Raw genomic sequence first — 227,200 nt, 5'->3', positions numbered from 1 at the left:
TTCTGATGCAGCCCTTCCAAGTCTATTGCTAACATTCCTAACATTTGAACAGCTTCACACAGCTTGTGTTTTTTAAAATAACCTATCAGATATGTGTTCTTCCTAACATCCTTAATAAATCAGAAATTATATTGTCCCAAGCCCTAGTGTGGGCAATATGCACTATCTGTACCAGCGATGGCATTAAGGGCTGATTACACGAAGCTGCCATGAGCTAGAGGGAATTGTGAGAACTGACCTAAAAATCACTTTTGCTTCAGAATTTTTAGAGCCACACATTTAAATGTATATAGTAACTTTTCCAAAAGGACATTTTTATATCCCTCTCCCTTTAATATCTAATACTTCAATAATAATATGGTGAACATTATTTAATTTGCATGTTTACAGAAACCAGTAACAAAGCTACGTTTATTTTTAATTTGCTGGGAGAGTTTTTCATTGGATGCTGTCATAAATATAAAGGGAAGGGTAAACACCTTTAAAATCCTGCCTGGCCAGAGGAAAAACCATTTCATCTGTAAAGGGTTAAGCTAGGATAACCTCGCTGGCACCTGACCACAATGACCAATGAGGAGACAAGATACTTTCAAAGCTGGAGGAGGGGAGAAACAAAGGGTCTGGGTCTGTTTGTGTGATGCTTTTGCCAGGAACAGAAAAGGAATGGAGTCTTAGAACTTAGTAAGTAATCTAGCTAGATATGCATTAGATTCTGTTATGTTTAAATGGCTGATAAAATTAGCTGTGCTGAATGGAATGTATATTCCTGTTTTTGTGTCTTTTTGTAACTTAAGGTTTTGCCTAGAGGGATTCTCTATGTTTTGAATCTAATTACTCTGTAAGGTATTTACCATCCTGATTTTACAGAGGTGATTCTTTTTACGTCTATTAAAATTCTTCTTGTAAAAAGACACTGAATGCTTTTTCATTGTTCTTAAGATCCAAGGGTTTGGGTCTGTGGTCACCTATGCAAATTGGTGAGGATTTTTTATCAAACCTTCCCCAGGAAGGGGGGTGCAAAGTTTTGGTGAGGATTTTGGGGGGAAAGACATTTCCAAATGAACTCTTTCCCAATAAAATATCCCGGTTAGACATTTGGTGGTGGCAGCGAAAGTCCAAGGGCAAAAGGTAAAATAGTTTGTACCTTTGGAAAGTTTTAACCTAAGCTGGTAAAAGTAAGCTTAGGAGGTTTTCATGCAGGTCCCCACATCTGTACCCTAAAGTTCAGAGTGGGGAAGGAACCTTGACAGATGCAATTTTGTTTCTTGTTTACAAGACTGTAAGCTCTTTGGGGTAGGGGCCATATTTGTATAGGGTGCACATCTTGCAGGATGGGCCCTGTGTGTGTTTTTATTTCATTATATGCCTGAATTCTTTTTCTAAGTGCTTTTTTAATGTAAACTGTGTGGGGATTTTTTTCTGACTGTATAGAAGTGAACTCTCACCTGCAATCACAAATAGATTTCCACCTGCTGCTTAAGATAAATAGTACAACCATATTGCTTAGGCAAATATATCTCCCTTTCCTGTCTTTAGGTGAATTATTATGTACATGTTTAAACATTCATTCTATGTCGTTGTTAATCTCTGGGCAGAGATCATATTTTTATTATTGCTGTTAAGCAGCATACAGGCTGCAGTGAGAAAACAGATGGAGATAAAAGACTAGATTCAGAGATCCCCTGTGACATGTTTGTGGCAATACTGTTAAAGAGCCTCAGCGGCACAGATGGCCCACACAACGTGTGCAAAGCCACCTCTGTGCTGCCTCTGAGGTAGAAGGCATGTTAGAGTGGACTCAAGGCAAAGTTGAAACGGTGTGTCTGGGGCAATTTTGCACCTCTACAATTGTTCATGCAAACTATTGTAAAAGGCTGGTCTATTAGGTCAGTTCTCAGCTACGAGAGTCTGTAGTTGTGGTGGTGGGGAGGGATAGCTCAGTGGTTTGAGCATTGGCCTGCTAACCCCAGGGTTACGAGTTTAGTCCTTGAGGGGGCCATTTAGGGATCTGGGGAAAAATTAGGGATTGGTCCTGCTTTTAGTGGGGGGTTGGACTAGATGACCTCCTGAGGTCCCTTCCAACCCTGATATGCTATGATTCATGAACTAGGCCATTGCACTCTTTGAATTGAATTGGGGAAGCACAGGTCTTTCTCCCGTCCCTGCACCAGTGCACGGATTAATCTGGGCTGAAGTCCCCGTCGGACACTACAAGAGACCTCTATAAAAGCGGTTTCCTGGAAGCTAAAGGGGAGTCTAATTTCTGAGTAAGCAGCAATACATACACAGTTCTTGGAGCATCACGTTATACACAGAGCTGGGGTGCTTCTAATTGTCTAAATCTCTTGTGGAGCTTCTGCACCCTAAATGGCAAGACTATTAATTCCCAGGGAGAAAAACTCAGTAAGGCTATGTCTACGCTACAGACTTTATACCCGCACAGCTGTACTGCTGCAGCTGAGCCACTGTAAGGTCTCCCTTGTAGCCGCTCTGTGCCAACGGGAGAGAGCTCTCCCGTTGGCATAATTAAACCACCTCTTACGAGTGGCAGTAGCTATGTCAGTAGGAGAGTCTCCCCCACCAACATATTGGTGTCCATAGAGGTGCCTGACCAGGCCGGCGCCTTTGTTGGTGAAACTTATGTTGGTCAGGGTGTGTGTTTTTTCACACCCCTGGCTGACACAAGTTTTACCAACAAAAGTGTTAGTGTAGATGTAGCCTTAGTGAAAGATTAGTTTTGTTGCTGGAGCAGCTGCTCACAGTGGAGCAGTACTGCATGGCATGAGTAGAGGAATTTCCATGCCTGTCCATGGGAGAACAATTTTGCTGTACTGTGAAGATTTTGAATTGGGTGTTAGATATTACTGCTCAGCACTTACACAGAGTATTACATCTTCAAAGCACTTGACAAGGATTAATCAGGCAATGTTATGCTGCCTGGCATAATGTCTGTGTTCCCAACTAGGCTTTGAAGTTGATGCCTATTCACATATGAACATACTAGGGAAATAAATGGTGGTGCAGGGTGTAGGAGATCAAGCTGTTATCTGCATCTCAATCTGTGGAATGCTGACTTGTCTAAACAACATGTCATTAAAAAAGCTTTCTCTAAAGAAATTTGAAACCTTATTAGAAAAGTAATTCTCTGAACTGAAAGCATTTGTTCTATTCTCCCATGCCTGTAACCCAAACAGTGAAAAGTGTTTTTCCCAAACGACACCCAGAACAGAAAGCAAAACTAAATCTCTCTTCAGCACAAGAACTGAACTTTCCGCAGTCAGGCAAAAATATAAGCCAAGAAAGAGAATTTCATCAGGTAGCAGTCCTTGCAGTGTGAGCAAGATGAAGAGCCTGACTACTCCATTCCACCCCACCACCAGATTTTCCAGTTGAGGTCAAACTTCCAGATTTTGTAACTCTTTGGAGAGGATGATTAAGGAGATGGGTATGGGAGACAATCAATGATGGCTATCTCATGTAATTCATCTAGCTGCTACAATTGCTCTCTAGAGACAACCACATCCCAGACAAATCTTTGAAATATAGACAGTAGAATGTGAATCTTTAATGTAGATATGAAATGTATATTTACACAACTCCTCCCGGCCCCTTAGATCGTCTCTCTTTACAGTGTTCTTCCTCATCCACTTCCTGCTGCCAGTTGTGCCAGTCTTGATGCCTCCTTGTTACCTTTTCTCAATCTCATTTTCATATTTTCTTTTGCTGCCTTGTTTATGGAGAACACACTCCCAATCTCAATCCACCCTACTATTATTATTCAAATTCTTCAGACTCACTGCTTTCATGAGGCCTATAGAACAAAAACATATAGTGAAGTTCAATATATTCATAAATGATCTGGAAAAAGGGGTAAACAGTGAGGTGGCAAAGTTTGCAGATGATAAAAAATTACTCAAGTCCAAAGCAGACTGCAATAAAGGGATCTCACAAAACTGGGTTACTGGGCGACAAAATGGCAGATGAAATTTAAATGCAAAGTAATGCACACTGAAAACATAATCTCAACTATACATACAAAAGATGGAGTCTAAATTAGCTTTTACCACTCGGGAAAGAGATCTTGGAGTCATTGTGGATCATACTCTGCAAACTGCATACTCTGCATTGTGGATCATACACTGCTCAATGTGCAGTGACAGTCAAAAATGCTAACAAGGTTAGGAACTGTTAGGAAAAGGACAGAAATAAAATATAATGCCAATATATAAATCCATTATATGTCCATGCCTGGAATACTGCATGCAGTTCTGGTCACCCCATCTTAAAAAAGATGCATTAGAAATGGAAAAGGTACAGAGAAGGGCAACAAAAATTAAGGGCATGGAACAGCTTCCATATGAGGAAAGATTAAAAAAACTGGGACTGTTCAGCTTGGAAAAGAGATGACAGAGGGGAATATGACAGAGGCCTTAAAAATCCTGAATGGTGTGGAGAAAGTGAATAAGGAAGTGTTATTTACCCCTTCACAAACACAAGGCAGCAGGTTTAAAACAAAAGGAAGTATTTCTTCACACAATGTCCAGCCAATCTGTGGAACTCATTGCCAGGGGATGTTGTGAAGGCCAAAACTATGAACTGGATTAAAAAAAGAATTAGATAAGTTCATGAAGGATAGGTTCATCATTGGCTATTACCCAAGATGGTCAGGGATGCAACCCCATGCTCTGGGTGTCCCTAAGCATCTAAATGCCAGATGCTGAGAGTGGATGACAGGGGATGGATCACTTGATGATTGCCCTGTTCTGTTCATTCCCTTTGAAGCATCTGGTATTGGCCACTGTCAGAAGACAGAATACTGGGCTAGGTGGATCATTGGTCTGACCCAGTATGGCCATTCTTATTTAAAAATAAGATGAGAGGAATAGGAGCATTTTTAATCTTAAGGTAACTTTCTTCTGGATCTCCCAGTGCATCTTATTCTTTTGTCCATTGTCTAAAAATTGCAAATTCTCTGTGGCAGGGACTTCACATGCTTCTACTTACCAAATAAGTAATAGTAATGACGACAATCATTATTACTGGTTGAAAAGCAGAAACTTTTGTGAAAAAATTTGAAATTGTTTCCCTTGTGCAGGGTTCAAAACCAACCTATTTCAGTTTTTTTGTGAAAACTTCCACAATTTGTTCGTACTGAAATTTACCAAAGTAGAAGATTTGAAAAATGACATTTAACAAAAATCTGGCTTTTAGTAAGAAAACATGAGTTTTGGTAAATGTAAAATTTCAAAAACAATTTTTTAAAAATTCAGTAGCTTCTGTAATAAAAAAAAATCAAGGATGTTTTGTGACAAACAGAAGATTTTGATAATTTTGAAAGTTGCATTTTAAAAAGATTGTTGCTTTTTTTTTTTTCCAAATAACACTCGATGCAAATTTTTTGATGTGCTCTACTAGCTCTGTATTGCAACAGAATTAAGTGGTTTCTGTTTACTCACTGAGGATTGTGACTTGTTATCCCATCAGAATATGAGAGTGAGAGATGAGTATGTGGGTGTGGAAACTGCTCTACTCATGCCATTCAGTGCTGCTCCCACAGCGTAAACTGCCGCTCCAGCAACAAAATTAATCTGTTATGAGTTATTCTCCCTGAAAACTAAGTCTTGTCATTTAGGGTGCAGAAGCTTCAACGGAAAGTTTAGACATGAATAGAAATAACCCTGCTGTGGGTATAATCCAGCCTGGCAAGAACTGTGTAGAAGAGCTGCCTACTCAAAAATTAGCCACTCCTTGGAGGAGAAGGGATCTAGGGTGAAGGCTGAACAATCCTGAGGGAGTAAATATAGGAGCAGCCAGGCCAGGGGAGAAAGTTTGAGTTAATCGTTTTGTTATGTTAGTGTTTTCTCTGTTAATAATGCCAAACTCCAGAAAAAAGGTTAGTTTGGACCTTAACCGGTATATGGAATGTGGGTGTTTTTGTTTTTTTTCCCACAGCAGGTTGCAAAAAGGTATCTTCTCACTATATTGAAAGAAGCTTCTGAATACTGAATTTCTCTGATTCTCATACGTGTATAGTATGTTCAAAAAACATATAAGCTACCTCAATAATGTGCCTTACATGTGCCCCAGAGGGACCACATGCAGGTGGTGAAAAGATAGTTCAGTCCCCACATCCAGTTAAATCTTGGTACTGAGGCTGCCAACAAGTCCCAGTTTCGATGGTGGCTTTTTCTAACATAGGAAATCGGTTCCTTTGACATACTAGCTACTGAACAGACTTAAGAAGCTGGGAGCTTTTTGGTCGTTAACAGCCTGGTTTGCATTTAAACAAGCAATGTATAGGTGAAACACTCATTAAAGGCTCTAGAAATCTACTTTTAAAGCAATCCAGTCTCCCCAAACTTGGCTTGTTTTAACTTCATGCTTTGTGTTAAGATTAACACACACACTAAGGTCTGGTCTATGCTAAAAAGTTAGGTCAACATAAGCCAGCTTGCGTCGACCTTGTGTCTACACTTAAATTTGTCTCCCACCGATGTAAGCTCTCCATTATGCCAACGTAGTAACACTACCTCTCTGAGTGGTGTTGAGTCAGGGTCAATGTATTGAGGTTGGCAGAGTGCAAATGTAGACATTGCATTAGTTATGTTGACCCTAACAGTCCTCCAGCAGCTGTCCCACAATGCCCAATGCTGACCACTCTGGTCACAATTGTGAACTCCGCTGCCCAGGGATCATGGCCATTGGAGGTGCAGGGGGCGGAACTCTGCCTGGCTGATCATGCTAGTTACATGCTCCAGATGCTCTCTGGCCTGGAGTAGACGGGAGATATTGGATCTCCTGGGTCTGTGGGGAGAAGAGGCTGTGCAGGCACAGCTCCAGACCAGTCACATAAATGTGGATATCTATGAGCAGATTACTTAGGGGATGCAGAAGAAAGGGTATGACAGGGACCAACAGCAGTGCTGTGTGAATGAAGGAACAGTATAAGGCATATCAGAAGGCTAGGGAGGCCAGTAGTTGAACCGGTGCCAAGCTGCAGGCCTGCTGCTTTTCCACAGAACTGCATGCCATACTTGGCAGAGACCCCACCAATACCCTGCACATCACCATAGATGCTTCTGAGGAGCCTGAGACAGATCTCTGCCATGAACAGTGTGGAGAAGATGGAGGAGGAAGAAGAGAAGGATGGGAGACATTCAGATAGAGGGTCCTATGACCCAGGACCTGTTTGAGATTCCACATCAGTCCTGGCAGTAGAGCACAGGTGAGCCCAATGCAATGAAAGGAACCTTGGGTAAATGTGAAAATTTATTTCTTCAAGTGCTTGCTTATGACAATTCCATTCTAAGTGTGTGCCCGCCAATGTGCGCGGTCATCGGAGATTTTTTGCCTTAGTGGTATCCGTAGGGCTGGCCGTGGTGCCCCCTTGAGTGCCATGCCCATGTGCTGGTATATCAGACACCGCTGACCCTATGCCCTCTCAGTTCCTCCTTACTGTCCGTGGTGGTTAGTCAGAACGCCTTTCCTTGCTTAGCAAGGGCTAGCAGTTTTTTCTCCTTTGGACTTCGTGTCTTAAGGTCTTGTATATAGTTGATTCTTTAGTAGTTAGTGTTTGTTTAGTTGTTAATAGTTAGAGTCCCAGCGGGGATTGTGCCCCTCGCAGGACATGCCCTGGTCTCCAGGCTTCAAGCCCTGCGCAGACTGTAACAGGCCTACGCCTGTGTAGTGACCCCCATTTCGGCATCAGTACGATGTGCACCCCGACACCAAATCCCATTTGGCACTGTTTCCTGGTGCCAGTGCCGAAGAAGGCCAAGAAGCAAGGCTCCCTGGCAGTGGGAAAGAAAGAGTCATGTGGCAGTGGGCAAAACACCTGCCTCGGGACAGCCATCTACCCCGGAGTCCCACAGTCAGCCTTCTCCCACTGGGGACATTAGCCCTATGAAAGGTTCTCTGACTCTTGGGAAGCAGTATCAGACTAGCTCCCCTGCCAGCACAAATGTCTTCACGTGCTTCCCTGGCATCGAAGGAGCAAAGTCCTCTGCCTACACTGCCGATGCAGCAAGGGCTGCAGGCTTCAGCAAAGACTCCTCAAGAGGGAAAGCCAACCGATAAGACTCCTTATGTAGCAGTGGAGCGCCGCCGATCCCTGAGACAATGACATGCTCTCCACTTCTGCACTGCCAGTCACCGAGCCACCGCTGAGATCATCTGGGGCTCGCCATCGGTCTCTGGCACTGCGATCGCGGTCCCCGTCGTCTCGACATGGATCATCAAGAGGGAGATGTAGATCCCCTTACTACTGCTCACCTCCCCGCCAGTCACCGTCTCGTCTCTGATCCAGGTTGCTTACATGGTGGGAGTGTTCTTCGTCCTGCCCCTGGTCCCCCTGGTATTGACACCAGTCTCCATGCCACTGGTACCAGTTCTCTTGTACTGTGCACCAGACACCTTTATCCGTGATCTCTAAGCAGATCCAGGCATCCACAGCACCTTCGTGGTCTCTGGAGGGCGGTTCCTCCAGTACTGAGGGAAGGTTTAGCCCCTCAGCTAGAACCCAATGGGGGTGACTGGGCGACCGAGACTGTAGCGCTGGTGCAGTGGCAGCCAGGTCAGTGGCGAGTGCAGTGGCCTGGCTGGAACGCATGGGAAGTTCCAGTCATGGCTATGCAGCCACCACTTCACTCGTCAGCTACCATCTCAGAGCAGCAGCTGCCGGCATCGACAGCACTGGGCTTGGTGCGGGAAGCATGCCCAGAGACCGAGGCTCAGGAAGTTGTGACCACTCCTAAGCCACCCTGCACAGTGGAGGAGGAGGACCAGAGCCCACCACCTATGGTACAGTCTTCATCTTCGTCCCTGGATGAGGCAGTTGTAGGCCCCTCTAGGTGAGTCCGCCAGATGACTTTAAGGATCACCAGGCCTTGCTTTGTTGAGTGGCAGAGAACTTGGGCCTGGAGGTGGAGGAGATGGCTGAGCTGATGGACACCCTATTCAACATCCTTTCGGCCTCTACCCTGACCCACCTTGTACTACTGGTGCATGACGGATGTGACAGTTGGATCACAGAAACCCCCTTGGGACTGCCAACTAATGTGCTGAGGTTACTTCTAACCCGTTTTCCCTGCCAGCTTGGGAACCTTGCCTGTTTTGAGCCGGTCACGCTAGCCTTCTATAAACCCAGACCCAGGTCTGAACTACGTCCCCCAAAGGCTGCAGGCTTAACTGAAAACAGCTTAAGAAGTGTTCCTGTCTCCAACACCCAGATGCCCAGTTCCCAATCGGGTCCAAATACAGGGTAAACTTATAAATTGTTCACCCTCTATAACACTGAAGGAGAGATGTGCACAGCTGTTTCCCCCCCACCCCCCAGGTATTAATGCATACTCTGGGTTAATTAATAAGTAAAAAGTGATTTTATTAAATACAAAAAGTAGGATTTAAGTGGTTCCAAGTAATAACAGACAGAACAAAGTAAATTACCAAACAAAATAAAATAAAACACACAAGTCTAAACCTAATACAGTAAGAAACTGAATATAGATGAAATCTCACCCTCAGAGATGTTACAGTAAGCTTCTTTTACAGACTAGGCTCGTCCTAGTCTGGATCCAGCAATCACTCACACCCCCGTGGTTACTATCCTTTGTTCCAGTTTCTTTCAGGTATCCTTGGGGGTGGAGAGGCTATCTCTTGAGCCACCTGAAGACAAAATAGAGGGGTCTCCCAGGGGCTTAAATAGACTTTCTCTTGTGGGTGGAGACCCCCTCCTCTCTCTTATACAGAATCCAGCTCCAAGATGGAGTTTTGGAGTCACACGGGCAAGTCACATGTCCATGCATGACTCCGTTTTTACAGGCATTAGCCATTGCCCACATGCTATCTTGAATGTCTCCAGGAAGACTTCTTATGTGGATTGGAAGTCTTCCAAGATCTACTGTCAGTTAAGTGTTTCTTGGTTGGGCACTTAATTTGCACATTCCTTTCTCAAGAAGCTGACCAAATGCTTTACTAAGGCTACTTAAACTGAGACAAGTACACAGCCAATATTCATAACTTCAAATACAAAAATGCTACATGCATACGAATAGGATGAGTATATTCAGTAAATCATAACCTTTGCAGAGATATGTTACATAGCATATGTATCATAAAACATATTTCAGTTGTCATATTTACATTCATAAGCATATTTCCATAAAGCATTATGGGGTGCAACGTCACAACGAGGCCTTCAGAATTGCTAAGTCCATCTGGCAAAGCCCTTCCTCCATCCCTCCCACCTCAAAATGGGCCGAAAAGAAATACATTGTGCTGGCCAAAAGTTCTGAATATCTGTATACCCACCCTCCCCTCGGCTCACTGGTGGTCTCAGTGGCCAGTGAGAAAGAAAAGCAGGGTTGGTCCAGCTCAACCCCCAAAAATAAAGAGACCAAACAACTGTACTTGTTTGGGAGGAAAATTTATTCCACCACCAGTTTACAGTTTCGGGTGGTAAATCATTAGGCCCTCTTGGGCCATTACATCTTTAATTTATGGGACTCCCTCCATAAGTTTAAGGAGTCCCTCCTGCAGGACTTGGCCCAAGAGTTTGATACTCTGGTGCAGGAAGGCAGTATGGCAGCCGAGTGCTCCCTGCAAATGTTGTGGGATGTGGCAAACTCGGCAGCCAGTGTGGTAGCGTCCGCTGTGGTGATGAGGCGCAGTTCCTGGCTTCAAACCATCCGACTCTCCCAGGAGATGCTGACCTCCATCCAAGACCTCCCATTTGATGGGAATGGTCTGTTCTCTGACCAAATAGATGCAAGACTGCATGGGCTGAAGGACAGCAGAGCCACCCTTTGCTTGCTGGGCGTGCACACACCGCAGTCGGCGCGTAAGCAGTTCTGTCCGCCTCCGCTGCCAAGGCCATGGCAGCCTCGTCCGGGGTCTGCTAGAAGAAGGGATTAGAGACACTGGGTTCAGCCATCGCTGCTCTTCCACCACCCACGCAGCCCAGCCCAGCGAAACGGTCCGGAGGCCAGAAGCACTAGTTTTGAGAGCGTGCTCAAGAGCACCACCCCAGCCAATTCCCCAGATCTACCATTCCTTTTCCTCAACCGCCTCCACCCCTGCCGTCTGGCCTGTTTGTGGGTTACCTTGGACCCCTGGGTACTGGACATAGTATCTCCAGGCTATACCCTGCAATTTTCAGTGCCCCTTCCTCCCGCCCCCACACTTTCTCCATCCCTCTTCAGGGACCCTTCTCATGAGCAACTCCTCGTTCAGGAGGTCGAGAATTTTCTGTGCCTGGGGGTGGTAGAGGAGGTCCCTCGGGACATGAAAGGAAAGAGGTTCTACTCCCAGTACTTCCTAATCCCGAAAGTGAAAGGAGGCTTCAGACCCATCCTGGACCTGCATCACCTCAAGAAGTTGAAGTTTGGCATGGTTTCACTGGCCTCCATCATCCCCTCCCTGGATCCAGGAGACTGGTATACCACTCTCAACTTACGGGACATTTATTTCCACATTTCTATATTAGCGGGTCACAGGCGTGTCCTTCGCTTCATAGTGGGCAGGTGCCAGTTCCAGTTCACGGTGCTGCCTTTTGGCCTGACTTCATCCCCAAGGGTGTTCACAAAATGCATGGCACCAGTGGCAGCTTACCTGAGACGTCGAGGGGTCCAAATTTTCCCATATCTTGATGATGGGCTCATCAAGGGCAGGTCTCAGGAGCATGTGAAGAGGAGCCTTGATCTGGTTAATTCCACCTGCCACAATCTGGGCCTATTAATAAATATAAAAAGGTCCACATTAATGCTAGTCTAGCACATAAAATTCATCGGAGCGGTCCTCATCTCCATGCGAACCAGGCCCTTTCTCCTGGAGGCACGTTTTCAGGCCATGTTGGGCTTGATCTCCCACTTAAAGAGCTACCCGCTCACTATGGCCCACACCTGCCTACGTCTGATGGGCCACATGGCCACGTGCACATACATGGTCACCCATGCTCGGCTCCATTTACAACCTCTGCAAGCACGGCTGGCCTAAGTCTGTATCCCCAACAGACATGGGTTGGACTAGGGCCATTGGCTGCGGGACGATCTCGCCCTCTATATAAATGTCAGGGAACTCAGGGTGGTTTGCTTAGCTTGCCAGGCTTTCTTGCCCCACCTGATGTATTACATCAACAGGCAGGGCGGTGCCAGGTCCTCAGCCCTTTGTCAAGAGGCGCTCAGCCTTTGGGACTTTTGTATGCAGCATGCCATTCATCTGGTTGCCACCCACCTGTCAGGCACCATGAACATCTTGGCAGATTGCCTCAGTGGGACCTTCTCGTCTCGCCATGAATGGTCGCTCCATCCAGAGGTGGTCAACATAATCTTCCAGAGGTGGGGGACTCCCCAGGTGGACCTGTTCGAGTCCAGAACAGGAAGTGTCGTGTTCTGTTTCATTCGGTGTTGGACAGAGGTTCCCTTTGGGATGCTTTCTTCATTCCATGGTCAGGAGCACTGATGTATGTCTTCCCGCCAATGCCATTAATTCACAGGGTCCTCGTGAAAGTCAAGCAGGATAGGGCAACAGTTATCCTGGTAGCCCCTGCGTGGCCCTGTCAGCACTAGTTCAACATGTTGCTGAGCCTTTTGGCAGCCACCCCTCTTCCTCTGCCTCTTCAGCCGGATCTGCTGTCCCAGAACCACGGCAATCTGCTGCACCTGAACTTGGCAGTGCTGCATTTGACGGCTTGGCTACTGCATGGCTAAGCACGGATGAGCGGGCGTGATCGAGCAGTGTCCAACAAATCTTGGTGGGTAGCAGGAAACCCTCCACCATGGCAACCTACCTGCCTACATGGAAACGGTTTGAGTGCTGGGCCTCAGAGCGATGTCTCGGGGCTGAGCAGGCCTCACTGCAGGACATATTGGATTATCTGCTGCACCTCAAACTCCAAGGCTTGTCCCTCTCTTCGATCAAAGTCCACCTGGCTGCCATTTCAGCTTTGGATCCTCTGTTCCAAGGCAGGTCTCTTCACCCATCCTGAGATGATGCAGTTTTTGAAGGGTCTGGAGTGCCTCTAACCACACATCCGGGACCCGGTCCCCCACCGGGACCTGAATCTTGTGCCGTCCAGGCTTCCTGTTCCCTCCTGCTTCTCTCCTGGAAGGTTTTATTCCTGGTCGCCATAACATCAGCTCACAGGGTGTCTGAGATCATGGCGCTCACCTTGGAGCTGCCCTATATGGTCTTCTACAAGGACAAGGTCCAGCTGCGACCTTATCCGGCATTTCTGCCCAAGGTTGTTTCTCAGTTTCATGCTGGCTAGGACATATACATCTATTGGAAGCCCCATGTGTCTGATGAGGAACACAGGCTTCACACCCTAGACATCAAGAGAGCTTTGGCATTTTACATAGATAGAACGAAGCCGTTCCGTAAGTCAACGCAGTTGTTCGTTGCGGTGGCAGACAGGATGAAAGGTTGTCCAGTGTCTACACAGAGAATCTCATCATGGATTACGGCCTGCATCCGTTACTACTATGATCTGGCAAAGGTGCCCCCTCTGGCAATCATGATGGCATACTCAAAAAGGGCACAGGTGTCGATCCAAGAAATCTATGGGGTCGTTATTTGGTCATCGCATTACGTGCTGACCCAGCAGCAGGCTCGAGATGATGCTGGCTTTGGCAGAGTTGTGCTGCAAGACTGTGAATTCTGAGCCCACCTCCGTTGATACTGCTTGTGAGTCACCTAGAATGGAATCGACGTGAGCAAGCACTCGAAGAAGAAAAAATGGTTACCCACCTTTTGTAATTGTTGTTCTTCAAGATGTGTTGCTCATGTCCATTCTATTACCTGCCCTCCTAGCCCTCTGTTGGAGTTGTTGGCAAGAAGGAACTGAGAGGGTGTAGGGCCAGTGGCGCCTGATATACTGATGCATGGGCGCGGCACTCAAGTGGGCGCCACGGCCGGCCCTACAGATACCGCTATGGCAAAAATCTCCAATGACTGCACACATCGGTGCACACACAGCTAGAATGGAATGGACATGAGCAACACATCTCGAAGAACAACAGGTACAAAAGATGGGTAGCTGTTTTTCCCATTACAGTGATGATATTCCCAACTTAGCAAGACATAGCTATTGACTTTTAATTAATTTACTTGTACAGGAATAGATAGTGGGACAACGAACAGTGGTGGAGCCATCTGCTTTTCATTCCCTTGAAGTTAGGCGCGGAGCCAGGGACATGCGGAACACTTTGTTTATGTACACAGGGATGTTCCTTGAATCCTCCTGGGTGATCTTGATGAAACTTCCATGGAGGTATTCTGCAATCCTCTTCCAAAGGTTTCTGGAATGGCACCCCATAATCATGGGATGCTTTCCCATGCCCCTCTGCAGTAACGTCAGCAGGCTCCATGGCAGTAAACAGTCTAGTGGCATATAGGCCCAGGTGGCTTCTGGATGCCAGCAGCAGCACTCTCTGTGTCTTTATTACTCTCAGGAGTGAGAGATCAGCTAAAATCACCACAGCCTGTGAAAATGGTGCCAGTCAGTGCTATTGCCCTATACTCATAATTTCATGCAACCAAGCAATTCCCTTCTCATTTCCCTCACCCCTGGCGTGTCATACTCACTATGGCTGGAGCTATGAATAGTGCCTTACACACACACACACACTCCAAAGCAGAATCTTAACTTTTGCTTTCCATTGTGATTATACTTAAAATGTTATCTATGTGTTTTATCTGTACCTCCCGCTGTTGTGGCGTGAAGGGGTTCCCCTTCCACACCCGCAGAATGCCTAATCCATGCATGGAGGAGAAAGAAGAGGACTCAGGATGACATGTTCAGTGAGATCCTGCAAGCCAGTGCTGTGTCGGTCTGAGTGCTGAGGGCCTGGAGGGTGAGTATTGCAGACTTTATAGAGAAGGAAAGAGCAGGCAGGAGGAAGGCCCAGAAGTAGGAGAGGAAGATGCACCAGGACATAATGGGCTTCTCCGGCAGCAAACAGATGCTGCAGACGCTTGTGGACCTATAGATTCAACATTCCTGGTGTCGCCTCACTTTGCAATCCATGAAGAGCTCCAGTATAGTACCCTATACTCTCCCTCAACATTCCATGTGGCATCAGGGTACACAGCCTTACCCCTACCGCGCCATAGCAGGGGACATTAAGAACAACCAGAGCTTCACATGCAGTGAGCTGTGAGAGTCATGGTTGATGTATGTGTAGCTAAAATGGACATGAATGTTCCTTCCCATTCTTTAACTTCTGTTCCATATATTTATATGGTTTTATATGCATTTGCTTTTAACTTGAACAAAATTTTTTGAAGTATTTTCGTTACTCAGTAAAACAATATTGTATGGAAAATAATTCATCTTTAACAGTTCCCAACATATGCTAAGCATGCCTAGTGGTACTGAAAGCACCCACTTAGTTATTGTATGCTGTGACACAACTCCTAGGATCAGTGACAAACACATGGTAATAATCATAAATCTAAGGCAAGCACCACAAAATTAATAGGTGCATTGTCAGTTATATTCATAGATGTGCTCCAAGCATCACGCTATTCCAACAGGCCCCCAAACAGCAGGGCCAGGTAGAGCACAGTACAGCACAACGCGTTACTGTGGTTTACTGTTAAAGTGCTCTTTCAAAGCCTCTCTGAGCCATAGAGCTCTGCTTTGAGCTCTTGTTCTAGCCCTTGTGTTCAAACTCCGCAGACAGCCTGAGCCACTCCACCTCCACCCTGGTGGCAACTTTTCCACCTTTGCTTCACAGATATTATGCACAACATAGCAGGCAGCTATAACCATTGGGATATTTTTCTCACAGAAATTCAGTCTTGTGAGTAAACAATGCCAGCGTCCTTTCAATCTACCAAAAGCACATTCAACTGTCATTCAGCTGAGCCAATAGTTGGGCTGAGCCAATAGTTGGATCTTTCCTTGGTTCTGTTGAGCTGGCTGGTGTACAGCTTTATGAGCCAGCATATCAAGGGGTAGGCTGAGTTCCCCAGGATCACTACTGGCATTTCAATTTTGCCAGTGGTAATCCGGTAATCTGCCAGTCCTTGCTTATTGTTTTTAAGAATACTCCTGCGTTCTTAAAGATGCAAGCATCATGCATCTTCCCAGACCAGCCAACATTAATGTTGGTGAAGCATCCCTGGTGATCCATCAGCACTTGCATAACCACAGAAAAGTAAACCCTCTGTTTAGATGTACTCTGTGGCAAAGTACTCTGGTGCCAAAATAGGGATACACATGCCATCTCTCACTCCACTGCAGTTCTGGAACCCCATTGCTGCATATCCATCCATTATGTCCTGCACATTGCCATGAGTCTCAGTCCTGCATAGCAGGAGACTATCAATGGCCCTGCACACTTGCATGACAATGGTTCCCACAGTGGATTTTCCAACTCCAAAATGATTTCCCACTGACTGGTAGCAATCTGCTGTTTGCAAGTTTCTACAGTGCGATTAGCACTTGCTTCTCCACTGTCAATGCAGCTCTCATTCTGGTGTCCCTGGGGTGGAGGACTGGGGCAAGCTCAGCACACAGATCCAGGAATGTGCCCTGAGCATCCAAAAGTTCTGCAGCCACTGCTTTTCATCCTAAACCTGCATTATGATGCAGTTCCACCAGTCCAGGGCTTGTTTCTTGGGCCCAAAAGTGGTGCTGTACCTTTGCAGCTGCTCTGTGAATGCTACCAACAACCTTAAATTGGTTCTTGCTATGTCCCACAGCAACCTGTCCTCCAGGAAATCATCATGTTTCCAGCAGTTCATGCACCTCTGCAAATGCTGAAGGATCATGCATCCTGTGCCTGCAACACTCATGACAATAATGCAGAGTTGTGTGGGCTCCATGCGTCTGTAAGTGATGGCAGACAGTGACCAGTCCCATGTGGATTCATGGGATCTTAAAAATAGGCAAAAAAAATTATCGGATAGAGATAGCATTATGGAGTGGAGAAAGTTGCATGATGGGAACTTGACCCCACAGTCCCAGTCACCTCTGTGCGACTCGTTTCTGTGTCATCGTGCATTGCCAAAATGTCCCAAAAGACAGGACACTGGACGATGGCAAGTTGCACACTGGGATAACTACCTAACAGTGGTGCACCGCATAGCGTATCAAAAGAAGTACGCCTGGTGAGTACACAAAGCACTGACGCAAGGAGACAAGTATGGATGCACACAAGCAATATACTTACTGCAGCGGCTTTATGCCAACATAACCTGAGTTAGCAAAAAGTTGTAGTGTGGACATGCCCTACGTCTTTGTCTATGCTTAAAACTTATATTGGCATAGCTAGGTCAGTCAGGCATGTGTGAAAACCACACTCTCTTCGTGACATAGTTGTGCTGACAAACCCCCCAGTGTAGATGCAGCTATGTCAACAGAAGAGTGCTTCTGTTGGTGTAGCTAATGTTGTTTGGAGAGTTTGTGTTCCTACACTGGCAGAAAAACTGCTTCTGTCAGTGTCTGCTGCATCGACACTAAGGGGCTATCCCAGCATAGGCTGTGTAATGTAGACATAGTCTATATTAAATTGAATTTTTATTACAGATTTCATGCTATGATTTAACAAACATACTTAGAACTCTGTGGATCTTACCTACTATCAATTTCTCTTTGTAATTCTCATTAAGCTTCTATCGCATTCATAAAATATGGGCTCCCTCTAGCGGTCAATTTAACAACTGAAAATGTTGATATCTGTTAATCAAAAAGACTGTAGGCCCAAACCAGGAGCAAATAATTTATTATTTTTCCATCACATGATGTAGTTTTCCTATCACTGTTGCAGTTAAAAGGCCCTCTTGACTCCATCGCTGTTGTGTGGGATACTCTCTGAGTATCAAAGTGAAGATTTTCTTTTTCCCCTTTGTCATTTGGTGGATGTGAGGGAGGGTTGGAAAAAGAAGAATATGGGGCCCTATATGGCAGGTTACTATCTGGCTGAGTGTCCACTTTCTTTGAAGCTGTTTCACTAAAAGCACTGCTAGTTGCTTGATTTGAATGCCATATCATTCTCACTTCTGACTCTGTATGATTCAGCTGATCAAGAAAGGGGACGATAAAGAAGCACTTTAGGACAGATATTCTGTCTCTCTCCTTGGCTATTGAATGTGATTGCAAAAGTGAGATGGACAGGGTAGAAATTTTTACTTATTTTTACTAAGAAAAGATTTCTTCTTCCCCAGATTTTTCACTGTTGCTTCTACAAGGGAGGGCAAGCATCACTGTAAACCCCCGCCACACCCAATGGCTTATATATTCACACTGAAGGTAGTAATTGAAGTGCATTGTTCATCTTAGAATCTCCTATAGGTGGAAAATACAACCCCTCCCCCCACCCTTTTTCCTCACTGAGGAAGGTACCACTTTTTCAGTTCAGCAGTTTGCAGGGGGAGATGGTATCCCTTCTGGATTTTTTTCAGGCAGATAATTGTCTGCACTAAGTGTTTTTGTTGGTTCTTCAAAATTGTTCAATTTAATACACACAGTAGAGTTGGAAGATGCTCCTGCATTTCAGATCTACACATCACTGTATGCTAGGATTGTTTCCTTTGTACAGCACCTTTTAAATATAAGATGGCTGTCATCTATGGAGGCTGGGATGCGAGAGGATTCAAGATGGAGGATCCAGACTCCTCAGCCGCCAAGGCCAGAAAGCAAGATGTCGTGTGTGACAAAAACCCTAAATGAGGGAAATAAAATTTGTGAATGCAGGAAACTTAAAATGATGTGGGATTTATGTAAATAGGTAACTCTTTTTATGACCTTGTCTACCTTGGGCTTTTAGCAACTAGTGTAGGTGCATGTGGCAAATTGCCGGTATGATTATGATGGGTCCCGTGCTTCCACTCTTGGGTGGGGGAGGTTTCAGGGCGCAGCTTCCTGCCCCTGAACTAGGGTATCTACTGTCCCACTAGTAACCCAGAGAAGGATAGTGGAGAGGGAGGGGCCCTAGGAATAGTGGTAAACCACTTGAACTAGTGCTTCCTTCCCCGGGCTACTTTCCTCTCCTGCTCTTCAGCTTGTGGGACTTCCTGCCCTCTCTCTCTCTCTCTGCACAAGCTGGGTGTCTCTTTACCCAGGGTCTTGGTCTTCTAGCCAGCCCCGGCACTTCTCCAAACTCTCCGCTACTTCAACTCCTTCCCTTGGCTGATTGAAGCGGGGTTTTTTTATCAGGTGACTAGCTTCAGGTGCTTTTAATTAATCTAGAGAAACCGTTCTTCCCTCTACAGGGAATAAGGCTTCTCCTCATTCTGGGACCTACATATCTCTCCTATATCACTCTCCTGCTGCCTTCTGGCCATGCTGTATCACATGCACTAGTACAAACCCCTAGCATAGATATGATTTACACCAGGGCTCCTTACCTCAATTTCAAAGCAGGGTAAACTGCACCAGTGTGAATAATCCTGCATTTGTGTGAGTCAGGTCTGTACAAAAGCAATGCACCAGTATAGCAACACTCGTGCTTAAAAATCCAGTGTGGGAAAGATGAGGCCTAAAAACCTCAGTTTCATGATTTTTTTATATTTATTGTAAATAATTTCCAACAGTGAAAGGGAAGGGGACATCAATTGTGTGCACAACATAGGTAACGAGACTCAAATGTGGGAAGTCCTTTTGAAATTAGAAACGTCTGAGAGGAACTTTTGCAGCAAGAAGGAGCTACCCTACTTTCTCTTAGAGATTTTATATTTGTTCTTTCTTTATAGCTTTCCTTGATCTAATTTAAGTTATCTAGACCAGGGGTTCTTAACCTTTTTCTTTCTGAGCCCCCCGTCCCCAACATGCTATAAAAACTCCACAGTCCACCTGTGTCCACTGGTTTCCTGCATATAAAAGGCAGGGCCAGCGTTCGGGGGTAGCAAGCAGGGCAATTGCCTGGGGCCCCACGCTACCAGGGGCCCTATGAAGCTAAGTTGCTCAGGCTTCAGCTTCAGTCTGGGTGGTGGGACTTGGAACCCCAGGCTTCAGCCCCATGCGGTGGGGCTTCAGCTTTCTGCCCTGGGCTACAACAAGTCTAAGGCTGGCCCTGCTTGGCGGACCCTCTGAAACCTGCTCGGGGCCCCTCAGTGGACCCCGGACCGCTGCTTGAGAACCACTGATCTTGACTAAAGGGCCGTGCTTTGCTCTTTTTATGACACATCCTCTTGGGAGTGTATCTTTTTTTCTTGGGATGCTGTACATATGTCAGGGAATCAACTCAAGTGAGTTGAGTAGAAAGAATAGGTTGTTTTATACTCCTAAACTTTCCTATTTTATTCTGCCCATTGGTCTCATACGTGTAAAGGAAATGTACATGTTATGTTAAAGAATTACTTTACCAAGTAGCAGTAACACTAGATTTGATCAATCACTATAAAGTAAGACAATGAATGACATTATGCTCGAGTGTAGTTGCACTAGATATTAACATTGCGCCAGAATTTGGCCTTTGTGTGAGCATTCCTGCAGTCTTCCATACTCTCCTAGTTCTAGAAATTATTGTAGGGTGGTGGTTGTTATTATTATTGATTATAACTGACACCACTGCAGGGGGACATCGTGAGCATTTTAGATATCTGGTAGCATACTCTGCGTACCATGAGTTGGGGACCGGTGCTAGAGGGACTCCAAGCACTATGCTGTATTAACTCTATCCCTTATTGTGAAATGGAAGAAATCCTATAGTCAGTCCTTCTCCAGACAAAACTCCCGTTTGAAGATTATTTAATCTAGTTTAGTGTATCTGGGCATTTATATTATGTTCAGCACTGTAGTTTGTGCATGCAACAGGATTGGTTCTGTGTATTTTGCTGGAGGCTACACCAAGTACTGTAGATAACAAAAAAGGAATATTTCATGCTGTCATATATTAATAGTGTTGCTAATTTCCAACAGATGAATTGCAAGCTTCTGCTGGTGTTTGCTTTTAATTGTCAACCATATTTCCTGCCATTTATCATCTAGACAGAGCCATCCCTCGGGTACGGCAAATCGAGGCAACTGCCTCAGGCCCCGTGCTTTAGGGGGCGCCTGCACTTCGTAAGAAGGCGGGCGCCTGGCGGGGAGGTGAGGCAGGAGGCGGGCGGGGTGAGGAGGTGAGTGGCAGGTAGGCAGGCGGGTGGTGGGGGCGGCGAAGAGCCCCCCCAACAACCTCTCCTTCCCCCCAATGCCTCCTGCCTGCCACAGATCAGCTGTTTTGCAGTGTCTGGAGGCGCGGGAGGGGGAGGGGGAGGGGAGAGGAGTGAGGGCGCAGCGTGCTCGTGGGAGGGGGTGGAGCGGGGGTGGAGCCTTGGGGGAAGGGGTGGAGTGGGGGCAGGGCCTGGGCAGAGCCAGGGGGGAGCACCTCCTGGCAGATAGAAACTCTGCACCTATGTCCCACACCCCCTCGGGATGGCCCTGCATCTAGAGTATAGGGTTTTACACCTTTTTTGGTACTCAGAGGAGTATGTATATAGCTGATAGAATGAAGGAATATATATTTAACTTTTGTCCAATATTTACTGGTATAGTTGTGTGTCTGCTATTTTTAAGTCACTGTAAATGGGTAGGATGAATGGTTCTTGTCCTACATTAAGTCAGGTTATTTATAATGTCATTGGCAGTGCAGTAGCAGGTTGCTGATCTTTCCTATGCTGATATTCAGTAGGTACCTGAGATGTTCCTGTTCCAGGGGATTTTATGGGCCTGTGATTCCTTTCCTTTTTATGGTGCTATATTTATCACATACCCATTTTTATGTGACTTGATGTGAGCAGGCTGGTTAGCACCATTTGTTCTCTTTATGGCACAGAGTAGGGTTTTTACTGTGCAACTGTTAATGGGCGATTTATTTTAGTGTTTTTATGCTTGGGGGTGAATGAATCTTCATTGAACCTGGTGGGTGACACTGCTGCCCTTCATTCAGAGTAAATATCAGACACAGTCAAGCTCTTTTGTGGAACCAGAGAGCTGAAGCAATAGGAGCCATTACCCAAAACACAAGCATGTAGCAAGGCTAGAGTAGATGCTGACTACATGTTGCCCAAGGGTTTGCCCTGGGACGGATACAGTAAACTGTGGGGCTGTGGCATGGATCAGTGGAACTGTGTGTGTGTCTGTGAGTGAGAGAAGCAGCAGAAACAAATAGAAGGACACAGAAGGAGCAAAGAAGCCTAGACACAGCCAAAGAAGCCCAGGTAGCATGACCCTGAGAAAAAAGCTGAGAGGGAGCTTTTGGGTACAGTGGTGGCTGAAAAGAGGCCTAGAACTGTGAGCAAAGAAATTGTTTCCTGTTTTTTGATTCCAGATATGTTCAGGACTGTGCACATTCTTTGTAAAACCTTGTAAACAAGATGGCATCAAAGAATACACCTGACTCCCTCAATTTCTCATAGCAGAAATGAACCACCAAACCCTGAAAATTAGCTAATTACTCAGGTCAGAAAGGAGTAAGATTATGTGTGACCAGGGTCCCAGTGGGGGCCAGCTGAGGTCACTCAATTAGGGTGAACTGCAAAGAATGGGGCAGACAAATCCCAAAGCTCGTTGATAATTCAATACTTAAATTTTCCAAGCCAGCATAAAACAGCTTCTTTATTACCTTGCTGGTTATTCAGAAGTCCAAAACAACACAGTTCCCTTAAAGTACCCAGCCTCAGGCCTCCATCCAGGTACCTAAGTCAAATATGATGAGGATTCCTGTAAATCTTATTTCATCATATAAAAGAAAAGGTTCTACCAATCCTAAAGGATCGGACACGTTACCTCCCAGGTTAATGAATATTCTAGATCTTACCCAAATACACGCATATAGCCAATTCTTATTAACTAAATTAAAATCTATTAAAAAAGAAAAGAGAGAGTGTATAGGTTAAAAGATCAATATACATACAGACATGAGTTCAATTTTTGAAGTGCAGATACATAGCAGAGATGGCTAATGGGATTGGCTGGGTCATTACACATATTGAATCTATTTCCTTAAGTTAAGTATCCTCACACCTTCTTGTCAACTGTCTAAATGGGTCATCTTGATTATCACTACAAAAGTTTTTTTTCTCCTGCTGATAATAGCTCATGTTAACTAATTAGCCTCTCACAGTTTATATGGTAACTTCCAACTTATCTGTAAGTATGTATTTGTGTGTATATGTGTGTGTGTGTGTGTGTATGTAAGTATATGTCTTACTATCTGTTCCATTGTATGCATCGGATGAGGTGGGCTGTAGCTTATGCTCTAATAAATTTGTCTCTAAGGTGCCGCAAGTACTCCTATTCTTTTTGCAGATACAGACTAACATGGCTGCTACTCTGAAACATAGCAGAGATGATAAGCTTTGTAGTTGCAAAGAGTTCCTTTAGAATTTAGTCCATAGGTTATAGTCCAATGTCCAATATCTTATTCAGGGCATTCCATCTCAGGACTGGGATCTCAGTCCTTATGGCTTAAGTTTCCCTTGTATGAAGCCTCAAGCAGATCTGAGATGACAGAATCAGGATCCAACTGTCTTTTATACAGTGTTCTAGCATCCACTTGACCACACAGTCCTGGGTAAACAATAGGCTTTTGATGTAACCTTCTGTTTTCTAAACACCACCAGTAATTAGTTACACAAATTAATATAGGGCAATTTATCCATTAGGCGTTTATCACAAACTTCAAAGAGACATATAGACAATGACATTACTTCACCCAAGATTTATCTAAGTGTTAGTATTCCCTTTTGATCTCTGAATTAATAGTTTTAGTGACAGAAAGGAATTGTCTGTTTACATGGCTAGCTTCTAAGATACACACAATTAGTATTACTTCTAACTCCTAACAATGTAGGTTTCAGAGGAACAGCCGTGTTAGTCTGTATTCGCAAAAAGAAAAGGAGTACTTGTGGCACCTTAGAGACTAACCAATTTATTTGAGCATGAGCTTTCGTGAGCTACAGCTCACTTCATCAGATGTTTACCGTGGAAACTGCAGCAGACTTTATATACACACAGAAATCATGAAACAATACCTCCTCCCACCCCACTGTCCTGCTGGTAATAGCTTATCTAAAGTGATCAACAGGTGGGCCATTTCCAGCACAAATCCAGGTTTTCTCACCCTCCACCCCCCCACACAAATTCACTCTCCTGCTGGTGCTAGCCCATCCAAAGTGACAACTCTTTACATAATCAAGTCGGGCTATTTCCTGCATAGATCAAGGTTTTCTCACATCCCCCCCACCCCCATACACACACAAACTCACTCTCCTGCTGGTAATAGCTCATCTAAACTGACCATTCTCCAGGTTTAAATCCAAGTTAAACCAGAACATCTGGGGGGGGGCGGGGTAGGAAAAAACAAGAGGAAACAGGCTACCTTGCATAATGACTTAGCCACTCCCAGTCTCTATTTAAGCCTAAATTAATAGTATCCAATTTGCAAATGAATTCCAATTCAGCAGTTTCTCGCTGGAGTCTGGATTTGAAGTTTTTTTGTTTTAAGATAGCGACCTTCATGTCTGTGATTGCGTGACCAGAGAGATTGAAGTGTTCTCCGACTGGTTTATGAATGTTATAATTCTTGACATCTGATTTGTGTCCATTTATTCTTTTACGTAGAGACTGTCCAGTTTGACCAATGTACATGGCAGAGGGGCATTGCTGGCACATGATGGCATAGATCACATTGGTGGATGTGCAGGTGAACGAGCCTCTGATGGTGTGGCTGATGTTATTAGGCCCTGTGATGGTGTCCCCTGAATAGATATGTGGGCACAATTGGCAACGGGCTTTGTTGCAAGGATAAGTTCCTGGGTTAGTGGTTCTGTTGTGTGGTATGTGGTTGTTGGTGAGTATTTGCTTCAGGTTGCGGGGCTGTCTGTAGGCAAGGACTGGCCTGTCTCCCAAGACTTGTGAGAGTGTTGGGTCATCCTTTAGGATAGGTTGTAGATCCTTAATAATGCGTTGGAGGGGTTTTAGTTGGGGGCTGAAGGTGACGGCTAGTGGCGTTCTGTTATTTTCTTTGTTAGGCCTGTCCTGTAGTAGGTAACTTCTGGGAACTCTTCTGGCTCTATCAATCTGTTTCTTTACTTCTGCAGGTGGGTATTGTAGTTGTAAGAAAGCTTGACAGAGATCTTGTAGGTGTTTGTCTCTGTCTGAGGGGTTGGAGCAAATGCGGTTGTATCGCAGAGCTTGGCTGTAGACGATGGATCGTGTGGTGTGGTCAGGGTGAAAGCTGGAGGCATGCAGGTAGGAATAGCGGTCAGTAGGTTTACGGTATAGGGTGGTGTTTATGTGGCCATTGTTTATTAGCACTGTAGTGTCCAGGAAGTGGATCTCTTGTGTGGACTGGACCAGGCTGAGGTTGGTGGTGGGATGGAAATTGTTGAAATCATGGTGGAATTCCTCAAGGGCTTCTTTTCCATGGGTCCAGATGATGAAGATGTCATCAATATAGCGCAAGTAGAGTAGGGGCTTTAGGGGACGAGAGCTGAGGAAGCGTTGTTCTAAATCAGCCATAAAAATGTTGGCATACTGTGGGGCCATGCGGGTACCCATAGCAGTGCCGCTGATCTGAAGGTATACATTGTCCCCAAATGTGAAATAGTTATGGGTAAGGACAAAGTCACAAAGTTCAGCCACCAGGTTAGCCGTGACATTATCGGGGATAGTGTTCTTGACGGCTTGTAGTCCATCTTTGTGTGGAATGTTGGTGTAGAGGGCTTCTACATCCATAGTAGCCAGGATGGTGTTATCAGGAAGATCACCGATGGATTGAAGTTTCCTCAGGAAGTCAGTGGTGTCTCGAAGGTAGCTGGGAGTGCTGGTAGCGTAGGGCCTGAGGAGGGAGTCTACATAGCCAGACAATCCTGCTGTCAGGGTGCCAATGCCTGAGATGATGGGGCGCCCAGGATTTCCAGGTTTATGGATCTTGGGTAGTAGATAGAATATCCCAGGTCGGGGTTCCAGGGGTGTGTCTGTGCGGATTTGATCTTGTGCTTTTTCAGGAAGTTTCTTGAGCAAATGCTGTAGTTGCTTTTGGTAACTCTCAGTGGGATCATAGGGTAATGGCTTGTAGAAACTCGTGTTGGAGAGCTGCCGAGCAGCCTCTTGTTCATATTCCGACCTATTCATGATGACAACAGCACCTCCTTTGTCAGCCTTTTTGATTATGATGTCAGAGTTGTTTCTGAGGCTGTGGATGGCATTGCGTTCCGCATGGCTGAGGTTATGGGGCAAGTGATGCTGCTTTTCCACAATTTCAGCCCGTGCACGTCGGCGGAAGCACTCTATGTAGAAGTCCAGTCTGCTGTTTCGACCTTCAGGAGGAGTCCATCTAGAATCCCTCTTTCTGTAGTGTTGGCAGGGAGACCTCTGTGGATTAGTATGTTGTTCAGAGGTATTTTGGAAATATTCCTTGAGACGGAGACGTCGAAAATAGGATTCTAGGTCACCACAGAACTGTATCATGTTCGTGGGGGTGGAGGGGCAGAAGGAGAGGCCCCGAGATAGAACAGCTGCTTCTGCTGGGCTGAGAGTATAGTTGGATAGGTTAACAATATTGCTAGGTGGGGTGAGGGAACCATTGCTGTGGCCCCTTGTAGCATGTAGTAGTTTAGAAAGTTTAGTGTCTTTTTTCTTTTGTAGAGAAGCAAAGTGTGCGTTGTAAATGGCTTGTCTAGTTTTAGTAAAATCCAGCCACGAGGAAGTTTCTAAACTACTACATGCTACAAGGGGCCACAGCAATGGTTCCCTCACCCCACCTAGCAATATTGTTAACCTATCCAACTATACTCTCAGCCCAGCAGAAGCAGCTGTTCTATCTCGGGGCCTCTCCTTCTGCCCCTCCACCCCCACGAACATGATACAGTTCTGTGGTGACCTAGAATCCTATTTTCGACGTCTCCGTCTCAAGGAATATTTCCAAAATACCTCTGAACAACATACTAATCCACAGAGGTCTCCCTGCCAACACTACAGAAAGAGGGATTCTAGATGGACTCCTCCTGAAGGTCGAAACAGCAGACTGGACTTCTACATAGAGTGCTTCCGCCGACGTGCACGGGCTGAAATTGTGGAAAAGCAGCATCACTTGCCCCATAACCTCAGCCATGCGGAACGCAATGCCATCCACAGCCTCAGAAACAACTCTGACATCATAATCAAAAAGGCTGACAAAGGAGGTGCTGTTGTCATCATGAATAGGTCGGAATATGAACAAGAGGCTGCTCGGCAGCTCTCCAACACGAGTTTCTACAAGCCATTACCCTATGATCCCACTGAGAGTTACCAAAAGCAACTACAGCATTTGCTCAAGAAACTTCCTGAAAAAGCACAAGATCAAATCCGCACAGACACACCCCTGGAACCCCGACCTGGGATATTCTATCTACTACCCAAGATCCATAAACCTGGAAATCCTGGGCGCCCCATCATCTCAGGCATTGGCACCCTGACAGCAGGATTGTCTGGCTATGTAGACTCCCTCCTCAGGCCCTACGCTACCAGCACTCCCAGCTACCTTCGAGACACCACTGACTTCCTGAGGAAACTTCAATCCATCGGTGATCTTCCTGATAACACCATCCTGGCTACTATGGATGTAGAAGCCCTCTACACCAACATTCCACACAAAGATGGACTACAAGCCGTCAAGAACACTATCCCCGATAATGTCACGGCTAACCTGGTGGCTGAACTTTGTGACTTTGTCCTTACCCATAACTATTTCACATTTGGGGACAATGTATACCTTCAGATCAGCGGCACTGCTATGGGTACCCGCATGGCCCCACAGTATGCCAACATTTTTATGGCTGATTTAGAACAACGCTTCCTCAGCTCTCGTCCCCTAAAGCCCCTACTCTACTTGCGCTATATTGATGACATCTTCATCATCTGGACCCATGGAAAAGAAGCCCTTGAGGAATTCCACCATGATTTCAACAATTTCCATCCCACCACCAACCTCAGCCTGGTCCAGTCCACACAAGAGATCCACTTCCTGGACACTACAGTGCTAATAAACAATGGCCACATAAACACCACCCTATACCGTAAACCTACTGACCGCTATTCCTACCTGCATGCCTCCAGCTTTCACCCTGACCACACCACACGATCCATCGTCTACAGCCAAGCTCTGCGATACAACCGCATTTGCTCCAACCCCTCAGACAGAGACAAACACCTACAAGATCTCTGTCAAGCTTTCTTACAACTACAATACCCACCTGCAGAAGTAAAGAAACAGATTGATAGAGCCAGAAGAGTTCCCAGAAGTTACCTACTACAGGACAGGCCTAACAAAGAAAATAACAGAACGCCACTAGCCGTCACCTTCAGCCCCCAACTAAAACCCCTCCAACGCATTATTAAGGATCTACAACCTATCCTAAAGGATGACCCAACACTCTCACAAGTCTTGGGAGACAGGCCAGTCCTTGCCTACAGACAGCCCCGCAACCTGAAGCAAATACTCACCAACAACCACATACCACACAACAGAACCACTAACCCAGGAACTTATCCTTGCAACAAAGCCCGTTGCCAATTGTGCCCACATATCTATTCAGGGGACACCATCACAGGGCCTAATAACATCAGCCACACCATCAGAGGCTCGTTCACCTGCACATCCACCAATGTGATCTATGCCATCATGTGCCAGCAATGCCCCTCTGCCATGTACATTGGTCAAACTGGACAGTCTCTACGTAAAAGAATAAATGGACACAAATCAGATGTCAAGAATTATAACATTCATAAACCAGTCGGAGAACACTTCAATCTCTCTGGTCACGCAATCACAGACATGAAGGTCGCTATCTTAAAACAAAAAAACTTCAAATCCAGATTCCAGCGAGAAACTGCTGAATTGGAATTCATTTGCAAATTGGATACTATTAATTTAGGCTTAAATAGAGACTGGGAGTGGCTAAGTCATTATGCAAGGTAGCCTGTTTCCTCTTGTTTTTTCCTACCCCCCCCCCAGATGTTCTGGTTTAACTTGGATTTAAACCTGGAGAATGGTCAGTTTAGATGAGCTATTACCAGCAGGAGAGTGAGTTTGTGTGTGTATGGGGGTGGGGGGGATGTGAGAAAACCTTGATCTATGCAGGAAATAGCCCGACTTGATTATGTAAAGAGTTGTCACTTTGGATGGGCTAGCACCAGCAGGAGAGTGAATTTGTGTGGGGGGGTGGAGGGTGAGAAAACCTGGATTTGTGCTGGAAATGGCCCACCTGTTGATCACTTTAGATAAGCTATTACCAGCAGGACAGTGGGGTGGGAGGAGGTATTGTTTCATGATTTCTGTGTGTATATAAAGTCTGCTGCAGTTTCCACGGTAAACATCTGATGAAGTGAGCTGTAGCTCACGAAAGCTCATGCTCAAATAAATTGGTTAGTCTCTAAGGTGCCACAAGTACTCCTTTTCTTCTAACAATGTAGGTTTACATTTCAAAGTTCTAGCTTATTTAGCATGCAATGACCCTAATTATCATTTGCATACCTTTTTAACATGTCTTTAAAGGTCGGCTTTCGGTCATTCAGCCTGCAAGCTGTTTAACCCTTTCTGGGCATGAGTTATATTTTGTATAAGATTTGTTGCAATTATATAACAGTGGTAGCAATAATTATTTGCATGGTTATATTTTAATTAGACAATGTCACAATATGATACAATCAATTTGTGTATAAAGTAAAGTAATTCAGAATACTGTCAAGATACAGTATAGGGAAACAAAAAATGACATGTACAGGATGCAAAGAATTATACTCACTAGAGATGACTGCAAACCACAAAATTCCACTATGGATCCGGAGTTCCAGCATCCCAAAGCTAGAGAATGTTCACATTTGAGGTTTTGGTTTTGTTGTAACGTGGTTCATTGGATAAGGCACAGTGGACTTGGGAGTCATGAGACTTAAGTTCTACTTCATGTTCTGCACTGAGTCTTTATTTGACATTTGGTAAGTCACTTGGGGCCTGATTCTGTCACAGTTTCTCTTGTAAAGAAGTACCTTTCTATAGAAATAGTTTTATGGTACTATGCAACATGGGAAAAACTAAGCAGCAGAATCAGACCCTTAACCTCTGTTTCAGAGTAGCAGCTGTGTTAGTCTGTATCTGCAAAAAGAAAAGGAGTACTTGTGGCACCTTAGAGACTAACCAATTTATTTGAACATAAGCTTTTGTGAGCCTCATTTTCCAAAATCCTTAGGTTTTGGGGGTCTGGGCCAAGGCAAATGAGCAATCCCAAGGTAACCGTGAGTCAGTGAGAAAATGAAATTCTTTCAGAGCAACTACAAAATGTGGGGAACAGTCTTCCTGAGGAAATGTGTGAAAGAGAAAGTACCCTACTGAGAAGCAAAGAGCCAAGAGGAAGAATAATTACAAGGGAAGAAGGGAGGGGACAGTATTTGTTTGAGAGATCAAAAAGTTGGGTTTATCTGGCCCTCATTTAATTTTAATCTGCCACTCTAGATAATGAGTTTGTCAGGAGTTACTTTGTATTAATTAAAAGCCCTAAAAAAAACCCATTGTAATCCTTTCTTCAAATTTTGTGTGTTTTTATGCTATTATATATATGGAATTATTTAAAAATTTCTAATAACAAAGTAGCTTACTTATCAAGATTTAACAAAGAGACAGGGCTACATGCATATCCCTTTAGATGAGATCATTGTTTTGATCACTGAGATACACAAGTTCCGTGTACACAGTATGTCTTTACTATACACTATTTCAGTTTCTATTATTGGTTTATTTACTGAGTCCTATTATCCTGTTGATGGGATAACAGCAAAAGACAGAGAAATTAGTTGTGTCTCAGCTGTAATGCAGAGTACGTGGATTTCCTACAAAATACCTCAAAGAAAGTTTCCATCAAGGACACTTTTCCAACTGTCAGTTTCTGCTTTCTTTGATGCTAGAATGGGGTCTGGAGAGGAAAACTTCTGGCTATGTATTGAGTTCCTTTGGGTATTGTGGGAAAGAAGAGAAGTCACAGGATCTGCAACGGTGTAGGGGTTTGGAGGCTCAATCCCAGTGACCAAAAGGGATTGGGCCTTTCTCAGGTCCCACCATTTTTACACATTACACCTGATTTACTCTAGAGTAATGAGATCACAGTCAGGCCCATTGTTCTTAAATAATACCAAGAAATTATTTTTCTCTTGTCATTGTTTGTTTTGGTGTTAATACAATAGGCCTTTATGTTCCATTATTTGCCAGTAGGTGGCTGTCAAGTCCAATACAATAATTAATTGCCTCCTGACTTCAGAAATGCATTATGCAAAAATCACTGCTTGAACCGCCTGTTACTCTTTGAAGTTTAGTTAGCATGTTAATTAAATACAAATTTATTTTAAAAGTTCCACGGTATAGATTAACCACTGAGCTAGGATACTTGTCACTTGAGTAATTAAAACATTGATCAGAGGGTTTTTAAACATCAATTGTGTGCAATTATATAGTAGTATAATCGCCATCAGGAGTTCTGTAGAGCTCATTGTTAAAACAATTACAAAGCTCTGTACATTTCTTACAGCATTAACAGTTTCAATCTATTAGTTAACTGAATTTGTTAATTTAAATGTATAGATAATCTACAGCATAGTTTATTTTCATAACATTTAAATAAATCTGCTTCTGGACTTGTAATTCTGCTAGAGAACAATAACTGGAAGGGTTTTACTTTTTAGAAGGGAAGTATTACTGGATACCTTTCCATTGTACTGTCTTGTATTTTATCATATTTCAGTTGGACCTCTAGTGAATGGGCCAAAATACTTTCATATAAATATATGTCCTTTGATAGTGTAGATGTTTGTGTTGTGTTACTAAATTTATTGTAGTAAATGTCAGATTAAACTGAAAGGGAATTTTTTTAGCCTGTCAGAACACAGGGATGCTGTACACTTACTGATTCATTGCTGCACATGCTTCAGTTATACATTCCCCTATGCTTTGACTCAGCAGTTGGAATTTGCATCATTACAGTATAGACATTTCTCTATATCCAAACAGTATGCAAATCCCTATATTCTGATTGAAAGCTATTAGCCAGTGAAAGCAGAGGGATTTGGATAATCACTGCACTGCTCTGATTGGCTGATTGGCATTGGTGCTCTTCATCCATATGCTCACAGCAAACAGTATCATTAAAACTTCTGGCCGCCTGCTGTCACCCAACTCCAAATATTAAATACATTTTTTATTTTTAAAGGAATTACTCTTCAGGGCATATTTCTCAAGAGGTGTACGTCTGCTCTCTGGAGTTAAGGGGAGTAGCACGGAGAGGAGGATTTCAGAGTGGAGGTGGCCAGGCCATGGTGGTTGTGGGAAAGGCTATGCCAGTCAAAGCAGAGGGATTTATAGTATTCATGCAGAGAATGCAGGTGTGAAGAGTTGAAAAGCACATTTCAGGAAAATAACAGCTTGAGGGAATTCCCTGCTAACTCAGTAATAACTACACCCAGGGTTTATAAACACCCAGCCACCAGCCGTCATGTTAATTTAGCTCAGGAGACTGTTATACTTTGTCAACAGGAAGCACCCACAAATTATCATTTAAAAGGGTAATTTAAAAATAAAGCAAGGAAAAAACCCTTTTATGCTGTCTCTATACACCATAAAGAAGAAAAACCCAATGTTTTAAATATCCATGAATGGGATGAAATTTCCTAGTTGTCTGCAAGGAGTGAAAATCCCAATTTCACACAGTAGAGAAACTAAAGGTTGCCACAAATGGGGGTAAATGACATCTCATACAGAGAAGGCAGTACCTGGAGAGTATATGTTTGATCCACTGGATCCATAACGGAATCCAGCAAGAGAGACGGGATATAATGGAAGAAGAAAATGATCTCTGATTATAGAAAGATACAAATTCCAGTTCTAGAAGGGCATAAACAGCAATCTTGCTTTTCTGTTGTAATTAATTGGGCAAATCAAGCCAGGATTTAATCATCCATTTTTGGCAGCCCCAAATGCAAAATTTGAGACTATGAAAAGGCAAGCGTCTTCTGTCTTTAGAAAGTGTCTCTTTAGAGAGTGCCAAAGGGGTTTCTCTGCTAGTCCAAATTAATCACACAAGTCGCTGTTCTGTCAATTTAATTTCCTTAGGTACTGCTGTAAACTGAGCAGCAACTGCTGAAGTGGACAGAATCAGTGAGACATGATAATTATTTTAATAAGTGGAATTCAGTCTAAAAAATGAAATCAGAAGTTTCTTTAAAACCTATATTAATTTGTCAACCATGGGAGAAAAATTATCTATTTCCATATAGTAACAAATAACCAAAGGTAAATGCAAACTGTCACCAGCTTCTATTAAAGGCAAATGATATGATTTGAGGCGTGTCTCCTGGAGCCTTTGCCAGGTATACAAATTACTTACATACATTTATAATTTACTTCCCCCTATGTCAGCCAGACTAAGCAGAGAATTTTTTAAAAAATCTGGTTGGTTTTAAAAAAAAGACTCTTGTCTTAAAATATATTTAGAGAGATATATTGCTGCAATACGTTACAATGTGATTTAATAACTCCTTGGGAAAGAGCCAATTAGTATAGAAAACTGGAGATCAATTGCCTCCGTCAGCAGGAATTCCAGAAATTAAATGATTTATTAATGGCAGACATATTTCTAACAATATTCAGCACAGATGTACTGGATTGTTTCCCTCCTTTTACAGCTATGTCCTCAGGTGCTGATTTTTTTTAAGCTAAGCAGATTTGAGCCTGGCTCAGTATATGGATAGGAGTCCTCCAAGGAAAATATAGGATCATGCTGGAAGAGGGGCTGATTCATGATCTCATACTTCCCTCTAAGTCAGTATTGAGTTATTGCCTCTGCCTGATATTGGGTGGTAGTGCTGGATTTGTTTTTTGTTTTTTAATTAGAGTTAAAATTAGAGTCTTGATCACTTGTGGTCTTGGGTGGTTTGTCCTTTTCAAATTTCAGTTTGGGTAATTACTTTCTGCCTATCTAAAACTTCCTTGTAATTTCAGTTGGATACAGTCAAACTGTTTTTGTAGTGATGCTGTGTGCTGCTGAAACAGCTGCTGTTTTCTACTGAAGAGGTGGCTGAATGTCAGTGGTTCAGGGAAGAGTGAAATGTACTTGGGCATCTAAACATCTTAGAGATGGATATAAATCTAATCTCTATATCTGGAATATATACTACAAGATTTGGAATGTTCAAAAACTAATAGACATTTGGGACCCAATCCTGAAAACAAATAAGCACATGCTTAGATTTAAGCATGACTTAAGTGTTTGAAGGATGCAGGTTTTGGATTTGAATTTTGCAGCATGAACCTCTCTTGGTCATTCATTCATGTGTGTACAAACACACAAAGATGTAAAAGTGTTGCAGAATCCCACAATATGGAAAGAGCTGTATAAATGTAGGCCCTTTATATTATTTGGGGTATTTATATAAAGCTTTTAATCCTATAATGCGTGCATTGTTAAAATTGTTAAAAGATTTGTTTTGCTTTGTTGTAATGCTGTAATAATGTAATACAAGAATTCCAAAACTGAGAGACAAAAGCTACTTGTGTGTGTAAGAGCTCCACCTTTCCTCCAATTCTTCATAGACTATTTAATGATTATCCAATCTCCCCATAATTGTTTATACAATTTAGTTGCAGAACTGATTGCACCTCCAAGAGGCACAGAACAGAACTTGCAGTCCAAGGGAGAGGGGCTCGGATGGCTATAAGACACCTTTGTACCCTCCTGATCCTGGGCTGCTTTGGGGTGTGGAACAGTCTCTGTCATTAAGTTATACAGGCCAGAGGGGCTGTTTAAATTATACACTATGGGTTGCAGCATTGCCTGGAATCTCTGTAACACTGAATGCTGTGGCTCCTTCCCCATCAATCCTTAGTATATCCCCTATACCAAGGCTTGTGAGGGGGTCCTTGAAAAACAGCCTTATGGCTGTCTTATGTACCTGGATTGCAGGAGTGATGCCTGCCTGCACTAGGGGAATCCTCCAACAGCCAGCATTGGGGCTTTATGCCACTCTGGCCCATCTACCTGATATGAAGGGAACCAGAGCAAGGATGAGGATCTCACCTATGTATACAATTTTACCCCCTATTTCATAATTTTAAAGTCCTACATGCCAAAAACAACTGTATGCGATCTGTACTAACTAATAAATGCATGATGGTAGTACTGTGAGATCCAAATGGTTCTACAGAATGGAAAATATCAACTTGAAAGCAATATTTCCTACTGAGGAGCTCAGTGTCTGATGACTGCAGCTATGATACATTCTGTCATTGAAAGCTCCAAGCACTACTAGATCACCAGTATAACAGTAAGTCTGGTTATATTAATATGAATAGAAAAGCCCCTGACATTTTGGGGAATTTTTGTAAAATATATCAGGTTGAAATGGGAATATTTAATTAGTTCTTATGCAGGAGTTCCATTAAAAAAAAAAAAGTTCAGCACTTTAAAATATGTGCAACTCTTAACCAACCAACCAACATTATTGCAAGTATTCAGATGAAACCTCCCCTGGATGTAACTTTCATATATATAAAATCACAGAGCTCATATTTTTCAAAATTGTGGGCCTCAAGTTGTCTCAAGCTGAGCACACAAAATTAAGGCACCCAGAGTCACTAATCAGTTTTGATAATCTTGCTCCTGAAGTAATAGCTTATCCATTCCTTTTTACCTTTGACTGTAAGATTTCTTACAATGGGGACAAGTTACAATATTGACCTTAATTTGAAAGAGGAGTTATGTGGTAAAAAATGTATACAAGTGAACACGTTATTCTAATTTTGACCTACTCAGGATCTGAACCAAAATTTCCAGCGTTTACATAGAAATAGATTAACTTATCTGTCTTCTGAAGGATTTTTTTTAATAAGTGCAAAACTATAACAATTTTAAGGTTGATATTTCTCATGTCCTTGTATCTAAACAAAAAGGTAAATCAATACAGTTTAATAAAGATAATTTATGTTCCTAGATGTGAAAGCAAATTTATCTTGAATTATTTAATTTTTTAAGAATGAGTTATTAGTGTTTGAGGACATCAAACGTGTATGCAGTTTTGGTGAGCATTTTCTACTCTATTCACAGCAGTATTGTCATGCACTTATTAGTACATATTGCATAAAATTGTTTTTGGCATTTAGGACTTTAAAATGATGAAATATTAACTGTCCAAGCACAGGCAGCAGTCTGAGTTCTACACAAGTTTGTGTGTGTGTGAAATTTAGTCTATAGACTAAAATATAGGGATCTGTTTGCATTTACCCTAATTGTGAGCTCAACTGTAAAAAGTCTGTGAATGTTCATAAGATGTCATAATAACCTCTAATAATAAATGTTGATGGGAAAATTGGACTGAAATAGTCCAAACAAAAAGACCTACTGATATAACTCAAGGACTGCATTAAGATCATGCCTGGTAAACAAGAAAATGTGGGTCTGGAAACTAACTAACCAAAACTGGAGTGTTGGATATTAGGCCTAATTGGTGGACAAAATAATGAGGGGATGGGTTATTCCATCCATTGCTTCCTTTTTAGGTCCTTAAAGAAAGAGACATTGGAGGGGGAAATACAGAAAAATGGATGGAGGTTACTAGAGTGAGTTTCAACATCATGACTGACACCCCATGGTCTCCTGCGATCCTCAGCCTTCGTCATCCTGATCCTGAAAGATGTCCTGACCTGACCAGGCAACAGAGAGGTACCACTGGGATTCATCTGGAGTAGGTAGAGGTGACAAACACCACATGGGATGAAATGGGATACAACTTTAACAGCGTCAACAACAGCTCCAGATCATATCTACGAACTTATTTTTTACCCAGAAGGTCAGTTATCATCTTTGATACCATCTGAGAAACTGTCAAACAAGGGTTTTTGTCCTTATAAAAAGCTCTCTTCAACTAACGGGAAGGGGAGCAAGGGATATTGCTAAAATGAAAGCCTTACTTTAATACTTTACATTTCAAATGCTGTTTTTCCTTCTTTTCTGTATCTAATAGAAGATTAAAAGGATTTTTAATGGGGTGTTTGCCATGGTACTAAGCAGACTGAGGTCTCTGTATACTAAACTCTGAACCTTGTTTAAAACTGTTTTAATGTTGGACTGTGAGAGAGTCATGTTAACATCTTTGACCCTTTGGACCCATATATTCCATCTAAACTAATATATTTTATTGCCCCAGTCCTGCTTTCAGGGAACATAACATCTGGCACAACACTCGCATAAATCTGCACACATACAGGGGGCTGAATCCATTTCCTGCTGTAAAGTCACTGATTTAAACAGTTACTCTAGGAATGAATTTGGCCCATGATCTTTATCATAGCAGCTGTGCAGAGACATATGTTTCATACAAGATCACCTGTTTATTATTTTGATAATTCCTTGCTTTACTGAAAAAAGAAAGTTGATGGAATTCAGAGGCTTATTAAAGCTTAACTTTGTCCGTTTATAAGATGAAACCTATTTAAACAAGACAACTAGGCACATTACCTAAAAGGTGACTTGCAAATGGAAAAAAAGTTTTTCCCTCTTTGCTTCATAACATATAACAAAGGCCTGAAAAGTGTTTCTGCGCACCCCTCCTTAACTGCTTTTTTAACCTTAAAAATTCAGATTTTGTCTATCCTGAAACACTACGGATGACTAGAAAGCTAGCAGGTTAGCCAGAGTAGAAATATATACCAAGGAAGTGAAACCTCATTGAAGGGGAATTTATTTTTGATTGTTTAAAACTTTGTTTTTTGTTAACGCCTTTTTAACTTAAAACATTTCCTCTCAAATGTTTAAGTTAAATAGATGTTAACAGAAAACAAAGTTTTAAACCATCATAATAAAAATTTCAGAGGGGTAGCCGTGTTAGTCTGTTTCAGCAAAAACAATGAGGAGTCTTGTGGCATCTAATAAATTTGTTAGTCTTTAAGGTGCCACAAGACTCATAGATATTAAGACCATTATGATCATCTAGTCTGACCTGCACAATGCAGGCCACTGCATCTCACCCACCCACCCACTCCTGCAATAAACCTCTCACCTATGTCTGAGCTATTGAAGTCCTCAAATCATGGTTGAAAGACTTCGAGGTGCAGAGAATCCTCCAGCAAGTGACCCGTACCCTGTGCTGCAGAGGAAGGCGAAAAACCCCCAGGGCCTCTTCCAATCTGCCCTGGAGGAAAATTCCTTCCCGACCCCAAATATGGTGATCAACTCGTTGTTTATAATAAAAAAAAGTTCCCTTTCAACATATCCCTTTAATTAAGAGCTAAGGAAGCATCTGAGTCATTCTTGTCAACCAACAAAAATTGGTAAAACAAGACCTCACATTTCTAAGGTGAAAAACAAGCAGAAAGAAACTTTAAAAGAAGGACTTTTCAGGATCTATTAATGCATAATTATAAAAATAAGGGAGTCAAAAACCAGATTCCTCCTCCTTTCAGATCTCTCTTAGCATCACAATAGTGTATCTAATCAAAGCTTTAGTATTGTTCCCTGTAGTTCTGGTTGGATGAATAATGCTTTCAGATACAACTGCACTGGCAATATTGATTTAGAAGCTGAGTGTTTTCCTGCCTGAGTCATTCTCTGTGGAATTGTGTGGCCTATACCGAGGTACAAAGCTTTAAGGGGAACATCTTGGTCAGGTGCTATATAGCACGATTTTAATGAGTTCCTGTAATGACATCCTTCCTTGTTCATAAGAAGAAATATTACATAAGGCATGTGCTCAGGTATTATTTTTACTTACTGAGTCAGAAATAATTTCTCAGTCTCAGATCAATGCTCAGCAGCAGTGAGTTTCCGTATGGATCCCACTTAATTTCCTTTATTTGCATGTTGCCTTGGCTATTCCACATTTAGTTTGCTCTCTTCCCCATGTTTAAGAAATAGAAACCAATGGTTGTAATCGATTCCCCCTGCCTGGATTCTCTGGGAACAGGCTGGGTCGGGATCAGCACAGGAGAAAAAGGGAGGGGCTCTTTCTTCCGGGCTTCTACAGCAGGAGGTTTCCTGAGCCGGCAAGGGCAGGCAGCTGTCCGCTGCCAGAGAAAGCCTTGGAACAGTGGCGCGCAGCCCCGGGAGAGCGAGTCGTCTGCCCCCTCCCCCGCACCCCCATGCTGGGAAATAGCCCTTCTACCCCGACCTGCTCCCCCTGCCATAAAAGACGCCCCTAAAGCGAGACCCCCAAGAGTGACCCCCCATTCGTAAAAAGCCCCGCCCGCGAGACTCTCCCGAGGGGGGCGTTCCCTCCCCAGCGCGGGCCCCCGAGGAAGCCCCCTTTCCACCGCCAGACCCCCACCCCGCAAAGGGAGACCCCGCGTCCCCAGGAAGGAGCCCTCGATCCCCGTCTGAGACCCCCCTCCCCACAGTGAGACCCAGAGAGCTGCGCTAGGGCTCCTCTAGGGGCCCTATTACGGGAGGAGGTAGCGCAGCCCCGACCTTGTCCCTGGGCCTCCCTGGGGAGCGGCGGCCTCTCCCCTCCCCCGTAGCCGAGCCCGCCCCTCTCCCAGCCTCCTCCGCGGCTCCCCCTCCCCTTGTCCCCAGCCCGTGGAGCCGCCGCAGCCTGACTCGCCGCAGCTACCTCTCGTCCTGCCCCGGTCGCCCAGGAGACCCCGGCCCTGTGCAGCCACCCCGGACCCGCTTCTCGTCAGCCTGCGCTGCCCGCGGAGCCGCCATGAGCTGGGGCGCGGAGCTGTGGGTGAGTCGCTGCTGGCGCCTCATTGTGTCTGGGATTCACCCGCTCCTAGTCTGCCGAGGGACTCCCGGGGGAGCGGGGCCGGGGGCTGGCGGGCTTTTGTTAGGCTGCCGAGAGGAGGGACAGGCCCGTGGCCCTCCCGCCCCCTGGCAACCGGGCCGAGGCGCTTGGGGATGGGCAGCGGGGAGCACTGGGGAGGGGGCGGGTGGGCCGAGAGGGCAGTGGGGAGCCATGGGGATGGGCCATGGGGAGGGGAATGGAGGAAGAGGGCTTGGCTGGGCACTGAGGAAGTCTGGGGAGGAGGATTGGGATGGGAAGGGGAGGTTGGGGATGGGCAGTGAGGGGGACTGGGATGGGAAGGGGAGGTTGGGGGTGGGCAGTGAGGGGGACTGGGATGGGAAGGGGAGGTTGGGGGTGGGCAGTGAGGGGGACTGGGATGGGAAGGGGAGGTTGGGGATGGGCAGTGAGGGGGATTGGAGATAGCATGACAGTTGGGGGCTGGATATTGGGCTGGGAATAGGATAGTGCTGGGCAGTGGGTAGGTGCTTGGTGGCGATTTATGGGGCTCTAGGAGAGTGCTGCATCCGAATTTCTAGTGCCCATCACTACAGTGGCTAAGCAATGGTAATGAGTGGCAGCTGGGGGAAAGTGGCATTGGGGATGGCTGTAAGTGCCTTTAGAGTAGTCTTTTGTGAACCACAACAGTATATCAACAAACAAATTTTTTTGGTGAGCAAGGACAGGGATGAAAAGGACTTTACAGTTTGTTCAGTCCCTTTTAGTGTGAGTCAGTTGTGCCTGGTATCCTGTGTCAGGGGATTCAGAGAATGCTGAGCTGCTGGGGATGGGCTAGCAGTAGATAGCAGGAGGTGCTGTGGTGAAGAAGAGAGATTAGTGAGTAATGTAAGTAAAGTCTGATCCTGCGTGTATTTAGGCACCTGAGCAGTCCCATAGAATTTGGAGACAACTCACATCCGTAAAGCTACTCTCCTGTATTTGCAGGATCAGAACCTTAGTTACTTAAATGGGGGATTGAAGAGAGAGGGACTATTTCTATACAGGCCTATTGATGGCACATAATTGTCAGAACAGTTCACTGTTTTTGAAAAAAGAAGAGTCCCACAAGCAAATAATTTTGAGGTGTGTCATCTCACTATGTACAATTCTGTAATGCATCTGACGAAGTGGGTATTCACCCACGAAACCTTATGCTCCAATACATCTGTTCGTCTATTAGGTGCCACAGGACTCTTTGCAAATTCTATAATAATGGCCTAAAGTATTACAGCATAATACAGAGTATAGGGCTGTTACTTTCCTATAGTACTTTTTGTACAAAGAATGCATGGCTGCAAACCAGGCAGTAGCATCTCTTATGTGTCCACACTACATCTTTGTCTTAAAAATTTCCACCATTACTACAAGCAGTTTGATTCTGCTAATGGTAGTTGTAGAGGAAGTGCTAGTGTGGACAGGGCTCCAGGTAACCACCAGTGTTTTTAAGTACCATGATGTCTAAACCAGTTCAGGGTGAATCAACATGATATGGTACATTTTCTACACTACTGTGCCCACCATTGGTACCACAAATGGCACAGTGGTGGTTGCAATGGTGGGAAATTTTAGGGAAAAAATCCTACTGCCCAGAAGGGCTCAGTTCTCCAATTTTAAATGCCTTCTGCCATATGTAGAGCTAGGTATTATGATGATGATTACTATATACTAGGGCTGTCAAGCGATTAAAAAAATTAATTGTGCAATTAATCGCATTGTTAATAATAGAATACCATTTATTTAAATATTTTTGGATGTTTTCAAATATATTGATTTCAATTACAACACAGAATACAAAGTGTACAGTACTCACTTTATGTTTATTTTTTATTACAAATATTTGTTCTGTAAAAAACAGAAGAAATACTATTTTTCAATTCACCTCGTACAAGTACTGCAATGCAATCTCTTTATCATGAAAGTTGAACTTACAAATGTATATGTAAAAAAAACCAAAAAACACCACCTGCATTCAAAAATAAAACAATGTAAAACTTCAGAGCCTGCAAGTCCACTCAGTCCTACTTTTTATTCAGTCAGTCACTCAAACAAACAAGTTTTACATTTATGGGAGATAATGCTGCCTGTTTCTTGTTTACAATGTCACCTGAAAGTGAGAACAGGCATTTGCATGGCACTGTTATAGCTGGCGTCGCAAGATAATTACATGCTAGATGTGCTAAAGAGTCATCTGTCCCTTCGTCTTCAACAACCATTCCAGAGGACATGCGTCCATGCTGATAACTGGTTCTGCTTGATAACAATTCAAAGCAGTGCAGACTGATCTATTTGTTTAAGAAGAGAGTGTGGCATGAAGAGACAATTTTTCTGATAAAAACACTTTACTGGAAAAATAAATGTTAGAGCTTTATAGTTTGAAGAAGTTTAGTCAGTATTGCTTCATTTTATCCCCCAGTGTGATAGTTGGTCTGTTATGCTAAATGGAATACAAGGGATTTGTTGGGATGTTTATGTGATAGTGTAACGTGTGAATTGTATTCCAGGTAAGACACCGGTTTGAGAGGTATCAGTACTTAGATTGAAAACTGTTTGGCGCATGGATTATCTTTCTGTTCTGTACTTGTGCAGCACCTAACTCAATGGGACACGCTGGTCTAAGACTAGGGCTCTTAAGCGCAATGATAATAAAATAATAAATAATAATAATATTGGTTCATTGCCTGCTAACAGTGCTGCTACACTGCCTTCACAAACTAAAGCAAAAAATATAAGTGAAAGTTCTTGTAATTTTATTAACAATAGCAGTTTATATATAGAATTTGTATTAACAGCACAAATAACTAAATTGAATTCACACCTGTGCAAAAAATAAAATGAAAAGTTTGTGTGTCGGATAATATATGCACGTCTTGGGTGGGCTGAAATACGCTGCTGGACTTTGTACCTCAGCACACCCAAAATGTGTGTATTGGCTGAACAGAATGCTCCCTGTTGTGTGTTAGTGCTTACATATATGTGTATATTTTTTAAAATGTGAACTAAAAATAGTTAAAAGGTTTGTTAGTTTAAGCTGACATATCTGTAGAACTACTTTCGTCTACAGTTTTTCTTCACACTGCATAAAAAATTGCTCCATCCCCTTTATTTCCCAACTCACATATCTTGTTACAACTTTCTGATCCATTTTTAAGAGTGTTGTTCCCTTAATAGCCTTATTCTCACTCGTGTATTTGTTTCTACGGTCACCCCTGCAGCATATTCTAAATTCACCTGTCTTAACAGAGTTTAAAATATTATTTATCATTCTATCTTGGTGAGCATGCACTGTCTGATGGTTAGACCAGACTACAGGGAGTAGGGAGGTCTTGGGTTCTGTTCCCAACTTATCCAGCTGTCACTATTTATGTCTTTGTGTGAATTACTCTGTCCTTCAGTTTCCCTATCTGTAAAATGTGACTAATATCTACTTCATATAGGATAATTAATGTTTGTAAATCTTAGATCCTCTGATGAAAGATAACATGTAGTGACAAAGTATTGCTTCTATATTTTATTATAGGATGAAAAATGCTGCTATTTTATTTAAGCAGATATATTTTTCAGGGATTTAACTAAATTTTAAATTTGTGTACTGTGTATCTAGTGACCTCATGCTCAGTTCAGTAGCTGTGAGACAGTTACACATTTAGGCTTCATGTCTGGAAAGACTTAAGCACATGCTTAACTTTACACACTGATTTCATAGTTAAGCATGTAAAGTTAATGTATATATGTGTATATATCTAGTCCCTCATAATTGTCAGAATTGCCCGCCCTGATGATTATTTTAAAACAATAATTTAGAAATCTTTGAAAGGTGTTCTGTAAACTAAAACAAATCCTCTGGCCTGAGGAAATGTTCCTTTAGTTTTAAATCTTGATTGTGCTGTGAATTGATTTGTAGTAAGTTCACACATATAGTGTGAAAAACACTATTTTATCTAATTTCAGATTTCCTGTAGATATTTTTCAGTATGTTCTCCGATGCCTCCATTTGCATCCTCTCTCTGTCCAAGGAGCGCTAAATAGTAGCCCCTTAGTGATGCTTTGAGTTGGACATACAGGTTGCTTTGAGCTGTGCAGTGGAATGTGATGAGGATGGTCTTGTGGCTAAAGTATAGTCTGGAAGAATTGTTAGTCCAGATATCTGAGTTCTTTTTCTGCATCTGCCATAGACTCCCTTTGTGATCTTGGGTAAGATGTTTAATATCTCAGTGCTTTAATGAGTATGATCTTGGGTATAATGTTAATCTTTCAGTGTGGATTGATCTGTCCACACTGGCACTTTTCGTCGTTAAAACATTTGTCGTTTAGGGGTGTGTTTTTCACATTCCTGAGTGACAAAAGTTTTAACGACGAAAGTGCCAGTGTAGACATAGCCATACCCTCTGCTGGCCCAGTGATGAAAACATCAGAAGAAAATTTCATTCTGAAGATCCCACAGGTCCAATTATTACTCCAACAGCATTTTATTTTAGTTAGAAATAATATTTGTTTGTATCTTTCCAGCAGTTGTCTCGTTCACAAGCATCTGACCCTTTCTGCTACTGTTTCCAGAAAGAATGAGTCATTGGCCCCAAGATTTTTTCATCAGTTTATGTTCTGAGTTGGCAAAAATACTGCCAGAGATGTTTAACTAAGGGATTTTCTGCTATCAATTGACTAAATGTGTGCATATTTTTCTGTATCCCTTTCAGAATCTTGTTAGATTCCTTTCCCCACCCCAATTTGAAACACTGGTAGTCACTTGATGTCTGTTAGAATTACATCTGTTCCTGATTTTATTTATGAAGCCTCGTGAATTCATTTGTATATGGATTTGGAAATCTGGCTGATTTTCAAGGAAGTCCATGCAGCCATACATAGGATGTTACAAATCCTGGAGTGCCATGGAATGCTTAACATGGGGAAAAATGTCTCTACCTTCCTTGCCAGAGTCCTTATTCACAATTCTGAGAGCTGGCTATCTCAAGGGAGTCTAAATGCTACTACTTCCAGTTTGATTTTCTGAGTGAGAATAGCAGGAGGTTGTCTGAGATTACAAGGCCTCCTATCTCAGTGATGCAGAGGATTTCTTCAAAGAGCAGTCCTGTCAAAATGATGCCTGGGACATGATTCTTTGAAAGTGAAAATTACGCCATCATGAATGTGGGAGGGAAAAAGTGAGGATATGGGCAAATCTGTTACCAAGCTTTTAATTGCTATGTTTGGAGATTGTTAGCAGCCCACAATACAGTTATTCTCTGGGGAGGGATAAACAATCTAACAAATGTTTGAAAAACAAAAAATGGTATTAACTGTGGAGTCTAAAGATACAGGTACACTCAATTAAGGTAGCAACTTAGAAAAAAGGGCCTGCCCTAAAGAGTCATTTGTGTGTTTAATCCTGATACTAGGTTAGGACATATTGTGTAGTAGTTGAATGCCTTCTCTGTGATGTTAGCAGAACAGCTTCTTAGCCTATTCAGTGAAGCCATTCATTGATTATCCCAGTAATTCTATACTGAAGGGAAGTTCATATATGAACACTTCTAACTTTTTCAGAATATTTTGTTCATAATGCATGCACACAGATTGTTTATGATGATGTACAATTTTTGTTCGTAGGAAAAATTGTGAGAGGGCCAAACATGTTCAGTTTTTTCCATGTGTTAGGAAACAAATTGTTCAGTGAAGGCTGAAATTCCAATCAGTTTGCCTCAGTTGCCTCTAGTGAGATTACATATCCCAGTCCCAGTGCTGTCTTGGCAGAAAGTTTATGGATTAATCTTCTGATATACGTTAGTGCTTCCAGCTGTATGCGGAGAGGAAAGAGAGAGAAAATAACATCTTACAATAATGAAAACAGAAGGTTTTTATTAAAATGCTGACCCTCAACACTGACTCTTATTGCAGTTAATTCCCATAAATGTAAACTGTTGGCTGTTCTTTGTACTTACAGTTTTATTCCAAGATGAGAGTAACAACAAGATCATAATTCCTTTTAGGTGACGCACCAGACTGCGAATACATTAATGGCTTATATTCAGGTGTTCTTGTTTGCCTGTATATGTCCTAGATAGAGCAGTAGAATGTTGAAACAATTAAATGAGAGATTTTGGATAGCTTTCTTTTTCTTCTCTGCTGTTGCTCCTGTTGTCGTGCTCACTTTGCTTCTGCCCTATGACTTGGGTCACGTGAGTGTATCCAAACTGATCATAGCTGCTCCTTGTCATTATGTACTGGAAACCTATCTTCTGTAGGCAGTTACTTGTTCTGTCTGTGGTTTACAATCCACAATTGAGATTTTTTTTTTCTTTACTTCCTCTGGGGGAGAAGTATTGTCTTGTTGTTAGGGTACTGGGCTGGGAGTAAGGAAACTTGAATCTTGTTTCTGGCTTGCTGTGGACTTCCTGTTTGCCTTATGCAAGTAAATTAACTTCTTTGCCTCCATAACTCCATCTGTAAAATGGGAGAAATATTTCCCTTCCTCAGATAATTGTTTGAGGCTTAATTCGTTAATGTTTGTAAAGTGCTTTTGAGACCCTCTAATGGAGGGTACTATACAAGTACAAAGTGTTATTTTTTAGTTATTACTACAGGTCAGAGCTTTTGTTTCATATGGAATTGAACATTTTTTAAAAGAGTGGAAACTAAATTTAAGGGCAACAAATTCTATTTTTTTCCTAAATCTCAATGATCAGAGTTATTGCTTAATTGAAATAAAATGAAAGCTATTTTAAATGGTGTCTTTCATTATTGTAAAATGTTATCTTCTCCCAGCTTTTGCGTACTTGGATCCTTTTTTTATCATTTATACAAATAAGTCAAGCAGTATGCTGTAAATGTTAACTAACTAGTTACTCCATAGACTGCCGTTTTAAAAGACGTTTATTTACAGTATTCATCAAGCAATAGTGTATAGCAAATTTAATTCATTAAAGTGAAAAGTTGATTTATCATTTGGTATGTATTGTTTGTTCATTTAACACTTGTACTTACCAAGTATTTGTTTAAGAGGGAGGAATAGTGCAAATTCACTTGACAGGCTGGCACTCAACTGATTTTTTTGTAATTCCATATTTACTATAAATGACTATGCCTTTCAAGCATTTTATGACAAATTACTATGTGTTTTTTGCGATAGTGTGGAGTGTTAGCTATATGTACTGAGAAACCTTTAAGTGTGGCAACATGGATTCACCATAGGAAAGGAATAGGGCAATTCATGAGGCAATTTTAAGAGCCCCATGAAATTTTTTATTTTTAATAGTTTTTTTTATTTTATTTTTCAGGAATTTTGTGTTTTCATTTAATCTGCATGGGAGGGGTCGGGTCAGGAACCTCCTGGGGGTGGGAGGTTGCAGAACAAGCCTGCCCTGCACTCACTCTACAGTGGCACCTCCTTTTCCTTGGGGCTCGGCTTGACTCCCTGCTCTGGGTGTTGCAACTGGGTGAAAAGGGTTGGAGCGCTGCTTAGGTTTGTCTTGGTCACCCCTCTGTCATGGTGGCAAACCTGAGAGAATGAAGCTGCGAGCTGATGGAAAAACAAGTGTGTGAAAAGATCTCGAACTACTCTGTAAGTCCTTAGGAAAGGAGCATTTGAGTTTTAGGTGGTACAGCTTCTTCCTGATGATGGGGGAGTTCAAATCTACTGCATGGACATGAAAGCATCACTTCCCAACTGTGGTTTATTGAGCAATAGCTGGTAGCTTGTGTAGAGTTGATTTTTCAGATGATGCCTCCTTTCTTTGTTTCTAGCTACTAGACTGTTAGAGCCCTGTGTGGATACAAAAATTTGGATCCGCATCCCCCGATCTGCTAGCTGTCTTTTACCTGCATCTGCACCTGCAGCAGCAAGCCCTCTCACAAGGGCTAGTGATGGGGTGGGGGAAGAGATTGGGGAGCGGGGTCTTGTGGGGAAGAGGCAGCGCGAGGGTGGAGACTGGGGGTAAGAGGCAGCGCAGGGGCAGGGTCTCAAGGAGAAGGGGTATCGCAGAGGGGAGGGGCTGGGGGGCTGGGGTGTCACAGCCTGTGCTGCTCCCGGGGGCTCGTGAGCAATGGCACGCAGCAGCAGTGCGTGTTGCATCACAGTGGGGTGGAGGAGTGGGGTGCCGGGGCTCTGCCCACTCCAATCCCCATGGCCAGGGGCAGGCCCTGCTGCCCAGGAGCTAGTGGGCCAAGCCTGGGACTGAGATCGCTGCCAGAGCTGCTGGGCCAGGCCATGGTGGGGACGCTGGCACTGCCCAAGGGGCCTGAGCTGCTGGACTGGAAGCGGCGTAGCTAGTGGGTGCCGGACAGCCCCAGCCACTGGGTGCTGGCTGCCGGCCCCAAGCACGCTGCGCCCCCTGGGCTGCCTGAGCTGGACTCCATGGGCCAGGCTCCACCAGTGAGTAGAGCCCTGCGCAGTTGTATCTGCACCTGATCCACTATTCGCAAATATGGTTTGTGGATATGAAGCGGATATCTGCGGATTTGCAGGGCTCTACAGATTGTATTGAAAGAAGCTAAAAAAAATTACTTTCCTAATAACTCTTCCATGTAAGCGGTTGTAACAGGCACAGTGATGGTATGTAATTTTGAATAGGAGGAGAGGTCTGTGTGTTTGTGTATGAACAGGAGGTGATCCCTGAGACCATCTCTGTGCTATGATGTAGTCTTCACTTTGAAATGGTTTGAATATCTGTGCAGCAGACATAAGACTAGGAGCTGAGAGATTCTGTTCATGATAATATTAAATTATAGCTTATTTTTTATGTAAGAATCAGTAAGTGCTTATTTATTAACATGGTTTTCCTGTGTATAAAAAGTATTCCTTCTGTAATATGTAGATGTAATTTCATCCATTTGCAACTGTTGTTTTTTTTTTTAAATTAGTCCATAGGTTTCTTTCTGTTTGTAATCACATAAAACTATCTTTAATATTCCTAATGTGATTATTTATTGGACAGCTACAAGGAATCAATAATAGGGGAAGGTTTGACTTTGACATTGATCCATGTTCAGTAACCTGCTGCTGTTACTACATGTGAGTAATTTTTGAACACAAAGCATTAGTCTATTGTGCCTGTTACACTTCTAGCACTATATAAATAATGATAAAGTAGGTGTTTGGAAAGTGCAAACACATTTGGCCACAAGAAGAGCACAAATAAAATTGTTCCATGACTGAGGGCAGTGGTTCTCAAACTTTTGTACTGGTGACCCCTTTCACATAGCAAGCCTCGGAGTGCGACCCTCCTACCTTATAAATTAAAAACATTTTAAATATATATTGAACACAATTATAAATGCTGGATGCAACGTGGGGTTTCAGGTGGAGGCTGACAGCTCGCGACCCCACCACATAATAACCTCGCGACCCCTAATTTGAGAACTCTTGACCTTGGAGATGTGGATGCGTTTTTAGTTCCATCATTTCCTCCTGGTCATCTCTACTAGGCTGATATCATAGTGTAGCAAAAGCTCGGTCCACTGGAGAAAGGACCATTCTTACGTTGCTTTCTAGTGAGCTCACTGTTTCAAAAATACTACTGAGAGGCTCCAAAAAGATTGTTAACTTGGTGCAGCATCTTGAGGGAGAGGTCAAGAGGAATAAAGCATGGCTTTCTAGAGCCATCACATCACATTTGGAAAAATCATATATTCCTAACAATCTCCGCTCTACAATATTGTATTTCAGTAATTTGGGTCCTGAAACACCTCTTAATTTTCTTAAACTAGGATTCAGTGAAAGCAGGTTTTTGTTTTTTTTTTACAAAATGTCTGTGTCCAACCAAAATACCCAGACGACAGATAGAGCTTGATCCTGTGAGGTTCAGAGTTTAACTCCTACTAAAGTTAAGAGGACTTGTGGATGCTCAGCAGCTTACATGTTTGTAATACATTTCTAGATTGTAACAAGAGACATCAGTGGGATGTAGCTACTACTGTACATAGGAAAGAGACTGCACCAGTAAAGAAAAGCAACCCCACGAATAGATGCAGCCTGCTTGAAAAAGAAACGGCAAAACACAGAAAGGGAAAGATATTAGAAAATTTTGGGACTTTAACTCCTTACTCATGTTATGTCATGATAACAGTATCATCTCTAAGACAATACCTATTCTAAGAATCCTTGTGCAAACACTTTGTTATATAATGCATAGGTATACATATCTATATCTATGACTCACGTATCATGATTGGCTCCTACCTGAAACCACTTATCAGAAACAATTTTTGTCTTGTACAGCACTTTAATAAGTAATTGCTGCCAATCCAAGCATAGGACAGAGTCCTTCACAAATTTTCCTCTGTCCCCTAGTCATATAACTATATTAGACTGTCAGTGGTTGGTAGCTTAGGAATGCCTAGATAGCTAAACAAGAAGCTTGAATTTGGTATACTAAAAGACTAGAAATTAGCAAAGGTAGTGGATGATAATATAGTAGGAAACTATCATCAGGAGTGGATGATAATATAGTAGGAATGTTGAGAAAGGAAGATTAAAGCTAAACACTACTATTTTAAAAAAGAATGACAGAAATATTGTGGCTGTAAGGGGGTGTGATGCATAGTAGCTGAATTTTAGTAAAATATTATGACTCTCAAAATCTTACCCTCAGCATGAATTCAGGTTAGCACCAAACATGGCCTGAGAACTGGCTGAAAGACCATAAACAAAGAGTGATAAAACACCAAGGCTGAGTTATGAGGGGCATGTTTAGTGGGGTACTTCAGGGGTCTCGCTTAGGTCTGGTCTTTATTATGGCTTTGATCTTGCAAATGCTTATGCTTTTTCTTTACTAACATGAGTAGCTCCACTGAAGTCAAAAGAACTATTTACTTGCTTAATGTTAAGTATTTGCACAAGACCTTTTAAGATCAGATCCTTTAGAAGAGTGAATAAAACAGCATGTTAATGAAATGTGCAGATGCTATGTGGGTATAATAACAATGATGCACACTTGTAGATAATCTTGGCTACTTTAATATTATAAAACACATTTTCATGGGATGTGTTTCTGTGGTAAGATGCACAACTGTATCCTGAGCTTTAAATTGGCATATTGGCTGCCACTCCCTGTAGATCAGTGGTTGGCAACCTGCGACCTGTCAGGGTAATCTGCTGACGGGCTGCCAGACCGTTTGTTTACATTTGCACGGCCGTCTGCAGCTCCCAGTGTCCGTGGTTCGCCATTCCTGGCCAATGGGAGCTGTGGGAAGCAGTGCAGGCCTGGCTGCCGCTTCCCGCAGCTCTCATTGGCTGGGAACAGCGAACTGCGGCCACTGGGAGCTGTGGGCGGCCATGGAAATGTAAACAAACGGTCTGGCAGCCCACCAGTGGATCACCACTGCTGTAGGTCATAGTTACTGTACTGATTCACACTAATCTGCAGGAATTACTGGTAATTTGTGATTTTAAGTAATTGTTTTGTATTAAAGTCTGAGGGAGATTTCTGAGCTTGGATGCTGGATACTGTGCTAGTCCAGAACATTAATACAAGTCACTGCTTGTGTTTATGAATGTTGAAAAACTGATAAGTTCAAATGATTTGTATATGAATGTTATACTTCCTTGCCTCCATAAGGGTGTTGTGAGGATAAATACATTAAAGATTGCAAGGTGCTCTGACATTTCTGTGATGTGGACCTTAGATTGTCAGATTTCACCATTAATGATCAAATCCAGATTATAATTGCTTTAAAGCGAAATATCATTTTATTTAAAAGTACAAAGAAGAAACACTAAAATAAGGAAAAATACTGTTGCTCTCCTTTGGAGTCTCTCTCTAGTTTGTCCTCATTTTTCTTAAAATGCAGTTCCCATAACTGGTCACAGCACTCCAGTTGAGGCCTCACCAGTGCCGAGTAGAGTGGGGCAATTACCTCCTGTGTTTTACATACCACTCTCCTGTTAATACAGCCCAGAATGATATTAGCCTTATTCACAACTGCATCATATTGTTGACTCTCATTCAATTTGTGATCCACTATAACCTCCAAATCCTTTTCAGCAGTATTACTGTGTAGCCTGTTATTCCCCATTTTGTAATTGTGGATTTGATTTTTCTTTCATAAGTGAATGTAGTTTGCATTTGTCTTTATGTAATTTTCTTTTGGTGATTTTTAGGCCAATTCATTAAAGTGGTTTTGAATTCTTATCCATTCCTCCAAAGTGCTAGCATCTCCTCCCAGCTTGGTGTCATCTACACATTTTTTAGTATACTGTCCAATCCATTATCCATACAATTAATAAAGCTATTGATTAGTATGGAACCTGGGACAGGCCTCTGTGGGACCCCACTAGATACTTCCCCCTGGTTTGAAAGTGAACCGCTGATAAATATTCTTTGAGTACAGTCTTTCAACTTGTTTTCCACCCATTTTATAGTAATTTTATTTAGATCACATTTCCCTAGTTTGCTTATGAGAATGTATGTGAGACTGTGTCAGAAGCCTTACTAAAATCAGGATATATCACGTGTACTGCTTCCCCCGATAAATTAGGCCCGTAACCCCAACAAAGAAGTAAATTCAGTTGATCTGGCATGATTTGTTTTCAACAAATCCATGTTAGTTGTTCCTTATAAGCCTATTATCTTCTAGGTGCTTACAAATGTACTGTTTACTAATTATATGTCCATCACATACCCAATGTAAAACTGTTTTTCCTTGTTCTCAGTTTTTGATTATTTTGTTCATTAGTGTATCCAGTTTTTCAGCTATAGAGCAGCAATAATATATATTTTAAAATTCTAGTCCCATCTCTTACGTGGTTGATTGGCATTGATCTTGACTGGAAAATCCTAAGAGTACGTGCTCTGTGTATCATCTTCAAAGGTTAGGCCCTACAGGAAGGGGAAGGAGTCAATAAACATTAACAGCAAATGTCACTAACTTTATTGTTTTTATTTTTTTTTAAGAGTGAGAGGCTCTTCACCCATCTACCCACTTCCCACATCTACCATTTCCCACTTAGTGACTCAGAATTTTGTCTGTCTCATGACACCAAGAAACATGAACATAAGAACGGCCATACTGGGTCAGACCAAAGGTCCATCTAGCCCAGTATCCTGTCTTTTGACAGTGACCACTGCCAAGTGCCCCAGAGAGAATGAATGAAACAGATAATCAAGTGATCCATCCCCTGTTGCCCATTCCCAGCTTCTGGCAAATAGAGGCTAGGGACACCATCCCTGCCCATCCTGGCTAATAGCCATTAATAGACCTATCCTCCATAAATTTATCTAGTTCTTTTTTGAACCCTATTATAGTCTTGGCCTTCACAACATCCCCTGGTGAAGAGTTCCACAGGTTGACTGCGTTGTGTGAAGAAATACTTTCTTTTGTTTGTTTTAAATCTGCTGCCTAAATAGAAGCTCTTGTCTCTCCAAATCAGGATCCCAGGATATTGGATTGCCCCAAGTCTGACTGTAGGGCCATTTTACCTAACCCTTTTATCTGGAGTGCTATTTCCCCATCTTTATTAGTCTATACTGCAGTTAGAAACCTGCGGCTGACCCATGCTAGCTGACTCAGGCTCATGGGGTTTAGGCTGAGGGGTACAGAGATTCAGGCTCAGGCTGGAAGCCAGGCTCTAGGACCCTGCAAGGTGGGAGGGTATTAAGCTTGCTTTTAACCATATTGTTTCCCACTTAGTGACTCAGAATTTTGTCTGTCTCATGACACCAAGAAATACCACATTGAATTTATTCATCTGAGTTCCTTCTCATTTTTGCCACTAGATTTTATTTTAGCTTCTTCATACATATAAAATATTCATTTGAACTCTCCTTGTCACATTCATTTGCACTTTGCTGGAAATTGTCAGCATTTCTCTGTTCTTGTGCTACCCTTTAGTTTTTAGAATTGTCCTCCCTCCCTCCCCCTATTTCCTCCCCCACCTTTTTTTGTTACCTCTTTTCTTACTCTTTGATCTCTCTTGAATTTTGTATGGTTAATGATCTTTTATATCCCAATACTTGACACTTATTTCATTCTCTTCACTTTGGCTTACTTATGCAGTCTCTAAATACACATAGCTAAACCGTGAAGGCCCTGTGTAGTTTCTAGCCATGTTTAGTTAATTGAGTTTGGTGTTTCTTTTTCCATGTACCAAGAGTCAGTGGTCAAAAAAACTGGCATACTGCTTGTTTATACTGATGACTTGTTTGCTTTTTTGATTATGTAGCCAGGGAGGGTGGCCAAAGAAGTTCCTTGCTGTGTATAGATGGGTTTCTTTGAGTTGCCATGTGCTAGGGACTTGTAGTGGATTTTTTTAGGAATCTTTACGAATAAACAGAACTATGCATATGCTTGAGTACAATCAAGAGAACAAACAAAATACACTTGAATAACTGGCTTAATACAAATGATTTGCAAATATTCATAGTTGACTTTTTATATTTAATTCTGAGATTATAGTTTTTACCTGATTGATATGATTTTAACTAGCTGAATTTGAATTTGTTAAATAGCAATAAGAAAAGGAGTACTAGTGACACCTTAGAGACTAACCAATTTATTTGAGCATAAGCTTTCGTGAGCTACAGCTTTTTGCGAATACAGACTAACACGGCTGCTACTCTGAAACCTATCATTAAATAGCAATATTTATAATGATGTGTTGCTATTATTGACCCCCTTTTGACACTGCCAGTCCTAAAGTTGAATTTAGGAGTAATGTAGAGGGCACTAGAGAGTTAGTTTGATAAATTTGAATTACAGAGGTGCCAGCTGCTGTATAAAATAATCTTTGTTTAGTATGTATTTAACCCCCTTTTGTTCTTTAGGGGACAGACAGCTTAACTCTGTGACACATATGGCCTTCTCTTGGGATTATAAGAACAATGGTTTATCTACTATGGCATATGATGCAAACAATACATAACATTTTAAAAGGATACTGTCAAGTGGTCTTAGGCCTGATGTTTCAGTAGTCTTATATAATTATTCCAGTCTGATGGGGAATGTCTTCTGGATATTCTCTTTTGCTTTATAATACACCATTTTGTCACTGAAAAAATTGAAAACCTTCTCCCTAGAGACTCCTTATACAGGATTTAAATCAGTGGATTGGGGTTTATTTTCAGGCTTTTAAGTTTTTTATTAACAGAGTAGGGGGAGAAATAAGTTCCCAATAATGTCCTCCTAATGTTGGCTACTACAGATACAGGTAGGGCTCATACCACTGTATTCATTTGCACAGTGCATAAGTACCAGCAGCTTATCATATCCTTTAATGTCATATCGAATATCCTTTTGTCTTGGAGTCATACTGAAAAAAAAATTGCAGAAAATTTCAAGTAAAAAGAATGCTTCCTTTTAAAAATGCTTTATCTATTCAGTGTTTCCGCCAAGATTTCAGACACTTGATTTCACCTCAGTGCTAGTTTTTATAGTATATTTGTTGTTCTCACAGCACTGTTTCATTAGTATTCAGTATTCTGTTTGCTACTGTACTTGAGCATCTGCTTGGTATTGTTTAAACACTCTACCAACTGCCTTGTTATTGTACTGTAAAAACAGTTCTTCTAGTGTCTTTATTATGTAAAAATGAGTCTGGTTGTTATTTCGGACTCTAATGTGCTTCTAATCAAAGGTGTCTGTTGGGACCTGTTGACAGACCCACTGAGTTGTGATCTGTGCAGCCTGGTTTCTATTGAAGTTAGTAAAGCTATAATCTCATCATGGGAATGGATGTGTTTGTCAGTTTACTCAGCCTGTCTCTTGGTTTGAGATTTATTTACATTCATTTTGTGGATACTGATAGAGACATAGCTAATCAAAACATTTAATACAAGTTTAATTTTTGTTAAAGGTACCATTATGTTTAACATAACCAAGTAATAAGATGTGATAGCTTAAAAATACAACTAGAGGTACTGATAGTAACTAGAACTGGGCAAATAATGGATTTTTTGGGTTTACTAGCTCTTCCAAAAATCGAGGGGTTGTGGGGGGGGGGGGGGAATCATTTTGGGTTGAACTGAAAAATAAATTTTTTTGAAATTTTCAGTGAATTGAAAGTTGAAAAATGTTATTCTGGGTGGACCAAAATGTGTTGTTTGACCTAAGACAAAATGTTTCTTTTAGATTTGGAGCAAATTTAAACATTTTTAAATGATATTTTAAAATACAATTAAAGGGAATTTTAAAATGAAATGTCATTTCAAATTGAAACTTTTCAATTTTTTTTCAGAATATTGTTCTTGTGACCGGAACAATTTGGCTAAACTGACACAAATTTGCGAAATTTTTTGGTGACATCACATCTGCAATTTTCAGTGGGGAAAAAACTTTCATTGGAAAAAATTTGCCCATTTCTAATAGTAACAGCTAAAAATCACAACAGCTTAGAGAGTATGTTCACTAAATTATTTTAAATATTGCTCTCCTGTTACTAGCCATTGTGTCTGTGAGTGGTTTGATTTAAGTGATCCTTCATTCATTGTAAGAGATATTAGCCTATTCTGTGAAATATTTAATAAACACATTTTAGATTCATTCTGATACATATTGTACAGATCTTACCCACAACCAATGTAAAGATTTCCACAAAAAGAGACATTTTAATTCTCTTGATTCCGGACACAGCAATGGACTTTTAACTCTAATGCATTGGTACCAAGTGAGGATTTCCAGCATAATTTCCTAATGCAAAATGCATGAGCATTAACTGCAGGCACTCCTGACATGAATGGGTTTTGCATACACAGAATCTCATTTGGTAAATGATTGGGATTTTAAATTGGTGAATACAACAGACAAAGAACAAAACTTTCCAAGTTGGAATATAATGTTTGTTTCTAGTCTAAGCCATTTCTCTCAGTATTTCCAAATAAGAATTTGTTAACTCTTATCTGTGACTGCTACCAGGATCATCACTTTTTGGTTTTATTTCAGTAATAAAAATGGGGCTGAGGGCATGCTGAAATTTACATGCACTCTCTGGATTCCTGCTTCTACAAGAAACATGTTAATAAGAAATATGTTACTGCAATACCTCTAGATATGTGTTATTCCTGTACACCACCTGGCGTTCACCTGGTTCTTTCTGCAAGCCAGACTGTAACAAATTTGCAGAACAGTGAAGTTGCTTCATGGTAAAGAAAATTGGAAAATGAGTCCTAATGTGAAAATTCCAGAGGTCCCCACATCATTCTGAAATATAAAATTTGCATAAAATAATTTTTAGAGAGAAGATTTAGTTCTTAAAAGAAAGGGAGCTCTGGAAATATTGTTAATAGAATAAGCTAAGAGATGTTCAAACTAGGGGACAAATAGTGTTTCACTCCTACCTCGGATTCTGCCAGATGCTTGATTTTAGACCTGGATAGTGGAGATACTTCATCTTTGTACAAAAACATTGTTTACCAAATCTCAGTGTGTCAATTAAATAATTACTTATTTTTCTCTCCTCCACACCTTCTGCTGATGTGAAAGCAAATACTGACAAACCTGATTTTGTGGCAGTGGAAGATCAAACATGTAATGTTAAACCACTTGGACGGCTTTTTTAAGTGGGTTGTCTGTTCCTCCATATAGAAGAATAATCTTTTAAAACACTTAGCAAGAACAATCTTTAAATAGGAAAAAGACATGAAATTTTGGTGAACAAAAATGGCTGGTTCCTGAAAAGTATGTAATATGTGACCATCTCCTGTCCATTCTGAAGCACTTCATATTAACCTCTCTCCCCCAAACCCAAGCAAAAAATCCCCTTGCATAAATAGAAAATGTGATTATTTGGAAACTCAAAAACCAAGTTAAGAATTTTTTAATTAATTTGTATTAATTGACAAAGGAGACCTCTTTCAAAAAGAATGTGAGGATCTCTTTTATACTTACTAACCTTTTCGAAATATATTTTAGAAACACCTCGTGTTTACAGTCTTTAGTGGTTTACAGCTTCAAAGCACGGTACAAATATTGGTTTCAGAGTAACAGCCGTGTTAGTCTGTATTCGCAAAAAGAAAAGGAGTACTTGTGGCACCTTAGAGACTAACCAATTTATTTGAGCATAAGCTTTCGTGAGCTACAGCTCACTTCATCGGATGCATTCCGTGGAAACTGCAGCAGACTTCATATATACACAGAGAATATGAAACAATACCTCTTCCCACCCCACTGTCCTGCTGTGGGGTGGGAGGAGGTATTGTTTCATATTCTCTGTGTATATATGAAGTCTGCTGCAGTTTCCACGGTATGCATCCGATGAAGTGAGCTGTAGCTCACGAAAGCTTATGCTCAAATAAATTGGTTAGTCTCTAAGGTGCCACAAGTACTCCTTTTCTTTTTACAAATATTGGTTAATCCTCACTATGATGTAGGCGAGTGTTATTCTCATTTACGGATGGACGGTTCATTTCACTCAGTTTCCCCTGGGATTAATACTCCAGGTTCAATTGTTTGCTAAGGTGACCACAGTGCATATTGTCTGCTTGCCTCCTGTTCTTAAAACATATTTAGTATGGGATCCAATAACAGTGGTTCAGGATTGTATTTTGACTAAATTCAAGGAGGGGATGTTATGATGAATTGGGGAATCTGTCTGTACAGTTTATGAATTCTAGTTGATAATATGAAGTTGTTACTGTGAAAATCGCTGCATCGTTGAATGTCTCTATGTAAATGTAGAATCCACCATTGCTGACGGGGTAATAAGCACACCTCTGCCACATCAGGGACAGTGATCAGTCACCTATTCAGGTGGAAGCAGCTGAATGACAAATGGGTTGGCTGAATGTGGGAGAAGTTACTTCATTCAGCTTGTTTGCAGGGAGAGGGAAATGGAGATAGTGGAAAATCTCAAACAGAACAAAAAAATGTATGTGATAAAGCAGGGGTTTAAAAAGGAGTCAGAGGCAGAAGGCTTTGGAGAAAGAGAGAGAGAGAGGAAGTTTTGGGCAGGAAAGGGGAAGAGATGGGTTTGCTTTCATAGCAGGGAGTGGGGCCAGTTGAGCTGCGGGGCCAGCTAAGAGTTAGAGAAATCAAACTGACCTACGGGGAAAGAGGCTCCCTGGTTCAGAAGTCAAGACATGAGCTGCAGCAGGATACCAGACACCTCCCAGAGGACCCTGCCACCAGCCCAAAGAATGTTTGGGAGTGGTGAGGAAACTAAGGCAGGGAACTGCATGTAGGATTTATTTCTGTATAGATCTGTTTCTTGTCCTATTAAGTAAAAAGCAATGGTACTTTAGGATCTAGTGCAAAGTCTATTTAGAACAACGCTTCCTCAGCTCTCGTCCCCTAAAGCCCCTACTCTACTTGCGCTATATTGATGACATCTTCATCATCTGGACCCATGGAAAAGAAGCCCTTGAGGAATTCCACCATGATTTCAACAATTTCCATCCCACCACCAACCTCAGCCTGGTCCAGTCCACACAAGAGATCCACTTCCTGGACACTACAGTGCTAATAAACAATGGCCACATAAACACCACCCTATACCGTAAACCTACTGACCGCTATTCCTACCTGCATGCCTCCAGCTTTCACCCTGACCACACCACACGATCCATCGTCTACAGCCAAGCTCTGCGATACAACCGCATTTGCTCCAACCCCTCAGACAGAGACAAACACCTACAAGATCTCTGTCAAGCTTTCTTACAACTACAATACCCACCTGCAGAAGTAAAGAAACAGATTGATAGAGCCAGAAGAGTTCCCAGAAGTTACCTGCTACAGGACAGGCCTAACAAAGAAAATAACAGAACGCCACTAGCCGTCACCTTCAGCCCCCAACTAAAACCCCTCCAACGCATTATTAAGGATCTACAACCTATCCTAAAGGATGACCCAACACTCTCACAAGTCTTGGGAGACAGGCCAGTCCTTGCCTACAGACAGCCCCGCAACCTGAAGCAAATACTCACCAACAACCACATACCACACAACAGAACCACTAACCCAGGAACTTATCCTTGCAACAAAGCCCGTTGCCAATTGTGCCCACATATCTATTCAGGGGACACCATCACAGGGCCTAATAACATCAGCCACACTATCAGAGGCTCGTTCACCTGCACATCCACCAATGTGATCTATGCCATCATGTGCCAGCAATGCCCCTCTGCCATGTACATTGGTCAAACTGGACAGTCTCTACGTAAAAGAATAAATGGACACAAATCAGATGTCAAGAATTATAACATTCATAAACCAGTCGGAGAACACTTCAATCTCTCTGGTCACGCAATCACAGACATGAAGGTCGCTATCTTAAAACAAAAAAACTTCAAATCCAGACTCCAGCGAGAAACTGCTGAATTGGAATTCATTTGCAAATTGGATACTATTAATTTAGGCTTAAATAGAGACTGGGAGTGGCTAAGTCATTATGCAAGGTAGCCTGTTTCCTCTTGTTTTTTCCTACCCCCCCCCCCAGATGTTCTGGTTTAACTTGGATTTAAACCTGGAGAATGGTCAGTTTAGATGAGCTATTACCAGCAGGAGAGTGAGTTTGTGTGTGTATGGGGGTGGGGGGGATGTGAGAAAACCTTGATCTATGCAGGAAATAGCCCGACTTGATTATGTAAAGAGTTGTCACTTTGGATGGGCTAGCACCAGCAGGAGAGTGAATTTGTGTGGGGGGGTGGAGGGTGAGAAAACCTGGATTTGTGCTGGAAATGGCCCACCTGTTGATCACTTTAGATAAGCTATTACCAGCAGGACAGTGGGGTGGGAGGAGGTATTGTTTCATGATTTCTGTGTGTATATAAAGTCTGCTGCAGTTTCCACGGTAAACATCTGATGAAGTGAGCTGTAGCTCACGAAAGCTCATGCTCAAATAAATTGGTTAGTCTCTAAGGTGCCACAAGTACTCCTTTTCTTTTTGTGTATCTTGTGTTTTTCCTGTCACATGCCCTTGAAGAGTTAATTTGTGAACCCAGAGTGTCCACAGGGCCAGAGTTCTGGGATGGGCTATATATACACTACAGGGGAATCCAAGGGGTCAGTACTGATCTCTGGGGCTAGGCAGTTGCATTGTGAGATCTCACCTCTTAGGAAGTGGTCTGCTAGATAGAAGGTCTGCACCCTTAGAGAGCCTAGAGACCCCAACCTAGGGGCAGTGCCCTCTGTTCAGACACTAGAGTCTTAAAGCACATGGGGATTCAGTGTCTTGTGAGTCCCCAAGAGGGGGTGTTCGATTAGATTTGTGACAGTGGTGAAGTAGATATTTACAACATTGTGCCAAATATCTTTCCATGCCCTTAGTATGATATGGTCTTCCATGTTCCACTTCACTCTGGAATCTGCTTAGTCATTGATGGCAGTGGCTGGCAAAGTGAGGGCTTTCTTCAGTTAGTGTCAGTTTCAAGATAACTGCACCTATATTTTCCTCTCTGTGGTCGCTTAAGGGCACCCATTTAAAGGTTTTTGCTCCTGGGTGTTACCTCTCTTGGACAGAGACCTGTGTCTCATTCCCTTCTGACTGGGGGTTTTAAGGCTGCACATCTCCCTGCCTTACAGTGCAATATCCTCAGCAAGCCAGTCTGCCTAAAAGGCCTGTGCTTTGCTCTATCTCTCTCTCTCTGAGGGCTATGAACATTGCTGGCAATACAGTTACAAGTTACCACACAGCTCCTTCTAAACAGGCACGTTTAATGTTAAGGTAAAAACATGACAGAGAACGCATATAAAAGCAATAAAAGAACCTAAAAGGGATTACCGGGGGTCACCACCAACTTCAACATAGGGCTCTGGTAAGTCTCTGTCCTTCAGACTCCACAACTGAGTTTTCCCTGTGGTTATCTGTCTTTAGCTCAGGAACCAGAACCAAGGCTGAGCAAATCAGCTGTTCCTTTATACAGTCGGGCCTTTGATCTCCAGTCTCTGGGAACAGGTAGTCACTAGTTGACAGCCCTCCCCTCAGGGCTTCAAAAGGCACTTTCTCCCCCCTACAAAACCAGAGTCATAGCATTCACCACTCCCCAGGAAATCTACTTAACACATATTGTCCTGAAAATCCATGCTTGTCTTGTGCATTTCAGTATAGTCATACGAACGCTTTACACTTCTGAGGTCTCACCTCTGTTATAGTTAGAAAGTATTAGGGCTGTCGATTAATTTCAGTTAACTCACGCGATTAACTCAAAAAAGTTAATCACAATTAATTGCCATTTTAATCACACTGTTAAAGAATAGAATACCCATTGAAATTTATTTTCATATATATATTTGGATGTTTCTACATTTTCAAATATATTGATTTCAATTACAACACAGAATACAAAGTGTACACTGCTCACTTTATATTATATTTTATTACAAATATTTGCACTGTAAAATGATAAAAGAAACAGTATTTTTCAATTCACCTCATACAATTACTGTAGTGAAATCTCTTTATCATGAAACTGCAACTTACAAATGTAGATTTATTTATTTTTTTGTTACATAACTGCTCTCAAAAACAAAACAGTGGAAAACTTTAGAGCCTACAAGTCCACTCAGTCTACTTCTCTTTCAGCCAATCGTTAAGACAAACAAGTTTATTTACCTTTACGGGACATAATGCTGCTCGTTTCTTATTTACAGTGTCACCAGAGAGTGAGAACAGGCATTCACATGGGACTTTTGTAGCTGGCATTGCAAGGTATTTACGTGCCAGATATGCTAAACATTTGTATGCCCCTTCTTGCTTCAGCTACCATTCCAGAGGACATGCTTCCATGCTGATGGCAATCGTATTTAAAAAAAAAAAAAAGCGTTAATTAAATTTTAACTGAATTCCTTGGGGAAGAATTATGTCTCCGGCTGTATTTTATCTACATTCTGCCATATATTTCATGTTATAGTAGCCTCAGATGATGACTCAGCATATCTTGTTTATTTTAAGAACACTTTCCCTGCAGATTTGACAAAACGCAAAGAAAGTACCAATCTGAGATTTCTAAAGATAGCTACAGCACTTGATCCAAGGTTTAAGAATCTGAATTGCCTTCCAAAATCTGAGAGGGATGAGGTGTGGAGCATGCTTTCAGCAGTCTTAAAAGAGCAACACTCCGATGCGGAAACTACAGAACCCAAACCACTAAAAAAGAAAATTAACCTTCTGCTGGAGGCATCTGACTCAGATGATAAAATAAACATGTCTCGGTCTGCACTGTTTTGGATTGTTATTGAGTAGAACCCGTCATCAGCATGGATACGTCGCCTGGAATGGTAGTTGAAGCATGAAGGAACATATGAATCTTTAGCGAATCTGGCATGTAAATATCTTGCGACACTGGCTACAACAGTGCCATGCAAACACCTGTTCTCATTTTCAGATGACATTGTGAACAAGAAGTGGGCAGCGTTATCTCCTGCAAATGTAAACAACTTGTTTGTCTGAGTGATTGCCTGAACAAGAAGTAGGACTGAGTGGAATTGTAGGCTCTAAAATTGTACATTGTTTTATTTTTGAATGCAGTTATTTTTTTGTACATAACTCTACATTTGTAAGTTCAACTTTCATGATACAGATTGCACTACAGTACTTGTATTAGGTGAATAGAAAAATACTATTTCTTTTGTTTTTACAGCACAAATATTTGTAATAAAAAAGAAATATAAAGTGAGCACTGTACACTTTGTATTCTGTTATAATTTAAATCAATATATTTGAAAATGAAGAAAATGCCCCAAAATATTAAATAAATGGTATTTTATTATTAACAGTGCGTTTAATTTTTTTTAAAAAATTAATCATGATTAATCGCACGATTAATCATTTGACAGCCCTAGAAAATATAAAATATGGTACTTACGTATTATGATTGTAAATCTACGTGCCATATAAATAGAAAACACCTGTTGATAATAGTCATGTCCCTCTGCCAGGGAAGGATAGAAATCTCTTATAAACCCCTTTCATCTATCTATTTTGTTTTTGTTTTTACTGCTTGCTTCCCAGATCATCAGTCTCTATTACAAACTTCTTGTAGGAGACTTATTTCCTCTTATGTTCAGGATGTGATGAATTGATAGTACTAACACAAACAAGACAAATGTCTCTCTGTAGTGTCAGTTGTATTTTTCTTCTTAGAGATGTGTTGGGAAGCAGAATGTTTGACGTGGATTTGCTTAAACATTGTTGTAGAGTGAATTATCTTTATAAATAAATCTTGTTGTGTGTTGAGGAAAAAATGTAATTTGGTTAGTCTTCATTTTGAATTTCTTTAGCTGGCAAAATATGAAACTCTCTGCTGATTAAAAACCTACAAGAAATGGAAGCTCTAAAGCTAGAGAACTCAGTTTAAACACATTCTCTCCTAGATAGGAAATTCCTTAGCAAGTGATTAAAGTGTGCCAGTTTTAAAGTAGCATACGATATAAGAACAGGCCTGTAGCAAGCATACACAATAGATGGATTCCTTTTTCTGTGAAACTTGTTCCTAATTTGTTTGGTTTTGTGTGAAGCCAAAGAAAATGGAGATGTTAAATGTCAATATAGTTCCTTTTTAATCAGTGTAATGGAAAAGTCCAACTGCAATCTTACATCATACAGGGAAAAATAATTTTCTGAGGCTTTATCTTTGTTCTGGTTTATCAAATATTTGGAGCGATAGCGTCTTACGGTCCATTTGTGACTTCAGGAGGGGAGAAAAAACACTAATCCTGTGTTGTATTTTGTTTTTGTTGTTGCCCCTTCATTTTTTAGGCTTTAGAGAATTGAGCCCAGAGTACAAATAGGAGAAGCACATTCCACTGAAGAAATCCATAAGTCTTGTCACAACCCTCCTCCTGCCCATAGCCCACCAGATTGCTGGGAGGCGAATCAGCTGTAGAATCCCTGGGTGTTTAAAGCGTCTGGAATCTAAACTGAGCCCAGCCACTGTTCCCAGTTTGAGGTCCCTGGGCATGTTCTTGAGGTGAAGATGATCAGTCAAGCATCCCAGCCTGAGAGCTGAGAGTGCACAGTCCCCTACCTAGCCCCTGGAACCATTTCTGATTCCTCAGACTCCCTGTAGCTTAGACATACCCTCTCCTAGAATCCCACTGAAAGTATGAACCTTAGGGGTTTACCTCTTCCAGGGATCATGTGGTTAACGTAGCATATAATACCAGACATTTTGTACAGAAGTCTTCCACATTATTGTTCTTTATTTAATTACACCAGAAATACACGGATCTTTACAAACCCTCAGTTTCCTCACAACTCTAGGGCTTTGGACCAGGGTCAAAGTCCTTTGGGCCCATCCAGAATTGTTCTGTTTCAGGGCATGGCTTATGGTCTGAGACATCGAACCTTCTCCCTAGAATAGCTTGCTTCCTCTAGTCTTGGACAGTCCATGCCCTTCCTTCCTCCTGCCCAAAGTTTGTGTGTCTTGTCCCCCTAAAACTTGCTGTACTCACCTGTATCTTTGTTCTTTTTTGATGACTTTCCACTGCTCTACACTCGCCCCCTGCGGATTGTGGAGAAAGTATTTTTTCACAGATTGAGCAAACTTCCTTTAGTGTATCTATTGCCTAATCAGTACTCAGTGGTTAAAGTTAATTACTCCCCATTGTTGTCAGTCTGCTGTGTACTTGTTGCAGGTCCTGTCAGTGATGATGGATACACATTAACACAGGGGCTTTCCATGATACAGAAATTTCATAATACCAACCGGAATTCATAAGTTGCACAGACAGATCCCCAAATCAATCACAGTTATGTATTATTTCCCATTAAAATGTATTAAACTGTTCACAAAGATTATATATGACTGACTTGGTGTTGGAGAGAATACAAAACATAGCAGATACAGACATACAAATGTAGGTATTAAAAAGTAGAAACTTTACAATCAGTACAAGTAAGAGTGGTGCTATGTCTCTATAGCATAGCCTGTTTGAAATTTTACAAGATCCTTTGATTAGTACTGAACCAACTAAAATATTACCAGAAATGAGTGTTTCCTGACATAATTTTTTTGTTTTTTGGGGTGGAGGGGAAGAGACCAACCCTGTTGTCTGGGTTGGTCTCTCTAGCGCAGTGTTATTGGCAGAAATCCATACTGTAGTATCCAGTGTATTTTTATGCTGAAAAATGACAATAATGAAGTGTCAGTTTTGCCATAGCACAAGATATACCATGTTTAGTGACAAATCTGTAAACAGGAAGATTACTTGTACAACTTACTATAGTTACATGACATTTCTATTGCTGTCACTAGGGCAAACTATTGAAAGATTTTGCATTGGGTATAAAATTAAACCATGGTTCAAAATGTGGCTGTTAATTTGGTGTCCCTGGGTAAGTACTCTTTGATTAGGGAACTTTTTTTTAATTACCTGCTCAGTGGGGTATCTAATTAGGTCCTTCCATCAGGGAGGCAGGAAAGTAAGCAGGAAGAGAGACTCAAGAAGAGCAAAATGGGTAAGGGAGGGATGACAAAATGGTGGTGGTTGGACAGGGAGAGACAACAAAAGTGGAAATTGAGGATAAGAAGAGTAGAAAGGAACTCTGGTGAAAATAACTGGGAGAAGGAAACAAAGAAATGGCAGCTATCTCTTTTTCATATGCAGCAACAACCACAATATTTAGGTTAATGACCGTTATTATTATTGTGCTTATACATTTTCCTGTGTTCCACTGTGTTCAAGAAACTGTCTTGTAGCTCTATTAGTTTATGGCAGAAGGCAGTTGCTGATGAGGTACCTTGATTGTAGCATGTATAGATTGAGAGAGAAACAGACACACACAGCAAAAAATAAAAATAGGATGTAAAAGTCTGCTGCTACTGATGTCATTCCTTGTTTACTTTTGCCTGCTTAACCAAATGCTGTTTACCTGGTGTTTTCTTCAGAAATTTTGGTACTGATTGGCTGCAATAAGAATTTGTATGGATTCAACATCAGACACACACTGTTTGTGGAAGATGCTTGCTGGACACAGTGCCTTCCTAAAACTACTACAATAGCTACAATGTGTTCTAGAAAAATCAGAACTGAGCTTTTTTGAACCTGTACTTTGTGTAGGTAGCAGGGAAAAGGTGATCATCAAGGTTTAGAAATGTGTATTTTCCACACAATGAAGTTGTATACAGTTCTAGTTTGCACAATGTATAAGTCTAAATTGAGTATGACTTATGACATTCTTTTGAAAACATATTATGCTTTTTAAAAAGCTCCATGGGCGATAGCCACTCCCACTGGAGTACATTACTGATCTGTAGCTTTAATTGATCATATTTTTAAGAGGATAATATGAGGGGGGGAATGTTTTACTCTCCATATTGCTGTCCTTCCTTTAGTTTTCCTTATGTGTTCAGCCTTACAAACAACGTACCTTTATATTAGACTGAGATGCTTTATGAAGAGTTTTTGGGAATGGAGGTTGTTCATAACTATGAAATGTTTGTAACTCTGAACAAAATGTTATGGTTGTTCTTTCAAAAGTTTACAACTGAATCTTGACTTAATACAACTTTGAAACTTTACTATGCAGAAGAAAATGCTGCTTTCCCTTTATTTTTTTTAGTGGTTTATGTTTAATACAGTACTATACTGTATTTGTCTTTTTTTTTTTTTTTGCCTTTTTTTTCTTTTTGTCTCTGCTGTCCTGATTGTTCCAAATGAGGTGTGTGGTTGACTGCCAACTTAGACATGTTTTTTTAATATAAATATTTCATTCAGTTACTTTACATGTTAAAATAAATTTTGCTTTAAAATTAGTGAGTGCAAATAGATTTAATCAGGTATCTTTTTTTTGTGAGATAATGCTTTTTATTAGAGACATTGTTCAAGCAGAGACAGGAAGTTCCTAGTTTACTATCTTGTTAACTCTGATCAAACATGTTTTAGGTTTTAAAGTCAAATGAAAGGAGAAAATGTAGAACACTTAAATACAGCTACCCGTAGGAAAAGAAAATGGTGGATTTTATGTATTTAAAAAATTGCTTTCTTCAGTATGTTAAACCATCACAGATGGCACTGGAAGGGAAATCTTTTCAGCTCAGAATAGGAATGGACCATTTGGAAGACACAACCTCTGGAACATCAGTTTTTGTCCACCCCATTGTAGAAGAGTTTCAAAGAACTTGTTAACTCCAGTTAAGAGTGTTTAAGAGCCCAGTAAGCTTATGTAATTGTCACTCTGTTCATTAGATTCCTAGCTCAAGTCAACATGGGCCTTGAATCCCGCAAGGTGCTGAGCACTCTCAATTCCCATTAGCTTCAATGGGAGGTGACAAAGCTCAGGACTGAGCCTATAGAGACTAATTTGATTAACAACACTTTTAGTCTCCTAACTTCCACCAATAAAATAAATTAAACAAAACAAAATGCACGAAAGAGTTTAACCCAGTAAAATTAAAAACAATCAATTGGAACGGTTTTGTGCACAAATGATAATTGTAATTTTCACATGTTCCCTAGAAGTGCAAATATTAAAATATTAGAAAATGAAACTACAAACAGTAATCCAATATTTCTGACTCTATGATCAGTTCAAAAGATGGCTCTTTAAATGTACTTATTCTGTTTTTTGGGCTATATATAAATGGCATGATTGCCCTGTGTATAGTTACAGAACATAACATATATGGTACATTTAACATTGTATTCCAGCACTATGAATTGTATTCCGTGAGTTCATTATTTAACATGGATCCAAAGTTCTCTAAAAGTTTAGAAGAAATGTATTATTTTGGAAAGAGGTTTCATGTTTGTTAAAACCAGTAGTATAGTCCCACATTTAACATGTACCATTACTATTACTTGGTGAAGGTGATTCTAAGGGACACACCTTGTCCTGGTTCCATTGATGTAATTGGAAATTCTACTGCTAATAAAGAACAGTATATGGCCCTAAGTAGTTAATATTTTTATAATAGGTCTCTCTTACTATTGCCACAAAAGTAAACAAAATTAAATTACTAAAACAGAATTATCTAATACTTTATTTTTTTTGAGTGCTTGCTCATATCCATTCCATGCTAGGTGTGTGCGTGCCGCATGCACAGTTGCTAGAGATTTTTTCCTTTACTGGTAAAGGACCTCATGTCAGTTGGCCACTTCGACTCTGGATGTTTTCCAGCAAGGGTCTCCTTTGGATTGAAGAGGTCGAGGAGTGGTGAGCTCCATCACAGCACTGACCATCATGGCACCGTCCAGAGTAAAACCCTCCATGGTCCTGTTTCAGCAGTCTCCTGCCCGTCATTGGTCACCTGTTCCCCGGCACTGCCTGGAGGAGGAAGCAGGTACGATGCCTCCTGGGTCTCCCAAGTGAAGAATCCTCTTCGTAGTCCAAATGGGAATCCTTCACTCCACTGAAGAAGCAATGGTATATGACCTAAGCACCGGACTTTAGTACCAGCCCTCCAGCTGGTGATTGGCCAGTGGGCCACTGGCCAATGCATTGGCAGTATTGGAACCCATGGGAGTTTCCACGAGTAGCAGGACCTCTTACCCGTTGTTCCTGTTCATAAGAGACAAGCCACTGTTTCATTCTGCCCAGGACTGGACCCTGACTCTGGTACCGATGTCCCAGAAGTGGCCCCAATTGGAAATGGTACAGGTGGAGGAAGAAGCATTCCCTCCTCCAGTGCTAGCCTCTTACTCATCATCCCCGGATGAGGCAGTCACAGGCCCTAGCAATCGTTCCCGCTGAACAACTACAGGGGCCATCAAAAGCTCCTGAAATGGGTCGCCAGAAACTTGGGGCTGATAGCTAAGGAGTTGAAGGAGTCTGTGCACAGCTTAGTTGATATCCTGGCTGCAGTGGCTCCCTCCAGAGCAGGCCTGCCAGTTAATGAGGCAGTGTTGGAACCCATCAGGGCATTATGGCAGACCCCCTCACCTCTGCCCCCTACCACAAAAAGGGCAGAGAAAAAGTACTATGTACTGGCCAGTGGGTTTGAGTACCTCTACTTGTGTCCCCCCCGCCAGGGTCCCTGGTGGTGTCGACTGCAAACAAGAGGACAGACAAGTGCAGTCGAGCGCCCTCTCCAAAAAATAGAGGCTAAGAGACTGGAGGTTGTACGGACGCAAGGTTTATTCGATGAGTTGCCTCCAGCTATGTATCTCTAACCAGCAGGCTCTGCTGGGGAGGTACGGTTTTAATCTGTGGGACTCGATGGCCAAGTTTAAGGACTCCATGTGGCAGAAGTTCATGGCCATCCTGGAGGAAGGCAAGATGGCGGCCAGGACCTCCCTCCAGGCAGCTCTGGATATGGCCAACTCAGCAACCAGAACGGTGGCATCAGCAGTCACCATGAGGTGCTGTTCATGTCTCCAGTCATCGGTTCTCTCTCATGAGGTGCAGAAGTCTATCCAGGACCACCCCTTTGAGGGTACCTCCCTGATCTCTGAAAAGACAGGCTCCAAACTTTACACCATTAAAGACTCGAGGGTCATGCTTCGCTCCCTGGGCTTTTAGGTGCCCCCAGCCTCCAAGAAGCCCCAGCAGCCTCCCAGATTTCTGGCACCTCCCAGGCAGGAGCCCTACTAAAGAAAGGGAAAGGGCTATAAATGTTGTCAACCCCTACCTTCTGCCTCAGCCTCCCAATCAGGCTCATGTAGATATGCTGGCAGGGCCAGGCAGGCTTTAGAAAGGTACTCCCGAGGACAGCATACTGGTCTTGACTATGGATCCTCTCCCGCTCCACACCCCCCCCTTTTTTTTTTTTGGACTACCTGTCACCCTTCCACCCACCATAGTCTTGCATAACATTGGACTGGTGGGTGCTCAGTAATATGGCAGCTGGGTACACCCTCCGGTTTTTGTCCACCCCTTCCTGCCATCCCCAGCCCCTGTCCCTCTTCAGGGACCCTTCTCACGAGCAGCTGCTTATTCAGGAGGTGCAAGCCCTCCTATGTGTGGGCGCTGTAGAGGAGGTTCCTCGAGACTTGAGAGGGAAAGGGTTTTACTTCCAATATTCCTAATCCTGAAGGCCAAAGGGGGTCTGCAGCCCATCCTGGACCTGCCTTGCTTCAACAAATACCTCAAGAAACTGAGGTTCTGCATGGTCTCCCTCACCTCCATCATTCCCTCCTTCGATCCAGGAGACTGGTACGCCACCCTCAATTTGAAGGATGCTTATTTCCACATCTCCACCTTGCGTGGGCACAGAAGATTCCTCAGGGTAGTGGTGGGTCAACGCCACTACTAATTCACCGTGCTTCCCTTCTGCCTCTCAGCAGCCCCACAGGTTTCACAAAGTGTATGGAGATGGTTGCAGCATTCTTCAGACATTGAGGCATTCAAGTCTACCTGTATCTCAACGATCAAAGGCTCAAGTTCAGCGCTGTATCGGTACAGTACGGGCCACCTTTCAGGCACTGGGTCTATTAATAAACAAGCAAAAGTCAACTTTGGTCCTGGCTCAGAGAACAGAGTTCATTGGGGCGGTGTTCAACTCCACCCAGGCCAAGCCCTATCTACAGGATTATATCGTACCTGATCGCCCAGGTCACAACCCACTCTCTTACAACCACATGGGTTTGCCTCAAACTGTTGCGCCACGTGGCAGCATGTATGTATGTGATGCAGTACAAGTGGCTACACCTCAGACTCTTACCGATGTGGCTGGTGTCAGTCTACTTCCTGAGCACACACCACTTGGACTCAATATTCACGGTTACGCCAGTTGTCCCGGCTTCGTTGTCTTCGTGGAGCCTGTCCTGTAATGAAAGGAGTACCCTTTGCCACCCTGTATCTATTGGTAACCATGGTTTCAGATGTGTCAGATCTGGGATGAGAAGCCCAACTTGACAGTCTCAGGACTCAGGGCCTCTGGTCCCAGGAAGAACTCTCCCTGCACATAAATGTCAGGTGTTCCTTCCCCAAATCTCAGGCAAGGTGGTATGGGTCTTGATGGACAATACGGCCTCGATATTTTACATCAACAAGCAAGGGGGAGCTCAATCTTCAGTCCTGTCCCAAGAGACCCTCTGGCTGTGGGACTTCTGCATGAAGCACACCATTCACCCGGAGGCTTCGCACCTCTCAGAGGCCTGGAACACATTGGTGGATCACCTCAGCAGGTCCTTTTCCTCTCACCACAAGTGGACTCTTCGCTTGGAGGTCACCTGGGTCATCTTCCAGAAGTGGGGCCCTCCCCAGGTGGACCTGTTCGCCATCAGTTCTGTTCACTGCATGGGCTCAGCAGGGGCTCCCTCTCTGATGCCTTCCTGCTCTCATGGGCAGATAGACTACTATATGTATTCCCACCAATCCCATTGGTTCACATGATCCTCCTAAAAATCAAGCGGGACAAGGCAAAGATTATCCTGATAGCTCTGGCATGGCCATGCCAGCACTGATTCAGAGGCATTGGATCTCTCAGTAGCAGCTCCACTTGTGCTTCCATCCCATCTGAACTTGATTTCACAAGACCACATCCGATTGCTTCACCCAGACCTCGCCTCCCTGTGCCTGATGGCATGATGGCAGCGTGGCTGAACACTGAAGAGCAGGCCTGTTTGGAATAGGTTCAACAGATCTTGCTAGGTAGCAGAAAGACTTCCACCATGGCTACCTAAGTGAAAACATTTCACTTGGACCTCCGAATGGAATCTTTCTCCATCCCGTTCTTCTCTACAGTCTATCTTGGACTATCTGCTACACCAAAAACATCACAGTCTGGCTCTCTCATCTGTTAAGGTTCACTTGGCAGCCGTTTCGGCCTTCCACCTTCCAGTGCAGGGCAGATCAGTGTTCTCCCACAAGATGACAGTTAGGTTTCTCAAAGGCTTGAAAAGACTGTGACAGGATTCCCGGGGTGCAGCCTGGGACTGTGGGACCGCTGTGCCCCCTTAACTCTCTCCAGCCTGGGCTGTCTCTCTCAATGCCTTGCTAGTGACCAGCAGCAAACCGTTCCAGGAGCTGTTATCACTCAGCACAACAGCATGTGGAGCCTCACACCCAGCTATATTGCATGAGTGCTTCCAGAGTCACTCATCAATCACAAGGGAAAGGCACCAGCCAAATCCATCCCAGCACTGTACCAGGAATATACCAGCAAGATAAGCAGTGCAAATTTATTAATTGGTTCACCATTTCATCAAAGGAAAGTGAATATACACTAGTCTTTGCAAAACCTGAACAGATTTTCCACACACTTCATATGAATTCACTGGTAAAGATAAAGAGTAAACAAAGTTTATTGATTACAATAAGATTTTAAGTGCTTGGGGAGCACAAAGTCCAGGCATGTCTGGGGGCATTGCTGAGTCTCCAGGCAAGGCTGAGCAGTTCTCCTGGTGTGGCCTCATGCAGGTGAGTCATTGCTGGACAATGGTTGTTCATGGGTTGATTGATACCCTGCCCTGGTGTTGGTTAATTTCCTTGTTGTTGCCTCTGGGGAGCGAATATCTGGCTGATTCCCCAACTTACTGCATGTTTTAGTGATAACCATACAACACAATTCTCATAACTTCATATGCATTAATGATATATGTATATGGATAGAGAAATTACTTTCAGCAGATCATAACCTTTTCCCTGATACCTTACAAGGCATGCTTTATATTCTATGTAAGATCACGGTTATATAAACATGAGGAATATGGGGGTTACAGGACGCTCCCCCAAGATACAGAATGTGTCAAAGACTATACCCTCTGATTCACGACCTGATTCCCCCGTGGGTCCTAAACTTGGTCCTGTCAAAACTCATGGGGCCTGCCTTCAAGCCGTTAGCATCTTGTTCCTTACTGCTTATCTCTTGGAAGGTCGCTTTCCTGGTGGCGATCACCTTGGCCAGAGGGTCTCTGTGATCAAAGCTCTGATGTCAGAATCCCCTTATAAGGTGTTTTTCAAGGACAAGGTCCAGCTGCGCCCCCATCTGGCCTTCCGAACATGGTGTCGCAATTCCACAACCATCAGGACATCTTTCTGCCTGTCTTCTTCCCAAAACCTCATAAGACCTCTGAGGAATGTCAGCTCCATACGTTAGATGTTAGGCGGGCCCTGGCCTTCTATATTGAGAGGACTAAGCCCTTCCGCAAGTCTACGCAACTCTTTGTAGCAGTACAGAAAGGATGAGAGGACTGCCAGTGTCATCCCAAAGAATCTCATCCTGGATAACTGCCAGTATCTGGGCTTGCTATGAGCAGGCGAAGGTTCCGCCTCCAGCCATCGTAACCACTCATTCTACGAGAGCTCAGGTTTTGTTAGCAGCATTCCTTGCGCAAATACCAGTCCAGGACATCTGCAGAGCTGCGACATGGTCATCAGTTCAAGCCTTTGTGTCTTAACAGTGCCATCATCTAGCAGGCCTGTGACTGTACCAGTTTTGGAAGAGTTGTGTTGCAGTCAGAGGGCTTGTCTACACTGACAATTTACAGCACTGCAACTTTCTCGCTCAGGGGTGTGAAAAAACACCCCCCTGAACTCAGCAAGTTGCAGCGCTGTAAGGCGCCAATGTAGACAGCGCTGGGAGCCAAGCCTCTCATGGAGGTGGTATTAGAGCACTGGGAGAGCGCTCTCCCAGCGTTGCACAGTGACCACACAAGGCACATTAAAGCGCTGCCGTGGCAGCAGTGCTTTAGCGTTGCCAGTGTAGACTAGCCCAGCATGTCCAGAAACTCTGAGCCCACCTTCAAGGGTACTGCTTGTGAGTCACCAAGAATGGAATGGACATGAGCAAGCACTCGAAGAAGAAAAATCGGTTAATATTTCGTAGCTGTTGTTCTTCAAGATGTCGCTCATGTCCATTCCATGACCCACCCTCCTACCACTCTGTTGGAGTTATTGCCAAGAAGGAACTGAGAGGGTGTGGATCCGGCGGCACCCCTTATATCAGCACGTACACTCCCGGGGGCATTAAAGCCAGTCCTACAGATACCACAAAGGGAAATATCTCTGGCAGTTGCCACATGCACACCTAGCATGGAATGAACATGAGCAACGCATCTCAAAGAACAACAGTTATGAAAGGTTAGTAACCATTTTTTTTCACTTTGGTGTTGTAAGGATTAACGTGCATGAAGACCTTTTAACATGAAAAACATTAACTTGCATTATCTATATATCTAACTATAGATCTAATTTATCATCATCACCTATATGGGATTTATGCACACAATTTGTGCAGTCTTGTATGCTTTGTAGTATCACTTAAATACAATTCCCAGAGCTATTCTGGCACGTAAGCAGATGGACAAGTAAATGCAAGAAACCATGTTGAGTTGATGAGCCAGAATGAAAAAATTAATGTCATGTTAGAACTTTTTGATCTGTTATAACACCCCGAATGTGCTTTCATTTCTAATAAAGTGTTTGATATTCTTATTGCTTTCATTGAGTGAGGTAGGAATTAGGATACATTTTGAGACAATGTAAAATTACCATCTGAGTAAAAAGAAATTTTCTTGTTCTATTATCAAGATATTTGGGGTGGTATTTTCAAAAGTGCTCAATAGTGAAGTGAACGGGAGTTTCTTCAGTGGGAAGAGAATGAGGGTAACAGTGAGCACTTTTTGGAATATCACCTCAATTTTTGTCTACTTGTTATTTTTTCTGAGCAGTCTGTAGGCATGATCTCCATATATATGTATTTTTGTGGAATGAAAATTACTTATTTTGGTTCACTGTGCTAATTTGAGATTCAGGTTTCATCTTAATGTGGTGTTTCCTCATTAGAATAAATCAGATTGCCATGTACCTCTTAGTAAAATGAATATATTTTTTTTGTTGGATATTGGATTCACTTCCTTGTTGAAACATAACTCATGTTTCTTGTAGAAGTGTCATAACACTTTTTATGTGTGTCTGCATGCGTGCGTATGGTTTTTTAGCATTAGTTTTAACTCATATTTGAAAAAAGGGAATCTGGTAAGCAATTAATCCTTGGTGTAGCCCATCATTTTTGGAGATGTTCAGAGTTAAAATTTCCAAGTTAACACTGCGCAAGTGGCTACGTTATTTCTCAAAGAACTTTCAGAAGCAGCCTGACTGCATCTATAGGGTCATATGAAGGTTTAGGCATTCCCACAAAACTGTATAATGGCTCCAAAGAAGTAATGAATGGTTTTGTCATGTCACCTCTCAAACATTTCAGGAGCTTCCATTCCTTTTCAAAATTAACGTTATACAAGACCTCTTTAGTTATTTTCTCTGTTACTTTAACTTTAATTGGCAAGCATAAGGAAATCCAGTATAAATACTGAATTTCTGTATCCTCTGCATTTTTTTCCCCATGAAAGCAAATGCCTGCTTAGGAAAATTCTGTCCGCTTAAAATGAGAGTTGGGATAAGATGGATAAATCAGGCTTTATCTGATTAGTCTATTTTAAGAGGCTTATATTGTAATATGTAAGAGTACTAAGGTAGTCCAAATAGTTGCAAAGCAGTGCTAATTACTAACTTCTCCCAGTAATCTGAGTCAGGATTTCTCTTGGAGTCCAATTACAGTGTTTATTACTATGATAAATTTAGCTCACTGAACTAAAGGACAGTCAGCAGTTGTAAACACTCATATACTATAGGGATGAGTATAGGACAGGGATTCTCACGACAAATTCTTTGGTGGCCTCAGGTGTAGACCAGCTCTCACTGATGGCCGCACTGACGCTTTTCCCTAAAATACTTAATTAACTTTAGGAAAAACAATTAAATATGCACACACACACATCCAATTCATTGTAATTTATAGTTATAGACATTTTTGGCAGACTCAGTAATAACAATAATGCTACTGGGGGAAAGCCGACAGGTGCGGAGGAGCATGTGGTTTGGACAGCCCTTAGGGGAGGATCTACAAATAGAGATTTCCTATGTCCTAATGAGGAGAGGATGGAAAATGATAAAATACAGGGAGGATCTGATGAGAAACAATCAAATGAAAAAAAGTCCCACTCAATTACGTCATACAATAGGGGACAGCCAAAAAATGACAAGTTTTTAAAATGCTTATATACCAATGCTAGAAGTCTAAATAATAAGATGAGTGAACTAGAGTGCCTAGTATTAAATGAAGATATTAATATAATAGGCATCACAGAAACCTGGTGGAATGAGGATAATCAATGGGACACGGTAATACCAGGGTACAAAATATATCGGAAGGATAGAACAGGTCATGCTGGTGGGGGAGTGGCACTATATGTGAAAGAAAGCGTAGAATCAAATGAAGTAAAAATTTTAAATGAACTAAATTGTACCATAGAATCTCTATGGATAGTAATTTCATGCTTGAAAAATAAGAAAAAAGCAGTAGGGCTATATTACAGACCACCTGACCAGGATGGTGTTAGTGACTCTGAAATGCTTAGGGAGATTAGAGAGGCTATTAAAATAAAAAATTCAATAATAATAATGGGGGATTTCAACTATTCCCCATATTGACTGGGTACATACCACCTCAGGAAGGGATGCTGAGATAAAGTTTCTTGACACCTAAATGACTGCTTCTTGGAGCAGCTGATCATAGAACCCATAAGAGGAGAGGCAATTCTTGATTTAGTCCTAAGTGGAGCACAGGATCAGGTCCAAGAGGTGAATATAGCTGGACCACTTGGTAATAGTGATCATAATATAATTAAACCTAACATTCCTGTGGCAAGGAAAACTCCACAGCGGTCCAACATTGTAGCATTTAATGTCAGAAAGGGGAACCGTACAAAAATGAGGAGGTTAGTGAAACAGAAATTAAAAGATACAGTACCAAAAGTAAAATCCCTGCAAGCTGCGTGGAAACTTTTTAAAGACACCGTAATAGAGGCTCAACTTAAATGTATACCCCAATTTAAAAAACATAGTAAGAGAACCAAAAAAGAGCCACCGTGGTTAAACAACAACGTAAAAGAAGAAGTGAGAGGCAAAAAGGCATCCTTTAAAAAGTGGAAGATAAATCTTAATGAGGAAAATACAAAAGAGCATAAACTCTGGCAAACGAAGAGTTAAAATATAATTAAAAAGACAAAAAAAGAATTTGAAGAACAGCTAGACAAAGACTCCAAAAGTAAGAGCAAACGTTTTTTTAAATACATCAGAAGTAGAAAGCCTGCTAAACAACCAATTGGGCCACTGGACAATTGAGATGCTAAAAGAGCACTCAAAGACGATAAGACCATTGTGGAGAAACTAAATGAATTCTTTGCATCGGTCTTCACTGTTGTGGATGTGAGGGAGATTCTCAAACCTGAGCCATTCTTTTTGGGTGACAGATCTGAGGAACTGTCCCAAATTGAGGTGTCATTAGAGGAGGTTTTGGAACAAATTGATAAACTAAACAGTAATAAGTCTCCAGGACCTGGTGGTATTCACCCAAGAGTTCTGAAGGAACTCAAATGTGAAATTGCAGGACTACTAACGGTTATCTGTAACCTATCATTTAAATCAACGTCTGTACCAAATGATTGGAGGATAGCTAACGTGACGCCAATTTTTAAAAATGGCTCCAGAGGTGACCGTGGCAACTACAGGCTAGTAAGCCTCACTTCAGTACCGGGCAAATTGGTTGAAACTATCATAAAGAACAAAATTGTCAGACACATAGATGAACATAATTTGTTGGGAAATAGCCAACATGGTTTTTGTAAAGGGAAATCATGCCTCACCAATCTACTAGAATTCTTTGAGGGGGTCAACAGGCATGCAGATAAAGGAGATCTAGTGGATATAGTGTATTTAGATTTTCAGAAAGCCTTTGACAAGGTCCCTCATCAAAGGCTCTTCAGCAAAATAAGCAATCATGGGATAAGAGGGAAAGTTCTCTCATGGATTGGTAACTGGTTAAAAGACAGTAAACAAAGGGTAGGAATAAATGGTCAGTTTTCAGAATGGAGAGAGGTAAATAGTGGTGTCCCCCAGGGATCTGTACTGGGCCCAATCCTATTTAGCATATTCATAAAAGATCTGGAGAAAGGGGTAAACAGTGAGGTGGCAAAATTTACAGATGATACAAAACTACTCAAGATAGTTAAGTCCCAGGCAGACTGCAAAGAGCTACAAAAGGATCTCACAAAACTGGTTGACTGGGCAACAAAATGGCAGATGAAATTTAAAGTTGATAAATGCAAAGTAATGCACATTGGAAAACATAATCCTAACTATGCATATACAATGATGGGGTCTAAATTGGCTGTTACCACTCAAGAAAGAGATCTTGGAGTCACTGTGGATAGTTCTCTGAAAACATCCACTCAATGTGCAGCAGCAGTCAAAAAAGTGAACAGAATGTTGGGAATCATCAAGAAAGGGATAGATAAGACAGAAAATATCTTATTGCCTCTGTATAAATCCATGGTACGCCCACACCTTGAATACTGCGTGCAGATGTGGTTGCCTCATCTCAAAAAAGATATATTGGACTTGGAACAAGTTCAGAAAAGGGCAGCAAAAATGATTAGGGGTATGGAATGGCTTCCGTATGAGGAGAGATTAATAAGACTGGGACTTTTCAGCTTGGAAAAGAGGCGACTAAGGGGGGATATAATAGAGGTCTATAAAATCATGACTGGTATAGAGAAAGTAAATAAGGAAGTATTATTTACTCCTTCTCATAATACAAGAAAAAGGGGCCACCAAATAAAATTACGGGCAAATTAGTTGAAACAATAGTAAAGAATAAAATTGTCAGACACATAGAAGAACATAAATTGTTGTGGAAAAGTCAGCATGGTTTTTGTAAAGAGAAATCATGCCTCACCAATCTACTAGAATTCTTTGAGGGGGTCAACAGGCATGCAGATAAAGGAGATCCAGTGTACATAGTGTACTTAGATTTCCAGAAAGCCTTTGACAAGGTCCCTCACCAAAGGCTCTTACGTAAATTAAGTTGTTGTGGGATAAGAGGAATCCTTTCATGGATTGAGAACTGGTTAAAAGACAGGGAACAAAGGGTAGAAATAAATCATAAATTTTCAGAATGGAGAGGGGGTAACTAGTGGTGTTCCCCAAGGGTCAGTCCTAGGATCAATCCTATTCAACTTATTCATAAACGATCTGGAGAAAGGGGTAAGCAGTGAGGTGGCAAAGTTTGTAGATGATACTAAACTGCTCAAGATAGTTAAGACCAAAGCAGACTGTGAAGAACTTTAAAAAGATCTCACAAAACTAAGTGATTGGGCAACAAAATGGCAAATGAAATTAAAAGTGGATAAATGTAAAGTAATGCACACTGGAAAAAATAACCCCAACTATACATACCATATGATGGGGGCTAATTTAGCTACGACTAATCAGGAGAAAGATCTTGGAGTCATCGTGGATAGTTCTCTGAAGACATCCATGCAGTGTGTAGTGGCAGTCAAAAAAGCAAATGGGATGTTAGGAATCATTAGAAACGGGACAGAGAATAAGACAGAGAATATCTTATTACCCTTATATAACTCCATGGTACACCCATATCTTGAATACTGCATACAGATGTGGTACTTATACTGGCATTAGAAAAGGTTCAGAAAGGGGCAACTAAAATTATTGGGGTTTGGAATGGGTCCCATATGAGGAGAGATTAAAGAGGCTAGGACTTTTCAGCTTGGAAAAGAGGAGACTAAGGGGGGATGTGCTAGACGTATATAAAATCATGAGTGGTGTGGAGAAAGTGAATAAGGAAAAGTTATTTACTTGTTCCCATAATATAAGAACTGGGGCCACCAAATGAAATTAATGAGTAGCAGGTTTAAAACAAGTAAAAGGAAGTTCTTCACGCAGTGCACAGTCAACCTGTGGAACTCCTTGCCTGAGGAGGTTGTGAAGGCTAGGACTATAACAGGGTTTCAAAGAGAACTGGATAAATTCATGGAGGTTAAGTCCATTAATGGCTATTAGCCAGGATGGGCAAGGAATGGTGTTCCTAGCCTCTGTTTGTGAGAGGGTGGAGATGGATGGCAGGAGAGAGATCACTTGATCATTAACTGTTAGGTTCACTCCCTCTGGGGCACCTGGCATTGGCCACTGTTGGTAGACAGGATACTGGGCTGGATGGACCTTTGGTCTGACCCAGTATGGCTATTCTTACGTTCATGAGGCTTAACTATTTATCAATAGTCAGGACCTTGTCTATTAGTGATTCCACAGCTGCAGAATGCATTCCCTTACTGCAGAATTGTTCTCCAGAATACAACCTTTTATTTGTGTGTGTACGTACACAGAAGTTTAGACAAGATTGACAGCCTGGAGAACAAAGAACTGGAAGAAAGCTAACGTTGTGCCACTGTTTCAAAACAGTAAATGGAATGACGTTGGTAACTATAACTATAGAGTAGTGAGCCTGCCATTGATCCTGGGCCAAATCATGGAGAAGCTGAAATGGGATGAAATCAGTGAAAAATTAAAAGATTGTAGCATAATTAATGCCAATCAGCATAGTTTTATGGAAAATAAGTCTTATTAAAGAAACTTTATTTTTTAATGAGATTACGAGATTGATAAAGTAACTGTTCATGTAATATATTTAGACTTCTATAAGGCATCACTTAGAGTACTGTGTCCAGTTCTGGGTGCTACACTTCAAGAAAGATGTGGACAAATTGGAGGGAGTCCAGAGGAGAACAAAAAAATAATAAAAGGTTTAGAAGAATAATCTATGAGGAAAAGTTTAAAAAAAACTGGGCATGTTTAGTCTTGAGAAAAGAAGAATGAGGGAGGATCTGGTAAGTCTTCAAATATGTTCAGGGCTGTTACAAAGAGGATGGTGATCAACTGTTTTCCATGTTCAATAAGAGTTATTGTGGGAATGTTCTGACCTCCTGTATGACAGGCCATATACTGTCGTTAGATGATCACAGTGGTCCCTTTTGGGCTTGTATCTATGAATCACTGAAGGTAGGACGAGAAGCAATGGGCTTAATTTGCAGCAAGGGAGATTTAGGTTAGATCATAGGAAAAACTCTCTAACTGTTAGCACTGAAATAGGCTTCCAAGGGAGGTTTTTGAATCCCCGTCATTGAAGATTTTTAAGAACAGATTAGACAAACACCTGTCAGGATGGCCTACTTGTACTTGGTCTTACCTCAGCTCAGGGACTGGACTAGATGACCTCTTGAAGTCCTTTCCAGCCCTACATTTCTGTCATTTGACTTTGTCCAGTATGACAACTGGATTAAAATAAGAAAATTAGCACTATACAATATGAATATAGCCCTTATTAAATGGATTTTAAAACTGGTTAACTGATAGATTGCAGAAATTGTACATGGAGAATTGTCAGTCAGTGAGGGTATTTCAAGTGGGGTCCCACGGGGATCTGTTCTTTGTCCAATTTTTTTCTTTTGAAAGAAAGTATAAAATAATTACTGGAAATTTTGCAGGTGATTCCAAATGTTGGTGGACTGGTAAATAATGATGGGGACAAGTCAGCTCTACAGACTGACCTGGTTCAGTTGAACAATATGTGTTTTTAAAACAGCCAAATACCAGGTTATACATCTGGGAATAAAAAACATAGAAGAGTGGCGGCTGTATCCTGAAATGCAATGATACTGAAAAAGAATAGCAGTCATGGCAGGTAACTAACTGAACATGAACTCCCAGTGTGATGGTATAATAAAGAAGACAAATGTAATTCTTGGGTATATAAATAGGGGAATGTCAAGTAGGACTAGGGATGTGGTATTATAGAATCATAGGACTGGAAGGGACCTCGAGAGGTCATCTAGTCCAGTCCCCTGCACTCATGGCAGGACTAAGTATTATCTAGACCATTCCTGACAAGTATTTGTCTAACCTGCTCTTAAAAAATCTTCAATGAGGGAGATTCCACAACCTCCCTAGGCAATTTATTCCAGTGCTTCACCACCCTGACAGTTAAGAACTTTTTCCTTATATCCAACCTAAACCTCCCTTGCTGCAATTTAAGCCCACTGCTTCTTTTCCTATCCTCAGACGTTAAGAAAAACAAATTTTCTCCCTCCTCCTTGTAACAACCTTTTACATACTTGAAAACTGTTATCATGTTCCCTCTGAGTCTTTCTCTTTTCCAGACTAAACAAATCCAATTTTTTTCAACCTTCCTTCAAAGGTCATGTTTTCTAGACCTTTAATCATTTTTGTCGCTCTTCTCTGGACTCTCTCCAATTTGTCCACATCCTTCCTGAAATGTGGTGCCTAGAACTGGACACAATAATCCAGTTGAGGCCTAATCAGTGTGGAGTAGAGCACAAGAATTACTTCTCGTGTCTTGTTTACAATACTCCTGCTAATGCATCCCAGAATTACGTTTGCTTTTTTTGCAACAGTGTTACGCTGTTGACTCATATTTAGCTTGTGGTCCGCTATGTGACCCCCCAGATCTCTTTCTGCAGTACTCCTTCCTAGGCAGTCATTTTCCATTTTGTATACATGTAACTCTATTATTTCTTCCTAAATAGAGTACTTCACATTTGTCCTTATTGAATTTCATCCTATTTATCTCAGACCATTTCTCCCGTTTGTCCAGATCATTTTGAATTTGTATTGAAATTGTATACATTAGTAAGACCTTTGCTGGAGTACTATGCCCATTTCTGATGTCCCTGTTCCAAAAAAACTGTCAAAAACTTGGAAAGAGTTCAGAAAATAGCTCCAAGAATGATTTGTGGTCTGGAAAACATGCCTTTATAGTGAGAGACTTAAGAAACTCAATCTATATAAAAAGAAAAGGAGTACTTGTGGCACCTTAGAGACTAACCAATTTATTTGAGCATAAGCTTTCGTGAGCTACAGCTCACTTCATTGGATGCATACTGTGGAAAATACAGAAGATGTTTGTTTTTATACACACAAATCATGAAAAAATGGGTGTTTATCACTACAAAAGGTTTTTTCTCCCCCAACCCCACTCTCCTGCTAGTAATAGCTTATGTAAAGTGATCACTCTATTTACAATGTGTATGATAATCAAGGTGGGCCATTTCCAGCATAAATCCAGGTTTTGTCTCCACCCCCCCGCCCCAAACAAACCCACTCTCCTGTTGGTAATAGCTTATGTAAAGTGATCACTCTCCTTACAATATGTACAAGCGGTGCTTGAGCGGTGCTTTGATATTTCTGCCCTAGACATCTTCAGTGATGCACCCCATGGCCACTCCTCCAAATAAGTAAGTGAGGCATTCCAAATTAGATCTTTTAAAACCAATCTTGGAAAAAAGTCATTTGAGATTTGGAAGTCTGGAATGTGAGATCTGTTGTGTAGTCTGCATCACCTTTGGTGCAGCCTATCTCTGGTGCAGTCTACAATTGTTTGTTCTAAACTGATTTTTTTTGCTTTTTACTTTAAAGAAAAATATTTACCAAGTAAGTGTCAATAGTTTAGTTTCAATAAACCGCTACTCTGAAGTTAAAGGTTTGGTTTGTTAATGTGGATAATATTCTACCCATCTTGACTTGGAATTCTTTGTTTTCATTTGGTTACTTTGTTTGGTAACTAATTTGCATTTGAGAAGGCAGGTACATATAAATGAATAAAATCCCCAATATTCTGAGAATTTTGGAATGAGATGTCTAAACTACTTGAATTTTTACACGTCTCGTTCCCAGTAACAATTATGTTATTCCCGAACTACAGTTAAAATACATCCTGTTGAATAATCTACACTGACTCATTATGGACCTTTGTGGAATGGCAGACTTATTTCATATATGACTCTCAAGCTTTGAACTGGATTCCAGTTGGTGAGTGGGCAGTGTAATATCCACCAGGCCCATCGATCAACTGATATCTGCAACCCATTAATAGAATGTCAGATACAGTGCTAATTAAAAATTCTTCAACAGACTTACACGTTTGGCTGTTAAGAACAGTGTTTCATTAAATTGGGAGCTATTGTTTTGTCATTTATTTAATAGCATATAGACAAACAGCCCTAATTATACAGTGTACCTCATGTATATTTGTCTTGGGAGGTCAGTGGGAAAATAGTTTCTGCTAAGGTAGTGGACAGACATTTTGTTCATTATCTTGTGTCAATCTTTATTAGCTAATATAACTTCTACACTTTCCAGAAAAGAAATACTTGTATATCTAAATATTTAATGTTTTTTGCTAAAAGTTCCAGACTTAAAATTAACTGTAATTTTAGACACCAGACCACATTTACTCAGTTAACTTTGTCCCCTGTGTTATACAGCCTGCTTATGTTCAGAATAGACTAGGCTTAGTTTCACACAGATAAACCAATTCAAAACTGATATTAACATCAGTAAACAGTATGTTAAATTTCCAAATTAGGTGGTTAGGAGAGCTTTTAGTACTGGCAAGAAGGTTGGTATCTAAGCATTCCCTATCAGGTGATGATACGGATTTTTGCCTTTGTTGTCTTCCTGGCACAACTCAAAGCTGTCTTGTGTCTCATCCCATAATGTGGCTACCTTTGCAGCAGTGAGGAACAGTTCCTCTGGTTATGTGTCTTGTGGGAGCAATGGAGGGACTGGGGTGAAACCTGCAACCAATCTTGCTAAAAATATGAATATCAGGCTGATTTCCACGTCCAAACTGAATCCCTCTCTACCTTAGAAGTTTTGTGTCGTTGTCATCCTCCTTCTGCCTGCTGACTGAATGAAACTTCCTTGGCTGTTGCTTGTTCGTCTCTGTACGACTGCTAAGAAACGTAAGGCTCCTTGTCCCTCCTAGGGGATGAGCATACTATCTGCAGCACTCCTGTTCCCTTCAGGGTAGATTCCTTGTTGTGTATAGAATTTTAAAACAACAAACTGCATGTTGGAATTAATAATAATATTTAAAATTATTAATATTGATATGGGAAAACACCAAACACTAATTTAACCATAAATTTCTCTTTTAAATCCAAAGGCCAAATGGTATTTTATGCAGTTGCTCTAAACAAGTCCAATGGCTGAACAATAAGCAGTTTCTACATCCAATATATTAACAATATTTATAAGCATGCGATCAGTTACTTACTAATAGGCTAAATCTGGGGGTGCTGAGACCCATATTAGTCATCTCCAACTTGGTCAGGCAGGTATTAGCAATGAACCTCTTTAGGAGTTTACTTTTTATACCCTTTAACAAACAAGTGATGTCATTGCCAATAACTGACTTCAGCTAATTTGCTAGCTTTAGCAAAAACCTGGTTTGCAGCAGTTTCTCCTTGCTTCTTTCCTTCCTACAAGGCCTTCTCTTATTCTCCCCACCCCCTTGCTTGTACAGCAGAACAGTAGGAAGGTTTGCGGCTGTTTTCTTTTGAGACAATTTCCCTTTGTCTTGTTACCGCAGCTCTTTTTTACTTTATTAGTTACTTTGGGAGCCATACATCCTTCCCATGCTAAAAGTAACACTACTTACTATTCTCATGGCCTTCGTTTACTTGCTGATTGGGGTCTTTTCCCTACTGGCCATGAGCTATAAGGAGAAAATGTTATTTTCTTAACCAAACTTAGGCTAATTTTAATTTTTATTATTATTCTTATCCTATGCTGCAGAACAGATGTATTCATTTAACATATTTTCTTTTATCTGGTAGTCACTGAGAGCAGAATGTTCTACAGTATGTACAGTGTTTGGAGAGAATGAAATGCATACATTGAATGTGTCCAGTTTTTATCCTTGATTACATACTTATATTGTAAGTAGGAGTTTATTGTATTTTTTTAATCTAAACATGAGATGTCTTTTGTGGATTTAAAAAAAAAAGCAGTTCTGTTTTGAGGCATCTATTTTTGCTGAGTCTCAATCTGTCCTTCAAAGGATACTTAATTTTTCAGAAACCTTTATTTTAATCTTCAGTCTTTCCAACATCCAAATATTCCACTCCGTAGTTAACATGAATTCTTCCAACATATTAAGACACGAAACAAACAATCTTTGTGAAGTCATCTCCCTATGAAAGGAGCAGCGCATACCACTTCTATTGATTATATCTATAAGGGCAGGCTACTGACTTGCTAAACTAGGGTTTCAGGCCCTGGTCCAGCAAAGTGCATAAGCACATGCTTAACTTGAAGCATGTGAATAGCCCTGTGGACTTCAGTGAGACTGCTGATATTCTTAAACTTAAGCTTGTGCTTAAGCGCTTTGCTAGATCAGTGCCTTTGTATTATAGGTAGTGCATGTAAACACCTATAGTTAATGTTGCTTAGACATTTCCATTATTGAAGGATCACTTTCATTTGTTTCCCATTCAGTCCTTAGGTCATAAATATGCTTTTCACTGATTCAGGAGATCAAGTTTAAACTCTTAATGATGGAGCAAGCTTTATGTCCTGCTTCAGATCCAGGGCTGGAGGACACCTCTATACATAGACCTCCCTGGACCGCTAGTGCCCCATCCACAACAAGATCTCAGACACCAGAGCCACTAGAGGTAGGCAGTACTCTGCACCGAGTACATATACCGTACTGTAGACCTTATCTTCATCTGCCTCTAAACAGAAGGAGGTAAGGAATAAATCTCCAAAAAAGATCTTGGTCACCAGCACACTAGAAGGCTATGGAGACCTCCAGTCCCACAGAGAGCTCCATGCAGGGTTTGAGTGATGCTGGTATTGCAAAGACAAAGAAAAAGGGTCAGTCTAAGACAGACTCACAGAGTTCAGGTACTTGGACCCAGACTGGCAGAGACATGGTTGAAAAGAGCTATAAGTCCATCCCTGAACAACACTTGGTACCGTATCACAAAAGTCAATGGTATCAAAGACTGCGAGGCCTCCTGCGGTACTGAGAAAATCTGAGCTGACTCGCACGCAGGCTAAGTGTTCAGGGCCAACTACATCAGTTGTGAAGCCATCCTCCACAGATCCTCTCCCAGGCCAGTCTTTGTTACCATCGATACTGCAAGAGTTCGGGTATCCTAAACTCTTTGGAGCTAGTCTCCCCTATTAATGAGTGCCAGGCATTTCTCAGCATCAAGATCCTCTCAATCACCAGCCCCTTTATCACCTTGATAAATATATTTGCCCTTGTCTACTTTGCAGCTCTCCCCCATCTTGGATTTCAGTATAGGGTTGCCGTGTCTATTTTAGGACACATTGCTCTCCTTCCTACACTGATTTGCAGGAGGGTAGACCTCAAATGATACCCACATCGCAGGAACACAGATGAATGCCTCCACTTTTGCCATTTGGCCCCCCTCAGTGGCCTCACTGGGATCTGTGGGCATTCAGTTGCCAACAATTTGCTATGAGGTCTTTCCTCGACTCTTGAGGGAACAGAGAAGGGCCCATTCTCTTCATTCCCCCTCTGTCGCCACCTTTGAGGAGTAAGAAGCAAGGTAGATAAGGAGGTGACACCTCTTACAAATATTTTCTCCTTATCAACTGATGAAGCTGGCATGCCTCCACCCCCTTTTATGTTAGATGGCTTCAGACATTTTCAGGAACTGATGGAGTGAATTGCTGACATACTTGAGAATCCCTTAAAGGAGGTTCCGGAGTCCTGCTTCAAACTCCTAGATATTTGACACACATCGTCATCTCTGAGAATTGCCTTTCCAGTGAATGAAGCTGTTATGAAGCCTGCTTAGACTGTCTGGCAAACCCCAGCTACCTACCTTCAAGGGCCTGGATTAAAAAATACTAGGTTCTGGACAGAGAATTGGAGTTTCTATTTCTCACCCAGCTCTGAACATCCTAGTAGTGGAAGCCATTAATGAACAAGACAAGCAACATAGCTCAAAGTCTGCCCCATACAGTAAAGACCATAAGAGACTCAGTGTTTTTGGCCACAGATCCTACGCATCAGCCACACCTCAGATTAGCAAACCATCAGGTGCTCATGGCTAAGTACAGCTACTTAATTATAACAAATGTAATTCCTTTATTAAGCATCGGCCAGAGGAACATTGTGACCAATTTAATATTCAAGAGGGCCAGTTTCTAGCAAGGACATCACTTCAGGACTCCTTAAACATGGCAGATTCTGCAGCATGGTCTATATACACTGCAGTGGTAATGAGAAGAGCACCCTGGCTGCAGATGTTAGGCTTTCAGGGAGAGGTTCAGAGTACCATTGAAGATCTCCCCTTTAATGATCTCGAGGTCTTTGCGGACTCAACAGATACCTCCTTTCCTCCAGATTTCTTGCACTAGCATATCTCATCTCAAGGATTCAGAAAAGTCCTTAAGTGATGATAAAGATTGCCTTCGATCTGGGACATATCAGCTTGTGTCTTTGTAGTGTACCATGCCAGGTTAAATCTTCAAAGTCTACAGGGATGGCTTTGAACAGTTTAAAAACCAAGCAGACACAATCTAGGCAGGTTACTCTGTTCCCCAGCAGGTTCTGCACTCAGTAGGTAGAAGAACCTCACAAAGACATCCAAAGGTGTTTCCTTCATTCAGATTTTCCCCTACCACGGTGAAAATATCAGATGCTTTGCTTTGAGTTGGGGGACACATCTGGGACCTCTTACGGTGCAAGGCAAATGGTTGCTACAAGAGCAGCTTCTACACATAAATCTTTTGAATTGAGAGCTGTCAGAATTGCTTTCTACACTTTCCACCTCTAATCAGATCAAAGTCAGTAAAGATCATGACAGACAGTGTGGCATGTGTGTATTATATCAACCATCAGAGAGGAGGATGTTCCTCATCTCTCTAGGCTGAAGTGATAAAACTCTGGAATTGGTGCATAGCCAACAAATAGTCATCTCAGATTCTTACCTACCAGGTATTCAGTACACCATGGCAGATGACCTCAACAGACATTTATTTCTAAATTATGAATGGGAGCTAAACTCCAGAGTCCTCCACACGATGTTCTTAGCTTGGGAATTCCTGGAGATCAGTACGTTTGCCACAGCAACCAACTCAAAATGCATCAGGTATTGTTTTAGGGGAGGGAGGGGGTCTTGATCCCCTATCTCTAGGAGATACATTTCTCATCTCTGTGATGATGGAAAGACTTCTCTGTGCATCTCCACTGACATGGTTACTGTTGAAGATTCTCAACAAGATCAAACAAGATTGAGCCAGAGTTGTACTGATTGCACCACTGTGGCTAGACAAGTCTGGTATCCCTATCTAATGAGACTCACCTCTCATCTTTCCTGGAAGCTTCCAATCAGTCCTCACCTACTGACTCAAGGTGTCGTTCAAACGCTTTACTCCAACTTGCGGATTCTGAGGTTCCAAGCATTTATTCCTCAATGGTTGTTGGGAATAGAGATATCTTGTTCCTCAGAGATACAAGTTTTATAAACCATCTACAAGAAATACTTACCTCCAGAAACTGCTTTGGTATAACAGTCATCAGATTTCTCCAACTCACTCTCCTCTTCCTAGGATATTAGATTATCTGTTAGAATTGAAAACACTGGATGTTTCTGTGAATTCCATTAGGGTTCATTTAACACCAGTAACAGCCTTTCATACACTCATAGGGGGTTTTTCACTCTTCATTCACCCAACTACATCATGATTCCTAAGAGATTTGTTGAATGTCTCCTCAGAAATCAGAGACCTACTCGTAGCTGAGACCTGAACCTAGTCCTTAATTCCCTTTCTGAAGCATCTGTTTGAACCACTAGCTATGTGTTTGTTAGATTTCTTTATGAAGAAAGCCTTTCTGATAGTGATCTCTTGTGCACAAAGGGAATGAGAATTGTGGGCTTTAATGGTGGATCGCCCATTTACAGTATTCAACAAAGCTAAAGTGTTGGTACGGGGTCATCCAAGATTGTTACCTACAGTGTCCTCAGAATTCCACATTAATCAAACCATTTTTCTCCAGACTGCATTGGACTAGTCAAGAAGCCATATTCCGTACTCTAGATGTCAGGATGGCATTGGTCTTCTAGCAAAATAGGACCAAACCATTTAGAAAATGTCCTAGATTATTTGTATCCATTGCGGGCAGAAACAAGGGTTTGGTAACCTCAAAACAGAGGCTGTTAAAGTGGATCTGTGGTTATATTAAGACATGTTATAACAGAGCTGAAGTCCAACCCCCTTTGAGAGTAATAGCACATTCTTCAATAGCACTATGTACTTACTTAAGGATGTACCAATTGCAGACATCTGTAGAGCGGCAACTTGGTCTTCTCTTTGTACCTTTTCTAATCATTACGTCCTAGTGTCTGTGGCAAGATCAGATGCTGCTGTAGGCAACTCAGTTCTCTCTTTTCTCTTGGACTCTGCTCTCAACCTCCTACCTCCTGAGGAGGGTACTGCTCAGGAGTCACCTGAAGTGGCATACCCACAGGAACTTTACTTGAAGAAGGAGAGTTTACTAACCTTCTGCAATAACTTGAATTCTTTGAGATGTGTCCCCCTGTGGGTGCTTCGCTACCCATCCTCCTCCTTCTCTGCTTTGAAGTTGTCCTTGTGGGACTTTGCAGTGGAGAAGGAAGTGAGGGTGGTTTTCCTGAGCAGCCCCATATAGCCTTTGTCTTGCATATGTAGGCTGAATGGGTACCTCTGCCAAAAATCATTGATCAATTCCAGTTACTGCACATGGTGAGTAACCTCTCTTTCCAGCAGCCAAATTATTCTTTTCATGGAACCAAAAGCAAAATCTCCTATCCCTAGCTGTCCTCGCTCAGAACCTGCAGCTTCTAGAGTGAGATGGAGGAAGATGAAGTAAAGAAAGGAAAGCTTTTCAGGGAGGAGGAGTGATCCTTTTGTTAATGGTAGAAGGAGAGATGTATATTACTTATACAGGTTCACCTTTGTATATGTCAGTAGTAAATAAGTAACTTTCATTAACAGATCTTTCAAATTATTTGTTTTTTATTTGAACCTGTAATATTGGAAATATATTCTCTGTGGTTATGTGTTCTAAAATATTAACAGTTTGGTGTTCCAGAATATTAAGTTAAACCTTGGCAGCAAATCAAAGCAGTGGAGTAAGCAGCTGAAACTAGGACAGCAAGGAATTGTTTTGCTGTTCACTGAAGGAAGTCTTTTTTTTAATGGCTCTGACCATTGGCTCCCTATCAAAAACACCTTATTGGGACTTCATTTGGATGCAAGGCTAGTATTGTCAAAGTAATTACAAAAACAAGAGCAGAATATAAAAGAGCAAAGTTTCTGAGAAAGTTATAATTTATGCTTACATATGATATTTTAATGCTTCCCAAAAAACCCTGTTTAAATAATGTTCAGGATCTGACTTCAAAGAAATTTAGAGTGAAGGCCAACACTGTCTTTAAATCACCATTATGGCACAAATTAGATGTGTGATATATTTAATCTATGCTTCACTGCCCTAAACCCAACAGGTTGAGATGAGATTTGAGAGCAATCTTATTTCTGAATTTCTTCCTTACGTTTGTCAATGCTGATAAAATGTTGTTTGATCTTATATATTCTAAATGATTGTATATTTTTACTAACAGCATTCCTTGATGGAACTTCAAATCACTGTAGTGTGCATTGGAATAAGAAGACTAAAGTTGTTAGTAGGAAAGGGTGGTATGACTTATTAAGTTAAGGTGCAATACTGAGTCAGGGTTGCCAGGCATGTGGTGGTGCATAACTTAAGATAATGAAGAAAGTAATGTTCTATCATGCAAACTTTAAATATCTAAAGGCAACACAATTAGCCTTGCCTGTACCTCATCACTTTCTTTCTCTGGTATTAATTTTTAATTTTACTTTATAGCTGTATTATTTAACTATCAAGTGTATCTGGACACAGTTTCTATGGCCCACACTGTATGATAACTTATATTTGTTTTTACATTTGCACATGTTTTTTTAGATTATTGAGCAATTGTTCATGAGGAGGTGTGCTAAATATAGTCAGAATTTACAATAAATATTGTCATCTTAAAACACAAATCCTGGACTTCTCTTCAGCATGGCATAGTTTAAATTTTTAATATAAAAATATGACTCTGTGCGGTGTGGTGTGGTTTACTGAACTGCATCTTCATTTTTTTTTATTTTTTTTTTTAGATATTTCATTCAAGTTTCCCCTTTTTGTTTTTGGATTCCTTCTTCACCCTGAATGAATGTTTGCTCAGCCTGTTGATCTGTCACCTCTAATAGTGAAAACTCAAGTTTGAAGGTAGCAATATGACAGGGTTTTTGATCATTTCTATAGAAATCTGCTTTTTTAAAACCCAGTTTCTGTTGCCAGTTTGTCATAGCCCTCTTCATTTTGAGGACTAGTTTTGTTCTGTCTGGAGACTGTCACCAGCACCTATCATGGAGTGAGCATTTGCTGATGACTTGGACTATCTGTGTATCAACCTTTGTTGTATAGTATCACTTAAGTGTGTTTCCTGTCATTGGGTGATCTTAAGGATGTAAATACTTTTTTGTATGCCTAGAAACCATACCTAGGGTCTGTGTTGAGGAATTTTAAAATTACTAAAAAATCTTTTGGAAATAAATTGTACTTGAATAGTCCGTTAACCAGTTACAGAACGCTTGTCTCCACTTATATGTTCAGTGTTGTATTGGAAACCTTCCTTGATTGAAAAGGATTATTTTTAAAGTAATACAAATATTAATGGTCATTACCTTTTATGAAAAAAATCAACCGTGAGTAATTTTAAAATATGAGTACAGGTGCTTTTACATGAAGAGCCAAAGGTATGTTTGCACATGTGATTTTAGCTTACTAATATTCTGGCATATGAGGGTTGTGATATGCATAGGACTGGCTTTATTATCCCCATTGTAGTGAGTTATATCTAAATATCAAAGACCACAACTTCATAACTAAATTAAATTGATTGATTTTTCTGATTTTTTTTTTAACTTTGTGTAGCTAATTGAATTTCTTTGTTTTGTTTTAAAGGATCAATTTGATAACTTAGACAAGCATACACAGTGGGGCATTGACTTCTTGGAGAGATATGCAAAGTTTGTAAAAGAAAGGATAGAGATTGAACAAAACTATTCAAAACAATTAAGGTAAGTTGTTGTATTTTTTTAAACAAATCCTACTCCGCAATCTTGCATCTGATGAAGTGAGCTGTAGCTCACGAAAGCTTATGCTCTAATAAATTGGTTAGTCTCTAAGGTGCCACAAGTACTCCTTTTCTTACTCCGCAACAGTTACTCTGAATTACATTATCAGATGGGTAGATAAATATTTGATTCTGTTGTTCAAGGTCTGTTTTTCATCTGTCGTCTGAATTAGATCGTTAGTTACTTTTCATGAGAGACTGATTTTTCTGATCTTCAGATTTACCAGTCCAAAGTGCTCTCCCCCCTTGAGTCTTTTGAACCTGAAAGATGCACTCAATGGAATCTTGAGACTTTTTAAAAACTACTGATACTTCTGCACTGGTTTTGGGGTTTGCGTTTAGCAATCTTTTCGCATTAGCCAGCTCTTTGGTTTCTTCTCTGTTCAACAAAGTTTAGAAGCAGACGCTTTAACATCCATTTCTTATGTTGGATTGGCAGAATTCACTTCTTTATGTTAGAAATCTGATAGAAGTCATTCGTGAGCAGAATTTTAGAAGATTGGAATATGAGAATTTAAGGAGCTCAAGAAGTGATTTAAGTATGCAGAATGCAGCACCATTTCACAGCGCTGTGTTGGTTTGTTTTGCTCATTCTATCTGTTTAAATGAGGAAACCATTTTATTTGGACACGTTAATCAAAAACTTTTTCACAGACAACACAAACAAGTCACCTCTTTGCTTAAGTAACTGAAGCTTATTTTTTGACCACCTTACAGAGGGTTATTGACTTCAGATTTGTCTGTGCCTTGATTTTTAAAATGTTGATGCTTAACTGTAGAGGCCTGCATTGTCTATATGTGAACTTTTATCTACTTTGTTCTAAAAGTTATATTATCTGTATTATTATGTCAATATTATATAAAAACAAACCTTTCATTCTTTCATTTTTAATATTGTTTTGGATAAGATTTGTAATTCCTCCTGAAGAGTATACTGCCTTGGAATTCTTGCATAGTGCACTTTATAAATGAAAAATGTATACCCTTATAATTTACTCTAACCTAGTGGCCACCAACCTGTAGACCATGATCGACTGGTTAAATCTAGAACATCTGCCAGCTGATCATGATCTCTGGCCACTAAAAGTCCAGCAGCACAACGGGACTAAGGCAGGCTCCTTGCCTGCCCCAATCCCACACCACTCCCAGAAGCAGCCAGAACACCCCTGCCGCCCCTTGGGGAGGCAGGGGTCTCTGCGCACTGCTCCTGCCTGCAAGCATTGCCTCCGCAGCTCCCATTGGCCACAGTTCCCTATTCCCAGCCAATGGGAGCTGTGAGGGCACTGCTTGCAGGCAGGAGCAGTGTGCGGAGCCATATGGGCCCCCCCCCGAGGCATGTTACCCACTTCCAGGAACAGCATGGGACCGGGATAGGCAGAGAGCCTGCCTTAGCCCCGCTGCGCCACCAACTGGGAGCCGCCCAGGGTAAGTGCCATCCAGCGTGAACCCGCACCCCAACCCCGAGCCCTGAGCCTCCTCCTGGAGCCAGCACTCCAACTCCCCTCCTGCACCCCAACCCCCTGAACCCCCTCCCAGAGCCCCCTCCTGCACGCAAACTCGCTTCCAGAGCTTGCACCCCTCACCACCTCCTGCACCACAACCTCCTGAGCCTGGAGCCCACTCCGACACTCCAAACCCCTCGGCCCCAGCCCAGAGCCTGCATCCCCTCCCGAACCCCAATCCCCTGCCCCAGCCCAGTGAAAGTGAGTGAGGGTGGGGGAGAGGGAGTGAGCAGGAAGGGGTGGGGCCTCAGGGAAGGAGCAGGATAGATCCTGTGTTGCACTTAAATTAAAAACATAATCTTGTGAGTAAAAAGGTTGGAGACCACTGCTCTAACCAGTCATTTTCTTGAGCACAATTAAAGAGGAGCAAACGAAAAGGTGTGTTGTGTAAAACTTGTGATGTCATAATACGTTACTAGGGAACCAAAGAATAAGCAGGTTATTGATTGTTGCAAAGTTTCAGCAGCATGAGTCAGGACAGGTAGACCTGGATATGCAGTAGGTTAACAAAGTCATTCAGTGATATACATATTTAATTTGTCCTTAATTTATGATTAAAAAGAAGTTGGTTTTATTATGTGTCAAATTATTATACCGTCAGTGGATACTTGTAACTGAACTATCAGATGTTGTTTTTGATACAGTAACTGTTGTTGATGAAAGGGAAGAGGTTTGTTTGGTTTACTTCCTCTTTGTCAAATCAAAACAATTCCAGAGATTCTCCTTTTTGTTTTTATTCTGTTCAGCACATTTCTTTCATGCTAACATTGTTGTAGTGGGAGATACAACTTTCTGTTATGTGATGCAGAAGTATAACTAGCGTAACTTCAACAAAAAATAAAATTCTGAATTTGTTCAGCTGCTTTAAACTGGAGTGAGGCGGAAAAAGCCACTCACTCCTTGGAGTGAGTGTTGTTCTCTAATTATGTAATATTCCATGATCTCTAGAATCATCTAGTTGATTTGAGTCAGTTACAGAAAATGTTTTGCTTAAATTATAATGGTGATTATCCTCTGACTAAAGTATACTACTGGGTTGTTGTTTTTTCTTCATAGCAGATTAATGTACATTTCAAGTCACCTTGAGACATTTACCTAAATTGCTATATATAAAAAACAGAAAAACGTTATTTAAACATAAGCTTAAAAGTTAAGTTGGGAATGCAAATTACCACCATATGTGTTTGTTTCTCAAATCTGGTTTTCTTTGATTGGAGCTGAAAACTTAAGCTGTTGTTTATTATCCAAATGTGGATCTGGCAAATTTTCTTTTAGTGACTACCTTAAGAGCCAAAGCATATGAACTTTTATATTCCAAATAGATTATTTTATTTTGTACTCAGCTACCACGTAGTTCCTTTCTATGGTGTTTTGTCTTCAGTTGAATGCTTTTTCTGATAACTTATTGAGATATTAAATTAAAACACTTTTGTGATCAGTGCTCACCATAACTGTTAGTTGATGCTATTCCAATCTTTCAAGCTACTAGAGTGCCATTAAAAGTGGAGCTTTTCCTTTAACTATCAAAAGGCCTGGAAGTTCTAATTGCATGGCTTCATAGTCTGTGAAAGTAGACTTTAAATATAATTCACTTCCAAAATCTCCCTTAATGGAATATAAAGATGGTGGGACAAATTCAGAGTTGGTTTCTCCAGCTGTGTTAAAATCATTTAATCAAAACAACTTTTAGAATGTCAGTGAAACTGCACTCACTTGTAACGCTGCTTACAGCACTGTATGGACCTAAAGAAAATATGCAAAATTCAAGATAACCACACCGCTATACAAATATTTACAGTAAATTGCTGTAAGGTAGTGACTGAGGCACTTGATGAGATTTACATAACTCCATCCTACGTTACAGAAAATACACACATTTCCTTGAAAGCTAGTACTACTTTCAAAGAGAGTTGAATTGGGAGATCCGTGATGTGGAAGCAGGGAAAGAAAGAGAGGGTTTAAGGGCAGCCATTTAAGTGTCAGAGACAGAACAACTGTTGAGCTAAGTCTTAGCCTAATATCGTGAGACCTGTAGAAGCAGTAGGAAACAGCAGAATAGTCCGTGTGACCTATCCTTGAGATAACGATGTTTTGAGAGGAGAAAGTGAGAAAATACTGGAATAGATAGTAAATAGCCTAAATAAAATGTAGATGTTTTTAATTTCTGTACATCACAAAGAGGTATAAACGTTTTTGTGATTTTGCTTGTACTTTGGAGAAACTGAGGCAGAGATGCTCTCTGCCAGCTGTATTCTTCCCTTGTAATTGCTCGAATAAAACTGTCTCTGATTTTGTTGCTTCCAACCTGAGAGTGGAGTTCGTTTTCTTCCAGAGTGCTATATTTTTAAAAGTACTAAGCATCTTAACCCCTAGATTTCATTAAGCAATAATTATTGCTTGCCACCACATAACTTGAGTCTTTTCACCAAACCAGAGAGCAGTGTGGTCTAATCCTGCCACTAAAAAAATTGACCATCCAACTTTCATCTGCAATCAAATGTTTTTAATCTAGAGCCCTCATTTTGTCCCTATTTTATTTTTAGTTATATTAATTTAGTGCTTGTGCATGGTGCTGAATTGACCCTGTTAGACTGTGAAATCATTTGTTCGTGTACAGACTTGGGGCACAGCACAGGTAGTGGCAGTCCAAGATTCTCCGCTCCATCCTGCTGGTGTGTGGAAATCCTTTTCTAGAAAGGCCACAGTTAGGGATGAGTTCAGTGTCTGTGACCTTAGTAACCCTGAGAATCTCTGCTGAAGCCATTAATTAATGTGAAAAGTGGTGCCCGTATGTACAGTGTGGATATGTGTCCATTGGGTAAGGGGTCATAACTAGACTGGAAGGATTAGATTTTTATTGGTAAATATGGATTTCACCCTTCGCACAAACTGATGAAAACACATTTCCACTGATACTTGGCCTATTTGTAAATTTCAGTAAAGAAAAATGCTGCTTGAAAACTTACTAGAGTTTGAATTAAGGATATTTACTTGGTATATTTTGACATGTGAAATTGACAATTTGTGTTTTAACCGTTATAAAGCTTTAACTTTTTCAATCTAAATTTATACTGTTGTTAAATAATTATATATGACCCTCCCATAATTTCCTACAAATGCAAAAATTTAAGTGGATAAAAGTTGTGGGAAAAGATGCTTAAAAATAAACATTGATATTATCCATCAAAATTATTCTTTTTAAATATCAAATTCTGCGAACCTTAGCCATAATTCATTTAACATGGGCTAGCAATGCAATGACTTTCAATCATTACTAACCGGGGTGGGATTTAAATTGATGACCTAGTGGTAAAAAGAGTCGTATTCCATTTTCAGCTTTCTAAGCCATCAACTCTCATTTTCTATCCTCACAATGACAGAATGAGTTTTCTTTATACTGTAAGTAAAAAGATCATAATAATATGCTCTGTTAAAATAGACTCTCATTATTTTCCAATGTGTTTGTTTTGTATTGCAGAAGATAATTACAATGCTAAACAAACTGTTCATCATAAACTCTTTTAATAAATCTTGTGACCTTAAAGATTCAAAACGTTGTGGGTGGAAGAAAAGATTAATCTGAGTTGTCATTAAGAACCTGACAGAATAAAACACTTTATAGTCTAGATTCTTACTGTTCAGCTTCACTTTAAGTCCCCCATGCCTGTACATCTGGCAGATCCCTATGTCAATGGCTTGCTGATGGGGGTATAAGTCTGCATAGAGCTGGGTGATTTTTTCTTTTTTTTTTCTTTTTGCAAATCGTATCTTTGCCGAAAAATGCATTTTTTGGATCTCTGAATCCATTCACAATTCTGATAGAATTCAATAAATAATTTTTACTTCTTTTTTATTTCAAAAATGTCAACAAATTTCATTTTGACCATTTTGAAATGCTTTATTTCAACTTCTTATTTTGAAATGGTATTCCACTTTGAAATTTGGCCAATTAAAAAAAAAAAAGGGGTGTGAGTGTGAAAACACCTGAAAATGATCACATTGGAAAAAAAAAAAGTTTGTGGTTGACCCAAAATGTTTTGGTTTATTTGAAACAGTTTTTTTCCCTCCAAATTCTTGATTCATTAAAATGTTTGAAAAAATAAAATTTGGGCTAGATCTAACAGATTTTTTTATTTATTAGATTTTTTTTGGTTTGGCCTCATCATCTGGACAGACCAATTATCTTTAGATTCCAAGAGCTAAGCTCAAGTTTAGATACAAATGTCAAACATTTCTCTTTTTTCCAAGAGATACCTGTCAGCAAATACTTTCTAGAAGTGTTGCCTGAGCTTCTATTCCTGATGTCCTCACAAACCCCCTGGCACCTAAGAGTTATTTTCCAGGACATCAGTTCATTTGCTCTCTGCTTTTCAAGCCATAGTTTTCTCATTTTAGAATATCCTTTTGTGCTCCTTTGATCTCTCCATGCCTTCCGTTTTTCCTCTGACTCTTGCACTCATGATCTGTCTTTTCATGTTTATTATCTTGTGCACTTATTGAAGCCTGAGCTATTTACTGTTTGCTGAGTCCTTAGAAAATCTGACAAAATTTGATGCATCAAATTACAAATTCATGTGAGCCCAAATGCAGTCAGGATCCAACTGCTAGTTAATTTGGTTTAAATGCTACAGCTTATGTTGTTTTTGTTTAAGGGGGAAGATTGTCGTAAGGTATTTCTGTCTTCCTAGAAATGATGAATAAAAACAGCATCACACTGGAAAAATAAAACTAGAACAGAAATCAGCATGCTACTAAGTCATCAGTAATCATGACCCTCCCCCACTGCCATTCTAAACTGTACGCTTTATATTAAGTGGTTTTCCTTTCTTATCTGTAACATGCCAGAAAATCTTCTCTTGCACAGGCTCTTGCACAGTTGCCTAGTTACAGCATTGTTATGCTTGTTATGGATTTCACCTTCTGAATAATAATGAGGTGTATTTTAGGAGTTCCCTGTTTATAATGTAAGCCTCTATATAAAGAGTGTAAGGCAGGAATATAAAATAATACCAGAAAAAGCAACATAGGAAAATTATTGTGGGTGCCACGGAAGAGGTTTTGTCTTTTTTGACATGAGAAAAAACACACACTATCCAGATATATGGAGACTTGTCTGCTTTTAATCTCTAACAGCACAGCAAATAGAATTTGCACACACACAATGGACTCCATGATATTGGAGAAAAATTCTTGTCTACACCTGGAGAGTCACAGTATTGCCCTCCGAAGTAATTTTTATTCATAAAATGATTTAGAACAGCAAAAGTTGAATTTGTGAAATAGTTCTGGGCATCATAGGCAGACTACTATGTAGCTCTGTACCTTATTGGTGTTGATTATATAATCTCTTATGTTACACCTTTTCAGAAGTTTTGGATGGAAAAATGAGCTCCCCTTTCAGCTAATATTAGGAGCTATATTTTAATATAAAGCAGGAAAGAGATGCGATTATGAGCTCAGTCTTTCGAAGAGAATAGCATGATGAGTATGCTAAATTGAGGAGGTAGTCAGAAAAGTGACTATAAAAATGGCATTGTAGGTTGCTTTATTACTTTATTGTAGAGGGCGCTGGTAGTGATGCCTGTAGTTATAGTTAAAGTTGCCTAACACTTTGATTATAAGACACTGTTTTCAAGTTGCTTATAACTTTGACAAACTTTAATCATTGAGGCTGAACTTTCCATGCCTGATGTCTGCTTCAGGCTGAATATTTTTTGAAAATTTCAGCAAGAACAGTTATGCCATTTCTAAGAATAAAATTATGAAAAATACTTTGCTTTGCGTTATGATATGGTGTAAGAATTTTCTTAAGTAGCTCTAGCACCTCCAAGCTTTGCAGCACTGACTTGGAATTGGGCAGAGGGCTGATCCTAGTGTCAGGCATGTGCCTTTTGCCATTCTTGTGAAAATCTGCCAACGTTTGGCCAAACTATAAGCCTCTGAAAAAAATCATAGTTTGCACATGCTCAGTTTGGCAGCAAAATTCTCAGAAGATTCTGTCTGCTCTGCATGTGCTCTATCCCTGCACAGCTCCATTGTGTCAGCCAGACCGTTTGTATGCCATCCCACAGAGCGACTGAACGTGATCCATCCCCTCACAATGGGGTGGGCATAGGATTGAGACTGGAGCTGAGGGAACAAGAGTGGAAAGATCTGTAGCTACTAAACACACTCCCTCTGGAACGTCACTGGACCCAGGATTCCCGAGACTCAACACTCTGCTGTCAGTAAATAGGTGGGAAACCCACTGGAAAAACATCTTCTTGAGTGGTTAGGTGACATAGCAGATGACATCCTACTATGCATATCCGTTACTATGGGCTATATGGGGGTCAATATGGTTATGCTGGATTTTTTTTTTTTTTTTTACTTTTTAAAAAGTAGGAAATTGCATGTAAAAATAAAACAATATAGTAAAATCATGTTAATGTTGCAAAGTCAAGCACTCAAAAATTCGGAAAGTTGGAACTGCTCTGGTTATGAATCAGGGTTGTGTAGTGAATGAGGTGGTTGTCTGCGTGACCCCTGCCTCATTTGTTGTGGAAGTTGGAAGATGTGCATTGAACGAGGCAGGGAACTGCAGGAAGAGAAAGGAGCATCTCATGATTCAAGTAGCTGAGTACCACTTTGGAGAACTGAGTTCTGTGTCTGCCTCTGCCAGAGTTCCTGTGGGATGCTGGCCATTGCCAAGCCATGCAGCATTCCATGTACATGAGGAGAGGGAAGTAAACCCATAGTTCCTTGGCTCACAGATCAGATTAAGATCTCTTCTTCTACACTGGCTGCTGCTTATATTTTTGTGCACTTCACCATTGAGCATTGCTTCATACCCTTTCCATACAGAGGCAAGTATCATTCCCCCCAGTTTACGTATAAGTTAAGAGAGGTTGCACAAGGTCTCTTCTGGTGAAACTGGGACTAGAACCCAAGTCCCTACTATCTACTACTCTGTCATACTGCCTCTTCTACAGAATGTTGCAAATCTATGTACTTAAAACTACTTTTCTAACTACTAGGTATACTTCCTTCACAGAGGTAGGAATAGAATGCAAAAATCCTCATCTCCAGCATTCTGTTGCTGCTTGTCAGTGGGTTACACAACAATTTGCTGAAGTATCACAACCTCCCCAAAGGGCCTGGTCCAAATAGAAAAATAACACTTCTTTAGCTCAAGTTTAGATGTCTGTGCTGGGAATCGCATGGTTCAGAAATTCAACCTTAATGCTAACCTGGGGAGGGTGAGGGTTGGGAAGGGTTTCTTCTATTTGCACATGATGGAATTTCTTCCCCCTCCCAATTTTTCTCTTTGAATAACTAGCTTATTTAATACAGTGAGAAAACATCCTTAGACACTTTTATGGTTTAAAAACCATCCTATGTGATAATTGTGTTGCAACAAAACACAGGTGGTCCACATTTTGGTGCTCTGTCACACTGAAAAGTGTGAAGGGTGAGCGTATTAGTAAAATAAGTAGACACAGTATGGCTTTTGAGTTACACAGCAGAGCAAGAGAGTGCTGTTCTTGCAGTCATCCTTTCAGTGTAACTGCACTTTTAAATCCTAAAACTGAACAAAGGGAAGCCTGGGCAAACGCTATTCTACAGCAATATGTAAATAATATGCTAATTTGTACTGTTTTTTATTGTTTGGATTGTAAATATATAGGATGGATAAAAATCTGGCATATGAAATATGCAGTATTGGGCATGGTATTAGCAGCCTAAAAAGGAGAATATACAGCAGTTAGCTCTGCTATTTGTCCTTCTCATTGCAGCTACTAAATGGATTTCATGGTGAAGAAAGTGCAATATAAACAGTATTTTACAGAAATATCTGGAGAAGAAATTGATATGCTTTCAAAATGCCTATAAAGAAACCTGATACCTCTTCAGACTGTACTCACTGCCATCGTCTGTTGGCTGCAGAAGACTCTTAACAATAAAATTGGGTGATACAGATTCTATTGTGAAAGGTTTTAATAAGTACTGACAAGAACTAATGCTCTGCAAAAGTCCATGACTATTACGGAAGGAAAGCTAAAGAGTTTTCTGCTAACATGACCACATTGGACACTAGAGCTACTGAAGTAGACTCTTAAATTAACTATCAGAAAATCTTCAGTAAATTCAAGCAAAAACTGAAGAGAATAACAGCTTGCATAAAACGTAAAATCTGATCATATGATAGAGACTATTGGAATTACTGGAAAATCAAATCAAATGTAGAAATGTTAGATTTAAAGATGTGCCAGTGGCCAAAGAAGTGCCAGATCCTCTTGTATTTTGTTAAAATTATGGTTTGTTTATTTCACTTTGACACAGAAAATTATTCTGTATTTGCTGAAAAAGATACAAAATTCCTTCTAGACAGAGGCAGGGAGATCAGTAATGGAGCTATAATTGCAACTTTTGTGGTTTATAAAAAGTGAGAGAATTTTGAAGACTGTTATAATAAAAAAGATACTGCAGTATGAAGATGGGCTCTTTGTCCGTATACTGAAAATAGGAGGGTGGGGAGAATTAATTGTGGGCTTGTTTTTTTTTTTTTTTTTTTAAAGGAAGGGTTTCATGGTGTCCTACAGGTACCTTTCTGGCTTTCAGAAAAGTTTGTTACCTGTGGCAATAAATCTTTTTTTTAGGACAGTAAATCTGGTGCAGCCGGGTGGGAGTGGAGGAATATATGTTTTGGAGAAGGATTGTATTTGAAAATTGACACTCAAGTATTGTTTCTCTCTCTCTCTCTCTCTCTCTCTCTCTTTTTTTTTCCTTTTTGTAAGATTGTGGGCACGTTATGTTGCTTTGGCATGTCACAGGATTCTTTATAATGTTGTTCTACTGCATTTCCAAATTTAGGCACTAATCCTGCAGTTATTTCTGTAGCAGTGCATCCCTATGTTATCAGTGTCTGACTAGAGGATTTAGTACAGCAAATGTGTTGATCAAGATTGCATTCCTGCAGTGTGTAGCATGCAGATGCATGGCTATGTCCACTCATTAAAGTAAATGATGCTTCTCACAGGCACAGCAGTCTGTCCACATGCTACATAGAGCGTATTAGGGGTCTCAGTCTCTTTTTTTAGATTTTTTTTTCTTAGCTTTTGAACTGTTGATGTTTCCAGGGACACTGATGATGTTTTCAGGTCTAAGGTATTGCCTCCATTTTTTAAAAAAAAGATTCTGCATCTTGCACCCTAAAATCTGCTCATGTTCAAAACAATGACAAAATAATTTGTCTGAATGTCTGCTGAAAGCTAAACCCTGGTCACCGGATTTCTCTGCAAACAGTCATGAATGTGGTACCCAGAATGACTATATGATTTGCACGTTGCTTAGCTGTGCCTGTCTATATCATTTGGGTGTCCAGATAGGATAGTAAATGTAATATAAAACCTGCTGTTTGTGAGCCTTTTAAGTTGGATGTGAATAAATGAGGTGATTTAGTTACTATGGCAACAGGTGCCTTCAAATATATATTACTCTGTTGGCTTCACTGAGTTTACACCAAAATAAGTTTGCCCTGTGAAGTTGTATCAAATTCTTCGTTCAAATAGTTTACAGTATGTGACCCTAGTGCTGCAGAGACCTTCACTGGTATAAGGCTCTCCCCATGAAGATCCTTTGCAGCACTGGGGCCTATTTTTTATCACTATATCCCTCTCCAATTTTTTTTTTTTTTTGACACTGCAACTAGAAAAATGCTTTTATAATATAGTATATGTACTTTTCACCTTTTAACAGAAATCTGGTTAAGAAGTACTGTCCCAAACGTTCATCAAAAGATGAAGAGCCCAGGTAAAATATATGCATTTAAAGTTTTACATATATAAATAGCAAATACCACTGTATATTGTTTAATCTTTTTTATCCTTAATGGAACTTTTTCTGTGTAAATATTTTTGATGGATAAATTAGCAAATGAATTAAATCAGGACTTCCTTTGTTTGGGTTCTTGTTCTATAACAATTAAATATCACACTTTACTGTTCCCACTATTGGTGTCTTAAAGTTTTAGGTGTTGTCAATTTGTATTAGCAGCTTTCCAAATTAAACTTCATTTAGCAGAAGAGTTTGAAAGTGAAGTTTTAGTGCAATATATATATTATATAAAATTATATATATATTATATATATATATACACACACACACACATATTCTGGCATTACTTTTATAGGATTGGGAATAATTTGGCCTTAATGTGTGTGTTTCTTTTTCTTACAATTTTTATTAACCCTTTGAGAATCCTGGTAACGTTCTACCAATGCAGCTCTGCAGACTTGGGTTTTGACTGCATGCTGAATTGTCATTTATTTTTGGCTAGTGAAACTCAAGTGTGTTACCCTGGCAACTTACTTTGGCTCCAAGAGGCAAAGTAGATTTGGATGACCATTTGTGAGGGTAACACTGCATGTTAAGCAATTCCATTGTCAATGGTGTAAGGATACATCTACACTGCAGTGGGGAGGTGTGATTCCCAGTTCCGGTAAACGTACATGCTTGAGTTAGCATGCGGGGTGGCTGCGGGGACACAGCTCGCATCATGTGTATGTAAGATCTCCCATGGAGTTGTTCTTTGGAGGCTAGCCTGAGCTACCACCAGTGCTGCCAGGTTTAGCACACTTGCTCCAGAAGTGCTAGCACGTGTATGCCCACAGTCACTCCCAACTACAGGGTAGACATAGCCTAAGAGAAGTGCTTATTTTGCTGTCCTTGTCATTGATGATATTTGATGTCTGATTAAAACACAGTGCTAGTTTTTAAAGTATAAATAATTGGACTATGAATGAAAGAATGGTGAAAACTTAAGGGTAGCATGTGGGATGGATTTCACGTTGCAGCCAGGGAAGTGCTATGCAGAAATGCCTTGGGGAACCCCACCAGAAACACCTCCAGTTCTATTTAAACCCACCTCCAAAGAAATCTGGACGGCAGGAGTCAGGATTTCCAAGTCCACAATGGAATTCAGGATGCCAGCTTTAAGAAGATGGCAATATTCCATTATTAAAGAAAGATGCATATTTTAATATGGTGACTGTTTTTGTTTCTTTCCTCCCTTCCACACACACTTTCTACCCTTATTTTTGCCCCTCCTCCTCCCCCTTTTTAGTGCCAGCCATAGTGGCACCTTACCTCCAGCCAAGAGGTGGGCAGGCAAACAGGCAGCTGTCTCCAAAGCTGATAGCAAACTTGTTCTGTAGATCATCCATCGGGATGCATATGAGTGGTATGATTGGCATGTTCCACCCTCAAGACCAAGCACATCATCTCTGCAACAAGTTCAGCCTCCGAGCCTAGGGACCTAAGTCCGTTCCCAAGCTCAGGCCTCTCAGTTGGCAGCTTAGGATACCACTAAACTGCAGGGCCTTTCAGGTAGTATTCTTATTCTTTCTTTTCCACTCCCCAGAATCCATGTTCTTATAAACTATGTATGAAGAGACATTAGAATGTGGTACATCTTAGGCCCAACGTCGGCTTTCCCCACTGTGCATTTTCACTGTAGTTCAACATTAGTCTAAGGCTTATTTTACAGTGTATCTAATTTTAACACACACTATGTTCTCTTAATGGCTAAGTAAAGAAATCCTTAGTGAAAGTAAAAGTCAATTTCACCTTGTGTTTTCAATGTGTATTTTGTCAGGTTTACATCCTGTCTAGCCTTTTTTAACATCCTTAATGAGTTAAATGACTATGCAGGACAACGAGAAGTAGTAGCAGAAGAAATGGGACACAGAGTCTATGGAGAACTAATGAGATATTCTCATGATCTAAAAACAGAAAGAAAAATGGTAATTCCTATATTCTTATCCAACAATCGTGTATAAAATGACTGTTTTCATTCAAAGAATCTGTATACTTATTTGTCCAGTCAGTAGTATAAATGTGACAGTAGTGTCAATTATAAGTTTTATGTGCAACTTAACATAACATCAGAGTAGCTCTCTTCAATACATATTTACTTGCTATGATGTTCAAAATACAAATATAGAATAGTGCCCATTAATAACTTTTGAGTAAATAACCCTGGTCTATCGTGCTGTTCTTTCATGGATAGTAATATCTCCAATAAAGTACCTTGATAAATTAGTAAGCAATTGACATAGCATACTGAATGTAAACTAGAACAGAAACCAGTAAGGTTAACAGTATCTGAGATTTGTGAAAATGTCTTATTTATGGCCTTACAGCATCTTCAAGAAGGGCGAAAAGCTCAGCAGTATCTTGACATGTGCTGGAAACAGATGGATAATGTGAGTTTTTCTGTTAATAGTGTACAGTTCTGCACAACTGTTGCCATTACGTTTGCGTTGGTGTTTAGTTTAGCTGTATCACTGAATGATCGCATTAGATTTATTGTTCAGTAGCCAAGACAGAATACAATGTACTTGTAGTTCATTACCTAATTAATTTCTCTGTAAATTGTTGTTCTTTGTAGGAGTTACCTTTTTGGGGTTTATGTGATGTAGAGAAGTAGCTTTCAAATATATTAGAATTTTCTTGAAAATAACACTCAATCCTATGTCCTGGAGGCATCTACTAGCAATCCTTCAGCCTAGCAATCCTTCAGCTATCAGTCCCTTTTCTCCTCGCCTGCTCTCATTGTAATCACCTACAGTTTAAGAAATAGCTTATTTTGTGGGACAGTTTCACTAGTTATGTTCCATCTTTTCACATTTTTATAGATTTACTGCTGCCTCCTTAGTAGTTGTAGTAGATTTTCCAAGTTTCTGTTCTTACTAATTAACCTCAAATTAACTCAACTGTGTTTAAAGACTTGAAGGTATGTAGCATTTACTTATGCATCATTTAGGAAATCAAAGCTTTAAGTCCGTCATCAGCATTGGACTTGATCAAGATGGCTTGTAACAAAAGGTTTATTCAAGAATGCTGCTATGTCTATTGTATAGTCCTTTTTTGTTTATTTCACTTTCAGTCAATATAAACTCTGTTTAATAGAGGAATACAGGCAGAGTACTCCAGGGTTCCATTCTTTGAAAGCCCCAGTTTAAAAGGAGGCAGAACAGAAATTCTACTTTCCATGTCTCAGTGATACTTTTGAAGTGATATTGACAAAGATTCCTCCTGTGCCAATACGCCATCCTTAGAATGTGTTGCTTCTTGGTCAGATATCCTAAAACAATGGTGAAGAGGTGGAAGATTCATATTTAGGAAGGCAGAGTCAGAAGAATGAAAGACATTTTTAATTTCACATGCTTTACATCAGGGGTCGGCAGCCTTTCAGAAGTGGTGTGCCGAGTCTTCATTTATTCACTTTAATTTAAGGTTTCACGTGCCAGTAATACATTTTAACGTTTTTTTAGAAGGTCTCTCGCTATACGTCTATATATATTATATAACTAAACTATTGTTGTATGTAAAGTAAACAAGGTTTTCAAAATGTTTAAGAAGCTTCATTTAAAATTAAATTAAAATGCTGATCTTACGCCGCTGGCCCACTCAGCCCGCTGCCAGCCTGGGGTTCCGTTCACCTAGGCTGGCAGCAGGCTGACCGGGGCCTGCGGCCAGGACCCTGGCTAGCAAGGGGCCGGCAGCCAGAACCCTGGGCAGGCAGCCAGAACCCCAGACCAGCAGCGGGCTGAGCGGGGCCGGCGGCCGGGACCCCAGACTGGCAGTGGGCTGAGTGGCTCAGCCCGCTGCCACTCAACCCGCTGCCGGTCTGGGGTTCAGTCCGCTGGCTCCTGCCAGCCAGGGTTACGGCTGCCGTTCCTGCTCAGCCCGCTGCCGGTCTGGGATCCCAGCCCTGCCCACATAGAGGAGTACCTACCTTCTCCCTGGTTCTACCCCATTCTCTTCCTCTCTCTCTGCACTGAGCTGAGGGTGGGAGTGCACTGAGCACAGGGTTGGGGGTGAAGGAGCAGGCTGGGGGTTGGGGTGCAGGGTCTGGCCAGGAGCTAGAATGAGGGAGGGGGCTCAGGGTTGGGACAAGAGGTTTGGGTGTGGAGTGCTTACCTGGGCAGCTCCCATTTGGTGCGAGGGGTGGGGGTGGGAATGTGGGGGGTGCAAGAGTTAGGACATGGGGTTTGAGGGGGCTAGGTATGTGTGGAGGGTACTGGAGTCAGGGCTGGGGTCGTGGGGGGTGCAGGGGTCAGGGCAGGAGGCTGGGGTGTATGGTGGGTGCAGGGGTCAGGGCATGGGGTGTGGGGGGCTAGGTATGTGGGGGGTACTGGAGTCAGGGCTGGGGTCATGTGGGGTGCAGGGGTCAGGGAAGGAGGCTGGGGTGTGTGGGGGGTGCAGGGGTCAGGGGAGAGGGCTGGCTGTGTGTGAGGGGGGTGCAGGGGTCAGGGCAGAGGGCTGGCTTGTGTGAGCGGGGTGCAGGGCTCAGGGCAGGGGGCTGGGGTGTGGGGGCGGAATGTAAGGTGCAGGGATCAGGGTAGAGGGCTGGGGTGTTTTGGGGGTGCAGGGATCAGGGCAGAGGGCTGGGTGTGTGTGAGGGGGGTGCAGGGCTCAGGGCAGGGGACTGGGGTGTGGGGGGGATGTAAGGGTCAGGGCAGGGGGCTGGGGTGTGGGCTGGGGGTGTGGGGTTGCTCCCAGCCCCCTGCCCAGAGCGGCTCATGGCAGGGGGCTGGAGGGGATATGCCCTGATTCCACCCCCCTTCTCCAAGGCCCTGTCCCCCACCTCTTCTCCGCCTCCTCTCCGGAGCAGCGAGCGCACTGTGGCTCTTCTTCTCCCACTCCCGTGCTGATCCGTGGCAGGGAGAGGAGAAGGGGCAGGAATGCAGCACGCTGGGGGAAGAGGCAGGGGAGGGAGGAGCTTGCCTGCCCTGCAGCAGCAGCTGGCAGGACCAAGCTTCTTCATCTCTGGGGGCGGAGAAGAGCAGGCCGGGGCGGGCAGGATTTTTAATGGCACACTGCTGCCTGCCAGGGTACCGGTCTGGGTTTGGCAGCAGGCTGAGCAGGGCCGGCAGCTGGGACCTGGCAGGCAGCAGTGTGCCATTAAAAATCGGCTCACGTGCTGTCTTTGGCACGTGTGCCATAGGTTGCCGACCCCTGCTTTACATAAAGAAGAGAGGATAAGCAATAGGATTTCAAAATACTTCATTTGTAAAGTGTCAAGAGAGGGTAGCAGTTGGTTGCTGAAGATTGTTCATAAAGGTTCAACATTCTTTCTTGGAAATCTTGCCTATTGTCACCAAATTTTTGGAAAGGAAAGTGCTAATCAGGAAGAAGATTACAAAAACATTTGCATTTCTGAAACATTTCCATTGAACCAGTGCCAAACAGAAGGAAGGAAGAGCGAAGGAAAATCATTAAATCATTTTAAGGTGAACTGACTTCAGAACAAAAGTGAAAACTGAGTTAATCCCAGATTTCTATGCTGAGTGGTCCCCATTTACCAGACTGAGGGACATGCAGTGCAGAAATAAATTTTTAATTAACCCTTTTTTTCCATTCTCCTACATGAAATCCACTGGGCACTGCTCAGGTAACTGAAGATGGTTATTTAAAACTTATTTCTGTGCTGAATGCTCCTCCCATGCTGGGTAAATTGGAGAGGCAGTTCTGGGTTTGTCACAGTTTTAATTTTTAGCTTTCCAGTTCATCTTTGAAACTTCAGTATTACAAAGACTAACTTCCCTCTTAATGTCAGAATAAATTAGAATTACATATCACTGCACAGGAAAAATCTTAGTGATTTTTCTGGAGTCAGTCATCTGTCTTGGAAATCGATGTGATTGAACCTGAAGAATTCTCGGTATCTGCATAGGAATATATTTCAGTCACTATGGATTTGTGATGGAAAACAGCATTACCGGTCCTGAAAAACACCATTCCGGCAGATGCTAGCACTTCATGTGCTCACATACTTTGATCATTTATTGGTGTGTATGTATCTTCCTTAATGTATTGTTTCAAGTCCCATCTAATTCTGGCTTAAAAATAAGGAATTAACAGGGCCTTGGTGAACATGATGGGTAACAGCCTTTTCTCACTCTGGATGTTTAATAGTGGGGCATAAAATAGAGCCATCATGTGTCAACAGTCAGAGACCACCTTACAGTAAATGTGTTGAGAATTGCAGTCTCAGTAGGTTGGCAATACTGACAGTGCACTTCTCTGTGAGATATTCTCAAATATATGAAGATTAGTTGTCTTTGGCTACAGAGTCTCTCAACAAATCTCTGAAGGCTTGATCTATGCTGTGAAATCTGACAATATATGACAGATTTGTTATCAGTAAGGTTAGCTAATATGATGCCAAGTATGGGTTAGTGTGGTCAGTGTAGACCAGGACAAACATTGTTCAGCATTGTATCAGAGGGTCTAATTTTGGTTAGCTGAGACATTGCTGAACACTATTTGTTCTGGTCTATGCTCACTGCTAAACCATGCTCAGTATCTTGTCTATTAACATCATTGTAACAAATTGGTTAAAGAAATGAATTTTAAAATTATATAGATGTCTGGGTCCAGATTTGGATTTTCTTTCCCAGCCTCTTTCTGCCCCCCCGGGTAATCTGAGCTAAAATCTGGACCCAGCTGTTCTTTATAATTAAATTTGTCTCTGTAATTGGGTGTTCATAATTTGGTTGCTTGTATAATAATTTTAAAACCTATTTTGAACATTTCTGTGCTGGAACCCCATTAAGGTAAATGGAGCAAGTTGAAACCTCTGGAGAAAAGGTGGTTTGACTGCAGATCGAACAAGACAGCAGTGCTTTGATTTTCAGGGTGAAGGCTCTTCTCAGCCAAGATTAATGGAAATTTTAAATGGAAGCTTAGATATCTAGGTTTTGAAGTTGCTGTAAAAATAAAACCATACTATCTGTTGGTTTGTTAGAGCAATATAGTTTTCATGATTTTTATAGAGCAAAAAGAAATTTGAAAGAGAGTGCAGAGAGGCAGAAAAGGCACAGCAAAGCTATGAAAGACTGGACAACGACACAAATGCAACTAAGGCCGATGTTGAGAAGGTAAGACCCATGACACTTCTTCCTCTCCGCATTCTTGTTGTTACTATTATTAGAAAATGTTAATTTTTGTTGGCTTTATTTTTTGTAGCAATATTTGAACAACATAATATATTTATTTACATATTTTAGGCAATATCAAAGTTACAGTATAATTCATCTTTTAAAACTCAATGTACAGTGTAGTGAGGCATATTGACATATTTTAGTCTTTTAATTATTCAAAGGATGATCACAGAGCAAATTACAGATAATGTCTAAGACAGAAGCTGTAGATGGGGATATTCGTCTGATGTAATTTTTGGTGTAATGTGCTTAGAATCTAGTTTAATGGTTTCTATTTTATTCTCCTTCTGAACCACCTTTAGTCCAATGGCTGCAGAGGAAGTTTTTATGGCAGTTCCTGAATATGACCTGTAGATTGACATTACAAATTTAATGGCACTCACATTCCTTCCCTTTTTGTTAATTATAGGGAGAAATGTTTGTGCCTCCACATCCACTGTGACTAATGTTTTTATGTAATTGGTGGGAAAGCTAGTTAAAGTAATGTTACATTTCTTTTGAGAGAACACAAATGAGGCATGTTTGTACTGATGTGACTTCCCATTAGGCTAAGCAACAATTAAACCTGCGTACACACATGGCAGATGAAAACAAAAATGAATATGCTGCACAACTACAGAACTTTAATGGAGAGCAACACAAACATTACTACATTGTCATTCCTCAGATTTACAAGGTAAAACAATATTTAATAAAATTAATTTCTTTATTTTTTGAGGGGGAAGAGGATTTCAAAATCTAAAACTTAAAGAAAAAGATAATCTTGGTAGATCACTTCCATCACCTAAGCTGGTAAAGATGTCTAAAGCATATCTGCCTAGGTTTTTATTAGGTTACATTTATTGTTCATAGCAATTAGATTTAGAAATGTAAATAAAATACTGTTGTAGTTTCTGTGAATATTGTTATAAATAGTAAGCTTCCTTTTGTTTGCTTAAAGAATACTAGAATCATATTGCAAAAGAAGAAAAAGTTTCTTTCAAGGACATACATTCTGTGCAGCATTCATTTAATATAAAGTGATCCATGGACGGCAACAAATGGGAAATCCCTCAAAGGTCTTGAAGTCTGTTGAAGCATTTGGGATAACACTGGGAACCTCACAGGCTACTCATCATCACTCCCATAAACACACTGGTCATTGGGGCACCATCATTGATGAGCAATCCATTAATTTTCTCCACCCCTGGTGATTGTTTGTCAGTGCTTGAGTCTCCGCAAAGCCCATTCCTGTCCACTCTTTTATATTGTCAATCCATCTCTTCTTTTGTCTAATTCTTCTTCTCTTCCCCTGTACTGTCCCTTGGAGGATGATCTTGGATAGGCCAGATGATCTTGTTACATGGCTGTACCACTTCAGCTTGCGCTTCTTCATGGTCATCAGGAGGTCTTCATATGAGCCAGCGCATTGGGTGATGTTGCGGACCTCTTCATTAGTGACGTGGTCAAAGTAGGAGATACTTCTGTAAAATCCTGGGCATCTCATTTCTACTACCTGTATTTTCCGTGCAAGTTCTGCCGTAAGGGTCCATGTCTCGCGCGCATACAGAAAAATGGAGATGACCAATGCGTGCAGCAGTTTCAGTCTGGATTCCGGGGAGATGTTCTTATTCATCCGAATTGGCTTTAGCTTTGCCACTGCTGCTGTTATTTCCGCAGTTCTTGCCTGAATTTCTGCCTTGGATCCTTCATCAGTGATGACTGCCCACAAATACTTGAACTGTTTCACTGTCTCCAGCTCTTGTCCACTGACAGTGATACGTGAGCTGATCCCATCACGTTTGTTTGTCGTCAGCTTGGTTTTCTCTGCACCGATTTCCATGCCATATTTTGCGAAGGTTTCATCCAGTTGTTTCACAAGATTGGCAAATTCATCTTTATTGCCTGCCAGGACATCAATGTCATCAGCGAACCGAAGATTTGAGATTGTTCACCCCCAATGCTGACTGTGCATATGTGATCTTCTAGGGCATCAGTCATTATGCGCTCCAAGTAGATATTGAACAGTGTGGGCAAAAGAAGGCAGCCTTGCCGGACTCCAACAGTAGTGCGAAACCACTCTCCCATTGTGCCATTGATGAGAACTGTACTGCTGGCCTTGGCATACAGTTGTTTAATGGTAAGAATAAGCTTATGACCAACATTGTACTTATTCATGGTTTCCCAGAGAGCTTGGTGCCATACTCTGTCAAATATCTTCTTGAAGTCAACAAAGACGTGGTAGATGTCCTGCTGGTGGTGTAAGTATTTCTCACATAGAACACGAAGGTTGAAAATCTGTTCTGTAGTACTTCTTCCAGCATGAAAGCCGGCCTGTTCTTCAGCAATGATATTGTCTGCTTGTGTCTTCAATCTGTTCAATATGACTTTCAACATCACTTTGTTGGGATGGCTAAATAAGCTAATGGTCCGATAATTTTGACACAATTGCAGGTTGTCTTTCTTTGGCAGAGTGACAATTAGTGACTGTGTCCATGTGGAGGGCCAGTCACCGGTCTGCCAGATCTTGTTGCAGATTTTGGTGAGTTCACCTATTACTATTTCTCCTCTGAATTTCATCAGTTCAGCTGGGATGTTGTGAATACCTGTAGCCTTTCCATTCTTGAGTGATTTCACAGCTGTCTCCACTTCTTCACATAGTATTGGAAAGTCATCCTCCTCTGTTCAATCTGGGCTGTCTAAGACACTAGGATCTCCATTTGTCTGATGGTTGTATAGATCAGAGCAGTAGTTTGGGGTCCACCTATTGATGATGTCCCTTTCTTCTGTAAGACTGTTCCCTTCTTTGTCTTGAATTGCATTAGCTTTGGTCCATCTTTCCTTCGTCAGATTTTTTACAACCTGGAAGTTTGCTATTTTTATAATTGATACGCTCTTCAGTTTTAGAGCATTGTTTTTCAATCCATATCTCCCTGGCCACCTTCATTCCTTTCTTGATCTTTCTGCCAATCGCTCTGTATTTATCAGCTCCTTCAGTGTGTTCTTGTCTCTCTTATGTTCTCTTCTAATATCACACATTTGTAGTATTTCATTTGTGACTCATGGTTTTGTCTTCTTACAGTGTTTCCCAAGGATGTCCATTGCTGCCGCATTCATTACAGCGTTGAAATTGTTGGTCATTGTTTCTATGTCTTGCTCTAGATCAAGCAGCGGGGCAAATTTTCTGCCAGTCATTGCTTGGAATGACTCTGCAACATTTTGGTCTCTGAGTGTGGTGAACTTTGGCCTGACAATTTTCCTTAGCCGCAGCTAAAAATTTAGCATCACAAGGTCATGATCACTTCCAGTATCAGCATCAGGGAAACTCCTTGTTTTAGCTCTGTTAATCCCAGAACAAAATCCATGTGTGCCATGTTGATCGTCTGGATGTTTTATGTGCTCCTAATATGTTTGCAAGAACCAGATTGTTACAGCTGGCAAACTCCAAAAGTCTCAATCCTATCTCATTGGTTACCGCAATACAGAAAGGGCCACAATAATCTTGCCAATCTGCCTGTGCGTCAGTACCCACTTTAGTATTCCAATCTCCTTGTACAATCAGGATATCTTTCTTGTGTACCTTATCGATAATGTCTTGGAGCTGGTTGTAAAGATCTTCAATTTGATCATCGTCCTAGTCTGTTGTAGGGGCATAGACTTGTCCAACTGTGATATTAAACGGTATTGCCTTTAGACGGATGTGGGTCCGGGGACCGAATAGGCCCACTGCTCCTCCTACATCTTGTAAGAGGTGATTAAAATGGGGCTGCCTGGAGAGGATGGGCTCCGCCAGGTTAGAAATTTGTCCAAGACACACCATATGATGAGCAAGTCAACGATGTCCATACCGGATTGATTGCAGCCCGGATTAATAATGACTGGGTGCCATCCCACCAGGGCAGACGCGACAAGTATACTACTGGTGTAACCCCAACAAAGAGGATCCGTGGAAGAGGTAACATCACCATAGCCACATGGAATGTAAGGACATTGAGACAAATAGGGAGGTTGAAAGGACATGTACGGAGTGGTACAATACACCTGGCACCTGCTAGGAATCTCTGAGGTCAGATGGAAGAACTTTGGAGAGGTACTAACGGAAGAAGGCCATGTACTCTATTACAGTGGAGAGGACAAACATGTCAATGGCTTAGGATTTCTTGTGCATAAAGATATCAAGAATTCAGTTTTAGGATGCCGCCCACCGTCCAGCAAGCTCATTTCCATCCGTCACAGGCTATTACTGAGAATCAAAGTGAGAGGAAACAGAGGAAGAATGAAAACCTTGAATTCATTTACAAGTTTAATAACCTGAGAACACATGAGATTTTCCAGGAGCATGGGAGAGGATCGCAAAAGAATTATTTATTTGAAACTAGGAATCTCAGGAGGAAATTTTTCTTCCTTATTTTTTTACCAGGTGAAGAATGCTACCTCCAGTGAATCTGTCAGTGGAAGACTAAGGAAGGAATTATAGTGCATACCTGAGACTGCAGAAATCCGTGTATTAAGCAAAGACCCAAGAGGAACATTTTTGATCAGAGACTTGGTTTATTACATTTCTCCAGGGTTAAAATAAATTTTTTGTTATGAGAAATTACTCTTGTTTCCTGAAGTCCTTAGCAAATATGATCCCAAAGACCTAGTTTTACTTTATAACAGAGTCTTTCAACCTTTTTCCATATGCGGACCCCTAAAAATTTTCAGATGGAAGGTGCAGATGTCTTTGGAAATCTTAAACATAGTCTGCGGATCCCCAGGGGTCAACAGACCACCGGTTGAAAACCTCTGTGCTATGGTACCAAAATTGTTTCGCAGACCCCTTAGATATAGTCTGCAGACCCCCAGAGGTCCACGGAGCATAGATTGAAAACCACTACTTTCTAAGGCTCTTTCTTGGTATTTCTTTTTATTGTTTATTTGCAAGTGTTGAGTAATATTTACAAGCGAGTAATTACATGACTCAGCTGGTATAGTTTTATCTTAGGGAGATCACGTGAGATGCTGCTTGAGATATCTGCTTCTGTTAGGGTAGATTTAGCAAAGACTTAAGCCTACCTCAGATGCCAATTATTGTAACTAATAGGCTGAGTTTTCAATAGATTTTTATAGTGTCTTTTTATAGTAAGAGTGAGGTGAGCTCTGGATATGCATCATTATATAAATAATGGATTATTGTTGTTGTTTTTTTAATTTGCTCAAGGGTCTCTGCGATTTTGAACTTAATGTTACCTTTTTCTGTTTTAAATGTGGGACTGGCCAACATCCACTGAGATACTTGGATAAGAAATAGTTCTAATTGGCTTTCATTACAAAGCTTATATAACATTGATATTTTTTCTTATTTTCCAGAACACATCTCTTGCAGGATAGGGTTTGTTTCTTAAATGGGATTTTAGAATTGTGTCCCATGATATTCATATCTTTTCCCAATGTTTTTAATCATTTCTGTTCTTCTGTCCCAGTGTTTTTAATCATTTCTGTTGGCAACGTGTGTCAAATGGAAGGAAAGTTCAAAACAAAAACAAGATTTTTTTTAAGAAGCCTCAAATTTTTGTTAGCTAAGACTAGAAAGAATTACATAGGTGGGGGAGGTTAGAAGATGGGAAATTCAGCCAATTGTCCTACAGTATTTTCCAAATTTTATCTGAAATGTTTCTTAATTAAAGGAAGTGTCTATGTGATTACGGGGGTAGAGGACAGAGAGGAGACTATGATAATAGGAAGCCTTGTGTTTCCAAATATTGTTTTTAATAAAGAGTATCCAGTCTTCCTGATTACACTGTATTCTGTACTTCTTTTGCTAAAAAAGTGTCAATGACAAAAGTATTTAAAGAATATTAATTTTTATCTAATTGTATTCAGTTTTGTACTAATACTGGATAAAGAAATTCCATACTTTGTTATAAAATGGCTCCTGAATCTGCATACTTAACAGGAATATCAGTAAACAAAATCATCATATTATCTTTTTCTTCTTTGTAGCATCTTCAAGAAATGGATGAACGAAGGACCATCAAACTGAGTGAATGTTATAAAGGTTTTGCTGATTCTGAGCGCAAAGTTATTCCCATAATCTCTAAATGTTTAGAAGGAATGATTCTTGCAGCAAAATCGGTTGATGAACGCAGAGTAAGTGAATTCAGCTCATTTTGTTTTTTAATATGCATGAGTAAATTAACTAATATGGGAGCCATGTGGCATATTATTGAAAGAGGGGAAAATACACTAAATATTTCAGATTTATATTGTCCACTTATCTTTTAATCTAAAAGATCCAAATCCTGAAGTTAACGTTGTCTTTGGGCATTTTACCTGAGTAAGAAATGAGTTATGACTTCAGGATTTGGTCAAAATGCTCATTTCCTGTTTTGATGTCAGTTGTCTACATCAAAACTTTTTCGTACTTTTTCATCCTTTTGGCTCATCACTGTTAATGCAACCCCACTGGTACTTAGTACTCAGGTTGGCTTTGCACAAATGATCACTCCATCTTAATAGTCTATTTTGAAAACTATGGTTGGGTAGCGAGGCCTGGATTAAACCAATGTGAGTTTGTGATCTGGAGGCTTCTTGACTGGGAAGTGGGTTGACAGCAATTTATTTTACATGAGCTGCTGAAGAGCTGTCTGAAATAGACAGACAGCAGTTTGATCACACAAAGAACTAAGTGTAACGACTGGTATGGTTGTAAAGTCCAGTACTCACAAATTAGGAAATTCCAGAATTGTCTGCTTGTGCAACCTTAATTTGACCCCCTGGTACATAGCATTATGACCTGGTCTTTAAATTACATGATCACACAATATAAATGTAAAATATTGTATTATGGGATTGATCCTACTCACTGAAATGAGAGTTTTGTCATTGGCTTCACTGGTAGCCACACTGGACCTTATGTTTGTAATATATAAAATATTTTATATAAGGAATTATATTGGGAAAGTTTTTTTCATGTGTAATTAAAACAATTTACAGAAAATAGTGTATATGAAAGCTCACTAATTTGTCTGAAAGAGGAGGTATAAAAATTAATTATTACTGTGGAATGAAGGCAGATGCAATATTTGGTTTAATCTATAATATTAATATTTAAAAATTCTGTGTGTTACAGTAGCTAAGTATTATTTTATAGCTGGAAGATTTGAGTCAGGGATTTATTGACATACCCAAGGCTATAGAGAGAGTCAGTGTCAGAACTGATCCTATAAACTTTGGATTTCCTGGTTCCCTGTCCCACGGGCTTAGCCTCTAGACTATACCTTTGAATAGATTAGATCAGTGGTTTTCAATCTTTTTTCATTTGCGGACCCCTACAAAATTTTGAATGGAGGTATGGATCCCTTTGGAAATCTTTGACATAGTCTGTGCACTCCCGGGGGGTCTGCGAACCACGGTTGAAAACCTCTGGATTACATGATAGTACAAGTGCTAACAGGAAGATGGTATCTGTAAGCGTAATTATTCAGTTAGAAAGAATATTCATGTCTGGAATTATATTTTATGCAGTCCATATTGCTTCTGTTGTCTTGGGTGAGTATGTTTATGGCGTAGCCAGTGGAGTAAGAGTCATATGTGGAGATTTTTTTTTTAAGCTCACTGATGTTGCTTATGTACAGGATTCTCAAATAGTGATAGACTCCTTCAAGTCTGGGTTTGAACCTCCTGGAGACTTCCCATTTGAAGATTACAGTCAGCATATTTACAGGACTGTCTCTGATGGAACCATCAGTACACCAAAGCAGGAAGGAATGAAGATAGATTCAAAAACCACTGTGGGCAAGGCTAAGGGCAAGCTGTGGCTTTTTGGAAAGAAGCCAAAGGTAAGAATTGTGAAGTTACTATTCCCAAATAACAGTGTGCTCAGGATTTGTAGTTTGTGGTACGAGGAATTACTTCTTTTAAAGGTGACTCACAAAAGAAAATTAAATTACATGCTTTCCCCTTTACTTTGCAGGTAGAGGTACCAAATGGATTCTACTATTTATTGCTGGTTTTGCAAGTTTGTGATAATATTTTCATAAAAATGCGTTCTGTTTGAAAACACTAAATATTTGGTCATATAGTAAAACTTCTAATTTTTTGGAGTTTCATATGGGCAGGTGCCAAAGGGAAATCTTAAGACTAAACAGATAAAATAATTAATAGCTATAAAACTACTTTTGATAAAAATGTTAGAACAGAGATGTTATTCCTCTCTTACTTCTGTGCATGTAGGTTTAATTGACACTTTCTGTGAAAGATGCCTTCATGGACCAACAAAAAGGGCCACTTATACTGGTGTTGGCTATTTAAATAAGTAATCGAACATACAAAGATTAAATTAAACCTATTTTAGATCTTTTTTACTTGTTCCATATTAGAGCATAACAAATCATTTAATTATTCCCACAAATTTTAATGAGGACTTTCAGTGCTGCTAGTCACTAGCAACTTAGTGAAATAGAAAAGCTTTATTATGATGAAAGAACTACTCTCCAGACTTCTTTTCAGCTGGGATTTATGTTTTTGCAGATAATATTCCAGATACACAAGTCTTCTCTAAGGGGAGAGATAGAATATCTAATTCCTGTATCCTCCTCATAGTTCATTTCTAATTGCTTCTGTGTGATAGCAATTAGAAATGTAGAGATTAGGACTGAATTTAAATTAAAGGACACCATCAATTTGAAAATCATACTTCTGCCTGAAAATTTTAGCCATGGCCTCATCTGGTGTAAATTGGCTATTTCCATGGAAGTAATGAAGCAGATTTACACCTGCTGAGGACCTGGCCTTTTGTTCTTACTTTAGTTACAATTAACACCTAAGATGACTGTAGTTGAAAGAAGGTATCAGGAAAAAAATATCTCTCTCTTCTCCAGTTTTACTTTGTACATTTGATAGCACTTTGTATATAGTCACTGTTTACTTTATAGAATCATGCTACAATTCTGCAAATACTTACACATTGAGTAGTGCTGCTGAACAGAGTGGACCAAATCATGTATAAAGTTACTCATATATAATGGTTACGTGCATTGCAGAATGGAAGCTTATGTCAGTGTTTCTCATTTTCTGAAGGAAAAAACCAGTGACAAGAAAACATACTTTTTTTTAAAGTATTTTTTAAAAAATCAGAGCATTATTTAAACAATTTATAACAGAAACTGGATTTTTTTGATTGATTTAAAGAAATTCTGGTTGACAAACTAGCTGGATGTTCAGGTAGCCTTTGTGACTTGATGTATCTGTGAATCTGGTGGGTTTTAATTTGCATTTCAAGATACTTGACCTCTTCGTAGATGGTAAGTTCCACTGAGATGGTAGTTTTTTGAAAGGGGAAAGAACTATAGAAGATGGAGGAGAGGTGTATAGCAGGTGAGGGAAAAGCAGATTAGAAAAGGAGCTAGGGAGGAGGAGGAGATAAGATTAGAGGCAGGTGCTTTAAAACAAAAGTGGAGGAAGGATGAGGACATTAAAGAGGATGTAATGGTGAGGAAAGCCATACACCTAATGTCAAAGTCCAAAGGCAGTGAATCTACCTTACCTACTTCAGTAATTCCCCACAACTGGGATTACAAATTCATCTTTCTGTGACTGACCTATTTAGGGATATCATGATGGTAATTCTGGGTTTAGCCTACCACATATAATGGAAAAAACCTTACAGAGAAGGAGGAGCAGTGCAGGGTGGGGAAGAGCAGGAGTCTAGAAGGATAATAGCAGGGGTAGGGCAGAGGTTCTCAGACTTTTGTACTGGTGACCCCTTTCACATAGCAAGCCTCTGAGTGCAACTCCCCTTTATAAATTAAAAACACTTTTTAATATATTTAACACCATTATAAATGCTGGATGCAAAGCGGAGTTTGGGGTGGAGGCTGACAGCTCGCGACGCCCCATGTAATAACTTCATGATCCCCTGAGGGGTCCCGACCCCCAGTTTGAGACCCCTGGGTTAGGGAATACTGAAGATGCTATTGGGAAGTATTAAGGAAGGAGACTATCTCAGGTACTTGGATATTGCTAGGATCTTGGAAATTGCGTGGAAAGTTTTCTTAAACCTGTATCTGTTATCTGCACCAACTTTAACTCACATGACTAATTCTGAATAAAACAGTTTAGAAAAATGACTATATTTGCTCTGCAAACTGTTCTAAAGTTGATGGTGGTAAGTCTTCTAGTAAAACATGCTACGAACCGTTTTTGTATTGGATGGAAATTTTGTTACTGAAAGACAGAATTTTCATTTTAAAATTACTTTGAACATTTGGCTTATTTATTTCCTTTCTTTATTTCCATATTAGCCACAGTCCCCACCCCTTACCCCTACTAGTTTATACACATCCACTACTCCTAATGGGTCCCAGTATCCCATATTCTCCATTGAACCAGTGCATTATTGCATGAGTGACATAAAAACAGGGAAGGCCAGAATTCCTTCTTTCAGAAGCCTCAAAAGAGGGGTAAGTTTGATAAACAGTTGAAAATGCATGATGGGCTATGAAGTGTGTTTGTGGTGTGGCTTTTCTGATACCCTCCACCCTCATTATAAGGCTCACTCTGGTGTAACACGGATAAAAAGTCACTTTTAAGGTAGTTTACTCTCTATTACACAATAGTTACCTTCATTTTAAAAACTTTTTATGACATTAAAAATGTTTGACTCCAAAAGGAAAGTGTTATAAAGAGGGTGCTGAGTATGTGTTTGAAATCTTTTGTTGTTGTTGTGCACATTCACAAATGTCTTACCTCCATCATGTAATGCATTTTTGCAGTAATTTATTATTGGGTATATAGTCATCACTGAACAAATTGACATGTCTTATTTTCTGATGTCTTACTAAAATAGTAGAAGCTGACTTCTGAGAAACTGAATTAAAATGGAAAAACCCATCTCCCGTTGTAGTTGAAATGCGATAGCGTGCAGCTTTTAACATGTTAAACCATCATTCATTTCTTATAATGGATTATAATTTTTTTACTGTAATGTACATTGATAGTTAAATTGCTTTTGTTTCCTAAAGGATTTTTTTTGTAAAAACCTTCCATCAATTATAAATTACTACTAAATGTCACTTTCTGAGATTTATTAGGGGAGTGCATTTACTAATTTATAATAGCATATTCAGCAAATGGAATTTGTTCCGTTGACAATAAAATTGAAAAGTTGAAATGGTTTCCTAGAAACATATATTGTACTAGTGAAAAATGAACTGGCATTATTCCATTATGTCAGTGAAACATAGTCTTTCTTGTTTATGTAAAATTTATAGCATTTGTTGATCCCCATAATCAGAAATTTAGATATATTTGGTTGGATTTATTTCATTATTTTTCTGATATTAAAAACGAAATAAACCCTCTGTTTCATTCTGTATACAATCATGGCGGATTCTGTTGCTCTAGAGTGGAGATCAAAGTCCAACGTCATATGGCAATCCAGTTAATGATTAGAGGAGCCCTGGCTGTCAGTTGATTACATTTCAGATTATTTTAAATTTACATTCTTTAATTTACCTTACCTAGTGCCCAGTTACTCCAAGACCCTCCAGTTACTCTGTATACCACCCCTTATATACAGGAGCCTAAGTTGCAGAAGACCCTTGTGGACATCTAAGATCTTGATGAAGGACAGATTTCCCCTTTCTCTCCTGTGTCAATTGATCAAAACTTGCTTTGGCCAGGAGAGTATAAGGAAACTCCTTCAATGCTGTTCATTAATGAGATATGGGAGGCTGTTGAAATAACACTAACCTTTTCCGCTTTCTCCTGATTACTGAACATGCCTGCTTCTGATTCAGGAAGCAAGGTCTGATGGGTTTTAACCAAGTAGGCTATTTTATTACATGTAAAAATCATCTAGTGGCAGTTTTACTGTATGAACAGAAAATGAAGTGCATTTTAAATGAAGTTTTTTATTTTAAAATGCACTGATCACAATCCAAAACAGAAAGGTTAGCGAATCTGATCAAATATGGCATTAATTAAAATTTACAAGGATCATTCAAGCTTTGACAGATCTGAGCTCAGCTCAGTGTAAGTCCCAAAGTACCAAACATTATTCTCTCTTGTAAACCTTCAGGACAGCAAATATAATTTTTAGTTTCATTTTTAAAAATTTTGCAATATTGTGCAAGCACTTTAAAATACTACTTTAACAAATATCGAGGGAACTGATGCGTCCTTTTGCAAGCTGAACAATTTACCATAGTTGTAAAAAAATTTCCTGTCATATGGCAATTTAATATTTTTATATATTTTGATGGAAAACATATACAGTATTTCAGATATTGTACATTGTCACTATTTAACACACACACACACACAAACACACACACACACACCCCTGTTATTTCCACTCTTTTATTGCTGTAAAACATTTTCTCAATGGTATTGACATTCTCTGCTATCAAGTGGCATTTTAATTTGCTTTGTTTTTTAATTTAAATTCACCAGTAAATTGGCAAATAGTATGCACAGAAGCTGAGTGTGTTGGATATTTTGTTTACCTGCCCTGTCCAGGATTTCACTCAACGGATATTTGAACAAGGCCATAAACAGGAAACGGCTCTCATTACTCTGTGCTTTGTGCATCATCAAGACTCCCCATCAGCAACTGTGTGTAACAGAAAACAAATTAAAACTGTAGGGGTTTTCTTTGTTCACTGTTACCGTGTCCATCTGAAATGAGCATAAATGCAGCTATGTTGTTTATTTAATGTGAAGGAGAAACCCAAATATCATTCCATGCTATAAATCAAGGGAAAGTGATTCTGCAAACCAGACACATCAGATAATGGGTAGTTTTTGTCACTTATTTGTTAAAATGCATTATTATTTATTCTACTTCAAATTTGTAATTGTCAAAGAGTTTAATGCTGTGAAAGGTGCCAGCTTGATATCAGTTTGAATGGAAATCCCAGCCTTAAAACAGGCCTATCATAAGAAATGGAAGTGCAAACCTCACTCATGCTTCTCTGCCAGTTCTTCTCACTGCGTGTCTGGGGAGATTACCTCTAGAAAGCAGAGTAGTTCAGTCTATGTCCCCATTACATTATTAGAATTTACTGAGCTTGCTAGACAGGGGGTTATTAATAAAGGTGGATTTTTAGGTAGAAACTTGTTAGAAAGTTGCTTAAATGAGACCTCTAACCTTTCACGTATGCCACTCGTCAGCAGTCAGACAGTAATACCATTTGGTCACAACTGATGTGGTGAATATGGATCATTGATACATTGATGAAAGGGTCCTTTCTAACCCCTTCATGGTGCTCTGCTTGAGAAGCTTAACAAGTTTGGTAGGATCACTCTGAGTGTATGGCACGTCCCTGGGATATGGCACCTTGTTGGAGCCGTACCAGTCTTGTCTATCATAAGGTATTGCTTTGTCCCAGGAGAAAATCCTGTTTGTTCTCACAGTTTGTCTGTAGATTTTAATATTTTTGAGTATAGCGCAATGATCAATTGAACAGTTTAAAATGTAAAATTAAATTTTTAAGCTTGAAATGGCAGAGAAGGTATTTTGCAGCTTCCACGGGAAACCTCTCTATTTTTGTTCTATTGGGATATTAACAATCTTGAAGTGATGCAGTGTATTCCTAGTCATGATTAACCAAATTTTTGTATATGGTAGACCAGCCCATCATCATCATCAAATTCTTCTGCTTTGTGCAGTGTTTGCTGTATATTTTGTTTTTCTCTAAATATATATTATAAATACTAAAATTAATAAGTCATTAAATGACGCCATGCATTGTAATTCCATATGGTAAACTACCCATTATCATTTCAATGTAAGCTTTAATTGCCAGTAATTCTCTCAGCATAAGTGCACTTCAAACTTGTATTTTGCTGTTTTTGTGCTGATAGTGAAGTGCATTATTTAATTTTGAGTTTGTAAAATTTTATTTTGAAATAATATTTTAAAGATATATTTTTAGGAATAAACCTTCACTTCCTAAATGATGATTGCATGTGAATAACTTCCCGTTTCTTTCTGTTTTCAAATGAACTGTTCAGTGGTCGGTGAAGATGGTAAGCCTGTGTGCTGATCTGTCTGCTGTACTTCTGATAAAATAGCATGAAAGTAATCTTTTGAAATTGTTTCCATATCATAATTGCTTTGAATCAGGTGCTGAAATACATTTTCAGATTTTTCACCTTGTATACATGGTCTTTCTTTTTAATCATCCATGTGCAGTGTGAGCTAATTAGACCTGTGATCTGGATGCAGTTTATCTATGACTTAGAGTGAAGGTGGACAGATTTCATGTGTTGGTCATAATGAAAATATATTTTATGATGTATCAGGGATTGATAGAAAAGCTGTCATATAGTTATATGAAAAGATTGTGCAAGTTTTATAAAGCGGGAAACATGAATAAGAATAATAAAGGGTCTTTTGGACTTAATTTGTAGTGGTTGAAGGAAAAATACACCTCTTTCCACTTGTATTGCCAAGCTCTCAATTTGGATGAAAAATTCCAACACACGCCTATTGGCATTTAGTTTCCTGGAGTGAATCAATGATATTCACAATAAGAGTCCTGTTCTTCTAATTTTACTATAAGGTACCACTGATGTAAAAAGGCGGCAGGGTGGATGAGAGGGGCAGGAGGAAAGTTTGTCCTTTCTTGTTTCTTTATGATGCGTAAAGAAAGCAACATGGTGGTGGCTGTGTTTTTTACATTAGAAATATCAGATCTTGATTTCCCTGGTTGTACTGAATGACTGAAGTAGTAGTGGAATGATGATATCACAAGTGACAAGGGACTGAAAACCATGCAGTTGAGAAGGGAAGAAATTTTTAGACACATTGTTTAAAACTTGGTGTGGGCTGGTGTTGGGTCAATGAATGCCCATTTAACTCAAAATCCTGACAGTTGGGAGAACTGCACTGCTTGTTAAATTCTCCCCTTTTCAGGTTGCCTTTAATGCCAGATTCTTTTTCAGTGTTTAAAACAAACAGTCTTCTAAGTAACTAGCACATGAAGAATGCAGCATTTTTATCAATCGGTATTACTGTATTAACCCTAAGGCTTGAACCTTTTTTTTTTTCTCCGCTACCCGAATGCATATTCTCTCTCTCTCTCCCTCTCTCTCTCTCTCTCTCTCTCTCTCTCTCTCTCTCTCTCTCTCTCTCTCTCTCTCTCTCTCTGACATGCATGTCTGTCGTTGAGGTGTGGGCTTTTGGCAACAACCTCTTAAAATTCATATGTATAAATACCCATGCACACTTAATTGAGAGGACATATGGGGTCTTATTCCTGCAATATACTAAGGTGAGGGAACTCATACTGCCCATAATCCATATTTTCTGTAACTTATTTGGTAAAAGGATTTGAGCATTTGAAGTTAGTTTTTTATGCAGAATTTCAATAACCATCAATGTTTGAGCAACAAACTGTTCTTCGAGTAGTGTCCCAATGGATGCTCCACTTATTTTTGGATGAATACCACGATTGTATTCTTTTCCTTTGGCAGTACCCAAGTAAAGTGGAAAACAGACTCTCTAGGCAGATTGCAAACCATATAAACCTATTGATTTCTGGATTTCAGTTGTAATTACTATTTGGTACAGTATTGCATGCTGTCTGTTAACTTACTAAATTGGCTTTGATTGCAAGGACTGGACTAGGAGGACCTATGATTCAGTTTTTCTGTGTAATTGTTTACAGATCCATAAATTATTTATTGTGGACCTAACCCAGCTATTGAAGAAACTGTCAGCATTTCTGTTGACTTCAGTGGGACCAGTATTAGGCTGTAGGCATAGTTGTATCTACAAAGTAACTTACAGCAACTAAACGTTATTTTACAGAAGTATATATTAAGATAATTGTGGAAATACTGATGATGGGGTGTAGTTCACCAATGTTGATAGAATTTAGACAGTATGAAAAAATGTTTTTTGGTTAGATACTGATATTGCTCCTGTTCATTAAGTGATTGTTGTAATATTATGAAGAATACTTTGAACTGGCATTACTGTACATGAAAAGTACTTAGGGTTACAAATTTTGCTGACTTGCACATTTACCAGATCTGCCGTGGGCAAATTAATTTGCATATGAAACAAAGAAACTAAGTCTAAATTTCCTCACAGCTTAGCTGAGATGGTTATTCATTTTGATTTATTTTCTGCTAGTGTGTATTCTAAGTCAATTTATTCCCCATCATGTATCACTCTTGTGATATGTATCCTATAAAGATTTTATTAAGACTTCTTGTTTGATTATTTTTTGACGATGCCTAAAAGTGCACTAGGCACTTCAGGATATACATTGAGGGAGAGATGGTGAGTCTTTCGAAATGCCTATAATCTAACTTGTCACATGATGTGACTGAACAAAACAGTAGGGAGGTGACAGAGTGAAGAACAAGGGCTGTGACACTATGATCATACATACTCAGTTTAGATGTATGCTTGATATAGCCGTGTATATAGTATAGTTGCTAAGAAGGTTCATTCTGATACCTCATGTCAGAGAAAACTGTTTGTGTGTGGATTGTCAGTAGAAATAACTATAGACAGAATTTTCCAGTGTTTAATGGTATTTAACTTTGTTGCAGGGTCCTGCATTAGAAGATTTCAGTCATCTGCCACCAGAACAAAGACGTAAGAAACTGCAGCAGAGAATCGATGAACTCAACAGAGAACTACAGAAAGAAACCGACCAAAAGTAAGTGTGTCCTTCACAGCTTACTCCATTTTTTGGACACCCTTATCTTTATGACCATTTCTTTCTGTGTTTCTTTTTATAAGCCAGAGCTTTCAAAAGTTAAACTACTCTAAGTAGTATGTCAATTGTTGGTCTGTCCACCTTTATAGTATATGTGCTCCATCGTTATCAACTTTGTTGTTCTAGCAACTGAGTATCCGTTTTATATTATAAATTATAAATACTGTATCTAGACTTGTGAATGCTCAACAACTCTGAACATCGACCTTAGGTCTGTCAAGCTGGGCATCTAAAACTAGTGGATACATTAGAAAACGTGGGCATTAATTCTTAAGAAACGGACCATATGCCAGGAACCAGGCAGCAGAGGTGAATTATAATGAGATTGAAGATGGGTGGAAAGACTCTGTATTTGAACTCTGTATGTCTTTCAAGAGGGAGGGCAGTGGTGGGGAGGGAGGCGCATAAGCACAGTGGGATGGAAGACAGGATACTGGGCTTTGCCCTTGGGGAGAGGCTAAGGAAATGAGGGCCTTATTTTACTCCGAGAGTAGAGGATGAGGGGACAGGACTGGGGCGGGAGACAGTAGCTTCTCTTGGGGCAGGAAAGAGAGAATTTTTATATTTGTCCTCTGTGTGTCTACGATGGTGTGGTTATTTGTGTTACTGTAGAACCTAGGAGCTCTAGTGATGGACCAGGAACCCATTGTGCTAGTTGCTGTACAAACATTGTTTTAGTATTTATTGGACTGTTAAAGACAAAACATGTTGTAATGTAATTGTCACTTGTAATAATTCCTGGGCATTCCTATACCTCACTACAGGGATGCACTCATCAAAATGAAAGATGTTTATGAGAAGAATCCACAGATGGGGGATCCAGGCAGTTTGCAGCCAAAATTAGCTGAGACTATGAGCAACATGGATCGTCTTCGAATGGAAATACACAAGAATGAGGTTAAAAGCTATTAAATTATTCCTTGGAAAGTGTATTGAAATAGGAATATGTTGGTGTTCCCTGTAAGTCACAAACATAGGAACCAGAAAATTTCTCTGTTTGAAGAAGACAGTTTTCCATGGAGCATCTTTCCCCCTCGTATGTTAATGTAGCTAGACTGAGATGATATGCACTGAGTAATTTAATGTAAATTATTTTCTACAGATTTATTTTTAAGTTATTCATGTTAAATGGTTCAAGATGTCAGTTTTTACCATTTTCTCAACACCACTCCTGAGTATTAAACTAAGATGATAGCTTTGTGCTTCAAGCCAAGTAAATAGGAAACTTTGCATGATGATTTGGTATTTAGCAGATATCTATATATTTATTGGCACCTAAATTCTACACTGTTAAGTGTATTTGAAATCGTACATTTAGTGATATATAACATTTGCTGGTTGAGAATTCTCTGGTAATATTGACCCCAGATATTTTCTGACTTTTTTCCCATAAGGCCTGGCTCTCTGAAGTTGAAGGTAAAGTAGCAGCAAGAGGAGACAGAAGGCACAGCAGTGACATCAACCACCTTGTAACACAAGGAAGAGAGAGGTAACTATTTTAACTATCGTTACGTTGAAGCTTTACTGGAATTCTCAGTAGATTTTTTTTATTTTTCACAGCTATTCCCACCATGTCCATCTGGCATTTAAGTGCGTGATACCCACCTCTTCTTCTCCCACATTCCCAGATACACTATGTATGTCCTTCAAATGGCATCTTTTGGCCATAAGGTTCTAGGTTTTACTTCTTTTCATACTTGCCACTTCAGTGAAATAATGAATTTTCCATTAGAACACATGAGACAGAGTAGTCAGGTTTTAGGTAATTCAAGGTGAAAACGGTATATGACATCACCGAAGGGTCACTCTTTCAATTAATGTCCCCTGTTGACTTCTATAACTTCCCAAACATCTCAGATTTTTTTTCCCCATTTTGCTCCTCTGTCAGATCATCCCCATTGCTGTATCTTCCTTGTTAAACGTTAAATTTGGGCTGTTCTAATAGCAGAGTTCAGTTCAAGCCTTTAAAAAACAGCTCTGCTCCTTCAGAAAATAACATTCATTAATACTTAATCCATAATTAAATATTGCCAACCTGTTTTCCTGATGTGTTCACACTGATAGCCTAGAACAACTTTGAACAACCTTTTCTGAGTTGCACTAGGGATATGGAAATGTAACTTTTAAAGTTGTGTGTGTGGTTTTTGAGAAATATACAGAGTCCTTACTCTCCTCGTTGCATTATAGCCCTGAGGGGAGCTACACGGATGATGCAAACCAGGAAGTCCGAGGCCCACCACAACAGCATGCACACCATAATGAATTTGATGATGAATTTGAAGACGATGATCCCTTACCAGCTATAGGACACTGCAAAGCAATTTATCCTTTCGATGGTAGGGTTAACTCTGTATATTGTGCTAATTTGATTTAAAAAAACAGAACAAAAGACTGATGGATTATTTCTTATGAGAATCTTGCATTTCTGTTCTCTTTGTTTTAAAAAAAAATGATATTAGCAGCAGTGTTTTAAGGTCATGAGAAGTAGTCCATAGATCAATTGAATTCTTTGGCAGAATAGTACTTTTATATTGTTGTAACACAAATATTAGAAAAACAGCTACTGGCATATATTCAGCTTTATAACATGAGACCAGATTTTTGTGTGCAAGCCTATGTTTGTCCATATGTTCCCTTCCATAGATTATCAGTACTTCCTGTTTATATAAAGCTTACTTTTAAATCGTGTCTGAGCTGTGAGACTTTTTTTTGTCTGTTTTCCCAGGTCACAATGAAGGCACTCTGGCAATGAAAGAAGGGGAGGTTTTGTACGTTATCGAGGAAGACAAAGGAGATGGATGGACAAGAGCTCGAAGACAGAATGGAGAGGAAGGCTATGTGCCAACATCATATATAGATGTAACTCTAGAGAAAAACAGTAAAGGTGCAGTAACCTATATATAACAACTAAGGTGGCAGCTTACTACTCTACATTCCACAGGGAAAATACTGAATCACACAATTTCATAGAAAGTGTTAGGATATCTGAAGGCATTTGTGTGGTCTGTTGTTCACTGTGTGAGCTTGGCTAGAGACATTTTTTTTTCAGAGATGTTAGTACTAAAAGTAAAAAAAAAAAAAAAAAAGTCTTAAATTAAATTGCTCTGCAACATTTGCCTTATTTCTGCATTTACCTGTCTGAGGTCCTTTAGTGTTTTCATTTTACAAATCACTGGATCCGCTCCATTGATCAGGTCGTCTTGTTTTTATACTACTATTTTTAAATCCATTTTTAATATTCATTTGCTTCAGAAAGTAATTTTGACAAAATTCTGTCTGTATAATAATAAACTTGAAAATAACCTCTGTTCCAAATTGCAATTTCTGAAAACCTCTTTAGGATCTATTGTTCGTGCATCAGCAACTTTAACTACCACATACTTAAAACTCCAAAACAAAAAATAAGTAAACCACTCTACAACTGACTGAGCTCAGTTACTGAAAGTGTTCATAATTGTCTTTGCTTTGTAAATATACTAGCAGCTTTCATGTCATAAAAGGGAAAACATTTTCCTGTTCTCAAAGGTAAAAAAGCACAATCTACTCAGGATGGTCCATTAAAGATAGAGAAAGTACAGTATGATGACCTACCCTTTTATTCTCCTTCCAGCAGCTATGAACCTAGAATGTTGTCTATTTGATACTACTTTGGCTTGGAAATATTTTTGATGTTACTATATGGTTAAAACATAAAATGTGTCTTTCTGAATTCCCATTCTCCTTTCCACTCTTGAAAAGCTCTTAGTCTCTTTTTCTGAGTTCTAGTAAATGTTTTACATTCCCAGTGTAAAGGATCTTGTACCATAGCTAGAGGCTTTACATTTAATCACTTGTGGGTTAAAATTCAAACATTAGATCTACAGCCATTTTCCTTACCTAATTTTAAATAATGAAGGATAGGAAGGTACATTGCACTAGTTTATTACTAGACAAATAGCTGTTCTGGAATGTATGTTGAGAATAAGCTTGAAAGGGCTTTTGCTTGCCATCAGATATGGTTAATTGTTCAGGGATTAAATAGAATAGCTATTCTATAGCCATTTAGGATGGTTGATTAGAATTGAGAAGGCTTCTCTGTTTTCCAGATGCTTTCAATAACTGTTCTTTTCTTTTTCCTCTTGGACTGCAGGTTCCTGAAGCGGGTTTCTGAGAAAATGGGCGAGATGTTGAAGGAGGTTACATGCAGCTGCTTTTGGGGGAGGGCATTAGGCTGGGAGGGCCAGCAAAAAGAGGGAAAAGCAAGTTGCATGAATGCATGCAGACATACATTTATTCACTAACATTCTTGGCATTTCCATACATAATTAAGAACATGTTACAAATTCTTAAATTTCTGAAAACTCCATTATGGCAGAATAGAAAGGCAACCAGATTTTAAATAGTTCAGACTCATGGTCCTAAGTTCTGAAAGATGTACAAACTGTTCATCAGTTTGTATTACATTTTGGCTGTCTCAGCTGTCTTCTTTTCCTACCCCATTTTAATTGGCAATCGGAACCCTGTCATTTGTCCACATCTGCCAGTGCCACCTCCATGCTCGCCCTAACCTCCTCCTGCATGTCTAGAATTGTCAGGCACCCCTGCATAACACTTTTTATTATTTCCATTGCTTCTCATTTTATTTTGCATTTGTAGCAAAACCACTTTGTTTAAATATTTCCAGCACTAAAGTTTTCATCCCAGTGTCCATGCGTGCTGCTATAACTATTCCAATGCAACCATCGTTACATTCCAGTTTTCTTGGCATTATAACTGATGTAAACCTTTATGTATTTATGTTGATTTGGGGAAAAGACTATATCTCAGCTCTAGCCCCTGATGCAGTCACAGGATCTCCAAGAACTGTGGTTCATCTTCAGCACTTCAGTAGCCTGTTGTGAGCACTGAAAACCCGGCATAACAACAAAGAGAATCGCCACTACAAGACAAACGACTGTTTTCAGAAGTCAACTGCTTGCCACTCAAATGCTGCCTTAAAACTAGAGAGTGCCTAAATCTGTTGATTGCCAATCCTACCACTACAGTATCCCACGAAGGGCTTTGTGTCTCAGCTCAGTATGACCGCCTGTTACTCTTTCCAAAGTGCAGCAGCTGCTGAGGTAGCCAGGGTAGGTGTTTGTTTTCTAGAGCTCTACCTTAACATAATACATGGTGCATCATAAATTTTATGCATTGAAACTAAAGACATGTAAAAAAAAAATTATGAAAACTCTTTGATTGTTTTTTAATTTTGGGTTAGGAGGCTCCAGTGGTAGTCTGTTTTTAGCTGATGCTTCATTGTATGAACCAGTTGAAATTTGAGTGATACTTTGTAATGATCTATGTGCACTTTTACTTGTAAACAATTGACATTTGGATATGTTTATACGTGTAAATATAGCTGTCTGCAGTGCCCCTATTGCTTATGGTGTCTTTTCTCCCATTTGTGATTCTATTAATAAAATAAATCTTATCTGATTCAGTGGGGAACACTAGAATAGGGGACGTAGTGGGAGGGAGACTTGTATCATTTAAAGCTTCATAAGCCCAGCCACTTGCTGTTTGTGGAATGAGCTAATATTGTCTCTTTCACAGGGTTTGAAGCAATACTTGGACACAGCAGTGCTGGATTCTTTTTTTTTTAAATGAAAAATTCAGTGTTGTTAGAAATTGTACTACCAGTAATACTAAATCTGAGTGATTTCTTGTGTGGAAGTGTATTCCTTTGTTATGTATACCACTATTACACAGCTGACCTAGTGTATTACATTTGGGGGCTATTAAACTCAAGTTTAGATTTTTGGATATTGTATACAGGGTTATTTATATAAGGTGACATTACTCAATACTGACAAACTACATAATGTAGTTTTTTTTTAAACAGTGCTTTTTTATTTTAAAGTTAGAGAAGAGGTGGAAATGTGAGCTGATATTTTGGCTAAGAAGCCTTTGGTTGACTTGGCTAGATGCTTCAGAGGTCACTGGTAACACTTCCTGGTAAAGAACTAACTGTTCTTTTCATGCTACTGTTTGTTTTTCTAAAAGTGGAATTTGCTTCCTTTGGAGGCAAATTGCTTTCATGAGGGATAGTGCAACCTGTATGAGGGTTATTAAATATAGGGGGAAAATTTGTACTTGCACAGCTAGTTCTAACTCATTCTGAAATTTTGAACATGAATTGTCTTAATCTTACATTTTCCAGTAATTTTTAATCTTTTTGTGCACATGTTGATTTCTTAAATGTTAAATGCTTTGTTTAAAAATAGTGTTCTCTGTTGAGAATATTTTAATGGAATAAAAACTTTTCATGGTCAAGATAGCTTCCTTTTTGTCTTCTGTTACAAAACCATCCCTGTACATCAAATGTTTTATACTGATCCATTAATAGAGGGCCACATTATGTCACCCTTAGAGTGGTACGTTGCAGTGACTTCATTAGGCCTACTTGTGGCATGAGGAACAAAAGTGGCCGAAGCTGGCTCCGAGTTGCTGAAATATATACAGGGCAGTGACTCTATATGCCACAAAATGACTCTTGTGGTTACAGTTTTATTTATATAACAATTTGTATTTGAAAGCTACATATCACAAGAAACACCCTCTATGTATATATTATGAGGTTATGGTGTCAATAGTAAACCTGTCTTGAACATAAGCTTGTTTCACCTTTTTTTAAATGTGGCCGTATCAGGCCTTCCCAAAGGATTAAAGCATGAGTTTGCCATTTGATGGGCCAGATTAAAATCTGTGCAGGGTGAGGTGTGTTTCTTTACTAAAATAGATTGCTCAATCTAAGGATTTTATAGCATATGCCTCAAGGGTATCTCAATTACTTTCAAAGTCAATGCACAGGAATATTTCTTCTCCCCCTCCGCAGGAGGGATTTTTAAGTTTTTACACGCATTGAGACATTAGTGCAATTCTTCTAGCTAGCCATCCACAATCTACCATAATCATATTAATGCCTCCCTCACACTACAGTAATTCATTATCATTTTGTTTCTAATGGTTTACTTAGAGATCTGGCTTTTGGGCCTATCATTTAAAGTGCCAAAAAGGTCATTAACTTGCTTTCTTTCGCAAGTGGAGACAGTTAGTGTGCCAGGTAGTGGTCTCTGGTCTCAGTGGAGGAGAGGGCCTGTTTGTGACTCGTATAGCGTGTGAGGTCCAAAACTGCATTGAGCTTTGTTTATATTTAAGTGTGGCCCTGGAGCGCACAGCGGTGATTTCCATGTAATAACCTCAGTTATTAGTTTGCTTTTCCTCCTTAGTCCCCATGTGGACTCCTCTCCTCCCCCCCTCCTCCCCCCACCTCCAATAATTAGGGGATTTGCGTAATTAACTACAGGCAACAGTAATAAAATCACCTAGCTAACTTGAGTGCAGGGATTTGTATAACTGAGAAATAATCACACACTTCAGTGGGCAGAGAAATTTCTAGTTCAGTGTAAGATTTTAATCAGCATCATAACTTTTGTCACTGAGGCTGTGGTTATTTATTTTTCTTGATCGCTTATGGGGGTCCTTATGAAAATCCAAGTAAATTAAATTTGACTGACTATCTACTATTTGAACTTCCTGAAATAATCCTAAAGCACTAGAGATGGTTTCTCTTGTAGAAGGCTGATTTCATTTGACCATTATAGATATTGCTATAAAATATGGCACAGGTATATTACTCTTACAGTGGAGATGAGGATTCTGAGTAAGCCCTTTTGAGAGTTTATCAATTTAAAAAAAAGTTAAGGAAAAACCCATTAGCAGCCATGATCTACATTGCAGTCACAGCTGCACCGACACTAATTTGCTGTCTCCCCTATTTCATAAAATACCATCCAATGTTGATGGTTTATTACAGGTGAGCTTTTCTAATATCTCCATGACTAGTTCCTCAAAGACTTGAACTCCACCACACTTTGCCATCAGATTATACAGTTCCTCTTAATTGTATACAGCAAAGATTGATAGATTAATCTAGCTACTACTTACTAACCTCTGTTTCCTCCTGTTTGCTGGAGAAGACCTGAGATACAGGTGCAAACCTCTAGCTAATGGTGAAGTTGAAGACATTTTAATGATCTTGATTGCTTAGCTATTTGTTCTTCTCATCCCCTTGTTTGGGCTTTTTCCCCCCACTCATTTCCAGCACACATGACATAGTTTGTACTGGAGCCTGAACAACAAACCAGAACACTCTTGAATAGTAACTTGTGCATTACGAAGTCCAGAGTAACTTCTAAATACTATTTTCCTGGGAGACAAATGGTATCAGCTCATGGGTGCTATGTACCTTGGTGAAAGAATATATCAAACTCTACCCTAATCAACTAGTTAATTTTCTGTTCCATTACAGTCTCAGCCGTTTCTTCCCCCGTCGCCAGGACAGTATAAAAAGGACACTTTCTTAACAGATCACATTATTTCCTGTGATTATAGTGTACAATGACCCACTGTACAGTATTTATATTTTAATTCACAACTATGTACAGGTTCATATTAAGGAATATCATACAACTGATACTTTCTAAAATACCTATCGTTTTTTATTTACAGTACACTGTTTCATTATTGATAACATTAAGTAAAACACCAATAGTAATGACTAGTAGACATCAATAGACACTTTTGTAAATCACAAGAATACATTATGCAGACTATCTTAAATTTGACTGTTCAAGAAATTATTAAAACATGGTTACATATTAATAAATAAATTATTCATTTAGAAATCAGTAGCTTTTAAACAATTCATAAATGTGCATTGTGCAATTTACAAATCCTAAAGATCCTGTGAATGCTAGAAGCTTGTACAGTGACAAATGGGCAATTTCTTTTAAATGGCAAACTTGAAGTAATCATATCTTAAGGGTCCATTTGATATTTCATTGCTCTACCTGTTTCACTGGAGAAGGTTCTAATTTTCGGGAGAGAGCAGTTAAAATCTGGTTGAATTTCTCGTATCTCTCTCTCTGATTAACTTGTGCTCCTTTGCTGCCCCATAACAATCTCATTTGAAATTCTGTCTTGAAGATCTCACTCATCTCATCATCTGGCTGAAAACCTAATGAGGAAAACAGAAAATGCATAACAGTGTATGACCTGAAGAAGAACTCAGTGATTCAAAAGCTTGTCTCTCTCAAAATTGGTCCAATAAAAGATAATACCTCACCCACCTTGTCTAACCATCAAATTGGCTTTTACTTGGTGATGGGGGGCGGGTTCTAAGGTTATTGAACTTTTCCAAAAGTACATCTATGCTCAAATGTTGGGTTCTTTTTATACTATCGGCTTTATTTCCAAAATAAATATTTGGAGATATTAAAAAGCTGGGTAAATACTAAAAAACACTTCCACTGGCCATGCTGTGGGGACATGTAGATGACTTTGGTTTAGTTAAAGATCATTGGCACAGGATATACTCAGAACCAAGGAAAACTTTGGCTCTTGATAGTGCGTAAAAAAGGTCAGACTAGGAGATCATAATGGTCCCTTCTGGCCTTAAAAATCTATAAAGACTGTTAGGTGAAGAGGAGATGGTGTAATGGCAGCTCCTGAAAAATGTAGAGCTCTCTGAGAGTATATATTTGCCTGCAATAACTTTATTTTTCATTTCCCTGCACCAGCAGAAAATCTGTTCAGTGTGATTAATATTGGTCATAGTTCTTGCAAACACACAAGTGGAGTCAGAATTTTTTTTTGCAGGCAAAATAATCACTTGAGCTGGAATTTAGTCCGATTGGTGGGGTTAATAGATAGCGGATTTGAAGAGCTCTATGGGCTCTTCAATGAGAAGGGTCTCAGTTTTACGGCACTTCCAGGAGCACAGAATCCCTGAAAACCATGCTGGGTCTTTGCTTCCTGAGTCAGAAGATAGAATACCGTCTACTGAACCACCTGCTTCCCTTGCCGGTCGTCTAGCCACATACTAAGCCACTTTGACCAATCTTAAATTATATGAATGGCTGCAAATTGTCATCAACTCCTTATCAACATATGTTGAGAGTCCTCTTAGCTTCTTACGTGCATATTTACTTAAAAGGTCACAATGGCTCTGACTTAACAGATAAATGTGTATAGTGCAATTGCATTACCATGCTGCTAACTGGATAAATACAAAATGACTGTTTAACTCGAGCCAGCCTGATGATTCACTTGAGAGTGTATTCGGCTACTGTGGCCTGGAAGAGACTTTGATTTAGGAGAATCGCAGCCTTGGGAGAGGAGAGAAGAATGTATTTCTTGCAGCAATTCCTAGTCCACTTAAGTGAAAGACCTTCTCAAAGATATTCACAGTTCTGTACAACAAGAGTTCCTACAGAAGATAGGTTAGGAGGGTATGAGCTAGTGACAAAACTTCAGCTAAGGGAGAGTCAGACACAAAAGGAATGTAGAGGATTTTCTTTCGAGAGAATCTAACAGCTAATGGAGAGACTGATTCACTAACAAAAAGCAATAAGAAGCCATGTAGGTTTAACGTGGAAATACTCCTTTTCATACAGTACGTTTCCTTCTGTAGGGCATGCTGCTGAGAGTTGCACACAGTAGCTGTAGCATCATGCCCTCAGACTAATCCAGTCGAGAGGGGGAGATAGGACAAAGGCAAATTCCTGGTCAATTTACATGTTAACTTTTCTCAGATTTGTCAATTGCTGAAGAAAAAGCCTGTACCAGATTTTCTAAGCTGTTATTTCAGTTACTAATAAGAGCCTGGACTCTTGGGAGAATATGCAGTATCTCTTCATTACTTTAACAAAACACCTCTCACGTTCTGCTCACTCTGAGAAATATTGAACTGGTGAAATGTGCAGCAAGATTTTACTGCTGCCAGTGTCCCTACCTTCCAGTATCCTTTCCGCAGTCATTCGGTACATGTCAGCATTTTGTGCTATAAAACGGGCTGTGGCTAAATGCTTGAGCATTATTTCACAGCTTTGGTCGGTGTTTTCCCACAGGTCCATCCCATCAAAAATGACAATCTGTCGCTCCATCAAGGTAACCGAGGGCATCAGCAGGGGCACGGTTATGTTGTTTTGGGGAGCGCACACGGACTCTGGAAGAGATGCAACACAGCCACTCAACAATCGTAAATCCTGCTAATTTACAAGCTAATTATAGTACATTTTTCCCTAAACCAGTTACAAATAGCATTTGTTTTGAGTATTTTTCCCTTCCATAATATGCCTCTGTAATCCTTCAAATTAGCATCCTCACTATTCATCCCTGCCCCCCAGCTTCCAGTTAATATCCTGATAAATCTAGAATCTACTGTAATGCTGAAAAATTGCAGCTGGTGCAGGGCAATAGCTCGCATCCCATCTATGTTCTCTGCTGAAGTATTAGGAATCGAAGGCTAGAGCAACACAGGAATTGAAGTGCATCAGTGCCACTTTAGACACTTATGTTCAAAATTCAGATCTTCAAATCCCCTCTCAGCTGCCACCTTACCCTGAAGGTGCATAAAGTCCTTTGGTGCCTAAGTTTCTGCCATTAAAGTACGCTGCCTGTGAGCAAGTGCACAGCCACTTAAGTCCTGACGCAGACAGGATTTACAAACCAGGCATGCAGCTCCTGCTCCTCCTGGAATGTGGATGCAGCGGGCATGAGTCTGAAATGGGAGCAACAGCAGCAGCAGCTACACGTGGGGCTCAGAGTTTATGGGGCTCTGAGCCTTCCCACAAGTAGAAGCAGCAGCACCCCTGTGACTTGACAGGGCCGGAAGAACTAGCTCAGGTGGAAGACCCTGATCCGCTTCCTTCCTTCTGCATGAAGATTGGTTTCCCCTGCTGCTTCCCTCTCACCTCCAGGATGCAGCGTAAGTAAGGGTATGGCTACATTGCAATCAAAAGTGCAATTACGGCTCAAGTAGACATACCTGAGCTAGCTCTGATCTAGCTACCTTGACGGGCAATAACAGTGAAACTGCAGCAGCAGAGGTGACAACAGGGGCTGGCTGCTCTAATATATATTCTGGGTCCCTAGTGGGCTTGTAGAGCTAGCTTGGGTGTGTCTACACAGGCTGCAGTCTTGCTTCTGAATGCAGTGTAGACATATAGGAATCTGCCACACCACCGTTCTTCCTCCTTTGCAGGGGGAAAGGGAGGCTCTGCACAGATTTGCTTTCTACTAGTCAGAATCCCAGTGAAGCAGAAGGGCCTTGTCAGTTCCCCTGCCCTCCTCGCACTCCATAGTGGGTGTGGGGAGGGGAAATGCTGGGAGCACAAGGGGTGTTACACTCTGGTTTGGCTAGCTATGGACTTACTTGCAGATATGGACTCCTCTGATTTATTCATCCCTGTGCCGTGTTCCATCACACACAACGATGCAGTGTCACTTCAGCGCATGATCACATATAGCCACCAGAATGAGTGAAACGCCACTTCTGTACTAATCTACTATATTGACCGGGCTGAGGCAGTCGTACAGCCTGCCTGGTCTGTGCTATGGGAGTTGAAGGCATTCACAAGCTAGTGAGTAGGACTATGCTGAACTGACTCCATTTCTGTGTATGTCCGTTATTACATTAATGGAGAGGGGAAGCAAGGTAAAGGCTATTCAGACTGAAAATCTGTCATTTGCAGTAAACGACTTAGTCTGGTTCCCTTAATGAAAACAAATATGGTGAAGGCCAGTGTCACACACGTCTGGCTGCAATCCCACGTGCTACACACTCACCTCTCCCTTCATGCAGAGCTTTGCTGAACGGCTTCAACTGCTTTTCATAAGTAACGGCAGTTTGGGTGTAGTGGTGCCGTAAAGTCACCCATGTTTGTTCCAACCTTGCGATCTGTTCAGATGCAAAGAAGAGAGTCCAATTTTCATTTTGCAACAATTCTTAAGTAAAGCCACTATGCTGCTTCTGGCAGACACCAGAGGGTTAATTCGGATTGGTCTGAATCATAATAATATGATACCATCTCTTGTTTAAGCTTATGCAACAGTTTGCCTCTTCCACTGGATCCTGACATTAATAAATAACAATACCTTGATAAAACTTAATACCACTGAATAAAACATCCTAGTATTTAGGCAAAATAATTGTGTGCTCCTTGGGGAAAAAGCCACAACCCAATGTTCTGTTCCCATGAAGTGGCCCTTTCCGGTCATCTAGGACAAATTTCAAATCACCACAGGCCAAGATACAGCTAACAAATTCCTCTCACTCAAAAATTAAAGCAGCATTCCTGGTGCCACATCTGGCAATCTCTCCTTGCAACTACTGTCTCACTTTCCTTGTGTAGTAGTAAACTTTCAGCCAAGCATTTAGCTGATGCAATAACAGCATGTTTCTCTGCTGAGTGATTTTAAAAGGGCCCTAAACTTAGATTTAATGTCGGGGGGGAAAACATCAGGGTTTTTTTTTTTACTGGATTGACAAATAAATAATTGCTATACCATGTCCATTTGCACGTAACAAATGTACATTTCTTTGTTTACAGACCAGCTATTCTAAATACTCTGTGTTTCTAACGCTGTTATTCAAGGATTAGATATGAGAACTGTCTCCCAACTGGCATGTGTGATTGGAAAATTTTGTTTAGATAAATGTTACTAGCTGAATTCAGATAACATCCATTCTTTTGGTATTTAGGGTTTTTACTGCTGGTTGCTCAACTTTCTCTCATCAAAGTGTTAATCTCAAAAGGTCATCTATACCCTGCAGGATCACAAAAAAAGCTTTCACCAAAGAGCATAATAGAGATATATTCAAAAGAGGCAAATTTCTGTAATTGCAAAAAATAATTATTTGTTTCATAACAAATTTGTTGGTTTTTTTAAATAGTACAGAAGAAATGTCTTGACGCTATCAGACCTGCCTTGCTTTAAAATAAACAGACCGTTGTTCTATAAAGCAAAGTTTTCTTCTTGTCCTGGCATTGAATGGAATGAGATTGTTATGATCAAAAGTATTGTAAGTTCATAATGGCTAAACTTATCTTAGCTCTTATGACCATCTGTCTGTCTACATGGGGATGGGCCTTCTATAATGCCCATTCCTGTCACATCTAAGCACTTGTCTAAGGGCTTTAAAATGTTGAAAAAAATCAACTAACGAAAATTAAGCTCTTTGAATACCATAAAGGGAACCTTGTTTTACCTGTGGCATTTCAAGTGCTTTCATGACAGCAGAGAATGCGTACAAATCCCCCAGGGAGTCCTTCAGTTCCATGGCTACCTGGATGATCCTGTTTAATGTTGCAGCCCTCTCTTCTAAGTTTCCTGTGCAGCCCAAAATATCCACAGCTATTCCGATTGCCATGGTGTTGTGTCTAGAGAGAAGCAAGTCAGTGATATCTAGAGTAAACTATTGAAATGATAAGAAGTGATCAAATAACAAAGGCAACGCTTAAAAGACCTTAATGTCCCTAGACAGGATTAAATGGATGCTACTGACAATGCTGCTGTTACATGGAGCTCAGGGACAATGGTACGCTTATGTGATATAGACTGACCATATATTGGAGGCTTCAGGGAACAGATCTGCCCTTATGTTATTGCACACCTGTGATGGGGTGTCCACCTCACACAGTTCCTGAAGGGGTAAGGTGACTAGGTAAGCCACTTAGACTGCACCTAGAGGAAGAGCCAGGGAGCAAGGATTAATGAGAAGAGGCTCAGCTGGACAGGAACAGGTGGGGCCTGTATTAAGCCCAGGAACAAAGAGCAGCAAGGGGAAGTAGTTTGCAGTCACTGCCTGGGAGAAGGGAGGTGTGTTTGAGGCAAAGAGATAGGTAACCTGCAATTACTCCCTGGGAGGAGGGAGTTTGGGCTGGTAAACCCAGGGAAGGAGGAGAGCCAGAGAGCTAGGAAAGGCTCAGGGGAAAAGCAGCAGGAAATAGGATAGGGCAGACCTTGGATGCTGAAGAGAGGGCCCCAGAGCTGGAACCTGGAGCAGAGGGCGGGCTCAGGTTCCCCTACCAGAATCAGACTCTTAATACCTGGTTTTTTCCTCCAAGCACTCCCTCCATGGAGTTGCCTGATGATCTCCAGGAGTCCTCCTAAGCACAAAGCTGTACAATATCTCTGTGTCCCAATAAACTGCCTCTCAGTGGATTTCAACATAGTATACAATACTGTAAAGTGTTTATTGGGGAAGGAGGGTGTTTCTACCTGGAGATATAAGACACACCAATACCAACAACAGACTGATATTCTAGCCAAGTGTCTCAGAACTGAAGCGAAATGTAACAAGAACGTATACCTTTCAATTATGTCCAAGCGCAATTGGTGTCCATAGGGCAATGTAATGAGCTCCAGACCTGAGCTCACTCCCATCCTCCTCCTCATCTCTTCAGAGACCTCTAGTATCCTAGCAACCTGTCAAGTGCAAAAGTTCACACACACTGATCCAGGAAGTTGACTTATTTAAGGAAAGGAGGAGTTTGATTCCTTCCTACTGTTACTCTAACTCGCTGTGTAGCTAGAACACTAATATAAAGCCATTTAAAAATATCCCCGTTAAACAGAAACATGCTGAGTACATTAAACACAATGAGGTTTTGTGCAGAACTTAGAAATGCTTTCCTTTAGTGAGACAAGTGTATGAAAACAAATAAGAATTATGGCCAAGAAATAAGGACTAATTCTTTGATCTGGTTTTTAAAAAACAACAGAAAACAAGCAGCATCATAAGGAGATTTTCTTCTAGAGAAGAGAGCCGTAGGGCTTGTGTCAAACCTACAACAGATCTGATCAAGCACTCTACCAAAAGCAAATCCCCACACATCCAACAAAAGCATGGAGTGGCCTCGTGGCTTCTTTGCTCTGACACGAACGCTCTGTGGCCAAGATACTTAACCTCTTTGCCTCACTTTCCTCATCTGTAAAATAGGTATAATACTGTAACACTGCTGCTTCTCCACGCCACAGGACTCTTGTGAGAATGAATTAATGTACACAAAGCATTCTGAATTTGGAAAGGACTATGTGAGTACTCCGTGTCTGACAGTAATTCATACAAAAAAGCCTCTATTTTCCCTCCCTACTGCATTAGTCCTTGCCTTTCAAATACATAATGATTATTTGTAGTTTGCTACATCTATAAGAACTATTAATCTGTATTAATCTTAATAATGTTCATATTATCTAATGAAATACTTATGGGTATTGTTTTAATGTTCATATGCTGACAAATTTCTAATCTAATCTGCCTCTCTATCATAGCATCTAAGTGCCAACCTCTATCTTCAGGACTGTATTAAGGCAATATGGGGACTTAGGCACACCATGACACTGGCTACCCAATGGCTTTACCCCCCAGACGATCCCCATTTCCTCCCAGAGAGACAAGAGTGGTGGCAGAGGGCCTCATGGAGAGGCCAGGGTTAATCTGCTTGGGTGAATAGATCAGAATCACTGCTCATCTCCTCCTGCCATACATAGATCCCGACTTGAGTGGAGTTAGTGTGTGCCACCAGAGCACTAGGTCTGGGAGTTAACAGCCCATTGAGATGAATGGGACAGTTTCTCCTCTCACAGCTATTGTTCCAGGCGTTCTACAGACAAGCAGACATCAATACCTCGGTTACACCTGGTAAATGTTTGAGTGTTCCTCCACAATTCTGAGGGCTACAAACTTTATTTTTTAAATGAAAGCTGAGATTCTGATGTAATCAGACTTCAGGATCTGGGGTCCTATACACAGATTTATAGTGTGCAGGCTTTAATCTGGCCCTGTTTGTATGCAAATCTGTTGTAATACTTTAGAATTCGATGGTACCAATAGAATATATCCAATTCCAAACAAATGGCAATCCTTCAATCCCAGCAGCACAGGCAGAGAACAAGCTGTCATTTCAGGTTGCATCTAAATGAGTTCGATATTCACAGGATCAGGGGGGAAAAGCAAGATCGAAAGAGAATGCATAGGCACTTTGATAGGGTCAAACTGAGTGAAGCACAACGTAGCCATTAGAAAGAAGCATCTCCAGCCACATTTGTTCCAGGTCTTTTAATATTCCATCATGGAAGCAGAGTTCTTAATTAAGTTTGCTAGGCTAATTACAGAAGCTAAGATTTCCTATTAAACTAGGGTATACCTAAGGGAATTACTTCAGTCAACACACACTTTTGCTATTTGATTGCAAGCCATTCTTCTTGTTATAATGGTTTTAAAATTCCATTTTTTAAAACTTTATCTGCGGTAGAAGGAGAAAAGGTACTATATTAGTTAGATTGTGCCGGGCTTTGAAAAAAAAGGGTTAGAGAAGTGCTATTATTAGAACTATTGGTTTTCTGAAGAGGCTTAGAAAACAAGACCTATGAGGAACGTTTGAAAAACTGGGCATGTTTAGTCTTGAGAAACTAAGATTGAGGGAGACCTGATAAGTCTTCAAATATGTTAAGGGCTATTATAAAGAGGACTGTGAACAATCTCATGTCCACTGAAGGTATGAGAAGAAGTAATGGGCTTAATCTGCATTAACTGAGATTTAGGTTAGATATTAGGAGAAACTTTCTAACTATAAGGGTAGTTAAGCTCTGGAATAGGTTTCCAAGGGAGGTTGTGGAATCCCCATCACTGTAAATTTTTAAGTTGGACAAACACTGTCAGGGATGGTCTAGGTTTAGTACATCCTGCCTGATGTCTTCTCGGGGTCCCTTTTAGTCCTATGCTTCTATAATTCTATGACTGTAAGGAAGCCACATTCTGGCATTTCTTCCGGAAGGGTGGTGCAGAGGTGTAGCTGCTGAGTGAGGTTCCCTGAGCCATTCTGTGTATGAGGAACAGATGGGCATCGGAATGGCTCAGGGGGGCCTAGGGAAGCACATTCAGAAGCAGTCAGTGCAACTGCCTCAGAAAGAAACAGTGTATGCGACTTCAGCATCTACTGGTGGATGCCAGCAGGTGGTTAGGGCGGGTGTGCTAGCCACACCCATACCTGGCTAATCATGCTCCCTTGGGGCTGTGGAGCCACTAGTAAGCACACTAGCATTGGGGGAGTACTAGCAGTAACATTTTGTTGGGGAAACTGGCACAGCCTGGTTCTTTCTACCTTACAGTGTAATATTCATGTTAGGCAGGTTCACCTGTCATTCCTCAATACACCTGAAATCAGTGCTGCACTGTTTGTTCATTTTTATGGCTGACAGTAGTCACGTGTCCCATTCACCAACCTGTCTCCCAAATGAGTCTTGGAGACACTGTGCAGTTCTCCATGTAAGCTATTAGAAACCACGGGGGGCGGGGAAGAGCCCTTGCTAGGTCACTGAGCACGCAAAACTCTCTTCTAAATCTTATGCTCAGTGAGTGGCAGATGAGACAAATGCTGTACCTTCATGAGGCAAGTTTTACAGCAAACATTGTAGAGAAGAGTTTGTTTTGAGTTATAACTAAATGATAGTCACAGCATTATCCATTTCTGCCTCAGGAGGAGCCATTGCCCCTCTCTGGATATTGGGGAGGTGGTGTACATTTCTTTAGCGTAATTAGAAACAATATCACTTCTCACAAATATAGTTCCCAAATGACTGACTGAATTAACTGATGCACTGATTTTACCTCATGTGAGTGTGCAAATATGCCGTTTGAAAATCACTACAATGCACCATCTCTTTGGCCTCCGGCGCCCTTTGGAAACTAACAAACCTTGATTATGCTTTCACAGTAAAGCACTCCTAACAAGAAGCAGCAGGGCTGGAAAGGCCTTTCCATTCTTTCTGCAGTGGGCTGGCTGGTGCTTCCATTATTTAGACTCAATCAAGAACCATTCAATTCCAATTCCAATAGATTGTATAGAGAGTTTAAAGGGGTGTAATGGAGCTGATGGCGGTAAGAAGGAAATGCTATTTGAAACTGTGCACATGTAACGCGGACAGACCCCGGTCGTTGGGGGGTGGGATTGAACCTGGGACCTCTGGAGCTCAATGCATGAGCCTCTATCACATGAGCTAAATGCCACCTGGCTCTTAGCTAAGGCTGTAGAGCAGACTCATTAATTGCTCTCTCAGTGCCACTAGATGGGACAGAACACCACACCCAGGTGGTGTGTGGGTTACACACAGATCATGTCATTCGAATCACAGGCATTGCAATTATGACATATCCTAACTCCCCTGGATTTCATTAGACCCAGTGCTACTGATTTCAATGGGAATTGGGTGCCTAAATAACTTTGAGGATCTGGAACCAGGTTCACACTGAAGAAGTGCGAGGCATACCACGCTTTCTCTCAAATACTGTGTCTGTAATGGATACAGCATTCAACCATCCACTTCAAATGACTTAGAATTCAAATGGGTTTCATGTTCCCTTTAAATAAAATCATTATCCTATAAAAAGGGCTGTTTGTACTTGAATTTCTCTCTTCTTTTTTCCATGTTGCTGATTCCAGAATCGCTGCTCAAAGATTTGCCAGTATAACCAAGCCTGCCTCCTTGTAAAAATATCTGTGTGCTTCTGATGCTTACCAAGGTGTGCAATAGAGGATACAAATGGCATGTGAGGAGAGAACTGCATCTAAACGCTCTGCAGGCCCCTTCCACTACCTCTCATCCTGTCAAGGCCCAAAGGCCCAAACAAGGGTTAGAAGAGCAGTATTCATACTGGAAGCTAAAACAGATTGTATTCTATTCAGGTTCTTAGCTCATGCCCACCATTTTGGTATCTGAGTGCCTTCCAGTAACATGAGCAATGTGTGGTGTCCTCATTCTCTGATATGGGATTCATTCCTTCAGAATAAATACCATTTTTCCTAATCTCAGTTTCACGATTCAGCATTTCTGCTGTAAATAAATCTACAACAAACAAAGAGAACATCAAATTTGTGTGGAATGGAGGGAAATATAGCTCTAAAATTAGGGACAACTAAGAGGGATTTTTGGTCCAGAGACAAATTTGTAATCATTCTTCCTAGGCTAAAAGCTCTTTTCCAACCCTACCCCTTGACAAATCCCTGCAAGTCCCCCAAGTAAATATATACATTACCTTAGTCCCAGATCTCTCCTTTAATTCTTTCAAATCTCTGTTTTAAAAAAGCTTAATCTGGCAGGGTATCTAGTGACATGCAGAAAAGTTAATGCCCTTTACAATTATTAAAAACCAAATAATCAATTACCTTGCAGTCCATTCTAAGCATATGCCGGGCAATAATCTTTGGATTACTGTTGGTGAATAGCTCCTTAACTCTTTTTAACATTGGTGTTTCAAGTGGCTTGTTTTCAGGAGGAAGAAGTTTGGATTCAAAATCATTTGGTTTAAAACTGGATACTGTCTCAAGAACAGGTACTACAAACATGCTGCCTTCTTCAGCCATCTCAGCCCAAGCTGCTAATGGATCCATTGAGCTCTGTAAGGCATCATCTTCATGGATCAGATAACTTGTTTCAGAGTTCCTGAATGAGAGCAATCCATTCTCTTTAGCTATCAGATGCTCCACATAGCTGCTGTTCTGAGACAGAGGTTGCTGTGTTGCTCCACAGTCTATGGAAGTGGCAGGGTTTAATTCACAGTAGTGTGCCTCTGAACTGTGCCAAGCTAAAGGAGACTGAGGTTGCCTCAGCAAGGGCACTTTGTTGGGTTTAGGCGGAGGCTTGGGACAGAGCTGACTGTCTGATCCTCTAAGAGCTTCTCCTACTGGCGACTCAGAAGCGATCCTCTGAACTACTGTGGGGCTTAGAGTAGGTTCACTGCCTGTTCTAAATGCAGGGGAATTTGAACATGGGCTTGTATCTACTTCAGGTAACTGAGATGGATGCCTTGAACCTGTAGGTGAAGAACAGAATCATTTTTTATGATGTAATAATAGCATTAAGGCAAAACTACATATAATCCTGAGATACATTTTACAGTTCTTTTTTGTTGCTGTTGTTGTTTACTGGGGGAAGTGTTTCAGATTATGTAAATTCTTCATTCTGTCAAACACTGTTTAAAATGTATACTTTAAGAGATGAGCTACCAAACAGATCCTCACAAAATCCCAGATACAGAGAGCAGCTGGGCTGTAATGTCACCCTGTGGTAACACTGACAATAACCCACAACCCCACAGCACACAAAGGCTGTACAGTCAGAGCTGGAAAGTCCTGGCTTGGAATGGGAGTGAGTTTGTAACTTGATCTGCCAGATAAAAATGGAATCTAGCTGCACCACACGAGGCCTATGAGTCATTTTTAAGAATGACATGTTTTGAAAAGAAAGAAAAACTTCCTTAAAGTGGAGTCTGGGCATGTAGTGAGGTATGAAAAGAATGAACTTCAGGGAATCTACTTCTGTAACCCTAAAAGACAGTTGACTCAAATATGAGGGAATGTGTGTACACTGTAATATTTACACACATAGGCCCCATCCTGCAGTTACCACACAGGCAAACATCCCATTGACATCAAATGAGGGCTGGCTGCAGGATTCTTAAGACCAGAAGCGGGCAAACTACAGTCCGCGGGCCACTTCCGGCCCGCAGGACCATCCTGCCCAGCCCCTGAGCTCCTGGCCGGGGAGGCTAGCCCCTGGCCCCTCCCCCACTAGTTCCCCTCCCCTGCAGCCTCAGCACGACATGACGCCAACGCTCTGGCCCACCGCTCCTGCTGGGCAGCGCGGTGGCAGCGTGGCTGGCTCTGGCTGGGTAGTGGGGCGTTCCTGCTCTGAGCAGCATGGTAAGGGGCGGGGGTTGGATAAGGGGCAAAGGGTTCCGGGGGGGCAGTCAGGGGACAGAGGGCAGTTGGATGGGGCAGAGGTTCTGGGAGGGGGCAGTCAGGGGACAGGGGGGTTTGGATAGGCATGGAAGTCCGGGGGGGGCCTGTCTGGGGGTGCAGGTGTGAATAGGGATTGGGGCAGTCAGGGGACACAGAGCAGGGAGGTCGGATAGGGGGTGGGGTCCCAGGGGTGCCTGTCTGGGGGCGGGGGTTTGGATAGGGGTCGGGGCAGCCAGGGTACAGGGAGAAGGGGGGTGGGGTTTGGATGGGGATGGGATCCTGGGGGGTGGTTAGGGGCCGGGGTCCCGGGAGGGGGTGGTCAGGGGACATGGAGCATTGGATGGGTTGCGGTTTCTGAGGAGGGTAGGAAGTGGGAGGGGGCGGATTGGGGGTTAGGGCCAGGCTCTTTGGGGAAGCACAGCCTTCCCTGCCCAACCCTCCATACAGTTGCACACTCCGATGGAGCCCTCGAGCCAAAAAGTTTGCCCACCCCTGCTTAAGACAGAAGTTCCCATACTGTGGCCCATGGAGAACTTGCTGGTTGTCTACAGAGAGCTGACTGATTACTTCACACTTCTCATTACCCCAATTGCTACATTGCATTAAAGACCCCCCAGACTGTAAGGTCTCCAGAGTAGCGACTGTCTCCTACTATGTGTCTGCAAGGTGTCTAGGGGCCTGCTCCTGATTGGAGCCTCTAGCCACCATCATAATATAAATAAATACATGAATCACACATGAAATACTTTCCTAATTTTACTTTCAGGGTAATTGCTATAGTTACTACATCAATGTTATTGCAATCGTGAATGGGTGGAAGGCAGTTCATCCGATCACAAATGGGAGGGAAAGCAGTTTGTTCAATTATGTCTGGGAGTACGGTGGAGGAAGAGATGCGCATGACTAGACAATCTCCCTCTATTAAGGTGCGGGCCACTCCACAGAAATGTTTGAGAACTCCTGCCTTTAGAAATCAGTTTAAAACCCACAACACCCATTTCCTTTTATTTTATTTTTTAAACAGATTTAGTGCTCTACAAAAGTTCAAGATTGACCGCCTTGGAAACCAAAGGCCAGAATTTATCCACAGGGCTACTAACAACCTCAGCTCAAGCTTCCTCACACAGTGCTCCTGTTTGGCATATAAGGGGGTGCCCTTACAATTTTCCCCCCTAGGTATAGCTTGGAGGGTAGGTCGGGGGTGGGGGTGGGAAGGTAAGCAAACTTTCTCTGGCAATTGGGCAAGTGCTAGTAAGTCTTCTATCAGTGGGGTAATGCAAATGAAACTGATCACATTCTGGTAAATTTCATATTGCTGCCCCCCAGGAAAGTTACATGGGGCAGCAGCAGGGGAAGAATTGTGATATAAGCAGAGATAGGAAGAGCAAAGGGGGATCAGAGGAACAGAGTGTACAGCTGCCCCACTTCCTCTTCCCTAACCACCAGCAGTAGCCAGGGGTGGAAAATAGCAGAGTACTGATTCTGCATTAGCTGCATTACCCGCCTAACAGCAGTGAAACATACCAGATTGCATCAGGTTTACCACAGCTGCTCAAGCCACTATGGGCACGATGGTATCAGTGAAACTGTTGAGGGTCTTGTAAAACTCTAGGGTTGAGATGGTGACACTGCCAAGAAGTGGACCTATTCGTGCCAATCATGATCATCATTTTTGTGATGTGTAAACCTAGGCACTAGGGTGCCATACCAAGCTGATGGGTGCCTTCTAAATAGCATGCTTGACTCTAGTTATTATAATGAGCCTATCAACTCCATTTCCATGGACCACTGAACAGTCATCAGATGCTAACTGTATTCAGTACCCTCACACTTGAGACCATGAATTTCACGCAGGCTCCAGTCTCTGAAAATCTCCAGCATTTTAAAATGTAACCTGAAGACAGGGTAGAAGGCTGACTGCTTGCTGGCATGCAACTTCTAAGGAGTTATTAGAAATCTGCCTACAGACATACCTATTGGCAGGTAGCTTTCTGACTGGTGAGCCTTTAGGGAGAATCTTTTCTCCTGGACGTGATCCAAACTAGCTGGCTGGCTACCACTTTTTTCTTTGTTTCTGAGGGGGAAAAAAGCCAACACAACAATATATCATTAAAGTGCAGTAGGACAATCTTAACATACAGGACCAACCTTCAGTTGTGCCAGAACTAAGGAGAGTCCTCAGCTTCCCACTTACAGCCGCTTAAAGGGCCTTTAGTATGGGTGAAGATCTGGCTCTGAGCATTCAGTACTGAGAGTTATTGCTTTGTGCAACATGGCAACAGGTCTGTAATTGTACAACATGGCAGGGCAGAAATTAATGCTTTACAGGTTCTCAACCTTTTGCATGCTGTGACCCCCTCTTACAGCAGAGGAAAGATTTGTGACTCCTTTTCTCTCCTAGCCATACAGGAAGGGAGGAGGGGTGTGTCCCCTGGTTGGAGTGTGTGTCACAACCCTCAGGTTAAGAACCCATTCTCTAACACAGTGATACTCAGACCTCAGTGGTTCAGGAGCCAAACTAACAATCAATATTACCCAAAAGAGCCACAGTAGTTTGAATTCATTGTTTCATTTACTATAGAACTATACATTCAGATTTAAACAATATGACTGGAGAAATATTTAGTTTATTCTCACAGCAAAATGGCTGACCAAGTATTATTATTATTTTATCAACTACAATTGGTTAATAACATAGTAAAAGCATCCTGATTGGTTAATAATTAAATCACACCACTGTTTTAATATCATGTGCTGCAAATAGCTGCAGGAGACATATTAAAGAGCTGCTTGCGGTTCACGAGCCTCAGTCTGGGTATCACTGAGCTAACAGAAAAGAAAGCTGCCCTTCCATTTCTGCCCTGGTTCAGCCACAGGAGAGTAAATAAGGACATGCTTTGGTTGACATTCCCAGGAAAAGCAGATGCAGAATATTATTTACAGGCTTTGGATGAACGACTGCTCAGCCAACATGCAGTTTTCATAAAAGGCATTAACAATGTCTACCAACTGCATTTCTCAGTTCAAGAGCAGACATCATTAGCGGTCCAGACCCCACTGCTGCACAAGCAATCCTCTGCATCTGTCTGAAGTTCCATGGACTTCACTGCGACTCCTTGTGGGCTAGCCCCTCCTCCCCCAGAGTCCCGTTCAAGTCAGGGTGGCTCCATACAGGCATAGGTGTCCAGCTGTGCAGATCAGATTCCAGGATCCAGGCCAGACTCCCAGACAATGATTTGGAATTTTTGTCGTCAAAAAGTTGCTTTAGCAGTTTGGTTCCCTTTTTTGTTGGCATGCTAAGACTTTTTTCAGTACAACACCTGAACTGAGCAGTAATGAAGAACTACGCTCCATCAGCTGTCTCCTTCCAGACAGTCAGCTTTATTAGTGCACTTTATTTTAGTCATCTCACGTTATCTCTTTTTAACTATCTTAACCCATTTGTGGCATTTTTTTTCACAGCAACAGAAGAAAGAGGGCTCACCTTGAGAAAAACAACAAACTTTTTACTTTTTTTATCCTTCAATTTACGTTTAGTATTTTTATTATTTCTAAGCTACAGCACAAGCTGCACCATTACTGTACTTGCAGAGCCTGAGTCTGATTTCACTCACTCTGGTTTGACACCATTAACTTCAGTGGAGAGGCTCCTGATTCACACCAGTGTGAGTGAAAGGAGAACCAGCACTGCAGAGCCCAAACACCATCTCGCTGAGGAAACAGATCTCACTGCAAAACCCCTGAATCATGTTTTTTCAAAGATATTTTAGAGCTGATTATTTTCAAAATCTGATTACACCATTCATCTAGTTTGTTAGAATATCTGTACTTAAATTAGGCTGCTGCCATAGTCAAATGGCATCAGTAATCTCTGTGTTTTACATTAATATAATTGAAGACAGAGTTACCTTAAAGCTCCTTATTACAGCTGTTAGTCCTCTAAGGCCTGAGCCAAAGCTCACTGGAGTCAGTGAGAGTCTTTTCACTGACTTCACTGGGCTTTGGATCAGGTCCTTAAAATGAGTTATTAGATGAGACTGTGAGGCCTGATTCTTTCCCCATGAAAGTAGAGGATAAAACTCCCATTGACTTCAATGGGAGCAGGATTGGATTCTTGACTCCCTTTTAAGGATGATGGTGGAACAAGAGAAAAGTACCTTAAAAGATTTCCTCTGGTTAAGCTGTGCTCCTGGGACTGCACGCCGCATATACTGAGCCTTACTGCTGTCTCTGTTTTGCCTTCAGTGATATTGCATTCTCTTTGTCGAACTGGAGATACTCCGTACTTTTCCTCTAGACACCTCAGTGGCACGGTCCGGTTGATAGGCTGAAAAATAATTGCTCCACTCTGCTTTGATATTGGCCTGCGATTCCCCACATAACATCTCACTAACCCAGGGATGCTGTCGAAACTTTCAAGTTCGAACTGATACTGAACACGGCAGTAGGCTTCATTGAGTCTGAGGACTGTCCTGTTGATTTTGAAATGTTGAGAGATGTTTTTCCACTGACAGGTAAGAACAAAGTTTCCAGGACTGGAGAGAGAATCCCTAATCAGGAAATCTCCGTCTCTCTGAACTAGGCTTTCTGCCACCTTAGAGAGAAAACATACAAAAACAAAAAACCCACATTTAGAATCAGAAGAGGAATACTCAGCCTGGGCTAGTATCACATCAGTAGAGTCTTGTTATTTAATCCTAAATGTCGGGCCCAATTCTGGCGGCTCTGTGAGCACAGGTTTAAAACCAGAAAAGACAGGATAGAGGAAAAGCGTGGGGCAGAATGTTGCCCTCTCTAATTCTGGCTCCTTCTAAAATCCACAAGCCATTCCACAGACTTTCTACAACAGGAATCTGGAAGGACCTTCTAGGACAGGGCCAGAGAACGCAGTTTGTGTGCATATTTCCCCAATTTGTCAAAAGAAACTAATCTGTATATACCTCAAGAGAGACAAAAGAGCTATTTTTAAAATGGGTTTCACACCATTCTTCTCTTTGTTTTGCAATATGCACATAAAAGCTGAAAAAACCCATTTCTTTTAGAACCAAGCTGGCCCTTCCCATTGGACAAACATTAATTCATTAATTTTCAAACCACAGAGCTGCCTGTTTCTGGCTGCTCTGCCCAATGTTCAGCATCTGCTGATGGCAGCAGGAAAGCTCATAACTATGAGAAACAGCATTTGCCAGGTGCATGTTGATGACGAGCCAGCAGGGGGAGCTCATGATGTTTTTCCATTCATAGAATAGACTATCAGGGTTGGAAAGGACCTCAGGAGATCATCTAGTCCAACCCCCTGCTCAAAGCAGGACCAATCCCCAATTTTTACCCCAGATCCCTAAATGACCCCCTCAAGGATTGAATTCACAACCCTTTTTGGTGTAGACGACCAAAATAAAAAGATAGCTACTCCAAATAACTATTAATCATTATTACTACTAGTATGCTGTTTTATCATTTCAAACTAAAGAAAGGGAGAAGATTGGAACATTTTAAAATTCTGGATAATCATATTAATCTAAATTCAGGCCAGCAGCTGAACAACAATATTAGAGGACAGAGTGTAGCTCATCTACAGCACAGAGGAGCATTCTTACCTCTCCTCATTGGATGATTTTTTATTTGTTAAAAGTATAAGAAACAGTGGATTTCTTCCCTCAGTCTCATTTCTCACCAGGGCATATTAAGTAAACTATACCAGACACTGTTTTTTTCTCACACTGGAAGGCATTCCTTTCTACTGAATTGCTGATCTCATGCAGCCTCTGTAACACGCCAGTATTAACCTGTCTGTATCTGTATATGAAAGCCCACAGCTTTGCCTGTGAAAGGAAGACCCTGGAGGGACGTACCTGCCGAGGAATGCGTCCATGGTACCAAGCATGGCTACGTAAGTCTTCGCTGCTCAACTGCAGCTCTTCCTCTAACTCTTTCTTCAGCTTTTCTGGGGTGTTGTCCATAATCTGCCTCTCTTTAGAAAACTGCAATAAAGATTAAAAGGTTTGACTGTGCCAGGTTTAGTCATTAACATTTTATATCACTCAAAACTTTCATCCCATATGTCACACAATCTGCAAAAGCTACTGGAATATGGGTGCTACGTTTAACAAGCTGACCTGCCTTTGATCCCTAAGTTGTATTTGCAAAAACTAGTGTCAGGTGAGAAGGTGCGTAATGACGACACACTGTACTGAGTGCATAATAAATGGCCCATCTGCCTATCGAGAGAGAACATGCACCTACTGAGCCACTTCAGTAATTGCATCTTCCCAAGATAAGAAGCAGAGATGGGTCCAAAGCTTCTGCCCCCGCCCCAAGACTTTGTAGTTTAATTCAGATCTGAACTTTGCTTTTTTGCCCCATTCTAAGAAAGCATATCCTAAACTATCAGGACAGATACAGAGTGTACAATTCAGTACTTATGCTGCATGAGAAATATCTGCCTTATTAAAGGCAAGTTTCCCTTAAAACACTTACTTCTAAGTAGAAGTACAGCCTTATTGAAGCCTGCATCTTCTGGCATTTCTCCTTATTCCTTCCTGAAGAGAGCAAAAATCTTGGTTCCCGTTAGGGCACCTCCCTACAATGTGTAAGGTCTTCTGGGGGATTCCTCTATCTCCATAATATAACAACCGTAAGATCTTCTATGGGATTTCTCCCCCTTTCAACAAGCGCAGGATATTCAGGGGGTTGCCGTGTCCCTCTATTCCCAAATGACGTACCACTTCCATCTGGGGTCCTTATTCTTTCTCTGGAGTGTGACTAGAGTGACTAGACGTCCTGATAAAAATCGGGAATGTCCCGATATTTAACCCTTTGTCCCGCATCCCGATCAATGTACAATTGGGACCGCATCTGTCCCGATATTCAAGAAAGGAGGCAAGCGGGAGGGGTGAGTAGGCGAGCAGCAGGCGGAGGCAGGTGTGAAGAGGCGAGTGTGTGGGGGGGGGTGCGAAAAGGCAAGCAGCAGGCGGGGAGGGTGAAGAGGTGATTGGTGAGCCAGCGGTGGGCGGGTAGGAGGCGATCAGCGAGCCAGCAGCAAGTGGGGGTTCTCGGAGCAGGTATGGGGGTTTCTGGCAGCGGAGTGAGGAGGTGAGTGGTGGGTGGGGGGACTGAGGAGGGACGCAGTAAGCCAGCAGCAGGCCGGTGGGTGAGGAAGGGCACGGTGGCGGGACGGAGGGGCCGAGCAGGAACGGAGCCTGGGAGAAGCAGGGGTGGACTGTGGGCAGGGTCGATGGCACCCCAATGTGTCCCGATATTTTACTGTTGTGATCTGGTCACCCTAAGTGTGACTTTGGTGATCCATGAAGGGTGTGGCTCCTTCTCCAGAGAACCACTAAGGATACTGTTGTCCAATTTTCCAGAAATTCTCAAAGGGGAGACGTTCTTTGGACATTCTAACTTCCTCTGCAAGGCCTGGGATTTAAACTTAGGGTTTGATGTTGCTGAAATGCCTTCAGAAAGCACCATATGTTCAACTATCAAATATTTTAATGGGATTCGGCTATTTGTGGAAACCGACATGATGCTACACTGATCCTGGAAAGAGACAGATGATACCTCCAAAAAATAAAATAAACAAGCCAGAGCTAAAGTGACACGGAACGTTGGACCCCTGATAGGAGGTGGGTTACAATGAAACAATAACCACAGAACATTTTTCCCCCTATGGACAGACACTTCTTTTTTTTTAAGTTATTTGGATGGGATCCAAGGCGCCCAGATTCCTTTCACAGGACACTTTGATTGAATGGTACAATTTATGGATTGTTTATAAAAAGACTGGAGAACACTGCTGTTCACCCACTGATCACAGTCTTTCTGTGATCGCTGTGCTCTCTAGAGTTTCCATCATTGCGTCCTTTCAGCATATAACAGAGAGCAGATGCTGTGTGTTTTGAGCTCCCATCAACAAGCCTCGGTGCAGTCTGGGATAGACCAAGTTACAACTGTTTGTTAGAGAGCATATTCTTGATGGAAAAATTTCAGGAGAGGTGGGCATTCTGCTGCCCACATCATTTAAACAGATTCATTCTAAGATGAATTTTCTTCCTATCTCTTCCAAGGAAAAACTATGTGCCTTTTTAGACAATAAATAGTTGAAGGTTTAGTTTATACAGTTGAGGTCAATGAAGCACTATAGTAGCACTTTAAACCCCCCTGCAATTTTGTTTGTCAGCCATGTTACCATGCTGTTTACACAGGTGAACATGGTTAACAGGGATACTCATGTTGTGCAACAAGGGACAAGTCCTGCTCCTTCTCCTGCAGCCAGGATGCCTCTCTGCTTCAGGGATCGGGCAGGATTTGGGGGTTGGGTGTATATCCTATACATGGAGCTCCCTGCACAGCAGCATGCAGTGATGGGAGGGCACAGAAGGCCACAGCTTGGGTGCAGAAAGAATCATGTAAGGGACTACGGCAAGGACTCTGGCCACTGATGTAGAGGAGTCTCGACAAATAAGCTCCCTGGTTGCATTGCAGCCTGTAGGGGAGAGGATTTGTAGTCTCCCCATCCCTCACAATACCTGTGTTTGGTGCCTGGCTCAGCTAGTTGGGCCAAGCACTCAGTGTAAGATTCCTCCCACATGCACTGCATAATTTAGAAAAACGGGGGCATAGATATAAACAATAGGCCAAGTCATCCCTCCCTGCAGTAAAGCAAAGTAAATGAGCATTGCACAGGGGACCTTCAGAGGGGTGGGGTGGACGGAGCCATCCTTCCTGCAGCTGTGGCCTGTGGAGCACTAATGAGTCACTTTTGCAGCTGCTACTTCAGCTCTGCACAGCTGTTTCACTCTCCCCTGTGGTGCATGTGAGTGTCTGTGCATGAATGAGTATCCAGTAGATCAGCAAATTGGCAGATCCACTGAACTCAGCTCCAGCATCGTCATCACTTAGCTGCCCAGCGCAAGATTTGCACCAGTGATCTTTAAATACAAGGAAAGGTGTGAAAGATTAAAAATATTATCCTACACTAAATGGGTTAAAGCTAAATGAGATACAATTATAGCATTTGTATGGACTAAAGAGGCATACTGTTGCATCTGCATGACAACATCATGCCGATTATATATTTGCAGTTACTTAGGGAAGTTAGTGTCAGGGCGGGCTCCAGGCATCAGCTTTCCAAGCGGGTGCTTGGGGCGGCATTTAGAATGGGGCGGCAGCCCGTGTCCCGCGGCGGCAATTCGGCGGCTGCTCTGCCGCTCTTCCTGCCTCAGTGGCAATTCGGCGGCGACTGCCTGGGTCTGCAAAATTGGTAGAGCCGCCCCTGGTTAGTGTACAAATCTAGGATGGGATTTTCAAAAGTAATTAAGGGAGTTAGCTGCCCAGTTCCCATTTTAAGTGGCTAGATGTTGGGCACTTAAATTGCCATAGGGAGTTTTAAAAATACTAGCCCAAATCAAAATAACTCGGTGCACAAATGTAATTCTAAATATCTTGTATATACATCTACTGTATTAGATGGAACACATTTATCAGACAGTATTTCTGTAGTGTAGTTGTTCATGGATTGTAGCTCCTAAATAAAGAGTTTTGATGTAATCTATTGCTTATTGCAAATTTTCTGGATATAAAAAAAGCAGTATTTATATCATTAATCAAGGGTCGCTCTAGAAATGAGACCATTTCAGTGGTGGGTGACGCTATTACTGTATAATGGAATATGACTTTGTGACATGCTACAGGACCAATCAGGATGAAAGATGCTACAGGTCTATAAAATATAATCATGCCAGACCTTCAGCTCAAGAGTGAATTTCAATCATAGTGAACAATGCTGACAACTAACTTTTATCTTACAGATGGAGGTTGGGTTATCTATCACAGCTGTTCTCATCAGGATACAGGAACATATTTAATATAATACAGGAAATAAATCATGGGTAACTGGATTATTCACTAGCTTTAAAATGAAAGTAATGAAACAGTGTGCTCATCATAAGAAAAACATTTTTAAGGAATCCAATTTAGCCAAATAGTTAACATTCATGATCAGCCTTTTAAACTCACAACAGACTGGAACCTAGAATAAAAATGGTTAGATTTGAAACTCTTCAGGGGAGGGACTGAGTCTTCCTATGCATCTGTGCAGCACCTACCACAACAGGGGCATCCTACAGACAGTACTACCATTAGCCCAAATCTATTTATAAAACTGTGGTATTTGTACTTAGAGAGCAACAGCAAATAAATCATATATTAGATTCATTTGTCTTGACTTTTTTTTTTTTTTTAATTGAGCAGCATTTGTCTTAATTTTGTGTCTTGGACAGAGACAAACGCTTTGTCAGCAGTTATCTAATAATAATAAACAATAAAGAGGTTTGAATGGAGCGTTGCTTCTACCATGCATTTGCAGAGAGATGGTGGAGTGGGTGATAAAAGTCTTTTCAACCTCTAAATATGATCCTATTATTCCAATCCGTGTTGTGACATAACTCACTCGGACAGAGAAACAAGGAAGCATGCAGCTCAGATTCCTCAGGATCTCCAATCGGTAATAACAACTCCTTCATATGCAGCCCTGATACTGCAAGGAGAACCATGTAGGCAAATCCCTGTGCCTGCACAGAGCCACTTTGACTTCATTAATCCACAAGGGCCTGCCCAAGGGATTCCCTCAGTGTTGAATTCTGCTAAGATCCCAGTGGGAACACATGGTCCCAAGCTTTTAATTTTCAGCAAAACGTTTAAAATGACCACTGCAATTATTTTACCATTTTTCCAATTAAACTTGTGGCGTTTATCACATTGTACGAAGGATTTCCCCTCAAGTCTCATTAAATCTAGGATCACAACCTGTCATTAATTCCATAGGCTTGTTTTGATACTATATGTGATTTTGCATTTCAAAGGCAAACATAAGCTGTTAGGTGCAATGAAGATTGGAAAATACCAGTGAAGTTCAAGAAAATCAAATTCCAAAAGATTCACTCCATTTTGCCTGTTTAGGATAAACTATCAAAAGTGACTTGGATTATCATCATATATTATATGTATGAAATTTGACAAACCTATTGTTCTGGGAAGTTCCTATTAAAATATACTATTCTCACATCCAAATGAAAATGATTATTTTTATTTGTGCAGATGGGATTCTTCCAAAGAGACCTCTCTACTACAGCAGGCCCTAGTTCTTAATCCTCCATTCAGAACGAATTGCATTAGGATAATTTTGAACGGTGCCCATTGCTCTGTAGCAACTTTGGGCAGGTCTACACTACAGCCTAAAATCAATACAACTTACGTCACACAGGGGTGTGAAAAAGCCTTCCCTCCCACCCCAAGCAAGGCAAGTTTTGTTCTGTTCCACTGACACAGCTTCCACTTCTCACTGAGGTGGAATAAGTATGCCGACGGGAGAGCGCTCTCCCTCGGCATAGCGCGTCTTCACCAGATGCACTGCAGCTGTGCCGATATAGTGCTGTAATGTAGACTCGCCCTTTGTCTGCAAGCTAAACTCATAATTGTTGTTTATCCTGTAGACTAACGGGGCAGATTCCACTCTCCCCTACACAAGTGTAAATCTGGAGTAACTCCATTAAAGTCAATGGAGACACATCAGTTTAATACGAGAATAAGGAGGAAGAGAGTCAGGCCCACTGTTTTACATACATCCCCAAAGCTTATGTTGCTTCTGCTTTGGAGGCTTATCTCAATTCTAATGGGAAGCAATAAACCAAATCTGGTTTCTATCTGAGTTTGAGAGTCAGGTATTATATAGTCAGAGAATGGGTAGAACAAATTAAATAATCTTAATTTACACTAAAAATGGATAGGAAGCAACGATAATAATAATAAAACCTAACCTAATCCAAATTGGCTGGAATTATGAAGACACAAATGGTTTTCTTTATAAAATATATGTTGGAAACTGTTCAAGATGTTTACTGCACAAAATCTCCAGATGAATTTTTGGTTACCCAGGGGATTCACTGTCATATCTCTGTGTAGCCTGTTGGTAAAGTATTATTTACTCAAAGCACATCTAAGGACTGTTACAGTTGTTTCAGTAGGTCTCAACTTTCCTGATAAAAGGTAACCCGAAACCCTGATGAGGTTTTCATCAGACCATTCGCTAGTATCTTCTGCTCATGCAGCTTCCCTTATGTCCTTCATCCTCATGATAGTATTTCAATTATTTCCTGCTGCTATGGGCACAGTTTAGCTAGCAGACATTTAAATTAGCCCCAAGAGGCAGCCTTGTTATTTTCTGATTCTTCTTGCTTTGAAAGGAAAAGCTCAACTTTTGAGAAGGCTTCAAAGCAGAGAGCAGTATTAGAGATCAGTGAATCAATTAGGAAAAAAAAGGGGGCATCACCTGAACCAGGAATTGAACCAACCCTACACCTTGCCCAAGGTTCTAATAAATTCAGCTACATATCCCACAAACCCATCTTTTCCCCAACCCACCACAGGCCTCCTGCTCTTGGTTAAGTCCATCCTGAAGTCTTTGCTAGCCTAGTTGCAATCTTCAGATCTCACAAGTTCTGGCACTTTCTTAGAATAGATGAGGGGAGGAGGGAGGTATGCCCTGGCTTCAGATACTGAGAAAATCCCAGAATTCACATGATTTGAACAGAGCAGCTGTCCAGAGTGCTAGACTGAAAACTCCCAAAGGAATAGAAGCACAGGTGAAAGGGATGTTGGGGATTTGGGAGGTGAGGGAGAGCAAGACAGGAGAGGAGAGGAGATGAAACAGAGGAGAAGTATTGAGGAAAAGAAAGGGAAAACTCACAAGGTCTGGAAAAGCTTCCAAACTGTAGGGAGTGAGTGGGGCTCATCTGAATCCAACCCCAATTTTCTCAGGTTGCTCCTCTCTCATAATAATAAGAGAAGATTTGGCCTAGATAAGGTAAGAGAAACTCAATATTTACTGTAAAACTCATGGCTTCCGTTTAAAATGTACACTTACTGCAGTAAGTTTAACCTTGCCTTCTTTTGACATTTGCTGTAAGTACCTGGCACTGCATGTATAAAGATATTTAAAGGTATTGGATACCACAAAACATCCTTTACAATTCCCTACCCCCTAAACTACTAAACAAGACAGACTTGCATCAAGTATTTCACATGTATAGGTGTAATCACCTGCAAAAAATATCCCTAATGGGATGCTATTTGAAAGCATTGTGTTTGGTCCTTATTCTCTCCTGCCTGGTGGTTTTATTGCACTTAGCCTGTAAAACTGCAAGCATGCAAAACCCAGACTAATTTCAAACACTACTTTGGGGGAAGTGGAGGGATGGAAGACTCTCTTGCTAAATGGTACATCTTGAACCATAGCACTGACTTCTCTGCTTAGATTTCCCTTAATTTCTCACAAAAAATGGAAAATGTTTGTGGAACTAAGATGGTGTGTGACAGATATCGCAACCACATGCAACATCTTTGGGGATCATAGTACATTAAGTGTGTGAATGGTTTATGTATCACTATGGGCCAGGAATTGTATGCAACTCCAGGAAGAGGGATGCCACAACTCCTCCATGAACTAAGAACTGTGGGGGGTGATTAAGGTAAATCACTCTAGGACAGGTGTAAACACCTCTAGAGAGGTACCAACCCCTGGGGAGGCTTGCATATACTAGTTCAAACTGGATTTTCCAGAGACCAACAGATAAAGAAAGAACTTTTGGCATAAAAAGGCTGTATTTAAACAGACCCAATGCCTTCTTTCTGATCCAGCAAATGAATAGGACTTTCTGTGTAAGCGCCCCCACCCTTGCAGAAGGATTTTGCCTACTAGAGCCTCATATATTGATGCATGCAGCTTCTTCTATTGTTTTTAATGTTTTCCCTGTAATGCTTTTACCTGAGGAATAAATGTGCTTGTTTAGAAGAAGCTGTGTGTTAACTGGTAGCTACTGTTCAGAGCCCTTGAAGGGAAAGCAAAGCACAGGTGCTGGCCTTTAGCTAGACTGGCTTGCTGGGGATATTGCAGTGTAGGGCAGGGGAGCTGTGCAGCCTTAAAATCCCCAGTCAGAAGGGACTGGGACAAGGGTCCTCAGCCAGAGATAAGTGATGGCCGGACACGTGAGAGCTGACTGGGCATTCCTGGACAATGTGAAACTTTAAGTAAATTAATACAATGGCAGCAGCTACAAGAGGGGCACATCTTGACTATAGCACACAGCCCATATTTTTAGGTCAGGTACTGGGAAAATCCAGAGGAGGAAAGAAGTTTTCCCCAAGGTAGCGTTCCATGGCTAATACTGCAGATTCAGGGCTTCAACACACCCTGCAGCTGCTGCCCTCCCCAGTCATGGAGGAGAATGGCAGGTGGCTACCCATTTCCACACTTCACAGAAGGTGTGGACCCCTGCATAATCTCCCTGAAACCCATCCCCCAGCACAGTGGAATCACACCAGTTCAAATGAGGTCAGAGCCTTCTACATGTAGGGGTGCATGAGACAGAATTTGGCCCAAAAGAGGGAGACATAAAACTGATCTAAACTGAATGATGTAACAAGGAAAGGTCAGGCCCAACTGCCAGCTTGTTCAGGAGAAAGTTTTGAAGTTCAGACTGATTTAACTCTCCCTTTGAGATGTCTCTATTTGATTCACTCTACATTTGAGATGGCCAATATATAGATCTTAAACTGAGCCAAGGGAACCCTAGAATTAACCAGAGATCTGAACTAAGACAGAGTGGAATGACATTTTATGGAAAACCCAAATGGGCACTGGCTGAAGAATCGTGAGTCTCTAGTGTCAGCTGGGAACTTTTGGAGGAACAACTGGTGAAAAGTATCAGTAACAGGCAAACTTCAATCATCATCTCACTGACTTTCTTGAAATTCAAGTCAGTCACACAAGCTGAGTGTCCTTTGCCCACCACAAGGCAAGGAGCGTGGGGCCCTTCTGACATTTATGGAGATGTTCCTGAATGGAAGAGCCACATGAACATTGATCTGGTTTATGCCCAACAGGCATACAATACAATATCACAGGGTTCAGTCAAGTGCTCACTGAAACCAACAGAAAGAATCTCATTGGCTGCAGTGGGCTTTGGGTCAGGCCTATGTTGTACAATCCTTCACTCCAGTAAGAAAATAATACCCTCCCTACAACCCAACTGTAAATATAACTCAATCCTTAATTCCTGAAACGACAGCATTCACAGACTAGGGAATATGGTTCACCTTTAGCTAATGGAGCCTAAAGCTTTGAATTCTTATGTGTCACAATCCTAAAGTTCCTATTCCACTGTTGAATGGTACTTGCTCAGGAAAAATTCCCCTTAATTGCAATGGGGATTTTTGCCCGAGTAAATCTTAAGGACTGCCAGATTTGGCCCCATGTGCTTATGCAAATGTATTTGAGAAATGCTTATGTCCAATCTATTACTAAGAAGCCAAATGCTGATGTATGTACTCACGTAAAGCTCCCACTTCAGCAAATGGGAATAGGCTGAAGCAAGTACAGAGTAAAAAGTAAGCATGGAGTTTAGGAGTTTGAACAAAGAAGGAAAATTGTGGTAACAAAGGCACAAAGTAGCCTTGGGTAGTTCTCAAACATAAAGACAATCGTTTATCTCTTTTAGCAACACATTCCATGCACCATCTTCACTACACCCACTATAGCCATGCTCAGAAAAAGAACTGGGGTAGCACAGATATCAGTTACGTGTGTGTTAGAGGGCATGTGGGAGTGGAAATCTTATGAATTATGTAAAAGTAGCATGAGAACTCAGAGAGAGGAGCTTTCCCCTTGGAAGATCTTAGGACATGCAGACAGGTCAAGAAGGAAAGAAGATCTTTTCAAACATGATTTTTTAAAAAAAATCAGCCTTGCTACCAAGGATGCAAAACAAACCTCATTGCAGATCCTGAAGTCAATGGGGAGCCAAGCTTCAGAGAGTTATGTGAAATTTCATAGTATCTTGGTAAGTTATTCCTTCCCAGCCCAGACTCTCCAACAACAACAAATTTTATGCCAAAAACAAAGATCCAAAAGCTGGGCTGTGGTGACTTGCTAGCTCATGGTATCAGACTGAATATCCTTCATGTGAATGCTGAAACTGGATACGTAAAGCCCAAAGATACCAGTGAATCAGATTTAGATTGTCATGTAGTGAAGAAATATTAGTTAAAAATCACCATCTATAAAAAGCCATTGCAAAGGCCATCTTTCTCTTGGACGAACTTGCAAGGGTGGCCTCTTATAAAAGGCTGCCTGCCTGGGTTACATTCATAACATTAGGACATTACTGGGTGATGTGGTAGTTCTATATACTGGAAGTTTCAAAACCTGGCAGCAATGAGAACTTGAACGGCTTTCCCCTTTTGAACAGCTTCAGAAGAGGGTGAATCATCAGCTGTATAATTAGGCTGTTATGAACAAATATAATATTTGAACAGGTTCTCCCCTTCCAATCGTAAAGAACATATTAACTGAATAGAAGTTGCAACACATTCAGGGCTAAGATGGGGGCTGTTTACCATTTTTACCATGGTTGCATCAGAATTTTCAGATTCTGAATCCCAAAAATGACAGATAGAACTTTTAAAAGGAACCATTTTCAGTGGCTTGAAGCTCACATAATAAATGAGCACAGTTTAGGGGAAGTAGAAGTGCCTCTGCCCATTTCTACAGACAGCTGCCAATCACACTGCAGTTTTCTGTAAATTGCAGTAAACATCTGAACTAGGTGGTGATCCTCATTCTTACTTACTGTTAGTAATTGAACAGGGGTGCACTTACTAAAACACACACACACACACCCCATTATCATGATATAGCGTCATTAGGCTATAGAGTTTCTGAACCATTACAACGTAACTAACCATTACGTTGGACTTTACACTCCAATAACTAAAATACCACTTTAGCTGCTGTATTTCTGATTTTCAAGAGTCACAAAGGTAGGTATAATGCATTATCAGTGCTCAGACCCCGTACATGTCACTACAGTGCATGGTGGGACATATATCAGCGTCCATGTGCTAGGCCAGATTCTGCTCTCAGTTACAACTCAAGTCAGTGCAGTTACTGTGGATTTACCTCAGTGTAACAGAACAGAATTTGGTCCTGTGTCTCAAATGCATCCCTGGTATAACTCTACTGATGTCAGAGGATTTATTCAGAATGAACTTGTCCTCGGTAACTGCACAAAGCTGATCCCTAACAAAGTAAAGGATAAATCTCATCTAAATATAATTTTTTTCCATTGAAGTCAATAGGTTTACAGTGGTGTGAGAGAACAACTAGCCCTGAGTTCTTTATCAATGCTGGCACCGAAGTGCATTGGCGTGCTAGAGAAAGGAGGCATTCAGCTCCCTCTCTTGGATCTCATGTTCTCTTGCCCCCTACCCATTTCCATGTCTGACTGTTTTCCCCTCAGCAAGGGTGACCCACTTCCAAAATGTAGGCATGTCTAAAAATAGCAGTTCATTGGATTTAATTAAAGATAAGTCAGCAGTGCCTTCTGGAACACATGTATTGAAATCTATTTTAAATGCTGGAAATCTCTTTAAATAGAACCTTATTTTTGAAAGAGACCAGCTGTAATTTGTTTCTTCATAAAAGGCTTTATTCTTTTCCCATACAGCAAACACTATTAATGTTTCGATTTCTCCAGAGACTATATGGATTAGACCAAATGGAAAATTACCATGACAACACCAGTGTTATTTTAGATATTAGAAATTCATGCCAAGTTAAACAAAAGGCATGGACAAGAATGATCGTTTTAATTCAGTTCTGATAGCAAACAATAAACCCCAACTTCATTTTGAAAGTTGTAGAGCAACAGAACTACAGTGAGAACCTTTAAAATCCCAATTAAAATTAAAAGCAATAAAGTTAACAGGACAGACTCTCCTTTCTTTGATACTGGTGACTACTTCAATGTGGTTGCATCAGTGAAAAGGAGAAGAGAATCTACAGTAGGGTCAAATTTTCAAAAGTGCCAAAGTGATTCAGGAGCCCAAATCCCACTGACTGTCAGGGAGACTGTCTTTAGGCCCTTACGAGCATAAATCTCAGTGAAAGTCACTTTTGAAAATAGGACTAGGCTCCTTAATCACTTTGGCACTTCTGAAAATGAGACCCCTAATATTTTGAAAATGAAGATTAAATATTTCAGGAGGGTATAGGATTTTGTCCCACCAACCATACACAGTGAATGGAAGGTGAAGAAAAATTTAATTACCGGCGCACAGAACAAGCCTGCACTCTACTGAACGCAGTTAGCTTGGGCTGGTGGGGCACTGTGCACATTCCACTCGCTCGCACTGTCAGCAGCATTAACAGGCTTGGGAGAGACACAACCTGCCTTCCTCAGCAAGGTAGCCATTTGATGCAATCATGTTTGATGCAATCATGCAGCTACATACCCGGCTTGTGTAACAATCTGTAGCATGCGTTTTTGTTTTCAAACATAAATCAGGGATCAAGTCTGGGTTCTAGGATTCATTTCAACACAAGCTAGTCTGTAATAATTACAGAAAGCCAGTCTTTAAAATAATCTTAATGTTTGCATTAATTAAACTGTACAGTGGCTGCATTGTGTCTAGATAGTGAAGGCATCTCCATCAGTGAGGACGCTGTCCAATTCTAATCACAATGACAATACCTTTTAATGCTGATAGATGCTCATCTCTGAAAGCCTCAATGCATCTTCTTCACACAAACAAGCTGCCATGTAGGCTCACATATCTACAAACTAAACCCATGAGAGCAGCTCAAACGGAGAACCTGTTTATATGGTTTGGCTATTGTGGTTTTTATTAGGGATGGGGCTGAACTGTAAAACTGATCCAAAGCTCTTTGGAGAGACTTCGATCACAATTGATTGTGGCTCATATGGAATGCGTCCCACTCGGTGTCTGTAAAGTGCTTAGCGCATTTAGGATATTACATAATCTCACATTTTAAATCTACAATAAAATCGGAATTGCCTGTAGGGTTTTAAAATGATACTATAATAAAAGAAAAACTAATGACCTTGACCCAATACAAGTGTATGAGATGCTGTCACTGAAAAGTCCCACCTATTCTTTATAGCATTTTGGCTCCTTTGGACCAATACCAAGGCTTAACTTCTGAACACTATTACCTGAATAGAAAGCAAAGACTGAACACAGTGGCCTAAATTTTCAAATTTAGGTGCTTAAATTTAGGCACCTAAATCTATATTTTGGCATCTAAATCAAAGCAGCCTGATTTACAAGGTACTGAGAACTTGAAGCCATAGGTGCTGGAACTAGGGGTGCGACCGCAACCCCTGGCTTGAAGTGGTTTCCATCATATACAGGGTTTACAGTTTGGTACAATGGCTCTCAGCACCCCGCACTATACAAATTGTTCCAGCACCCCTACTTGAAGTTACTATTTATTTCCATGGGATCTGCTGGGGCTCACTATCTCAAACTCAGGGCACTTTGATTTAGGTGCCTAAATATGGATTTGTGCATTCAACTTCAGGCAAGTAAGTTTGAACATTTTTAAGCCTCTCCTTCAGCCGACAGTACACTATCAAAAGGTACTTCCATTATATGACCATCACACACTGTATCTAAATGTCATTTTAAAACAAACACTGTTGAATATCAACGAGTATGCAGTATAGTTACTGTTATTGCAGAAGGGCACCTACCTTAACTCCAATAATGGATTTACGGTGATAAAAACAGCAAAGAGCTGTTATGAGAGTTTGAAAAACATTACAATCCTTAGGCATTTTCAAATCCTCTGTTCTGTGGACCCTTTGGATTAAAAGCAAATGGTCATCACCAGCAACTTTCAGGAGTTACTTTTGAGCTCTTTTGCATTGCCCTCAGCCTGCCAGGGCTCATACACTCCCCCTTACTCACACATCAATCTGGGACTATTTCCTCAGCTAGTGCAGATACTATCAGTTCAGTGGCTTCAGGCATGCTAGCTTCCAGCCTGCCATGTAGAGAGTGCCAGAATCCGCATGTGATCTATCACACTCACCAATGAAATTCTAACCCTCTGGGAAAGTGCCTCTATTTGGGTATCCCCTTGGATCAGAGTTGCAGTGTACAAATTTTTGAGCCACAGGCTCATGGCAGACTCTTTTTCTCAACAATGTACAACACCTGAGTCACTCACTGCACTCCTAAAGATTTGATTGCTCACTCCTGCTGTCTCTGTTCAGTCACAAAGTATCTACATGTTACATAAATAATTCTGTTTAGCACACAAGTGATAAGGAGAGAGACGGAGAGTGGTTGCCTAGGGCTTGCATGACTCTGTTACTCTTCATAATCAAACAAAATGGTATATACTTAGAGTGTAGATAACCAAGGAAAATGTCAAATCTGTTTATTTTTAATTCGGAAGCTTCTGGCAGCCAGTCACAGGAAAAAAATTGGGAGAAGCCAATTATATCAGCACAGTCATTATTAGTGACATAGCTAATACAACCTTTTGGAGTTTAATTAAGACCATCAACTAACAGCCAGAGCCTGGTGCAGGTCCCACGTAATTGGGCAAGCTGTTAGAAAGGAGAATATACTGTGTAAGTTTGAAAACTTCAGCGTGGATATAAAGTTAAACCTTATCCTCACAGAAGAAGCAGCAGTCATATTTATATATATATGCTGCTCTTCTCTTAGAGAGCACAGTTCCATCCGGAGACCTCTGCAAGGCTGTGGCTGTTAAAGTATTCCCTTTCATCTGTTTCTTTTAATCTCTTCTTGTATTGTGGAAAAAAGTAAATAAAGCATTGCTGATTGGCTCTCTCAACACGGTCATATTTCCTCTTCTCCTACTCTTTTCCTTTCCAATGCATTAGTTCTTGATTATGCTCATAATAAAGAAAAAAAGCAGCACTTAAAATTTTCCTCAAAAAGATACGGTCACAAATGGATTAGTCACTGCCCTCTACTGGATGGAAGCAAAACTGGTCAACGATCTATCTTAGTCCCTGTATAACTAGGAACTAACAGAGAGTCTTCTCTAACTCAAGTGTTAGGGACCTGTGCTTTTGGAGGAAAGACTGGATTTTTATACAACTTCATTACTGTGACAGTCTGAGTGGCTATGACATGCAGCACAGCAATAGCTGTGAGATTCCTACATGACAATGGAATTGTTACAATATTTTACGAAGTTAAAATCTATAGTACCAGTGGAGAGGAAAATATTAGGAAATGAAGGATGAACAAAGGTAATGGCTATAGGCAAGAAGCTGGATTTAATTTAAAAAATAATTAACGTCCACAACATAAATAGCTTCTGGAACTCACTACCACAGGATACTAGGGAGGCAAATAGTTTAGCAAGATTCAAAACAGAATCGGACATTTTTATTTATGATAACATCTGCAGATGTTTAATTTTAGTTATTTAATTTTAGACGGATTTTTTTTCCAGCCAGAAGTATTTGCTGAAACAGATTCACTGATACTTGTTCCAGAAGCAGTTCAGTAGGAGGTGGTTTTCATGCAAAGCTCCTTTCCACACCATTTGCCTGCTAAGATCACTACAAACACACATACTAAAAAAAAAGAAAAAGCCCTGTTGCCCAGTGGGTGCCCGCCTGCTCCTGACCAGGGTGTGAGCAAGAGAGCTCTGAGGCTCATGTGCAGAAACACTGGCTACTGGCCTGTAAACTCACAAATTGTTAAAAAAAGCCCTGGTTCCAAAATGTGGCCACTTCTTATGGATACAGAGCACAGCAGGGTTCACTTCTCTTAGTATTTTAAATGGAAATGAATTATACGACATTGCAATTTATAGGCCTGATCCTGAAACCCGTACTTATGTGAGTATCTCCTTGGAATCAATAGACCAAATTCTGATTCTGTCTCATCTGAGTTTTTCCAGATTTACACAACTGCAACAGAGAAAAACTGTCCCAAGGTATGTGCATGTATGTGGATCAATCACAGAAAACCAAAGTTTACTTGTGCAGGGGCCTGATCCACTGCCCACTGAAGTCAATGGAAAGAACCCCAAAGTCTTCAGTGGGTGTTGGATCAGGTCACTGCCCTCCAAGAAGTCCCTCACTTCAGAGCTCTATGAGCTGTCAAAGTTTTCAGTCATTACTCTCTTAGTGAATGGAAACCTGCTGCCCCCCACAACAGTACATCCGCTCCAAACATCTGTGCAATGTTGGAAGTAGCCGACCATGGAGATAGATAAAGTTTGAGGGCCTGATCCTTTACTTGAGGTGTGTGTGTGGTATGTGTGTCTCCAATGAACTTAAAGGTGCTCATCTGCATGTCTCAGTGTGGGACTGGGCCCTAAAGCTGCAATTACCCAGCTAGGGAATTCAGAGTCTGCGATTTCTTTGAAGACTGGCACTCTCTGTTCCAGTATTTATTTTAATGTGCAATGATTTAACTCTAGAAACCACAAATTTGAAATGCAGGCAAATAAACCTGTACATTATACTGACTGGGTCTCCTTGGGGCTGGTATGCATGCTGCAGCTCTTCACTGGGGAATAAACAGAGAAAGTCAAGTCAGTATTGACTCTCAGCTTTGCTTTCACCATCCTCTTCCTCCCTTTCGTAAAGACACGGTTTCCACCACATGGTTTCAGTCTGGTTGGGAACGAGGGTACTATCACTACAGAACTGTCCAGCTAACTTCCATTTTAACCATGGACCATCTAGTCATCGTGGCGCACACAAAGTTCTGCTAGTTCAGGAGCACTGAGTCCAGTGGCTGACAGGAAGGTGATGGGTGGGAGGCCAAAGGGCTTCTAATAATAAATAATAATAGTAGAGCACACTATTTTGCCCTTCTATGGTATATTTCATCCAAGAAAGCCAAAGCATCTTTCAGATATTAAACTTGGCCCTGCAGTACCACTGTGAGACAGGTATTATGGGTACAGATGGACAAAGTCAGTCACCTGGGGCTAGAAATTCAGAAGAATTCAAGTCCCATCTAGATACCTAAATAAAGGCTGTACAATCAAAAGATTTGCACCTAGAACCTCTCATTGTGACACTTATGGCCAGACTTTCCAAAAACACTCAGGAACCTACACTGTCAACTTTGCTGAAAACCTGGCTCATTGTTTTGGTGCCTAAATGAGAACTCAGCCTTTTAAATAAGCTGGCCCAAATTACAGATGCTGAGCTCCTCTGAATATCTGTGTGGCCCACAAGAGCTGCAATGATTTGTCCAAATCCGAGATGATTTGTCCATGCTGGGGCAGAGCCAGAAGTGCAATGGACGGGTTCCCGATTCCCACTACTCTGCTTTCACCAGTAAACAACACTGTCTCCTTTTTTTAGCTGACCACAGTCGCTATTCCACATCAGTGGGTATGATCAAGTTTTTAATTCAGATACAAATTCTGACTAATTCCTTCATGCAAGCAACTACAAGTACAAGTACAAGCAAGTACAGTCTATCACCAAGAAAACATGACCGGTTGTGAAGAGGTTGAAATCATGTCATCTTTAGGACTGGTTCTAAATTCACCCTCTCAGATACCTAGATATATTAGATACAAAAAGCACATAGTTACCAGTCTGTGTAAACATGGGGCTTTTAAATATATGGGAATGGGGGAGTGTGTGAATTCTGATCCCACCCTCCCAGGGTGAGGGGGGCTGGCTGAGAGAGGGACTCTAAGAAACTCCTTCTCAAAACTGCACCTTCAGCTGAGCCCTGCAGCTCCTCTCACACCAGTTACAGACATTCAAAATATCTATCAAGGATTCAGAGAGAAACGGGCATTGGGAAAGATCCAACCACTATCTTGGAGTTTGGCTTTTTTCATGGTCAGGTCTAATTTAGCACACATTAGTCCATGACCATGGAAACAAGGGCATTTCAGGCTACCTATGGTGAATAGCTGTTCAGTTAGGCCTGGTCTACACTATGGGGTTAGGTCGAATTTAGCCGCATTAGGTCGATTTTAAAATGAATGTGTCCACACAAGCAAACCCATTCCGTCGACTTAAAGGGCTCTTAAAATCTACTTCTATACTCCCCGGTGAGGGGAGTGGCGCTAAAATCAACCTTGCTTGGTTGAATTTGAGGTAGTGTGGATGCAAATTGACGGTATTGGCCTCCGGGAGCTATCCCAGAGTGTTCCATTGTGACCGCTCTGGACAGCACTTTGAACTCCAATGCACTAGCCAGGTACACAGGAAAAGCCCCAGGAACTTTTGAATTTAATTTCCTGTTTGGTCGGCGAACTCAGCAGCACAGGTGACCATGCAGTCCCCCCAGAATCGCAAACGAGCTCCAGCATGGACTGAAAGGGAGACACTGGATCTGATTGCTGTATAGGGAGAAGTATCTGTGCAGGCCGAACTTCGATCATAAAGAAGAAATGCAAATATATTTGCCAAAATCTCACAGGGCATGTTGGAGAAAGGCTACAACAGGGACACACAGCAGTGCCGCGTGAAAGTTAAGGAGCTCAGGCAAGCCTACGAAAAGACAAAGGAGGCAAATGGTCACTCTGGGTCAGAGCCCATACATGCCACTTCTATGATCAGCTGCATGGCATTCTAGGAGGGGATCCTACCACTACCCCACCATTGTCTGTGTACACCTGCAAGGGGGGAGTTTCATGCAACAGGGAGGAGGATTTTGTGGATGAGGAAGGGGAGGAGGAGGAGAATGCGCAGCAGGCCAGCGGTGAATCCGTTCTCCCCGTCAGCCAGGACCTTTTCATCACCCTGGAGCCAAATACCCTCCGAAGGCGGGATCCCCGACCCTGAAGCTGGAGAAGGCACCTCTGGTGAGTGACCATTTGTAACTACAGTACAGGGTTTAAAAGCCATAGTGTTTAATGTTTGATTTGCCCTGAAGAATTGGGATGCATTCGCGGCCAGTACAGCTACTGGAAAAGTCTGTTAACGTGTCTGGTGATGGAGCGGGACTCCTCCAGGGACATCTCCATGAAGCTCTCCTGGAGGTACTCTGAAAGTAGTCTGGAATCATTGCAGCACAAAGCATGGCAGCAAATGGTCCTGGGTTTTGGTCGCATTCAAGCAACATTCGGTCTATATCGTTCTGTGTTAGCCTCAGGAGAGTGATATCATTCATGGTCACCTAGTTGAAATAGGGGAATTTTTGTACGGGAACAGTAAAAGTACTCCCGTTCATGCTGGGCTGTTTGCGCTTGGCTAAAAGGGATCATCCCGGAGAATAGCCACGCGGTGGGGTGGGGGGAGATGTGTGCTGCTCATCCACCTGAAAACCTCAGGCCCTCCTTTCAAATGTGAAACCCAACTGGCATTGCTTGCTATGGGAAAGGATGGTGCTGCAGTTTGAAACCATTCCCACATGTTATGTGTAAAAAGCCAACCCCGCATACCCTTTGCCTTACCACGGCTGCCTGGAAATTCTGCTGCCCAGCCATGTGTGATGTGTCACCATACCAGCAGGCGCTCAATATAAAAGGCAAAATGCGACCTAAAGCTCATGTGCTGTCTGCTGTGAATTGCTTGATTTACTGTGAAAGAGTCTCCCTTTTGTTCTCAGAAATGTATCATCTTAAATTTTACTCTCCCTTTTTATCTCCCCCCAGGTGCAAATGTTTCTATGCTCCCCCTATCATCTCCATCCCTGAAGTTATCGCAGATTAGAAGGCGGAAAAAACGCACTCGCGATGACATGTTTTCCAAGCTCATGCAGTCCTCCCACACTGATGGAGGCATTCAGTGGCAGAGGCCAGGAAAGCATTAAGTGAGCACAAAGAGCAGAGGCAGGAGGCGATGCTGAGGTTAATGGGGGAGCAAACGGACACGATGAAGTGTCTGGTGCAGCTGCAGGAAAGCCAACAAAAGCACAGACCCCTGCTGCCATTGTATAACTGGCTGCCCTCCTCCCTAAGTTCCATATCCTCCTCACCCAGAGGCCCAAGAACGCTGCGGGAGTGGGGGAAGGCTCCGGGCACCCAGCCACTCCACTCCAGAGGATGGCCCAAGCAACAGAAGGCTGTCATTCAAACAGTTTTGATTTGTTGTGTGGCTACAATAAGCCATGTGGCCTTGTCCTTCCCTCCTCCCCCACCCCACCCGGCTACCTTGTCAGTTATCTCCTTTTTTTTTTTTAAATTAATAAAGAAAGAATGCATGGTTTCAAAACAATAGTTACTTTATTTTGAAGGAGGGAGGGTGGTTGGCTTACAAGGAATTAAAATGAACAAAGGGGGCGGGTTTGCATCAAGGAGAAACACACACCAGCTGTCACACCGTACCCTGGCCAGTCATGAAACTGGTTTTCAAAGCCTCTCTGATGTGCAGCACATCTTGCTGTGCTCTTCTAATCGCCCTGGTGTCTGGCTTCTCAAAATCGGATGCCAGGCGATTTGCCTCAACCTCCCACCCCGCCATAAACGTCTCCCCCTGACTCTCTCAGATATTATGGAGCACACAGCAAGCAGCAATAACAATGGGAATATTGGTTGTGCTGAGGTCTAACCTGGTCAGCAAACAGCACCAGCAAGTTTTTAAACGTCCAAAGGCACGTTCTGTCACCATTCTGCACTTGCTCAGCCTATAGTTGAACTGCTCCTTACTACTGTCAAGGCTGCCTGTGTATGGCTTCATGAGCCATGGGAGCAAGAAGTAGGCTGGGTCCCCTAGGATAACTATTGGCATTTCAACATCCCCAACAGTAATTTTCTGGTCTGGGAAGTAAGTCCCTTCTTGCAACTGCTTGAACAGCCCTGAGTTGCTAAAGATGTGAGCGTCATGCACCTTTCCCGGCCATCTCATGTTGATGTCGGTGAAACGTCCCTTGTGATCCACCAGTGCTTGCAGTACCATTGAGAAGTACCCCTTGTGGTTTACGAACTGGTTGGCTAGGTGGTCCAGTGCCAAGATAGGGATATGGGTTCCATCCATTGCCCCACCACAGTTAGGGAACCCCATTGCAGCAAAGCCATCCAGTATGATCTGCACATTTCCCAGAGTCACTACCCTTGATAACAGAACATCAATGATTGCATTGGCTACTTGAATCACAGCAGCCCCCACAGTAGATTTGCTCACTCCAAACTGATTCCCGACTGACCAGTAGCAGTCAGGTGTAGCAAGCTTCCACAGGGCTATCGCCACTCGCTTCTCAACTGCCAGGGCAGCTCTCATCTTGGTATTCTGCACTTCGGGGCAGGGGAAAGCAACTCATAAAGTTCAGGGAAAGTGGCCTTACGCATGCAAAAGTTTTGCAGCCACTGTGAATCATCCCATACCCACCACACTATGTGGTCGCACCAGTCTGTGCTTGTTTGCCCGGCCCAGAATTGGCGTTCCACTGTATCAACCAGCCCCACTGTCACCATGATGTCCCAATTGCCACAGCCCGTGCTTTCAGGAATGTCTGTGCACATGTCCTCATCACTGGTGCTGGTGTCTCTTAGCCCAGTTCTGCATATACTCCAGGATAATGCAAGAGGTGTTTACAATGCTCACAATAGTAGTGGTGAGCTGAGTGGGCTCCATGCTTGCCATGGTATGGTGTCTGCAGGAGAGCAGAGTTGCAGCGGAAGCGGTGGACGATGATGGATGCCATGAGAATAGATATTTATACAGAACAATGAGAGGACCTGCGAGGTGGATTCATGGCACCAGAAGAGCAGGAGAGCAGAGTTGCAGCGGAAGAGGTGGATGATGATGGTTAGCAGTCGTACTGCACTGTCTGCTAACAGCAGCACCTAGGACACAACAGTAGCGGTGACAGTGAGCTGAGTGGGCTCCATGCTTGCCGTGGTATGGTGTCTGCACAGAAAAAAGGCGCGAAACGATTGTCTGCCGTTGCTTTCATGGAGGGAGGGGCAACTGACGACATGTACCCAAAACCACCCGCGACAACGTTTTTGCCCCATCGGGCATTGGGAGCTTAACCCAGAATTCCAATGGGTGGTGGAGACTGCAGGAACTGTGGGATAGCTACCCATAGTGCACTGCTCCGTAAGTCGATGCTAGCCACGGTAGTGAGGATGCACTCCTCCGACTTAATGCGCTTAGTGTGGACATACGCAATCGACTGTATAAAATCGAGTTCTAAAAATTGACTTCTATAAAATCGACCTAATTTTGTAGTGTAGACATACCCTTAGTTGCTAAAAGCAAGAGAAGTTTAATAATGCTGATTCCTTACGAAGAGGGAGTAAAGGCTTAGGACAGCAGAGAGGGGAAGAGAGCGTCTGATGTTGGTATTTTGTAAGTTGTTACTACAGTATCTAGGCCCAGTGACTAGAGTGTAGTCCAGACATCCAGCTATAAACAAGGATGATTACTGACCCTGCACTATGTATATGTAGTCCCCATGTAAAATGCCCACAGTCATTTTACAGGTACATTCATGTCTTAAATGACAAACTAATAGTTTTGTAAACTTCACTTAGGGCTTGTCTACATGGGGAAATTTACTGGGATAATTATTGCGATATAATCATACAGCTGTAGTTTTACTGGTATAACTCACCGTGTGGATACTTATTCTGGAATACAAGTGTCTTTTTCCGGTTTAGCTTATGCAACTTTGAAAAATTTCCTCATGTAGACAAGGCCTTAAGGCTTAGAGAACGATTGTGCCAGCTCTGCTCACCATCAGTGATATTTTGCCATTCACTGATTTCCATGGAGCTCTCTGGAGTGAGGCACTGCTCAACATGAGAGGAGGTGGCAGAATCGGGCCCTTAATGAAGAGCAGAAATGGCCAAGTTCTGCCCTGATATACATCATGGGGTTTAACAAGCTCTAAGTCAGGGTAGAATTTGGCTGTAGATTCCAAATTTGACCCAGATCAACTTCAATCTCTTTCGGGTTTTCAAAGACAAACCAAAAATCACAACCAGAGATGGGAACAAGGACAGGAAAAGTCTGTGAGATTTCCCTTATGTGGTTTCCTTCCAAATCTTCTGAACAAGACCTGGTTGCCTCTCTTTCCTTCTCCTCTATAAAAATAGAGGGGTTGGCCCTGTGCCTCCAATAGATCCCCAAATGGGCCCAACCTCCTGACTTGAATGGGTATTCACAGATATAACTGGATGTGATTTGGCCCAGTATGTTTTGATGTGGAGGTGCATGTTTCTCTTTGGAAAGGCTTGTTATCAAGCAGCAAATATAACAAAGCTAAAGTATTGCATCCACAATCTGAGCTGAACAGCATGGCACAAATAACAAATAACTGGCAACTCATTCTGTGACAGTAAAGTAAAGAATCTGTTCAGAAGTGACTACTCACAGTGCATGAGTGCCAGTAATAATGATCCTGGCCCTCAAGAAAAATAATACTGTCCAATTTAATATGACAACTGCTGGCATCCTTTACAAAAACAGCAGTGTAACTGTTAGGAAATAAAGACATCTTTCTTTCGGTAATGAATACTGCATCGTTATACTGAATTAATCCTAGCCAACAAGCATGTAAAAATGGGATATTTGTATTTATCAAGGCTTAATGCCAGTCTTGCATTGCTCTGTTTGTGTCTGTGAGAGAGAGAGCATGCATATGGGCACCCCCTCCACAAAGAGTTAAAAGAGTCCCCCTTCGAGATGGGGGACTCTATCCTGGGAAGCAGAGCCTCTAAAAAGATTTGGTGGTCATGGTGCATAATCAGCTGAACATGAGCTCCCAGTGTGATGCTGGAACCAAAAGAGTTAATGTGATCCTGGGATGCACAAACAGGGGAATCTCGAGTAGGAGCAGAGAGGTTATTTCACCTCTTTATTTGGCACTGGTGCGACCACCGCTAGAACACGGTCTCTAGTTCTGGTGCCCACAGTTCAAGAAGGATGGTTGATGAATTGGAGAGGTTCAGAGAAGAGCCACAAGGAGGATTAAAGGATTAGAAAACATGCTTTATAGTGATAGACTAATGGCTGCCCCCCTGGAACCCGTGCCACATCCAACACCCCTTCTCCCTGACTGCCCCTAGAACCCCTGCCCCTGACTGCCCCCCTCTCCTTCCTGACTGCCCCCCCGGGACCCCTACCCCCATTCAACCCCCTTGATCCCTGCTCTCTGACCGCCCCGACCCCTATCCACATCCCCGACCACCACCCTGAACTCTCTTGCTCTCTATCCACACACACACAACCCAGCTCCCCGCCCCCTTACCGCGCTGCCTGGAGCACCGGTGGCTGGCAGCACTACAGCTGCATCACCCAGAGCACCAGGACACGCAGCCGTGCCGCCTGGCTGAAGCCAGCCACGCCACCACGCAGCACAGAGCACTGGGGGAGGGGAACAGCAGGAGAGGGGTCAGGGGCTAGCCTCCAGGGCCAGGCGCTCAGGGGCCGGGCAGGAGGGTCCAGTGGGCTGGATGTGGCCCACGGGCCGTAGTTTGCCCACCTCTGGTTTAGATGCTTCAGATTGGATTTTTTTTAAATCACGTGGTTAATTTTGCTTTCAGATTCCATTCATAACACATTTCCTCACAGTCCTTACTTCAAATAGTTGTCGGTTTTCATAAGGTTGTTATAAATTATTTCAATGAGCCATTTATTATGTTGAAATGCAGGATCGTCTCTTCTTGCAGTACTTCAGTTCCTGGATGGTGAAAAGACCCTTGTCCCTTATGCCCAGGCCCTTTATGCCACATAAAAAGGCCAGAACCACAGTTGCCAATTTTCAAGTGGTAAATAAGCACCCTGACTAAATAAGCACCCCGCTGTGCATCCCTGACTCTCTCTCCCCCCACCCACTTTTTCCCTGCTTGCCAGGAGCCGATCAAAAAAAAAGAAGCAACAAGCTACAAGCCAAACAAGCTACAAGCCAAAAACTAGCCAACAAGCAATTCAGAAGCCAATTAAGCCAAAAACAAGCCCAATTTCTGCATTTTTTCCGCAGATTTGGCATGTCTGGCCAGAACAGTGTAAAGGGGCTGAAAAAGTCCCAGATCTGAGTGGGGGGACAATTTAAGTCTGCAGTTGATGTTTTGAAGGTATATGACACAGGAAATTTATTTTCTTGCACTCAGCGACCCAGAGCGTGGGTTGCTGTCAAGATGTATGCAGGATGGGATGGTGAAAAAATGGCTTTAGACCACTTTTTTGGATCCTTTATTTTCCTAGGTCATCTATGCACCAAGCTGGTTTCCCTATGTAAATTAGAGCAGCCCAAAGGCTGACTACGAACAGCTTACTGGTATTTGGCAGTTCATAGGAGCTGCTATACTTTTTCTTCGCTAACAGGATTCCCTCGCACTCTGGTGATTCTCCCATAACCAGCTACACCAGCTTTATGGCTGCTTTGTGCCAGCAGTGCAATACAAAGAGGCCACAAATCAGGCCAGGTTCCAGTCCTGTGTCTCAGTAACATGTCACACCAGGCCATAGATTCTAAGGCCAGAAGGGACCACTGTGATCATCTATTCTGCTCTCCTGTATAATACAGGCCATAGAACTTCCCCCACATAATTCCTAGAGCAGATCTTTTAGAAAAACTTCCAATCTTGATTATAAAATGGTCAGTGATGGAGAATCCATCACAACCCTTGGTAAATTGCTCCAATGGTTAATTACTATAACAGTTAGAAATTTACACCTTATTTCCAGTTTGAAAACTTCAGTTTCTATATTCAGCTTCTTGCTGCTGGATTGTGTTGTACCTTTTTCTGCTAGGTCGAAGGACCAATTAAATACTTGTTCCTCATGTAGATACCTATCAACTGTAAACAAGTTGCCCCATAACCTTTTCTTTGTTAAATTAAATGGATTGAGCTCCGTTAGTCTATCACTATAAAGCATGTTTTCTAATCCTTTAATCCTCCTTGTGGCTCTTCTCTGAACCTCTCCAAGGAAAGAGAGAATGGGTTGGATGGGGCGGTGGGGGTTAATAGGGGCAGGGGCCCCAGGGGTGGTCAGGGGACAGGGAGGGGTAGATGGGGCAGGGGTCCCGGGGCGGCTGTCAGGGGACAGGGAACAGGGGGGATTGGATGGGGCAGGAGTCCCGGGGGGGCTGTCAGGGGGTGAGAAGCGGGGGGGGGTTCGGGCCACAACTGGCTGTTTGGGGAGGCACAGCCTCCCCTAACCAGCCCTCCATACAATTTCAGAAACCCGATGTGGCCCTCACACCAAAAAGTTTGCCCGCACCTGATCTAAACCCTAGGATGGCAACGCTCTTAACTTAATTATAAGAATTTCCCTTTCCCTTAACAGGGCCCTCTTTATTAACATGTGAGAAATACACAATGCAGCCCATTTGTAGTGGCCATCATTGCCATCAGCAGAGTGCCCACTCCCCATTCTTCCTTGTACTTAGTCCGGTCCCATCCCCTCTGTTAATCTGCTGAGGGAGATGCCTCCACACAGTGGCACCACCTCCCTAGTTATTCACAACAGAATAATGCACATAGTTTACAAAGCGCAGGTCATTGGAAGGGAAGGGTGGGATGATGTCCAAAATGGAAGGGGGTGAAGGCACTCCTGAAACCGCTACCTAAAACTATCCCCTTCCTAATTCAACTGCATGTGGACCTAAATTAAATATACAAAATCCTGGTGCCAAAATCCCATCACTCAGCCGTCTGTGTATAGGGCAATCCTTACTGGGATTGACCTTTTCTTTCCCATATACTCTCCACCCTGTTATCTTTGCTTTTGCAGGCTGTTGTAGCTGTGGCTTCTAATCATAATTCAGTAGACACAGCAACAGGTGTAATCTCACTTGTTTGCACTGCAGGGGAGTGGTGTGGGAGAGGTCAGTGTAATTTCCTTTTTCTCGGTTTGATGGTTCTATGAGGCAATGTAAGAAACTTTCTATAGCTGTCACAACAGTGGCAGAGATGGCAGCCTGCCATCTATCTGGTTTTCAATACACTTTGGGCCAGATTTTTGATTTTTGAATGTATTTAAGTGCCTAACGATGCAGATAGGTGCTTAGTGGGATTTTCAAAAGTGCCTAACCAGGTTAGGCACCTGACTCCCACTAACACCTATCTGTATCTTTAGGAACCTATATACCTTTGAAAATCTGGCCCAAATTTATAACTACAACAGGCCATTTTCACGCCAAAACACACTCCCACACACACCCTGCAAGAGGCTAAGCTGCAGCAACCTCTTTCTTACCCCCTTCAGCCACCTCCTCTTCTTCCCTTCCTCCTGTTAAGAGCTGATGTAAAAAGCTGCACAGAGGAAACCATTTGCAGTGCACAACACCAGCAAGTTTTATTGGTCCTACAACACCCAAGAATGATGCTGCATGTTTCTCAGCACCATCGGCTGTCTTCCTAACTATTCGCATATATACAGATGTAGATGACTTGTAAAACCTCCCTCATCTCTTGATTCACTCTTCTTTAACTTAATTTTTAACTTACCCTTCAGACAGTTTTTCTTTCATTGCCATCACAGTTGGTTCACGTTCTCTGTCAGCCTTTGTACCTGGCCTTTTCTCCTCCCCTCTGTTGCTGACACTGTGTAGGCTGTCACCAATCTAACACCTGTCTTGCCTGACACTATGCTGAAGGGGCCCTGCCTCTAAAACGGATTGATTTCCCACAGCATGGCAACACCACAAAAATGTTTCATGTTTTAACGATCGTAGTGGGATTGTGATCAGCTCAGCAAACCAGAATCAGTTCTACTCTGGCAGGGTGGGCAGTATTTTCAACAGTGGAAGCCTAAAGTTAACAGTTTAATTCATATGAGACATCTAAATAAATGATCAGATTTTCTAAAACGCTGAGTACCCATCAGCTCCCTCTGATCACAAAGGGTTGTTGGATGCTCAGCACTTTTGAAAATTAAATCTATATTTAGGGGGCATAAGAAAAATAGCCTGGGAGTTAGTTTTAGACTCCATTTTAAAAAATCTTGACCCATGAGTGCATGTGTTTGGGGATGATTGGTTCTCTTCTATTTACCCACACACAAAACTTGGTGTAGTTGAACAGAGGCTACAGGATCATATTAGCGCTCTGAGTAGATACTATCTTTCAACAATTTTTATTCAAGATATTGGGATTTTCAGAAAAAAACCTGGCAACAGTTGGTCCTGGATGACCAGGGTAAGGCATTTGCTGAAGTGACATTGTAACATCATGGGTATCCAAGTAAATGAATCCAAAAGAATTCAGCAAACAAAGCAGCTGGAGCCCTCACACTGCAGCATGTGCCTACCCTAGAGCAGATGGGAGGTGACATCACCCCACCCAAAAGAGCACTTTGTTCCACCTAACATTTCCCCAGCTACTCTTCCAACCCAGACCCACTTGCAACTCAAAGAAGGAGGGAAGAGAAGGGAACTACAACATATCAGGAGGGTTTGAAGCAGCTTCCCCCTCAATGAAGTGAGTGAGACACATCATTTAAAAGGAACAGTTTTATTCAAATCAGATGCACATATAGAGAAAACTATAGCATCATGCTACAAAAGACAGGGGAAAGGAACTTCAGCCTCAGAGGACCACTCCTTGAATAGTTATACAGCCTGAAATTATTACCATAATCTGCCTGGCAACAAATTACACTCTAACTCCCCCTTGTGGCTCACAGTATATTAAAACGTTCTGCAAAGTCTGTTGCAGAAAAGTACAGCTGTAATCTGGTTTCCTTCCAGCTATGAAAGAGTCAAACACAGGCTCTTGCCTTTTCTACACTAGACAACTGAACCATTGTTGAACTGCTCTCCTTGAATGAGTGTTGACGACAGTATCAGAGACAAAATCATTTCCAACACCACGTCAGGATCCCTTGGATGGTGTGATCCACGCACATGGATTCAGCTACCACCTTTTACCATCCTGGGTAAGATCAAAGCAACGCTCACTGAATGGGGAAAATGTTTTGAAGAACAAACCAGGATACTCTCCTTCCTTTCTTCAAAGCTGTCTGCCCCTATTGGTCACAGTCGTGCCAAGCCTCAGTATTCTGTTCAACTCAGCGCTTAGCCTATAAGACTAGGTACCATCAGTGATTAAAGATGTCATCTTCCAACTCCAGCTTGCTAGGGAACTTGCTCCCAAAGAAGGTTCTGGCCACACTGATCCATGTGCCTGCCACCTCCACACTGGATTACTGTACCTGTATCTGGGGCTGAAGGAGACAGCAATGCCAAGCCTCCAACTCCTCAATGGGACTGGCTGCCGCAGGTGCATAATACTGTTGCTTTGATCCCTTCTTCAGCTCCCAGTCTGCTTTTCTTGCTAGTGCAATTCCTTTGTCCTGATCTTCAAAATAATCAATAGATCAGGACCTAGCTACCTCAGTGACCACAGTTCCATCCATTACTCACCATGACCACCTGCACTCCTCTGGGACAATACTGCCCATAAAATGCAGGATGAAACGGGAGAATTAGAGACATTTTGCTCTCGCTCAAAGGAAACAATCCCAGCAGCCAAGAAAGGTGCAATACAGAAGGGATAAGACTTCTGTGCCTGTATGGATAGCTATCGAAATCCAGCTCTACTACAGGTGGTTTCACTATTTCATGTCACAGAGAAAGAAATAAAATCAAATCAGAACACATTTTAGCAACAATTCCACTTCCAGGAGACTCCACCAATGAATACGTAATCAATCAATTTCCCATTGTGTTGATTAATAAATCAATTAGTTAATGTTTGTATGAGCCTTTGAAATTCAAAAATGTTGTATAGGTGCTAAGTATTACACACTGCATTGCCTATTCATCCCCACTTTATACAACATGTAGTGACAGGACTCATGGAAACAGGAGACCCATGAATGACAAAAGAGAACAAAGACCACAATGTGCATATTGTTACCATTACCCCCTTCTCCCTCCCCCTCCCCCTCCCCTTTATTATTTTATTTTATTATTTTTAAAGAAATGCTCCTGGCCTGGAGCCTGATGCAAATCCCATTAAAGTCAGTAGGAGTCCTTCCATTAAATGTAATGGGCATTGGATCAGGCCCTGGTGCCCAATGTCTCATGGCTTGTATCATGTCAATAAGAAACATGTTTTGTCTTGCATTTCAAAAATAATCATGCAAAAGACAACGATCTTCAGTACAAATTTATGATTTTATAAGGTGCATGATTCTGAACCACAAATAAAATCTTGTGTGGTGTCATTCCTTAAAAGTAAGCGTTGTCCTGTATTTTTAATGTCTTTGAAAAGCAGATGGCCACTCTACTGTTACCCACACTTTTGCCTCACTGGCAATGCCATTTTGATTCAATGACATTATTAACAGCAGCATATGACTCTCCGCATTTGGAAGCCATAAATATGGATATTTTGAAGAAAAATAGAGGACACTCCAATTTCTTCCAATGAAATACACGGGAGGATTAAGAGTATTGTCATGAAAATCTGGACAGTCCCTGAGACATAGAAACAGGTGGTATGTTTCATAGAAATACAGACTTTAACTGATGGCATTTACAGCAGAGATTTATGTTTTATCTCTCAGCTCCTGGAATACTTCTTCTCCCCAAAAAGTAGCACTTTTAGCCAATTCCAGGGATACACAGCAATGGAAATTGGTTTGCAAAACTGTTGTTTACCACAGAAGAATGACCAACAAGAGATGTGTGGCTTTTACTATACAACAGGGAGAGATGTTTGATGCCTTTACTACAGATAAAGCTGCGGAGGAAGAGGGATTTGGTGAATTGAGCATGTGTTTAAGATTCAGAAGTTCCTGGTTTCTACTACTAGATCTGACTCACTTTCTCCATCTGTAAAAATGGGTTGATAATAGTTATCCACCGCAGAGGGGTACGGTGAGGATTAATTAGTTAGCAGATGAAAGCACCACCTGAGCTCTAAGTATGCCTACTGGCGCCAAGGTACCATAGAAATTGGCACAATATACTTTTATAGACTTTGAGCTCAAAGCTCAGCTATCGCAACTGTAGTGAATGTATAAGCTTTGATGTTTCAGGATCAACCAGAACTTAGAGTTAATGATTAAAAATAAATTAAATCAGAATGTGGTTATTAATAGAGTCAGTGATGTATAATGAAACTACAGAGATAAGATTATTCTTTAACATGCAATCCTGGAAAGTAAGTGATAGTCACAGAAACATCATTTTATGCATACCCAAGTCAGCAAAACTACAGCAGTATGTAAGAATAGGCATTGCTCCATACCCCAGAGTCACCAATCCTACCTGCATCAGTAACAAAAGTGGAGAGAAAGAGAGCAAGAGTCAGCACTACAGACGGATCACCCAATGAAAGGTGTGGGGTAACTTTCTATTAATAACGACCGCCATTCACTTTTGGGTGAACTAGAACCGATGAGATAGTTATCACTCAAAAGAGAGAGAATTCTAATACCTACCATGTATTCAAAATCAGATCTTAGTGAGAAAAACAATCAGGAACATCTAGGCATGGAAAAATCAAAAAGACTAGTGTAGGAAATTGTATACTGGCCAAGCATGAATTAGACATGCAATAGGAAATTGTATTATATAGTTTTACATAGTGGTAGGCATACTTTTTGCATATTCACTGGGGAAAAAACAGCTTGGATTTATGTCACTGTAACAAAAAGGACTGTATGTGAATTACTATTTTCCAACTTTTCATCGTAGACTGACCTGATGTCGACCACGTTGTCAAAAGCTGTGAGGATACCCCATAAACCTATATCTGCATGGGAAAAATTCCAGCAACAATCATGGACAATATTATTCCATTGAGAAATTAAAAAGATTTCCATGAATTTAAACATATAGGGTACAATTTTCAAAGGTGCCTGGGGGAGTTAGCTACCTAGTTCTCATTACATTTTAATGGGATTTGGGCATCTAACTCCCTTAGGCTCCTTTGAAAATCCTAGTTGTAACTATTAGACCAAATACACTGGGCTGATAGAGCTTTTGGGGGGAACAGTAGAAACAAATATTTAAAAATTTTAAAATAGGGAATGTTCATCCTAAGAAACACAAGGCATATATGGATCCAAAAATGTTTAACAACGTAGTTGTCATTTTCCACTTTGCCTCAGAAAAGCACTCTCATTCCACAGTAGAGATAAAAGCTTTAAGTCTTCTGACAGCCATGCTGGGAATGAATGACTCTTGCTATAAGCCATCTAAGTGACCATTCTTTCTCAATTATCTTTATGTTTTTAAAGTGAAAAACTCTATTCAGTATCATTCTACTGACCTACACTAGAGGGCAATGCATACCATCAGGCACTCCCCAAGTATCACATTTTCAAAATACTTTTTTTTTTTTTTTTGATCTGGAGACAAATAGATAATGAACTGACTCAACAATAGTCTAAATTACTGATAATCTCTTCTGTCTGAATTGTTTTGGTGATCAACAAAAGGGTTGTGTTAAAGCCACATTTGCAGGTGAAGTTCTGTTGAAAAGTTAAATGTAAAAAAACTCTTTCTAAAAAGCTTCCCGAAGTGACGTTATGAAATAGCCTCCATGCCAGTGGGTTTCTTCCAGTTTGACAGTTTGTTCATAGTTATCATAGAAGCTTTGTAATGTATGTTTAATCAGATATGTAGGAAGATTTCAGATTTCTACTAATCGAGGCATATCCTCATGCTGCTACCCTTATTTGCCCTCCTATCTCCTGCTGGTGCCACTATTGTAACAGGGGCAAAGAAACAAAACTGAAAAATTTTGGATCTGAAAGGAATCCTGTTGCTGCTTGGTGTTGACAAATTCTATCGGAGTCTCCATCCCAGCTCTGATTCTTAATGGATAACGCTCATGGACAGGGTTAGAAATCTGGCAAACTCACTGCTCACAAGTCATAACATGCATCTCATTGTGCAAGTCTCCAGAGGACAACATTAAACAGAAGCTCATTTTATCAGCATGAGCAGATCTAGATGATTCAGTTGGGAGTTTTTCTGGAATGGGCTGATTTCAGGACAGGGTGAGGCTTCCGTAAAAGATTATCACAGTGTCTTGGGGGACAATACTGCCCATAAAATGCAGGATGAAACGGGAGAATTAGAGACATTTTGCTCTCGCTCAAAGGAAACAATCCCAGCAGCCAAGAAAGGTGCAATACAGAAGGGATAAGACTTCTGTGCCTGTATGGATAGCTATCGAAATCCAGCTCTACTGCAGGTGGTTTCACTATTTCATGTCACAGAGAGAGAAATAAAATCAAATCAGAACACATTTTAGCAACAATTCCACTTCCAGGAGACTCCACCAATGAATACGTAATCAATCAATTTCCCATTGTGTTGATTAATAAATCAATTAGTTAATGTTTGTATGAGCCTTTGAAATTCAAAAATGTTGTACAGGTGCTAAGTATTACACACTGCATTGCCTATTCATCCCCACTTTATACAACATGTAGTGACAGGACTCATGGAAACAGGAGACCCATGAATGACAAAAGAGAACAAAGACCACAATGTGCATATTGTTATCATTACCCCCTTCTCCCTCCCCCTCCCCTTTATTATTTTATTTTATTATTTTTAAAGAAATGCTCCTGGCCTGGAGCCTGATGCAAATCCCATTAAAGTCAGTAGGAGTCCTTCCATTAAATGTAATGGGCATTGGATCAGGCCCTGGTGCCCAATGTCTCATGGCTTGTATCATGTCAATAAGAAACACGTTTTGTCTTGCATTTCAAAAATAATCATGCAAAAGACAACGATCGTCAGTACAAATTTATGATTTTATAAGGTGCATGATTCTGAACCACAAATAAAATCTTGTGTGGTGTCATTCCTTAAAAGTAAGCGTTGTCCTGTATTTTTAATGTCTTTGAAAAGCAGATGGCCACTCTACTGTTACCCACACTTTTGCCTCACTGGCAATGCCATTTTGATTCAATGACATTATTAACAGCAGCATATGACTCTCCGCATTTGGAAGCCATAAATATGGATATTTTGAAGAAAAATAGAGGACACTCCAATTTCTTCCAATGAAATACACGGGAGGATTAAGAGTATTGTCATGAAAATCTGGACAGTCCCTGAGACATAGAAACAGGTGGTATGTTTCATAGAAATACAGACTTTAACTGATGGCATTTACAGCAGAGATTTATGTTTTATCTCTCAGCTCCTGGAATACTACTTCTCCCCAAAAAGTAGCACTTTTAGCCAATTCCAGGGATACACAGCAATGGAAATTGGTTTGCAAAACTGTTGTTTACCACAAAAGAATGACCAACAAGTCATTCTTCAGTGCCTCAGTCAAAGGATTCTTTCCCAATCCATTAACATTTGTGATGCCAATGGGTTGAAAAAAATATTTTCTTCTTGCTATTCTCATGGAAACTCTTTCTAAATGGTCTTTTGGCATGTGAGTGACAAACAATGGCAAGAAAATCAGTAAGAAATCATGATTACTGCCAATGTTCATATAAGAGCCAGACAGCTGCAAAAGTTAGTTCCGTTTAATTTGGGAATAGTAATAAAAGGTATGGTCTCTACAATATTTTGATTTACCACCAGTAAATGTCCCCACATGAGCTGCAATGCTTCCTGTAGGGGAGATCACTCTATAAAATACTGGACAGCACTGCAAAGCTACAGAAAAAGTAGGTTGACAGAGAGGCTCTGATGCCAGGCAAAGTTTTGTTTTTAGACACATTAGGGTTAAGCCCTCATAATGCTGCTATTCTCGCTATAACACTGTTACTCCCTGGGCAAATCTCACAAGTAAGATGGAATAAAACCTATAGAAGAAAAGATAGTTAGGTGATATGGGGCTGGGGTAAACAGGTACAACTCATTCTCAATGGAGTGTCACAAATGAAGGATGACAGTACTGCAGTTAGAACAGGAGGACTTGTGGCACCTTAGAGACTAACAAATTTACTGGAGCATAAGCGTTCGTGAGCTACAGCTCACTTCATCGGATGCATAGAATGGAACATATAGTAAGATACACATATATACACACAGATAAGTTGGAAGTTACCATACAAACTGTGAGAGGCTAATTTTGTAACTTCCTTATGGCAGCGGTGAAATGGTTTCTCCACATTGATCGCTAAATATAAACTTTCTTCTTAATCATACTCAGCAGACAGTCACAGATTTTGTTTTTCTTTCCATTGAAGTTTTAACACACATTTCCAGAGTAAGCCCACAACTCATCAGTGATGCATTAAATTCTTATTTCTGTCACTATCAGCACACTGCATGGAAACACTACGCAAGATTTCCATGTAAGGAATGCAATTAATCCATTCTTCCATCTTCCCACCCTCTCCTAGCAATAATAAGAGAAAATCAACACTTTATTACAAAACCTCAAAGATCTTAGTAGTGGATAGGGGAGTGGTGGGTGGCTATACTTAGTTCATACAAATTTGATTGCAAAAGCTCAAATACAGTCCTGTTACACATTCGCAGCTGGCACCTTTTGATCCTTCCCCCCACTCCCCACAGGGCGATGGAGTTTGTTCTGTGGATGTGCAGACTCAGGCACACACACACACAAAACCCAACAAAAAACAACCACAATCCCTGCATAGGCAGTCAATGCCTCCGTTATTTGGTTCATCAAACTTGTAAAAATCTCACAGAATGTACAACGTTCTATTGTTTTTATAAAACTCTTTCATGACTTTGTTATCAGCCTAACTCAAAGTAGACTGGCCTGTTTTCACTTCTGGAATGAAAGGGTATTCTCAAAGAGCCATTTAACTGTGGCCATGGTTTCAGCAGTACTGTGAGCACAAAGGAAGGGTTGAAGTCATGTTGCAACTTTTCAGTACTCAGGCTCCAACACATCAGTACATTTTTTTCCCTTAGAACTGGTTTATGCATAATTAGCTCTCTTTTTATCAACTGGATGACATAATGCATCATTATTCAAGATGCAATAAACTGCCATTTGTGAACTTTAATTTAGATTCAAGTATGAGAAACTCTATAACATGCCTATAGAGTCTTCTGTGACAAAGAACATGTTCAAAGGATTAATGTTACAAATAAGCAGTCTAAAATATCTGGTGTCATTGAGCAGCATTAATAGGAAGGAAAACGAATCCTTTTGCTGTCACTCTTGGTAGAGCATTTTCTAAACAGGTCCCTCAATTTATCTCCAAATGCAACTAATTATTTACTTCAGCTCCAGGCAACAGTTTTTGGCAAGGAGAGACAAAGTACAGATGAAAAAGTAAAATGATACAGCAAACCTACAAGGGTGTGTTAAATAACAGATTATAAACATCTCCATCTTTTATGGTGACATCTGGCTGCAGCTCTTGGTGTGCGTCTAACACCGCTATACTTTGTTTATTGTGCAGACACTTGGCGTATTGTAATTTTCTTGAATCCAGCCAGTAACTGTGTTATTTTTTTCCTTACTCCACAATGAATCCCCTCCGTTCTATTTAAAACTGAATTGCAGCTCATCTGGGAATGTTTGTCATTTCCAAGCAGGAGCACTTTTTGAACCAAGTACTCCATGGCAACAAGCATAAGTGACCTTCAAACAAGCATATGTGCATACTACAGGCCGACAGAGCCCAGCTCCCCAGTTCACAAATAGAGGACACTGCCAGGAAGGAGGGGGAGCTGGAGGGTTCCCAGCACACCCTGAAAGAAGGAGGCGGCATGCAGGAAACTCCATACAAGTCCAGTCTGCCCATCATCATCGAATCATAGAATCATAGACCGGGAAGGGACCTCGAGAGGTCATCTAGTCCAGGCCCCTGCACTCAAGGCAGGACTAAGTATTATCTAGACTATCCATGACAGGTGTTTGTCCAACCTGCTCTTAAAAATTCCCAATTATGGAGATTCCAGAACCTCCCTAGGCAATTTATTTCCAGTGTTTAACCACTCTGACAGTTAGGAAGTTTTTTGTAATGTCCAACCTAAACCTCCCTTGCTGCACTTTAAGCCCATTGCTTCTTGTCCTCTCCTCAGAGGTTAAGAAGAACAATTTTTCTCTCTCCTCCTTGTAACAACCTTTTATGTACTTGAAAACTGCTAGCATGTCCCCTCTCAGTCTTCTCTTCTCCAGACTAAACAAACCCAATTTTTTCAATCTTCCCTCAGAGGTCATGTTTTCTAGACCTTTAATCATTTTTGTTGCTCTTCTCTGGACTTTCTCCAGTTTGTCCACATCTTTCCTGAAATGTGGCGCCCAGAACTGGACACAATACTCCAGCTGAGGCCTAATCAGCTTGGAGCAGAGCAGTAGAATTACTTCTCGTGTCTTGCTTACAACACTCCTGCTAATACATCCCAGAATAATGTTTGCTTTTTTATACACTGGTTTTATGCCAGGGTAGATGAGATTAGAATCACATGAAAGCTCTTTCCCCCAAAGAGTTTACAGTCCAAACAACCTGATAAACAATGGAGTGTAAGAAAGTGTAGCATCAATGTATGGTCATAGTAAGTACCATACTTTATGTTTGGGTACTTATATTTAAATTTATTTTCAGCCATCTAATTTAACACTTTGCAGTAGGAAGGTGTAAGGGCTTGTGAACAGGCTCCCCTATCCTCTCCTGGAAAACCCTGGCTGGTAAGCCCTCTTGGTGAATTGAGCAGCACACATGTCCACCAAGGTATCTTCACCATGTGCATTTATTGTTTGTCTCTTTCGTAAGCTCCAGGCACAATACAACCATATAGCAGCAGTTATGAGGAGCCCCCTCCCTTTCAGCACCCTGGTTTTGCTTTTTATACTGCCTGTCTTCCCTCCTGGGTTCACCAGCTGGTGAGCGAATTACCTCATTAATTCATCAGGCTACCACCAGGTGTAAGTGCTCCCTCCTACCTTCAACCCACTCAGTGCCCTGATTGTTCTAGGTGACCAGGTGCTGGCTTTAATAGAGCCCAGTTTGAAGCAGCTCATGACACCCTGCCACAGGGCTACAGAGCTATGTTTTCTTGCATGCATCAGACAGTTTGGTCTTAGGAAAGTTCTCTTGCTCACAGCTAGAACCACCAGAATCCTATCTATTCTGATATCACATATCAACAAAGTAAAATGCTCTTGGTGTTTTTTTTATTGAGTTTTTCCCTTCCTCATTTTATTTACTTCTAAGGGTTAATTTTGTTGCTTATCTCTTATCAGTGCCACTTCCTTCTATAACAGGCTTGTGTCAAAGATTATCAAATAAGAAGAGGTGAGGTAACTAATGGAAAATCTTGAGTGTGCTTCAACTCCCTGAGCTCAAGCAAAGCAAACTAAGACTTTGTGCCTCTTGTCAAATACACTTGTTAAGTGCAAACTGCAGTTATGGGTAGGAGCACAGCTGGATGCTACAGGAACCTCTGCACTGAACTTTGGGACTTTACAGGGACTTTACTGTTCTTCAGTTTACAAATACTACTTTCCACCTATAGCATCTTTTATCCAAGGAGCTGGGAGAGCTTTACAAACATTAATATATTAATCCTCACAAGGTGAGGTTCAGCAGGTTATAAATAAGCACAACGAAAGAAATTGAGAAGACACACAAAATTAAAGAAGCAAAAACCAAAAAGATCTTTTAATATAGTTTTTAAACTGTTAAAAAACATTTTTAAAGAAAATTGATGACTAGTAGCTATTGAGATGTTCCCTTCTTTGTGCAGCAAGATCAAGAGTGAGGTCAACACAATTCTGGAAATAATTTTTATCATCTACAATTGCACAAATTACAAGATATTGTTTTGTGTAGGTCCTACACAAATTGCAATTATTTCTTATTCCTATATGTATGTTTTAAGTAGCTATTTAGAATCCACAGGATTTTTCCCATCAGGGAATTTTTATTCTAAGGCAGGTCAAATTCTAGGCCTAAACTACTTGACAATTAATTAAAATGAGGGAGCAGGAGAGGGAAGTGGAAGAGATGGGGTTACAATGCCCTCCTCCTGTCTTACAAACTTGTTCTGCCATGCTACCCTCCCCAGCTCCAAAATCTTAATGATTAACAAACATCTCAACTACTGACAAAAGTATGGGACCTACTCCTGTTGGAAAGGTTACAAGCATCAGAATTAGCACTTAGTCTATTATCTTTTCACAGCATCACTTCCTGCTACCAAGCACACTCGTGAATGACCAACACAGAACCTTGTCTTCCTCCCTGCCATATTCATAGACTCTAAGGCCAGAGGAAACCACTGTGATTGCATAGTTTCACCCACATATAACACAGGCCATAGAACTCCCGCAAAATAATTCCTGAACTATACCACCTGTTTTTAAAAAATCCAATCTTGATTTTAAAATTTCCAGTGATGGAGAATCCATCACAATCTTTGGTAAATTGTTCCAAAGATTAACTACTATCTGAAAACTTAAGCCTCTTTTCCGGTCTGAATTTGTCTAATTTCAAAGTCTAGTCATTGGATCTTCTCTGCTAGACTGGAGCCCATTATCAAATATTTGTTCCTTATATAGGTACTTACAGACTGTAATCAAGTCCCTTAACCTTCTCTTAGGTAAGCTAAATAGAGTCAGCTCCTTGAGTCTATCACTGTTAGGCATTAGGAACCTTACCCAATTTAGCCACATCCTTCTTGAATTGTAGATACCAGGACCGGACATAGTATTCCAGCAGTGGTTATACCAGTGCCAAACACAGAGCCAATATAACCTTTCTGCTCCTACTTGAGATTCCCATTTATGCATCCCAGGATCACATTAGCCTTTTTGGCCACAGAGTTGCACTGTGAACTCATGTTCAGCTAATTATCCACCATGATCCCCAAGTCTTTTTCAGAGGCACTGTTGCCTAGGATAGAGTCCCCATTGTGTAAGAATGGCCTACATTCTTTATTCCTAGATGTGTAACTTTAATACATACGTATTAAAATGCAAATTACTTGTACCCGGCTTACCACGTGATTCAAATCACTCCATTATTTACCCCTCCCCCAATTTTTGGTGTCATTTGAAAATGTATCAGTGATGATTTAGTCTTCTTCCATGCCATTAATAAGAATGTTAAATAGTGCAGGTCCAAGAACCAATCCATTCATGACCCACTAGAAACAACGCCTGCTATATGATGATTCCCCATGATGCTGCCAGGTATGACCCTGAGCAAATCAGCAGTGACTACAGGGCTCTGGGAGCCAGGTGTCTAAATACCTTTGAGGAGCTGAGCCTAAGGGATCAGTGGTGTAAGATGCCAATTCAGTGGAAATTGAGGATGCCAGCACTTTCAGGAAGCATTCACATCAAGAAGAATCCCCCCTCGTGTTTCCTTGGATGTTCCTATATTGCTTGCCCAGGATTGAGTTTAGAATGAGCATTAATGTATGCTCCAGAATGTAAATGATCAAAAGATTTAAAGTGACTCCAGAACTTCATTGTTGCCTGAGGGTCAGATAAAACATACTATGCTGTCTTGTCTCAAATCACTTTAGACATACTGCAAACACCAGGAGTCAGACTCTCAGACTGTAGGGACAATACTTGTAAAGGTATACACAAAAATATTGGCCGATTAGTTCAAATCATAGAATCATACGACTGGAAGGAACCTTAACATGTCTTCTAGTCCAGTATCCTGCACTCAGGGCCGGCTCTAGGTTTTTTGCCGCCCCAAGCAAAAAAAATTTTGGCCACCCCCCCCTTTTTTCCCGTGCCCCCCCAGCCCAGTCCCAACTCTACCTCTTCCCCCGCCCCATTCCAACCCCGCCTCCTCCCCTGGGCACGCCACATTTCCCCTCCTATCCCACCCTCCCAGGCTTGCAGCGCGAAACAGCTGGCGAGCCTGGGAGGGAGGGGGGAGAAGCGGAGCAGCGTCGCACTCAGGGGAGCAGGCAGAGGCAGAGCGGAGGCAGAGGCGAGCTGGGGCACGGGGGTGCGGGGAGGTGCTGGTGGGTGCAAAGTACCCACCAATTTTTCCCCGTGGGTGCTCCAGTCCCAGAGCACCCATGGATGCTGCCCCTGGAAATGTGCAGCCCAAAGCACGTGCTTGGTTTGCTGATGCCTAGAGCCAGCCCTGCCTGCACTCAAGGCAGGACTAAGTATTATCTCGACCATTCCTGACAGGTGTTTGCCTAACCTGCTCTTAAAAATCTCCAATGACAGAGATTCCACAACCTCCCTAGGCAATTTATTCCAGTGTTTAACAGGAAGTTTTTCCTAATGTCCAACCTAAAATTGCCCTTGTTTCAATTTAAGCCCATTGCTTCTTGTTCTATCCTCAGAGATTAACGAGAACGTTTTTCTCCCTCCTCCTTGTTAACAACCTTTTATGTACTTGAAAACTGTTATCATGTCTCCTCTCATCTTCTCTTCTCCAAATTAAACAAACCCATTTTTTTCAATCTTCCCTCACAGGTCATGTTTTCTAGACCTTTAATCATTTTTGTTGCTCTTCTCTGGACTTTCTCCAATTTGTCCACATCTTTCCTGAAATGTGTCACCCAGAAGTGGACACAATACTTCAGTAGAGTCCTAATCAGCACCGAGTATAATTAGTGTTAGTGTTTAACCTAGCAGCCTTGCCTTAACTAGTGTGGACCAAATCCAGACCTGGCTCTGGCTTTTTAGACCAGAGATGAATTTGTAGCTGTATTTGTAAAGAGGAAAGTGCCAAATCTATAAGGCCTCAATTTCAGATTGGCCAGGGGCGGAGGGTAATCTTTTTGAGATATGACCTATTTCTTTCTTCTACTTCCCCAAAGGCCCTACCTCACAGTGAGAAATGTGGGATCATTTAACCAATTTAAATCAAACATTAAAAAAAAAAAAAAAAATTAAAGCCGTTACTAAATAGAGAATATTCATGATGTAACAGAGGTCTCTGAATATCAGAATATATTCTCCCAAAAAAGAAACAGTCCTTGGTGGCCAAGTACTCTATTTTCTAAGTGTTTGCTTCACACAATATAATTAATTCTTTTTTCCCCTAATCTGAAAAATTTGATTGCAGTACTATTCGATTGCATTCGATCAGAAACGGAAAATAGATTAATAATTGGCTATCGCTGATTACGTACACTATAAAATATTTGGGAAAGGATTTTGATGTTATGAAGTGATACAGTACCTTCACATATTCCATAGCTGGATCCAGGATATTCTGACCTCTACAAAGGAAAAACACAGTAGTGAATCAAATGTTTTCTTATGCCAAAGAGATGCTTTCAAGAGCAAAAAGTTAAAATAGTTATTGTTAAACTCTAACCTAGACAAATCAACATTTTGTTGCTCTAATGCCTCATGCTCTCTATACTTTAACAAATATATGCAGCCTTGTTTCCCTCCTGAATGTCATTACTGAACTCTATTAATTCATTTGAAAACTCATTACACAGTTTTGAACAAAGAAAATCTAGAGAACAGCATCTCAACAGATGGCTAAAAATAGCTATACGGCTAGCCTTTGTAATCCAAATGCTCTCTAAAATTCTTGAATATTATGCAAGTAAAGGGCGTTTATCTGCTTTAGAATGAGGAAGACCGCTTTCTTCACTGAAAGAACTGAAAGCAAATCTTTTATCTGAATGCTTAAATGCCTTGGAAGACATTTTTCCCCCAAACTTGAGCTAACCCACTGAAGGATTTCCATTTGTTAAATTTACTTGTGACCATATTAAAGTAATGAATATAAATCATTCTAATTGATGTTAGCCCTAAAAGTTGTCTAGAAAAGACAGGGATAATGTAAGAAAATGAAAGTACAGCATCTTTCAGTTTCACTAGAGATAAAGCTCTGGTGCGCAGGAGGGTGTGGGAGTTAAACTTATATTTATAATTGAAGAAACTTACGTGGTTCTTGCAAGCTCTGTTACAACCATAACTAAGCCACAATATAGTCACTGTTGTATTACTTGCCGTAGAAATAGAATGTTAAATCAATAGAGCTCTATTTCTTTTTTTAAAAAGAGTCTCCTTGCTATTTTCCCATCTGCACAAATGGCAAATATTCCCAAAGGTGTAGAAACCTAGGAGGACAGTCCACTCATCACAATTACAACTTTTTCTACAAAATGCAATTAATAAAAAACCCAAGTATTTACAAGATTTTTATAAGAGGACAGGCTTACAAAACCTACAAGCTGTGCTTGGATTGTTTCTATAGAACTTAAAGGCACATATAATACCACAGTGTTCCCTTTAAAAAAACCCTTACAACACACACACAAAACCAGACACACCTGTAAGGGAATATGAGTTTGGTGTGAAAACCATGAAAAGGTCAATTTGTATAAGGCTATTGACAGGACTTAAATTCTCATGTATTTCCTGGAACCCCCTATGTTCCCCCCGTCCCCCATTCGGGGCTCAGGGCTTCAGCCCCATAGGTTTAAAAATATTTACTGAAGCTCTGCTCTGGACAGCTCTGGCTGAATTTAAGCCCTGGCTATTGATCATATTACATCTGGAAACAGCATCTTGCACAGCAGGGGGTTGTTATGATATAATGCTTTTAATGTAATATGCAACTTCAAAATGTGTAGGAGTTGAGTTTCTCTGGAATCAGTCTGACCTGGAATTCTCTGTCTCCAATTTCTCAGTGTTGTCTGAATGTAGCTTTAAATAAACTCAATAAACTAAGCTATTATATATCTAATTTTGGGTCTGGGCTCTTAACTTTTAATCCAAAACATAACAATTAGGGAAATAAAACACCACCACCACTCCCCAAAGACATTTCTACAATGAGGAAAATTTAGCTGCCAGGCTGGTATCAGCAGCTGCTATTGTTTGCTATCCAGTCATTCACAAAGGCCCAAATCCTATTCCCAGAGAAATTAATGTGTTTTGCTGGCGAGTTCAGTGGGAATAGGATTTGGCCCAGTGTAAAAAGCTGCTTTTTAAAAGTGACTTGCAAAGAAAATCATATAGGTTTGTGTGCTTATTTCTCTTTTATGATGCATAAATAAGGAAAGATTAATTATTTATTTGCCTGGCCTTCTATTTGATTTTTATATTAGAAATTAGGAATGGAATTTTCAAAACACACTAACTGGTGGCCCAACTCTACTTCTATTAAATGCTGAATGCTTCTGAAAATCCTTGTCCACCCTGTTTTTCCTGGACAACTGAAGAACTACCAATGTCATGATACCCAAAATACCAAGAGAGTGAAACATGAGCATTAAAATTAACAACTAATTTATTTGATAGCTTCTGAAATAGTAATGAATACACTTCATCCTCTACTATGCTTAGTTATACTGTGTTCAATACTGCCTCGGCTATACCCATTGTGAGGAATGGATGATTTTCCTAGTGTAAAAAGAAAAGGAGGACTTGTGGCACCTTAGAGACTAACCAATTTATTTGAGCATGAGCTTTCGTGAGCTACAGCTCACTTCATCGGATGCATCCGATGAAGTGAGCTGTAGCTCACGAAAGCTCATGCTCAAATAAATTGGTTAGTCTCTAAGGTGCCACAAGTCCTCCTTTTCTTTTTGCGAAGACAGACTAACACGGCTGTTACTTTGAAATCTGTTTCCTAATGTAGATAAGACTATAGAGTTTTCTAGGCTAGACAGTGCCTAGACATTTAATGACACCCCCGCCCCCCCAAAAAAAAACCCTAAGAAAAAGCAAACCCATCCAGATCTTTATCCATCATAAAGAAACAAGAATTCACCCACATTTTTCCCCTGTACAGCCTTATGAGATAGAGTGGGAGGGATTATTTCCTCTGCTTAAAAGATGGAGGAGATGACACACGGACAGGTTTAGCATTTTTCCCAAAGTAACACACCAAACTGGTGGCAGACCCATGAGTAGAACCCAGGATCTGCTGAATCCCAGAGCTGTGTTAGCCACATGTTCTCTCTGGGCTGTATGCACAAAACCATCGATAACACCCAAGACCACCATATGTAAGTATGAAAAAACGCACACACATTCTGATTTTATATTAAGCAGTTCGGGTTACCAGCAGGAAAGGGGTATTTTGATATTTTCAAATGACTTCAGGTTGGATGACAGGTGCTGCAATCCCAGCCATCTCCAAATGAACTGCAGCTGACAATTTGTTTCAATACAATATAATATTAAGTTCTGTCTTTCATGAGATGTTATTAAATTTCAAATAAAGCTAATGTTTATCTTTTTATTTAGCTTGAGTTTAGAGAGCTCTTGATTGGTCTCTGTTTACTCACAGTATGTTTGCAGTAGAGAGCACTGCTTGACTTGTGTAGTATGTAAATTGTGGGTCCACAAGTAAGTTTACATTTTACATTTGGCTTCCTAATGATCAGATAAAAGCCTTATTTCCATGTAAACAAAGGTACATTTGATGTAGGTGTTGCTTATAGCACTTTAAGGGGAAAGCTATTAAGTACTTTAAAAGAAAAAATTGTAACAAAGCAGTTTGCAATTTAGAGATTTGGATTTAAACTATGAACTACCCAAGTTATACGTCTCCCCCTGCACCACAACCCCAGGGCAGACAAGCTTGTCTCTGTCACCAACAGAAGTTGGTCCAATAAAAGATATTACCTTACCCAGATACTAGTCTGAAGCAGATAGTAACACATTTTGGATCATCTGAACACCCTGCAGTGGAGTCAACACCCTTCCCGTCTTAACAGCGGATTCCTTACCAGTCAGTGGGAAATCATTTTGGAGCTGAAAAATCCTTTGTGGGGGGGGACGGGGGGGGAAGGAGCATTGTCATGCTAGTGTGCAGGGCCACTAATTGTGTCCTGCTTTGCAGGACTGCGATGATGCAATGTACAGGACATAGTGGATAGATTTATAGCAATAGGAGTCCCAAACTGTGGTGGAGCAATAGACAGCATGCATCTCTCTACTGATCACCAGGGATGCTTCACTGACATCAGTGTTGGCTGGCCAGAGAAAGTGCATGACTAAGGCTACAATTTTGTCATGGACATCTTTAGTAAAAGTCATGGACAGGTCACGGGCAATTAACAAAAATTCTCGGACACCATGACATGTCCCTGAGTTTTAGTAAAAATGTCCATGACAAAACAGGGAGGGAGGGTTCAGCACCTTGCCCTGCTGTGGGTGGGAGCTGCGGCCCCTGCCCTCTGGCTGGGAGGGACCCCCTCCTGTGGTGGCTGGAGAGCTGCTGGGGGATTCCCCCTCCGCTGTCCGCTGTCCGCAGCATCGGGGGAGCTGCCGGTGGTGGAGGTACCCTGCAGCTCCCAGCAGCTGCAGGCTGAAGTCACAGAGGTCCGCGGAAGTCGTGGATTCCATGACCTCCATGGCCAAATCGTAGCCTGATGCATGCATGACACTCGCATCTTTAAGAATACAGAGCTGTTCAGAAAACTACAAGCAGGGACATTATTTCCTGAATGGCAGATTACCATTAGTGATGTTGAAATGCCAGTAGTGATCCTGAGGGACCCAGCCTACCCCTTGATCCCCTGGTTCATGAATATGTACTCCAGCCACATCAACAGCAGCACCACAAAAAGATTCAACTACCGGCTCAGCAAGTGCAGAAGGACAGCTGAAGGTGTTTTTGTTAGACTGAGGGAATGATGGCATTGTTTATTCACAAGACTGGATCTCTGTGAGAAAAATATCTCAATGGTTATAGCTGCCTGCTGTGCCCTGCGTAACGTCTGTGATGCAAAGGGAGAAAAGTTGCTGCTGGATGTAGTGGATTGTCGGTCTGCTGAGTTTGAACAGCCAGACAAAGGTCTATTAGAAGATCTCAATATGGAGCTATACAGCTGAGGGAGGCCTTCAGAGAGCACTTTCATAGTGAGGCACAGTAACGCGTTGTGGTGTACTTTGCTTTACCTGGCCCTCCTGTTTTGGGGCCTGCCAGGAACTGCATGCTGTGTGGCGTACATTTGTGAATATAACACTGTCAATGGCCCTATTAATTTTGTGGTGCTTGCTGTACACTTATGATTATTACACTGTGTTTGTCACCAGTCCTATGAGTGGTGTCATGCTGTACAGTAACATGTAACTAGATGCTTTCTGTATCACTAAGCATTCTGCAACTGAATTATTTTCCAAATAATAAAATTTTATTCAGTAACAAAAGCAGTGGGGAAAAAAATCTGTGCAGTGTAAAAGCAAATACATGCAAAACTTAATAAATTAATAGTACAGAACTTAACAACGGGAAAGAACATTCGTGTCCATTTTATCTACACATGTATCAATTGTGGTTCTCACAGATCAGCATATGCAAAGCTGTGGCTGTCCTTAATGTCCCCCAGCATGGAGGATAGGGACGTGGCCCCTGACACCACATAGAACGTTGAGTGGGGGGAAGGTGTAGGAAGATGCTGTAATGGGAGTTTTCCATGGACTGCAAAGGGAGGCGAGCCTGCGATTGTTGAATCTGTAGGTCCACAAGAGTCTGCCACATCTTTGTTTGCTGCTGTAGGACTCTCATTATGTCCTGGTACATCTTCCTCTCCTTTTCCTGCTGGGACTCCTGGGCCTTTCCCAGTCTGCTCTTCCCTTCTCAATGTAGCCTGAAATATTCATCCTCCAGGCATAGACGCTGACTTCTGCTGGCATCGGTGGGTGCTTGACCCACCTCTGCCCCAGACTCCGCCCCTGCCCCGCCCCATTGCAACGCCTTCCCCAAATCCCAGCCCCACCCCCTCCCTGCCCCTCTTCCAACACCTTCCCCAAATCCCCGCCCCAGCCCCGCCTCCTCCCCTGAGCGTGCCGCATTCCTGCTCCTTTCCCCTCCCTCCTGGAGCTTCTTATGCCATGAAACAGCTGTTTTGCATTGGCAAGCGCTGGGAGGTAGGCGGAGAAGCAGGGACGTGGTGCGCTCAGGGGACAAGGCTGGGGTGGAGGGGAGGGGGGCGGGTATGGGAGGTTGGCTGTCGGTGGGTGCAGGGCACCCACCAATTTTTCTCTGGAGCACCCACGGAGATACACCTATGCCTCCAGGCCCTCTGCTCACGGTCTGGCACAGCACTGGGTTTGCAGGATCTCACTGAACATGTCATCCCGAGTCCTTTTCTTTCTCCTCCTCATCTGGCTCAGGTGTCATAAGTGTGGAAGGGGAATGCTGCATTTGCAGCAGCTGCAGATAGAACACACTGAGGTACCATTGTCAGTATAGTCACAATGGAAAGTGAAAGTTGAGGTTCAGGACTCCCTTCCTTTGCTCTCCAAAGTTTTAAACAAGACATGCTTTTTGACATGTCTGCTTCAAAGTGTTTGTTTGTACACAGCACCACTCACAGCACTGCACTCGCCATTGTGAGTATGGTGCTCCAGGCATGAAGGAAGTGAGGAGGAATTGCTTGGTTGGAGGAAACCATGAGTATAGGGCAATGGAACCGAACATAGTCACTGTTAGTGGGGATTTTAGCTGATATCTCAGAGTAAAATAGCACAGTCGCTGTTAGCACCCCAAAGCCGCCAAAGCCTATATGCTGCTAGCCTGTTAACTTTGGCAGGCTCCATTGCAGTAATCACAGAGTAGTGTGGGAAAGTGTCCTACTGCGGAGGAAGAAATAAGGCTGCCATCCCTAGAAGCCTTTGGAAGAGGACTGCAGAGTACCTCCATAACGTTATATCGAGATCTCTCAGGAGGATTCAAGGGACATCCCTGTGTACATAAACAAGCTGCTCCGCACGTCCCCTTGAATCTATCTCTACAGAGGAATGAAAAGCAGAGGATAACTCTACCTCTCTTTGTAGTACCGCTACCTCGTCTAGTCTGAGTAAATTAATGAAAAATCACTAGCTAACTCCTACTAAGTTGGGGATGCCAGCAGAACATCATTGTAATGGGAAATTCATTTATACACTTACCTGAGGTTTTTTTCCCCTGCATCGGGCTCACCAGTGCTCAACTGGTGGGACTGACTGGACTGTGGTTGAGTCTCAAACAAATCTTGGCTCATGGCATAGCTGGACGACCCCCCCCCCCCCCAGTTGCATTTCCCACATCCTTTTCCTCTTCCTGTTCCTCACTGTTCATAGCAGACGTCTGGGTCTCAGCCTCCTCTGAGGTACCTATGGTGGCACACGGGGTGGCGGTGGGGTCTCCACCAAGTATGATATCATACGCCACCAAGTATGATATGCAGTTCTTTGTAAAAAGTATCAGGTCTGTGGCTCAGCACTGGATTAACTGTTGGCCTCCCTGGTCTTCTGTTATGCCTGCCACACATTCTTCTCTTTCATGTGGCACTGCTGTTCATCCCTTTTCCTGCATCCCCATGCAATCTGCTCATTGATGTCCATTTCTACAGCTGCTCCACAGCTGTGAATGCACAGCCTCTTCTCTCCCCAGCCCCAGGAGATCCAGTATCTCCTGTCTACTCCAGCTAGGCAATCAGGAAAAGGCATTTCAAAAATGTGCAGGGTTTTAAAGAGGGGGTAGTGTGGCACTTCGTCTCTGTAAGCATAGGTGTCGACTCCATGGCTAGAGCACCCATGGAAAAAAAATTAGTGGGTGCTTAGCCAGCTCCCCCATCTCTCCCAGCACCTCTTGCCTGCTGGCAGCCCCGCCAATCAACTCTTCCCCCCTCCCACCCAGTGCCTACTGCCCATTGCAAGCAGCTGTTTTGCAGCATGCAGGAGGCTCTGGGAGGGAGGAGGAGGAGTGGGGATGGGGCACGCCCAGGGGAGGGGTCAGAACTGGGCAGGAAGAAGCAGGGCCGGAGTGGGAAGAGGTGGGGCCTGGGGCAGAGCGGGGGGAAGCTGGCACTTATGTCTGCGACCCCTGAGCAGTGGAGTTCTCAACTGTGACCAGAGTGGTCAGTATTGGGCATTGTGGGACAGCAGCTGGAGGACAGTTAGCGTTGACATAGGACATGCAGTGTCTACATTCACACTACGTTGAGCTCAGTATGTCAACCATTTGAGGAGGTAACGTTACTTCATGGCACTAACAGTGCGCTTTTATTGTTGGAGACAAATTTAAGTGTAGACACATGTACAACTAGGTCAACGCAAGCTGGCTTACATCAACCTAACTTTGTAGTGTAGACCAGGCCTTAGTATGGGGCTTTAGTAAAGGCAGGAATAAGTGTTGCCCTAATGCCCCTCTTTTAAATGCCACTGCGGAAAGCAATTCATGCCAGGGGAGAGAAGACGCTCCCTCATTCTACCCCATTGTATTTATGCCAATTTTCAGACTGAGGTATTTGGAACAGATATTGTTTTATATCATCTCAAAACTGTTTGTGCGTTATTAGTGAAGAATCAAGAAAGGAACTAAAAAAATGGCAATAAGCAGGAAATTTGGGGGCTGCTCTAACTTGTGCTTTGCTGCCATGTCCCTTTATGGGCTGTATTGCTGCAGCCCAGAATCTCAAGTATTTGAAAACACGGAACCTAATAGCTGAACTACTCCACCAAAGAAATTCAGGATCTTTGTCTCCTGAGCCAATATATTTAATTCTGGCATATTTATCCTTAACAAGAGAGGATTTTCTGTTCCCACTATCTTGTGGGATTGTAGAGTTAACTTGTTACAGCCTGAATATATCTAAGGCCCTGTCTTCACTAGCAGGGGTTGCCGGATAGCTACACTGGGCATCTTTAACTCCACTCATGGATTCATTTTTTCATATGGTTCTGTTTGTACACTGTTCATATATAAATAGCTCTTGACAAAAGTATAAAGTTATTAAAAATATGTATATTTCATTTAGTAGACACTCTTATTTTAATGCCAGAGATAAAACACCTGCTCCAGCAGTTAGTGTTAACATTAAAGGCACTTGCACGTATAAATCCCCTTTGTGCTGAGATGAGAGAATATCCCTTAGGGGTTATTGGTAAATTAATTAACCAAAAAGGTTAACAGTTCAGGCCATGGTAAAATCTCCTCTCAAAGCACAGGAATTCACCCTTACAACCTCCATTTTCACTGCTAATATTTGCATGGACAGATTGAGAAAACAGCCCTAAAGGACAATTCACTGGCGGCTGCTTCTGTTTAGACTCATCTTATTAATGTATTAACCTCTGTGGAGGGGGATGAGGATAGACATGTCCCTCAGTGTAATTTCCAAAGTGTTATTAAACTCTACCTCCACAATATACAAAAACTTGGTTTTAAACCTCATACATGAGAAACCTACCAGAAGCTAGAGAAAGTTACCCCCCACCCTTTAATTTATGACAATATAGTATCAGGACAAAAATATTTGTAAAGAACAAATAATCTAATCCAGCATTTCTCAAATGTGGCCACCATGGCCACATGAGGCCACCAGGGGCTTTTCTTACAGCCACAACCTCCTGGGTCTAATGGGGGGAAGGGGAGGACAAAGTAGAGGTCCCTCCCGCTCCCTGTTGCTCCTGATGTACTTCCTTGGTGTTGGTTGCTGGGGTCGCCAACAAGGGTTAGGCCAACGTCTGGGGCACCACACTGGGGGAGCTGGCAGCCGGTGAATTCCCCACCTTCCTGGTGTAGTGGGGCTCAGGCTCCGGGCTCCAGGCCTGGGCTCTGGCTGCATGGCGGCAGGCCCCAGCCTCTAGCTGCTGGGCTTCAGGCTCTACTCCCCAGCTGCCTCCCCTGTCCTTCCATCCAGGGCTTAATTTGTCCCCAGGCTTGGCAGGGCTGAGTAAGACTGCTGTGAAAAAGTGATACTTGTATGTTGGTTAATATCACTTTTCACAGCAGACTAACTAGCTAGCAATAAATAAATTACAATGATTTGGATGTGTCTATGTGCATATTTATTTGTTTTTCCTAAAGCTAATTAAGTACTTCAGGAAAAAGTGTGAGAGCAGCCACCAGCAAAAGTTGGTGGCCGCTCTCTGAGGCCACCAAAAAATTTGTCCTGAAAACCTTAATCTATGTTAACAATAAAGATTTAAAATAGTTTGGCAGAAAAAAATATTTAAAAATCTAGTTTACTTTTCTCTGTGCATTTTACATTTATCTCAGCTTGGACACAGACAATAAACTAGACACTTCTATGTTAGTTTATAGTCCGATCTGCTCTCAGTGACCAGGCACACAGCTGTAATGTCTGAGCTGCAGGCCCTGCAAGTTAAAGTATATTTATTGGGAGAGCAAAGTTTGGATCTACACTCAACTTGATGACATTTGTCTGTAATGCAATAACTTTTGAATACATCTGATTAATTCTAAAATTTCAGGGTATGATCAACATATCCCTGGGCAGAAGAACCCTATTTATTTTGGTGGAAATCAGAAAAAACAGATGGGGGGGGAAATGTGGGGCATGCAGAGCCCCTTGCATCTGGTTAGCAGAGCCAAGCGCTTCAACCACCTCTATCACCAGCAGGAGAGTGAATTTGTGTGGGGGGGTGGAGGGTGAGAAAACCTGGATTTGTGCTGGAAATGGCCCACCTGATGATCACTTTAGATAAGCTATTACCAGCAGGACAGTGGGGTGGGAGGAGGTATTGGTTCATATTCTCTGTGTATATATAAAGTCTGCTGCAGTTTCCACGATATGCATCTGATGAAGTGAGCTGTAGCTCACGAAAGCTTATGCTCTAATAAATTGGTTAGTCTCTAAGGTGCCACAAGTACTCCTTTTCTTTTTGCGAATACAGACTAACACGGCTGTTACTCTGAAATCAACCACCTCTGTGATTTTCTATAGATCAAAGAACTGGTTGATGGCAGCCATTAACACATTCCAGCACAACAATGCCTTCCAATACAGTTGAGAAATGTTAACACAGTAAGTAACTTATCTCCCACACAGCAAGAGAAGAAATAAGAATGGGGGAATCAATGATATAGGGGGAAGGAGGACATGGAGTACACACAAAGCCCCTGGGCAAGTTGGGAGGGGTGTTGGGGTGACTGCAGGAAGTCTGTGAAATAGAGGGGGTGATACACAGAGAGTGCAAGCGTGTATGTGAGAGAGAGAGAGAGAGAGAGAGAGAGAGAGAGAGGGGTGTGTGTGGGGGGGGGGGAGGAAGAATAGAAAAATGCAATGTTTGTAATAAATCAGCCTACAGAAGCAACAGTGTCTCTCTCATACACACAAGTGATATACTAACTTTTGTGGCTGTATGCCAACATAACTTGCAGCAACCAAAGTTTGTTGCATAGACATGCCCCGACCCCTAGAATTTAAAACAAAAAACACCCTATTTCCAATCAGTGGTGTTTGTTTTTTGTTTTTAAAAGGAAAATATTTCTACTTGTCTGATGTTTTGTAACATTTGGGCCTATACTGACCTGACAATTAACATTAAGGCCCCAGTCTTAATCTTAATGGGCTCCACAGGAAGGTCCTTGTGTCCATGCAGAGACCCACTAAAGTCAGTCTATGCACAAAAAGTTGCAGTATCAGGGCATAAGGTTAAACTGCTGATTATTATGTGTGTAAAATGTAACCTATAGTTCCATACCTAGAAAGTGCAGTGTGTGTTGTGGTATAGGAGGCTCTGACTGACTTTCTAGTTCCACTTTATAGAATTAAATAAGCATGGACATTTCAAGGGGAAAGAAACTGCTCCACTTGCTATGTGGGCGGCGCTAAGGCACAGAAAAAGACTAGGGTCCCACTGTAAAATAATACACTGGCATCAATGGGGTATTATTTGAAAACAGATTCACAGGAATGTTTAGGGTTTGAAATAATTCTGTCATGTTTTTCCTTTTTTAATAAATGCTTCTAAAAAAAGGGAGAGGAAAAAAAAACCATTGAAAGTGTTGCGAGAAAAGAGAGTACTTCTCTTCTGTACAATCTCCTTTCAGTTTATTTCTCCAGGGGTGACTGAAATTTGCTATCTGATCCCAGATATGTCTCATCACAAAATAAATGGATGAGTGTTTAGAGAAACAGGAAAACACTTCCTAGCTTTTATTAAAGAGCATATAGGTTCACATCTGCTATATCCAATAAACAGATACAGTCTAGGGCAATAAAGTATGCCCTACCAGCCTATTCCTATTTAAAGGAAATTGTCAACTCATCATCTCATAAATTGGGGGGAGGGGGGAGAGATTAACTAAAAAGTAGATGTCGTTTCAGGTATTACACTGGTTTATAGTTTTGCAAATACATTTTCCTGTTTTGAAAAAGGAATCAAATGGGAAACAGACGAAGACCTTGATCCTGCAAACATGCAAGTACTCCCACTGAGTTCAATGGGCACGGCAAACATCACTATAAATTAATGTTTTATTCACTGCTCTCCATAAAATAGGAGAAACAAGACATATGTGAAAGTGTAAGTTTTAATGGAGATAGACAATACTCCACAATTTTAGCTTAATTTTAAATTGTACTTTGATTTTCAAAATACACCTATCCATATACTTGAGGTGCTCATACAGTAAAGGCAATTAAAACATTACAAAATAAAGCATTACGCAACCAGCCCATCAGGACTATTTATAATCAGGATTATCAATGGGTATCCCTCCCAAACACCTAACCCTGCTCCTTCTAAAAGCCTGTAAGAACAGCTGGTCATGAAGGTCAGCAGGCCTGTGCTCTGTTGAACTAAGGGAGAAGCGAATCCCAGAGTGTCCCCTAAAACCACCCTGTGCCTCCAGTTCCCTTGCATTTAAACCAGGGGGCTGTTAGCTCAAGTGGATCTCAGCTGCTCTGATATCACGACAAGGACAGAGGAGATTTTCAGATACTCAGGACCCAAACTATATACGGTTTTATTAATCAAAATCAACACCTTGATTGATTGCTCCCAGAAATGTTCTTCCTTCATATGTTCTAAGGCCTCGCTCTTACAAAGTATTACCCGAGTGCTTCATCTTAGGCACTTCATTGTAACTGAGTCTCCTGGGGTAGTCAGTGGAGCCACTCAACATTATTGTATCTTTATTATGCTTAACCTGACACATTGTAAAAGTTTCATTATTTTAAGAGACTTTTATAAAGTGCATAAACCCCACCTAAAACATAGCGGATGAGAGGGCCAATAATGACAAAATGCACAGTAGTTTATTTGATCATTAAGAACATATCTGCTCTAGAACAGCAGCCTGTGATAGCAATGGACAGTTCAATGCTAGATTATAGCACTTAATCTGAAACCACAGGAAAAAAGCTTGCTGAAAAAGATGGCTTGAGTGGTTATCAGAAGGCCAAAAGATTGAAATTTGGCTAAATATAAACAAGTTGGATACACTAAGAAATTCAAATCTGTGTGACAGGAAAAGTCTCAACACCAAATTCAGCATCAGAAAGAGGTGTCTATATTTATAGTTTCTAATGGCTAGTTTTCAAATAAAATAAATAAAATAAAAGTGGTTATATTTAATATCACCATGAATGTAAGGCCCCGTCTACATTACAGCTGCACCCACGACCACTACTGTTAAAAACACAAATCAGTCTTATAGCACAGACAGTTAAAAATGCATATTCAAATGGTGTCCCTGGAACCATGCCAAAGCCTTGGATACAAATCAACTCCCAATCAAGGCTTTGGCATTGTTCGGGAAAACAAAGTGGAAGTACGTGGTAACTCAGTCAACAGACAAAAGCGGAATAGTCCGGTCTCTTGACATAGTGGTAGTTTCAACACAGACAGGGCCTTTAAGAATCGAACCATGGCCAGAAGGAAAGAAGTGAATATTACAGGTTCTACTGTTACAATTCCATGTTCTCAAAAACAATGAACAGAGTCTAGTGAAAACCTGACCTTTACATGTGAACATTCTAGTTGTGTACAGCCAGCACAGGCTAAACTAGTCACCCCATAAAAATTAAAGGAAAAGATAAGGTCAGAAACAGAATCCTTCAGCAACTGCAGTACAACAAAACATTAAGGACATCTTATGTAGTTTACAGAAGCATGCAAGTGTTTGGAATCCAAACCATTTCCAGTACTACAGTCCAACTTATTTACCAGACTGACCCAGATTTTAAAAATGTCATTGTGGCCAAGGAAGGGAATTTGAATTGAAAACTGACTTTGCAACTCTAAATGCAGAAGAAATGGCTATTGAAATGAGCCCAGCCAGTAAAAGCATATAATTGGAAATATTCCCTGTAAATTAATTTTCACTTTGTAGATTTTTTTAATTCACAGATTAATGCACAGTTTTTCTTACTAGCAGCTGCTAAGTGTCAGCACTTCCTAGGAGAGGCCAGTCTGGAGCATGAAAACAATGTAATGCAAATATGTGACCAACCTCTTATGTGCTAAAATACTACAAGGCATTCAGACAAAATGGTTCCATTATACTTATGTATGTTCTTAGGATTGGGGGAAAGCAGCTCTTCTGTCATGCCACCAAATGCTAAGCACCACAAGACACACTTGTCATTCATCCTTGGTAAAGGAAGTCTGGTAGGAATTCTGCCCACGTAAAACAACTCACAGAGACATTAATGTGCATATGTATTAACAGGCCATGGTCAGAAAAGTTACTTCTTCATGCTAAATCTTGCCTGGTTTAGAGTTTGTTACAATCTTAACATTTGGCCTAGGTTCCTTGAAAGGATCATGAAGCTTCTATAAAATCTGGGTCCAATTTCAGGCCCCTAGACCAGTTATATAGTTTTGATTTGAAATTATATGAAATTCTGTATGATAGTTTTGCTATGAAACCCATCAGTTTCCAATTAAGTTCATGCTGAATTTCTCTCTTGATCTCAGAAATACCTAAGTGCCCTATCACTTTATCTGAGTGCCAAACATTTTGGGGTTTGTTCAATCTGAAACAAACCAAACCTCAGGGAATCGGCTCCCAGCACAGACTGAAGCAAAAGAAATGGTTGGCATAAACCCCTGTACAGGAACACTGCAGCAATTCACATAGCTCTAACAGGAAACTTTGATGGTGCATGAAGAAATCCATCAATTCTGGAAAAAATAATCCACGTACTTGTTTAGAACAGGATAGATGGAGCTGAAATGACATTTTCAGCACTCTATTTGGCTATTAAAAATGTAACTCATTACTAGTAATTGAAATTGAGCATCCATTTTTCTCATTATGCGATCAACTGAATAGAGAGACACTAGTTTTAAGTGCTTTTTTTAAGTGCTCTTATTTTCAAGGTACTGTAGTTATAAGAACATACAGAAAAAGTGAGTAGTACAGGTGTCACCATATACCTAGCAAGATGAAGGCGGCGGCGGCGGATTCCATTTGTTGTGCCTTCTGAAATACCAGTGAGAGGGTGGCTTCAGAACTGGAAAGTTGTTGTTCCTTTCTGACACTTTGCAAAATCAAGTTCTTATCTGTTATGCCTTCTTGGATGATCTTCAGAAATTCCTGTGCCTCTCCTGTGAAAGAACAGCTGAGAATGCACACATCATCTTAGCTCTTACATTGAAATCATATTTGTCTATAAGGGTCTGGCAGTTGTTATGGGGGTGATACTGACAGGCTCATAAGGAAAGAAGATTTCAGTTGGCTATCTCCTCAGCTTAGGATCCAGGGCAATGAACTATGCAAATGTCTTCCACAGTTGCCTTCACCACCAGCTTTGCACAGCGTGGGTGGTACCACTAACAGGCAACATTCTTATGCGCAATGATAATACTAATTTGCATTATTTTTAGATGTAACATATTTATGAAGGACATCTTGCTGTGATAAAGAGCAAGGGTGAAATTGCATGACCTCCAGCATTGGAAGACTAGCTTCCAACTTCACTGACCCAGTCAATGGGAATCATAATAATCAAAAACCAGGTGACCTCGGTTATTTTCCTTCCTTTGCTGGCCCAACAGTGCTGTTGGGGCATGGTATATGACTCATCTCTTTTCTCAGACTTTTGCTTGACTGGGGGTTTGGTTGGTTGCATTTGCGGTAAGCCTATTCTTTCAAAAGATTTTGTAGATTTTTTTTTTTATTAAAGTGTGACCATGTGGTTTGAGGTATTTAATAATTAGGCATATTTGATACATTAAAAAGTAAACATAAAAGCTCTGAAGGAATATGCTTTTTAGCATATGTATAAAGTCTACATTTGTGTAGATATTTGGTTTGGCAGAAAACCAGAAAAAAACAAACAAAAAAGTTTTCAACAGAAAACTTCTGACTTGACTAGAAAAATGTTCGTGACCCTTCACACCCACTTCTCATAGTACCAGAGCAGCCAAATTAAGTACTTCATATTACTATTCTATCCAGTGGTGTTCTGGAAATACACAGTTCACCAAAAGATGTGGGAAAGAATCTGGGCTGATCTTCAGTCAAGCAGAAGAATAGACATTCACAAAAATCCAACCCTAAACTAAATAAAAGGATGTAGAAAGTGGTGGGTTTTCTGATGTCAGCCAAAGAAAGCAACCCAGAATGACTAAGTCTCATTGCAAGGAAACACTTTTGAGTAATTCTGGTGTTTAAATAGAAACATTCTGCAAGGTCAAGTTAATCAATGAACAAGATCCATGGACCTGGCCTCAAAGGGAAATCCTTTATTTATATTTACTTGACAACATTCAAGAAACAATGCACACAACACACAAAACAACACTTTCAAGACGGACATGGCTCCAGCTCTGAGCCCTTGAATGGACAGTACATGCAGGGAGTAAATAGTATTTTTCTTTGCAAACTGAGAAAACACCAGAATAGAATAAGCAAAAACATTTACTCATATAATATACTGTGCACTAGTGTAACAGCTTCAAATAGAAGATCTCAAAAAACTTTGCAGACAGTAATTAGGCCTTGCAACACCCCTGCTTACTCAGTAAATATTGTCTCCATTTTACAGATGGGGAACTGAGGCAAAGTGAGGTTAAGGACCTGATTTTCAGAGGTACTGAAGAGTCATAGTTCCCATTGGCTTCACTGGGAGCCGCAAGCATCAGCTCCTCTGAAAAATAGGCCACTTTTATTTAGGTACCAAATATGGTGTCTAACTTTTGGTGCCCAGCTTTCAAAAATTTTGCCTGAATATCTTCCCAAAGATCATTCAGTAAGTCTATGGGAGAGTCAGCAGGCCCGCGTTTTAACCGTAAAGCGGTCCTTCAGAGCTTGATTAGCCAAATGTAATGGGGCGGAAGAGAGGAGGAAGAGAGAGAAGACACTAAACAGGTTTGAAGAATTGGGGATCAGATAAACAAGAACATTTTCAATTAAAAGTATTTTGGGGACTGTGATGCTTTGGGTGTTCACCCAGACCAGTAAGAGATTGTGTCACTACTTGCCCTGTAACCCCGTGTGTGTCTGTGCTGTACAGATCTGTCTCAGAGCCCTGCTCACAGCAAAATGCCCTCACCCTGCGTTCCACCAACCTGGCTAGTTGCAGGGTGACTCCAACAGCCTCTCCAATCTCAAGTCCTCCCAAAACCACCCCCTCACTGCAGCCCTCACAAAACCTTATCGAGTTGGATGCTCCTTTAGAGAGGCAGTACAAGCACCAGTCTGTTAGTGTGGCTGAGGATTTTACTCTTCAGTTTGAAACACTGCACTGAGATGATGGTGTAATAAAACAAGTTTATTAACAAAGAAGAGATATCTAAGGGATACCAAGTAAAAGGAATTGAGATAGAAAGTAAAAATACACTAAGACTAAAACCGAACTTAACTAACAATCTTTTGTTCAAAGTAGATTTCACCACAGTTCTTCCAGCGTGGGCAGCCAGTTCTTAGCCAGGGCCCAACACAGAGCTCAAAGCGCTTGGTTCTTTGTTTCTTCTAGTGAAGGATATGAAAATGGCTTGCTCTTTCTCCACTTCTAGCCTCCGTTTTACCTTTATCTTCAAAGTCAGGACACTCTCATGGGGGCTCAGCTTGTTGTGTCCACCACAAACCTCACGCCATGTTAATTTTTGCAGTGTCTCCCTGCCTCCCATTGTGATACTTAAGTGCCCATCTCCCCCACTCACTAGTTTGATGGCTTTGTTTACCTTTTCTGTAAATGTACTTTTATTGCCTCTTTGCTCAATGTAGAGTCTGTATCACCCATACATACACGACACAGTAATATTAATGATGAGCATGTTACCAGTTCGCATATTATACCTTACAGGACACCCTTTAGATATAGATTATGACACTATCAAGTTGGGTTACATTGAGCTTGTCAGGACAGTTGAGGCTCACTGCTAGATACCACAGAGCAGTTTGCCTTATGGCACTTGTGTGCTCTGAGGGTCACAGGGAAACGTCCCTATTTGGAAAACAAGCCATTTCATATAATCAAGGTACATTACACAATAGATATTTAAAATATATAATCTACCTTGTGTAAAGTAAAATGTAATTTTAATAAGTAGCTCACATATGATACCATTCATACATGTTTTAAACCAATGCCTGGGAGAAATAGCTTCCTCTGCCCCACAACCAACTGATATCGAAAGATGACTTGAAAAAGTATCAGGAGATATGAGAGGAATGTTTGGAAATAAAAACCAAGGGAGAAATATAAATTAATGCTCAGAGTTGCACGAGAGTATTGTACACTCTGGATACCTACTATATTTTTTCTTTTCTGCTCTTTACTGTATCCGGTTTCTTTCCCCAGCAATTTCAACTGATCCCTGTGTATGGTCTCCACTGTGTTTTCACGGTTTTATTCTTAACTTTAAAAACTCTTGGAAGAGTGTATTGATATATAAAGTCTCAATAAATGTTATTTTAAAAAAAAAAACTATCCCAAAAGCACAATACTTGAGCTTGCAACCTTGACATTCTGTATCACAATTCAATATTTAGGATCCTCTAACCTCAGTTCATAGCAACTACAATGCTAAGCATTAGAACCCTGCTTTATTGTTATGTCAACACAGTGATGGAAGTGGACAGGGATTCTCCCAATTTCAATAAGGCCTCCAGAGTAAGTTTAAGTGAAAGTAAAACACTATATAAAAAAAGAACCAACTGGCCACAAAAGAAAGAATTTATTCAGTGCTGTGTTCTCTTAACTACCCAAACTGAGCTACCCTAGTGATTGCCTCAGATATACTTGTTTGCAATGCAGCTCCTACTCTGAGGAACTGATCTCTGACTCTCATTCACCAGGAGATTTTACACAGAAATCAGTAGTACAAGAGGGATATCTATCTGTCTTATCAAACTGTAGGAATGCTCAGTGTCAAGTGAGCTTAGACGTATACCCTCACTCACATTGAGTGGAGCCTCCTCACTACCCCAACAGTCCCATTGATTTCAACATGCTCAACATCAGTGAGAGCATCAGAATGTGACCCCTGCTGATTATGACAAAAGCTCACTACAGGCAAATCATAAATGTGCTCTGCATTTGTGTCTAAATGTACCATCTTAATTTTTAGTTATTGAACAAAGGTGCAGATTTACAACATGAGACACCAAGGAGGATGGCAGAATACGGCAATTTCTAGCTTTCTGGAAAAAAAAACCAAAACCAAAACAAAAACAAAAACCACAAACCAAACCTACTGGTAGAGTATTCAACGTAAGCAAGGGGTAAAGAATCTGGCTCCATATGTCTGCCATCATATATATATTTACCTATGGATGTCACAGCTCTTTTACACACTTACTCATGGCGCGAGTGGACAGTGACTTCAGGTCTAACATCAGTTGCCAGCACTGTAAACATTAGTCAGAGATGTATGGTAGTAGCTCTTGACTAATCTAGCAAGGTGACTGGAAGACCAACCAGATCTCCTACATGGCAGTAGAAAGCACTATTACCTGGCTGTTCTAACAACATCCCTTATTATTTGAGTAGCATCATGTTCTCATTCTGGGTGAGACTTGTCCTTCCCCTCTTGACACTTTTGTTCTTGCTGAGACTGCAGCAATATTCCTAATAGCACAAGTATAAATATATGTAATTTGGAGGCCCTATTCTCTAAAAGAGAGAAGGTACATCTCTTGTAAACTGTACTTGTACAGTAATTGTTATGTGAAGGAAGATTGTGAGAAAGCAACAGTGTATGAGGTCACATTCTTCTTTTGATAACATCTCTGGGTGCACGCACTTTCTCATCACATAAAAATTAAAAGGAGTTCAACAGGTCACAAGCCAGGCCAAACAAGCAGGAAGCAATTACACCTCACGACCATTGCCCTATAAACCATATGGAGAGGAATATTATGTGCTCTGAAGCCATTTACCCAGACTGATTTGTTGGAGGGTAGAAAGAAACAAACAACTGTTCCTGAACAACCTTTCAGCTTGTCCTCAAGCACTACTAACAGTATAGATTCAGTTAACTTCACCCTTAAAAGGAGAAGGCTGATCTGATCTGCCAGAAGAACAGAGCATATACAATTTCGCTCCTTCAATCAAAGGTTGTGTGATGAAATCTGATTGGTAAATACATTTTTACAGTGTAACTATAAATCCCAATGTAGAAGTTCCATTTGGCTACTTTTCTTAACCATGCCAATTCTGAAATCCAAGCAGCAAAATGGGATCTCATATTCTTTGTACCTTATTAATCCACTGTGTTATACTCAAGTTTGTTCTGTTTTTCCTGACTCTGGCACCCACCCAAGACAATCTTGCCATTCTTATGGGATTGTCAACAATACTTTGCCTATGCTCCGTGACTGTGTTTTTACAACTTTGCACCCTAATTCTTCTTCTCTATCACTTACTAAATAACAGTAATAAATAATGACAGGTTTCAGAGTAACAGCCGTGTTAGTCTGTATTCGCAAAAAGAAAAGGAGGACTTGTGGCACCTTAGAGACTAACCAATTTATTTGAGCATGAGCTTTCGTGAGCTACAGCTCACTTCATCGGAATTGACTTCAATGGAGCTAAGATTTCACCCTTTGAGTGTAACATGTGGGCAAACCTAAGTAGATATCCCACAAAATGGTATGAGGAGGATGTCCAGAGCCATTGAAGGATCAGCATCTCTGAAAATCAGGACATTTAGGAACTGATACAGTGTTCACTGAAGTTAATAGAATGACTATCTGATGCAGGTTCTTAGTCTTCACTCATTATTGTAAGTAACTGAGGCTTTCAGTAGTGGTCCCAAATACTTCAAGTGGAATTGGATCGAGCTTTTGTTTAAGTGTCTAAGTTTAGGTACCGACATTTAAAATTTTTGGCCAGAATATTTTTATCTTTACTAGGACAACTAATTAGACCTGCCTCTCACCACACACACACACACACACACACACACACACACACACACACCAGAGATTTCTGAATCTACAGGAACAAAGCAACAAAAATTATTAAAATTTACAATATTTAAAACTTAATCAAACTACCACCTAAGACTTTTTTTCATTTTAATCTATGAAATAAAATGCAAAAATTTCCCTTATAATTAGCAAAATGCATCAGATTTCATTTTTTGTGTAATAATTACATAGAAGCAGACCTAAAACCTGGCTTGTGACTTTGGGCCATCTCACTAAGGGCTGACTCAAGCTGAGCACCGGCTCACCATCATGCCCATGTTGGCTCAGCCATGCCAGTGTAGCCTTATAAGTAGAGGACAGGAGTTCTAGAAGAATACAGTACAGCTCTTATAAAACAAACATCTGGGTTAAATTTAAGAAGGTACCTGAAGTGGAGTTTCTCACTCTTCCTGTCTTGCAGGGGATACTCCTCTAGGACATCTTGAATCAAAGGTGACTGCTGCCTATGTGTTCTGGAGAACGGCAGGGTTCCCATATGGCTAAATATATCACAAGATCTAATGGGAATGGTCCCCTTTTTCTTCCTAGGGAGAGTGCCATGGATAGAAACATCTTGATAGGAGTCTAAGCGATGCTCGGTCAGAGGAGGTTTGCTGCTCAAAAGATCCATAGAAGAAGCCAGTGAGAACTGATGGTTCATCTGTATATTTCTGTGGAGACTTGAAAGTTTTCCAGCAGCTATCATTCTCAGCTCTGAAAAATAAAAATTACCCACAGCGTTCATCAATCACTAGTGCTGCCATTTTAAATGAAATTAAACAATATTGTTAGCTGTTGTCTCTATTAACATTACACTTCTTGTATTAGAAGGCAGACAATTTATATGCTTTTCAAATATACACTAAATTATGACCTAATCTCATAAATTCCAATCCTGCAGATTATTATACAAATGTACTTAACCTTTATGCATGTGAATAGCCCCATTAAAATAATTGACTTAAACACATATGCAAGTGTTTGCAGGATCTGGGCCATAATCTGCTATTACCTATAAGGTTTATCTTCTTATCTGTTGTTTTACCTGGAGTTCTGAGAAACCATTCCATTTGAAAGGTCAAACATCAGTCTGGAATCATTAACTGAAACTGAATTGTCAGGAAAAAAAACCAACAACGTACAGACCAAGGCTTAGTTTAAAAGATTGCTAGTCTAAACTCAGTAGTGGGCACTACAGACCTGGGGCAAATATTTTTAACAGTTTGTAAAACAAAGGATTTTATCCAAAAGAGAAGGGCAATAGATTACTGGAATTCTTTTCTGTAGGATACACAGGCCAACTGAGTCAAATTCACTACTGGTATAAGTGGGATGCAACTTTACATTAGAGGTGAATTTGGTCAATTATACCCTGGCCTACAACAGAGAGGTGTCTCCAACATGAACAAAATTACAACACTTGGTGTAAATTCATAGGGTCAGATTCTGGCCCCATGATAAGGCTGCTTTCTGCCACTCCACAAATATAAAGTAGCATTAAGTGACTACCAATGGATGCCTCTGGTTTAGGGGAATCCAGAGGTCCTGTAGTGATGGCTACACCGGCTCTATGCCCCACTCCATCCACTTCCAGCTCCAACATCAGGACATTGTTAGAGTGCTGGGGGTCTTTGCGGGTTATTGTAGCCAGGCATAATTTAGAGCAACACTGAGGCTGATCTCACTTATGTCAGGGTTCAGCTCATAAAACTACCTTTACACTCTCCCCCCTCCACTTTAGCTGCACCACAAAGGCCTCGGATGCTGCTGAGAATCTAGCCATGGACTCCGCAAATGTGTTGGTGACTTGATAAAAACTCCCTCCCACCTTTTTTTTTTTTTTTAAATAAAAACACTATCTGTAATTAGAGCAAGGTATTTATGGTAGGACCTTGATGACATCACTTATAATGTGAAAGTGAAAAGTTCCAAGTGCAGAGGCTCTGTAGAATTGCTCTTGCATGTTGTGTAATGTTTATGGGAAGTTGTGCTCTTGTAGATGGAGTCAACTAACAGGGATTAAATTAAAATAAAAACCTTTCAAGAGGTCTTTCTGACAGATTATGATGTGTCCCTTGATGTGACCACTAAATCTCAGACCCTCCTATTGTTTACATCTTCATTCAGAATGTGGTTTGGGGAAGTCATTTCTACCTGGTGGCAACAAAAAATATTGCCAGTTCATTCAAAATTTTACTGTGTTGTATAGGCTGCTTTGCATTTTTGATTACCCATGCCAATATAATTGATTCAGAGGTAGGTCCAAAACAGAAAATGCAGGATATAGATCCAGGGCCAGATTCCCAGCTAGTGTAAATTGGTATAACTCCATTGGTCCATATACTAAACAGAGTATTAAGGCTAAAAAGTTAACTATTCCCAATCAAAGTCAAGAAATGAAAAAAATGAAGGTTCTCAAAACTCACACTAACATTGAGGCTGGAACCTTAATTGAGTAGGCACCCAAACCCATATTTACAGGAGTTTGGAAGTCCCAGCCTAACTTGCCCGCACTGAGCCAACTTTTAGAATTGCCTCTGATTTTGCACCTAATGAGGGTACTTACCATCTTCATAAAAAACCTTGAGACTGATAAGTGCAAAAGTATTATAATATAATAAATGTACTTTCCTCAGCCTCCTTAACTCAAACATATGAGGGATTTTCCTCAAACTTGCTAGTAAATTCATCTCTAGGCTGAGACAAAGCATATGAAGTTTTAGTCTCAAAAGTTATAGGCATGCAAAAACAAGTGGATAGAATAATAGAAGTTGCAATGTAACTTCAGCTATAGTTTTGGCGACCACCAAAATCTGTGATAAACACACATTAACCATAGACTTCAGACTACTTCCTATGTAGCGATATCTAGAGAAAGAGGACCACCCACCTGCACCAATAACTTCCATTATCAAAGATATTAATTTCTAAAACAACAGCCTGACAAACTATTTCAGTGAAACAAGAAAGGCTCATGAGGTTTACTTTTCCAAGTATTAAACCATGAATTTGCTACTGCACATTTTAAAGCACCTTCACCCCCCACATGAGCTAGACCATAAGCCCAGTTTTCAAATGCATACACATTGATGGGATATGTAAGTCTAGTATTTGTATACTTAAATTCACACTTAGATATACAAAATGAACATTTAGGTGCTGTTTTGAGAATTCACATGAGAGACAAACATCCTGCTTTCACATTTGATAAATGATCTCTCCACTTGCAAAGTATATGTAGCTATACTTTAATTTTAATACATAAAAATGTTGATTACATTACAGCATTTCCCCCCTCAAAATAGGTCTACTCAATTTTTCTATAATCATGCCTGCTAACATCCTCACAAAGAGTCAGAAGTAGGACTTGCTACTCCTTGATGGACTCCTAAAAGCAAGTCAAGATTCAGCAACATAACCAAAACAGTCAGCTCAGTAATGCAAATTGCCAGATTATCTGACAAGTTTTGCTTTTGCTGAATGTCAAAGCTCCAAGGAATGAGCCCCTTTTCAGCTGGAGATCCTGGAATGTTTCAATTGTTTCAGTGTATGAGCCAAGCAGGAATGCTTGAATTTACTGTAGATGCAGTCCTAGAAAACTACACTCATTATTAGAGAGCACTCTTTGCCTGCCAAAAGTTTCAATCAACAGCTGACACAATGGGTCAACATACTAGAGGGTTTCTGAACAAAAGGGACTGGAATCCCAGTTCTGAACACTACTGCTTGCTAACATGCAGTCACACTAGAGTAAGAGCCTGGGAAATGGTATAGCTCGCTTCTATTTAGGGCAGAACAAAAACTGTTTCAGTCTCCTATAATGCTAAATCTATGGTAGGAATTTTGTATTTTCATCATAGTACAATATCTCTGTCCCCGTTACTTCCCCCTAGCCCCATAAGAAGAGCAAAGACAGCTTTTGACCATCTGTGAAGCAAATTGGTCTTAGTCAGCTACAGAAGAAACAAAAGACTCCAGATCCAGATCCCAGCTAATAGACAAGATGTTTTCCAGATTCCATGCACAGATTTTGAAAGAACCCACCCACCCTTTTATTATATTGCAAACAGAGGAAGCATGGACCAAGAGGTCTTTAAATGACCATGTACATTAATGAATGTGGATGCATTGGGAAATTTTGCAGAGGGATTGGAAACAGGGTGAAGGCATCTGTCTGCTGGGAAAAACCAAACAATATTACATTCCAAAACAAAGATTCTATTCACATCATTGCTCAGACACCAACCTGATATATGCCTTATAAATACCTAAGATGGAGTATTCAAAAAGCTATTTTGACTCTGATTTGGGAATAAAAATGCCAACATTATGGTTCAATCTGCCTTCCTGAAGCAAACCCCTTTTCCCTACGCCCGCCTTCCCCGGAGATGCTCTGAAGTTTTTCTACCTTACTTCACAGAGTAAGTGGTCCTTTTGGAGAAGGAACAATAAAATAAGTCTAATGGTGAAAACTGTAACTCCAGTCTGTCCAGGAGAAAACTTCTCATTTGGCCACAGAAATTAGATTCATCCTGTCTGCCCCCTTTGTATTTGTGAAATCCCTATTTACAACCTGATTCAAGAATCCCATGAAGTCAATGGGAGTCTTTCTACTTATTTCAAAGGACTCTGGATCAGGGTCTTAAACCATCTCTTTTCAAAATGCTAAGCGATCAGTGCATTGTTAGATATTTATGAAAACTGATTCATATCACACTCGAGTTCTGCTCCAAAGCTCATCATACAGAAAGATGCCCATTGACTTCAGTGGGGGGTTTGTATCAGGCTCTTTGGATGTATGTCTTACTTGGTTTGGTTGTACTGTACTATAGATACTAACCTCCTTCCTACCCCCATCTCACCCCTGTCTCTCACTGCTCTCTCTAGTAATGGAGTTAAGAGGGATGGAGCAGAGTAATATGTGCATATCCAATTCAAGTAAACAAACTCTTTTGGGACATTTAAAGGGGCATAGTCAATTTAAAACACACACCTGTTTGAAAACGTTTTACTTACAGTACTATTATTACAAGTAATCCTTAAGAATATTGTAATTGAAAGATTACAGAAAAATATATTTTTCAGTTTGTTTACTTTGCACATTTGCAAGCACTTTGTGTATTGTCCCTTTCACCATTTTCAATGTATGGTCAGCAAAGCCCTGATCCTGAAACTGAATTGGCACTGGCAGCCTTCTGCACGCAAGTGAAGGACCCATGCAGAGTCAATGGCAGGATCAAGGCCTTCAGTTTTCCCCATTGCTGGCGTGCGTGGTTTTTCATATCAAGAGAGAAGAACCGCACATTTTAAAATAAATAAAATAAATAAATAAAATAAAAAAGGAAAATGTGATTGAAAAACCACAGAAGTTGGCAGGTGGCTTGGATAGATGTAGTAGCTGAAAACTATTTTGAACTTAAAAAAAAAAAAAAAACCCACTTTTTTTGCATTTGTCTAAAGTAACCAAGAAAATAGTTAAAAATCAAACAAGTCTTCCTGCACCAAGAGGTGCTTCCATAAAATTATCTGGGATTAAAAAATTCCTGCATACTACCAAGCCTTTGATACAGGTATTATAAAATTAATTGGTACTCTAGCCTCCATGGCAAACTGGCCTGAAGACTTTGAAATGAATACAAAGGTTCAGGGAATCCATAACCTGATATGATAAAGGGGGTGAGTGGGTGAGAGCACATGCAACAGTTCAAAGGATCTAAACCTCTATCAGGAACAAGCTAGAGTCTGCCAAGCATCAAACACATGAGATTACAGACAGACCAGAGCTTTGAAAAGGCTTCTGAAAAGATGTCAAATGTACTTACAATTAAAAAAAAAAAAAGCTGATTAATCCTTATCCTATATTATGATAAGCTCACAACCTATTTGAACAGTTTTTTATAACCATTATTCTGAGTCAGTGGAAAGCATATAAACAAGGATGACTTGGGCTTACTCAATATCAATTTCAAATTAAAATAAAGCTGTGGCCAGCCAATGTTTCATACTAGATTTTTAACTCGCTTTTGAGAAAAGTTTAACTGAACAAATCCCCCATTGTTTGTCAGAAACATTTCAGATCAGTCTTTTTATCACATCATTTCATTAGATTTATAATAACTGGCCACAAACTAAATTTTTACTTTTATTTAAAAATGTATGCATAAATACTTCTAATACTTCAATTTTAACTGTTTTTTGGGATTGTAAGTCATTTAAATTGTAACATGATCAAGACAGTTTTGTGGATTTTGATTTAAAAGCTAAAAATGCATTTTGTCAAGCAGAAAACCTCTACTATATCATCATGAACGTTTCTATGATGAACATTTAAAAAAAAAAAAATTCTCAGCCAAATTCTGATATCCATACTTAGAGAAGCTCATTCTGAAAGATTCTGAAAATCTGAACACCTCCCAGAAGGTGCTGAGTGCCCTCAAATCCCAGTGAGGTCAAGTCTTTAATTTTTACAAAGTCCTTAACCAGGAAAAATTCCCATTGATTTTCATTTGCCTAAATCAGGAGACCTGGGTTTTATTCCCAACTCTTCCATGACATGCTCTTATTTGTCTTGACATGTCATTTCACCTGTTCCCCACCTATACAATACCTTGAAATCTATGAATTATGAGACAAAGCTATATAAAAGCTAAGGATTAAGTATTCATATTACTTACTTAATTTTTTACTGAGTCCTAGTATCTCGTCATTTGGCCCTTTCACCGTACTATACAATTCCCTGAAAATGTTACATACCCCTGTTAAGGTAATATGAAATTAGACCCACACAGTGCAACTGCTCATTGATCTTGAATGGCAGATCAGCCAAACACCCTTGACTAGGGATAAAAAAAAATTCTGGATCCTCCTTCTCTCCATTCCTGAAGATAAAATGGTTGTCAAATCGGAGTATTTTTCAGCTAGCTCTTTAAATGAAAATCCCTGTTTCCTAGGGGTGCTGAGTCACTGAATCAAATAGTTACTCCTGGGGGGATTCTGTACCACTGCGCGTGCGCAGAATTCATGTCCCCTACAGATTTCTTTGCTTTCCCACATAAAAATGACTTTCTGACAGGGAAGCAAAGAGAATCTGCAAGTGCAGTCATGCACCACTCCCTAGCAGAGCAGGTACATTGTTTCAGGCACCCAGAGCAGCCAGCGGAGAGGTAAATCACCATGGGGCTGGGGACACCTAGGAGCCAGTGGCTCCTATCCTGAGCCAGGATCAGCTGCTAGTCAGGTCTGGGCTGGAGGCAGGAGAGGACAGGACTTCCTCTTCCCTTGCAAGGAGTGTCTAGGGCAGCGTCAAATCCACCCCCAGAAACCTCCCCCCGCTGCAGGAAGCTCAGCATCCTCCCCTGCTTCCTGTCCCCATTGCTCCTCAGGTGTGGATGGGAAGGGTCACTGTAGGGGGAGCTGCTCCCACATCCACCCAACCCCCATGCATACGGACCTCCCATACCCAGACACCCCTGACAAGCTTCACCAGGTACATCCACAACCCTCCTAGCCCTCCATACCCAAACCCCACCTCACTGAATCTCAACCCCCTACATCTGAAGTCTCCTATACCCAGATGCCCTGCCTTTGGACCCCTGCCCCCAGATTACCCCCACTGAGCTCCCTGCACTCAAACCCCCACCCTGATGAGCTCCACCCCCCCACACCACCCTGAGCCCCCACATCCAGACCCCCACACCACTAACCCCCAACGAGCTGCACCCAGACCCCCACCCCAAGCCCCACTCCCCCCACTGAGACCCCCACACCCAGACCCCTCCACTTAGCCCCAACCACCTTCACTTGAAAGCCCATGCAGAGTCCCATTACCCCTGCACCTTGAACCCCCCCAACGAGCCTCTGTGCATCCAGATCCCCACACACACAGACACCCCCCCCCCAGAGCTGCCTGCACCCAGATTGTCCCACACAGAATCCTCTCACCGCACACCTGGATCCCACCATGCTGAGCCCCGCCACACCTGGATCCTGCCTGGTTGAGCCCACCTGCCTTGCACCGAGCCCCAGGATTTTTCTGGGGCAGGTCCAGGCCTTGTGGTGTGTTAGGTTCGGGCCCAACCTCACCACATCACTGAGTCTGCATCCTGCGGCTGGGAGAGGACTGCAGGGTGATCTCCCACCTTCAGCAAGCCAGTGGCCTGTGCGCCCCACTGCCATGCTGGAGCCTCTGCATTTATTTCTTGACAAATAAAACTTGCAGAATTTTAAAATATTGTGCGTATAATTTTTAGGCACAGAATGCCCTCAGCAGTAAACTGTAAACCCTGTAT

General features: G+C 41.3%; 2 protein-coding genes across 6 annotated transcripts; one reads left to right on the top strand and one right to left on the bottom strand.

Annotated features, from left to right (window-relative positions):
- The first annotated feature begins 39,217 nt into the window (after positions 1 to 39,217).
- On the top strand, positions 39,218 to 134,886 carry FNBP1L (formin binding protein 1 like). 4 transcript variants are annotated; one of them, XM_073357022.2, is made up of 17 exons: positions 39,219 to 39,661; positions 93,232 to 93,347; positions 104,644 to 104,697; positions 106,541 to 106,688; positions 107,088 to 107,150; positions 111,729 to 111,833; positions 112,444 to 112,572; positions 117,861 to 118,007; positions 119,495 to 119,698; positions 122,162 to 122,320; positions 125,877 to 125,891; positions 128,430 to 128,539; positions 129,364 to 129,496; positions 129,994 to 130,088; positions 130,787 to 130,935; positions 131,325 to 131,483; positions 132,729 to 134,886. In XM_073357022.2, exons 1-17 carry the CDS (start codon positions 39,638 to 39,640, stop codon positions 132,734 to 132,736), a joined length of 1,818 nt encoding a protein of 605 aa, XP_073213123.1. In that variant the 5' UTR covers positions 39,219 to 39,637; the 3' UTR covers positions 132,737 to 134,886. The 4 variants fall into 4 exon arrangements, with proteins under 4 accessions (XP_073213122.1, XP_073213123.1, XP_073213124.1 ...); XM_073357021.2 differs by having other exon boundaries at positions 39,218 to 39,661; positions 131,325 to 134,886; XM_073357024.2 differs by lacking the exon at positions 39,219 to 39,661 and having other exon boundaries at positions 93,257 to 93,347; positions 106,597 to 106,688; positions 131,325 to 134,886.
- A 2,302-nt stretch (positions 134,887 to 137,188) lies between these two features.
- Positions 137,189 to 219,613, bottom strand: BCAR3 (BCAR3 adaptor protein, NSP family member). 2 transcript variants are annotated; one of them, XM_073358223.2, is made up of 11 exons: positions 219,299 to 219,613; positions 198,015 to 198,054; positions 156,060 to 156,188; positions 154,365 to 154,801; positions 152,181 to 152,281; positions 148,633 to 149,279; positions 143,778 to 143,893; positions 142,674 to 142,845; positions 141,251 to 141,362; positions 139,416 to 139,628; positions 137,189 to 137,639 (listed from the first exon to the last, which is right to left on the bottom strand). In XM_073358223.2, the coding sequence occupies exons 1-11, from the start codon at positions 219,571 to 219,573 to the stop codon at positions 137,461 to 137,463; spliced, it is 2,421 nt and encodes an 806-aa protein (XP_073214324.2). In that variant the 5' UTR covers positions 219,574 to 219,613; the 3' UTR covers positions 137,189 to 137,460. The 2 variants fall into 2 exon arrangements, with proteins under 2 accessions (XP_073214324.2, XP_073214325.1); XM_073358224.2 differs by lacking the exons at positions 198,015 to 198,054; positions 219,299 to 219,613 and adding an exon at positions 169,818 to 169,937.
- Positions 219,614 to 227,200: the final 7,587 nt, after the last annotated feature.

Source organism: Lepidochelys kempii, chromosome 8 (genome assembly GCF_965140285.1).
Source record: "Lepidochelys kempii isolate rLepKem1 chromosome 8, rLepKem1.hap1, whole genome shotgun sequence".
NCBI lineage: Eukaryota > Metazoa > Chordata > Testudines > Cheloniidae > Lepidochelys > Lepidochelys kempii.
The sequence above is the reverse complement of the archived record's forward strand: the minus strand, read 5'-3'. Positions and strand labels throughout refer to the sequence as shown.

Excerpts from the sequence above, each read along its gene's own strand:
- FNBP1L (XM_073357021.2), top strand. The coding sequence starts at position 39,638 with ATGAGCTGGGGCGCGGAGCTGTGG. Across the intron at positions 39,662-93,231 it reads GCTGGGGCGCGGAGCTGTGG|GATCAATTTGATAACTTAGA; the intron begins GTGAGTCGCTGC and ends TTTGTTTTAAAG. Across the intron at positions 104,698-106,540 it reads TCAAAAGATGAAGAGCCCAG|GTTTACATCCTGTCTAGCCT; the intron begins GTAAAATATATG and ends GTATTTTGTCAG.
- BCAR3 (XM_073358223.2), bottom strand. The coding sequence starts at position 219,573 with ATGAACCATCAGTTCTCACTGGCTTCTTCTATGGATCTTTTGAGCAGC. Across the intron at positions 198,055-219,298 it reads AGTGAGAAACTCCACTTCAG|AGGTCAGAATATCCTGGATC; the intron begins GTACCTTCTTAA and ends TTTCCTTTGTAG. Across the intron at positions 149,280-152,180 it reads AGAAAGCTACCTGCCAATAG|GTTCAAGGCATCCATCTCAG; the intron begins GTATGTCTGTAG and ends CTTCACCTACAG.